This window comes from Engystomops pustulosus, chromosome 2, assembly GCF_040894005.1.
Source record: "Engystomops pustulosus chromosome 2, aEngPut4.maternal, whole genome shotgun sequence".
NCBI lineage: Eukaryota > Metazoa > Chordata > Amphibia > Anura > Leptodactylidae > Engystomops > Engystomops pustulosus.
Window position 1 is genome coordinate 202357816 of NC_092412.1, and position 255225 is coordinate 202613040.

At 39.9% G+C, this 255225-nt stretch overlaps 1 long non-coding RNA gene across 1 annotated transcript; it reads right to left on the minus strand.

Annotated features, from left to right (window-relative positions):
* Positions 1-14058: 14058 nt before the first annotated feature.
* On the minus strand, positions 14059-196154 carry LOC140116715 (uncharacterized). The gene is made up of 3 exons (XR_011852932.1): positions 196064-196154; positions 133945-133995; positions 14059-14160 (listed from the first exon to the last, which is right to left on the minus strand). It is a non-coding gene; the product is annotated as an uncharacterized lncRNA (long non-coding RNA).
* Positions 196155-255225: the final 59071 nt, after the last annotated feature.

The following is a 255225-nucleotide window of genomic DNA, read 5'->3' on the forward strand; positions in this document are numbered from 1 at the left end:
AAATGTTGTCAACCCTTTCTGAGTTACAATGGCTTTCCTATGAATAGAGTATTCATTACCAGATGAAAATAGGTAATATAATATATCTATGGATGCATGTGGTTGTATCTAGGTTTACAAAGTTTAGAAAATAGGAACTTTTTTGTACAATATTGGTTTGCTCTTCTCTTTCGTTTTATTTCTTTTTTCTTTTTATGTAATAAATGTATTCATCATATATTATATACATTTTTTTTTACTTTTTTTGGTGATAAAACATATATGAGGAAAATATGTTAACTTTGATAAAATTTAGTTATTTTTAAATAGAACTGTGATTGAAACTTTTATTGTATGCTATACCAATATGCCATGTTTGAACTATTTACTGCCTAGGTAGTTTTCCCAAATTCATATTAACTGCACATCTAAACATTCTAATAATGTTCTCAAGAAAAATAATTTGAAGCTCCTGGGCAGCCACTATTTTCCATTTATAATGCAGAATATTTTAATATGACAGAGGTCATCTTAGGCACAAGTCTATTTTACCAATATTACCAAGAATACCAAGTCTGGGGTATTCTGTATCTAGGGTACTAGCAGGAAATATGGTCTTGAGTAAAGTGGGTCTTGGATTGGGGGCACCAACAAGTAGCAATTTGTTGCAGGAACTTTGGATGAAGGAAAGTGCATTCTACAAGGCAAGCATTTTACCTTTAGGAGAGTTGTAGTATTACATTATAGGCATTCAGAAGTAATAATTAATTGTGAAAGTATGGTTTGAAGCCTTCAGAATAGAAGTTATCCAATAGATCATGGTACATTGAAGAAATGTAATGAACAGTTCCTACCATCATATACCCATAATATAAATATGTCATTGTCATGAGACATCTCCATAAACATCTAATATCACTGTCCACACAGCGCTAACCTGCAGGTCACACTGAACAACAGTCCCTACTCCGAGTGCTTGCTTGAAACAGATGACAAACAAACATAGAGAGACCCATGTGAAGTTCGAATAACTGGGCAAAACAAAGATGGCAGTGATGTACAAATTGGTGAAGTAAAAAGTAGTCAAGGATCAGAATACACAAAATAGCACAATTGAGGAGGTAGAACCAACACCTAAGTGAAGTGAGCAATAGATGTACATGGAGTTCCTGGATGCTGTCTCTAGCCATTGATTTGTTCATGGCTAAACTGCCTAAAAGAGGTTTAAAGGAAATATACCACCAGGGTAAAGGAATGTAAACCAAGAAAACTAACATGCTGGTGTGTGTCCCTTCTGACACGATCCACTTTTCTTTTAGCTTCGTATGTCCTGCTTTATTGAGCCCCTTAGACTAATTAGCATAATTTTTGTAAACACCGGTGCAGAAAAAGCTAAAACCAGAGGGGTAGGGGACTCACTGAACCACTGTGGACGTTGATGTAAACCGACACCTGGGAGGGGAGTCGAGATCTGTCAGGATTCAGGGGTAGTGGACCCACTGAACCACTGTGGACAATTATGTAAGCCGACTCTTGGGAGGGGAGTCGAGATCTGTCAGGATTCAGGGGTAGTGGACCCACTGAACCACTGTGGACAATTATGTAAGCCGACTCTTGGGAGGGGAGTCTAAGTGGCACCCGGTTTTCACCAGAGCCCACCGCAAAGTAAACTTGCTACGGTCGCTCCACAGGCACGGATTTGTCCGCAGTGGCGGCCCAGGCATAGTACAAAGTCGTGAGACAGAAGAGTGGTCAGGAACAGACTGCAGATGGTTGAGACAGGCAGCAAGGGATCAGGGATATAGCGGTAGGTCAGAACATACGGCACAGGAGCGAATTCAGGAACGGACTCCAGGGAAATAAGAATAATCACAAAGTGCATGAAACAAAGCTTTCTCTCAGGCATAGAAACACAAAGATATGGCAGAGGTCACAGGAAGAGGCTGAACACTTATAGGTTGTCAGATGGCCAACGCCAATTAGTGGTGCGCTTGCTCTTTAAATTTTAGATGGCCTAGGAGGCAAGGACCTCTCACAGAAGCGAAGAGACCATCACTGGAGCGCAGCTAGGTAAGTAAGGAGCAGGAGCACCCGTGATAGGATCCTGCCAGAGGGCGCACACACAAGCATGTAAGTGTGCTTGGTTTCAAATTGATCCTGCTGTTAGATCTCTTTTAAACAGCACAGGTTCTGACAATCACAACTGTCACGGGCACCCTCGCGGTCCATGTACGGATCGCGGGTGCACCTGGGCCCCTGGGGCAGGTCCCTCTGCCCCTGTCCTGGACTTCCCTGTGATCCATGATCTATGGCATGGATCGCAGGTGCATCTATGCCCCCTGCACTGGTCATGCTGCCCTAGCTCTGCACAGGTGATCTGTGCTGACCATTTCGTGTCTGCATTTGGGAGGGGAGTCTAAGTGGCACCCGGTTTTCACCAGAGCCCACCGCAAAGTAAACTTGCTACGGTCGCTCCACAGGCACGGATTTGTCCGCAGTGGCGGCCCAGGCATAGTACAAAGTCGTGAGACAGAAGAGTGGTCAGGAACAGACTGCAGATGGTTGAGACAGGCAGCAAGGGATCAGGGATATAGCGGTAGGTCAGAACATACGGCACAGGAGCGAATTCAGGAACGGACTCCAGGGAAATAAGAATAATCACAAAGTGCATGAAACAAAGCTTTCTCTCAGGCATAGAAACACAAAGATATGGCAGAGGTCACAGGAAGAGGCTGAACACTTATAGGTTGTCAGATGGCCAGCGCCAATTAGTGGTGCGCTTGCTCTTTAAATTCTAGATGGCCTAGGAGGCAAGGACCTCTCACAGAAGCGAAGAGACCATCACTGGAGCGCAGCTAGGTAAGTAAGGAGCAGGAGCACCCGTGATAGGATCCTGCCAGAGGGCGCACACACAAGCATGTAAGTGTGCTTGGTTTCAAATTGATCCTGCTGTTAGATCTCTTTTAAACAGCACAGGTTCTGACAATCACAACTGTCACGGGCACCCTCGCGGTCCATGTACGGATCGCGGGTGCACCTGGGCCCCTGGGGCAGGTCCCTCTGCCCCTGTCCTGGACTTCCCTGTGATCCATGATCTATGGCATGGATCTCAGGTGCATCTATGCCCCCTGCACTGGTCATGCTGCCCTAGCTCTGCACAGGTGATCTGTGCTGACCATTTCGTGTCTGCATTTGGTCCAGCAGCTCCCATCATTTCCCGACGGATCTTCAAGCCATTCCTGTGAAGTGAAAGCTCTCCTATTTCTCCAGTGCATACTGTGTCTCCAGTGTATCCTGTGTGTACTCGTGTATCCTGTGTTCCAGTTCTTCCTCCTGTGTTCCCATGGTCCTGAATTCCTGTCTCGTGTGCCAGTCCATAACTGTTCCGTGTGCCAGCTCCTGTGTTCCTGACGTAAGTCCTAGCATTCCTTCCTGTGCTGTTCTCCTGCTGTCACCCCGGGTATGGATTGTCTCCTGCTATCCTGGCTGCCACCACAGGCTAGTCGCATCTGTGGAAGGACCTGGTGGTACCCCATCGCAGCAAGACGATACTGCTTTGTGGCAGGCTCTGGTGAAGACCAGGTACCACTTAGACTCCGGTCCCAGGTGTCAGCTAGTACCATCTCCCGCATGCCTGGTCTCATACAGCTGAAAAGGCCTTCTCCAAGTATAAGTCCGCTTTTGCCTCGGCTCCAGTACTCACTAGGCCTGACAGGAACAAACACTTTCATCTTGAGGTAGATGTGTCCTCCGTAGGATCTGGAGCGGTGCTCTGCCAGAAAGAGCCCAAGGGCCGAACTTCCACATGTGGCTTCTTTTCCATGACCTTTTCTCCAGCTGAGAGAAATTATTCGATTGGAGATAGAGAGCTGTTAGCCATCAAACTTGCCCTTGAAGATTGGCGGTATCTTCTTTAAGAAGCTCTCCATCCCATTAGCGTGTACACTGACCACAAGAGCTTACTCTACCTCTAGACAGCCCAGCACCTGAATCCCAGGCAAGCCCTGTGGTGATTGTTTTTCTCTTCAATCTGCAGATTCATTTTTGTCCGGCTGACAAGAATGTCAAGGCTGATGCTCTATCCCATGCTTCGGATGTTGTTGAAGAAGAACCAGCTCCTCGGCACATAATTTCTCCTGACCAGCTTGTTGTTGCAGCTCCAGTGGATCTTCGGCAGCTACCTACCGGCAAGACGTATGTTAGACCTGTACCCCTTCCAGGTCTTCTGTCTTCCCCAAAGCTTGCCAGTTTGTTCTTCAAACATATCTTACGGCTGCATGGTTTTCTGCTACACATCGTGCCTGATCAAGGAGTCCAGTTTGTGTACAAATTCTTAGATTCCTTAGGTAACCAGCTGCAGTCAACCTTGACTTTTCTCCTGCCTACCACGCTCAGTCAAATGGTCAAGTAGAGAGGGTGAACCAAACTCTGGGCTTTTACCTCCGCCACCTCGTCTCAGCCCGACAAGACAACTGGACTGACCTCCTACTACTCTGGGCTGAGTTGTCCTACAATTCCGTGGACTTGGGGTCTACTGGCTCGACTCTGTTCTTTCTGGTCTAAGGACATATTCCTTGCCCTCCTCCTATGCTGTCTACTGCCTCTGATGTCCCTGCGGTAGAGGATCTGGTGCAGAACCTCAAGCCTTTTTGCGACCAGACCCGGCAGTCTCTTCTAAGAGCCACAGACCACACCCAGGCTGATAAGAAACTTCGAGCTCCTCCTGTCTTCTCACATGGTGACAAAGTGTGGTTATCCTCCAGATATGTCCGGCTTAAGATACCCAGCTAGAAACTTCCTCCCCGGTTCCTTGGTCCCTCTGAGGTAATCAAGAACATCAATCACGTGACCTACAAGCTCCACCTTCCTCCATCAATGCGCATCCTAAACTTCTTCCACGTGTGCTTCCTGAAGCCAGTTGTCTTGAACCACTTCTCCCAATATTCTCCTCCTCCTGTTCCTGAGGCAGATTCCCCAGATGTCTATGAGGTTAAGGAGGTTCGGGACATGAAGATTGTGAGGGGTAAGCAGTTCTTTCTTGTAGACTGGAAGGGGTTTGGGCCTGAGGAGAGATGCTGGGAGACTGAAGAGAACATTTTGGATAGGACTCCTGAAGAGAGGGAGGCCAACAGGGGGTACTGTTATGGGCACCCCCACGATCCATGTCCATGCCCCCCGTGCTGGACCCGCTGCCCCAGCCCTGGACTTCCCTGTCACGGGAATCCCCGTGATCCATGTCACGGATCACAGGTGCACCCGTGCCCCTGGCGCTGGCACTGCTGCCCCGTTCCAGACTTACCTCTCCATTCTCCCATCTGGAGCTAGGCCCTGATCCCTAGGGAATGTGGGCAGAGGTGCTCAGAGATTTAAAGGGCCAGCACACAGGTGATTGGCACTGACCACTTCTGGATCTGTATCCAGCGGCTCCCATCATTCCCCGCTGGCTCTTCAAGCCATTCCTGTGAAGTGTGTCTCCAGCGTATCCTGTGTCTCCAGAATATCCTGTGTGTTCCCGTGTATCCTGCATTCCATTTCCTCTTCCTGTGTTCCCATGATCCTGCTCCTGCGTTCCTGTCTCGTGTGCCAGTCTATTCCTACGTTCCTGTTCCGTGTGCCAGCTCCTTTGTTCCTGACGTGAATCATAGTTTCCTTCCTGAGCTGTTCTCTCGCTGTCACCCTGGCTATGGACTGTCTCCTGCATTGCTACCTTGGCTGCCACTGCGGGCTAGTCGCACCTGTGGAATGACCTGATGGTACCCCGTCGCAGCAAGACCATACTGCTTTGCGGCGGGCTCTGGTGAAGACCAAATGCCACTTAGACTCTGGTTCCAGGTGTCGGCTATTACCATCTCCCGCGGTGGTCAAAAGGATCCACAGACTCTGAATCCTGACAACAACATTAGCTGTAACTTAATAGGTTGCCTATAGAAGACAAAACTTTTCACTAATCTAAATCTCAAAATCTTTATCTAAATCAATTGCACCTACAAGAAGATTAGATTTTTTATTTGTGAGTTTTCTACTCTGGTTGTTTCCAGTCAATAAAAGTACCTTCTTTTAAAAGATTTAACATATAAATTGTGACCCCTCTCGGCCAGGGTCCTCTTACCACTCATTTCATATCTCCCTAGTTTTTGTCTTTTGTACTTGCATTTGTTCTTTTGTTGATGTATTGTATGTGAACCCATTATTGATTGTACAACAATTAATGGTTAATGAATTAATCTGTTGATAATCTAGTCTCCTAGTATGCGCTGTGCTTTATACAATGCATTTAATTAGTCAAAATGCTCTTTTACTTCTGTATTTAGAACTCCTACTTAACAAGATTATATTTTTTTAGTATCCCCTTAAACATTTTCTCTTTTATTGGCTGTTAAAATGAGCTGTCTATAGTTTCTATTTCCTCATTTTGTTTACTTATTTTTAGTATTGTATTCAATTACAGTATATTGACTGTCAACCCAAATAGCTGTACTGAAGAAATAATTTAAAACCCAAAATAATGTTTTGCCAAACTAAAACACTACACTATTTAAAATTGAATAACAAATATATGTTATAATAAATATTTACACATGTGTTATCAAGATTGAGATTAATTAAAATTAAATTTGGTCACATGGGAGCCACCATATTTATCCTACTAATATGGTCTTTCTGCTTAAAAAAAATCCAGAGTTTCTGTCAAATAAATAGTGGAAAGTTAAGGACAGTAATGGGAAAATTCTTATATCTTGGTTCTCATTTCTTGTTTTCGGTCATAGAATAACAGAAGCAGCTTAAAATGTCAAGAACTTCAACCTAGAACATCTGATTGACAGGTTATTTCTACAAAGGGAAAAGGTAGCTATCTGGGAACCATTCCATAATGTTGGTTTTGATTGGCTAAAAACACAAACCTAACAATGTTTTAATATAGTTACCCACTTAAAAAAGCAAAATATAGAGTATATGTAAGGCCTGGTACAGTATTGCCTGTTCTTACACAGTCAAAAAAATGTAAAAAAATATAAAGCCTCTTATGATATTTCAAGACAAATATTTTATACATTTTTATGGGTAAATCTTTTTATTGAAAGTACTGTGAATAACAAGTGTACAACATGTACAGTATTCGCACATAGATGGTCAATAAAATGCCGATAAAACAATAATAAGAAGTGATATGTCACAAGAGCGTCGACACGGGCATATCTTTACAGTAGCAGTACCAATGCAAGAGTGAGCAGTGACATAAAAAAAACCAGAACACATACTCATAATATGATTAAGACAGTCTACTAATTCTGCCCTAGATGGTGGAGGGGGAGACCTCCAATGGAGTGGTATAACTGTACGAGCAGTGCTTAAAAAATGTCTAAGGAGTCCCTTCTTGTCTTTTGCAATAGAGTACGGGAATAACGAGAGTAATGCCAGTTCCGGAGAGAGAGAGATCACCTCCCCACTAACTTTCGTATATAGGTCCCAGACGTCCTCCCAGAACCGTGCGATTATAGGGCAACCCCACCAAATATGTAGTTGAGATCCTATGTCAGAGAAACACCGGCAACATGATTCATCCACTTCAGGGAAAATTTTATGTAGTACTGTGGGGCATCTGTACCACCTGGAAAGTATCTTAAAATTCCTTTCCTGACACCTCTCAGAGATCGAGGACTGATGAGTCATGGCAATGATTTTCATCCTCTCATCCTCAGTGAAGGAGGCCCTCAGGTCTTCTTCCCATTTGAGCATAAAAGGTGGGGAATAGAGTCAGCGTCCCTTCCTCCGTCTCTCAGCAGTGCGTAGACCCAGGAAATTGTATGTGAGGGGGGGTTGGATTGGATGAAAACTTCTTCAAAGGTTGTTAGTCTACGACTCAGTGACTCGGTCGGACCTAGAGCATCGATTCCTGCTGATAAGGAGTTATAAGCTAACCAATCTCTACCCTGAGAAGAGGATAAGGTTGTCAGTGGTTGTATACCTTGCGCTGTAACCAATTTTATACATTTTTAAAGGAAATCTACTATTAAAATCATGATAAACCAGGGACCAGGCACTAATTTTAAAAGTTGATTTTAGAAAGCATGAGGCCATGGATAACAAATATAAGAAGATTACCACATTCCTTGATCTATGATGATGTGTTCCTGGTTTATCATGCTTGATTGTGATGCTAGATTTTAGATTACATTTAACGACTTTATGACGCAGGATGTAATAGCATTGCACTTGTCGTGGTAACTTGCAAACCCAAAAAGTAAAATTAGATAATACTTCTGGCTCTGGCTTTAAAGCAGAGTCAGTGCCAGAAGATGCATATTAAATCTGACACCCGTGCCTAACACCCACGACTAGAGAAACCTCTGATCGCAGATGTTAACACCTTACACTGCGTGTTCAAGCATGACTGTGCAATGTTAGGGGAATGTACTTGCTTTCACCATGGATCAGACACCCCCATGGCTGCCCAATCCTCCAATGGCTGCCCAATGCCCCTGCCTGTGACTGTTGATGAAAAGATGGGGATACTAAATAAAATGAGATTCAGTAAAATTGTACAAATATAAGATCAAATATAATAATGATGTACGGCCATAATCATAGTACTCTATAGAATTAAAGGGGTATTCCAGGAATCAGCATAATTCATATACAAGTGGGCACTCAAAATATAAGCTAATGTGTAATTAGTTGTTATTTAAAATTTAGCTCCCCTTAGCAGAAAATGCTGATGACATGCTCTGTAATGAAGAATTAAAATGCTACCGGCCCTTTAATCAGTCCGTTAATTTCCTCCGCGCGGTCCGTCGCAGAGAAGAAGATGGCCACTGGTCACATGTCCACATCACATGTCCTGTACCTGCCTGGGCAGGGTCATGTGATCACCACTACATTTGGCTGTTGTCGGTTGGTTGCAGTGCGTCCAGTATAGTCAGTGTTTTTTTGATGGCAGTTACACATCATTACTATGGTAACAGAGCAAGAAAACCGTAGATCATCACTGTTAGCAGAGCATAAGTGGTAGGAGGAGTTACTGAGAACTAAAGGATCATGGAACTTGTAGTTTCCAGTGGCGGCCATCTTAGTGATAACTCCACCTACTTTAGAGAGGCCATAAATTTTGTAAATCATAAAATCATATTATTTTAGCTCCGTTTTGTGACTAATGACATTGAGTGTTGTTGTATTAATTTATTTATATCATCATGGGTTTTTGTGTCAGACGTTCGTATTCCCCTTTAAGATAAAATATTGTTTTTAAGGTATGGTGAACCGACCCAAAAAATGCAAAGAATCTGAGACCAGAATTTGTGATTTTCTTTACTTCCACATACTAAAGGGGTTTTCCCTCTATAAAGATCATTTTAACCCCTTACTTTACAATTTTACTCAATTTTATTGCTGTTTTAGCTCCTATCACTCCCTAGACTGGTCAAAATTCAAGGGTGTGGGCGGGGACTCTCTGAGTAGACACATTGGGGGTCATTTACTAAGGGCCCGATTCGCGTTTTCCCGACGTGTTACCCGAATATTTCCGATTTGCGCCGCCTGTACATGAATTGCCCCGGGTTTGTGGCGCACGCGATCGGATTGTGGCGCATCGGGGCCGGCATGCGCGCGACAGAAATCGGGGGGGCGTGGCCGAACGAAAACCCGACGGATTCGGAAAAACCGCCGCATTTAAAAACCGAAAATGTGTCGCTTGGGGAGCGCTCACCTTCACCTTCTATGGGATGGTGCATTCCGGGGCGTTAAGATTATTTTCGGCGCTGCAGCGCCACCTGGTGGACGGCGGAGGAACTACCATCTTAAATCCCAGCCGGACCCGAATCCTGTGCAGAGAACACGCCGCTGGATCGCGAATGGGCCGGGTAAGTAAATGTGCCCCATTATGAGCCATCTAGTTCTGTGGTGTGACAATGTGGTTAGATTATCAGAATACAAGTGTATATACACATTCATCCGTCTTCTGACATTGTACTAACACACTGAAATATAGAAAGAGAGATGAGACAGATGAGAGATGATGAGATGGATGAGAGGCCTATTACACAGAATATTTACAATATCAATTCTGCTGCATATCTGTTCTCACAGATATGTGCCAGCCTCCACCTTCCCCGGGATCACTTATCTACTGGTAGTTTGTATCTTTCAGCTTCTCTTTTCTCACAATGGGGCACATTTACTAAGGGTCCGCAGCCGCGAATCCGTCGGGTTTTTCCCGAATATTTCCTCTTTGCGCTGTATTTCACAGAATTGTGCCGCACGCGATCGATTTTTGGCGCAATCGCGCTGACTTTCGCGCGACAGAAATCGGGGGGCGTGGCCACCGGACAACCCGAAGGATTCGGAAAAACCGCAGAATTTAAAAAGCCACTTGTGTCGCAAGATCAAGCACTCACATACACCAGAAAAAAGCAGGTGAACTCCAGCGGACCTCGGCGCAGCAGCGACACCTGGTGAATATCGGCGCACGGACCTTAGTGAATCCCAGCAGAACCCGAATCAGCGTCGGAGAACCCGCCGCTGGATCGCGCTTGAATCGGGTAAGTAAATGTGCCCCAATGTGTTTGCTGATGAGAAGTGACTCAGTGAGTGTCTGGGAGTTCTGTGCTAGACTGCAGGGGTGGGCTACAGAGCAGGGGCAGGGCTACAGTGCAGAGCAAAGAGACAGAAACTGAGTAGCACGGAGTTACACAGAGATGCAAGATGGTGGCCCAACCCTAATTGAGAAGTTAATGGGTCGCTAATAACAGTGAATTTGAGAATGTGTTATTTTGCTATGCTAAGTACATAGAAGAAACTTGTTTACATGGGAATACCCCTTTAAAGAATTGCTAAATTACTAAAATGAAGTATTTGTAAAATGCCACATAAAATGCCACAGTGCTCAGCTCGCAAAAATAAGCCCTTACATGTCCAAATTGGCAAAAAAAAAATATATTGTAAAGGCTGTAAAAAGTGACAATGCAAATCTGCTCTTAATGGCACACCTTCCCTTAAATGCCATGGTGTGTGCCCATACAGCAGTTTACCACCAAGTGTGGGGTATTGGCATATGATGGGAAATTAGTCAATGATACTTTGTGGAGATTTTTGGTATTTTATTCACTAAGATTGTATACATTTATTTAGCTAAAAAAATTATAATATCAAAATTACACCTCCAAAAACAAGGCAAAACAGTTAAAGGATTAACAACTTTCATAAAAGGTGTAGTTTCTATAACTTTATGGGACTCTCAAAGTCACTAAGTTTATGGGACTCTCAAAGTCACTTGGAAACTGACAGGTTTCTTTAGAAGAATAATTTATTACAGTTTTATAAAGATGTGAAAATTGCACCAAAAGTTGTAATTCTCATAACAGCATACAAAAGTAAGAGGATGCATAAAAATCCATCACAACATAAAGCAGACATTTGGTAAATGTTAGCTATCTAGGTGTCATGACTATGTGCCGGAAAAGTAGAAAATTGGATTGAATTGAATTTGGAAAATAAAATATTTGAAATTTTTACCAAATATCAATTTTTTTCATAAATAAACACAAAATATTTCACCTAAATCTTTCAACTAACACAAAGTGAAATGTGTCACAAGAAAACAATCTCAAAATCCCCTGAAAAGGTTAAAGCATACCTAAGTTACAGTGACACATGTAAGATTTGATAAAATATGTCGCGTCACAAAGGTGCAAAATGGGCAGGTCATTAAAGAGTTAAACTACTATTCTTTCTGCAGTTGCTTAAATATTGCTAGGTGTAGATTGATTTGACATTGAAAATGGATTGATTCCATTTAATGTGGTAAATAGAAACCGTATCCTCAAACCAACACATTTTGGGGATTGAAAATGCCAAAAACAATACTTTATTTCCCTTTTGCTGGTATTTTCTGTCTTTTCTTGAAATATTGGGGCAGATTTATCAAGCAGTCTGAAAGTCAGAATATTTCCAGTTGCCCATGGCAACCAATCACAGCTCAGCTTTCATTTCACCAGTGCTCATGAATATTTTAAAGGGGAGCTGTGATTGGTTGCCATGGGCAATTGGAAATATTCTGACTTTCAGACTGCTTGATAAATCTGCCCCATTGTCTTTTATGGTATTTTCCAAGTTTGACAGAATGCTGCTTGACCTCTTAAGCCTGACATATTATTTGGCTTAATAAACATTCCTAAAATCCATCAATTCAACTGTTAGTAAAGCTTTGGCCAATGTTTTTTTTTGTAGAACTTGTTGGATGCATTATTAGAAAACTGCAAATAGTTGTTGAAGTAATGAAATGAAGAATTTTCTGGAGGGTTAACCAAGGATGAAAACTATGGCTAAACTGTGCTTCCGCTTCTGCTACATTCTTGTGGTTATAACATTTAGAACAAATGCCGAGAAATGTTTGCAGAATAAAGCATGTCATATGCTGTGTAACATCTTTTGCCAGCACACCTCAGTGTTGGCAAGGAAAGTTCCCAAAGGTGAATTATAAAGCACACCCATTCACTCAATCATAATAAACTGTTAAATATTTTTATGACAATTGTTTTTGGACATGCCCTCTTATGCAATGAATTTTTTCAAGGTCACATATAGTTCTTTGACACATGCTGTAGTACAGAAAAACTTTATGCTGGTTAACCTTACCGATTCAAGTTCAATGATCCCTCAAGGCCTCAAACAACACACCACATCAGTCTGTTCTATACATACTATATTACTAGTTATCTAGGTCAGGATGACTTAAGGGATCTCCATTGTTATGTTTACGGCTCACTGTGTACTACAGTGATCAATAAACATGACCCTGAAGACATTGCATCTATCATAACATAAAGGCCATAATCATTCAGTACAAACAGAACCTCCAAAAGGAATAACATAATGAAGCTGATGTTACTTTTTGTAACATGAAGAAAAATGAAAATGTTTTAGATGTTGTTCAGGCATTTATATTAATGATCTGCCCTCCGGATGGTCTGTTAGTGGTCTATCCTCAATATTTTATTGGGGAGGAAGTGATGCCTGGCCACATATACATAGAACAGGGAACAAGAAGCAGTTGGCGTCATGTTTGTTGCAGTGGCTAGAAACTTCCATAGGAGATTATGGCTGCAGTTACAGCTTTTGGACAACTCCTTCCAGCTTCCTACTCCACTTCTCTGAGGTCAGGTGTTACAAAGCTAATGATGTGGAAGCCAATAGTCAGTCCCCTACTTATAGCATATCAATGTAAAGTTCTGGGCAACTCCTTTGATTTTACACCATTGCAATCAGAGGTACTTGTGCTCAACATACAACAGTATACATTATGCTTCCTAGAAAATCATAGCCTATCTTATCAAAACCAATAAAGCTAGTTTTCCAATATTTACATGGAAAGGGTTTACACCAGTTGTTCAGTTGTAGTCAATAAAAGTTGACATGTTGGGGGCTTTAGAATCAACTAATTCTTATGGCCTAAAGAGTAACCATCATTTGAGATCATGTTTTGTATTGTATGAGGGGGAATGTGGTGAATATTTTTTCTGCTTAGTTTGTAAAACAAAAATCAAGCTACTTCCTCCCATAGAGATCCATATTCTGGCCTCTAAAGCGTGTGGCTATGGAGGCTAACATACAATCTCCATGTGTTTGGTTAAACATCTCTGAGATGGGAGGATTAGGTACTACAGCCAGGGAGAGATAAGAAAGCGGTAACACTCACAGCTGTTTAACAAACAGGAGAGGAGAGACCTATTTTTAATCCTGTAGACAGACTTGCAACATAGAAATATGCAGCCTGGGATATTGCAGTCTGTTTCTTTACAAAGTATACATTCCCATGGCTTTGTGCTTGCCTGTACCAGATTCTGGGTGGCACAGGGCCAGGAGAAGGAGGTACGAGTTCTTTCCACCCCTCCTCACTCCATAAGCAGTCGAGTGAATATGTCGCCAATCTGCCGAAATAAAGGGCAAGTTCAATATTTTAAAAACCTGGTCAACTAAAAGACCATTTCCCTGTGCAAATTTTGATGGGTGTTTCAAGTAGGTTTCATTGTACTGCTGCACTAATGTATAACTACTATGCTAGCAACGATGGCGGGTGTTTACATTATGATCGCCGTTGGCAAAGCTGCCAGCTGCTTAAAAAAGATGGCTCACGTGGGCGTGCCTATCTTGCTGAAGATCATCACATTCCAGAGTACTTTAGGGAATCTGGAAAATAGTAAAAAAAAATTTAAAAAGTAAAGAAAAAATATATATTAAAAATAACGTAAAAATTAAAATCACCTTCCTTTCCCTAGAACTGATATCACTTAAGAGTAAAAATCATAAACATGTTAGGTATCACCATGTCTCAAAATCTTCGATCTTTCAAAATATAATAACAATTATTACCAGCGTTAAACATATGTAATGGAAAATAGGAGCCAAAGTCGAAAATGCCACTTTTTCACCATTTTGCTAAATAATAACATTTTATAACTTTATAACAAATTGGTAGCATTGAAAATTTTATCTCATTTTGCAAAAACTGAATTTGCATACAGCTACTTAGATTGAAGTATGAAAAAGTTTATAGCACCAGGACAAGGCAAAATGAAGAATTTTTTTTTTAACAGGAGGTTTTAATTTTTGCAAATGCATGAAAACGCTATAAAACGCATGAAAACGTATATACTCAAGTATAAGCCCACCCGAGTATAAGCCCAGGCCCCTAATTTTACCACAAAAAACTGGGAAAACCTATTGACTCGAGTATAAGCCGAGGGTGGGAAATGCATTGGTCACAGCCCCCCCCCAGTATATAGCCAGCAAGCCCCCACTAGTATATAGACCGCAGCCCCCTGTAGTATATAGCTGCCAGCCAGCCTCCAGTAGTACATAGCCTGCCAGCCGCTGCCCCAGTATAGTCTGCCAGCCCCTGCCCCAGTATAGTCTGCCAGCCCCTGCCCCAATATGTAGCCTGTCAGCCCCTGCCCCAATATGTAGCCTGTCAGCCCCTGCCCCAATATGTAGCCTGTCAGCCCCTGCCCCAATTTGTAGCCTTTAACCCCATGCCCCAATTTGTAGCCTTTAACCCCCTGCCCCAATTTGTAGCCTTTAACCCCCTGCCCCAATTTGTAGCCTGTCAGCCCCTGCCCAAGTATTTAGCCACCAGCCCCTGTGCCCTCTTAAAGAGCCGGATCCCCGGCCCGTTATGGAGCCGGGTACCCGGCCCGTTATGGAGCCGGGTCCCCAGCCCGTTATGGAGCCGGGTCCCCGGCCCCTTATGGAGCCGGACAGTTAATTTAAAAAAATAAAAAATCTAAACTCACCTTTTCGGCGGCCGCGCGAGTCCTCTATGCGATCCCTCTGGCTGCGGCGCGCAGCTCTGACGTCAGCCGCAGCGCTGACATCACAGTGTGTGCCGGCAGCCGGCACACACAATACGATCGCGGCGGCGGCTGAAGTCAGTGACTCTGACATTGCACTGACCTGGTGCCGCAGCCAGAGGGATTGCATAGAGGACTTGCGCGGCCGCTGGAAAGGTGAGTTTAGATTTTTATTTTTTTTTTAGCTTTTTGACTCGAGTATAAGCCGAGTTAGTGTTTTTCAGCACATTTTTTGTGCTGAAAAACTCGGCTTATACTCGAGTATATACGGTATATAGATTTGGAATCCCTGTGACCGTACTAACCCAAAAAATAAAGTAGACATGTAATTTGGGGTACACAGTGAAAGCCATAAAATCCAAACCCATAAGGAAATGGCGCAAATGCAGTTTTTACCAATTTCACAGCACTTGGAATTTTTTTGCTGCTTTTCAGTATACAGTATGGAATTTTAAATACTGTCACAAGCCCTCACATCATTTTTTCATGGAAAAAATAAAAAAAGTTATGGCTTTTTGGAGATGGGGAGTGAAAAATGAAAACACAAAAACAAAAAAGGGCCTGGTCGTTAATGGGTTATTGATTGAAATGCAAATAGAGTAGGGTAACAATTCCTGTAAATAGCAAGGTAAATGGTTTCGCCTATCCCATATGTCACATATGTATTCCCTGACTCCATAAAATATCCAATGCTTTCACCTTTTGAAAATGTTAAAAATACGGTTTAATAAGGTCACACTGCCCTAGTAAGCGAACTGTCTACACCTGTCAACACAGTTGCTAGTGCTGTCATCACATAATGGTTCCAAACCAACAATAAGGTAATTTTACTGGGAGGTAAGAAATGCCATGTAGAAAGATGAAACCTAAAAGTTAAAATAGGAAAGAAAACTACTAAGCGATTTACAGAATGTATTCAAAGATTGTCAGCACCAGTTCTGTATTCAAGCAACAACACTGATAAGTACACTGGTGCGTTTTCCAGTTATAAGTAGTGATGGCCTATTAGATTCTCCAGTACCCTTGAAGGCATATTTATATATGAGGCATTGTTTGAGAAAACAGATGATCCAATCACTGCTGTTCATGGTGATGTTTCATCAGGGGTTAAGTAATCTAACTTGTTAGTAACTAGATTTCAAGGCCATATCACTTAAAGGGGTGTTCCCATTTGGGCATTCACATTTAATTTAATTCATTTGCCATATGTAAACATTTCTCCAATTGGATGTTATTAAAAAAATGTTTCTGTGTAAAGATAATTTCTCATTAATGTAGCCATGTTGTCCCTTAGAAATGAGATAGCTGCATCAGATACGACCACCTCACATTTTGGCAGTGGTGGCCAGACATGCGTTATTGAGTCCTGCCCGACCGCTTGGCTTTGGCGTTCATTACCACAGGACATTTGTGGGACATCCAGTAAATCCTGGACATTTCATATACAAAAAACTTTTGTTTCTTTGTACAATCGCTCCATCAGAGGTGGCCATATCCATATACTCTGCAGGTCACAATAAAGCAAAGTGAAGACAGGTACAGTGACCGCAAACAAAGCAGCACACTGGGCTGGAGGGTGGCGAAGCTGGTGAACTAAATTGTTAAATAATAAAGAAAACACCAGACTAGGTAAGTAGTTCATGGCACACTTCACTTGAATGCTTGTCTGTTATAGCCTTTAACACACAATGGAGGCACACAATTTTGTTTAAATGTTTAATTTTCAAATTTTTTTTTAAATCAAAATATGTTACGGGAACTAATTCTATGACTGATTCTTCAAATGTAACAATGTGGTCATCCACCAAATGAGGTCTTTTGTAGCTCTTTTAGGAATTCCGGTCACGCTAAGGGAACAGGATTCAGGAGATGGGTGAGTTATAGTTTATATTCTCACTATTATATAGTGAAGGCAATACACATAAAGGGACAGAACAATTTAGGTTTTTATATATCGTGCTTCACAGTGCTATGTATTTTTGTCTTTGAATATGTGTGAAAACAACAAACTCATATTAAAACACTTCTTCAAAACCAAAACAAATGTGCCACATCATCTTGTATAGAAAAATCAGCAAAAGCAAGATCAATTTTACTACTCCTATTGCAAAATTGTTCAGTTTTGTGTGATCTAGCATTGTAATTGTATATTTCATCATTAAAATCCCCCTTCAAGCATGACTTTAACTGTGGTCGAAATATTTTTTTTCTTTTATATTTCTTTATTTTTTATGCAATACAGTCAAACCAAAAGCCAGGTAATAATGTCTGAAGAATATTATTTACAACTGTATATAATTCCTTTTGATAGAGAAGTTTAACTTTGAGCTATGACCTTTGGATTATTCTTAACCTTGTGGATGATCTGAATATGTCATCAGCAAGTAAATAACAAAATATTTTTTATGGAAAAAACATTTGGTAGAATATTCCAAAATATGATGCCTTCAAAGACACAAAATGACAGGATCAAAAAAAGGTTACATAATTTATTAATCTAAGATCAAAGGCCCATCAAAGATACTCCTGGCTGACATTCATTTAGATTGAATCCTCATGAACATACTGACCTGTCAAATATGACCTGGACTTGTAAAAAAATATATATATCAGTGAGAGACCACTTCTGGCATAAATACCTTTTAAGGCATGCAGACATAAAACAGCTTGTTACACAATTTATGTCTAACTGTATTATAATGACTTTCTATGGATATTAAGTAGCTGACTGAAGATGATAAAAGCTTAAAATTGTGCTTTACACCATGTACGTTGCTTTTATCCCTCTAGCTCATTGATGACTTTATGTGAATCAGTTGAATGCGCCATTAGTTTGTGACCATTATTTTGTGCATTGGCTGAATTACTGATTTCTATTTCTTGAACTTAGTACATTCAAACTCATTTAATATTTTATGTTCCTTGTTTTGACCTAATAAGTTCTAAAGAAGGGCAACACGTGTACTGGAAAGATGCTGATTTTTCTTTACAATACTCACATTTTTAGAAAAAACACCTTGACATTTGTGCACAATTTTTGTTCTGAAAAGCCCGATTGGCCTTCTATTCCAGTAAAACAAAAAAGGAAATAAAACAGTACTACCATCGCTGCCCTCAGCTCATCTTCTCCCCTTGGTTCCAGCTTATTCCTTCAGTGGTTCTTGCAGCTTCCCGCCAGTGCAGGCAGAGGGACTTCTACGCGCTCTGTCCTTGCACATACTATGACGTTGCAGTGTCTCTGCCACGTGATCTAATAGATCTAATAGTGTGTGTGTCACCAAGAAACCATGTGGGGAGAAGAGTAGCTGCAGGTAGAATAGAAGCCAGAGGTAAGTAAAAAGTTTGTTTAATTTACAGGGGGGCTGCTATGGACGAAGTTGTTTTTTTTCCCCTCATGCAGACCTGTAAGCCAATCACCGACCGGCAGTCTTATGTGATGTCACACAGCCCTATAAAAACCCAGCCATTTTCTATCTCAGCACTTCATACTTCATGTTGTAGCGTCCAGCTGCTGCTATTGTGCTGTGCGATTCTTGCTGCAATCCCTCGCTGTTCTCTAAGAGGGTTCTATATACCCCAAATAGGAGTTCTATTTAGTGACAAAATCGAATAGGAAGAAATCTGTTTGACATTCATGCATCTGCAGTAGTGAGCTGTAAATTGTGGGTTATCTGTATAATGCACATTGCAATACCTTTTGGGGGCTCTAGTTTACAGCCTGATTTATGTGTGAAATCCACGTAGTTTTTACAGTGATTTTCACTGAAATTATACTGTCAGTTGTGGGGTATCTGTATAACGCACATTGCAATACCTTTTGGGGGCTCTAGTTTACAGCCAGATTTAAGTGTGAAATCCACATAGTTTATACAGTGATTTTATTAAACCCATCTGCAAGACATTCTAAAAATGGCCAGGACACTGTGCACGCACTTCAGCCATTCTTACAAAGCCAAGCACAATCTCTTCGAGTTGCAGCGCCAGAACGGCCTACCCCAACATAGTCTGATATGCGATGTTTCCACCCGTTGGAATTCCAGTCTCCATATGGAATGAGTCAGGGTTCTAACTACCTGCCTCAGCTACTATTCTGATGCTGCCACCCGCCTGATGCCACAATTCTGCTGCTAGTTGCACCATCAGCCTCCTACCATCTTTACCAGGGACTGGAATTGTCCGCCACCTCCACGCTATATCATTGTGCCACTCTGCAGGCTTCTGCTGCTTCTGATGCCACCTTCACACTATATGATTGTGCCACTCTGCGGGCTCCTGCTTCAGATGTCGCCTTCACACTATATCATTGTGCCACTCTGCAGGCTCCTGCTGCTACTGATGCCACCAACACACTATATCATTGTGCCACTCTGCGGGCTCCTGCTGCTACTGATGCCACCTTCACACTATATCATTGTGCCACTCTGCGGGCTCCTGCTGCTGCTTTTGATGCCACCTTCACAGTATATAATTGTGCCACTCTGAAGGCTCCTGCTGCTTCTGTTGCCACCTTCACACTATATCATTGTGCCACTCTGTGGGCTCCTCCTGCTGTTGCTGCTACTGATGCCACCTTCACACTATATCATTGTGCCACTCTGCGGGCTCCTGCTGCAACTGATGCCACCTTCACACTATATCAATGTGCCACTCTGCGGGCTCCTGCTGCTATTGATGCCACCTTCACACTATATCATTGTGCCACTCTGCGGGCTCCTGCCGCTGCTGCCTCTGATGCCACCTTTACTCTATATCATTGTGCCACTCTGCGGGCTCCTGCTGCTGCTTTTGATGCCACCAACACACTATATCATTGTGCCACTCTGCAGGCTCCTGCTGCTTCTGATGCCACCTTCACACTATATCATTGTGCCACTCAGTGTAAAAAGAGTGCTCTCTTTGATGTTATAGTGGGATCTTGGCCCTCAGCTCAGTCCTTTCGAGCTGGCCCAGACGTTACCTTGTCAGGCTACGTTCCCGCTTCACTTATTTGGAGAAGTTGGCCTATGTAAGTGCACATGGAAGTGAAGAGTGAAGCGATTCTAAGAGCTGTGGCTGTCATGTGCGTGTCATACTAAAACACAGCATTGTTTGAAGACCAAACCACGCTCCCTACGCATATTTAAGCATGGCACAACGTTCTACAACACCCTACAGGCTCTCTGCAGCCAGGAAATGCCTGTTTTTTAACGTGATTACTTTTTCAAAAAATTTGGCGAATCGGGGCGAAACGAATTTTATCAAATTTGCCCATCTCTAGCCTCGGCTCATACTTAGGTTGGCTTATATTCAACTATAGACGGGTAATTGCATTTTCAATGCATTTAAGAGCTTTTTAAGGGGACAATTGTGGCTTTGCTTATTGTTTAACTAACTTCATAAACACTCAAAAAATTTTTATATGTGATGAGGCCAGACTGTTGGGTTTAGGATTATGAAAAGTTTTTTTTTTTTAATTATTATCCAATATAAAGTAACAAAATGAAATACTAGACTTTCACATGGATATTTTTTTTCTATGAGTCTACTTTTAATTGCTATATATACATAATCTGTGAGGAAAGCCAAGTTGCCTACCAGGTGTTATGACATCTCAAGTATTTGTTGCTCAATAAAACATCCCTCAGGACACAATCATTGTTTGTTCTTTGACATATATTACTTCTCTCATCCTTTCAGCTTCATTTTTGAACATAAAACATAGACATGAAATGTTTGGTATTTTGCAGGTGTGTAAAGTTTGCTTAATTTCTCTCCCCTAATTAGGTTTGATGTATATTTTTTAGTGTCACTCATTTTGACAATTTACTGAAACAATTCAATTCTTACATGTTTAGACCTATTCTTTCATCAAGGTGAACAAAGTGGGCCTTTGTATACAGCAGTATTGCAAATAAATCAAATTGTAGTTCAATTCTAAAAGTATTTAGCAATTTCAAATGTAGCTGAAAAGAAAACTGGGAAAGTCATTGCATTTTCAGGTTCTTTGGCTTTAATTTTCATAAAGATTATGGGGCAGATTTATCAAGCTGTCTGAAAGTCAGAATATTTCTAGTTGCCCATGGAAACCAATCACAGCTCCCCTTTAAAATATTCATGAGCACTGGTAAAATGAAAGTTGAGCTGTGATTGGGCAACTAGACATATTCTGACTTTCAGACAGCTTGATAAATCTGCCCTTATATTTTTATACTAATATTTTATGATTCACAAATAGTGGAGGTTCACACTTTAATAAATCCAAAAAATTTACTAATTTTATTGATGATAAAAGAAAATGTGTCAGATTTCAACAATAACATTATCAAGAAAAGCAGAGTTCAATAAATAAACCCTTTAGAAAGTGAGCCAGCACAGATAAAAATGTCAAAGACAATAATAAACAATTAACAAATTAATCACAACCATTGCATACAAATAATTACAAAATTAGACCAAATTGGTGGAAAGTGGAAAGAAAACCGAATCCATAAATCCACAACTCAGTATACAGTGAATTTTATTAGAATGAGTAATGTTGCATGGCATGGGAGCAATATTTTCCATCAATGGAGTACAAGATACTTGAGATATCAAATTCTGTAACCACAGACAGGTAGTGTATGTATGGCCAACTGGGTCAACATACTGATAAAAGGCAGTAGGGATGCAAATCAACAAAATGGCCTGGTTTGTGTGTGTTTTGTCATGTACTGACAAGCCCCTCGTGAGCCTGCAGGAGAGAAACCACACAACAGGAAAATTGCTCGTGTGCTTCTATCAACAGGTTGCCACTGGCTCTCTTCACACTTCTTACAAGACACCATGAATGTGATCACCAACATTGCTGCTTCTGTATATATCGGGATTTGCGTCTCATTCTACTTTGTTCATGTGCTCTTAGAGTAGTACAGTAGAAGATAGTACCATTTTATTAGATCCTCAGCTCCCCTGGATTGTTACATTTTCTCATTCTCATTAAAACTTACTCTATATACTGACAAGAATGTACGGAGGAGTTGATTTTACATTCCCTAGAATCTCAAACTTAGAGCAGAGCAATAAGATGATTTTTTCCTGTTTCGCAATGGCTTTTGTAATGGCATCCTGTGGATACAGATATAGTTTAGAGCAAGCAGGAAAGGATGCAGGTCAACATCCCAATTCTGTTGTATCTTGGAACTGGCTATTTTTATAATAATAAATATTTGAGACATGACTGCATCTCATCACTGTTTGTAAAAACGTATTATTAATGTAGTTCCCCCTTTAAATCATTGTGTTTGATTGTATATCCCACATGTGTGAGGGGATTCTAATGTATATATTACCTGTCTACTCTTTTGTTCTTTTTTTGTGTGCACAACCAAACTTAGTTAAAGGGAACAGGAACATATTTACATATTTACTAGTTTGATATTGTTTTGAACAGATTAATAAATCTTCCCTAATGTGCAAATGATTCAATTGTGAAACACAACAGCAAAGTGAGGAACATGTATCTGGTTCAGGTAAAGCCATTCCATTTTGTCAGTCATCCTCTCCTATTTATTTTGTCAATGGGGTGCAGGTAATGTTTCCAGTAGTATATTAATTCATAGCTTTAGAATGAAAATGTAGATTTTCTGGAATCAATACAAATCCATTTTTTTCTGATCTGCTTCAGACAAAGCATTCTTGCTCCAAATGTTAAGGAAATTGTTAATGTTAATAGAAAATCTAGTTTTATTCAATTTCTATAAATTAGGGTCAGGATAAGAGGTTACATTAGGGTTAACCCTAACCATTAATCTTGCAATAAAAATAACCCCAACAATAGCCACCAAAGTAATGAAACAAAATAGTAGAAAATAAACTAAATGAGCTAGGACAAAAACCCTGCTTTAGTGGACCAAAGTGAGTTATATTCCAATTCACACAACAATCAAAGAAACATCAGTTTGAGCCAAACGGAATCTTTTAAAAATCTCAGCGTAGCTTCAGCAAATTGAATCTTGTATGATTTGCTCAACTCTAGTGAAAATAAAAAGCAAGAACTTTTAAAGATAGAATTGAGGAAAATAAAGAGAAGTTACCTTGTCCTTCTTCACTTCCCAACTAGAGAAAAAGCAAATCATCGAATATGTGCTTTACTAAAGATTAGTAAAATTTTTCCAAATATTACGCTAAGTTTGGGTCTGAATCTATTTAGTTTGAACTATTTGGAATCATCCTTCTCTTCATCCAAGTCTTATGGGATCCCATGAAGTCTTCTGAAACACAAATATTTAATGAGAAGCTCCTTTGTGGTTTTGTTAATGTTTTAATTTTTTTCCTTTTACCTCCCTTGTACCCCTGGTCACCATTTTAAAAGATTTGTCAGAAGTGACATAGAAAAGATTCAGATTTGCTGTGACACATTGAAAATAGCAAAATCATATTGAAATCATCTACTAGATTTACTCATCATTTTTCACCACATAAAACCAATACATTGTCACTTTGCAATCATGAGAAAAATTAAAGTAATCCCTTTTTTAATTATTTTTATAGCTGCTTCTTCTTTTTTCTCTTATATTTGTTATATTAATAACAGTGGTTTGTGTGATATTTTCTAAGATTTCATTTACCCTATTGTCAGACGTTCTAAAGATGAGATTTGAGGTACTCTACAGTAAACTTTAAAGCACATGTAAACTACATTTACTTCAAATATGACTTTCACACAAACCATAACGCACTTGTTGACTGTATATACAATATATATCAGCATTTTAGCATTTTTTACAATGCATTTTATAAAGCAAAACGGAAATCTATCTGATTTATACCTTATAAATTAGAGTCACTGACTGAATCCACTTTAAACACTGATGCAAGATCTGGACGTTTATTAGTTTATTGTGGTCTCCTTTTACTCTAAAAGATGGTTTAAAAATTTACTAATAAACAGCAAGTTCTACAGGGGGCACTGGTGATGCCCCCGGGAGAACTTCCAGGTCATTCAAAAATGTTTAAAACATCTATTTTAGGAAAAGGAGACCATAAAAAAACGGTTACAAGGCAAGATCCTTTACCAGGGTGCCAAGTGGATCCAGTAAGTTACAGCATTTTATAAGGTATAAATAAGATGCAAAATTTACTTCAAAATTGATTTACTGTATAACCAACTACAAGTAAAGTTCAAGAAAATTTGAACTGTATCCTCTCTCCTTGCTACTGCATTTTATTCTGCTCTTTCTTGTGAGATGGACAGAAACCAAGGTTTCAGATTATGTAGGAACTTTATGCAGGGGGTAGGGGGCTAGTGAGTCACAGCATTTAGGTCTCTACTCACTAGTTTTGAGAGGAAGTCAAAAAACTAGCACAGTCCGCAAACAGAACTGTGCAACTTCTCAAGTACAAAATGAACTGATTCCTGCAAAGCTTGTTGCAAGGTAAGCTATGCTTTAAAATAAAGACAAATATGGACTTCTGTTATATTGGAGTAAAGACAGAAATAATAAATACCTAGTGGTACTATAAAAAAATATATATTTGGTAAGAATGGGACCGCTGCTGGATTATATTTGATATTATGAGCCCAATCATGAACAAATTTGGCAAAGTCTGCAAAGAATATGAAACTATTTATGAACATAAAATTTTTAATGGCAGCGAAGAGATGTATTGAATTCAGACGATTAAAAGCAAAGTAAAGGAATCCAACTTCTTAGGTGGCAGAGGATAAAAAAAAAATATGAGTCTCTTTTTTTCAGCTACCAATAATGAAATATTATAAAACATAAATTTAAACACAGAGGAATATATTTTATTATACTTTTCTTTTACCAGTTCATATTTGGCAGCAGAATAAAAAAAATAATGCCAAGTTACATTCCTTATTGGATACAAATATATTTGAAATGAATATAATTTTATTCAGTTAATATATCTTAATAAAATACTCAGTTAACAATGAAATATTATGACATTTGTACATAAATATGGCTTTAACCTCTTATAATTCTGCAAGGGAAAAAGTTACAACAAAGGACCAGAGTACTTCATATTATAATGGTAAAGATATGACATAGAAAAGACAATCCTGAATAAATACTGTAAGGCTAAATCCATACAGGACATGGAGCGAGTTATCTGATGCCAGTTTATCTTCTTTGTTATATGGTACCAGCATAGTGGATGAGATTTTACCTTATCTCATCCACATACTTCAATTTATGTTTATGTCTTTTTATGCCGCCAGTTAACCCTGTAGATTTTAACCTTTCCAATGCTGGAGAGTCAGTAAAAAAAAAAAAAAAAAAACAGTTTACCAGCTTCTAAAATGTCAGAATTTCTTTGAAATTCACTTTCTGATTTGTTACCATAAACACTAAGGAGAAAAGTATGAGGGGACCTGTATGAGGAGACCTATAGGAGATGTTCACAACTGAAGACCAAAAAGTTTCCATTCTCTTTAAAGCATTCTATGACATTTTGAAGAGTCAACAATAATTTTTGTAGAAAAACATTTGCGAGGATAGGCATTGATTGTGAGAGAGTCCAGCTCACAGTTTAACTTCTAGTTCATCCAAAATATATTCAATGGGGTTGGTATAAAAGCTCTGTGTGTGCAACTTCTTCTACACCAAACTGAGTCAAATTGATGCCAATAGAGGCCCAACTTTATGAAATGGGGTAAGGTCATATTTAAACATATAAGGCCTATCACCAAACTCAAAAAATCAATCAATCCAATGACATTATCTCTTCTCCCCCAAAATCAATAGTTGGTGACAAAAACCATCACATTCTTAGGAACGTGATGTAGGCAGCAAAAGGCAACTCTAGGTAAAGATCTATATTTTTTAATCAGATATGGACCTTTTTCAGATATCTAATTTATCTTCTGCACTTGCAAATAATGGACCACCACAGGTCGCCATAAAAAAGGCAGCTGAATATTTGCTATTGTGATGTCTATGTAGCCTATCTCATGAAACCATATATCCTAGGACTAAATGAAGGAGTTAAATGGGTCAACCTTTTGATTCAGCAGCAAAGTCTAGAATCCTGTATGGAAAAACATGGAGCTCACTGAGATAATATTTTTTATTTTAGTAATATAGATTACATTTTCCTAAAAGAGTATAAGAAAATATAACTTTGCCTGAAAAGAATAAATCCATTTAGTATCCAATGTATAATTCAAGCAGACAACAAAGTTATGAAAACCAGATTGCTCTCCCACCATTCGTCTGCACCTGCTGAGTACCTGAAACAAATTCCAATGATGATTTACAGACAAAAGAAGTATAAGAAAAGAAAAGACCATACCAAAACAATTACATCTGGCAGCAGATGGCTACAGTCTTGCTGCTAGGGTTTCATAGTCGACATTTGCTTTGAGTTAGCATTTACTCGATTGAGTTGGGAGAAATATATGTCTTAGCTAACTGTCACTTTTTACCCCATTGGTTATGTTTTCTTTTACAAATACAATGTGCTATAGTTTTAGGTAACATGTACTCCTAGGGTTACGTCAGATAAATTGTTATATCAAACAATAACATTCATTTTTATTTCACTGAATAAGCAATATAACAACACTGTATTACTATGTTCATTCATTATGCAGAAATTAGCTCTATATAGTAAATATATGGTATGACATATACTAATATAATTACAGTATAGTAATAGCACATGCTTTTGTCATGTGCTGGGGAAACAGGGACCCCAATTTACATAAGAATCTGTTTTTAAAAATAGAGAGGTAGCCATTTTTATAATGTAGTGAAGTATGACCACCTGTGTGTGGCCACCCTATTAAGTGTCAGAAAGAGAACCCTATCAATAGCCTTCACAATATGTGATATTACTGTGATGTTGAATTCTTTGCAAAAATTCAGAGGCCTACTGTGTTAGGTATTTTCTTAGGAATCTTTTCTGGCATTTCAGATGATGCATTGCAACCTCTTGCATGATCTATCAATGTTGCAAGTCCTCTTAGTTTAGAATAAACACAACAGTTAGACATTTTACATATTCATCATGCCAGAATGCCATTTTTAAGATTTCACTCATCTCTGTTTTTAAATTCACTAAAAGACTAGATATTTTTTATGTAATAGTAGATAACTACTGTATGCTTCTTATTTTAAAGATGGCACACTTTGAAGTCTACTGAACTTTTATTCCAAACACATTTATGAGGGGATATCTCCTGCTGTTTCCCTCACCCATAAATGAAGAGGGGAGACTGTTGGGTAGACTTACAGATAGTGATAGCTAAGAGTGGTAAGGAGGCATTAGAAGTTGCAAGAGTGTTCTCATAATCAATGACGAAACAACACACCAGTGGGCCCAGGGGCACACTTTGAATTAGGGCTCTATATACCTAAATGTATAGCAGCAACCTCCCCTCACAAATGAAATGTCCAGCAGTCCCCTTCACTAAAGAAGTGTCCAGCAGTAGGCTCTATTCAGAAATGAAGTGTCAAGCAGCAGCCTTCCCTCACAAATAAAGTGCCCAGCAGCAGTCTCCCCTCATAAACGAATTGCCTGACGGTAGCCTTCCCTTACAAATGAAGTGTTCATCAGTAGCCTCACTTCACAAATAAAGTGTCCAGCAGCAGTCTCCCCTCATAAATGAAGTGCCCAGCAGCAGACTCCCCTTACAAATGAAAGTTCAGCAGCCTCCCCTTAACAATGAATTTCCAGCAGTCTCCACTTACTATTGTCCCCAGAGGGCCCCTAGCAATATAAATATATCCCATTACTTGAATCCTATGATCCCACAATTCCTGTGGCTTCCTCTTCATCCTTGAGTCATGCCCGCATGCACTAAATGATGCAGCCCCACATGATGACAGCATCTTTGCCTGTGCCTATCTTGTAAACTGTCTTCCTGGAGGCAAATTCTGGCCCACTGCATCCCCATGCCCAATCATGGTCACACCTCCTCTGACCATGGGTGTTACACTCCCGCTTGTAATAACGTTTTTGGAGAAACCAGTAAAGTTATCCAAATTTTTTAAAAAATTCTATTTGCTAAGTGACATACTATTTTGAAAGAAGCAGCTGATCTGTCTTCATACTAAGCTTAAACAGGGCTACAGAGTATCACCGCTGATCTACTTTACAGGAGGTTTCTTTACCAAACATGTTAATCAACCAATGGACAATACTGGCTCTTCCATCTATTCAATTGAGTATCGATGCTTAACCAATACTCATCCTCATTACATAATTTCTCCGATCTCTCCGTCTTATCAAAATCGGCAGTAGAGCACAGAGCAAAGAGAGCATTTTATGATAATATATACAATATTCCTCATCTTGTCTTCCCATTGGAAATTATGGAAAATAAAATAATGCCATTGCTTAGGCTCTGTGAAATTCACTGCTGGATAAAAGAAAATATTGCTGCTCCATACTGGTTATATTCCATTCATTTTTATTACCATAAATTCTACATAGAAGCCTGAGAACAATTATACAGAATTATGAACCTGTAATTATTGTAAGTATGGATATGAAAATAATAAAAAAAATCTATTAACATTGCTTGAAAAAGAACAAATTTCATTTTCTTCAATACATGTGTCTTCAAAAGCCAAGCACCACGTTTCATTACAATGTGGAGTTACAGTATCACTCACTTCCAACACCACACAGAGTCTAATAACATTTTGAAAATGTGTCTAAGTTAGGAAGTCTTAATATAATAGATCAGCATCTGTGGAGACCGGAAAACACATCTGTTTCAACTTAAACTTCACAAGTGTGATGATTTAATAAATTTTAAGTATTTCCTACAACTGACATACAGAAAGGATCATAAATGTACAATTTCTCCTCCTATGATATTTTATAGCACTTGCCATTGCTGGGCATCTAGAATTTCAAGGCAGCATTGGCGGAAGCTGATGTAATGTTAATTATTTTATACCTTGTCTGTAGTCAGTAACATTCCAGGACAGAGATGCTTTTCAATGTAAATCCTTTACTCTGACCATTCTGGACCATATCTAATCTACTAAATCTAATGTTACCAATACTTTGATTAAAACATTTGTTCTGGTTATTCTTGCATTTTTTTCTGTTGTGAAACACTGAACAATTTTCCATAATAAGAAAAGTGGAACTACTTTTGTAATGTAGCCACGAGGCATCTGCAAAATGAAAATTTCAAAAGTGGTTTGCTACAAAAATAATCTGAGTTTTATGGACATGTTACTAGGATGTTTAAGATAAATTAATGATGCTACTATTTCATAATAACTTTTGAGAATAACTAGATCTTTGTGTTTGCCCAATAAGACTTCAGGATTGTATAACCGTAACCTGTTTATAATTTGGTTGATAAATCCAGTTTCATATGAAAACAAAGAAGTACATTCAATGGGGCATATTTATCATACACCGGCGCTCGTGCACTGGCTTATGATAACCCCGCCGCTGCATTTTCGCATATGAAAAGTCGCCGCCAGCAGCCTCGGCGTGGAGACACTAACGCCCTGCGTCGGCCGCACCTCCCCTCATGCTCCTGCATGCCCCACTGGCGTGAAGGTGGCAGAGAGGGCAAAATGTTGCAAGTGCTAGCAAGTGCTGGCGTGGGACAGAGGTCCTGAAATATATATGCCCCAATGAGTGTCTAAGCATAGAAACATTGGGGGGGAGGGGGGAGATTTATCATATGTTGCTGCTTCCCACACCACCTGTCTGGCATAGAATTGTGCTATAACCGGCACCTGAAAGGGCACAGGCAGGAATGCCCAAAGCTGGCCAACTTTGTTACCCCTTCACACCCCTTAACATCCATTTGGGAAGGTTAAATAAAGGGGAAAATAATTGCAATTCCTTGTCATGTGGCAGGAATTGTGATTATTTCAAGGCTTCTGTAACACAAAACAATATATCTGTACAACTCTAGTCTTGTGCTAATGGCAACCCTTTGGACATCAGCGTTGACACCACCCTGTTTGATCATTAGAAGGCACTAGGCATCTCCGGCATGAGAATTTTCTGATCAGTGTTTGAACTTTGAACTGCATTTCTTTATCCTAATAGTCTTAGTTGCCATACGTAATTGCAGGAATGAACTTTACTGAACTATAATAAGAGGGGCATATAATTACAAAGCACACGTATGACCTGAGCTATTTTATAGATTTCCCCATATGGTAGACATTACATTTATAAGAATATGTATAATTTGCATATTTCATAATATAGAGGTAATGAAAATCATATTCTCATATGGAAAATGTACAGGTCTTTTAGTTTTTTCTTCTATAGCTTTTTTCTGCTCCTCACCTGTTTAAATGTCTGACATGTTCCTATGGTATTAATATCTTTCTAAGGCGGCGAATAAGGATAAAACAAGTGATTTATAGGAAAAAGTTAAATCTAAGAATATAGGGTTATGACCAGTTGACTTTTGGCTGACACGCCAAGACACAGAGCAGATTGAAATGCGTGTGAATTCATGTTTGCATGAGAGCACAACATCACGGGAAAGGTATTAATTCCACAGATTACATTCCTGATCTACAGCTCACATTCACTTGCTACATTAACACACCCATCACATTTTCTCTCATGGCAAATCTGATAAAGAAATATTTCTCCCCCAAAAAAACTATTTCACTGACTAACATGATAGTTTCTTATTATTGTTTTGTCAAAGTAGGAATAAAGTGAAAAATAACCTAACATTCATATAGACAAAAATACTATTAGCCAATGGGATACAAGGGAAAAGAAAGGGGGACTCTCAATTATAGGAGCCCCCTTCTAGGGTGCTCACATCTTCTCCCAGGATAAAAGTTTTTATCCTTCCATTACTTCAGGGCTACTTAATAAAGTTTCTCTTGCAAAAGGGGCCCTGCATGGCTCCATACTACCCAAAAATTATATAATTATACAGTAAGGGATCATCTCCAAAGGCTAACTAGAAACTCATTTGTTCTCAGTGAAGACTATATGGAGTTGTCTGCTTAATAATGAGCAGTTCTCATTGATGTTATGGTGCTTTGTTATCACATTTTTCATTAAGACCTCAATTGGTACATTTGCATATTCTATAGCTAAAGCTAAAAAAGTTACTTCTTATTATACACAGATACCTTACATTCACTTGTACCTAAATACAGCATTTAATATAGTATAGGAAATGTTAGAAACTGAGTAATTTATTATTATTATTATTACATTTATACATTGTTACAGATTTTTAACCCATTAGGGTCAAGCTAATGTGGCTGTGTGTAAATATGAATATTTAGTCAAAAGGAACTGGTTTGCCCTGACTCCTAATTGGTCCCCTTGAATGAAAACACTGGGGAACAATCATTTTGGTGCCTTAAAAGTTAGATTTTTTTTGTATGTTTGCCGGCCTAATTCTGGATACCTAAATTTAGATATCTGTTTTCCCTCATCAGCTCTACTTTTGGATAGCATTGCCACCTTCTGAAGTATACACTGCTCAAACGACTCATCACCCAAAATTGTACTAAAGATATTTTGGAAATGAATGTCAACTAATTAATAAATTTAATATTTCTGCTTAAACTAGTGGTCCCTTAATATTGTGCTAAAGAAACTTTGAAAATGAGTGTAATATATATTGTGGCTATAGACTACAGATTTAGTCAAACTAAACTATGTTGCTAGGATTTCCCAAGATAATGTTTTCTTGGAAATTCATATGGGATGCTCCAACAGTAATCAGCCATCATATGTGTATTCCATCTTCCACAGTACCGTTCTTTCAATGTGCTTAATTCTTGATGAGAACACTCAACATCTGATAAACTAGAGCTGCTAGAGAGAAATTGAAGGTGAGTCAACAGCTCAAAAATACCCAGAATCAGGTGAAAAATTCCAGGCACTGCAAAAAAAATTTCTTCCCCAGTGTAATGTGATTATTATAAGGAGCATTGCATAGTCTCCCATGGCTGGCTTGGTGGTAGTTCTCTTAAGTATGACAGGCAGAAAACAATTAAAAGGTCATACATCGTCTGTGCACAAAAAATATTTGTGAATGCTAGAACTCCAAGCAATTGGAAGATCAGTTGGTCACAACGAGCTGCCATCTCAGAAGCCATCAAGAAAGTCGCACAGAAGTAATTCGAATCCAGATCAAGATAGATAAAATTTAATAGCAACCCCCAGAGAAATGAATGGAAACTTAGAAAAGAAAGGCATAATTATGAGTGCTAAATGGGTAGGGGCTACATGGTGATCATTGGGGTTTCAATAGATTTGACCCTAAAGGATATAAGCAAAAGTGATCTTTTTACCTTTATCTTTTTTATTTAAAATGTAGGTGTCAAAATAAGGGTATTCAAACTATGTGGTGAATGTAGTTAATTGAAATATTAAAATTCATGAGGCTTTAAATGGTATATCATAGAAATATTTATATTAGTGTGTTGATTCTATTACTGAACTACAATATTTTCTAGAGTATGACCTTAGCCATGATAAAGTCTTGTAAGAAACACATACTCCCAAAAGAGAGGGAGGAGGTCAGTGGTAATACTGATTGTGGCAACATAACAGCTGTGGGAGGGGTTCATAGATGAGAATGGCTTAAATGCTGTGGTTTATGCAGCTCTAGAGACTCAGGGAAAACAAAAGAAATAGATGAGTTCTCCAAAAATGTAATTTAGTGGTTTGAAATCTTGGACTATTTGTTTTATTTCAGGAGACAGCTCTTCAGCTATGATAAAGAGAAACAAAAACTAAGAATAAAAATACACATTCATGGAAAAACGTACAAAAACAATGTGGAATGCACAGAATTTGAATTATGAACATTCCGATATTTCAAAAAAAAATAGGTTTTTGAAGGATATCTCAGGGCATCTCATTAAAACCATGTGATTTACCTTTATAAGGCACATAGTAGTATTAATCTGTAAAACAGCACCTACAAAATAAATAGTAGGAAAATCACACAATTTTTGGTCCATGTTGTGGATTGCATTTAACACTATACATGGGTATCCTTGAAGTGTTTATCTAAAGATTAATCAAAGGCTTAGTGGGACTTTGCAAAGCAATGTTCATATAAGGCTGGGTTCTCACCTCGTCTTTGGACACATCAGGAGGATTCCAGTGTCCTCACAAAGTATGACACACACATATGCCACTGTATGCCTTTAGAGGGGGTTATGTCATTTTAGGACCCCTCCTCCGTCCTAAAATCAGGGGGATGAGTATACATTGGCATCAGCCTAATTAGCGTATTGCGTGACAAAATCTGCAAAAATGGTTGGTCAGAAATGGCAAAGTGTAGGTAAAAATTACAACTGCTTCAGAATCATTAAAGTTTTATCTATTAAAAATGCAAATAGGCAAATAAAAAAGATCCTTTTTATGATGACTGTACATTTTATATATGATGGCCAAATGCGCGTCCATTTGATAACTGTCGGAGTTAGCTACGTCATTTACCGGTACTCTTATCTTGACCAAATAAAGCATGTGTCCTGCTCGCAGGACTAAGGTATATCCAGTTTTACAGTTCTTACCATGTACAGTATGACTTTACATTGTGCACTGTATACAAGCAGAAATAATCAGTTTAGTAAATGCCTACAGAAAGGAGTCAGAACTTTTATACATTTTTCAGGTAATATAATGGACTGTATATGTAAACCAATATCTGGTTCCTTCCTCAATCATCCATAGTCCATTGTTAATAATATATTAACTTAACAATGCATTGCCATAGTTTATATTTGTAGATTACAGTTTTACTTTCCTTTTATCTTTCTTCGTACACCCTCATGTTTTTTTTGTTGTATGTTAAGGATACTGCTATATTACAAAATACAGAACAGTTTGCCTGACCAGAAAATGTACTAGGCTTCTATGAAAAGAACACTATAGTGAGCTAAATTTGATCTAGAGGACCTATGATAAATGTTCCTTATTTTCAAGACAGCCAAAGTCTTAGTAAACCAAGGATGAAATGCAGGTGCAGCCCACATGCAATAAATGAAGATACAAGAAAATGAAATTACAAATGTTACCAGCCATGGGTAAAATAAGATTAGCAGTGATTTAAAAAAAATAATAACATACAATAGAAAATATATGATACACATTCGATTCCATCGCTGGAGATTGTATTTCCAAAAACAGCAATTTTTATCTTAGTTTAGTGTTTGTGATAAATGCTGGCAGTCGCCGGGTTATGTACAAGATAGGTTCCGTAGATTTGTTCTTAAGTTGAATTTCATGTAAGTCAGAACTGTAATTAATTGTAATTAACTGTAATTAACTGTAATTAACTGTAACATACTGTATATACTGGCGTATAAGACTACTTTTTAACCCCTTAAAATAATGGCTACAGTGGGGGGTCGTCTTATACGCCGGATATACGGGGGCCGCACTGTGTGAGGTGTTTTTTTTCCCCGTCAGCGCGTAGAGAGCCGCTTCCTGGGACCGCCGCGCATGCGCGGCAGTCCGCCTCTCACAGTCATTAGAAGAGGCTTAGTACGCGCTGACGGGGCGGCGCGCTGTATGCTAATGTAGCCGCCCTGTCACAGCGGTCAGCATCACAGAGCTGGGGGTCACAGGAGGCACTTACAGAAGCATGTTGGATCTTCATTAATATCGCAGCTTACAGTTATGATCACCAGGCACTTGCTCTCTTGTTTGTTTTGCAAAGTTTTAAGCAGACTTTTTTTCATTTGGGAGAGGGGTAGTCTTATACAGTGAGTATATACCAAATTCTATATTTTTAGGGCAGAAGTTGGGGGTCGTCTTATACACCCAGTCATTTATACGCCGGCATATATGGTAATTGTAACCCCAGACAGAATTTTTTTTGGTCTTTGTGACAATTGAATTTTAAAAATGTTGGGTTGTCATAAGAACCAGGATTGACAATAAAGCTTATTTGCACACCTTTCATAGATCCTACAGCTGATTAGCATAGCCTAGGGCTAAAGCACAGTGAATTACATCCAGAGGTCCATTTGTAACTAGGGGTCATCTGTAAGTCAGGTGTTCTTAAGTAGGGGACCCCCTGTATTATGTTTAGTGGAAGATTTCATTGCTTGCTGTCACTACTAATAAGATATTATTGATGGGTGTCACATTCTCTGTATATTATTCTGATACTTGTATTTCTTTTGTTTGTTTTTTATTATATATAGCGGGCCTTAAATAAATTATATAATTTTCCATTTTTTGGTTTATAAAGATAACCTCACTGTATCTAATTTTCTAATGGTAAATTGTCTTAGCTACCCAAAACAATAAATAATAATAATAATAAATAATAGTAATAATTCCTTTTTTTATATAGCGCACACAGATGATGCAGAGCTGCACAAAAACAGAAAGAGAGTACAAATCTGCTGAACCAGAATGGAGCTTTTATTTTACTGAAACCTTTTAGGTTTTTAAAAGGGTTGTCCACTCTCTGCAAATAAATTTTATTGTTTGTATAATGAAAAGTTATACAATTTTTAATATACTTTCTGAATCTATTCCTCAGTCTACAGAGCTGTATGTGGTATAATTTTTTGCAACTTTTAATGATGTTTTCCAGCCTTTTGATCACTTTTTATGGATTTTTTTATATTTTGCAAACAGGGAAATAACAGGGAAACAGGGACTTTGGGTACTGTTTTCCGTTACAAGGTTAAACGCCGGGAATAACTGTTATTATCATATTTTGAGAGATGTTTATTTATATTTATAACAGCTCTAAGGAGTAATTTGAATTTTTATGTTTTTTATTTTATTTTTTAAAAATTAAAAAAAAAATTTTTAATTATTTTTAGAACCCCAAGGTTCTAATTGATCCTACCATACTACAATATGGCAGGATATGGGGATTTTTCACATCAAATCGCACATTGTAATTAATGGTTTGAAACTACAGTAGGCAGCCTTCCGAGACTTTGTAATGAGGACCGCAACACCCAGTGGAGAGGGCTCAACCTGTGCGCCCGCTCCAAACATCCGCAGCCTACTTGTTAAGCAGTAAAACATAATGCATCGTAAAGTCGTTAACAGTGTCAATGAAATAGCAGTTCTGGGGAATATTTTACTATAAATCTTCTTTTTCTCTGTTATTCTTAGTAGAATTTTTTTTTTTAATAAATTAACAATATGATTTTAACAATTGGGGATGTTTCCTTGCACAGATTGACCCTGCTCCACTAGATTCATACATCATGATGCTGGATGATAAATCTGGAATATATATATATTTTTTTTCAACTCACAGTTTTTATTAAAATTTTACAATTTAACAAATTAACAAATATAATAGTGACACATAAGTGATAGTCAGTTTAATCCGGCCTCGCAGGGCCTAGACACATATATATGCAAATGTTATGCAAGCAATCTCCATTGACTTAAAGCTACATATCCTTGTGTATCACACTGAATAATTTCTTCTTGCCTAATCGACCATCCAGCAAACCCAATGTTTGATTTAGAAAGCACAACGAAAGCAGTAAGGGGTTGATTTGAGGTTTTACATTTTTAGGTTTTTATTTAAAAAATATTTCTCTACTTTTTTCAAAACTATTTTTAGTTGGATCTGATTCATCCAAACATATACTGTAATACTACGGAAAAAGAAAAGTGTGGAGCGGCACCGTGTAAACTCGGAAGGTGCAGGTCTTCGTCGGGGGTCCGACAAACCCCGTTAGTCGTAGCAAAAAGCAGCAAGTGCAGCAGCACTCCGTATGGGTAAAGTGAATAAACCTTTATTCCACCATGGATGCAACGTTTCGTCTTACTCTATGAAGACATTATCAAGCTTGATAATGTCTTCATAGAGTAAGACGAAATGAAATATTATCAAGCTTGATAATATCTTCATAGAGTAAGACGAAACGTTGCATCCATGGTGGAATAAAAGTTTTTTCACTTTACCCATACGGAGTGCTGCTTCACTTGCTGCTTTTTGCTACTGTAATACTACTGTATTGGAGAGTATGGTAATTTCCCTATAGATCTATAATTGTATGCCACTGTCACACTAAAGTAGATCCTGCTGAATTCTTAAGTAGACTCCTGGTTATAACAGCAACAGATGAAATCATGAGGAGGGGGTAGGTAGCAATTTGGACTGGCATTTAAATGTTCCCTGAGGGTTTGACGGGTCATTTAAATGGTTAACACCTGCGGGTGTTAGCACTGGGTGTTTGCTGCATTATGTAGCAAACACATAGGATATAAAAAGAGGACCCAGCCTGTGAGCCCTGTTCATACAACTGCTGCTGCACCATCACATTGGAGAAGGTGTTGGTGCAGTAAGGGGTTAAATGGTTCTCATAGGAAGTGATATTATAAACCCTTTTAAGAAACCCTTAAAGACACCATGATGTATGGTAATGTCATGGTACATTAAAGGTTTAATTTAGAGAAAATTAACTATTACTGAAGATATTCTCACTTAAATATTTTCATAAGATCTATCAAAGCTGTTTTTTTAGTAGGAAGATCATATTCATAATGGACGAACACACACAATCACACTGTGGAACCTCAGAATCCTTACTTCTGGATTCATGTCAAAGGTCACATAAACATCATATAAATGTGTGTTTTCCTATTGAACATGTTGACATGTGGGCTGTATTTTAAGAATAAGCATTATGTGGTATGAAATTCTGTAAACCTAGGATCTGGAGCATATGGCAGCAAATCCTCATGAATTAAACATCCCCTACTTAACTCTTGGGCCATATGTCCGGGACATTTCTGAAAAGCAGTGGAAACATATACATTTGATAATTTCCCTTGTGTAAATAGGTTTATACATTGTATACTTTAAAACTAATTGTTGCACTGTGGTCTAGAATGCCTTACATTAGCAAAACAACCCATTTCAATAATTTGTTTTCTTTCTAAAAATTATTTTTCAGAATTTCAATATTCAAAAGGTCATGTTCAATATTTCAAATGGTCAAAATCATATTTTTATTGTCTTATGTCTGCTTCTAGCAATACGTTGTTACATATATGGGAATATATTATATTGAGACGATATTGTAACCTGGAATTTTTCATTCACTTTAGTAACCCATACAGCAAAACTATGAACAATAAGGGTGTTTGATAGGAAATGAGTAGGAGCTACTACAGGAAAGGATGTATCAGATAAGATAGTCCTAAGGGCGTAAGAGATAATCAAACTGAGATAATATAAAGAAATGGTATTTCCATTCCAAGAATGTCAATTTATGACTTTCACATCAGCTTCTATATTATTGTATGTTTATTTTATGAAATTGATTATGACATAGATACGTGCTGAGTGGCAGATTTTGATTTCAGCAATAAAGAGGCATAATAATGATTTATATTGCTTAGAAGAACACCTGGGGCATTACAAGATTTTTGGAAAAGCTTAAAATATTAACTGTGTTTCCGAAAAACAAAAAATTATTGAGCGCTGTTTTAGAAGGAGGAGTAGGCACAGGTGGTGCTCATGACCAGGGAATATTATGTGAAAGAGGCCATGAGGCACTTATCTGATGTGAATACGTATACCCCCTTGATTCTAAACCCTAAAATACCAGACTTAGTTGAGGTCATTTTTTACGTCGAAGTGTTGAATCCCATGTCCTATCAGAGAGGAATGCTACAAAATTGCTTCCTGATAATCCAAAATTTCCCTGTTGGGATTTCCTCTCAAAGGGGCACAGGACTCTTTCTAACCCGCCTGGCCGCTATTTGAACCCCTGTCACAATTTTTGGACAGATAAACCTTCCTTCCTTAAAAATACCAATGTTGTAGAAGGGGTACATTGGTAAGAGATATATCACTTAGCATCTATCGATGTAGAGAGCCTATACAGACATATCCCTTAAGATTTAGGGATAGATTGTGTTAGAGACGTGTTACTTAATGCCCAACGGGGACATGCATTTATTGACTTTGTATGTGAAGGTCTTAGACTTGTGTTGTCCCACAATGCCTTCATGTTTGATGGCAGATGGCTTGTCCAGAGAACTGGTATAAAGTAAAAGAATAAAGAAAAATTATCCATTACCTCAGGGAGCAGGAGTCCATGTGTAATCGAACATGTACGTCAGGTGTCATGGTGGTAACCCGGAGTGTCTAAGATTCTCAGTAATAGAATGGATCAAATAAAGCCCGGTAAGAGAGGGTCATTCCCTTTTACTATTACAACAGGAGAGTAAATGGATCATAAAGTTAGTAGCCCTAGGACCCCTAGTTCTTCTAGATATTTTATTAGTAAAGGTAGGCCACTGCTGCACATTTTATTATTAAGGGATGCCACTGCTGGACATTTAATTAGTGAAGGAAGGCTGCTGTAGTGCATCTTATTTCCGAAGGGAGGATGCTGTTTGACATTTTTTTAGTGAAGGAAGGTCGCTGCTGTGCATTTTTTTTAGTGAAGGGAGGACACTGCTGGATATTTTATTAGTGGAGATAGGTCTCTGATGAGCATTTTATTAGTGAAGTGAGGCTGTTGCTGGACATTTTATTAGTGAAAGCTATTGCTATATATTTTATTAGTGAAGGCAGGACGCTGCTGGACATTTCATTAGTGAAAGGGGGACACTGCTGGACATTTTATTAGTGAAGGGAGACCACTGCTGAGCATTTTATTAGTGAATGGAGGCCACTGATAAGCATTTTATTGGTGAAGGGAGGCTGCTGCTGGACATTTTATTAGTGAGGGGAAGTCACTGCTGGACATGGTATTAGTGAAGGGAGGCCGCTGCTGGACTTGTTATGAGTAAGAGGAGGCCACTACTGTTCATATGCCAATTTTGTGGCACAGAAGAAGTGAAATAATCGTAAATTCTTGTGCAAATTCTTACACATTTTTGATTCTCCAAGTACAAGAAATAAAAAAATATGTGATGTGCCAAAACAGCAAAAAAAATTATAAGCAAAATATTCAGCACTTAAGATTAAAGAATTCATGCCAAAGGCAAAGTGCTTTATGTAGAAATCTGAGTTATTACCTTCATAACCTTTCAGTTGTAACAAAGAGTTTTAACATAACGTATCAAAAATATGTTGACACTTTATATGACAAGACAATTGAAGGGTTACTTTGAATCACTGAACCTGTGAATTGCTCATATGTCAAAGGACCAATTACATTAATACCATGCATAAGGTAACACTTTTTTAAAACAAACATTGACTTTTCCCATATAGCACAGGAACACTGTTACTTCATTGTCAAATGCCATTAAAATATGTGTTGAAATTTCAAGCCAAAACTGACATTGTTCAGATTTAAGCAAGCTGTGACAATATTCATTGATGATAATTATGGCTTATGGTTAAATACATTTAGTTATGAGTGAAGATGCAGTTTAAGGAATGATAGCTGACATTGTCCTACATTATGGTTCTATATTTTAAAATACAGTGGAGGTCATGTTTTTTATTATTCACCAGTTTTGTGGCCTTATGTAATGTAATTTTTTTTTCTAAAATATACATACAAATTTTAACTTGACTTATTGTCTTCTGCATTTATGTTTTAGAAAATAATGTTTATTTTACGTTTTGTAATGTAAATATATGCAATTTCCAAGAATTATTTTATGGTGTCTAGGATCTATTTTCAGACATTCTATAGAAATTTTAATTATCTACTTTTAGTTAATGCAAATTTTTTCTGGTCATATGATTAATGCAAGATTATACAATCTAGAGTTTCTTCGCATGGGAAAAGCTTCTAATAAATATTGACAGCAGAAATTCAGTGTATGCTATTCGAGGAACGAAATGTTCACAAAACGGTCAAAAATAGAAACAGAAAATCTTAATAAAAAAAGAATACATTTTAGTTACATTTATCATATACAGTATATTTGTTAATGTGTTCATCCAACTGAATTCCAGCATATACAATATTAAATTGTTATCATTGTATTGATCCTTTATTGAACCTATTGAGCTATATAAAATTATGCAACACTGGGGACTGCTCTTTAAAGCAAGGTCCTGTCGCGATCCCACGGTGCATTGTCCGACGAGGATTCGGGTCTGCCGCAATTCACCAAGATCCTGCAGGTGTCGTTGCTGCGCCGAGGTCCGCCCTAGTTCACCTTCTTCTTCCTGGTGCATGTGAGTGCTTAATCTTGCGGCACAATTAGTTTTTTAAATTTCGTGGTTTTCCGAATCTGTCGGGTTGTCTGACGCCCCTCCCCCCCACCATTTCTGTCGCATGCAAGCTGATGCGCCACAATCCGATCACGTGTGCCAAAAACCCGGGGCAATTCGGCACGAAACTGAAATATTTGGGAAACCCAACGAAAGTGCGCCATTTGGACCCTTAGTAAATGAGCCCCATTAAGTTCCAATGGTCAGGACAAATGTACAATACTATTATACTAAAAATATATTTGGGGGGATTTATTAACGTTTGTATGCCACTATAGTTTTCTGGCACACAAGCCTCTAAATCGTCACAATTCTTGGTGCAGTTACCCTACAGCCCATAAGGCAATTGAGCAAAGGATATGTCTAATCTAGAGCTCCTCATATATTTCTTACCGTATATGTTTTAATATGAAACAGAATTGGATCTAGAGATAGAAACAAACACAATTTAATGAATTCATTTAATCAAATATTTAAAACTAAATATAAATCTTTAATACATACACATGAACAGAATCTCAAACCAAGTAAAACAATGGCTTTCATCCTCATTTGCAATAATATAATTCTGCTGGACTGAACTGTCATCCTAAACCATAGACCTGACTTATGAGATTGTGCGTTTAAAGTAAAATTGTCATTGGAAACAGATTTTATGAGTTTCAGAGATATTTATCTCCTCTTACAAGATTACCTTGTCAAAACCGCATAAGGTATCAGCATTCTTATATTACCTGTCAGCACAATATATTTTTATCCGTAGACCTTAATAAAGCTTACTCAGAGTGCAAATAAACAATTATTGATTACATTTTGACACTATCTGAGTATGATGTTGGGTTATATAAGCAGACAACGTAACCAGCAGATACATGGAACAGAGAGAAAATTTCTAGATGTCCTTGAAATGTCCACTGGACTTTACAAGTAATATAAAGTAGGAAAGCAATACAATATAATTGTTTATTTCAAACCAAAAGTCCCTGGGTTATGCTGAAGATAAGTTCTGTAAGTTTGCTCTTAAGTTGAATTTGTATGTAGTTTAGAACTGATATATTTAAAGGGGTTTGCCCACGAAAGAAAATTCTCAAATTTCAATCTCCTAGTGATGGTTACAAAATAAAGATAATTTTTAACCCCTTACTTTGCTGTTTTAGCTCCTATTGCTCAGTGCTGGTCAGTGTAAAAATGCAGAGTATGGGCAGGGACTCTCTAAGCAGACACATTTTTATCCATCTAGTTCTGTGAGCTGACAATGTGGTTATATTATCAGGGTACATGGTTTATGTAGACTTCCATTTACCTTCTATACATTCTACTATGAAATGAAGAGATCCATGAAATGCATAATACACAATGACATATTTCAGCTTTGCTACATCTCTGCTCTCCCACAACACACTGTGAGATCTGATGTGTCTTCCTCCCCATCCCCTGGATAAATAACTTATCTGTCTCTAGCTAGTAGGTCTCCTCTCTCATCCTGGAATGCAGGGGGAGGATCCATTGCAGGGAGCAGAGAGCAGATCAGCTCCACAGCATCAGACAAGATGTCTGCCAGGCCTAAAGTCGGATACAGGGGCAAAAACCAGGAGCAACTGAAATTGTGTAGACCAGGACTGATAGAGACAGGTTGGACTTATATCTGTGAAATGCTGCATTTTCTGTTAATAGCAGTGAATTAAGGAATGTGTTATTTTCTAATCCTGGGTATATTTAAGAAACTTGTCTTTGTGGGAATACCACTTTAATAATTGTAACTTTAGACAAATATTTTTTTTCCATTATTTTTTTGTGACAATTAAATTTGAAAAATGAGGGGTTGACAAGGAAGAAAGGATTAACAATAAAGCTTCATTGCAAACACCTTACAGTTAATAATTACAACCTGGGGCTAAAGTACATTAAACTTACAGAATCCAGAGAGCCTACAGAATCACAGACCAGGTCAGAGAGTTCCATTTGTAATAAGGTGTCTGTAAGTCGGGTGTTCTCAAGTTGGGGACAACTGATACTGGAATGGAATGTACCATAGTCTTCTTCAGAGACTTTATAAGATTAATACATAACACAAATGTGTTATTACTGTCCTAGATTGTGACAGTTTAGAACTAGACTAAATGTGCCTCATTATATCTATCACAGTGACAAAGGTTTAGTGATAAAATAAGGGCATCTTCAAATATTTCTGTCTATCATTTTGCTATCTCTTGGTTTAGACTTTTTTAACGCATTTCAGGAATTCTAAGTCAATGGGACTAGTGAATAACTCCTACAGTGATGTGTTTAATTTAAAAGACTAGTGCAAGTTGTTATGTTGTCCTCTCTACACAGGAGGGAATCCCAGTTGTCATGTTCTGTCAAAACCCCACCAATGAGCCTCTGGTCTGCCATGCCACTCCAAACTGCATGGAGCTGGAAGCAGATAGCTTTGTCTATTGTATAGCTGAAGTATGTGCTCTGCTCCCTACAATAATCCAAGCCTATAGTAACCCAAAACCTCCACTACACAATAGAGGACCTGTCTGCTTCCAACTCCATCCAATGCGTGGTGGAGTGCTGCGTGCCACCTCTTTACTGTCCTGTTACTACTGTGTTTGGCCCGGTCAGGATATTTTTGCATTACGGGGTCATATTATAATTTATTCTTCTAAATAACAAAAATCAAATGTGTCCTGACTTATTCAATTGAGTATAGTATAACTAGTAATCCTATTCCTTTTTATTATTGGATGCTACCTATAAATAATCATGTTTTCTATATTAACTAAAATGTTACCACCATCATATACTGCAATATGTGATGTTTTTGAAATAAGATTCTGAATATTACTGACCTAGTTCTTCCACTTTATTGATCCATAAACAGAATGCGAGCTATCCCACAGTGCAGTAATCGGATCAAATTTCACTAAGTGGATGGTTATTTTGCTCCTTGAATGACAACTTAAGACTGTAAGCAAACATTGCATCAAAAGCTCTTTCATATTTTCTTTCTAAATGTACCCCTGATGATTGACTTTTATTCTTGGTAAGAGGAATGAGATTGAAATAAAATACATCTGTAGTTGAAAAGACCTGATTGAAATGGATGGAACTGCATTTTTACATTTATCAGATATTGGATATTAAAGCTGTCATGTATCTATGACTTCTAGAGAAATCTGTGTACCGTACATTAAAAAGGAAAAGTGGAATGCACATCTAAGGTTACAGTAATGACAGAAAATCTTGTAAAGTACTGTATATAGTACATACCTGTATGTAGAAATGTATGGCAATACATGCTAAATTGGTGTGAAGAAGGAATAGAATCCTGTCTTTATGAGCGACTAGAAAATAAGCATAGGAATCATCATTTTCTCCAAATTGGCATAGTTTTGGGTTATTATTTATATGACCTATATTTCTAAGAAATATGTGTTTGTCTGTTTTATACTTGGTTTTTCACTACAACATATCTCAGTGCCATTTACTACAGGTAAATGGTATCTACAAAGTATTTGAAAGTCATAGAAAATGGTATCATCCCTTTGAGACAAAGCCATTACAATCTTAATCATTAAAATATAGTACCCAAACAATATAATTACATACAAAAAAAGGAACTGTCGTTTGTGCCTAGTAGCAGAAGAAACATATACAAGAATATTGTGAAGTCAATTTGGTCACCACTAGTCTAGTGCTATTGTGATAATGAATCTGTTGCACTTTAGACTTGCGCCACCCTCCTTGATTTCTTAGCGCATAGGCTTCTTCCACAAGGCCCCTCTTTATCAGACAAGTTGGAAATCTGCAAAAAAAAATTCTAAAAACCTTCATAAATGTGTCGGAAGGCATTTTAGACAGTTTTTTTTCTTTGCACAAAATTTTTGGGTGCAGGAACAATAATGATTTCCCCTCATTGTTTACTCCTCTTCCCCTAACCAAACCCGCGTTATCCCATCAGGGAATTAAAAAAAAAGTGGGGAGTAAAACTTTCCCATAGAGAAACTAGTTTTTGTGATAAAATCACAAATGTTTCAAGTGAATCCATAAGTAGAGTGAGCTAGATATTTATCCCCTAATAAAGGAAGCTTTACATGGAGATTCTAATAAGATACAACTCCATCAAGATGAGATTTCTTATTCAACATAATAAGAATTATTCAGTATTTTTAAATGCAGTGATACAGTATAACACTTCAACCATGATAATAAGCAATGTGCCCCCAGGTTGAACCTCACTGATCACCGATCACAGTTTGAAGGACTCCTTATTGAACCCGTGTTAGTTTACTGTAGTTTTCTATTTAAAATCTAAATGCTAAAAGATCAAACATCTACAAATATTGGATTTCAAGAATTATTAAAAGGAATGAATTTAAAAGACACTGTCCATATATATTGAGAGACAGAAGAAAATAAATTCAGTCTAACGTTAATATCTTTAACTATGGGATCTTAAACTTAAGTGGACCAGCAAAAATGGAATTTAAGTCTATGATTGATTAATTTCACTTAAATGAGAAGTTTCTTTAGAAAGTCTGCCCCAGTAGGTAGTGGAGTCTGGAGAATGATGAAAGGTTAGTTGCTAACACATAAACCTTTCACTAGACAGGACACCCAGACATAAATATAGTGGCCTGAAATTTTGTAAACCTACAGTGTCTGATCTTATGAACGGATGATCAGCAGACATTCAGCAGGCATTATACATCATGATTCATTGACTGAAAACAAATTGATGCAAACTTTTGGTAAAATGTATTTTGGTAAAAAGGTAATAAGTTAGCAATAGACATGGATTGGGTGGAAGTTTTTGAAACTGCACAGTATGTAAGGTTTCAAACACATTATATTTCATTTATCCATGTCATCATTGTTTTGGATGACAAGAATAGCATATTTCAGTCTGCATGGCTGTTCTTGTCATCATTAATACCGAAAACCAGACTGAAATCGGAAAAAACTATCATAAACCACTGAGATCTGTCAGGATTGGCTGTTTGAGATCTATTATAAGGATCCATCATAGATTTCATGGCTCCATTATTAATTTACACCATGCTGATACTGTGTCCACTGCTTGAACAACTTATATGTTGTTATAGTAAAGTACTATATTGTTATAGAATTATACCTCATTCACCCTGCCATATCACTACTACCAAATAGCCTCCGCTTTTCATGGTAATAAATGAAAATGTATAAGTAGCCTACAGTATTTTAAATCTATTGCAGAGAACACACATGTACACTACTAGCGAAGATTGTTTACATACGGTAGCATAATAATTTAAGCACCTGAGAAGGATGCTCAGTGCACCTTGTGCTACACTCCGTTTTGGGGACAGTCATCACTTCAAATTAAATTATTGGGGTGCAATGACGGTGCACACGCTGCCGGCAGGTTAGTGGTGGCACTTGGCCACAGTCATTTAAATGCTGCTGGCGACTTTGCTTGTGGCATTTAAATAGTTAACGCCCATGACGGTTTCTGATGTGTAAAATACTGTGATTGACTTCCACACTGGCATCTGCAACATTAAGTAACATGACATTTCTTTACTGTGGATTGAAAATCTGAAGCAGAAAGGTGTTTCCATTGATGACTTTCCACAATGTGTGTATATGTGTAATCCCATAAAGTGCAATGCTACATTATATGTGAACTCACTGTAAAACATTTATCTTGGAGTTCAGTTGCTATTGACAGATGGCAATGTCAAAGAAAATCAATGTTATTCACGTATTTGGTTTTAATGTTGATCTATAGTACCATTACTATTTACCTTGTGAAATACACATAAAGAAAAAGAATAGATTTAAGTTTTTCAAAGCTATAAAAATCGTATGGGAAATAACTCACCTTGAAGAGACAAACATTTGAGAAGTGTATGCAAACAATAATTCCCAAATACAAGATCTTCAAGATAGCATTTTTGAAGTTTTTCATGTTTGATTTTCTGCCAAAGAAATGATACTGCATTTCTAAGTGTATGTTTATTAAGTCTTTCGTCAAGTGGACATTTTTGGCTATGTGTTTATATCTTCTGCATAGCCTATTACTTAATTTCAGTTGTATTGTTGTAGTTATCAGTTATCATCATCCTATATTTTCCAAAAATCATGCAAGTCCCCTTAATTATATAGATACTACTCATATATTTATATACCTATATTCATAGACATACATACAGAATATATACAGAACATATACACATCCCATATATACATATAGAGTGCCATATACAAATGTAAAAATATATGGACACATACAGTATACACACCAAACATCATATACATATACAGCACATACATATCACATGTACAAACACATATACAGCATATATACATCTAATAAATGTCATATACATAATATGCTGTACAATGTGCAGTATAATATGTGTATAACAGTGCACAGCCTCCATTCTTTATTGTCAGGTCGGATGACAGGGCCCCTTGACACTGTGGAGGCTGCTATGGCTGCTACGACTGAAATAACACCCCTGCTCATTCCCTTTATTTTGTGGGTCAGTATAATTATCTACAGTGGATATCAAATATGTTTAGGGTTTATGGTTTACTACTTTCATGCATAAAAAACAATGTAAAAAGCTATATTTTTTAAAAATATATGCCTATTGGGGGATCCCCCCCACTATTGGCACACCTTTTAATGTTTTTAAGGGGAGGGTGAGAGGGTAAAGACTGTTGTCATGTTAACTATCAAGTCTAATCAAAGACCCCAGGGCTGTCCGTAGTAAATGTCTGTAATACCTTATCACAGACAAGACTTTACAGGCCTTATGTCTGTCTATACCATTGTATACTGTATGCTGACATACCCTGCAATATGCCATATGCCATGTGGCTCAGAATCAGGTAAAATTCTGTTCACACACAGCCCACAAAAATGAACATAGTAAATGCACGCAAATGTTTAAGAAAATTGCTCAAGAATTTTAATTTCATGAAGAATTAATTAATTCACATAAAAAGTTGGCAGATCTTGTAAATATAAGAATATCAAAACATTGCATTTGTTTACTATAGTATACTATGGAATATTTTTAAATATCAATATCATTTTCTAAATCAATATTGTAAAATTTTCTAATGTGCCATGGATTTCTGTATTCTGTTATTTATTTAGGCTACTGAGAAGCACATTTCACATTCAGCAATATTTTATTTTAATTTATCATAGTATGTAAGGCCGTAGAAAGATGCAAGCCCATCAAGTCCAAGTCCATTTAAATATTTTTTTCTTTTTTTTTTCTTTTTTTTTTTTTATTGAAAAAGTCAACTGAATTTCATTGGTTTTTGCTGACCTGAAGAAGAAATCATTCAATTTTGATCTATTTCAATAAAAAAAAATACACGTTGATAGTGTTGTACTTTTGCACCCAGACAGTTTGAACACCAAGCTTTACCAGATTTGACACTTTAAGCTTTCCACTTCAAGCTAGTGGGTGTGTTTAAAAGTGTCATTGCAGTTACTGTGATGCGGATACACCCAAGATTAACTATGTCAAATCCCTTTAAACTGTGCATCTTAAGGCTCAAAAACGGCCTATTGCAGCTCTGCTTTAAAGCTCTTTGTTTTTAATCTATATTATATTGTAATGTCAAAACGTACAGTTAATGTAACAATTTAGTCCTAGCCTACCTACTGCTCAGTAGCAAGAATAACAAATATATACTCAATATACTATATAATATTTTTAGACACCTCTCTAATGCACAGCATTTGTAGATTGTCCTCTTGACGAAACAAGTTTTCCTGCAGTATACTTCCAGATATTCATATATATTATGCATAGTGATAAAACTTCTAACTTAGAAAATTACCTTTTAACTTGTAACATATACTAGGCAATTATCTCTTAATGTCTTTGATCTTTTATTGCCTCTGGACCAATGGCAGTGTATTATGGTATACACTAATATCAACCAGGGTACCTGAACTTTTTATAGCAGAAATTAATAGAGCAGGAGATACCATGCCATAAAGTGGTAGGATCAGCCTGGTTCACTCCAGTTTGAGCAAGGCAGGAGTTAAAATCCTAGCTGGCTCAGCGAGCCAGGGAGAAGCTGAGCTGTGCTCTGGCTCCTTCCCCCTGTATGCCACAGCTGCTGCATCCTCCCCTTCCCTATGCAGGCAAAACAATCTCATCACATGCGACTAAGTTGAATAGGCCTCTTAACTGTGATGCGTCTGACCTGAAGCAGACACACATGATGATGCCATTGTGGCGCCTTGACTAATTGTACTTTGGGATCTTTAACTATATTAAAAATGCATATAGAGTACAGCAAGGGCTCATTTGTGTTGTCTTTGTGGAGGAGCAACATCCGAAAAAAGCCTATTCCCACTGGCTTGAATGCAAAAACATGAGCAACTAGAACAGTTCAGCTCTCAGGCACTTATGATAAATCTCCCCCATACGTCTATATGTGAGCTAATACGTTAATTACCGTATATATATTTATATATTAATTACTTGTATAAGCTGACCCGAGTATAAGCCGAGGTTCTTAACCCCTTAATGACCACCCTATCGGCTTTTTACGGCGGCCAGGAGATACCATGCCATAAAGTGGTAGGATCAGCCTGGTTCACTCCAGTTTGAGCAAGGCAGGAGTTAAAATCCTAGCTGGCTCAGCGAGCCAGGGAGAAGCTGAGCTGTGCTCTGGCTCCTTCCCCCTGTATGCCACAGCTGCTGCATCCTCCCCTTCCCTATGCAGGCAAAACAATCTCATCACATGCGACTAAGTTGAATAGGCCTCTTAACTGTGATGCGTCTGACCTGAAGCAGACACACATGATGATGCCATTGTGGCGCCTTGACTAATTGTACTTTGGGATCTTTAACTATATTAAAAATGCATATAGAGTACAGCAAGGGCTCATTTGTGTTGTCTTTGTGGAGGAGCAACATCCGAAAAAAGCCTATTCCCACTGGCTTGAATGCAAAAACATGAGCAACTAGAACAGTTCAGCTCTCAGGCACTTATGATAAATCTCCCCCATACGTCTATATGTGAGCTAATACGTTAATTACCGTATATATATTTATATATTAATTACTTGTATAAGCTGACCCGAGTATAAGCCGAGGTTCTTAACCCCTTAATGACCACCCTATCGGCTTTTTACGGCGGTCATTAAGGGTACTTCTTCTGACGCGACGCCTTTCTACGGCGCCGCGTCAGAAGAAGTTTTCGGGACACCGGGTTATTATAGTGCCGGTGTCGGGCTGTGATATCACAGCCCAGACCCGGCACTAACACCCGGGATCGGAAAAACTCAGATCCCGGGTGTTTAACCCCTTACACGCCGCGGTCAAGCATGACCGCGGCGTGCAAGTTTGTCCCCTGTGGATCGGACCCCCCCGGTGTGCTTACCGGGGGATCCGATCCCTCCTGCCTCAGCCCCGGGTTCCGACGAGTGACCCGGGGCTGTCAGCTTCTCTCTGTGCCGGGTTCCGCCTCCTGGCAGGACCCGGCTGTGTGTAACTGAGCATGCTCAGCATGCTCAGTTACTTACAGTATACACTGCAATACAAGTGTATTGCAGTGTAAAGGCTTGAATAAGCGATCGGATGATCGCTTATTCAAGCCAAGAAGTAGAAAGTGTAAAAAAAAGTTTTAAAAAAAAATTAAATCTTTTTATAATATAATTAAATAAATAAATAAAATAAAAGTCCCATAATCTCCCCAGTATCACATAAAATGCAAATAAAGTAAAGAAAACACAAAAACACGTACATATTTGGTATCACCGCGTCCGTATTAATCTGTACAATAAATCTAAATCAATATTGCACCCGCTCGGTGAACTACGTAAAAAAAAAACTCGAAAAACTTCCCATAATATACAATTTTCCATCTAACACCATCACAAAAAATGTTCTAAAAAGTGATCAAAAAAAGTTACGTTCCCTAATATGATACGACTGAAAAGAAAAACTGTTTTTGCAAAAAATAAGCCCTCAACCAGATCTGACAACAGAAAAATACAGAAGTTATGGCCCTGAAAAGTTGTCAATAGTAAAAACTATGCGATTTTCTCCAATATTGGTTTTGCTCAGGAAAATTGAGCAAAAATAAGAAAAACTATATAAATGAGCTATCACCGCAATCGTAGTGAACCAGAGAATAAAGATAAAATATTATTTTTATGTTACGGTGAGCGGGGGAGAAAAAATGCTAACAATCCAAAATAAAAATTGATGATTTTGTTTGTGTCCCCCTCGAAATAGTTAATAAAATCTCATGAATTAGCTTTAGACTCCCAAAATAAATTATCTATACATTGTATCTCATCCCGTACATAATGAGCCCTCATATGTTCGCATTACCAAAAAGAAAAAAATGTATAGGTCGCACAATGTGACAATACAAATCTGCTGTACATGGCGCCTCCATTCATTCTATACTTGGCCGTGCGCCCATACAGAAGTTTACCACCACATATGTGGTATCAGTAAACTCGGGAGGAATTGGGCATCAAGCGTTGCAGTGCGTTTCATCATTTAATTTATTCTGAAAATGTCAGTTTTGGCCTAAATGAATGTATTTTCCAAAAAATAAATCGCAGGTCCGTATTTTTTAACCCATGTGAAACACTTAAAGGGTAAATGGACTTAATAGAAGTTGTTTTACATATGTTGAGGGGTGAAGTTTCTATAGTGGGATAATTTTTGGGGTTTTACTATTATTAAGGCCTCTCAAAGTCACCTGAAAGCTGAGTTTTCCCTCAAAATGTGAGTTTTGGCAATTTTCATGAAAATAAGAAAAATCGCACCTAAAGTTCTGCGCCTCATAACATCCTAGAAAAGTGAGAGGAAGCATAAAATATCAACCCAACATAAAGCAGATATTCTGTAAATGTTAATTATCAAACTTTTTGGGTAGTTTTACATCTTGTCTGGAAACCAGAACATTTCAAACTTGGAAAATGAAGAATTTTTACAAACTTTTGCCAAATTTTCACTTTTTTTCAGAACGAAACGCAAAACTTATCACTTAAATTTTATAACTAACATGAAGTACAATGTGTCACGAGAAAACATTCTCAAAATCACCCGGATATGTTAAAGCGTTCCAAAGTTATAACCAATTATCGTGAGACATGTCAGATTTGAAAAATCGAATCTGGTCATTGAGCTGAAAACTAGTGTCGGTGATAAGGGGTTAATTTTACCACAAAAAATTGGAAAATGTTTTGACTCAAGTATAAACCTAGAATGGGAAATGCAGCCACTACTCGCTAATAAAGTGTCTAATATTCTCCCTTCATGAATGAAATGTCCACAGCAGTCCCTCCAATTAATAAAACATAATAGAGTGCCACCATTAAAAAAGTGTCCAAGAGAGTGCCCCCATTAATAAAGTATCCAGGAGAGTGCCCCCATTTATAAAATGTCCAGGAGAGATCCCCATTGATAAAATGTGCAGCAGAGTGCCCCAATAGATATAATGTCCAGCAGAGTGCCCCCATAGATAAGATGTCCAGCAGAGTGTTCCCATATATATAATGTCCAGCAAAGTGTTCCCAAAGATATAATGTCCAGCAAAGTGTTCCCATAGATATAATGTCCAGCAGAGCTCCCTCATAGTAATAATGTCCAGCAGAGTGCCCTCATAGATATAATATTCAGCAGAGTGCCCCCATAGATATAATGTCCAACAGAGTGTTCCCATAGATATAATGTCCAGCAGAGTGCCCTCATAGTCATAATGTCCAGCGGAGTGCCCTCATAGGCATAATGTCCAGCGGAGTGCCCTCATAGGCATAATGTCCAGCAGAGTGCCCTCATAGGCATAATGTCCAGCAAAACACATTAGGTATCGACGCATCCAAAAATGCCCGATCTATCAAAATATATTAACAGTTTTTCAATGCATTTAACCCCGTAACGGAAAATAGCGTCCAAAGTCGAAAATGGCACTTCTTTGCCATTTTGAAAAATACAAAAAAAATCTATAAAAAGTGATCAAAAGGTCATACTGTCCTAAAAATGATATAATTGAAAATATTATCAAATGTCGCAAAAAAATTACATCACCCGCAGCTCCATACAACTAAGTATAAAAAAGTTATCAGCACCAGAAGATGGCAAAATCAAAAAAAAAAAATTTGTGCAGGAGTTTTTAATTTTTGTAAATGTATGAAAACATTATAAAACCTATACAAATTTGGTGTCGTCGTGACTGTACCGACCCAAAGAATAAAGTAGACATGTCTTTTTGGGAGCACAGTGAAAGACGTAATATCCAAGCCCACAAGAAAACGGCGCATATGCATTTTTCCCCATTTTCACTGCATTTGGAATGTTTTTCCCGCTTCCCAGTGCATGGCATGGAATATTCAATACCATCACTATGAAGTGCAATTTGTTACGCAGAAAACAAGCCATCACACAGCTCTTTACGTGTAAAACTAAAAAAAGTTATAGATTTTTGAAGGTGGGGAGTGAAAAATGGAAATGAAAAACCAGGAAAGGGCCCGGTCCTTAACTGGTTAAGTATCAGAGAACACAGCATTTACAAAGAAAACCTTTCCCATAACATTACTTCACTTCTACCAGCCTGAACTGCTGACACCTGACAGGAAGGCTTAATTGATTTATGTTGCTAGTGCCAAATTCTGCTTTTCCCATCAACATGGTGTAACAAAATTCTAGATTCATCTGATCATGGGTTTTTTTTGAGTTCTCAGTGAAACAGTGTAACACTCTTTTGCCAATTAGAGTGTCCTTAAATGGCAATGCCCTCAAATGGATATCCGTTGTTACAACAAATTTATGCTGGGGAACATGTTAGTTGGGGCCCAGCGTTATTCATCTGTAATATACTTCACGGTAATTATTGACATCCTCCTCTAAACCTGTAACATATGTGTCAGCATCATCCTTGGTCCATGCTGTGCAGATGAGGAGACACAGACTTTATCTGTGCATTTCATTGTATTTGTTTGTGTGACCACAGACTTACCTTGCAGGCAGTTTAGGAGTTGATTGCACGACACCCTTCTCCTCCTAAAGTCAAAGCAACGGTTAACTGTTGTGAGTGAAAGAGCTCTGCTCTATTCAGTCTGAAGCAGGAGTCTGGTTTCCCATTAGTAACCTGCTCATATTCAGTTCACTGCTGGTTATAGTTTATCTTGACCTGCTCCATACCTTAATGTGAGACTTTGTTTAATGGTGCTTTTCTGTCTACTGTTCATACTATTCTGTACTCTGTTGCTTTCGGTCTCATTACTCTGACCCAGCTTGTCGACTATTCTTCTCTCTTTGTGCTGTTTGTCCTGTTACCTGCTAGCATTTTGCCATAGGGAGGGACTAATGCCCCGTTACTGGGCATCATTAGGCATGGATTAAGTAAGTAGGTAGGGCTTGTTTGGGGGCTCCGTATCAGGGCTCATATCTGTGTCTCTTCCATTACAAAACCATTCTCTTTGTATACTCTCAATGTGGTCACACAAGAAAACCCTGCAAGGTTGGCAATTGTTTTAATTTTTGGTTCTGTTTAGGCTTGTACCAAAAAGACAGAGCCTCAGTGAAAGTCTCCTAACTATGATTTATTGCTGCACAACTAGCCCCCAGATGTCTACACCCTCTTTTCCACATAGTAGAGTTAATTGCCCAGATGAAAAACTATATACCCCACTGTTCTCATAAAATGAAAAATAAAATTCTCCTTATAACATCTTACACTATCAATCCTGATTCTATTCTAATCAGTTTTTTTCTACTCTACACAGTAAAAGTAGTTGTGTGGCTACTGTCAAGTGGAACAGGGCCAACTTTTGCTTCCCCTCTATCTACATACTTTATATGTCTTGAATTTGGATCTCCTGCATATTTTCTGGTATTCAAGACATAATACTAGAAAAAACATATGTTAAAGCTGAAATATAGCTTAATACCAGATAAAAGGGAAAAAAAACAGATCACTTGAAAGGTAGAAGTGAATCGAATCTATTTTGTCTAATCCCCTATTTATATTTATGATCTTTGTATAAATTATAATGAAACTAGACCTAAACTGTACAACATCCGAGAGCCTTTCTCTTCTGCTCATTTCTTTTCTGCAATAATTTGGATGGAGAGCTTGTTTAAAAACGTACATTATTGTTATTTTTTAAGAATTTCTCAGAAAATGCAAAAAAGCCTAACTTATTTTATAAAATAAATTAACGAAGCCAGGTTTTAATTTCCTTAGTTGAAGCAAATCAATATCTCAAAGGTAATTAAAGAACTATACGAACAAAAACGTCTTGTACTGATGACTGTTAAATATTTGCGCAGTTTTAAAGCAGCTGTGGTGGGAAATCAGCCCTTAAAACATTCTGGAATACATTGATGCTAAAATTAGGCTACTTGTGAGTTCATAAATATTTTTTTTCTATTTACACTGGAGGGTTTTATAAAAACTGATAGAACAGAAAATTCTATAGGAATGCTCTTTTGGCAATAAAAACTAACTTAGCTGCCATCTTTGTCAGAAAATATGGCAATATTTGTCTCCACAGTTATTTTTTAGACAAGTAATGTAAAACATAGGCCGTTTTTAGTCATTATATGCAAGCCAAACTATGCAGACGACAATTTAAAAATTTGCAAATGTAAAACTTCTTAAGACCTTTTCTTTGTGAAAATGCCACATTTTACTTCTTGGCACATGGAAGATATGGGCAGATGAATTGTATTTGGCACAGAGAATCTAGGAGGGGCACGTGTTTGTGAAAATGAGAGGGGATTAATTGAAAATTTAAAGAGAGGAGAAACTCTGCAGTAAAATGTAGAGAAAAATGACCGATACAGAAAATAGTGTTCTCATTAAATCAGGATATCACTTTGTGGCACAGTACAGACAGTCCCCGGGTTACATACAAAATAGGTTCCATAGGTTTGTTGTTAAGTTGAATTTGTATGTAAGTTGAAACTGTATTTTATAATTGTAGATCCAGACAAAAATTTTTTTTGCCCCAGTGACAATTGGAGTTTCAAAATTTTAGCTGTAATTGGATCAAGGATTATCAATAAAGCTTCATTACAGATACCTTACAGCTGATCATTGCAGACTGGGACCAAAGTAAAGCATCTAGAGTGCTTCACCAGAGGTCACAGTGGGCAGAGGGGTCCGTCTTTAAGTCGGGTTTCCTTAAGTAGGGGACCGCCTGTATAATTAAATGATAACAGCATTTACCACCAATGGACAGACAGCACAGCAGAACCATCAAAGACAGATCATATCTATAGCTTCAAAATTGTACCTTTAAAATGTTACTTTTACCAGTGTTACATTAAAATAAATTCTGATGCCTGACCATCTCAAAAAGAAGTACAAATGACAGCACAAAAGTATGACAATTTCTTGCTGTGACTGTGTATGTATATATATGCCATCCTCAAACCAAGGAAGAGTGAATGCCATGGACCAACTCATTACCTATAGGCTTTGTCTTCGGGTGAAGGTTATAATGCAATTCTACGCAAAAGTAAGTAACACAATGTGAGCAAGGGTCGGGCATCATATCGGGCGCCCATTGCACCAAGTTGTGGTAAATTCCCTCCAGAATCATTAACTAATGTTGTTTTAAAAGCTTCCGTAGTTTACTTTTAACTTATAGATTTTTATTTTTCCTTATTTTAATGTAAACTCCAGGAAAGGAGGGACACGATTGTATTGCTTGGAGAGACAGATCCATGAAAAAATATATAATTAGAATATCCTGACCATAGATATAGTAATAAAGAAAACAACAATAAAATAGACATCATCTATAGGGCAAGACTAGTCAGAAACACCCAACGGTGTTGGTCACTTTTAAACATTTTTAAGAAATGGGATAATTTGATGTACACTCCCAGAAATGGTTAAATCAGTGTATATGGTAGTCACTCTTTTTACACTGTTTATTTTTACAGGCTATAACTTTTTCATTAGCCAAAAACACAGGCAAAGACACAGGCAACAGAATCACCCCTATGGGCACAATGGGGCACATTTATTAAGGAACTTGTGACAGTTTTCCGTAGGACTTTACACATTCTTTTATGTGCAAACTGCTTGCTCATGTATTTAAGAAGTGCCCGCGATCTAGTGCACAGTCAGATCATGCCCCCCACTTAACATGCAAAGTCGGGTGCGGGTGCATGGAGAGGGCTCACAGGCTGATGACATTGTAATGAATGAGGAGGAAAATCCCCATATACTCCCATACTGTAGTATGGTAGTATACGATAGGAGCGATCAGACAACCTAGGGTTAAAGAACCTTAGGGAATCACTGGAATTCACTGCGTTTAACCCCGTAACGTAAAATAGCGCACAAAGTCGAAAATGGCACTTTTTTGCCATTTAAAAAGATATATAAAATTCTATAAAAAGAGATCAAAAAGTCTTACTGTCCTAAAAATGGCAGCATTGAAAACTACATCAAAAGTCGCAAAAAAATTACATCACCCACAGCTTCGTACATCGAAGTATGAAAAAGTTATTAGCGCCAGAGGATGGTAAAATCAAAAAGAGTTTTTATTTTTTGTAAATGAATGAAACATTACAAAACCTAAACAAATCTCGTATCCCCGTGATTGCGTCGACCCAAAGAATACATTAAACATGCCATTTGGGGAGCACAGTGAAAGCCGTAAAATCCAAGCCCATAAGAACACGGTGCAAATGCATTTTTTGTATTTTGATTTTTTTTCCCGCTACCCAGTACATGACATGGAAAATGAAATACCATCACTATGAAGTGCAATTTGTTATGCAAAAAACAAGCCATCACAGAGCTCTTTACGTGGAAAAATAAAAAAAGTTATAAATTTGTGAAACTGGTGAGTGAAAAATGGAAGTGAAAAAACGAAAAAGGGCTAGGTTGTAAGGTGCATCAAAAATGTAGTGCAGTTCGCCTCACTATCCTGTAGAGTGTGTCAGATTCAGAACATGTCAGGTACTGATGCAGCATGTCAGCAGATAAAGTACAGACACTGGCAATGCTTTACTATATATTACACACATACCTGAGCAGGTGAAGGAGAGGGGAGGGGTAACAGGAGTGACATAGGAGTGACATCACTGCCTCTGACCGTGTGACCAGCCTCATTTACATAATAAAGAAAAGATGATTTTGCAATGATTAATGTATGAATTGACTAGATAAAGGCTGGGATGGGATCCTTGTGAGCTGCTCCAACAGGTAGTGGTGACAGAAATAGTGACAGAGACCTGATGACAGACCTCACTTACAGACGACCCCTAGTTACAAATGGACCTCTGTATGTTGGTAATTTACTGTACCAGATTACAATGATCAGCTGTAACAGTTATCAAAGTTGTCTGCAAGCTTTATTATTAATACTGGTTCTTATGACAACCCAACAGTTTTAAAATCCAATTATCACAGAGACCAAAAAATATTTTGTAGGGGTTACAATTATAACTAGAGATGAGCGAGCACTAAAATGCTCAGGTACTCGTTAGTCAAGACGAACTTTTCCCGATGCTCGAGTGCTCGTCTCGAATAACGAGCCCCATTGAAGTCAATGGGAGACTCGAGCATTTTTCAAGGGGACCAAGGCTCTGCACAGGGAAGCTTGGCCAAACACCTGGGAACCTCAGAAAAGGATGGAAACACCACGGAAATGAACAGGAAACAGCAGGGGCAGCATGCATGGATGCCTCTGAGGCTGCTTAATTGTACCATTATGCCAAAATTATGGCCATGACAGAGTGACCTAATGAGGCTAGATAGCATCTAAAACATGCAATAATTGACCCTGACACTATAGGGGACGGCATGCAGAGGCAGCGGCAGCAGTGGCAGGCTAGAGAGTGTCATGGCGACATACCCTAAATGGACTCAGGCTTCACCAAAGGAGGTGAGCAAGAAGCGCTGAAATGATTTCCTATGTGAACAAAAGGTTGACGGTATATTTAGTCGATAACACAGCATGGTGGCGACATAGTGACCAAGTTCCAAAATGTATCTGGTGAAACACACGAAAAATGAGCCTGACACAGCTCTTTTGATAAGGGGACGACATGTGGAGGCAGGCATGGAGACGACTTCCGTGATTAAGAGCGACAGTATGGGGCATCCATATTGCGCTGCTATGATTGCAACTTCAGGTCTCCAGCATGGCGGCAACAGATGGGCCGAGTTCCACTATGTATCTGGTGAAACACCTGAAAATTCTGTCTGACACAGCTCGTTTGATAAGGGGATGATGTGCTGCATATCCTCTCGTGCTCCAGCGTCTGGGGCATAGAGAGTTGAAAGTTGCGCATGGAGACATTGGTAGACGCTGTGGAGGATCGTGGAGGCAAAATGGACAGGAAACAGCAGGGGCAGCATGCATGGATGCCTCTGAGGCTGCCTAATCTTGGGATGGAGCTGGCGGTCCGCTGCCAGGCAAGCTTTCGCCTGGCCAAGCCCCTGTCTCTCGGCTCCTCCCCACCCAAAATGGGCCTGGGGGCCAGAAGCGTTTACTTTGAAAAAATTATAATTTTCAAAGCAGGTGGGGTCTTTTGAATATTTCACCTAGGAATAATGGAATAGCATAGTGGTTCTATTTTTAATTGTTTTTTCAGAAATGGTTCCATGATTAAGAGCGACAGTATGGGGCATCCATATTGCGCTGCTATGATTGCAACTTCAGGTCTCCAGCATGGCGGCGACAGATGGGCCGAGTTCCACTATGTATCTGGTGAAACACCTGAAAATTCTGCCTGACAAAGCTCGTTTGATAAGGGGACGATGTATGGAGGCAGTGAAGTAGTAGTAGATTAAAGGTGCTGCAGTTAAAACTATGTTAGTTGGATCTTGAGATGGAGCTGGCGCTCCGCTGCCAGGCAAACTTTCGCCTATCCAAGCCCCTGTCTCTCGGCTACTCCCCAAACAGCACTTCTAAGAACCTTTTGTATAAGATCAAGTGTAGTAGTGTTCTTATAAGTTTAGGTTATGGCGGGTGAGGGGAATGTAAACAGATGCGCAAGAAGCGCTGAAATAATATCGGTAAATGATAAAAGTTTGCCAGTATATTTTGTGGATTACACAGCAGGGTGGCGACAAAGTTAACAAGTTTGATGTGGAAGCCATGAAAACAACCCAAAATTCTGCCTGACACAGCTCGTTTGAAAAGGGGACGATGTATGGAGGCAGCTATATGGACGATTTTTGGAGGCAGCTATGGCGATGACGTGTGGAGGTAGCAATGGAGACAACATGTGGAGGCAGCTAAAAAGACGACGTGTGGAGGCTGCTATGGAGACAATTTAATTTGGATAGTGCCTGTATGTGGCAGTCCAAAAAAGTTCTTAAACCAGAGGAGCAGGTAGGTGGTCCTCCAGAAAAATTAAATAGATTGAGTGCCTGTATGTGGCAGTCCAAAAAAGTTTTCAAACCAGAGGAGCAGGTAGGTGGTCCTCCAGAAAAATTAAATAGATTGAGTGCCTGTATGTGGCACTCCCAAAAATTGTTTAAAACAGAGGACCGGGTAAGTGGCCCTCCAGAAAAATTAAATACATAGAGTACTATAGCTGGAGCCAGTTGGCCCTGGCAAAAAATAGCCAGTTTCCTCTGCTTTAGTGTACAAAGAGGAGGAGAAGGAGGACAATGAGGAGGAGGAGTGCATACACTATTCAGGTTGAGCTTCTTTCATCTGGTGGAGAATGGAAATCCTGAGAAATCCAGGCTTTATTCATCTTGATAAGCGTCAGCCTGTCAGCGCTGTGAGTCGACAGGCGTGTACGCTTATCGGTGATGATGCCACCAGCTGCACTGAAAACCCGCTCGGTCAACACGCTAGCGGCAGGGCAGGCAAGAACCTCCAAGGCGTACCACATGTCCAGCTTTGAAACCCAGTAGTTGTAGGGAGCTGTGTGATCATTTAGGACGATGGTATTGTCAGCTACGTATTCCCTCACCATCTTTCTGTAAAGATCAGCCCTACTCTGCCGAGACTGGGGACAGGTGACAGTGTCTTGCTGGGGTGACATAAAACTGGCAAAGGCCTTGTAAAGCGTACCCCTGCCAGTGCTGGAAAAGCTGCCTGCACGCCTACTCTCCCTCGCTACTTGTCCCGCAGAAGTACGCCCTCTGCTGCTAGTGCTGTCAGAAGAGAAATACTGTTTCAGCTTGTGCACCAGGGCCTGCTGGTATTCATGCATTCTCACACTCCTTTCCTCTCCAGGGATGAGAGTGGAAAGATTTTGCTTGTACCGTGGGTCCAGGAGAGTGAATACCCAGTAATCGGTGCTGGAATAAATTCTTTGAACGCGAGGGTCACGGGATAGGCAGCCTAGCATGAAATCTGCCATATGCGCCAGAGTCCCAACGCGCAAGAATTCACTCCCGTCACTGGCCTGACTGTCCATTTCCTCCTCCTCCAACTCCTCCAACTCCTCCAACTCCTCTTCTTCTGCCAATACACGCTGAACAGTGAAGAACTGAACAATGGTCCCCTCTTATGTCTCGCCAACATTCTCCTCCTCTTCCTCCTCATCCTCCTCCACCTCCTCCGATATGCACTGAGAAACAGACCTGAGGGTGCTTTGGCTATCAACAAGGGAATCTTCTTCCCCCCTCTCTTGTGACGAGCGCAAAGCTTCCGACTTCATGCTGACCAGAGAGTTTTTCAACAGGCCAAGCAGCGGGATGGTGAGGCTGATGATGGCGGCATCGCCACTGACCATCTGTGTTGACTCCTCAAAGTTACTCAGCACCTGACAGATATCAGACATCCACGTCCACTCCTCATTGTAGACTTGAGGAAGCTGACTGACCTGACTACCAGTTCTGGTGGAAGTTGACATCTGGCAGTCTACAATCGCTCTGCGCTGCTGGTAAACTCTGGATAACATGGTTAATGTTGAATTCCACCTCGTGGGCACATCACACAACAGTCGGTGAGTGGGCAGTTGGAGGCGGCGCTGCCCTGAGAGTGGCAGCATCTGTGCTGGACTTCCTGAAATGCGCACAGATGTGGCGCACCTTCGTGAGCAAATCAGACAGATTGGGGTATGTCTTGAGGAAATGCTAAACTATGAGATTTAACACATGGGCCAGGCACTATACTTCCTTTTGCGCTCCAGCGTCTGGGGTATGGAGAGCTGAACGCTGATGGATGCTGTGGAGGATCGTGGAGGCAAAGATGGGGTTTTCGCACGGGAGGTGTTTGGGCCGTGGTCCTGGGCAGGGGGCTGACTAGCAGATGACACAGGGGAAGGAGCAGTGGTGTGCCTGGCCGGAGGTGAACGGGCTTGGTGCCATTGAGTGGGGTGTTTAGCATTCATATGCCTGCGCATACTGGTGGTAGTTAAGCTAGTAGTGGTGGAACCCCTGCTGATCCTGGTTTGGCACAGGTTGCACACCACAGTCCGTCGGTCATCCGGTGTTTCTTTAAATAACCTCCAGACTTCTGAAAATCTAGCCCTCGCCACAGGAGCTTAACTAGGTGAAACATTTGGCGCTGGTGCACCAGCTCTGGCCTTGCCTCTCCGTCTGGCCCCACCACTGCCTCTTCCAACCTGTTCTGGTATAGGACTCGCCTCCGTCTCAGTACTGTGTTCACCTGGCCTATCAACCTTGATTGGGTCTGTCACCTCATCATCCTCCGATCCCTCAGTCTGCTCCCCCCTCGGACTTCCTGCCCTGACAACAACTTCACCACTGTCTGACAACCGTGTCTCCTCATCGTCCGACACCTCTGTACACACTTCTTCCACTTCGTCAATAATGTCATCACCCACAGACTGCGACCGATGGAAAACCTGGGCATCGGAAAAGAGCTCAGCAGCAACTGGACAAGTGGTTTGTGACTGTGGGAAGGGTCCAGAAAACAGTTCCTCAGAGTATGCCGGTTCAAATGCCAAATTTTGTTGGGAGGTGGCAGACTGGAAGGAGGCTGAGGTGGAGGAGCTGGAGGAGTGCTTATTTCGGTGACATGGGTGGACTGCGTGGAAGACTGACTGGTGGACAAATGGCTAGAAGCATTGTCCGCAATCCACGACATCACCTCTTCGCACTGTTCTGGCCTCAACAGTGCTCTACCACGAGTCCCAGTAACTTGAGACATGATGAACCTAGGGAGTGTAGCTCTGCGGCGTTCCCCTGCTCCCTCATCAGCAGGTGGTGTCTCACCCCGCCCAGGACCACGGCCTCTGACCCCTGCAGTAGTTGGACACCCACGTCCACGCCCTCATCCTCTACCCCTAGCCCTCGGGTTTAACATTTTCAAAATTAAAGTGTAAACTTTAAATTTTTTTGTGTGTTTTTTTTTGTTTTGTTTTTTTTAAACAAAACAATGCTATCCTATTGCTATGGCTAGTTTCTAACCTACACTGACAGAACACAACTGGATTTTGTGCTGTGCCTGATGACTTTGAGTTATAAACACAACGGTCGCAAGTCTCCCTGCAAATTCCTCACAATATGGTACTAGCTGCACTACTAGTGGCAGCAAGCCCAGCCACAAGCAAACCAAAAAAAAGTAAATATATAACGTTATTGCAGCCCTAAGAAGGGCTGTTGGGTTCTTGTAGAATCACTCCTGCCTAACACTATTCTAATAAAACACCCTAACGCTTTCCCTGACCAGCAGCAGCTCTCTCCCTAGTGGCATCCAGACAGAGAATGATCCGAGCAGCGCGGGCAGGGGCTAGTCTATTCCAGGGTCACCTGATCAGGCCAGCCAACTACTGCTATCGACGTGTAAGGGTACCACGTCATGCTGGGTGGAGTGCAGAGTCTTTCTGGCCGCCAAAAATCACAACGGCGGGAGATTCCATTTTCTCGAGCTGGCGAAATACTCGTCCGAGCAACGAGCAGTTTGGAGTACGCTAATGCTCGAACGAGCATCAAGCTCGGACAAGTATGTTAGCTCATCTCTAATTATAACATATATACAGTTCTGACTTACATACAAATTCAACTTAAAAACAAAGCTACAGAACCGATCTTGCACGTAACCCGCAATATAACCTTAATATAGTGACCAAGCCAGTTTAATAAAAAGAAATGATTCATTCATCCTGAGAAGAAATTTCAATACAAAATAAGGAAAGGCCACAGCATACGATGCAGTTTAAAGAAGGCTGTACGCCTTTATTCACATGGGCATGTAAAAAGCAGCAAAGTTTCGATTTACCATGAACCTTTGTCAAGCATTTCAATACAAGTTAAATTTAAATTGCCTAACCCACTGAAATAAAAGAAAAAAATGTTATGCAATTCCATGTGTATTTAAAATTTTCCCTTCTGGACTTCAAATTCTTTTATTTTTATGGCACTGACCTGACCTTTTCTATCCAATATTTTTTACTCATCAAACATTTGCATCATATTAGTTAAATCCTTTCACCTATAGGTCTTCCCATTAGATAAAACGATACCACCTACGAGGCACAAATCTATAAACTGTTCATAATGCAATTGACTCCATATGAAGTTGGGATCACAAGAATTCACAATTCTATTAGTTCTGTAAATCTTACATAATGTTAAAAAGTGATCAACATCATTTGACATTTTAATTTTTGTGTGTGTTGTTTATGTTGTGTTTTTATCTACATGCTTTATAGCATACTTCATTCTGTTAATATTTTGCAGGTCTGCTCAATATGATTCCTCACTTTGAAATTGATCATGCTTCCAAATATGCTTTTTGTGAAGATAAACAGGGGGAAATAGCAACCATTACACATTATGTGTAGAGTAGTACATCTTCATTTTATAGCTTTTGAGTAGATTTAGTACCTGGAGTCAAAAGACTTGCTATGGCGTTGTGATGATATGAATGTGTTATGTTATCAGCATGGACTCGCTTAGCTCTGTATCCAGCTGTGATGAACCAGTTTACATCAAATGACCTGCATTCAAGGGCTTAAGCAATTGCCTTTGTAATTTGTAACTTAATTTTTAACACATTTATATATAAAATTAAGATAATATAAATATCTCAATATAGATAATATAAATATATGTGGGTACTTTATTAGATTTCATGGTGTGCATCCATTTGTCATCCAATTTTCTAGATACCTGAAAATCTCCCTTAACTTTCCCATAGTGGAACAAAAGCTGAGTTATCTGTGCTTTATTTCTTCTAGAACGGAAGTGAATTGAAAGTAGGTGAAGCATGTGTATTTGGGCTTTATTGTTATAGGGAGATTGTTGGGAAGTTTGGTCATACACTTATTACTTATGCGACAGATAGGAGATCAGTTTCTGTCATTGGAAAAACTTTTTAAAGAGGACCTTTTACCACCTCCATAAACTCAAAAACTTTGTACCGTACTCAGGTGCCACACCCTGGATTCTCACTTAGATTACATTTTCTCAAAGGAGGCGTGACCTGGCTATGGAGGAGACAGGACGCACACAGCACTAGCTCCTGCTCCAAACCGGCTATATCTGTGCACACCTGCACCAAACTAGCACTTTGGGGGCCCAAACAAAGAAAAGTGGTTGGAACCCCTGTGACCCTTCGTAACACAACTAAATGTATAGGCAGCAGAGTGTCTGCCACAGCTTCGCTCCAGATCTCAGACGTGGTGGCTGCACATGCTCCGACCTCCTCACACCAGCAGACACAGACTTCGACAGTGCCAAATCTAGAGGCACCCGGTCCGCCGGGTCTCTGACATCGGGAGTGAAATGGACTTCAGCTCGACCCATAGTAACCAGGCCAGGATAATTCCTCTGATGCATGGGTAAACAATACCTTTAGCCCGTCAACATACAGATTAGTCTTTTCGGGTCCATAGGCATCATCAGCATACTGAGAGTGCTACGCACCAGGGACCCTCCCATATTGAGTTGGTGGTGTCCCCATGTCCTCCGGAGGGAGGCTCCCATTGGAAGCTTGCCCTGGCTAGAAGTTAGACCTCCCTCTGGGAATCTTGGAGGATGACACAGGGGCTCCCAATTAACACAACAGGGGAGTAGATTCACCCCCTAGGCAACTATAAATCTTGCCAACATCCTTGCTTCCCACTGATGCAGGATCCCCTCCATCCACCCCGCTGACCCCTAGACCACCAACAGGGGAGACATGACATAAAATACCATCTGCCGCAGATTCTACTTGGTCTGGTCCCCTTTCTCCAGTTCTCTTTCACACTGCACTGCTGAGACTGCACTGCTGAACCTGCATCAAGGACTAATCTATTGGTGACTAAGTGGTTCCGTTCTGTACTCTGGCCTCTAAACTAGCCTGTAACAAAGCAGCCCTAATTGCGACCTTTAAAAAGGGACTTTAGGGACAAGTTAAAGAAGAGCTGTCTACATGTGACCTGCCATCTACTATGAGCAGTCTCATCTCTCTGGCTACTCAGATTGGTGTAAAGTTTATGGAACTCTCTGAGGAGCAATGTCTCGATCAAGCGCAAGTCCGGGTACGACGTTTTCCTCACCTGGCAACGTCGCCTGGTACGACGTTCAGCCACCTGCCGTGATAGCTGCAGAGGATCCGATGCAGTGGACAGAACTCGTCTCTCTTCCCAGGAATGTTCCAGGCAATGTCAAAACTCTGCCTCTATTGTCCCAGCCCAGAACACTTCCTTCAGACCTGTCCACTCTGTCTTTAGCTTCCGGGAAACACACACACATAGGGTTCTTAAGGAGAAGTGTCCCTAGGTGAGAACAAAACGTCTGAACATACCTGTCTTACTTATCTCTGGGAAGGGTAATCGGTTTTAAGCCTCTGCCTTGATGGATTCCAAAACAGCAGAAAACTTCGTGGATGCTGCCCTGGTCTCTCGGTACTGTCTTCCAGTGGTCCAGCTTGAGGAAGCGCTGGTCAACACTGGTTAGTGGGCAGTTTCTCCAAGACCGGATCCGGTACCGCACTGAACCCTTATGCCTACAAGTGGGGGTCTTACACAAGGAGAAAATTTCCTTTTACGTGCTAACCTAGTGCATGTCTTCAGTTCTTGTGGGTCTTTCGTGGTTACAGCGTTTTTTCAGAGAAGCAACCAGAGAATTTGCCACTGCACCACCCCTACGATTGCCCTATTGACCTGCTGCCGGACACATCGCCTCCTCGGGGTTGGGTGTACCCACTGTTTGTTCCAGAAACCGCTGCGCTGTTGGCCTATGTGAAAGAGAACCTACAGAGGGTGTTCATACGTAAGTCCTCTTCTCCGTCTCCTGTTCTTCTTTGCAGCCAAGAAGGATGGGAAACTCCATCCATTCATAGACTATCGTGACCTAAAAAATTATGTTTAAACCCATTCTTTTTTGTTACAGCTAAGAGCAGTTGTTTACTGTACAAGGCAATGCCCGGAGCTACAGCTAGTCTTACTCTAAATCTGGAGGAGGATCATAGGATCATACCATCCACATTAGCTTAGAATTTCTTTCTCTGCTACTTTCCCAAATGACCTTTGCTGTGTCATGTCAGACAAGTGATCTACCTTATAATCATGCAAAATCATTTAGAATAAAATGAGATGCAACCCAAAAATATGAAAGTATTTTTCACTCATCCAATATTTATTTTAGCTGAAAATAAGTATGTAAATCTATCACCAAAATCTGATGAACAATTACATAAAAATATGACTGTAAACACCCAATATTTAATAAATGGATTTTGAAACACCTACAAAAACATAGCATTTACCATCAAAAGTACAACGTTTGAAGCTTTCCTTTAACTTGTCATGCTTTATAGGAAACCCACTGGGAGTATAATGAAATAAATAATGACAGTGTGCTAACTGCGCCACGGTAGTGTAATCGCCAACATCTCTCACTAGCTCTGTGTAATTGCTGCAGCAGATGTGAAGATTTGTCATGAATCAAGTTGTTTTGTCTACTCTAATTTCCCATTCCCTCTGCTTTTGCTTTGAAAGTCTCTCACACAGTATTGCATGTCCACAAGATGAAGAGCGGTTGTATTCTTAAAGCCGATGTTTACAGTATGTCCCTTTTGCATTTTAGTGAATATGGTTTCTTGTTTGTTTTGCTGCAGAAATTTCCTTTTGATTAATTCAAGCGACAGGAAGTTAGTCATCAGTTGAGGCTAACTGCTTTACCACAATTAGAAATTGGCTTCATTGAAACTTTTTAGAAAATACAGACTAATTACTGTAATTCTGTAATCCTAAACAGAATTCACAAGTTGTACATGATGTACATCTATTATTATTCGATATAGTAGAGAATACTCTACATAATGAACCACTGGAATACATTAGAAAATGAATTCTACATTTTCATGCCAATTGTAAGAAAAAATGTGACTCCACGAAAAGTCAGAGGCACTCAGGGGTTCAATTTCACGCTAAGATTTCTACAGGTGTCGTGCTCTTCTTTAGGATATGTTGAGGGACATCTGTCAGCAGTTTCGACCATACAAAGCTGTAGACACTGATAGATAGCAGCCCTGGAGATCTGTGTAATCTTACCATGTTGTTTGTTGTCAGTATCAGCAGGACTGTGAAAATTTAATTTATATATATAAAGTGCAGATGAACTTGAAGTACTTTGGTGCGGTGCTGTGTGATATCGATTCGCCAAACACAACAGAGCCCATCCCTTCTGATATAAGTCTCTGCTGTAGCAGGATTCTTTTGACCCTTACAGCCCTTTGTACATTTTTGCGTTTCTGCTTTTTACTCCCCACATTCCAAAAGCAATAACTTTTTTATTTTAACGTTTACAGAGAAATGTGAGGGCTTGTTATCTGCAGGACAAATACATTTTCGAGGTGCCATTGAATATTCCATGTAATGTAGTGAAAAGCTGGGAAAAAAATTCCAAGTGCAGTGAAATTGACATTAAAAATATTTTCCATTTTGCCAAATTCTGAGGCCAATAACTTTTTCACACTTTGGTGTATAGGCCTTTGTAAGATGTTATTTTTTGCGGTACATGCTTGCATATTCATTTATATCTATTTGGGACCTATATGACCATGCAATTGTATTTTATTTTAAATATTCATGAATGGAAAAAATAGGGCAATTCAGACATTTGGGTGCTATTTTCCATTACGGTGTTCGGAGCTGGAAATAATCTATTTTATATTTTGATAGAACAGGCATTTTGAAACACAACAATATCTATCATATTTATGACTTTTACTGGTTATTTATTTTTACCATTATTTCAGACCCTCCAGGGTACTTTAACCCTGCAGGGTCTGATTGCTCATGCTATATACTGCAATACAGTAGTATTGCAGTATATAGCAATTTTACTGCTGATCTCTAATAGACTGCCATCTGCTGGCTAATAGAGATCATTACACATGGCAAGCCTACAAGTCTCAATGGGCGGCGGCGATCGGCCATCCAAGATGGAGGTTAACTGCCGAGACAGTGACAGGCAGGTGTTAGCTGTATCATACAGCTGACACTCGCTTTGTATGGAGAGATCTCAGCCGGTAAGCCCTCTCCACACACCCCCACAGCACCAGGACTTTGTAGTACATCCTGGTGCACGAAGGGGTTAAATACCCAAATTTACAACTAACATAAAGGAAATGTGATGGAAAAGCAATCTCAAAATCACTTTCGTAAGTTAAAGTGTTCAAAAGTTATAACCAACGCACGCCAGATTGAAAAAAAGGGATGTGCGTTAAAGGGGTATACCCATTTCAGCAAATGAGTGCTATTGATTGCATAATGAAACGTTTTACACTTTTCCAATATAGCATATATATACTGGAGTATAAACAGAGTTTTTCAGTACAAAAAAATGTGCTGAAAAACGCTTACTCAGCTTATACTCGAGTTAATTAAAAAAAAACCTTTGTACTCATCTTTCCGACACCCACCACAGGTTCTCTTCTGTCTTCAGCTCCTTCTTTGGTTCCCTGCGCAGTCCCATCTTACACACCATGACGTCATCCACTTTCCGACAACAAGGTGTGTGCAACGCCATTGGCACACACTATGGAGCAGGGGCTGGCTATATACTGGTGGGCTGCTAGCTATTTACTGGGTGGAGGCTATGACCAATGCATTTCCCAACCTAGGTTTATACTTGAGTCAATAGGTTTTACCAGTTTTTGTGTTAAAATGAGGTGCCTCGGCTTATACTTAGGTCGGCTTAAACTTAAAGTAAACATAGAAGCTTTATATAGAATGATAGCAAGCAGAGATCTAGAAAACAGTGATAAATTGATTCAGAAAGTACATTGGAATACTTTTCATTATACAAACAATATCAATTGTTTGCCGAAATGGGAATACCCTTTTAAAGGAAACCGACCACTACGGATCTACCTATTATGGTAGATCCTGTGGTAGGTGCATCTAACATATGTAAGGATAGCCCTTTTTAGGGCTATCTTTTCTAATATGCAAATTTTCTAATGAGGAGACTGGGGTAGCCTCTTTGATCCTCCTACCCAGACATGCAGGGACAAGGAACTGCACGGACTTGTCCGCAAAGCCGGAGTTCTGCACATGCTCAGTAGCTCTGGCTTTGGAGCAGAGATCACGCATCCGCTGGCCTGTGTTCTGCTCATGCGCAGAACTCCGGTTTCGCGGGCAATTGCGTGCAGCTCCTTGTAGCTGCGTGCTGAAGATGTCTGGGTAGGAGGATCAAGGAGGCTACTGGGGCATGGAGTAGCCGCTCCATGTAGCTTCAGCTCCGGCTACTCCACACCCCAGTAGCCTCTTTGAAAAATGTGCATATCACACTGATTAAACATTAGAAAAGATAGAGAGGAGAAAAGGATTAGCCCTAAAAAGGGCTATCCTTACGTACGTGATATGCACTTACCACCGGATCTACCTTAATAGGTAGATCCATACTGGTAGGTTTCCTTTAAGTAAAAAAAAAAATGGCTGTGTCCGTAAGGGATTAAGGATTTGATTTATAGGAAATGTGAAAGTGCCCCCATTCTTCCATCATGAGGCTTAACCTGCATGTAGGGTTGTAGGAAGCAGCATGGACATTGAGATAGTACTACTATTATAACCAATGCTCTTCTATCTTTCAGTGCAGCCAAACATGTGATCACAAAGACCCATCTTTTCATCAATTTATGTAAATAAATGAATAAAATATGAAAATTGTTAAATGGTACATATGTGCAAAATTTATTAAAATGGCATAGTATATTTAGCATCACTCATTAACCGTACATATAATTTAAGTCATTCCAATCTGCCGTTCCAGCATAATTGCTTTCCATATTATTTGAATTTATAATATTTCAATTATTGCCTGAAAAAAAAATACATTGCAATTAAAGCTTGATACTGTTATGGGATATTTCATATTTTATTTGACACATGGATTATATACTTTTGATTATAGGGCTTTGCTATTGGCAGAGGGGGCTTTTAGTTATGTGTGTCTCTGTTTAGGGAGTGGTTGCCTATTGCTGGTGGGAACAATACACTCGAGACATATTGCTCCCAGAGAGGTTTTACTTTACATACTTTACATACCTAATTGTATACAAAGCAAATATATAGAAGACGGGCTCCTGACAGACCCATGTAATGTATCCTATACCTTCATCTTCCAATATTGTCCTTTACAAATTTCGGGTGTTGTTTAGTATTCTTCAGGATGTAATTAATGAGGCCATATTATGGGACGGGTCGCATGGATGAAAGATGGAGGAAGTTATTTGCTAATTTGTTTACTTCTACATTACCATGCTTTGATCTTTTGACAATACTCATCACCTACATGATTTCCATAAATTGTTTGCATTTTCAATTATAGGATTTCCCAAAGAATCTGTGGTATGGCATTCAGTGGCCATATGATCTGAGATGGTAATAAAGGTGAGAGCTGACTTATACCAGATGGAGCTAGCCATGTAAACACTGGCTATATGTATGTTATGTTATGGTATAACAGGGAAGTCTACTCTAATACAAACCATAAAGTCATGGAGATTAGTTACACAGTTTTAATTTGTGAAGTTAAATTTTAATGTTCATCAATTACTAGTTAAAATACAAGAAACCATCAAAAATAAAAAATACATTTCTCAAAAATAACCAAAAACAAATGCAAACTGTAATGTATTTTTAATACGTAGTAGACACATACTTCACCATGTTTCTTCCCGGTGAAGGTTTAACTAATTTTTGTAGGAGGACATAAAATGTATTTGTTAAAATGTCTAGGTAGTTTATAATGTTATGGTAGGTTTGGTTACGATTATTCCTATTTATCAGCCCCCCTGTATTGCAGTCTATGGCAGTTTTGCTATTGATCTATAAGCAGTTGCCTCAGGAAGTTGCTTACAGATCAGGCTGACTGACAGGCCATGGAGACTGTAAGTATAGGCTGTCATAGCAACCTATCCCACCCCTGATGATGTCACAGGGCAGGGATCAAACCCAAGCTTTGCCAGAGGCGCTTTAATAGGTGAAGCGGTTGATCACTTTGCCTCATGTTTTTTATTATGTGTGGGTAAGTGTGAGGGTAGGATATTAGGTAGTATTAGGTACTTTTATACATCTATTAAAAATTCTGCATCATTTTCCTGATATGTAAAGTGAAGTCTCCTGTCTTTTACCTCATCAGCCAGAGATTCCTATCCATAAAATGGCTGCAGATGGAGGGTCATGTGATATCTAACTGTCCATGAGCAATCACCCTACCAGGATCTTTATCTTATATTCATGAATACTATCATAATGTCTTATCAGGGCAATTTCTCATGGACAAATAGAGATCACATGACCCTCCATCTCTAGCCAGGAACGGTCAGGAATGTATGGCTGATGAGGTAAAAGACTAGGGTCAGAGAGAAGGTGTCCTCCTTAAGGAGACATTGCCAATTAAAGCCACCTTAAAGGCGTGTGGAGACTTAAAGCCATAGATGCTCCACTAGGGAATTCTGGGAAGAATGCAAATATGTTTTCCAAGTTGTTAAATGGAAAACAATGCCTGGAGGCATCACTTTACAAATGAAGAAAGTGGTGCAGAACATTTAATAGATGCATTTTGTTAAATAAGCTAGTATCCTGCCCCCCACACTTACACATACATTACAAATATATGAGGGGTAGTGGCCAACACCTTTAACACTCGCGATCAGTCCCAGCAGTGACTGCCATTATATGCGCTGGATGTTTGCTGCAATATGCAACAAACACCCATCCTGTAAGGAGGGGTCTGACCCAGTGAACCTTCTCCATACACCTGTCCCTGAAGTTCGGGAACGGGTTGATATAATATATAGGCCATTAGTGAGATCCAAATTTCTGGCACCCATTGCACACTGTGACAGCTGTATTTGTACAATTTCTGTAGCCTCTTCAATGTTAACATTAATTTTAACCCCTTGCCCTCAACATATGTAAAAAACTTTAATGAAGTGTGTTAACCATTTAATTGTTTTACATGGGTTAAAACAAAATAGGGTGCAATTTTTGTATAAAATTGTATAAAATATCAAAACGCTTCACAAAGTTTGATACCCAAGTTCTCTTGAGTATGCCAATGCCTCATATGTGATGGTAATCTGCTGTATGGACATACGCCATGTCATTGAAGGTTTGCATTGGCACTTTTTATAGGGAGCCTGTCACCAGAAAGCTATATTTCAGTGGTGACAGACTCCTATAGACACTGTTAAGTGCATTCCATACATGTCATTTCCATACCTTTGTGGTCTGTCGTTTTTGAATAAAGTGTATCTGGCTCCCTGCCAAAAGGTCATTCTCAAGTCTTCGAGGACTTCCCTCAGCCCTCGTTCATCAATATTCAAGCCTACTCCTCCCAAACCCCGACCCAACCCTCCATTTAAGATATTGGCTCACTGCACAAGAAATGTCCCTCCTGTTTGGTGAGCCTTACACCCTCTGTCATCCGTAGTGAGTTGTGAGGCACCTCAGAGCTCACAGCACATGTGTCTAGCTAGTCAGAGTGCAGGTACGCAAACTTTGTGGCAAGTTTGCGTACCTCTGCTCTGCCTTGTTAGACTGCATAGGGATGGGATGCATGCACAGTAAGCTTCAAGGCACTATTTGCACATGACAAAGAGTATAAGGGAGTGATAAAACAAATGTTTTAAGCACTGTACAATGATATAGACACAAGTATGAGTATATAGTGCATAGAAGTATAAGCTATATACATAAGTATATACATGCATAGAAAAAGTATTTCCGTTGTGACTTTGAAGCTGAGTCTTTAGCCTTCATTACTGTTTTAAGAGTTTATATGTAAAGGTTTTAAATCATTGGTTCATTATTCCCCCTTATTAGGTGTGAGAATACACTAAAGATAGTATGAACCCTTATACCCTTTCATGTTAAGTATGCTGACCTACATCCTTTTATGTCCATAGTAGAAACCTCTATCGAGCCCGAATTTCTTGCAAAATCTCCTGTCCCTCCGTCATGGTTTGATGCCATAGGAGAGTGTGGCTGCTTCCACCGGCAACAATGCTGGATGTGAGAACAGGAGAAGGAGACCATTGGTACACATGTAACATGTAACATTATTGTTTAGCTACACCATTGGTGTTTGTGATAGACAAAGGAATGGGCAAATAAAGAAGCTAAATGCCACACCAATCATGTGCTTTTAAGAGCTGGAGGTAGCCTTACAATCGATTTAAATAGCCTCCACCATACATCTATGTTCATAAAATAAAAACAGTTAAAGCGCCACGTGCGCAAAACAGATGTCATTTCTCCTGTTATGTTGTGATATGCTGTTTTCCTCCCCCCCCCCCCCCCCCGTCATGAATATATATTTTTTACTATGGTTGTACACTCACTGGCCACTTTATTAGGTTCACGTGTCCAACTGCTTGTTAACACTTAAATTCTAATCAGCGGCGGCAACTCAGTGCATTTAGGCATGTAGACATGGTCAAGAGAATCTCCTGAAGTTCAAACCGAGCATCAGTATGGGGAAGAAAGGTGATTTGAGTGCCTTTGAACGTGGCATGGTTGTTGGTGCCAGAAGGGCTGGTCTGAGTATTTCAGAAACTGCTGATCTACTGGGATTTTCACGCACAACCATCTCTAGGGTTTACAGAGAATGGTCCGAAAAAGAAAAAACATTCAGTGAGCGGAAGTTCTGTGGGCGGAAATGCCTTGTTGATGCCAGAGGTCAGAGGAGAATGGGCCGACTGGTTCGAGCTGATAGAAAGGCAACAGTGACTCAAATCGCCACCCGTTACATCCAAGGTAGGCATAAGAGCATCTCTGAACGCACAGTACTTCGAACTTTGAGGCAGATGGGCTACAGCAGCAGAAGACCACACCGGGTGCCACTCCTTTCAGCTAAGAACAGGAAACTGTGGCTACAATTTGCACAAGCTCATCGAAATTGGACAGTAGAAGATTGGAAAAACGTTGCATGGTCTGATGAGTCTCGATTTCTGCTGCGACATTTGGATGGTAGGGTCAGAATTAGGTGTCAACAACATGAAAGCATGGATCCATCCTGCCTTGTATCAACGGTTCAGGCTGGTGGTGGTGGTGTGGGGAATATTTTCTTGGCACTCTTTGGGCCCCTTGGTACCAATTGAGCATCGTTGCAACGCCACAGCCTACCTGAGTATTGTTGCTGACCATGTCCATCCCTTTATGACCACAATGTACCAAACATCTGATGGCTACTTTCAGCAGGATAATGCGCCATGTCATAAAGCTGGAATAATCTCAGACTGGTTTCTTGAACATGACAATGAGTTCACTGTAATCAAATGGCCTCCACAGTCACCAGATCTCAATCCAATAGAGCATCTTTGGGATGTGGTGGAACGGGAGATTCGCATCATGGATGTGCAGCCGACAAATCTGCGGCAACTGTGTGATGCCATCATGTCAATATGGACCAAAATCTCTGAGGAATGCTTCCAGCACCTGAACCTCCTTCCAGCCATGAAGAATTGAGGCAGTTCTGAAGGCAAAAGGGGGTCCAACCCGTTACTAGCATGGTGTACCTAATAAAGTGGCCAGTGAGTGTAAGTATACATTAAATACTGTAATGGATCAAGAGTACAGCTTTTAGTGAGTGCCGTTCTACTTTTACTCATTGGATTATACATACTTTACTGTACTTTTTGAATTGGTATTTTCACATCATGTGTCGTCTGTGAATGATTGGAGAGGGCTCACAGGCTGAGCCCTCTCTATAGCCGGTGAGCAATTGCTGCATGTTGCAGCAAACACCCACTTGTAACATCACCGATCGTGGGTGTTAAACCTGCGATTGCCGCCGACAAAGCCACCATGTTGGCTAAAATCATCACCCCCTGTGATGTCATCGGAGAGCGGCAATCTGTTGCTATGACAGACTGTCTTGTTATACACCATCTATTACAATACAATTACAAATTTCACATTGTAATAGATGAAGTGGAAAATCTCCATATACTGTCATACTGAAGTATGGCAATATATCGTAGGATCAATCATACTGCTTAGGGTTAAAGTACCCGAGGGGGTCTGAAAAATAGTAAAAAAAAAAAAAATAAATTAAAAAAAATAAAAAATCTTAAAAATTATAAAACATGTTAGGCATTGCCACATCCCAAAATATCTGATTCATCCAAATATAATAAATCTTATTTCCAACATTTAACCCTGTAGCAGAAAATAGTGCCGAAAGTAAAAAATGCTACTTTTTTTGTCATTTTAAAACATATAAAAAAATTCAATAAAAAGTTGTCCAAACAATGAGGCCAAACGGTCCTCAAAATGGTAGCATTGAAAATTTCATCAAAAGTTGCAAAAAATTTATACCATACACAGCTCTGTACACTGAAGTATGAAAAAGTTATTAGCGCCAGAATGTGGCAAAATTAAGAATCTTTTTTTTTTGTAAATGTATGAAAACATTATAAAATTTACATAAATTTGATATCCCCACGATTGTATCGACCCATTAAACAAATTTAAACATGTTATTTAAATGAAAACAGTAAAAAATGAAAACTGTAAAATCCAAGCCCACAAGAAAATGGCACAAGTGTATTTGTCCACCATTTTCACTGCATTTGGAGCTTTTTTCATGCTGCCCGGTACAGGTTATGGAACATTTAATACCATCATTATGACTTGCAATTTTTTATGCAGGAAACAAAATCTCAAGCAGCTCTTTAATTTGAAAAATAAAAAAGTTATGGATATTTGAAAGTGGGGAGTGAAAAATCAAAACACAAAAAAACTAAAAGGCCTGGTTGTTAAGGGGTTAAATACAATTGGACACAGTTCCTCACAACATTGCTAAGAAAAGTATGGCAATTTTATGTACAAACTGGCCGGGCATTGTAGAGGTTGCCATGTTTGTTTTAGAGCCATGGACTCTTCAAAGAGCTGATTAGAGGGGGTGCCCGAACAATCCTTACCTATCCTGTTGTCAACCAGTTTTAGAAGGCTGGATATTCTTTCAATTTGCTTTTGTTTTAATATTAGAGTTGTATTAAAGTATACTTAAATTATTTTAAAATCCCATTTTAAAGATGATTTTCTTTGTATTTCATACATACCGGTAAGTTGCCACATTTTTATATGATATTTATGCTAGACATGCCAATATACAGTATAACACTTGTTTCTAGCTATAAAATATTAACCCACACAAAGAAGAGGCAGGAGAGGCGGTGAATGATGTTTTTGATTAGCATTTCATGACCTTTCGTTTTGGGACACATGAAATCGGCCATTTCTTTTAAAATGTGAATACAGCGATATTTATTCTTGGCATATATTTTCTTTAATCATGACATTTGGATATGTTCCAAGAATACAACTTTTATTACATTCAATACAAATTTAAATACCAGTAATCACTTTTTATTATAAGTCAGTTAAACCAAATTCGAGTTCAAAAGTAAGTTCACACATGAGATTTTGCAGGTTTTTATGTGTTATTTTTTTATGTGACAAACTCAGAAGCCAGGTGTAAAGTAGGAGAGAAGTGAAAATATGAATTTATTAAATTTTGTTGTGGTATTTATGTGTATATTTTTCTATAGCAGCAATTTTCATTTACAGAATATTCCAGAGAAAAGCAGCAACTAGATGCAACCAGATCACTTCCCCTAGTACAGCCAGGTAAATGAGCCCTAACTAAGAGTCATCGGTAGGTCAGGTATGCTAAAGTTGGGTACCGCCAGTAGTGAAAAGCTCAGCTTCTAGGTATTGTACATCACATTATACTATACTAAAGCCCTCAGCCCTAACCTGTGCAGCACAAAATGGAATCCCTATAAAAATTATGGCGGTTGTATAGTTGCACCTCGGACCTGCACCTGATACTAAAACTCAGATAGGTATAGCTTCCAACAAGGACTGGGACTTGGCCTCACTAACTGTGACTAAGTCCTTTGATTCCATGAAATGGGACTTTTACCTTACAGTCTTGGAATGTATTTGTATTGGTCCAGTTTTCCTTAAAAGGACCACACTACTACACTCCGAGCGAGAGTAGCTGATAATGATCAACTTTCTCCTCTCTTCTCCCTGGTGAAAGGCATTTGCCAGAGGTGTCCCCTATACCCCTTATTATTTGTGATATCCATAGAACATCTTGCTACACAGCTCTGTTCTGATTTCATTTACTCAGGCATTCCCTGGGGTTATGACTGAGAAAGACTTGCATTCTATGTGGATTATCAACTTTTTATCATGTCCCAACCTAATACCACTCTCCCTTGTACTATTGGTATTATCAACATGTGCATTATTTACACTGGCCTCCACATAAACTACATGTTGCCTCTTCACCTCCCATTCTCTATGACCTTAATGTGACTTCCTTCAACATTGGGATCCTGCTAACAAGAAACTCCAACAGATCCATTGAGGTCCATGTAAATCCCTTGATTGGGTAATTTAACCCCTTACCAACAGGTGTTGTTGAGATCTAGAAGAGTCACAGATGAAAAAGATAATAAGTGAGTCTATATGTTTGAAAAAAGATTTGGCTATAGGGTAGAATAATACTGTAATGTTGGAAGATAGAGGAACATTTGGGAAGAGTTACCATTTTAACCACAGACAAAGGAAGGGATGACCAGGTTTAAACCTCTTCCTGCTGATGCCCTTTTTAAATTATGTGTTTGATTTTCACTCGACGCATTCAAAAATCTATAACTTCCCACTTCCACTTGCCTATCCAGAGATATAATAAGCATGAATTTTTTCTTATTATGGTCAACATCTTCCATTTCCCGCTTCTTATTGCCTAAACAGAAAACAGCCAAAAAAGTCAGGAAATAATCTGGACACACTTTCTCTGCGCCTTTTGGGTACAATGACTCTCTCCCCCAACTGATGTGGGAGACTGGACTTTGGTTGACTTTTATGAGAATGGTACTTTTCTCTCCTTTGAACAGAATCAGAAATCTACCAATGTAAAGGATGGCACTTTTACAAATTCTTACAGTTGCATCTTGCACTTAATTCACATTTCTTTGTACAATTTTCTCCAATCTCATCCTTTTATTGGTGTGGTCAGTTCTCAGGTATCATCTCCAGAATCTACTCTTAACGGATTGGTAAGAAGGCTAGTAGATCAATTTATCAGCAACGGACTCCAATGAAATCCAACATCCCTGACCTCAGAGAGGAACATGTTTCATAATTACACTAGTTTGTTTCCTCAGCCATCAATAATAAATTGACCCAATTATACATCATACACCAGAGCTACTAACCCATCTCAGACTACATAAAAAGGGGAGTATGACTATGCACCGCTGCCTCCAGTGTCACCACGTGCTCTCAAACATCTGGCACATATTTTGGGCATGTGCCATTATTCATTCCTTCTAGTAACTATTACTCTATCTTCAATCATAAGCAGGCCTGTCCCATGTTCACCATTGATTTGTCTCTTCTGTATTTTAGACAAAGAACAATGGTCTCACTATGAGCGTGTATTTCTGAAAAATGCAGAGAAAATCTCCTTTCTCGGAAAACAATGAGATGGAGATAGTCACCCCTTCATTTCTCATTGTTCACAATATAATACCTCATGAGAAAGTACTTTTTAAGCGTATTTGGGACGACTGATGCGACTCTCCCTTACTTTCATTTTTTACCCACTGACATCCCCAATGTGTCTCTAACTGAAGTATAATTTTGGGTTTGGTGTTCTGGCTCAGACGCCTGACCTAAACATATTGCCGGATTGGCAGCCCAACAGCCATTCTAGCAAATGGATACTGCTAGTAACTAGCCATGGTTATGATTGGCCAGAGGGCTGAACGCAAACGCAGAATGGGAACATGTACTTCAGGTCTGCAAAATTTGCAATACTTGCAAATACTTGCAATATTTACTTAACATGCAAGCTATTTGGTACAAGTCTAAAGCACATACTTACCTTATATACTCAAGTATAAGCCTAGTTTTTCAGCACAAAAAATGTGCTGAAAAACCCAAACTCGGCGTATACTTGAGTAAAAAAAAAATATCTAAACTCACCTTTCCGGCGACCCCTGTATATCTTCTGGGGCAGGGACTGGCAGGCTATATACACTGGGGCAGGGTCTGGCAGGCTATATACACTGGGGCAGGGTCTGGCAGGCTATATACACTGGGGCAGGGTCTGGCAGGCTATATACACTGGGGCAGGGTCTGGCAGGCTATATACACTGGGGCAGGGTCTGGCAGGCTATATACACTGGGGCAGAGTCTGGCTGGCTATATACACTGGGGCAGGGTCTGGCTGGCTATATACACTGGGGCAGGGGCTGGCTGGCTATATACACTGGGGCAGGGGCTGGCAGACTATATACACTGGGGCAGGGGCTGGCTGGCTATATACTGGGGAGGCTGTGACCAATGCATTTCCCACCCTCGGCTTATACTCGAGTCAATAGGTTTTCCCAGTATTTTGTGGTAAAATTAGGGGCCTCGGCTTATACTCGGTCGGCTTATACTCGAGTATATACGATATATTGAATTAGTATTTATAATGGCTTCATGTAACAACAAGTTAAAAGAACGTACAATAACTATTTTCCATGCATACTTGGCTTTCTTGTGCATTTTTGTCAGTTGAGAAGAATTGCAATTTCTGACATACCATATTCCCCCCCCCCCCCCCAATCAATTCTCTTGCCAATTCATTGCACAATTCACATACTAATTTAGTTTGTAAAAATACACTTTAATGGAATGAAATTTCAAACTGGTTTCATGGACTATTTTTCAATTGGTTACATATGGGACAAAATTCCTCTTGTCTTTTATACACTGCCACAAAAAACAAATTCTTTTTAGCTATAATTTACTATGGAATGATGTATGTCAACTGGAGAGAATGTTAACAATCATTTGTGCTTTGACCTAAAAAGTTTCAAATTAAGATCATTTTTGTTTTAACATTTATAATAATGTGGGCAGCTATAACTAGTGTATACAATATTTTATATTTCAGTATTATGTAAACTGAAATCTGTGGAGCAAAATGGAAGCAAATAACTGTTATTGTTTGTGTAATGAAAAGTTCATCTATTTTACAATTTACTTTCAATACCAATTCCTCATGGTTTTCTAGATCTCTTCATTTTGAAATACTCTAGGGAGCTTCATTTTTTGATCTGATCCATGGTCTTGTGATATAGTTGCATCTGTGTGACATCACATGACCATGGTCCAGTTTTCATCCACAGTATGAGATGTACATAAAAATTCTAACCCTAATGACCAGTTAAAATTATATTTTGGCATTTTAGTTCATTTCAAAATTCAAGGATGTGTAATTTTTTTCTTGCAGCATGGATAGAGTGTCCATTAAGTCTTCTCTGTATTGCCTAACTACAACACTTAGATTACTTAGGAGACTAGGTTGTGGTCATTGAGAAAGGATAGAAGTGATGCAATAGAACGCAATAGATGATAATTTGTTGTGCTCTGTTAAAATTTCTGTTAGGGTGATTGAAGAAATAATTTGAGCTGTATTCAGTAAGATCAACAACTGAAATTTGCTTTTAATTTTTTAAAATTTAAAGCAAAACTCCAAAGTTCTAAAAATGTTACCAAACTGGCATATTGCCCTTTGACAGAATGATGCCCATATTGTGCTGCTCACCCTTTTCTTTACAAAGTTATAGCATTATATGGTATGAAAATGGTTGACAAAAATATTTTTTGTCTATGTTGAAGTGGTCAAAGTTAAATCTTTTGCTGTATGCCCTGAAGCTGAGTCCAATTCACTCTACCCACGGTTCCCATGATACCTAGTGTTCTCTTAATCACTAATTAAGCAGCAAATCTAGTGAGATTCCAACAATAATATCCACTGAACACTGCATAGTGTTTATATAGCATTGCAGCATTCTTCCCATGGAGGTGCATGGAACATATACCGTATTTTTTGGACTATAAGGCGCACAAAAAATCCTTTGATTTTCTCAGAAATCAAAGGTGCGCCTTATAGTCAAGTGCGCCTTATTTATGAACCATACTTACAGACAACAACTGTCTTGAACTGTGTACAGGTCTGCCACCTGCTGGTCATTCATCCTTATAATCAGGTGCGCCTTATAATCCGGTGCCCCCTATATATGAACCTAGACATTTTAGCAGGCATTTATTTATGGTACACCTTATACTTCGGTGCACCTTATAGTCTGATAAATACTGTAATACATATTAGAAATTAGAAGTAAAACAGTTACATGATGTGTATAGTCTGTGCTGTGCGAGCCCTAAGGGTTTATAGTGTCAAGCACAAGGTGGAAGAGGTGAAGAGAGAGACAAATAAAATTCTATAGGATCACAAACTGGAGGGACTGATAGGGAGCAGATCAATAATAGGCAAAGTTGTTCTACATACCAAGAGCTATTGATTTAAAAAAAAAAAATTGGAGTTGAGCTTTAAGTTAGTTCCAAAAAGTAAATGTCTGAAATGAAGTAATTGTTTGGCACTGGCAAGGACAGCAGCAAAATAAAAAAAAATCTTACCTCTCCCCTTTCTTCCATTCTGACCCACAGTTCCTGTGGCTGCCTGACCCTAATTATAGATAGAGGCTGCCGTGTTTAAATCTTGTTTATATGATAGCAGCATAAGGCAGGACTCCTTACCTCTAACCAAGGGGGCATAATGTAAATTTAAATAGAACCTATCACCAGAGATCATCTTTTAGCCTCCCCCATGCCCCCATAGACCATTATTAACATATCCCAAAATAGTTTTTATTAAACTTCTGTCATTTGTGGATGAAATTATAATTTATATTAAACTTTACCTGGGTCCCGGACAGCTGAGCCCCCTTTGTCCCATAGACATGTTCATCACAGAGCAAAGTCCAGGCCCCTCCTGCTCCTCTTCCTTCACTTAAAAAACAACTCCTCCCATTTACTTCTTGCCTCTGCTTCCGCTTCTGGAAATCTGCAGTGAATTGGAGGAGGTTTTTTTTTTTTTTAAAGGAAGGAAGATAAGAATTTTACAAGGGAGGAGCTGGGGATTAGGGTCAGTGATGGACACACCCAGGGGACACAGATGGCAAGGAGCCAGATACAGTTTAATATAAATAATCATTTGATCCACACATGACAGAATTTTGATAAAACAGATTTATGATATGCTATTAATTGCCTGTGGAGGGATCTTTTATTAAGGACAGTGCTATAATGGAACTTTCTGCCAGAGGAACTTTTTTTTTAATTCAAGAGGGGGCATATTTAAAGGAAACCTACCACTTGTAGTGGCAGGTTTCTGATGGAAATACCGGGCACCAGCTCAGGGTGAGCTGGTGTCGGAGCTTATTATCGTTAGTGTTTTAAACCGCGGTAACGCGGTTTAAAACACTTTTTAAACTTTATAGCCGGCGCAGGCAGGTACGCGCTCGGCGCTTACCGTGCGCGCGGCTACATAGGAAGTGAATGAGAGCCGCGCGCATGGTAAGCGCCAAGCGCGTACCTGCCTGCGCCGGCTATAAAGTTTTAAAAAGTGTTTTAAACCGCGATACCGCGGTTTAAAACACTAACGAAAATAAGCTCCGGCACCAGCTCACCCTGAGCTGGTGCCCGGTATTTCCATCAGAAACCTGCCACTACAAGTGGTAGGTTTCCTTTAAATGTAACATTATCACTCACAGTTACTAGATTTCTAAAGATGTGATTTGTACTTTCCTCAGGATGAAAATTGCTGTATTACAGGCTGAGCTACATGAACCTGTGTCCGTTTTTTCAGCCATACAAACTTTATTCCATTAATCCCAAGTCACCTTTTATAGTGGGGTTTTTATTATTGTGGGTTTTCCTAAAAAAATGTGCTCAGTCACTAAGGGCATATGTGAATAGAGCTTTTATCTGCTACATGTTGCACAGTAACTTAGCTTAGTCTGCACAATATAAACTTTCTGAATTACACACAATTCTTTCTCATAAATCATAATAAACCATAGTAATTGGTATTTTTAAATCTTTTTTAAATGTTTCTATTAGATAACTACAATTTGTAAGGTTTTAATAAATTTGATGAAAAACCATGTTATGACATACCATCAATATGATGATAACCAGAATGTTCTTGTGACAAAATCAATTTAGTTTTCTTTATTAAATATATGAAAATTAAGCTTCTCCAATGAGGATTTTGAAAAGGAACGTGCAGCCAGGGCTACTTAAATGGCGCATTTCTACTTCTCCGTATGCATCAAAGTTTGACATTCAAGAAGCCTAGTGATGTGGTATTGGATTGAAACTATGGGGGTTACATTAAGAAGTTTATCCCTTCTTGAAAAGATTTACTATTTTGTCTATTTTGGCATTCCAATGCTTCTTAGACATTGATATAGAGAGAGCGGCCTTATTTAACCCCCCTTCCCTACCCGGCCTATTTTTTTGTTTTTCGAAAAGGACCTATTTAACATGCATATGTTCTATATTGTTTTTTAAGGACACATTAGACTATAGTTTTATGGAATAACATGATTCATACAATATTTTTTTAATAGTAAAGGAAAAATGCCAAAATGTTGTTTTTAAGTGGTAAATATTTTTATGAGACAAATAGTTTTGGCAAATATACCCTTACACTGGCACTATGTAAATCAATACTTTTTCTATAATTTTGTTGCTAATTAAGCTCAGTACAAGGCATAGAGCAACTGGTGTGATGATGGATTTTGGATACCTTTTTTCTACTGGCCACCTATAACATGTTTAATTTGTGCAGAAACCACTTTGATGGTTTCCGGAGTGTGCAGAGTGATCCTAGCTGTCTAGAAACAGCACCACTGAATTGCAGTTTGGCTCATTCTGGCCACTACTATCACTGGTCTGAATGAGTCTCTGACTACATACTGATCGTCACAGTTAACAGCGTCTCACAGAGCAGTATACAGTAGTACAGCAGTAATAAAGTGGTTAACATAGCACTGGTGGTATAATTTAACGATTCCTACCCTGAAAAACCTATTTGACTATGCGTGAGGATACACATCAATATCTATTCAGATTTTACAATGTATGATTCATGTTGGACAGCACAAGGATATTCTTCAGCTTAATAAAACAAAAATGCCTGCCAATCCCAAAAGAGGTTGATTGAGACCTTACAAAATTCAAGTGGCCACATTTATGAATTTATGTGAGCACTTCCATCGCCCCCACTGAATGTAGCCGATACAGTGCTACACATTACTATAATAAATTATCATTAATATTCTATATTTTCTCATACTTACATTTTAGCTAAGCTGCTGGTCTAGCTGGCACAGTAGGAGTGGTGTTAGCCAAGCTGGTACAGTCGCAGTAGTACTAACTACTAGTCCCAGTCGCCACATCCTCCCATGCATCACTGCTTCCCTAAAAATTCTTGCTCTACTGCTGTGAGCTGATTGTTGCACATTGCTGGTGGAGGTCCCCTTATGTGTAAAGTGGTGGGGGCTCTGAGGCACACACCTCTGGAGCACTCCCTATAATCCAGCCCTGATCACTGCAATCAAACTGTAACATCTGTGCTGGATTCATACTTAGTTCCTAAAGTATGGCTGAGGATGCACTGAGTGTGTAATTTTGTTTCACTCTCGCCTTGCTAGTGTGAACTCTGGTTTATATCTTGCTATCAGCCTTCATTGATTTCTGCCCAACCTATCTGTCACCTGTGAAATCTCATCTGGTTTACTTATAGATAAACTGCTATTGAAAAAAATCCCACTCTTATTGCTGCCCTGTCTGATGTCAGAGAACTGATCTAATCAACTTCTGAACCAAGGTTATTGTATCTCATATAAGGTTATGTGGTTTAATGCTCTTTGCCTGCTATTGTATTGTACTTAGTAAGCTGTGTTTATTTTGTCTTCCGTATCTGTTTGTCTAGCAATTTTGTATTGCATTATACTCTTGGTTGTGACCTGTATATAGTGACTATTTCTCTCTGTTTGTGTTGACTTGTCATGGCCGCCATGCTTACACTTTGGCACATGACTGGAACGTCAAACAATTGCCTCTTAATTAGGTAAGGCTGGCCAATTAAGCAGGGACAGCTGGGAAACGGCTTTGTCTTAGGGCCAACTGTCTTTGTTCGTTCACAGACCCTGCAGAACACAGTTTTGGGGATTTAACAGATGAATAGCTATTTAAGGTAATAAATGTTGCTTTAATGTCTTAATTCTTGAACAACCCATTAAACTTTCTGGTAAAGTAAGTAACATGTGATCATTGGACTCCACAGCCAAATTTGGAAAATTTATCAGAATCCACTGAATTATTATTTTGATGTCTCACTGAAGATTAGACATAGCTGATGTTTAATATGTAGCATTTTATGATTAAAACATTCATAACATTCATAAATCAAAGCATTAATAAAAATGAAGTTCTTCAATATGCATGAGAAAAGATGTAGCAGTAAACAAACCATTAGGATAATGCATTCAGTATGCTGTGTTCTTGATTTACTCTGAGCTAAAAGATACATTAAGCAACAACCATTAGTAAAGTGTAAATTTAATGTAAATATATGTTATTAGAATATAGCTCCAATCAAACAACAAGGTTTTCCAATAAATCCTGAATCACCTCCGCATTCAGTCATGATATTCCCAATATGTACATTAACTGTCAAACCTGTCTTATTGCAAGCAGTGAAAAAAAGAAATAAATTAAGATTCAGCTAATACTTTATTTCCAGGAAAGTTCTGTGCGTGTTATAACCAGTAGAGACATGATATTTATAGTGGCTATAAAATCTCTTTTTATATATGTATATCTTTAGCCGGACTGTGCCGAGTACACGTAAATACTTACACAGTCAGGAATAACTCATAAATACTATGTTTAAACAAGGGAAATAAGGATATTGGTTGATTTTCAATTCTACTTGATTTTTACAAAAGTATTGTATTCCTGCCCACAAGACAACACCTTTACTTTCTAAGTATAGCAAAGCAGACCAAAGTTTATTTAGGCATAGATGTAACTAAACATAGCAGATCCAATGTGGTACTGTACACAATTCCATGACTAAAATCCTTAAAGCACTTTCACATATAGTATGTCTTTTAGCACCACACGTCTTATTCTGAATAAAACATGCTACATTTCCCGGCTTCTTCTATACTCTAATAACAGCTATGTGCTGCACACCTCTCTCGCTAAGCTACAAACAGTCAAGGGTTGATCCAGTAAACCCAAATTGTATAAGTTGAAAATATGTTCTGAACGGAGCTTCCGATTCTCTTGCTTCCGCGTATCCTCCTTCTTCCAATATGTCACTCAAAAAATAGAGTAGTTTACACTCCTCCAGCACAAATTCCTGAATCCTCCCATAGGAATATACTGGTATTCAGACCAATACTCCTGCGTTTCTCCTGTGACCTCCTCCGTTTGCACCATATGTTGAGGTGGATCGCTAGAAGAAATTCACCCGCAGATAGTGTAGTACAGTTTAACACTCAGGATTTATTTTGATTAAAAACGTACTCACAAAAGAGCAATAAAAATGTGCATTTAAAACTCCAACATGGGACGCCAGCTACACGTTCTAGTCCGAGTATATTGCTATACTCTGCCTATGGGCCCTAAATCGGTGCATCCAGCACACCAAGAGGTTATTAGCTCTGTCTAGCTTCAGCTTGAAACTATTGTCTTGACATTTATAAAGACATCTTTTGTGGTGGTGATTCGGGATGATGATTATAAAACATATAAAATGTAAATGTTTAGGGCATAAAAGAGAGAGAGATCTAGAAAGGTGTATACTGTACATAGAATACAGAGAGGGTTTAAAGGGGTGTCTAAGAATAAATAAAATACATGGCTATTAGGGGAGGGGCTATAAAAGCTATTAACCTCAGGGAGATTGAGGCAGTAGTAGATGTGTGGATGTAGTTGGTATGGCACTGACCAGCATTTGGCAGTGATGGGCAGCACAGCAGGTGAACAGGATAATGGAGAGAGGGAGACATATATTGTCTTACAGCGCAGCCTCACCCCCCCCCCAAATCATGTATTATTTTGTTTAAATTTTTTTTTGCAGAAAACCTCTTTAATCATATTCTCATATCCAAAATAGTTTCATTAAAACATTTGAGAAAGAGGATGTTGAATCTTTCCCATTTCTAGAACTCACTGGCTGTTTTTGGTTACGATGAAGACGGTGATGATGTCAGTGCCTTGTGCCACAGCCAAGTTGGTTCTGGGATGCGCTGCCATTGAGATTAAAATGCTGCTGGCGACCTTGCCATAACATTTAAAGAATTGATGACAATCAGGGGTGTTAACGTTAGGAGGGGTTGAGCTGAACCTAGCCCCAAACTCCTAATTAAAGGGGTATTCTCATCTGGGTATTCACATTCAATTTTATTAATCTGCCATATATAAACATTTCCGGGTCTGCCCTTGTAAGGGTGGGAACTATTTGGATTCTATGTCAGGGTTAGTTATAACAGCTAGGCTGCAATAGGGTAAGCGATACTGATGCTGTATCTACTGCTGCTTCCAATATACCCTTGATGACTCTGCTCCTGCACCCATTAATTTCTGCATCGTGCTGACAGATAAGATTGAATCAGTTATTGTTTTCATTTTAAATTCTGGTGATTAACCACAGTGGCCAAGCTTAAGTATCAAAATTGTCACATAAGTTTAAATGTTGTGTCATGAGGGCATTTTTTAAAAAATTATTACATTTCCTAGACCCTTGTTCTAAATTTACACCAAAGAACTAAATATAAATTCTTGTAATCTTGATTTAGGGGATTATTTTTTAGCTTCACATCTTATCTAGTATTCTAGTTCTAAGCAAGACCAATAAGAAATGTGTAGGCCAATAGGCTTATTTACTAATCTGAAAACCCTGTTAAAATATAGATGGTGTTGAGATAAATGGAAATTGAGCAGCAGGTCTACTCATGACAAGAATTTGAAGGAAGGATATTTGACCTATAGAAAATTAGTCTGGCAGCTTTAACATCTGACCTTTCAGACGTAAGGTGGACTTCTTCCCTGATTGCTTGTTGATTGTTGAAATGTTTCAATTTCATAGACAATTATATCCAAATTTTCTCCCTTTTTCCTTTTTGTCTCTCAAGCCTAATAAATCGGTAAGGCTTAAAATTGAAAAGTGACAAGAACTAGTTGAAATATTGGGAAAATGTTGACTATTTATGTGTGAAACAAAAGTAACATATGTTCTTAGTCAGGTAGATCCGATGTACACTGAAGTAAAATTCTACTTATTGCTGACAATAGGAACATACATATTAGTCTCAAATAAAACATTTCACATTAAAACATATTCATTTCTGCAGGGAGCATAAAAAATGAGCATTTTGATTTTTTAGTTCTAGTGCCACAATTTCACTTTACATATTGGGCAATATACTGTAATAAATAATGTTTTTAATACTTCTTTCCTTCTTAAAATCTAAGAATGGTAACTGTTCTTACTATTATTTGCTTATTAATTTATGTTTTCTTGTTTTGAGGCTTTACTGTGCAAACAAATATTAGTACTCTATAATTATTAGTACTCTACACTTCACTAACCTACAAATTCTACTAAATGAAGCCATCCAAGGCTACTTGGACTAAGGGGAAATCTGTGTATTTGGGTTAGTAATATTAATAATAATAGATAATAATTAGAGATGAGCGAGCACTTAAATGCTCGAGTGCTCGTTATTCGAGTTGAACTTTTCCTGATGCAAGGGGACCAATAAAACGTGTCATTTTTCTTATTCAATGGAATAATCGTGGAACTTCAAAAAGAATGACCCGTGTTAAACAGAACAGTTAAAGTGACAGGATAGAAGATCAATCTATTATTTTATTCTATTCTATTGTTTGTAGCAATGTACATATTCCTGTAACAAAGAATATGGTGCACATCAGTTGGCTCTTCACTGTATTGTCGTTCTTCACACATATGAAGAGATGTGTTCTTCACAATGCCAAATGAGTGCAGGTGTGTGTGTTTAGCTGAAATGTCAGATGTGTTCTTCACAATGTAGAGAAATACACAGTAACACACTTATCTCTGCAGCTGACTTTTACTGCCCATGTGCCCAGCACAACAGCAATGCAAAAAATAGCATATGTATATAGACACATTTTCATTCGGACAAAAAAGCAGCTAAACACATTGATGAATGAATGAAACAACTACAACTGGAGGTACTTTCATGTAACTTTATCTTACGCATTTTAAGACGATGCTGCTTTTAAAATGTGTATAGAGTCTTCTTCTGGAACAGAGCCACTATGTGTGAAGAACACATTGTAGAAATTTCTGCTAACTTATCAGAAGTATATTTGTATTGACTACCATCAATCGCAAATGTGTGTATTACTGTGATGGTGTATTGACAATAAATGATCCTTAAGTGAAAGCTCGTTCTCGAGCAGGCAAAATACTCGTCCGAGCAGCGAGCTCATCTCTAATAAGAATTCTTTTTAATATTTTTTTTTAAATGACTTCATGAAGATTTGCAGATGACACAGGAGGCTTTGGCAAAGAAATAGCGAATTAAGTTTATTGTAGATAAATGTCAAGTTATTCAACTGGGACAAGGAAACAAAATATACAATTATGTTAGTTAACTGCATTAAAAGACTTTGGCATATTGGTAGAAGGTAAACTTAACCCCTTTCCAACATTGGACGTATTACTACGTCACGGGTGGTAGGGACTTTTTCCTATAGCACAGTATAATACAGATGTATTACACTGTGTTATGTAACACACTGAGCATGCTGCGTTACAGCTGAGTCCTGCTAGGTTCCTAGTCGTTAACACCCGAGATTTCTCAGATCACGGGTGTTAACCCCTTACACGCCACGGGCACGCTGCACAAGGGTCTTCTGCACTAGATTGGACCCTCCTGCTGCGCTTCCCGGGAATGGGGCGGTGCTCAGATGGCAGGCCCCGGGTCCTAGCAGGACTTGTCTGTAACACATTGATCATGCACAGCATTTTACATAATATAGGGTAATACATCTATATTACGCTGTTTTATAGGAAGAACTTGAACAAGCGTTCAGAGCATCGCTTGTTCAAGCCAACCTGTAAAAGTAAAAAAAAAAGTTTTAACATTTTATAAAAACGTTTTATAATAAAAAGAATTAAATAAAGTTAAAGTCCCCTAAACACCAACATTCTTTTTACATATCTAATAAAGAAAAAAACCTACATATTTGGTGTTGTTGCGTCCGTAACAATCAAAACAATAAATCAGTAACATTATTGTACCCACTCGGTGGACGCTGTAAAAACAAAACCTGAAATCATGCCAAAAATGTCAATTTTACATAAAATCACAAAAATATTCCAAAAAGTGATCAAAAAAAGTTATGTGCGCCAAAATAGTACCACTGAAAAGGGCAACTTAACACATAAAAAATAAGCCCTAAATCAGCTCTGTCAATAAAAAATATAAAAGTTATGTCTCGGAAAAGAAGGCGGTACGAAAATAAATGAGATTTTCACTATATTAGGTTTCTTCTGTAAAATTGTAAAAATATATTAAAAAAACTATATAAATGAGGTATCACCATAATCATAGTGGTCTATATAATAAACATAACATGTTATTTTTATGGTACAGTGTATAGCCCCCCAAAAATGCAAGAAGAAAGCAAATCAGAATTCACGATTTTCTTTCCCTACATACATTTAAGAGTTAATACATTCTCATCAATAAGCCAATAACCAAATAAAATGAAGTATCTGTAAAGTGCATCTCATGTTGCTGAAAATAAGTTCTTATTTTTCCAAATTGCCAAAAAAATAAAGATTGTATAGCTGTAAATAGTGACAATGCATAATCTGCTCTGAATGGGGCAGCTTCCATTCAATGCCCTTGTGTGTGACGGTACAGCAGGTTACCACCTTATATGGGGCATTTTTATACTGAGAAGAAATTTGGTATCAAACTCTGTGGAGAATTTTGGTATCTTATCCACTGAGAATTTTTTCCTTTTTCCAAAAAACAAATTTATTTAGCCAAAAAAAAGAAAATTTCTAAATTGCACACAATTATGTTTTATCCCCTGTAAAACAATTGAAGGGTTAACAAAATTGAAAGTTTGTTTTACATGTGTTAAGGGGTGTAGTTTCAATAATGGGGTAATTCATGGGGTTTTACTTTTATATAGGCCTCTTAAAGTGACTTGAAATCTGAACAAATCCCTCAATAGCAGGATTTTGTGTTTTTTATGAAAATGTGATAAATTACACCTAAAGTTCAAAGCACCATAACATCTTACAAAAATGAGAGGATGCATAAAATCCATGTCCACATAAGCCAGACATTCGGTTAATGTTATTTATCAAGTTTTTTTGTCATGACTATGTATGGAAAAAGTAGAATTTCTCTAAATTTTCACTAGAAAAAGGAGAAGTCCTCTTCTTCTTAAAAAAACATGATTTATATATGTTTATTAAACTATTTAAAAAAACAATAAATGACAACTGGTATGATATTGAGGAAAAACAATTAAAACAGTCTGGTGTGAGTACTATGAAAAAAGAAATATTAATGAGGACCTGTCACTTTATTTGATCCGTGTCTCTTCAATTCATTGCTCTGCCTCCTAGTACTTAGGGACTTAGGGACCTGCTAATATTCAACTACAGACATATAAAACTCTATGTACAAATGGAAAATATTGTGTCAATTTTTTTACACAGTGCCTTGTCTAACATTCGTGACATGTGACGAGTGACATCATTGCAGGTCCTTTAGCCTTCTAAGAATAGCAAAATGTACACCATGCATGTGATAACATGAAAGCATAGCAGCCTCCATGGAGGATAGAGAGGACTAGAAGTCCATGGAGGCTGCTGTGACTTCATGTGGTCAGATACATGGATGGGGTACAGTCTGCTATTATTAATAGGTTGAAAAAAAATTAAAATTTGGCAAAAGTTCAGAAAAATTCTTCAAAGTTTGAAATGTTCTGCTGTTTAAAAATGTTTACATTTGATGAAAATACATTAATTGAGGCCAAAAATAACACTTTCGTAATGAGTAAAACAATAAAATGCTCTGCAAAGTTTGATGCCCAATTTCTCCCAATTGTAGCGATACCCCATATGTGGTGGTAAAAAGCTGTATGGGCAAAATTTTATTTTTTTTGGTAATGCAAACATATGAGGGCTTATTAGTTGTGGGGTGAGATAAAATGTATAGAAAATTAATTATAATTATAGCTTGTTCACAACATTTTATTAACTATTTCAAGAGGGACACCAACAAAATAATTAACTCTTATTTTGGATTTTTAGCCCTTTTCTTTTCCCACTTGCCATAATGTAAAAATAATATTTTATCTATATTCTCTGGTTCACTACGATTATGGTGATGCCTCATTTATATATTTTTTCTTATCTTTTCTCAGTTTTACTCCAATATTGGAGAAAATCGCATTGTTTTATCATCAACAAATTTTCAGGGGCATAACTTCTGTATTTTTCTGTTGACAGATAAATATGTAAAGGACTTATTTTTATGAAAAGAGTTGTTCTTTTCAGTGATATCATATTAGGATGCATACATTTTTTGATCACTTTTCAGAACATTTTTTGTGAGGGTATTTGATGAAAAATTGTATATTACAGGAAGTTTTTTCATTTTTTTTTACATAGTTTACCGAGAGGGTTCATTACAGATTGATAAGGATGATACCAAAAATGCACTTTTTTTGTGTTTTTGTGTTTCCTACACATTTATTTGCATTTTATATGTAACTGGGGTGCTGAACTTTTATTTTATTTATTTAATTATTAATATAAAATTATTTTTACTGGGTTTTTTTTTACCATTTTTATAATTTCTCCACTCTTGGGCTTGAACAAGCATTCATATGATTGCTTGTTCAAGCCATTACACTGCAATATACTTGTATTGCAGTGTACAATGTAAGTAACTAAGCATGCTGACGCATGCTCAGTTAGTTACAGCCGGGTCCTGCCAGGAGTCAAAACCTTGTGTAAAGGGGAGCTGGCAGTTTCGGGGCGGTTGCAGGAAGGATAGGATCCCCTGGTAAGCTCACCGGGTAGTCCGATCAACGGCGTGATCAACGGCATGCTTGACTGCAGCATGTAAGGGATTGTTAGTGTTGGGTCTGGGCTGTGATGACACAGCCAGGCATCGGCACTTGAAGGAACCAATGTCAAGCAATCTTCTTCTGCCACGGCGGCGCAGAGAGGTGACACATCAGAAGGAAAACCCTTAAAGGCCGCCGTAAAACATGGTACAGTGGTCATTAAGGGGTTATCCATTCCCTCAGGAAGAAAGGGGTTAAGGTAAATGCTAGCTGTATAAAGAGAAATGAATAAGTCACATGTCCTTCTCATTCATGAGGGGGTCAAGTTAGCAGCTTCTGTGGCTTTCAGGAGGTGGGGTGGCTTGACTGTATGCTGAAGTCAAGACTGGATCTTTAGTAAAAGAGGACATCAATAGAAGTGGGTTTTTTTAGAAGAAAACTCTAAACCCATAAAGTAATCAATAGAACATGTATAAAGATATCTGAAAGTTACTATGTGTAGTTTGTAGGAAGAAGGGGGGTCCCGGTAACAAGTTCTCTTTAAACATACTTTTTATGTACACTACATTTATATATTTTTTTTAATGATGGATTTCATATGCTGTTTAGGTGTCTTACATACAGAATAAGATCCATACATCTGAAAACAACAGTTTCATTTCTTTACTCTATTTAGCAATTTGTAAGGATTGCAAAATCTAGTGATGCATCTTTTTTGCAACAGGTGCTGCTCACTTGATGACATTTCAGGGTAATGGTAGGGAAATTTTTACCAAATATGTTAAAGGTTAAATGTGTGAAAGGCTATTAAATTTAAATGCTTTTCAATAAATCCATGTTTACTAGAATGCTTCCAAATTGGATTTTATGGATGACAACAGGATATCTTATAAAAATCTGATCAGTGGGCGGTCCAAATCCTGTAACACCTAAGATCCTGCAGCTTTAATAGTGAAAGACCACACTGCAACATATGCATTAATGTCTAGTCTTTTTAAACATACATATTTATTGGAATGAAAATAAAGGTGAAAACAGCTTTGTGAAAAAGACACAAAAGAAAACACACACAGCACAATGACTGACTAAAGATATCCAAGGTACAGAGTTGAAAGCTTTTTGAAAGAGATTTACCAATATTTAGTAAAATTAAACTGCACATACTTACCTATACCCTTCTTTTCCTTGATTGTGGTGCTGGTTTTCTTTAATGTTGACACGTGTGAAAAAAAATTATAAAAACGAAGGAGGTGACGTCATGTGAGAGGAGTAAATTCACACTTCCTGTGCAATAGATACCTCCTTCTCCCATGTTGGAGAGGGAGGTTACATCATGCCAGAGGCATGAATAATTAACAGCCCGGTTCACCAATCATAGCCCCCAATGCTCTATTATGCTTCTCATGACTCCTTTTTCAAACCGATATCTCCATGCACATTAAAGAAGAACAGCACCGGGATTGAGGAGAAGACAGCTATAGGTACTATATCTATGAGTAGTTTAATTTAACTTAATAATAGTGGTAGATTTCCTTTAAATGAATGTATCTCACCCAAAACATTCGAAATATAGAAGAGTCCTTCAAGTTTTAGCAATTTTTGGGTTTTTAAAACAAAGAGTTTTCCAGCTTAGAGATATTAATGGCCTATTCAAAGTAGTAGAAAGTTTAGGTGTGCAACAATATATAGTTCATAAAAAAAAATTTAACTGTATCTCCCTATTCCAACCAAAAATTTTGATGTAACCTATATCCAAAACTATCTCAGTTGCTCAGAAATACATATGTTCAAATGGAATAGATTATACCTTACCCAACTTAAACAGTGTTGACATCTTCTGATGTTTTAAGTATATTCGGTGTAAAATATTTGCTTTCCATCTATAATTTATCAAGCTTAAGCTGTTAAAGTGAGAGGCAATGTAATTTCAGGTTGTTAATTTTATTATATAGAGCACTTTGAAATAGCCTTTGTATCCTGGGAATGTCAGCTTCAATAAGGTTAGCAGATGCACTGTATATTTAGTCTTACAAAGGATTCTTTCTTTATCTGCTTGTAAAAAAAAGTTAATGTCTCTCTGAAGTTCTCTGCAGTTGTAGTTTAAAGTCTGTTACCAATAATGCATATTAAGAGAAAATGCTTCATACCCCCAAATCCCATGATCTTTGCTCTGTCTCTAGCAATTATAGGGGCTTTATTCTTTCTCAATGAAAACTGGAATAAAAGGAGCCTATTAAATAAAACTGGTGGTAAAACCATTATAAAGTAGGTGTGAGTCATCTATAACAGCATATAGGCTCCTGCATACTGAATGTTTCCATTCCATACAACACTGCTACTATATATTGTACATGGCAAAGGTATATGACTGCTAGGTGTTTAACTTTAAAAAGCTTTTTTTATATTTATATTTACAATAAGAAAATTGCATAAAAGGGAAAAAAGCATAAATCGATGACAATAAAACAGTTCAAGTCATCAATCCTGAGTAGTGTTGAGCGGACAGACTTCATTAGAAGTCCGTGTCCAGGTTCAGCTCCACAACCCCCACCGATAACGCTGGGTAACACGCATAGTAAATGCTGTTCGAAAACCCCCTGGGGGCATTTAAATCCTTTGAACTTGTGTATACCACCATTTTGGGGGAGGATTGTTGGTCCTTGATGATTTCATTGTGAAAAACGACTCACCCCAAAATAGTGGTGAATGCCGTCACACTGATTTAAATGCTGCAGGAGACTTTGCTGGTTGCTGGTTTGCTGGTTTAATAAATTAGCAAAAATATAATAATATAATAATAATTCTTTATTTATATAGCGCACACACAGATTACGCAGCGCTGCACAAGCATGTCAAATTGGTCCCTGTCCCCAATGGGGCTCACAATCTAAACAACCTAACAGTATGTTTTGAAGTGTGGGAGGAAACCGGAGTACCCGGAGGAAACCCACGCAAACACGGAGAGAACATACAAACTCTTTGCAGATGTTGACCTGGGTGGGATTCGAACCCAGGACCCCAGCGCTGCAAGGCAGATGTGCTACTCACTCAGCCACCGTGCCGCCCGAATATCTACATGTCTGTGTTTTTTTTATTCAAGATGGGGTGCAGAGTGTACATTAATGAGCAAAAAAAATTAAACTTGTTTGATTTCACCAGTTGGCTGCAATGAAACAAAGAGTAAAAAATTTAAAGGGTCTGAATTAGAGATGCGCGAGCACTAAAATGCTCGAGTGCTTGTAACTCAGGTCGAACTTTTCCTGATGCTCGAATGCTCGTATTGAATAACGAACCCCACTGAAGTCAATAGGAAACTCGAGCATTTTTCACTGAAAGAACACATTGAAAGAACACTGAAGAACACATTGCAGATGTTTTCACTGAAAGAACACATTGAAAGAACACTGAAGAACACATTGCAGATGTTCCGTACATCTGCTAACTTATCCGAAGACAAGCGTGCCGAACTGTGTATGTGAAGAACTGTGTATGTGAAGAACTATATGTGTGAAGAACACATTGAAGATGTATGGAACATCTGCAATGTGTTCTTCACTGTGTTCTTCACTTAAATGATCCTGTGTTCACTGTGTTCACTGTTTTCATTGTATTCTCCACTGTTCTTCACTGTGTTTCGTTAAGTAAATGCTCGATCTCGAGCCGGCGAGATACTCGATCGAGCAACAAGCCGTTTCGAGTACGCTAATATTCGAACGAGCATCAAGCTCGTTAGAAAACAGACTTCAGGAAGGTGGCATGAGGGCTCGACATCCACAAGTCAGTGTTGTGCTTACAGCCCAACTCAGTGAAAGTTGATTGGCATTTGACAGAGAACACCAAGATTGGCAGATTCAACATTGGTGCCCTCGGCTCTTCACAGTTAAGGACAGGTTCACACTAAGCAAATATGACAGACATGACAAAATGCTGCCTGCAACATCCCCCAGGTAGACTGGTGTGTCAGTGGGTCAGTAATGGTGTCGGTAGAATTTCTTTGGATGGCCACACAGCCACTGCTATAAGGTACTAGGGTCACCAATTGCAGTTAAGGGCGCCTGGGGTCCTCCTCTATGCCTAGAGGAGAGGCGATTCTACCATCAACATAGACAAAGGTTCTTTACTGTAAGAGCAGTGAGACTATGGACCTCTCTGCCGCAGGAGGTTGTTATGGCGGACTCTATGTACATGTTCAAGAGAGGCCTGGATGACATGACAGGTTATGGGGAAAAACATTTATTTAATTTTTAAAGGTTGGACTTAAAGGACTTGCGTCTTTTTCCGGCCTTATATACTATGATACTATGAATTTAGACCTGAATTCAATCGAGCACATCTGGGAAATCATGCCTCATTCAATGCACCAATGCCACGTACCACAGACCATCCAGAAGCTTTAATCTAGATCTGGGAGGATATCCCTCGGGAGAACATCTGCCACCTCAGCAGGAGCATGGCCAAGCATTTTTGGTCATACAGGCACATGAAGGCCACACACTACTGGTACTCATTTACTTCTCTTGAGGCATTTCCACTGAAGTCAGATGAGTCTGTAATTTTAATATTCACTTTGTTTTTGAGTATCATTCCAAATCTAGACCTCCATAGAATACTCATTTTGATTTTCATTGATCATGTTTTATTGTTCTCATCACATTCCATTATATAATGATCAAGAATTACAAATGAAATATTTCATTAATATGTGGAATGTGGTATTTTAGTATTCCCTTTATTTTTTGAGAAGTGTACATTGATATACAAAATGTTAGAAACATAAAAACAGCCTCTCATTTTTGATGCTATTACAATAACGCTGCACCTTTCCACATCCACAACACAAATACAGGTGGACCCCTACTTAAGGACAGCCGACTTACAGATGACCCCTAGTTAAAGATGGACCCCTCTGCCAACTGTGACCTCTGGTGAAGCTCTTTGGATGCTTTACTATAGCCTCAGACTGCAATAATCATCTGAAAAGTGTAATGAAGTTTTATTGATAATCCTTCGTCCCATTACAACAAAAACTTTTTAAACTCCTATTGTCACTGTGGCAAAAAAATTTTTTGTCCGGATTTACAATTATAAAATATTTCGACTTACATACAAATTCAACTTAAGAAAAAAACCTATGGATCCTATCTTGTATGTAACCTGGGGACTGCCTGTACATATTTTGGCCTCCTTACAGTCATCAAACCTTCCTAGTACATCTTTCTTACTCGTACTATAATCATGTGCATTGATAAAAGAATCGTTTAACTTGTAGCATATGGAAGGCAGTAAAATAAAAAAATAACTTCAGCTCTTCTTAAAAAACATAAAGCAAATATATTGCAGCTGTTTCATCTGATTTGGTCAGTGGCTGACATTTTACTTTCTACAAACATAGCTCCCCAAGTATTCTGTTTTTACTACACTTGCCTTTACCAAACAGTTTTATGAGAAGGATGTACTGTATAGAAGCTTAGTACATGGTTTTCTTTAGTCTTCAGTAAACTGTGATGCTTCTTTGGATTAAGTTATATATTTAGTGAAACATCAGTTTTTTAAGTCCGATTTCGACAACTATCATGTGCAGGTAGCACACAGTTTGTTATAACCTTTGTATACAGTAACAAGTACACAATGGGGGTAATTTATTGTAGCTGTATTTTAGTGTTGATTTTTTCTTTTTTTCTATTTGCACCTTTATAAATGATTTGCATAAAAAGATCAAACTGGGAAAATTAGCAAGAACTCCAGATGTACCCCAAATACAAAATTAAATAAAAAATAAATAAATAAAAAATTAAAAAATTAAATAAACATATAGACAATGAAACAAATAGACCAGAAGGGGAAAAATAGAAAGGGGGAAAGAGAACGACGAGAGGTCATTTCCCCAAAATGTGACCATAGAAGGTGTCATGTCAATATTACCTAAACTAAAAAAAGAGAGATAAAGAGCATAGATCTGCCAAGACATAAAGTGTTGTATCCCACACAACATTATAAAATGAGATACAAAAAACAAAAAATATATTATAAATAGTGTGTACTTAGTTAAGTGGTTTTAATCACGAATAGTAGTAAGTAACATTTGTGATTTAGTTCCGGCCGTGCCAGAGCTCAGACTCATTAAAATATTGTAAAATATGGCCCTGAGTAATAGAGCAATATGGCGAAGTACAACCCCACTATATAATATAATAATGTAATGTCCAAACAGAATAGCGAGATACAGTGCTATGAACCATACTCAACCTAAAAAGATGACGGTAAGTAGCCAGGATGTACAGTGAAAGCATTAAGGGCTGTATTGCAGGATGACAGAAAAATTGCGGGTGCCTACTGGGGTGTGGGAAACACAGCAAGTAAAGCATATAAATAAAAATATACATAATATTAGCAGAAATAGGCACGCAAGATCAGGAAGCAAAAGAACAGCTACAGCACGGAGTAATACAAGCACTAGTTGTAGTCCATAGCCAAAAAAAGAAGGAAGACAGTGGAGTGTCCACCATGGGTTAGAGATGGAAGCCTAGTTCCAATATACTAGTAGCATTTGTCTGTGGCTATAGATAAGAGCAAGTTCTTAGAGGTGAAGATGTCTTCAGATAAGTCCATCCCTGAAGAAAGAGCAGGAGGTCCAATGGGAAATTATACTGACCATCAATGCCAAGGGCAACAGATATGGAAAAGGATGACCAATATAAAATAATATAGTATAGATATGTACGAAACCCTAGGGCATAAAAAAAAAAGTAAGTATATGACACTATGTGAACATAGACCCAATTTAATTGGTGGAAGACAAGTGAGAAGGACCAACAGTCTGACTGAGAGAGATAAGCAAAGTACTCACCGAGAATAAGAGGCTGTGCCTAAGCCACCTATAGCAAAACTGTATAGGGATCAAGATAAAAAAGAAAAATACACAGTGTGAACAAAAAGTAAATACTTACCATAGACATAAATAGGTGATAGATTGAAAAGTAGATAGGTCCCAAATATTAAATATTGTCAATCTATAATATAGTAGTGATGAAGAGGAGAGAAAGCACCAATAATGAGGCAAAGATACAATAATTAAAAGATATAAAATGAAATATAAAAAGAAAATGTAGTTGTACTGTAGTGAGACAATATCATATAACCCAAGGGGTAACTTAAGCAGGTAGGAAAAATATCACTGCAAGAAAAATGAATCCATACATGTGACCCAAAGGATTACAAGGGTTTATAAAACCCCATAAATAAAAGGTCTCCATTCAAGCCCCTGGGTGCTTGACTGACCAAAATAAAAATCCAATGGCTCTCACAACGTAGGAGACCACTTGAATTCCCCCCCGTTGATGGTACCTCCTTAAGTGATCTGCCACCGGGGAGAGAGGTTTGTCTTTGTCGAAACGGGAGGTAGCATTGACAATCGTCGACAGATGTTGCTGTGTCCTTTTATGTAGCTCCTTGAGGTTTGCCCTACATATACCTTATTACACGGGAAAATAAGTGGATAGATGATATTGCGAGTCCGCCAATTAATGTAGTTCCTCAAGGTAAATGTTTCCTGATTCCATTGATTGGTAAATTCTGTCTTCGGTTGTACCAGGGGGCAAAGCGAGCAAGACCCACAAAGGAAGGAATCTTTCACCCCTTCCTGTACGGCATTTCAAATTTATAGCTTGTTGAGGTGTAAAACGAGGTTTTGAAGGGACAAAGGGCTTTAAGCCTTTATCGCTTTGCAAAATGTTCCAATTCATTGTAAGTAATGAGTGTACCTCAACCCATTGATCACAAAAAGTAGTGACCAGCCTAGGATGCTCCGAGTTTTGTTTAGGATTGGGGGTCAGAAGTTCCTTCCGATTCAAATCTCGTGCCCTAAGATAGGCACGTGAGATGTTTTTTTTTTAGGGTAACCGCTATTTTTGAACCTTTGTGTAAGGTCAAGGACATATTTCTTGAAATCTGTTTCCAAGGTGCAGTTGCGTTTTAGTCGTAAAAATTGTCCCACTGGGATACCCTGTCAAATATGGGAGGGTTGAAAACTCTTGAAGTGGAGTAGACTATTTGTTGCTATCTTCTTACGGAACAGGGATGTCACCTGGGGGGGGGGATATCAAGGCTGGCATTTTAACACCAGTCTTGCTGCCCCCTTTGGACATATCATCATAAATTATGCCCAATGGCCTTGTATTCCTCTTTTGCAATTTTTTTAATAAGCAAGTACGTTTTTCAAGGCATGAAAAGGCCTACATGCATGACCCCTCACTTAGTGAACCAAAAGTCTAGACTGTCCAGATTAGATATAATAACATCGAAACTGTTATTTATGGATTGGTGTTTATTCCTTGATATGCTTTTTTTGGAGCGTTGTCAGCCCTTTTGGGGTTTTTATATTGTCTTACTTTAAAATGTAGAAATCTACAATACTAGAATACAAATCAATTAGTTAAAAAAGAGCAACTAATTTATATGTACGTTATAAGACAGCGATAGTATGTGTATAATTCTTATATATGTTTACAAATTCTTTAACAAGGCCTCTTAAGTATGGTAGGCTCTATGCATGGTAGTTACATAACAATATTGGTTAGATACCAATTTTACAATGAATACTATTTATTTTCTAGTTACATCTGGAGATATCTTCTTCTGGCAACTTTTGTTATATCCCATATATCTCAATGCAGAGATCTCGGTTGAAGGATTTACGTTACTGACACTTCCAGACATCAAAGGAAATACTTTTTATGTGAAGGTTCTGGCTTATGGGCTTGTCCCAAATGTCACTGCTGTGACCTTTATAGCTACACTTTTCCCTTTTTTATGGATGGAGTAGTTTTCTTTATGTTTTATAGTGTAGTATACTTATTTGGGGTCAGAAGTAGATATGTATCAATGGATTTTACAACATATTTGAACATCTTTCCATATAATGCATATTTTCCTATGTTTTTAAGTTTTATGATAATATCTTACATCTGCTTGATTTTTCTTCTTTAGTCTATGAATATGCCATATTTTTATAAAAACACCCACAAAAATTATTCTGATCAGTAAATAGAGAACAATACACATTGCAACTTTCAGACTTATGGAAAGAAAGTGTTTGTTACAATGCAGTTTTTTTTAAAGCCTTATATACATTTTAGTAGTTACATAAGGACCACTTATAGACAACGTGATCAGTGAATTGCTGACATGCTACTTTGTAAGGATCAGTATGAAAACATTGTCTGTGGGTAGGTAACTGACAGGATATCTACGAGGGCCTATTCAGATGGCAGTGACTGAACACTAAAACAAACTGAATAAATGTAGATAAAATTACAACTTATTCTAGTTTGTTTCAATTCCCCCAATAGGCTTGCTGCTTTTTTTTTTTACAATACAATGCAGAAAATCATTTAATGTTTTGGTTTTTTTCCCATAAGGACATGGCTAGTGTTGAGCAACTCGTACTGCAAAGTTGGGGTACATACCAAACTTTGCAGGTTAGGTACCCCCAGACATCTACTGCACTCCACCCCTTGCTGTTAACACCTGTGATCAGTGCTGGCACCAATTGCAAGCATCAACTCTTTAAATACAATTGACAAAGTCACCAGGTGCATTTAAATATCAAGTGGCCACGTGTACCAGCGCTAACCTGCCAGCAGCACAGGACGCCTTCATATCTGGGATTGTCCCCAAAATGGTAGCATGTGTCAGCAGTAATTTAAAGTGTATTGATGACTTTGCAAGCAGCATTTAAACAATTAACACCCGCAATCAATGCCAGTACCAATCAAGTGTTCACTCGTTGGGGTCTGGGTTTGAGTTATTAAAATTGTAATGAGACTATTCAGTAGACATTGATTCACCATACTCATATTTTTTTTTATTAAGATCATGTCAGACATGACCACTTATGTTCACAAAATCAAAGATGTGGAGCCCTCTTTACCGAGGCAGACATAACCCATTCTAGTTGTCTTTAGGAAAAATCATGACTCTCATGCCTGGATTAGTAGTCTTGTATTAAAGATTCTCCACGTTTTGGAAACTGTCCCGAACAGTAATGGTCCAAAAACCCAGCATCCTTACTGTATGGCTGCCTTAAGAGGTTGTGTCCAGTAAAGTCATGTTCATCAGAGCAATGCTTTTTTTGTATATTCTAAAATACCCAGAAACGTATCTATTTCTCTAAAATGTAGCATTTAATTCTCTGCCTTCTGTGTTTTCTTATGAAATCTGAAAATATGTATAAAGTTCATTTATCCTCAGTCTCTACCATATGTATCATCAATTTTATCCGTGGATCATGTCATAGGAGGTAAATGATGTTAAAGCCTTAAGGCAGATGACTTACTAATGAGTCAATGATGTATATCGCTATGCACTGACAGAGATGAATGAAGGACAGAACATTCCACTTTGCTAAAGTACTTTAAGAAATAATACACCTGTTTTCAATTTGACATCTAACACAAATACAAAGATGTATGACAGAAAAACATCCACTCGGAGAACATTCTTTACTCCTACTACTCTATATCATATGTTACATTCAGAAATTTCACTTTGAAGTATATTTTATTAGAAACTTTTTGCCAAAAGTCTTCTGAAACTGCAAAGAGGGTCACTGGTGTGGGGTCTTTAAAGTCTACAATTCACAAAAGAAATAAGAGTGGAAATAGCATGTCTAGAGCATGCAGAATCATGCAGTAATCCTCAAAGCATCTTCAGAGCAGGTGAGTGCAGATATTCAGTATAATACAGTAGGTATGTTCCCTTAAATTATTTTACCATTTAAACCACATCTTCTGTTTTTCAGAAAAAAGCAGAGATAACAAAAACATTCTGATAAATTATATATTACACCATAAAAAAGTGGGCGAGCAGAGAAATAACTCCAAAAGAAAGTAACTATACTCACAATTTCTTTGTAGCATCCGTGTTGGTGTCATCCTCTGTTCGAGGAGTGTGGCTGATTGTATTTTTCTTGAACATTGTCAGTGTGAATGTGAGTAAGGTTTGCTAGCTGGGTTGATTGATTAGAACTACACCCAGCACATGCTTGTAGCTTGGCTCTGGTCCATCAATAGTTAAATAGTTATTGATAGGTTATCTCTGCACTCACATCAATCCCTGGCTCTACTGTTTTGTCCAGAAATCAGAGCTCTGACCCTGTACTGATCTCTATCTCCTGTTATCGAGACTGTTGGGGTGTGCTTTGACTATTCTCTGCTATTGCCATTTTTTACTGCATTTGTCCTGTTGGTTTCAAGTTGGCTCTTCTGACTCTTCATATTTGTTTGTGTTGCCTTTTCCTGTCAGGTAATGTCTCCTTGTTGTCCCTTACGGTGGAAGACCAGAAGGTGGGTTAAGTGTCAAAACCCTTTGTCTTTGTCTACTTTTCTTGTCTTTTCCCAGCATTACATTCTTACTTAAAGTTACATATTTATGTTTTTCAATATAGGCAAACATTCGTACTTGTAGTATGTTATGTCAACAGTGGTATTACTAGAGCCCTAAGACCCCTTATCAAACTGTGGGCTGTACTTCCTGCTTACAGAATGTAACCTGAGGACCTGAAGAATTTCTCAGGTTTCTGTTATGGTGTCCATCGTTATATCTGGGATATTAATAATTTAGATTTTTGTATTTTTTACAGTATGTGATCCTTAGCTACATACTGAAAGTATTAAAAACTTGACAGACACTATAACCAAATACATAGTATTTCTAGTTCCATGCCTCCAGCCCCCTATGGCTCCATCATGTACTAATGCTAATAGGAAAGTAAAGCTGTACATTAATGACATCCAAAAGAGCATATCATCATTATTTTATTTTTTCTGATCTGTAGAGAGTCCCATGGGCAACAATGAAGTCATTATGGGTGGCCTATCAATGATATACACATTCTGAGGCATTAATATGCTGTTTACATAAGCCTTAGCATAACAATCTACCTAGCTTTATCACTTCTTATTTTTACGCACAGTAAAATACATTTCTGCTGGATCCAAATTTGTATTGAACATATTAACAACCATAAAGTGAAATAACATTAAAATTAATAACATATCCAATAACTGTTTTCAACGTTCAAACATCCAAACTTTAATATTCCCTTTTAACACTCAGAACAAAACTTCTTTCTTTAATGGATTTTGCAGAAAAAGATCCTGGCACGTAAAAAATAGCCGTGAAATCATTACACCAGTCCTGTCACTTACTTTTTCATACTTAGGTGGCAATTTTTCAGTTCTCAAAGTTGAATTATTGTTCTCTATGTGAAACACAAAGATGTGTGTCAAGACATTGTGCAGGATATTTGATATTGTTATTACATTTTATAGGTTTAATAGGCAAAGGGGACTCTTATAGGCAAAACCTGTCTTATTTATAACATAAAAATGTTTACTCTGGAGACTTTGTGACAAATAAATCTGTACGCTTAGAAATATGATTATCTTACAAACCTCCCTTTCTGTGTTTAAGTAGCCATCTGGGGCCTCACAAGAATGGTCATGCTGTGGAGAAGTGTCATATTATTTCAGCCTAACAGAGGTTTTCTCAAACCGAGTAAATAATCGTCTGCCTGGGTTTGATTTGTTTAACACATGACATGGTAAGTTACAGAGCGATTACTCTATATTGCTTCTTGGTAGCAAAAAATAAAACACAAAAGAAGAGATGTTTTGGTTAATTAAAAATGATTTGTTTTCCCCTAACAAATATATTACGACCTATTATAGCTACATGTTGAAAAACATGGCCTCCAAGTTTATTGTAATGCAAAAGCTATGCTACGGAGCTTGGAATGTCTTAAAACAACACACCTTGTTAGAAGCTGGATAATAAATGTACTACAGCCCCAGTGATCCTTTACCCCACAACCCTCTCCACATGGTTTACATTTAAGTGTCAACTGTCAGCTCCTAATTTTCTCAAATTAAAACTGATCGGAAAGGAAGCAAAATGATAGGTTAATTGACATTAAGTCCCCTGATGTTTTTGATGATTTATACAGTTTTTTTCCAAGCACTTTAAATCTAAAATTATGTTAGATGCAACCATTTTTTCTTTTTTACAGAATCAAATCAGTATAATTTTCTTGTGTAATTAATGTGTATAATTTCATGATCCAGCCAGCACATCCGATCCTATAATAGGCATTCAAAATTAGTTAGTATGTGTTCTGCTTTTCATAAATGTCACAATGTTTAAGATGTTTGTAGTAACTAAGGTATAATTTGCGCCACTCTAATGAGAATGAGGTTCTATCGGAACAATATCATGATAAAGCCCATGGTTTACCTTTGCCGAATCATCAGAAATAAATACATTCATCTGTTTAATTAAAGTCCTGTAATTATTCTGACATTTAGCATCTATTTTTATGGAAGTAAATTTCATACGTGTTTTATTATGAACTGTCAAAGAATTTGGAGCTTTTATTAAAAATGATTTTTAAATGCAACACAGTTTGTGTTTGCTAATGAGCCTGTTCTTCTTCTCTGTCTTCTCTCTTACAGTGCTATAGTGGTCACAGCGCCTCCTCTTCTCCTTTTCTACCTACTGCAATCCTTCCCTGATAAGGGTCTGAACTGAAACATTGCAAAAAAGTTTTTTGGATTCCCATACCTTTGCCTTAATAAAGAAAAATATTTACAAATTCATCATTTGGGAGGTCCAAGTTATTTTATTATATTGGAATGGTGTGGTAACTTACTTGTGTACCCTCTCCACCAGATGTTAAGAGACATGTATTATATTTACCTATGTTTGTTAATGACACATTGCAATAGAAGAATACAAAAATAGTTGTGGCCAATGACATCCAGCAGTGGAACTTTCATAAAATTACAATTGGACTTTCTGGAATTTTCATCATCTGGTTCTATCAGAAAAAAACACTCCATAATTTTTTTACAGCACTATAGTCAACCATACCTGGTTACTACAAGTGCAGAGTATAAGCGTCACTCTTTTTCTTGCAGGGTAGACCGCTGCCTGCTGTGAACTGATACCATCTTCATGTGAAGATTTCTCAATCACTATGCTGTCTGTTGTCGATTCAATGATGCCCTAATAGAGCAATGTAACAATATAACATGGGCTTCTACATGCAGTACTCTCTCTGTTTGTTAGGATCAGGGGTAAACCTAGCCACTCTGTCTATCCATAGTGGTAAATAATTTTTTATCAGGTGGAATGTCCATGAAGTGTCTCCCACTGACGCTGACATCAGGTGTAAAGCACTTTACAAAGGCACAGAGAAACGACCCTTCTCACTTTACATTATTCTTCTAATTGTAGAAGAATACAAAATCTGTAGAACTAATTGGGACACCTATCTCTTTTCTGTTTTTTTTCTGGTCATACATAGTAGATTTTCCATATTAATACAATTGGTATTAGTAATTTAGTGACTTTTTCTAAAGAAAAGTTGCAAAAGAGACACCAATTTGTTCACATTCCGAGCAAAAATAATTCCTATGCCTAGTGAGAGCAGGTAAATTTGTAACTTTAAGAAAAAAAGTCACAGTACAAAAAGAGTAATTTCACATCTTTAATTGGGTAATAACTCAGAGAAACTATTAATAAAGAGGTCATCTTAGGTGCAAAAAAAAAGTGCAAATGTGGACATGCACAGAAAAAAGTAGTAAAAGAAGAATTTTTAATGGTATACATTTAACGATATGCTAATTAGCGTTCCAATGCATCGTAGCCATAGCCAAGGAAGTTTTACAGTGAAACCAGAGCATTGTCAATCAAGGATTAGTTGCAACAGTGGGCTGACGTCACAGAGGGGTGGCAAACAAGAATCAGGCGTCTCTCCCATGGTTCCTAGTGGTTGCCCATCTGTGATGTCACATGGGGGGGGGGTGTTTCAGTATGTGGGCACCGCTAAAGGATGAGAAGCAGACAACGGTTAGTATTGGAATCCCAGCCCCCGGGACTTCAGGGGGACCTTGGCAGGGAGCCAGGTAAGTTTGTATAATGAAGATATTAACTGATGTACACATGCCACAAACATGACAAAAGCACATATGCATTTGTAATGTTATGGGCATTTGGCACATGTTATTAGTGTAAAATAGTGTATTGGTGACAGCTTCCCTTTAACCAGTGATACATTACTATGCTTATAATTTGTTCACAAGGCCATATAGTATGATGAGTTTACATGTGAGCTGGGAGCAGACAGGTTACCTTTAAATACAGATGTAGACAAGCCTAAGCTAAAGTAAAGAGTTAGGTCACAACATTGTTTTTCAGTGTTTTTGTGTCAAATCATGATTTAGCAAGTTATCAGATTTTGGTTAAGGATGGTAACATCTGTATAACGTTACAGACAATTACATTTTTTACATCAATTGCTTTTGTTGTGTTATGTGTCAATTTAAAGTTTGAAGCAATGAGTAGTTAACCTGCTGTATATTGAAGTTACTTTGCAATAGTTGAAGTTTTGAGATTAACATTTTATCATCCTCTTCAGTACTTACTTGATTCATACTTTTTAGGAAAAATTTCAGCTTTGTTAAAGAGACTGTCCATCAGTTTCTTTTTCCTATAGCCACAGGCCTAATGCGCTTAGTGATAAACCCGTGATAAACACGTGACATTTGACCTGTACAAACACCTGCAATTTGTTCAAGTTCTTTGAATAATTATGACCGGATAAGTGGCATTGACAAATAAATAATGTGGAATATGTCAATTTAAGCTCCAAATTTGATATGCAAAAAAAATACTATATTTCTCAGAGTATAAGAAGCACCTTACTATAAGACACACCCCAGATTTGGACATTAAAGAAATGAAAAATGTATTTTACATCAATTTGACACTGGGGATCACAAATTTGTTTATTTATTTATTTTCTAAATCTTTTTATTAAATTTTAAAGTGCATATACATACGAAATATTATGCATTACATATTGTACAATTTCCAAACAGACAACAACAGTAAAATACTACAATAATTTTTCAGCATACATATCTTTTTACCCCAAACATCCCCCCCTAGCCGTATCTGTAAGTATAACCACTAGTACTTGTAAATTCCCTTAAGAAAGAATAAAAGAAAAAAAAAAAAGGTTTTTAAATTGGTAGTCACTCTCCCTTCTCACTTCTTCGGTGTTCCCTCCAATATCACAGTATGGAACTACATTACCCCTATTATCCTTTTTTCCTCTGGGGTAAAATAGGACTCTATCCATTTCTGCCACTTTTGTAGATAAGCCTGTTTAGATTCGGGACTAATTCTACTGTTTTCAATACCTTCAGCTAGAATTGTCTTGTTCGTAATACGTTTCCAAAGAGCAATACGAAATACGAAATCTGGTAAGAAACAACAATTTTCTAAATAGGTATTTCCCGAGCACCTTATCGACATCACTGTGCCAGATGCCTAAGATACAGGTAGTAAAGTAAAGTGGGATTTGGCTAGCATAACATCTCACAATTTCCTAGCTTTGTATTAATGGACATGACCAAAACATGTGTACGTCATCGGCGCTCTCCCTCCCACAACATTTACACCGGACCGTTTCTCCCGAGAATATTGAAATTTTTTTTGGAGTGTAGTATGTCCTTTGCAAAATTGACAATTGCGTCAGTCTATTTGCGGGGATTTTAAGTATTTTTTTTGTGTCTCTCATAGTATCTACCCAAGCCTGATCTTCTACCACTCCGACTTCCTCCACCCATTTCTCTCTGACTCTATTAGAAAACCTATGATATCTTTGTGTAACTAATAGTGTATATTTTTTGGCTCTTAATTTTCCTCTTATTAAACGTCCACATTAATCTTATAATAGGGGGTAACCCATCCCACTCCATAACCATCCTATTAAGAGAAGGCCACCAATGAGCCAATTGCACATATGCAAAATAACACGAGGGAGGGATCTCATATTCTTCTCTTAAAGCGGAAAATGTCCTTAATTTACCATTTCAGATTAGCTGGTGAACATGGATTACCCCCTTCTCTATCCAAGGACGTTCTATAATTTCGGGTGTCTATAGGTTTGGATTTTTCCATACAGGAAAAAAGGGTAGTATACCATCAAGATCCCATGAAGTTTTAATCTCTGGCCATACTTGCGCCATCAAGAATAATGTTGGATGCGTTTTCCTTATAATCTGTCTGTCCCAGCTACCGGACTCCAAAGCTTCCACTACGTTAAGTTTGTATATGTAGTCCCCTGAACCAACTTTACTACCAGGAAGGTTTGCCAGGGGAGAACAGTCCCAGGTCAGAATATGCTTAATTTGTATTGTTAGAAAATAGGCTTTTATATCCAGGAGGGCAAAAACTCCCTTTTCATAAGGCAACATCATAACCTCCAACTTCAGGCGTGGTTGCCTACCTCTCCATACTAGCTCCCTAAAGTGACTTTCTAAAATCCGAAAATTTTTTACTGGGATCCAAAAATCCACGCTGGTCCACATGAACCACACTCCTAATAAATCTCTTCAATCTTTCAGTGAGTAGTTTGGTGAAGAGTTTGTTATCAGTGTTAATCAGGGGGATCGACCGATATGACTCAAGCTTGTTACTGTCTTTCCCTGTTTTTAATATCAATGTTATAAGGGCTTCCCTCATTGAAGGAGGAAGTTCCCTTTTAGTTATCGCATAGTTCCATACTTCCAGAAGGTGCTTTATCAATTCATCTTTATATATCTCATATAGTTCAAACGGAATCCTGTCCAATTCAGGGGAACTACCCCGAGCCATGTGCAAGAGGGTCTCCATTATTTCCTCATAAGTTATCGGGGCATCCAAAGATGCTCTTTCTTCCATAGATAAACACGGTAAGGGTATCTGCGATCGATATTTCCCTAACTGTTCCCCCGACCTTGTACTCTTGGATTTGAGAAGTTCCTCATAGTATTCTACAAAGGCCTCCTGAATATCCTCCGGCCGATGAAGCATACCCCTACCTGGTTTCTCTATGGATTTAATTATTACCTGTTTTTTTCCTCTTTAATTAGATTTGCTAACATTCTCCCAGGCACATTGGCTTCCATGTACCCTTGCCTAGCGTAAACACCCATTTTCTTATTTGCTTGAGCCTGGGTTAGATCCAAAAGTAGGTTTTGTGCTTCTTCCCAGCATACTCTATTTTTATCCGAGGGATCTGTCACGTATTTTTCCTCAAGTAATTTTTCCAAGTCGTGTGTGTCTTTCTGTGTAGCCCTCTTTAAATATATCTCTAATAAAAGACTTAGCCATGTCCCAAACCAGATCCAATGGCGAAATCCCTTTGTTGAAAAGAAAAAATTCATTAATTTGGTTTACCACCCAATCACTCTTCCCTAATGGGTCTATCCATGATGAGGTGATTTTAAACCACCTCACACTTATCCTTTTCCCAGTGCTAAAGTTGCATATTAAAGGTGCATGGTCAGAAACCCCTCTATTCCCATAGGTACACATTGTGCAAAGGTTCAAAGTGTCGGCATTAGTAAGTGCCATATCTAAACGTGAAAAAACATTGTGGGTTTTAGAAAAGTATGAAAACCCCTTTTATCTTTATTTAACTCCCGCCATGCCTCATACCAACCAAATGAGCTCACCAAATTTTTCAAAATGTGAGGTTTGTGATAAGTACATTTAGCTGTACCTAATTGGGCTACATCCACATTTAAATGCAAAATAGTGTTAAAGTCCCCTATCAATAGTATACATGCTCCTCCCATCTTCGTGCAAAAAGTAAAAAATTCTATATTTATGCTTGGGGAAAATGGGGGTGGAATATATACACTACCGATAACCCAAGGTTTCCCCTCTATATTACAGTGCACAAAAATATATTTCCCCTCGGAATCCACCTTCACTTGGATCTCCTGATACTCCAAATCCCTACGGAAGATAAGTGTTACCCCTCTCGAATATGAGGAAAAGTAAGAGTGGTACATCCAGCCAATCCATTTCTTCTGGATTTTGACCGTTGAGTCGGCGGTCAGATGGGTTTCTTGTAGTGCAATAACATCAGGACGATGTTTATTAATCAAGTCGAAAAAAGTAACTTGTTTATTCCGGGGGCCCAGCCCCCTAATATTCCACGACAAGACTTTCATTCGACATTCTCAAGTAAACTAATGTTATTGGCTGGATGAACCACCCCAAAAAGGAGATGACCACCAATGGAACATGAAAATTTGAATAGTAAACAAGAACAAAGAAAGGGAAAAAAAAAGGAAAGGGAAAAAACAAACATACCAAAGACATAGAAGTACTTCACAGATAAGGCACCCCCAACCCTGCCCCCCACCTTTCCCAGCCTCCACATGGAAGAGGGACCGCCCCACAGCCGTGGACCTGGAGCCGACCCTTACCTCTAAACCTAGCATCATGCCTCCCCCCCCCCGAACATGCACCCCGATGACTCCGCCGGTCACCGCCGGTCATTCTTGCATAAAAGAGACCGCATCTCCACCCTCAGATTTCTTCGGGAAACCCTCATACCGTATATTTGCGCGCCTGGACCGATTTTCTAAATCCACAATTTTTTTACTTTGGTTCTTTATTTCAGTATTTAAATATTTAACTTCTGCCTCTACTTTTGTAAGTTTGTCTTCCACATCAGAGATCTGGCCTTCCTCCGCATTCAGCCGCTCCCCCATTTTAGAGATATCAGCCCGAAATTGGGATAATTCTTTACTCACCTGTGTGACTTCTGCTGATAACACCTTAATGTCTCCCCTACAGTTCAAGATTGCTTAAAAAATCTGACTTAAAGATGGGGTGTCCACGTGTTCTTTCCTCTGCACTTTTGCTTGAGGGTTACTTGGGGAGCTATACTCATTTCTGGCTCTCTCTATCATAGTCTCAATCGTACTGGAGGTGGAGGTATTATTCACAGAAGTATCTGGCGTTGTCTCTCCTATTGAATCCTCAGAGTGGACAGACAAACCAACCAGTGGCCCATCCTCCTTCTCTTCATTAACATTCTCACTACCACCTAAAGAGAGTCTATCCTGCTGTGTAACTTTTGGCGAGAGAGCAAATTTATTCAACTTTGATTTAGCGTTTTCCCTAGCCCTTTCTGCGGTCTTTCTTTGATCTTTTGGGGTGGTAGCCGTAGTACCCGACCCCCCTTTTACCAGTTTCTTATTGTTTGGCATTCCTCCGTTCCCCTCACCTTTATGCCTTCCTTTCTCTTACCCACCCTTTCTGACCTCCCCTGTTCACTTTTGTATTAACAGAAGGGGTGCAGGTAGACAATGAAATTAGTCTTATAAGACACCACAACCTGTACACAATTATTCGAGAATTAAATATCCCAACCAGGATGCGTACAAATAAATCAGACAAAAAATATCAACAACAAATATTGCATTAGTTAAAATGACAGACCCCACCAGATTGTGAAGGTTAACTAATATTGCAGAACGCCGCCAATGATTACAAAATGATTCTACATATGGATGGCTCAGTGTCAAGAGTTAGAACAAATAGCAGAAATAGGTATTATTAAATCAGCCGCCCGACATACAAAAATAAGCACAAATGTTATATGTCCAAAAGCAAAGAACAGTCTCCACTATAAACTCGGTCTCCACTGATGCATTCGTGCAGGGACACTCTGTTGTTTTAGTTCTTGATGGTAATACACAGAGCGACAAAGACAGATTGTTAAGAGTTCAGCGGGATATTAAGCGACCATGTTAGACAAGCCAGGTATTCAGAATGGAGAGAACACTTGAACAATATAATGATTCCACAGGTTAAGCAGGGGTACCATTGATGCAAAGCCACAAAACAATTATGAGAGGACAGTGTCGAAGGAATTAAGCAAGGCAAGCATAGGGAGCGGGTAATAGCGGCTTCAGAGCTATTTTCTTACAGTGCCAGCATAGTCATGTAGACAAAGAGACTCAGTCACACTTCCCAACAGTAAAGCAGATTTAAAGCGACAGTACGCAATTGTTAAACGGTCAGCTGGGCTTCGCACATGTAACATTAAACTAGGCAGTTAGCAACTTCAAAGTGCCTGTCAAATAACAACAACTGTAGCACCTCATTCAAAGAAAGATATGCAGGCAGGGAGCGGGGAGTAGTTAAACAAGCACTTAACTGCATCCAGCTGAGACTGTAGCTCTGGGAGATTCCTGGGCTTTTCCTCTTAAGGACTTCGGCATTAGTTCCACCAAGGCTGGCTCCTCTCCTGGTTCAACACCTCCATTCAGGGACATGCAGACCAACCGACAGCTTCAGCCAGGCAGGATAACGGACACTTTTCTTCTACGACGTAACGAGGTGACAAACAGCACTCCCGGACTCTGCAGCCCGCCCCTAAGTCCAACGTCAACCAGACTAGCGCGTGTATTCGCATGTTTCGCTCACGGGCCAAACGCCGACTCTGAAGCTGACAGGCGCTGCGATCCGACTGCCCACAGATATACGCCCGGGATCCAAGGCGATGCACAGCTAGAGGCGATGCATTCCACCCGGGCCACCGAAGTGCCGCGATCCGGGGAAGACCGGACATCCGCTCACATGCTCCTCCTCACCTTCAATTGATCACACATTTATTTAATTCCTTTGCTACAAGCACACACAGTCAGCATTGCTTCATTCAAACACACCCTCCCACATCCAACACATTCCACTAGCTCTTAACCTCATATAATGACTAAACACCCACATACCCCCAGTTTTACTTAAACCATACTTAGTAAATCCCCCCCCCCCTTCAGCTCTCCATCCCCTCAGCCTCCGCAACCATCATCTCTCAACCCATTATGATTAATACGGCCATCAGCTTTTTTTCCTCCTCCTCCTGCTCCTCAACCTCTCAGTATTCACCTCTCTAAATATCCTGCACAGTTGCCCCGCGTCCTCATGCACTCAGTATCCGCAATCTCTCCATCAACTGCACAGTTTCCAATAGATCCTCATCCCCTCGGTATCCACAGTTTTTTAATTTTCTGCAAAGTTTCCTTCAGCTTCTGATCCCCTCTGTATCAGCAGCCTGGCCATCTCCTGCATTGTTTCCCCAGCTAAACTTCCCCTCAATATTACCCACCTATGCTGTTCCTGCAGCTCCTGAGCCTGTCTCCAGCCCTACAGTTACTCACAGTCTTCATGTAGCTGCAGAGTGGAGGAGATCATCCTCTGTAAGCAGGGCATCTGCTTTTGGGTCATGTGGTGGGAGACTATCACATGACTTTATGATGTAATATAAGTTCCTTGTACAATTTAGTCAAGATGGCACGAAGAGGATTTTGTGAAGAGTGTAGAGGTTTTGTTCTCTTAGAGTGCTTCACCAGTACTCCAGGACAAGAGTCATGAGGGTCTGGCAGTGCTGGATCCTTCTGACTTCAGACTATGAGACACATTCACGTTTTAGAGATGATTTTTCTTGCAAAATAGTGTGTCCTATGGTTGAAAAATAATTACAATTGCAGCATAAGTGAAAGCAATGTATAAAACTTAACTTTTATTCTAAAATTATTATTAAAATATTGCTCCACCAGAAGACACAAATGTGTCACAACTAGAGATGGGCGAATTTGTTAAAATTAGTTTCGTCCCGGTTCGCTGAATTTTTAAAAAAAATTTGATTCGACCCGAATCGAATCAAAACGAATCACGTTAAAAAATAGGCATTTTCTGGCTGCAGAGAGCCTGTAGGGTGTTGTGCCATGCTTAAATATGCATAGGGAGCGTGGTTTGGTCTTCAAACAATGCTGTGTTTTAGTAGGACACGCACATGACAGCCGCGGCTCTTAGAATCGCTTCACTCTGAAATGAACGGGAAAACCAAACATAGTGGCAACGTCACAGAGTGATGGAAGGTGAAAACATCATTATGGAAATCACAGGGTGTTCCAGGGAGACAGCGGTCAGTTGGCAGCAGCATGAGTAGGCTGCAGAGTGGCACAATGACAAATTATGGAGGTGGCGGAAACATGGTAGGCCACAAAGTGGCACAATGATAAGAGTGTGGAGGTGGCGGCAGCAGAAGCAGCAGCAGGAGCCCATAGGTGGCAGCAACATGGTGGCAGCAACAGGGATAGCCACAGAGTGGCACAATGATTTAGTGTGGAGGTGGCATCAGCAGCAGGATCCCACAGGTGGCAGCAACATGGTGGCTGTAACAGGGAAAGCAACAGAGTGGCACAATTATATAGTGTGGAGGTGGCATAAGCAGCAGCAGCAACAGGAGGCCACAAAGTGGCACAATGATAAGAGTGTGGTGGTGGCGACAGAAGAAGCAGCAGCAGGAGTCCACAGGTGTCAGCAACATGGTGGCAGCAACAGGGAAAGCCACAGAGTGGCACAATGATATAGTGTGAAGGTGGCATCAGAAGCAGCAGGAGCCTGAAGAGTGGCACAATGATATAGTGCATTGGTGGCATCAGTAGCAGTAGCAGCAGTAGGAGCCCGCAGAGTGGCACAATGATATAGTGTGAAGCTGGCATCGGTAGCAGCAGCAGGAGGAGGAGCCCACAGAGTGGCACAATGATATAGTGTGCTGGTGGCATCAGAAGCAGCAGGAGCCCCCAGAGTGGCACAATGATATAGTGTGAAGGTGGCATCAAAAGCAGCAGGAGCCTGCAGAGTGGCACAATGATATAGTGCGTTGGTGGCATCAGTAGCAGCAGTAGGAGCCCCCAGAGTGGCACAATGATATAGTGTGAATCTGGCATTGGTAGCAGCAGCAGGAGGAGGAGCCCACAGAGTGGCACAATGATATAGTGTGTTGGTGGCATCAGAAGCAGCAGGAGCCCCCAGAGTGGCACAATGATATAGTGTGAAGGTGGCACCAGAAGCAGCAAGAGCAGCCAAGTGGTACAATGATATAGTGTGTTGGTGGCATCAGAAGCAGCAGCAGCTGAAGGAGCCCGCAGAGTGGAAGAATGATATAGTGTGAAGGCGGCGTCAGAAGCAGCAGCAGGAGCCCGCAGAGTGGCACAATGATATAGTGTGAAGGTGGCATCAGAAGCAGCAGCAGCAGGAGCCCGCAGAGTGGCACAATGATATAGTGTGAAGGTGGCATCAGAAGCAGCAGCAGCAGGAGCCCGCAGAGTGGCACAATGATATAGTGTGAAGGCTGCATCAGAAGCAGCAGCAGCAGAAGCCCGCAGAGTGGCACAATGATATAGTGTGAAGGTGGCATCAGAAGCAGCAGGAGCCTGCAGAGTGGCACCATAATATAGTGTGGAGGTGGCAGACAATTCCAGTCCCTGGTAAAGATGGTAGGAGGAAGATGGTGCAACTAGCAGCAGATGTGTGGCATCAGGCGGGTGGCAGCATCAGAATAGTAGCTGAGGCAGGTAGTTATAACCCCGACTCATTTCTCAACGTTTGGAGGAGGCGTCATGGCTGATCTAATCTGATGCATTAGGCATTGGTGAGTTGAAATCCTGGCCGATCCATGCCTGATTCATCTTGACAAAGGTCAGTCTCTCCACATTACGGGTGGAAAAGCAGGTTCTCCTGGGGGTAACGATGGCCCCCGCCGCACTGAACACCCGCTCTGATGCCACACTACTGGCCGGGCAGGGCAGCTTCTCTACTGCAAACTCTGCAAGTTGCGGCCATGCATCAAGTTTGGCTGCCCAGTAGTTCATGGGATCCTTTACCTCAGGTGGTAAAGTGCTGTCCAAATAGGCCACCACCTGCTGGTGCAGGGTCTGCTTCATGTCCTGCTGCTGCTGGTGGCGGCTACCCTCCTCACTAGGCGGGTGAAGGAAATTGCTCATTAAGGAATCCAGACTTAAGCGACTGTTGATGGAACTGCTACTGCTCCTACCCCCCCCCCCCCCAGCTCCCCACAGCAGCCGTGGTAGTAGTACATGAGCAATGACTGCCAGGAATCCCCCGGTCAGACCTGAAAGAGGATGGACAATGGCGCACATAGGCAGCGCCAACTGTGTGCTCAGTATTTCTCTATAGTATGCCAGTTGTTCCTTCCTCTCAGCAGCAGGAAAAAAGTCACCCATTTTGGACCAGTAGCAAGGGTCCAAGAGGGTGGAGAGCCAAAAGTCATCCCTATGCCGGATGTTGACTATTCGGCTGTCACTAGTTAGGCAAAGCAGCATACTGCGGGCCATCTGCGCAAGTGACTCTGAGGGACTCCCGGCCTCCATATCCACAGTATACTGCCACGGTGCTTCTGGGTCATCTGCCTCTTCTTCTACCTCCTTGGCTTTGTAAGAATGGCTGAAGTGCGTGCACAGTGTCCTGGCAATTTTTAGAATGTCTTGCAGATGGGTGTAAGACTTCAGACACTTTTTGACTACCAGATTGAACACGTGGACCATCCCTCCTCGGTGCAGCATGGACACCATGTTCCTCCCATTGTCTGTCATCATGGTTCTGATTTTTAGTTGTCATGGAGAAAGCCACACATTGATTTCTTCTTGCATGACGCGGAGCAGTTCCTCCCCTGTGTGACTTCAATCGCCCAGGCAAACCAGGTGTAGAACTGCATGACACCGATGTGCCCTGCACATGTGGTATGACGGAGCAGCACTTGTGGAGGCTGAGGTGGTGGTGGAGAAGGAGGAGGAGGAGGCGGACACTGGCGCAGGAGCAGCAGTTTGACAACGTGGAGGAGAAAGCACCGTCTCTTGTTGGTGTGGCTGGGTGGGAAGCACATTCACCCAGTGGGCCGGAAAGGACATATACTGGCCCTGACCATAATTACAGCTCCACACGTCCGCGCTGCCGTGCACCTTGGAAGAAACTGATAAGCTCAAGGACTGCGTGGAAAGGGAGCATGAGTGTGGACTTTCTACAATGGACTATGGCATGCTAGCCGAATAATGGTGATGTACCCATGCCTTATGTCTACATTTAAACTAAAAGAGTTATTTTCTACTATATAAGGTCTGAGTGTCTTTTTCTATGAGCGTGTATTTACTCCAAGCGTGAGAGGCTTGGTTGACTAGACCAGTGTCCACACTCAGTTTATAAATACCGGAGCGTTTTTTCATATATACCAAGCTCAAGGACTGGCCCACCTTCTGTTGTACATATTGGTGAAGGGCTGGCACAGCCTTTTTGGAAAAAAAATTGCGGCTTGGAACTCTCCACCTCGGTTTGGCACAAGCCATTAGTTCTCTGAAGGGTGCAGAGTCCACGACTTGGAAAGGGAGAGACTGCAGTACCAACAACTTCGACAAGAACATGGTCAGCTTCTGCACCTTAGGATGGCTGGACGCATATGGGCAGATTTACTTACCCGGTCCATTCGCTATCCAGCGGCGCGTTCTATGCTGTGGATTCGGGTCCGGCCGGGATTCATTAAGGTAGTTCCTCCAACGTCCACCAGGTGGCGCTGCTGCGCTGAAGTTCCCCGGAACGCACTGGAGTACACCGAGCCGGGCTGAGTGAAGGTAAGTGCAAGCTCCGCGACACATTTTTGTTCGGCCACGCCCCCCCGATTTCCATTGCGTGCATGCCAGCGCCGATACGCCACAATACGATCGCGTGCACCAAAATCCCAGGGCAATTCAGGGGAAATCGGCGCAAATCGGAAATATTCAGGTATCACGTCGGGAAAACGCGAATCATGCACTTAGTAAATGACCCCCACAGAGTTGTCTTTTTGTAATCGCCTTGCTCAACGACTGCTGGCGCCATGCGTAGCAAGGAGCAGGAGCATCTGGACCGGGAGATGATGTCATAGACAAACAGCTCCCTTCGGCAGAGGTGCTGGAGCCTTGACTTGCTGAAACAGCATGTGTGCTAATAGGTGCTGCTGCGCCTGCAGGATGGACTGCATCTGACACCCGTTTATCCCAGGCCATTGGATGGTGGTTGCTGCATGTGTTGGCGCAGGGCCGTGGTGTCAAGGTTAGCTCCCTGGCCACGCTACACTTTCTGCCCGCAGATACGACATATACCCACGCTCGGCTCCTCTGGTGTCTTTACAAAAGACTGCCACACCGCTGAGGTGGTAATTTTACTGCCAACACTCTGCACTGAGCGACTACTACCACCGCTGCCTCGCTGAGCCCCTGTGCCACTGTTTATTTGGGCCTGCGAATCGGCATTTGTACCCCGCGGACGTTTGGCTCCCGTCCTCGCACTGCTGCCACCCTGCTGACTGACAGCCACAGTAGCGACTTGCTGCCTGCTCCACAAGCTGACACTCTCTTCGCCCGACGAATATGAATCCCCTGCTACACCCGGCTCCCAAGTGCAATCGGCTACATCATTCAATTTGCGTTTCCCGGTCACTGCTACTCTCCTCACCGGTGTCATTATGCACAGCCTGCCTACTGCAGGAAGCAGCGGAAGTCTGCTCCACCTCTTCACTGCAAAGCAGCTGCTGACTGTCCTCAAACACTTCGTCCTCGCTGAATAGTGGCGCTGAGCCCAGACCACCTAGTAGCTCTCTGGCTGCAGGAAAGGAACAGGACAGAGCCTGGTTGAGGACAGGTGAGGGCCGCTGACCTGCTCCTGGGCCATGCCAACTAATTGTTATATCAGAGGAACCCACAGATTCTTGGCTGGGGTTGTCAGATGTTATATTTGAGGAATTGGATGACCTAGTCAACCATTCAACAACCTTTGGTTTGTTGATCAACACACTGCCACTAGATCACAACGGCAGTTCTGGCCTCACAGAGTCACCCCTGCTGTGACATCCTCTTACTGTGCTGCCACCTCTGCCTGCTCCACCTGCCACCTTTCTGTCTGACATAGTGGTTTATAAACTATGTGGATTTGACACGTAAATCTGGCTGTAAACTAGATCCCCCAAAAGGTATTGCAATGTGCGTTATGCAGATACCCCACAACTGACAGTGTAATTTCAGCGAAAATCACTGTATAAACTACGTAGATTTCACACGTAAATCTGGCTGTAAACTAGAGCCACAATAAGGTATGGCAATGTGCGTTATAAAGATACCCCACAACTGACAGTGTAATTTCAGCGAAAATCACTGTATAAACTATGTGGATTTCACACGTAAATCTGGCTGTAAACTAGAGCCCCCAAAAGGTATGGCAATGTGCGTTATACAGATAACCCACAACTGACAGCTCACTACTGCAGATGCATGAATGTCAAACAGATTTCTTCCTATTTGATTTTGTCACTAAATAGAACTGCTATTTGGGGTATATAGAACTCTCTTAGAGAACAGCGAGGGATTGCAGCAAGAATCGCACAGTACAATAGCAGCAGCTGGACGCTACAACATAAGGTGTGAAGTGCTGAGATAGAAAATGGCTGGGTTTTATAGGGCTGTGTGACATCACATAAGCCTACCGGTTGTTGATTGGCTTACAGGTCTGCAAATGTCATCGGGGGTGTTCCTTTCTCCTTCTCTGCCCCATGTAACACGTTGTTCTCGCGCCCATTTAGCAGAAACATGAGGGGAAAAAAAACAACTTCGTTCCCAAGAATCAGCATAAACTTCGGCTTTGTGACGAATCGAGTTTTTCCTGAAATTCTAACCGAAGTTAGAATCATTAGAATCGATTTGCCCATCTCTAGTCACAACAGATCAGATAATACAAGTAACCACTCACTAGTGATCCCTCTCAAAGTAGATAGGAGCTTATGACTACCACCGGTTTGGGTCTGCTGCGGAGCAGACGCAAAGCAATGGTAGTCATAATCTCCTATCTGAAAGTGAAAGTTTCACTTTCTCTATGTCCTGAAAATGGTATACATATTGATTTAATCTCATGACCAAACTTACTTTAACTGCATAGGATACCCTCTTTGGCTCCTATACCTAAGTAACAATGCAAAAAGATATTATTCAACATAAACTAGACGTAACTACAACAGAGCAATGGAGTTTCAATACGTGATTAAATGATCATGGTGGGACACATTTATAGAAAGCATCTTAAATAGAGATGAGCGAACATACTCGTCCGAGCTTGATGCTCGATCGAGCATTAGCGTACTCGTAACTGCTCGTTGCTCGGACGAGTATTTCGCCCGCTCGAGAAAATGGCAGCTCCCGCCGTTTTGCTTTTTGGCGGCCAGAAACAGAGCCAATCACAAGCCAGGAGACTCTGCACTCCACCCAGCATGACGTGGTACCCTTACACGTAGATAGCAGTGGTTGGCTGGCCAGATCAGGTGACCCTGGGATAGACTAGCCGCTGCCCGCGCTGCTCGGATCATTCTCTGTCTGGATGCCGCTAGGGAGAGAGCTGCTGCTGGTCAGGGAAAGCGTTAGGCTGTTCTATTAGCTTACTGTTAGGCAGGAGTGATTCTCCAACAAGAACCCAACAGCCCTTCTTAGGGCTACAATAACGTTATACATTTTTTTTTTTTATTATTTGCAGCTAGTACCATATTGTGAGGAATTTGCAGGGGGACTTGCTACCGTTGTGTTTAGCTCTTAGTGACACACATATCCACCTCAAACACCAAAGTGGGAAAATTTATTAGGGGTTTGAGTAGAATTAGGCACAGTCTGCCAGTTTCTTTTTAGTTTACGTTTATTGTTTTAATAACTCAGTGTCATCTCATCTTGCATAGTAGTGTGCTGTAATACTTGGCTAGAAAATAGCCATAGGAGAATACAAACGGCTTAATTACGCCTACAGTAGCGTTATATATATTTGATTTCTGGTTGATCTGCTGGTGGCTGTAGTTGTTGCAGTGCATCTACTAGTAAATTGTGAGCAATTTGGAGTCAGACTTGCGACCACTGTGTTTTAGTGACGCACATATCCATCGCAAAGACCGAAGTGGGAAAATTTATTAGGGCCCGGGGTTGTATTTCAATTAGGCACAGTCTGCCATTTCCTTTTTTATTTTACGTTTATTTTTTTCATAACTCAGCGTCATCTCATCTGGCATAGTAGTGTGCTGTAATACTTGGCTAGAAAATAGCCATAGGAGAATACAAACGGCTTAATTACGCCTACAGTAGCGTTATATATATTTGATTTCTGGTTGATCTGCTGGTGGCTGTAGTTGTTGCAGTGCATCTACTAGTAAATTGTGAGCAATTTGGAGTCAGACTTGCGACCACTGTGTTTTAGTAACGCACATATCCATCGCAAAGACCGAAGTGGGAAAATTTATTAGGGCCCGGGGTTGTATTTCAATTAGGCACAGTCTGCCATTTCCTTTTTTATTTTACGTTTATTTTTTTCATAACTCAGCGTCATCTCATCTGGCATAGTAGTGTGCTGTAATACTTGGCTAGAAAATAGCCATAGGAGAATACAAACGGCTTAATTACGCCTACAGTAGCGTTATATATATTTGATTTCTGGTTGATCTGCTGGTGGCTGTAGTTGTTGCAGTGCATCTACTAGCAAATTGTGAGCAATTTGGAGTCAGACTTGCGACCACTGTGTTTTGCGCTTAGTGACGCACATATCCATCGCAAAGACCGAAGTGGGAAAATTTATTAGGGCCCGGGGTTGTATTTCAATTAGGCACAGTCTGCTATTTCCTTTTTTATTTTACGTTTATTTTTTTCATAACTCAGCGTCATCTCATCTGGCATAGTAGTGTGCTGTAATACTTGGCTAGAAAATAGCCATAGGAGAATACAAACGGCTTAATTACGCCTACAGTAGCGTTATATATATTTGATTTCTGGTTGATCTGCTGGTGGCTGTAGTTGTTGCAGTGCATCTACTAGTAAATTGTGAGCAATTTGGAGTCAGACTTGCGACCACTGTGTTTTAGTAACGCACATATCCATCGCAAAGACCGAAGTGGGAAAATTTATTAGGGCCCGGGGTTGTATTTCAATTAGGCACAGTCTGCCATTTCCTTTTTTATTTTACGTTTATTTTTTTCATAACTCAGCGTCATCTCATCTGGCATAGTAGTGTGCTGTAATACTTGGCTAGAAAATAGCCATAGGAGAATACAAACGGCTTAATTACGCCTACAGTAGCGTTATATATATTTGATTTCTGGTTGATCTGCTGGTGGCTGTAGTTGTTGCAGTGCATCTACTAGCAAATTGTGAGCAATTTGGAGTCAGACTTGCGACCACTGTGTTTTGCGCTTAGTGACGCACATATCCATCGCAAAGACCGAAGTGGGAAAATTTATTAGGGCCCGGGGTTGTATTTCAATTAGGCACAGTCTGCCATTTCCTTTTTTATTTTACGTTTATTTTTTTCATAACTCAGCGTCATCTCATCTGGCATAGCAGTGTGCTTTCATACTTGGCTATAAAATAGCCATAGCAATAGGATAGCATTGTTTGGTTTTAAAAACTAAAAAACACAAAACAAAAACAAAAAAAAAAGTTAAAAAAAAAATTCAAGTTATAACTCTCATTTTCAAAATGTTTAACCCGAGGGCTAGGGGTAGAGGACGAGGGCGGGGACGTGGGCGTCCAACTACTGCAGGGGTCAGAGGCCGTGGTCCTGGGCGGGGTGAGACACCACCTGCTTATGAGGGAGCAGGGGAACGCCGCAGAGCTACACTCCCTAGGTTCATGTCTGAAGTTACTGGGAATCGTGGTAGAGCACTGTTGAGGCCAGAACAGTGCGAACAGGTGATGTCGTGGATTGCCGACAATGCTTCGAGCAATTTGTCCACCAGTCAGTCTTCGACGCAGTCCACCCATGTCACCGAAATCGGCACTCCTCCAGCTCCTGCACCTCAGCCTCCTCCCCCCCAGTCTGCCCCCTCCCAGCAAAATTTGCCATTTGAACCGGCATACTCTGAGGAACTGTTTTCTGGACCATTCCCACAGTCACAAACCACTTGTCCGGTTGCTGATGAGCAATTTTCCGATGCCCAGGTTTTCCACCAGTCGCAGTCTGTGGGTGATGATGACCTTGTTGACGTATTGGAAGAAGTGTGTAAAGAGGTGTCCGACGATGAGGAGACACGGTTGTCAGACAGTGGGGAAGTTGTTGTCAGGGCAGGAAGTCCGAGGGGGGAGCAGACTGAGGGATCGGAGGATGATGAGGTGACAGACCCAAGCTGGGTTGAGAGGCCGGGTGAATACAGTGCTTCTGAGACAGAGGAGAGTCCTCGACCAGAACAGGTTGGAAGAGGCAGTGGTGGGGCCAGACGGAGAGGCAGGGCCAGAGCTGGTGCATCAGCGCCAAATGTGTCAACTAGTGAAGCTCCCGTGGCAAGGGCTCCTGCGGCGAGGGCTAGATTTTCAGAAGTCTGGAGGTTCTTTAAGGAAACACCGGATGACCGACGGACTGTGGTGTGCCACATTTGCCAAACCAGGATCAGCAGGGGTTCCACCACTACTAGCTTAACTACCACCAGTATGCGCAGGCATATGAATGCTAAACACCCCACTCAGTGGCAACAAGCGCGTTCACCTCCGGCCGTGCACACCACTGCTCCTTCCCCTGTGTCAGCTGATAGTCAGCCCCCTGCCCAGGACCCTGCCACAAAAACCCCATCGTCGCCTCCACGATCCTCCACAGCATCCACCAGCGTTCAGCTCTCCATACCCCAGACGCTGGAGCGGAAACGCAAATATAGTGCAGCCCACCCGCACGCCCAAGCCCTTAATGTGCACATCTCCAGATTGCTAAGCCTGGAGATGCTGCCCTATAGGCTAGTAGAGACCGAGGCCTTTTGCAGCCTCATGGCGGCGGCCGCCCCTCGGTATTCGGTCCCCAGCCGCCACTACTTTTCCCGATGTGCCGTCCCAGCCCTGCACCAGCACGTGTCAGACAACATAATCCGTGCCCTGACCAACGCCGTTTCTGACAAGGTCCACCTGACCACGGACACGTGGACGAGTGCTGCCGGGCAGGGCCACTATATATCGCTGACGGCACATTGGGTTAACTTGGTGGAGGCTGGGACCGAGTCTGACCCTGCGGCTGGTCATATACTGCCGACGCCGAGGATTGCGGGGCCTACCTCGGTCCAGGTGTTTGAGGCCTACTATGCCTCCTCCTCCTCCCACCCCTCCTCCACCTCCTCCTCCGAACGACCATCCGTGGGCATGGCGCCATCAGTCGGTAGCTCTAGGCACAGCAGCAGTGCCGTCGCTAAGCGACAGCAGGCGGTGCTCAAACTGCTGAGCCTAGGCGATAAAAGGCACACCGCCCAAGAACTATTACAGGGCATCACGGCGCAGACTGATCTGTGGCTGGCACCGCTGAACCTGAAGCCAGGCATGGTTGTGTGTGACAACGGCCGTAACCTGGTGGCGGCTCTGCAACTCGGCAGACTGACACATGTGCCATGCCTGGCCCATGTGTTAAATCTGATAGTTCAGCGTTTCCTCAAGACATACCCCAATCTGTCTGATTTGCTCACGAAGGTGCGCCGCATCTGTGCGCATTTCAGGAAGTCCAGCACAGATGCTGCCACTCTCAGGGCAGCGCAGCGCCGCCTCCAACTGCCCGCTCACCGACTGTTGTGCGACGTGCCCACGAGGTGGAATTCAACACTGACCATGTTATCCAGAGTTTACCAGCAGCGCCGAGCGATTGTAGACTGCCAGATGTCAACTTCCACCAGAACTGGTAGTCAGGTCAGTCAGCTTCCTCAAGTCTACAATGAGGAGTGGACGTGGATGTCTGATATCTGTCAGGTGCTGAGTAACTTTGAGGAGTCAACACAGATGGTCAGTGGCGATGCCGCCATCATCAGCCTCACCATCCCACTGCTTGGCCTGTTGAAAAACTCTCTGGTCAGCATGAGGTCGGAATCTTTGCGCTCCTCACAAGAGACGGGGGAAGAAGATTCCCTTGTTGATAGCCAAAGCACCCTTAGGTCTGTTTCTCAGCGCATATCGGAGGAGGTGGAGGTGGAGGAGGATGAGGAGGAAGAGGAGGAGAATGTTGGCGAGACACAAGAGGGGACCATTGTTGAGTCCTTCACTGTTGAGCGTGTATGGGCAGAAGAAGAGGAATTGGAGGAGTTGGAGGAGGAGGAAATGGACAGTCAGGCCAGTGAGGGGAGCGAATTCTTACGCGTTGGTACTCTGGCGCATATGGCAGATTTCATGCTAGGCTGCCTATCCCATGACCCTCGCGTTCAAAGAATTTATTCCAGCACCGATTACTGGGTGTTCACTCTCCTGGACCCACGGTACAAGCAAAATCTTTCCACTCTCATCCCTGGAGAGGAAAGGAGTGTGAGAATGCATGAATACCAGCAGGCCCTGGTGCACAAGCTGAAACAGTATTTCCCTTCTGACAGCGCTAGCGGCAGAGTGCATAGTTCTGCGGGACAAGTAGCGAGGGAGAGTAGGCGAGCAGGCAGCTTGTCCAGCACTGGCAAGGGTACGCTTTACAAGGCTTTTGTCAGCTTTATGTCACCCCAGCAAGACACTGTCACCTGTCCCCAGTCTCGGCAGAGTAGGGCTGATCTTTACAGAAAGATGGTGAGGGAGTACGTAGCTGACCATACCATCGTCCTAAATGATCACACAGCTCCCTACAACTACTGGGTTTCAAAGCTGGACATGTGGCACGAACTGGCGCTGTACGCCTTGGAGGTTCTTGCCTGCCCTGCCGCTAGCGTCTTGTCCGAGCGGGTTTTCAGTGCAGCTGGTGGCATCATCACCGATAAGCGTACACGCCTGTCGACTGACAGCGCTGACAGGCTGACGCTTATCAAGATGAATAAAGCATGGATTTCTCCTAATTTCCAATCTCCAGCAGGTGAAGGAAGCTCAACCTGAATAATTTATCCACTCCTCCTCCTCCTCATTTTCCTCCTTCTCCTGCTCTTTGTACAGTAAAGCAGAGGAAACTGGCTATTTTTTGACAGGGCCCACTGGCTCTACCTATAGTACTTTATGCATTTAATTTTTCTGGAGGGCCACCTACCTGCTCCTCTGGTTTAAAATCTTTTTTGGACTGCCACATACAGGCACTCAATCTATTCAATTTTTCTGGAGGGCCACCTACCTGCTCCTCTGGTTTAAAAACTTTTTTGGACTGCCACATACAGTCACTCAATCTATTCCATTTTTCTGGAGGGCCACCTACCTGCTCCTCTGGTTTAAAAACTTTTTTGGACTGCCACATACAGGCACTCAATCTATTCCATTTTTCTGGAGGGCCACCTACCTGCTCCTCTGGTTTAAAAACTTTTTTGGACTGCCACATACAGGCACTCAATCTATTCCATTTTTCTGGAGGGCCACCTACCTGCTCCTCTGGTTTAAAAACTTTTTTGGACTGCCACATACAGGCACTCAATCTATTCCATTTTTCTGGAGGGCCACCTACCTGCTCCTCTGGTTTAAAAACTTTTTTGGACTGCCACATACAGGCACTCAATCTATTCCATTTTTCTGGAGGGCCACCTACCTGCTCCTCTGGTTTGAAAAATGTTTTGGACTGCCACATACAGGCACTATCCAAATTGAATTGTCTCCATAGCAGCCTCCACACGTTGTCTCCATTGCTACCTCCAAAAGTCGTCCATATAGCTGCCTCCATACATCGTCCCTTTATCAAACGAGGTTTGTCAGGCCGAAATTTGGGTTGTTTTCATGGATTCCACATCAAAGTTGTTAACTTTGTCGCCACCCTGCTGTGTTATCCACAAAATACACTGGCAAACTTTTACCATTTACGGATATTATTTCAGCGCTTCTTGCGCATCTGTTTACATTCCCCTCACCCGCCATATCCCAAACTTATAAGAACGCTACTACACTTGATCTTATACAAAAGGTTCTTAGAAGTGCTGTTTGGGGAGTAGCCTAGAGACAGGGGCTTGGATTGGCGAAAGCTCGCCTGGCAGCGGAGCGCCGGCTCCATGCCAAGAACCAACTAACATAGTTTTAACTGCAGCACCTTTAATCTACTACTAGTTCACTGCCTCCATACATGCCCGCCTTATCAAACGTGCTGTGTCAGGCAGAATTTTGGGTTGTTTTCATGGCTTCCACAACAAACTTGTTAACTTTGTCGCCACCCTGCTGTGTAATCCACAAAATATACTGGCAAACTTTTACCATTTACGGATATTATTTCAGCGCTTCTTGCGCAGATGTTTACATTCCCCTCACCCGCCATATCCCAAACTTATAAGAACGCTACTACACTTAACTTGGTGCAGACTGGGACCGAGTCTGACCCTGGGGCTGGTCATATACTGCCGACGCAGAGGATTGCGGGGCCTACCTCGGTCCAGGTCTCAAAGGCCTACTATACCTCCAAATCCTCCCACCCCTCCTCCACCTCCTCCTCCTCCGAATTACCATCCGTGGGCATGGCGCCATCAGTCGGTAGCTCTAGGCACAGCAGCAGTGCCGTCGCTAAGCGACAGCAGGCGGTGCTCAAACTGCTGAGCCTAGGTGATAAAAGGCACACCGCCCAAGAGCTATTGCAGGGCATTCCACATCAAACTTGTTAACTTTGTCGCCACCCTGCTGTGTAAGCCACAAAATATACTGGAAAACTTTTTTCATTTACGGATATTATTTCAGCGCTTCTTGCGCAGATGTTTACATTCCCCTCACCCGCCATATCCCAAACTTATAAGAACGCTACTACACTTGATCTTATACAAAAGGTTCTTAGAAGTGCTGTTTGGGGAGTAGCCTAGAGACAGGGGCTTGGATTGGCGAAAGCTCGCCTGGCAGCGGAGCGCCAGCTCCATGCCAAGATCCAACTAACATAGTTTTAACTGCAGCACCTTTAATCTACTACTAGTTCACTGCCTCCATACATGGTCCCCTTATCAAACGAGCTGTGTCAGGCAGAATTTTGGGTTGTTTTCTTGGCTTCCACATCAAACTTGTTAACTTTGTCGCCACCCTGCTGTGTAATCCACAAAATATACTGGCAAACTTTTATCATGTACCGATATTATTTGAGCGCTTCTTGCTCACCTCCTTTGGTTCCTCTCTGCCACCCATTGGTTTGAAGCCTGAGTCCATTTAGGGTATGTTGCCATGACACACTCTAGCCTGCCGCTGCTGCCGCTGCCGCTGCCTCTGCATGCCGTCCCCTATAGTGTCAGGGTCAATTATTGGATGTTTTACATGCTATCTAGCTTCATTCTGTCACTCTGTCATGGCCATGCTGTTGCCCATAATTTTGGCATAATAGTGCGATTAAGCAGCCTCAGAGGCATCCATGCATGCTGTCCCTGCTGTTTCCTGTCCATTTCCGTGGTGTTTCCATCCTTTTCTGAGGTTCCCAGGTGTTTGGCCAAGCTTCCCTGTGCAGAGCCTTGGTCCCCTTGAAAAATGCTCGAGTCTCCCATTGACTTCAATGGGGCTCGTTACTCGAAACGAGCACTCGAGCATCGGGAAAAGTTCGTCTCGAATAACGAGTACCCGAGCATTTTAGTGCTCGCTCATCTCTAATCTTAAAGTTAGATAAAGCAAAGTGTCTGATGCTGAATTATAAGCCTGGTGTAGTTAAAACTGTCTAGTCCAACCTTGCTCCCTCCATTTGTTGGCCTTATTTATGCCATAACATTTTGCACAGTTTTTGCCATATTTTGCTAGGTTATGCCATTTTTGTCATACAGTCCACAAAATTGTCTAAAAATCATCTGAAACCTTTCTTAAAAGCATTCTGGTTTCTGGATGCAAATGATTACAGCTTGTGATTGTAAATAGAGAACTCTGTACCAATATTCAGTATATGCTTTCTTAGTAAGGTGTCATTGGGGAAGTCAAAGGCTTCTCGCTTATCCTTTCATCTGGATATGTAGAAAGATCTTATGTGAAAAATTATAGAGTAGTAGCATGTGCCACCAGGGTAAAGGCTGTTAATATATTATACTAGACTTGTATATAAAGATGAAATACTGAGATGCTACTTTTCAACATAGTCATTAATAAAGATAATAATGACATATCTCAACATAAAATTGCAATGTGACATTTGCATTTATTTTATTTCCTCACAAGCTTCTTTGAAGATGAGCATACTTAGGAATGTTTTTATGCTTGATAAATATTTCATGCTTTCACACACACAGACTCAGAAGTTAGAAAAGTGATGAATGATGAATTATACAGTATACTATGTGTTGACAAATTCTGTGGCAATGCTCTAACATTAAATACCAAGAACAACAAAGAAACATACCCAAGCTTTTTAGAAGAAGCCCACGGGCCTCTTTGTGATTACAAATGAAATGATTTGTGCTATGGCTTGTTGAGGGTACAACATTTGTACACATCGGTACACATATTGTTATATAGTAAATCTGCATATGATTTTTTTAAATTAGTCATTACGTTTACAAAAAATAATATTCAGTTGCTTGGAGCATTATGATGTGACCTTCAACATTGTTGGCCCAAGCGGGAGTGTTGTATTGATGCAACATAGGTACTGGAGCAAGAGTGGACCTTGGTATGAGTGCAAATGAGTCTGGGTATGCCTATTTCATAGTATCATAGTTTATACATCAAGTATTTACATGAAGAATAGTGCAGCCACGGCACAAAACGCCTTCTTAAATACATGTGCAAGCAGTTTGCACTGAAAAGAATGCAAAGTCCATTACTAAATGTGCCCCAATGTATCCTCATGCACTCTCAGATAGCCCATGACTTGTGCACAGACTACACTCTGCCACACACTGCCTGGGACTACAGGAGGTGTAGGAAGGTATGGACAGGTGGATTATCATTGTAGCTCCTTCTCCAGTAGTTCCTGCTTCTTTCTACTGTATTGGTGTCCTCAAGATACCAATACAGTTAAAAGCTGTGACAGAGCAGAAGAATTAAGTTACTGTTTTAATTGCTGTGATAGCACTTTGCGATAAACAAGTCTATTTTGGTTGTAGTTTGGGAACTCGTCTCTAAAGCAATTTGCAAGACATGAGGACCTGTGTACATTAGACCATGAGAAAAATCTAGCACCCATAAATCAATGCCTGATTAGAATCTGACTCTGCTTTTCCCCAGATCAATGTAATAAAGATAATAAAAAAAAAACATGTGAATATAGATAAATATATTAGATGTAAGTGGTTTATGGGGATAAGTATTGATAAAATCCATTGAAGAAGTCCTTAACACCTTAACAAAATGTGACATACACCAGAACGGTGGTGTATTGCGAGAGGCCGCAACATGCTGATTGCGCACCATTTTCCCGTAATCTGTGTATTTTATTGCACAAGCAAGGGATGACATGACTACAATGCATAGTGATGGGTGGTAGTGCTGTGAATATGCAGTGACGTGCATTTACTACGTGAATCTAGGTAGGTCAGACTAATGTGATCAATCTGTTTAGACCTTAAAATTATGATACTAACCTCCTGATGAAGCCGATAGGTAAGAATCTGATTCTTCTCTTCCCCAAATCACTGTAATAAAAATAATAAATAATGAAACCATGTGAATTTATTTAAATACATTTGATTTAAGTGGTTTCCTGGGATAAGTATTGATAATATATCCATAGAATAAGTCCTTATCACCTTAAAGGACATCTACCATCAGATTACCTGATGGTAGATTTCTGTTAAGTACCTCCTCGTCCCTGTGTGTCTCAAGCTTCATTTCTTATATCTGTGCATGGCCACATTTCTGTATAAAATAAGTTCATAAAATAAGCAAATTAGCCGGTGGTGGTCTGCAGAGCATCAGGCTCCACTGTAACATAATTTATACCCGCCCAGATTTGAAAAGATTACATAACCGTCTCTCAGAATGCGGCTGTTATTATATTATGGTGGAGCCTGATGGTGCTCTGCAGAGCACCACAGGCTAATTTGCATATCTTTTAAACTTATTTTTTTACAGAAATGTGGCCATGCAAAGATAAGAAATGAAGCTTGGGGTACACAGGGATGAGTGTGTGTGTGTGTGGGGGGGTAATTAATAGTCATCTAGCATCAGGTAATCTTGGCATGTGGCATACTAGTGCTTTTAAAGAGAACCTGTCACCATAGGTGCTTTTTATGGACACCCCATGATCCCTCAGACAGTAAACATCATGTGTCCAGTTTTTATAAAATTTCTGCCATTTTTGGTTAAAAAGATTAATTAGATACAAAGTTTACTAGATCCCTGCTAGCCTTTTTCCTGAGTCTCTGAAGAATGTGGAGCAAGCAGAGGACCCACCTCTGGAAAACGCTTGTCATCCTGCACTTTATAAAACCCTCCCTTCCTCCTTTTTTTTCCTTTCACTCTCCGGTTCCTGTTCTCGCTGACCTCATCAAGCGTATCTCTGAGTCAGCACCTTCTTCTGGACATGTGCAGATAGAGTAGAGATGGACGACTTATCTTCACTGCTATCTGCGCATTCACCACACCACACCAGTGAGCAAGGTACGCAACATGTCCATGCACATATAGAAGTGAAGATGGCCTGGATGTCTCCTATCTATACGTGCATGGAGAGAATAAGTTGCTGGCAGTGCAAGTGCGTGATTCACTTGACACAGTGAACGAAAACAGGAATCATTGGAGGATGGGATCAAGGAGTCATTTTTGTAAAAGTGCAGGATAACAAGTGTTTTCCGAATTGGGTGGGGTGCTCTGCTCCTTTCTCCTTACACATCAGGGACTCAGGAAACAAGCTGGCAGGTAGCTAGGTAAACTTTGATTTCATTTATCTTTATAATCACAAATTTTATAAAAACTGGGTTTTATGTTCATTTAGTGTCTGTGGGGACATGAGTAATACAATAACAGTGCTCCAGGTTATAAAAACATTACTCTGCCTCATTAGCGTTTAGATTTAAAGGGGAATTTCACAGAAATTGCATAGGGAACAGAAATAGTAATGCTTGAAATCTTATTGCATTTCTCTTAAACACGATGCCAGGAGACTGTATTGCTTGGGGAGGCGCAAAACTTGCTTAAAACTTCAATGGAAAATTTGGTTCAAACTTAGCTGATTTCTAACATCTTTGCTTGATTTAGATACAGTACTCGTAGTTTAAAGCTTGGATATATGAAGCCCATAGTCCCTGGACTCAGGAGAATAGCTCAGTTAACTATAATTTCTGGATTATATCCGTAACGTAAAAAAGACATATTTGAGTTGACACCATTGGGATAAGGCAATACAGCAATGATATTAAACACAAACTTCTGATCTATAGCAGAAAGTCAGACAATGAGGAAAAAAACACATTATAAGCTGACCTAGAGAAAGTTCTGACCTTAGAATGCATCAGTGTTGTGACATAAACATTCAATTCCCATTAAACCTCCAAATAATAGATATAGAACATTGAAAATAGCTCTTAAAATGGTTGACATCCAGACATGTCTGTAGTAAATACTTGCAAAAAAATAAAATTAATCCTGTATTGCATTTTTCCTCAAGGGAATGTATGAATGTACGATTGAATGTTACCAGTTCCATTGTCCATGGAGCTGCCTTCACAGTTTATCACTGTCAGCACTACCTCATTGTGAAGGAATAATAATGCCAAGTCTAATGTATTCATTGGTAATGCAAGTAAGTAACTTATAACTATATAACATTTAGAATCATTTAACCAATCTTGTGACAATCTTGAAAAACTACCACTAACTGTTAGTGGAAAGAAGCTGTTTGATAACATCAATGGGTGGTGTCTACAATCAACCCATCCTCTATTGTGGGTGCAATATTTTCTATCAGAATACTAATGTCTTGTCATGGTGATGTCACCAGCTAGACGGTTAAATAATTATGATTTTTCTTTACAGATTATTTCTTAAGCTCAATTTTCTTTCAAACTCCACTGTCACCATTCCATTCTGAACTTAAGATCTTTATTGCTGTTCTAAGAAACAGGCAGAGGCAAGTCAAATAGGATCTAAACCCCAGCTGCGTAAAGGCATGCTTGGTAAACTAGGGGATAAAAATCTACACAGCAGAGTTATGACTGATGGAACCCCCACTTACCATTAAAATGGGGTTCCCATTCTCACTAATCGATGGAGCGGCAAGTTGAACATGCAACCTACTGCTTCATTCAATACAATGAGAGTGTTAACAGTTGCTGAGAGCAGCAATTGCCCATCTCCATAGCTATTATTTACTAACTGGTAATTAATGTCCACAGACAAACTGTCACGGGTACTCCCACGATCCCTGTCTCGGATCGCGGGTGCACCGTACCTCCCCAGAGTCTTCTCTCACCTTACCCAGCTCCCACGGCATCCTCCACAGCTCCAGCGGCTCGGCGCGCACGTCCCCGTCTCCTTGTGCGCACGTGTGCCGGCTCGCTAAGATTTAAAGGGCCAGTGTGCCATTAATTGGCGCTGGCCATTTCACTTATTCTATATATAAGCCTGCCTCTTCCTGCAAGCCCTTGCCGGATCTTTGTGCCTCACAGCCTAAGAGAAAGCACTGTTGCGATTTGTCTGCGTTCCAGTGTCTCCTGCGTTCCAGTGTATCCTGCTTTCCAGTGTCTCCTGCGTTCCTGTGTCTCCTGCGTTCCTGTGTCTCCTGCGTTCCTGAGTCTCCTGCGTTACTGTGTCCCTCCATGTTCCTGTGTTACCTGACCTCCTCCATGTTCCCATGTACCAGTGTTCCCCCGTGCTACTGTCCTGTGTTCCCGTACCTCTCTGCTTGGACCTCCTGTTGCTGACCCCAGATTGGACTCTGACGTTGCATCTCTGCCGCCTGCCCTGACCCTGTGCCTAGACTGTGACCTCGGGTTTGACTGCTGTTTCTGTACCTCAACCTTGGCCGCCACTGCAGACAAGTCACGCCTGTGGAACGACCTGGTGGTACCATGCTGCAGCCTGTCTAACTCGCTTTGCGGTGGGCTCCTGTGAAAACCGGGTACCACTTAGACTCCGGTCCTAGGTAGTGGCTTGAGTCATCATCTGCAATGGTCCAGAGGATCCACATCCCGTAAGCCTGACACAAACATTTACAATTCTAAACCACATGGTCACCTACAGTATAGTTGGTTTAGTGTCCCAAATGACCCCGTCAGGTTCTCTCTAATTTGCAGTACAGACGGTCCCCTTCTTAAGAAAACCCGACTTACAGATGACCCCTAGTTACAAACGGACTTCTGGATGTTGGTAATTTACTGTACTTTAGCCCCAGGCTACAATAAACAAGAATAGCAGTTATTAAAGGTGTCTGAAATTAAGCTTTATTGTTAATCCTGGTTTTTATGACAACCCAATATTTTTAAAATACAATTGTCATAGAGATGCAAAAAATTCTGGCTGGGGTTACAATTGTAAAATATACAGTTCCGACTTATATACAAATTCAACTTAAGAGCAAACCTACAAAACCTAACCTGTATGTAACCGAGGACTGCCTGTTTATCTTTTAATGCTTAAATATCTACCTTTTAGCTAAAGAAACCACAAAAACATGATTAATAAATTATTGCTTTTGTTTTCGACCCATACATTAGTCCTGTGTATTATTTGTGTTTTTGTAAATAATTAGCAGATTTCATCTGAATCGATGGCTGCCAAGCATATTCAATATACATGGATTCTCAGTTGTTCTTACTTGATAGGTTTATGCTAATTATATGCTTTTATGCAAAGAATTTTAGCTGTTTTTCTTTTCCTACGAAGAAAATGGATATGTGTCATTTGATCTCTATAGGTCATCTGTCAGGGTCACTCTCTGTGTTACATTAAACCATGTTTTCTGACTAACACGATTAACAAGGTTAAGCAAAGGTGTGACAGAAAAAGAATAAAGGCTTGGACACATGGCAAATATTATTTAGAGTAATAATGCACAGAGACGGTTTTGTTGGTACATGAAACATGTATTACTTATCCCCCAAATAACATGGGACTTGGTTCACATTGATGTCAGTTTGAAGCCAGGTCAATTTAAAGACAAAAGGGGTCATTTGCAAATGAGTGGTGAACAGTTAAACAACTTAACTTTTTTTGCACCTTTAGCTCCTGTGTAGGTTCTCACATTGCTCAATAAATTCTCATTTATTCTCTGCTCTGATTTCTACAATATCACTATGAAAAAATATATGCTCAGGTAGAAAGGTCCCCTAATTTCTTATCATGCATTTAAAATTGTGTTTAATTGCATGTTTTCCCGTTGTTTTATCGTTTACTCCACATTCTGCTCTTTTTCAAGTCCTTTATGCAGTGTGCCTTATGTATCATTGTTTTCCAGATGTTCCATTTCACTTTTTTTGCGCCTTCTTGTGCCTTTTTTTCGCGCAAATCTGCACCTGGTCCAGGGCAGGTGCAAAGGAAGTTTTTTTTCATGGACCCGATTTTAACATGTAAATTGGAATTATTTCACATGCTTTAACTGTTTAACATTTGCACCGTAACCTCTTTTTTCCAAAATTCTTTTTTTTTAATTTTGGTTACTTCTAAGGGTGAGGCCACACATAGTGGTTTAATAGCATTTTTAATGCATTTTGAAACTAATTACTGAGCTGAGGATAGGTGATTTGCCTTATTTCATTACTGTTAACATTTGTGTTTACAAAACGCAATATAAACGCCACATTAATGCATGTGTTAACATTGCGTTTACTATGCGTTTTGTAAATTCAAATGTTAGCAGTAATGTAATTAGGAAAATCAACTCTTCTCAGCTGTTGTAATTAGTTTCAAAATCCATTAAAATGCAACATGTTAAATCCCAAATTAACAGTAGTATCCACTCCTGTATATAACCCCCTGACGTGGCTTGTGTCCATGTGGATTTGAGACATTTGCAACAAAAAGTCTCAAAAAGAAGCCAAAATTTGCGCCTGCCAGGATAGGAAAAACTGAACAAGTAAAAAGACAGTATTGTACATAAGGCGCAAAAAAGAGCCACCAAATGTCTATAAAATTCACCTCAGATAGACAAAATTATGATACATGTGGCCCATAGACACATCTACAGTATCTATCTTTCTATCTATCTATCCTGCTCAAAAAAATTAAATTAACACTCAAATATCACATCCTAGATCTGAATCAATGAAATATTCTCATTGAATATTTTGTTCTGTACGAAGTTAAACATGCTGACAACAAACTCACCTAAAATCATCAATGGAAATCAAATCTATTAACCAATGGAGACCTGGATTTTTGGTCACACACAAGTGCAAAACACACTACAGGCTGATCCAACTTGTGTGGCCTCTATATACCGTTATCACATACCAACAAAACCACAGCATGCTCCGAATGAGGTTGTAAATGGTCTGCTGAGGGATATCCTTCTAGACCTGGACTAAAGCATCTGCCAATTTCTGGACATTCTGTGGTGCAATGGGACAGTGGTGGATAGAGTGAGACATGATTTCCCAGCTCAATCGAATTCAGGTCTGTGGAACAAGCAGGCCAATTCATAGCTTTAATGCCTTCATCTTGCAGAAACTGCTGACACACTCCAGCCACATGAGGTCTAGCATTGTCATGCATTAGGAGGAATCTAGGGCCAACTGCACCAGCATATGGTCTCACAAGGGGTCTGAGGATCTTATCTAGGTACCCAATAGCAGTTATGCTACCTCTGTTGAGCACATTGAGGGCTGTGTGGCCAACCAAAGAAATGCCACCCAAAACCATTACTGACCAACTGTCAAACCGGTCATGCTAAAGAATGTTGAAGGCTGAAAATAGCTTTCCATGTCATCTCCAGACTCTGTCACATCTGTCACATGTGCTCAGTGTGAACCTGTTTTCATCTATGAAGTGCATAGGGCACCAGTGGTGTTCTCTGGCAAATGCCAAGTGACCTTCACGATGTTGGGCAGTGAGCACAACCCCCATATGTGGACATTGGGCCCTCGTACCATCCTCATGAAGTTGGTTTTTAACCATTTGTGCAGAAACATGCACATGTGTAGCCTACTGGAAGCAACTTTACAGGTCTCTGGCAGTGTCCTCCTGTTCCCCTTTGCACTAAGGAGAAGGTAGCTGTCCTGCTGGTCGATTGTTGCTCTCCTGGGTTGTTGTCTCCTGGTAGCGCCTCCAGCCTCTGCACACTACGCTGACACAGCTCGCATTAACGTGCCATCTCGGATAATCAGCACTACCTGAGCCACTTGTGTGGGTTGCAAAGTTCGTCTCACACTGCCACAAGTGTGAAAGCACCACCAACATTCAAAATTGGCCAAAACATCAGCCAGAAATGTCTAACATAAGCCAGAGTGTGTCTTGCTAAATGCCAATAATTTCCGCTTACTGTCCATTGTATTCCATACCACAGTATGTGAAATTGATTGTGGACAGTTTGATTTCACAGAAGTTTGATTTTCTTGAAGTTATATTGTGTTGTTTAATTCTTCCTTTTTTTAGCAGTCTATCCATTTATCTGGTAAGAAAGAGCTTAAAATGATTTTTTAAAGCATCATCATTTACAAATAAATGTTTTAAAAATTGTCATAATAATATAATATTTAACATAATGGGGCACATTTACTTACCCGGTCCTGTCGCGATCCAGCGGCGTGTTCTCTGTCAAGGATTTAGGTCTTCTGTGGATCCACTAAGGTAGTGCGCCCGATGTCCACCCGGTGTCGCTGCTGCGCAAAGGTCCGCAGGAGTTCACCATCCTATCCTGGGTGCAAGTAAGCGCGTGTCAAGCGACACCTTTTTTTTTTAATTCTGCGTTTTTTCTGAATCCGTCGGATTTTACGACAGCCACACCCCTCCCCTGATTTCTGTTGCATGCATACCAGCGCCAATGCGCCAAAAACCTGGAGCAATTCAGGGAAAAATGGCACAAATCGGTAATATTCGGGAGGCCCTTCGTAAATTACCCCCAATATTTTTGGGAAAATTAACATAAACTGAATGTTAATGTAACAAAAAAACATAAGCAAATAAATTATGACTCATCCAACAAAAAATAAGGTCCATTTAAAGTCCCATTCTCCAGCCTAAACTATTCACTGACTTTTGTAAGGATCAGGGGGGAAATATATCAGAAAATTTTTTTAGTGATGCTCAGCTTGGTCCAGCATATAGTGGTACATAAAAAAATTAAAAATAGGAATAAATGAGCAGCACTTACCATTGTAGGGGGGAGGGAAGCATAAAGGGGTCTTCAGTAGTGATGAGCGGACCTGAACTGCAAAGATCAGGTTTGTATAGAACTATGCAGGTGTTAGCTTCGGCTCATAGCGCCGTTGTTCACCCCTCCGATCAGTGCCAGCAGCATTTAAATGGCCATAGCTCCAATACTAACATGGCAAAAAAAATTCTGAACATGTTCTGAAAAAATTTGACAGTCTGCTCATTACTAGTCTTCAGGCAATAACCAATAAGCACCGCGCTTGCGCTTCTTCTTGCCCTTTATAGGTATACATGATCTGAAATAGTGGGAAAAGCTGGAAATACAAAGAAACATTATAGTTTGATATAAAACCTATTATCCTCAGCAGGTACTGTGAAAATAGCACTGGTCAACAAGAGGGCACCAGTCAACAATTATCTACCATTAAACCTAATGACCCGCATTAGTCTTTTCCCTGTTTCCCATTCAGTTTTTATTATAAAATCCATAGCCCATATCTTTATTTAATTGAGTCACAGACTGTCTGAAGAAGGAGGAACCTCCTCCAAAACGTCACACATGCGGCTTGGGAGTTCATGGTCTTGGTGATATCACGTTGTTGGTGTGGATACGGATTACAATGGACTACTGCTTGCTATAGCAAGTGAAGAGCTCAAAGATTTGATGTTCGTGATAAAATGGAGAAAACAAGTTTCCTGTTCGGACCTTGTTCACACCACATTGTATATGGAGCTCTAGTATTTTTGTATAGATTGAGTTGAGAGAGATGACAGGTTCCCTTTAAAAGGATCTTCTGACTGCAGATATTTAGAATAACCAGAAACCATTCGTATATTAAGGATTATATGCTCCACGTGCCCATTTTATAGTCACTGTGACTACAGAGGTAGTTGTGTATGCGAGACTCTTATGTACTTCAATGAGATTTCCAAGGCATTGTTATTTTCACATAAAAGTGAATGAGGAGAGTGAGTCCTATTAATTATCTCTTCAGTAACAGAGACAACAAGATGTTTGAGAAAGGTAGAATCTCACATTTTTGGATTTACATGTAAATGTTGATGAGTTTCGATACTGAGATCCCACAGGTACAAAAAATGCACAAAAGTTGCATGGTCCTCTTATATAGTAACCATGTTTTTCTATTGTCTCTTCAAGCATTATACATTTCACACATGACATCAACTAACTCAAAGAAAATGTAACTTTTTTTCTAATTGTACACACACGTTAAGATATGTAAACTTGTAAATCACAGTTTGTAAACTGAAGGTGTAAACTCTGTATCCCAGTAGCAAAGCGTAATATTTACTCTTGTATATAGTACCATTTGCAATTTGCAATTTTGAACATGTTGAAATGTTGAGCCTTTTTTGTGCCATTTCAGAAAAGTGGCCTTTAGGCTACATGTTCACTGATGGCTCCTGTAGATTACAGACAAAGGTCAAGGATCCAAGAAGAAAAAAGAAGGAAATACTTGTAGAGGATGAAAGATATCCCTTGAGTTCCTGGAAAAGTTGAAATGTTATCATTTTGACAACTTTGATCGAAACTGGCCAGAAGATGAGTGTTGTCAATAACTTTCAGATTAAGCCTTAAATGCCATCAAAAGTAGCTGCTGTGAAAATTGCACTTGTTTGCTGATCCATAGTTTGATTGGAACTGCCAAAAAGGTCGCTGTTCATTTACTGTACTAACAAGCAAACCACTCTCCTCATAGGAGATTGTCACATAATTCAGCCAGGATGTTACTTTCCAAAGCAGCATGCTGTGCAGCCTATAGAGAAGGCATGTCTTGACAGACTATTATTTATGATCTTCCCTTCTAGTTAACCAGGTCTTATGAGGAAAGGAAATTTCTCAGCAGGAAAAATCATACACATTGAAGTTCAAGTGTCAATATTTTCCAGAAGGTCACAAATTTCAACGCACAAGAGACCTGGGTTGTCTCAAAAGAATAAATTCTGTGGACATGAAAGAACTATTGCTATTTTGAATACAATGCAATGTATATTATAACTTTAGGATGTTCTAGATGTTTGCATAAATCAAGATGATGATAACTGAGGTTTAACAGAAAAAATACATCATACATACTAAAATTACAACAAAATACTAGAATTTACTTTCCAACCAAATTAAGATATTAAAATAAATCTTTTATCAGTCATCTCAAGCTGATTTCCATTATACTCACTGACACAGAACTTCACATTTAAATTAGTTAATTGGAGCCATAAGCAACACTCTACTGTAACATACATTCCAGCATCAGCTTCTGTCCGCAGAAAGAGGCTTAGAAGCATTGATTCTCTTATGTGTTTGTTGTATGTGAACTGCTTCTAATGTTTCTAGTGTGTTGTGATTGATGGACAAAACCAGCTCCCTGCAGCCCAACCCTGTCCAGCAAGGGTTACTAGAGTTATGGATGGCTAATTCAGTTGGGTGCTAGAGGTGGCAATCATCAATATCCTTTATATTTCTGCCCACATTACTACTTGCTTGTTCTGCTAATCTCCTCATTCCTGTCTCCTGTGGTCTTGTGTTATTACTTGCTATTCTGTGTATCTTACCTCTGCTATGTTTTTTTGACCTATCTCTAGTGATCCGATTTTGTACCTTAGCCTTCATCTTGGTTGTGACCCCTTTCTACCTGACTTGTTTATTGTCTGTCCCTCTGTGTTTGATCAGCTTTTCTGTGCACTTAGTCAGTGTAGGAATTGTCGTCCAGAAGTCCCTAACCAATACAGACTTTTATATTAGTGAAAGGGGTTGTGGGTCTAGGGTCTGCACCCCCCTCTTAACAACTACATGTTTGGTTTAATAGAGATGATATATGGTGTCTTGTTAATAGCTACCATGTAAAGTTTCCACAGTATTATTTTTATTCATTGCGGTCGGCAATGCCTTTTGGTTGGTCATGGTTAGAGTACTGTAGCCTTGCATGACAATACCACAGGTTTGTCTCTGTTTTGCTCTATAGCTAGGTCTTGCTGTGATACTTCTTGGAGGTCTTTTATCTTAGGCTTTCCTTTTTCCCTCTCTTATATTTGCCATTTTTTTGCTAGATTTGCATATTTGTGATTTTTATACTCAACCAACAAAGTTAGTTGGGCAAGAATTTTTCAGTATTGCACCTGAAATACCTTTAAAATCCAGATATGGACATGTAAAGAAAGTCACACTTTTCACAAATCATGGTAAAATGATGAAATTTGGTTGCAAAATAACCAAAAAACATCACACACATATGCCGGATAAATCACCCTCTAACATAAATTTTAAAGTCTGAAAACCAGAAAAAGCAAAAAAAAGACATGCATAAATCTCCTGACTAAAGATCAATGCCAACCTTGTAACGTCTGGTGTATGGATGAAGGTTTAATTAAACACCAATAGTTCCAGTTTCATAGAGAAACTGAGGAGCTATAATGTACAAATTAAGGTTTTGGCTAAGAAAACTGCAAATAAATAATGTGGATTATGATTTTCAGTGTCTGGTATTCAGAAATGTTATTGTCATTAACTCCTTATCACCGACGCTAGTTTTCAGCGTAATGACCAGACTCAATTTTTCGAATCTGAAATGTGTCACGATAATTGGTTATAAAGTCGGAATGCTTTAACATATCCAAAATGATTTTGAGATTGTTTTCTCGAGACACAATGTACTTCATGTTAGTTGTAAAATTTAAGTGATAAGTTTGGCATTTTGTTCTGAAAAAAATTAAAATTTGGCAAAAAAATTGTAACAGTTTTTCATTTTCAAAGTATGAAATGTTCTGCTTTCCAGACAGGAAGTAAACCTACACATAAGGCTTGATAATTAACATTTACAAAATGTCTGCTTTATGTTAAGATGATATTTTATGCATCCTTTCTAGGATGTTATGAGGCAAGAACTTTAGGTGCGATTTTTCTCATTTTCATGAAAATCGCCAAACTCACATTTTGAGGGACAATTCAGCTTTTAAGTGATTTTGAAAGGCCTAAATAATAGTAAAACCCCATAAATTACCCCGCTATAGAAACTTCCCACCTCAACGAATGTAAAACAACTTCTATTAAGTCTATTAACTCTTTGTGTTTCAGATGGGTTAAAACAATATGGACCTACGATTTAGAAACTTTGGAATTTTTGGGAAAAATACATTCATTTAGGCCAAAACTGCCAGTTTCAGAATGAATAAAATTATGAAATGCTCTGCAACATTTGGTGCCCAATTTCTCCCGAATATACTGATACCCCATGTGGTGGTAAACTGCTGTAGGGGCAGACGGTTGGGCGTAGAATGAAAGCAGCGCCATTCACAGCAGATTTATATTGTCACATTGTACAGACCATATGAGGGCTTATTATTTGCAGGGTACAATGTAAAGATCATTCATTTTGGGGGTCTATAGCTTATTCATGAGATTTTATAAACTATTTTAAGGGGGACACAACCAAAATCAATTTTTATTTTGGATTTTTAGCACTTTTACTAGCACTTTTACATAACATAAAAATAATATTTTATCTTTATTCTCTGGTTCAATATGATTGCGGTGATACCTCATTTATATAGTTTTTCTTATCTTTGCTCAAATTTACTGAGCAAAACCAATTTTAGAGAAAATCGCATTGTTTTTACTATCGACAATTTTCAGTTTTTTATTATGGGAAGTTTTTTGAGGTTTTTGTGTTTTTTGAACGACCTGCTCGGATGTTCACCAAGCAGGTTCAATATTGATTTATTGTACAGATTAATGTGGATGTGGTGAAACCGAATATGTACTTTTTTGTGTTTTTGTGTTTTATATACTTTATTTGCATTTTATGTGTAACTGGGGAGATTATGGGACTTTTATTTCATTTATTTAATTATGATTATAAAACAATTTTTAATGTTCTTTTTTACATTTTTTAACTTTTCACACTTTGGCTTGAACAAGCATTCATCTGATCGCTTGTTCAAGTCCTTACACTGCAATACACTTGTATTACAGCGTACAGTGAAAGTGCTGAGCATGCTCAGTTACTTAAAATCTGGTCCTACCAAGAGGTGGAACCCGGTGTGAAAAGGAGCCGGCAGCCTCTAGGCACTATCCGATCCACTGGGGACATACTTACACACCGCAGCCATGCTTCACCACGTTGTGTAAGGGGTTAAATACTTGGGATCAGAGTTTTTCCATTCCCGGGTGTTAGTGCCAGGTGTAGGGTGTAGGGGATAGGGCAGTCATTAAGGGGTTAAGAAGCAAATACTTAAAGATCTCACATGATCTTGAACCAATTCTGTAAAGTAAATATACCATATTTTTGTTTTCCATGGCAATACTTAAAGATCTCACATGATCTTGAACCAATTCTGTAAAGTAAATATACCATATTTTTGTTTTCCATGGCCTCATTCCTTCTAAAATCAACTTTTTCAATTATGAAAATAAGCCAGCCAGGCATGTTACAAGAGCCCCTTAGTGTGTTAGCTTCACAGGTTGTTACACTATGTAGGAGCACTTTCCCTTCCCACTGTTTGCTAAAACTCATTGTTGCCATATGTGTTCAGAAAGCAAAGGGAGAGGGAAGTGCTAAGGGAGCAGGGGGAGGGTGAGATAATAGTTTTGGAAGCCAGGGCTCCGGTAACAACCCCAGAGCCATTCAGGCTCACTTAGCATCATTTTAAAGGTAATTTTAGAAGGAGGACATAAATGACAAATATAACATAATTACCACAGTCACGGTGTCTATTAGAACAGATCCCAGGTTTATCATGTTTGGTTTTGATAGTAAATTTCCTTTAAAGTACACATGACAAAAGGTGGGAAAGAATTTCTACTGCATTTAACATTGGTCTATGTAGAGGGAAGTTCCGCAGTATGGAATGTTGGCCAATGAGCCTACAGTAAGTGGTCAAAAAATTCTCCAGTTTAAGTTTAATTCACTATACGTGTAGGGCACTTTGGTCTGGAAGGGCTTTAATACTAATGTTATAGTTCTTGGTAGAAACTGGCTGGAAGAAAACCTGTTATAGTGGTCCATTTACATTTTGGCAAAGTAAAAGTAGATCTATTTTCTGCCTAAACATGATGAGGTTTTATTTATGAAATAGCATATATACCTATATTATATATAAAAAAAATTATAGAATATAAAAATGAACTGCTGTACTAGTTTATACTAAAGTCTAGTTTTAAGTTATTATCATGTGTTGTATAGTCACATTCAGTCAAAATGATCTGTTATGTCACAGGTCCATAATAAAAGATCCCATTGGTGAAGTATGTGAACACGACCAATTTTTCAAATGTAGAACTTCTGATGGTGGTTTCTGTTCTTAATCAACAATGGTCTAAATATCTATTTCCTCAGAATGCTCCATGAGATTTCCAGAAGATAAAATTCTGACTATTGCTTAGGGGTTGTTATAATTTATGGAGCTCTTCCATTACAACGGTCCAAGATCTCAGACGTCTACAAAGTCTCATATGTACCTATGACATAGTTCAATATCAATTTTATCGGATGAAATCTCTGGTATAACTTTTGTGTGTATAGCTTTTTCTAATTCTCATTATTTCGTTCTTTGTGTTCTGTTTATTGTTATAAGATATTTATTAGTTAACCATTTCATGAATTTTAAATGAATGGATCTGCATGGGTTCAGGTTTGTCAAGTTCGGCTGAACATGAACACCCACTTGTGTTCTCTGCCGGAAAACCTTCCACAATTTTCTTTAGGATCATTGCACCCCATAAAGACTTCATTTAAACATTTGCGATCGGTGTTGCAATGCTGGTCTTACTGGTGGGGGTGATCGTGAATGCTACACCCACACTTCCGGCTGAAGACCAGGTTCAGTTTAGGGACCTAAACCAACAGCAGGGCTGATCAATCCTAAATTCAAGGATTGTCAAAATGATTGCCATGAGAGAGGCACAGATTCTCATGATAAGGACATAGTTTTGTCAGACCACACATGGAATATTGTGTACAGTTTTGGGCACCAGTGTAAAAAGAGGACTTAGTAGAACTGGACCGGGTGCAGAAAGAGCAACCAAGATTATTAGGGGAATGGGGAATTAGAATACAATGACAAATTACAAAACTTGTTCATCTTAAAAAAAAATACAGAAATTACTTACTGTAAAAAGCAGTGAGACAAAAATATCATGGGTTATGGGAATAAAATACTTTGTTTAATCTTATCGGGGAGATTTGATGGATCTCTTTTTCCAACCATATATATATATATTTTCTTTGACATATTCTTACATTTCTGACTTTCAAGGCATATGATATACTCCGCTTCTATATTCTATTTTCCTCGGATTTTCCTGTAGAATAAATGGAGCCGGTTTGATTGAAAATGCAGTTGTGCAAATGAACCCTTTTCATTAATTAAAAGTACATCTATGATGTTTTAGCATCAAGGGCATAAGGACCTGGTGTCAATTTCCCACTCTGTCCCATGAATATAATAGAAATTGACATGTAAATCATTTTACATTTGAAATAAAAAAAGTTTTGTTATATTTTATATAATGGAATTGTTTCTTGACTTAGCATCACATTCTGTCTGCAGTGTAAAATATGGTGCTACTTAGTTATTATGTAAAGTATGGAGCAGCTTAGAATTATAGTCGAAAAACTATTAAGAAGTAAGTAGCATAAACTAAGTAGTGTGGGAAGAAAATCTAGTCCTGAAAGTGAGGGTCAAATGTTGGAATAATGATAAGAAGTTAATTGGATGTGTGGGAAGGGTCAAATGTATTATTTTCCAGTTTAGCCATTTAGATTTGCCAAAAAAGGAAGATTTAAGCATCAAAGAAAAAAAAAAGGTCACAAGAGGTGAAAAGCAAAGTGTCAAGCTGCTCTTGGTCCTGTGGTCACTTTTATTTATCAGTGGCATTCAGAAAACAATGTCCTTATGTTGACTCCCATACAGTCAGTTTACTATTTCTCAGAGATATTTGGTCTTGCATTGGATTTAACCTACATTGTGAATCAAGGCAAACAATAATTATACAACTTCCTGACAATATTCCCCAGCAAGAGAAGTCAGAGAAGTCAGAGATGCCTATCCTGCATTCCTGTGCAAGTGAATCTGTAATGATAACAATGGCACTACACTATTCTGTCTGGCATCAGTCGGCTTCACTTGACATATTGCATGTGCCAATTCAGTGTGTAGAGCAGGTGATGTTTAGCCAGTGGCACAGCTGGAAAAATGCAGGGCGCGCTTCAAGATCATAGGTGGACCACACATGTGAGGGAATTCATGAGAGGCAGTGACTGTCGACGGTGATGAGGGGAACTATTATGATGCAAAGTAGCTTTGAGAAGGCAAAGAATCTTGGTCGCAAGGTTGAGCTCACCCAACTCTACCTTTATCTTAGCTATATGAGAGGAGGAATAAAAGTGAATTGTTTAGGAATTGTGCAAAACAGAAGCCTAAGAGTTTAATTTCTTCAGTGGATATGCAATTTGCTTGTTAAACTGTCACATAGAAATTGTAAAATGTGTCCAGCTAGTTCTTAAGTTTTTCTTGCACTGCCAGCTCCAGTAGTTTCTAATTTTGTATATTTTTGAAAGTTGCATTTCATAAATCTGTGTACCACATCTGGATTTACTGGATAAATCTAGAGTAAGTTTTCTGAAATGAAAAAAGTGCATGGCAAATAGCTTGAAGAAAGTTTCAAATTTGGCACAAATTTGTAGATGTAACATTCGTGAGACATTTTAAAGACAGAAAACATACGTAACTGCAATGATACATCATCTACAAATGTTTAGTTTAGACATACTATACAAATCTCCTACCATACTTGGTAAAAGGAAATCTACCACCAGAATCAGGTATTGTAACACGTTTACATGCTTGTACACGCACCCTCTGGCAGGATCCTTTATACTTTTAGATCTTTATGCTCTCATTTGTACAAGAAAAGGCTTTAAATATAATGCAAGTGCACCTGAAGGCTCATTTGGATAATTCTTAAAACCTTTTTTCATTAAAACAAGGGCATAAGGAGCTTAATGAGTGGATCCTGCCCAAGGGATCGCACACCTACATATTTGTTTACAATCCTTGATCCTTCAGTAAGATTTCCTTTAAAACAGTGAAGTTGAACCTTTTAGAGCCTGGGTGCCCAAACTTCACCCAAAAGCCACTTATTTATTGCAAAGTGCCAGCGCAGCAATTTCAGCAGCAATGTATTTCTCCTTGTTCTTTGACAACTTTAAATCATTCAGCCTCCTTAAGACACCAACACAATTCAAAGGAGGAGGGCAAATTTGCCTATCATTGTAGGAAGATACTTTGAGTCCTGTCTGGTGAACTTCATGCTGGGGTGATGGCCTGGTTTATCACCACTGCTTTAGAGGGAAGCTGTCACCACATTTTTCACAAAGTGACAGGTTCCCATAGAGCCCTCCTTCTCAGCATGTCATGTTACCAGGGTGACCTCATCTAAGGTCCTTTGCCCAGTTACATTTGCAACGTCTACCCCATGTTTGTATCTATAAAATCATAGCATACATCCATGGGCTTCTGCTCTTGCCCATCCTCCATGGAGGCATGCTATGATTTCATGTTATCAGATACATACAAGGGGTATACATTGCAAATGGAGCAGATACTTAGATGATATCAGCCTGGTCACATGTCATGATGTGGCCAATGATGTAACAGAGCTCTCTCTCCATGTTCCACATAGAATGTTCTGCAGTCGTGAGACCTGTCAATCAGGAATAGGGTGGCAGGACAGTGCATTGAACACTGTATATACCAGTCACCACTACTATCAATGGACTCACTTCAAGTGAGTTAAAAAAAAAAAAGTTTGCAAACTTGTATGTAACATTGTAGCTATGGAAAGGAACCATTTGGGAAAAAAGGGAATGCTTTTTAATAATAGTGTTTAATGTAGAATATATTTTGGGAGGGTTAATTTGCATGGCAGCTTCTCTTTAAATATAGCTCTTCTTTATCTCTCTAAATTTTGCTCTTTAAACAAATTTATTTTTGGGCAAAGCCTTGGCAGCTCTTCCATGTCTATAATATTCTTTAAATTCTTTAACCCCTTAAGGACCAGGCCCTTTTTTAGTTTTTGCGTCTTTATTTTTCCCTTTTTTTATTTTTCCATGTAAAGAGCTGTGTATGAGCTTATTTTCTGCGTAACAAATAGTGGTAGTATTCAATATTCTATGCTGTATACAGGCAGTCCCTGGGTTACATACAAGATAGGGTCTGTAGGTTTGTTCTTAAGTTGAATTTGTATGTAAGTCGGAACTGTATATTTTATCAGCCAGAACTTTTTTGGTCTCTGTGACAATTGGATTTTAAAGATGTTGGGTTGTCATAAGAATCAGGATTAACACTAAAGCTTCATTACAGACACCTGTGATAACTGTTACAGCTGATCATTGTAGCCTAGGACTAAAGTACAATAAATTACCAATATCCAGAGGTCCGTTTGTAACTAGGGGTCGTATGTAAGTCGAGTGTTCTCAAGTAGGGGACCGCCTGTACTGCGGGGAAAAAATTCTAAATGCAGTGAAAATGATCAAAAAACACATTTCTGCCATTTTTTTACGGCTTTCACTGTGCGCCCCAAATGACATGTCTACTTCATTCATTTGGTCAATACAATCATGGGAATACCAAATTTGTATAGGTTTTATAATGTTTTCATACATTTACAAAAATTAAAACCTCCTGTACAAAAAAAGAAAATCTTAATTTTGTTTTTTGGCGCTAATAACTTTTTCATACTTCCGTGTACAGAGCCATGGGTGGTGTCATTTTTTGCGAATTTTGATGATGTTTTCAATGATTATATTTTTAGGACTGTACAGCCTTTTGATCACTTTTTATTTAATTTTTTTCTATTTTTCAAAATGGCAAAAAAATGCCATTTGCGACTTTGGGCGCTATTTTCTGTTACCAGGTTAAATGCAGTGAAAAAACGTTACTATATTTTGATAGATCAGGCATTTTTGAATGCAGTTATACCTAATGTGTTTATAATTTTTACTGTTTATTAATATTTAAAAGACTTCTAGGGAAAGGGGGTGATTTGAATTTTTATGTTTTTTTAATATAATTTTATTTTTTCCTTTTTTTAATTTATTTTTTTTACTATATTTCAGACTCACTAGGGTACTTTAACCCTAGGTTGTCTGATTGATCCTATCATATACTGCTATACTACAGTACGGCAGGATATGGGGATTTTGCACACCATCTATTACAATGTGCAAATCACACATTGTAATAGATAGCCTCGCTCATGATAGCCTTGGATCTTTGTTGTGACCCGAGGCTGTCATGGCAACAGATTGCTGCTCCCCATTGGTGTCCCCAATGATCTGAGCCAAGATGGCGGCACCCACGCCCCCCCCCCCCGGCTCTTTAATGCCACCGGCAGCTTTGCTAGCACCGATCGTGGGTGTTATCTACGGGCATTTGCTTCATTGTGAAGCAAACTCCCGCTTTGTATGAAGAGGGCTCAGCCCGTGAGCCCTATCCATACTCCCCCATGCGCAACAAGACGTAAGGGTACATCTTATTGCGCTATGGGGTTAAATACCTGTAATCACAACTGTAATAAAAAATAAACTGACAAGTTTTTAAATAGTTGAAAGGGTCAACAATTTTCAGCAGGAAAACCAAACCTTACACAGCTAAGGAAGTTCTGCAAATTCAGCAAACTAAATACACAGAACCATAATATAACATCAACTTTACAGTACATGTTTTTTCTAATTTTAAAGTGAGCATTGGGGTTAAAGTTTCCATTACATCTTTTAGGTATATTCCATAATCTTAGAATAAAGAGGTCCGTTTGTAACTAGGGGTCGTATGTAAGTCGAGTGTTCTCAAGTAGGGGACCGCCTGTACTGCGGGGAAAAAATTCTAAATGCAGTGAAAATGATCAAAAAACACATTTCTGCCATTTTTTTACGGCTTTCACTGTGCGCCCCAAATGACATGTCTACTTCATTCATTTGGTCAATACAATCATGGGAATACCAAATTTGTATAGGTTTTATAATGTTTTCATACATTTACAAAAATTAAAACCTCCTGTACAAAAAAAGAAAATCTTAATTTTGTTTTTTGGCGCTAATAACTTTTTCATACTTCCGTGTACAGAGCCATGGGTGGTGTCATTTTTTGCGAATTTTGATGATGTTTTCAATGATTATATTTTTAGGACTGTACAGCCTTTTGATCACTTTTTATTTAATTTTTTTCTATTTTTCAAAATGGCAAAAAAATGCCATTTGCGACTTTGGGCGCTATTTTCTGTTACCAGGTTAAATGCAGTGAAAAAACGTTACTATATTTTGATAGATCAGGCATTTTTGAATGCAGTTATACCTAATGTGTTTATGATTTTTACTGTTTATTAATATTTAAATGACTTCTAGGGAAAGGGGGGTGATTTGAATTTTTATGTTTTTTTAATATAATTTTATTTTTTCCTTTTTTTAATTTATTTTTTTTACTATATTTCAGACTCACTAGGGTACTTTAACCCTAGGTTGTCTGATTGATCCTATCATATACTGCTATACTACAGTACGGCAGGATATGGGGATTTTGCACACCATCTATTACAATGTGCAAATCACACATTGTAATAGATAGCCTCGCTCATGATAGCCTTGGATCTTTGTGTGACCCGAGGCTGTCATGGCAACAGATTGCTGCTCCCCATTGATGTCCCCAATGATCTGAGCCAAGATGGCGGCACCCACGCCCCCCCCCCCCCCGGCTCTTTAATGCCACCGGCAGCTTTGCTAGCACCGATCGTGGGTGTTATCTACGGGCATTTGCTTCATTGTGAAGCAAACTCCCGCTTTGTTTGAAGAGGGCTCAGCCCGTGAGCCCTATCCATACTCCCCCATGCGCAACAAGACGTAAGGGTACATCTTATTGCGCTATGGGGTTAAATACCTGTAATCACAACTGTAATAAAAAATAAACTGACAAGTTTTTAAATAGTTGAAAGGGTTAACAATTTTCAGCAGGAAAACCAAACCTTACACAGCTAAGGAAGTTCTGCAAATTCAGCAAACTAAATACACAGAACCATAATATAACATCAACTTTACAGTACATGTTTTTTCTAATTTTAAAGTGAGCATTAGGGTTAAAGTTTCCATTACATCTTTTAGGTATATTCCATAATCTTAGCATAAAGCTCTAAAACGCAAAAGGAATATACCATAATCTATTTAAGATTTGGGGGATAACATAGAGATTGCTTTCTCACATTATTTCATTTAGTGCCACCACACACACACACATATGTATAGCAAAGTAAGTATATACACTCTTTAAATGTGTCGGAGTTGTATCCAGCTCCTTTTTATTACTTGGTACTTATTGTTTTTCCATGTTCTTGTTTTATGGCCACTATTGTATCCAAATGTCAGATCAGTATATAACCTGAAAGTGTTTTCAGATACTTTTCCACTGCTGGGAGCCAAGAAGCTTGAAGAGTGGAAAGCACTTTTAAATTAAGTAAAAGTTAGAATTTAAAAAAAGAGAATTGAAGCACAAATCTTGTCAAGAAAATAATGGTTTACTTTAATAGTTTGTGTTTGTCAGAGCATCAATTGGACAGAGATGGAATGTAGAGAGATGGTGGAAGAAAAGAAGCACTTTGTTCGATCACATGCACTGTAGATATAGGCAGGATATTTTTGCTATCATAGGTGTTGATGCTCATCAAAGTAATAAACCAATATAATAAGTCATGGATTTTATTAAACTGTTTCTTAATAATTAGACAGATACTGAAAATGTGCATAAAAATCTTTAATGCGTATATGTGTGAAATGTGTATGGTTTCTTCATCCCGGATGCATGCCTGAGTCTTTGGTACATGAATATTGCTGAATCCTAGGGCAAAGCAGGGGACGATCATTAATCTTTATTTACTCACACTTTTATTTTGGACATTAAATGTGGACATATTTTGGACATTAAATGTGTATTTAAAGGACATCTACCACTAGGATGAAAGCCTTTATGCAAATGATGAGGCTCATTTGCATACAGTCCTGGTGGTAGATTCCCTTTAAGGAAAGGCAAGGAGAAGGCAGACCTGGAAAAGTTGGATCTGTCTAATTAAGTTTAATTTTCAGCTAGCTGGAAATTCTGCACAAGTACCTGGCACAGACTTCCCACAATGGCTCCACCCTGGGGAAGAGCACAGACTTCCCACAATGGCTCCACCCTGGGGAAGAGCACAGACTTCCCACAATGGCTCCACCCTGGGGAAGAGTGAGGTCATGCAAAAGACTTGTGGAGTTGTGGCTGTTATGTCATTTACCCCAATAACATATTGGGGTAAATGGATTCCATAGATAAAGGGAATATCCTCTTCCTCAGTCTCACAGACTGTAACTATAGAGACAGTGCCTATGGATGCCACAAGCCCCCTATTCTAGCAGTTGGACAAGCTATTCTGTGGTGCCTGGAATATAAATTATCCTCAACAGATGTAGCTGCCTTTTTTTTCAACCATCAAACCAGTAAAATGCATAGAATTTATACTGCCAGTTCCCACCAGAAGATTCCAGAAGATCAAGGCTTGCATCACTATAAAATAGATGAAGCCTTATGCTTCTGGTCCCACCGACTGTATAGACTTTGGCCTACCATAGACAGCCAGAACAGCTTTTCTTCTGGGGTCTAGGTGTTTAATCCCCATTGAATACATATTGATGATGCCCTGTCCTGAGGATAGATTATAAGTATGAATGGATCTGCAGTCACACAAATGTCTTCAAATTTTCTACTATGTGTGAACATTAGAAAATACTAAGGCAGGAGACAAAAGTAATATAAAGAGTAGATAAACATTACATATGAGGACTAGAAAGAGAAAGAAAAATGATAGGGTATCATGTGCAGTTCAGCCAATGAAATCTGCAATTGGAAACCACAAGTAAAAATACATAAACAAATACTTAAAATGTATATTTTATTTAAAAATCCAGATATCAGGTTTTGAATTATTCATATAAGTATAGAGTCTGCAGAAACCGCAAACTGTGATTTCCATTAATGTATGTTTAGATGGATTCTATCTTCAAAACAGTGAGCAATTATGTGGAGTGAAATGTTATTACTTTTCATTCATGCAGGATACGAGACACAACCATATGGGACTGCACAGCTTCTACAGCTCTCTGAATAAGCAAACACTTTCTATAATCCCAATGAAAGCAAATAGATAACCTAGACTATGGTTATAGTGTGTACCACTGTACTCACACTGCAAAACCAAATAGTGACAGCATATTAACCAATAACATATCCACCAAGCATTCCATGTATAAAACATATGTGATTTAACAATCAATCTAAATGTAAATATATATATATACACATACACCATCTCTTGCTAAAACCTTTTGATGAGAGGCTTGGCTAAGGGTTCAACATGGAAAAAAAACACTACTGAGGAGGTCCCCAAGGTACGGATATTATTATCAAGGCTTTGCCTTCTCTTCAATTTAGTCCGGGCTGCCATGACCACTGAATGCTTGAATCTGTAAAGTTTGCAACAAATACTGAGATTAGCTTTAGTGCAAAACTCGCTGTCTCTTTGACTTTAAAATGAAACCTACCATCAGAAATCTACCTATTAAGGTAGATCTGATGGTAGGTTCCTATTAACCTGCTAAACCCTAATCTATCTTAAGCAGGGGCGTAACTTGAGGGAGTGCAGATCGCAACCGGGACCGGGAGCCTTACCCATATGAGAAGACTAGTACTATAAGACATACATTATAGTCAGGGGGCCTGGCACAGACTTTGCACTGGGGCCCTGCAGATTCAAGGAGGCCACTGCTCTTAAGCAATTAATCTTAAAGAGAACCTGTCATGCAAAATAACCCCCTAAGCTAAATATATTTTCATAAAATGCCATTAGAAAGCATTGCCTCTACCCCTTCATTGTCCCTCTACATGCCTGTAAACTTAAGCAATGAGGTCCTAAAGCTTTATGCAAATGACCTGTGAAATATCCAATAATTCATTAGCATATTCAAGCTGTCCAGCTTATTCATGAGTAGGAGGTACAGTCACACCCCCAGTGCTTGACTGACAGCTGCTTCATGTAATGGTTGCTCCATGTGCTTGCTGGTGGCTGCGCCTCCTGCAGCCTGTGTGTGTATAGGAGAGATACAACAGCTCCAGGCAGCCATGTTGTAGCAGAACATGTCAGGTACTTGTGCAGCTGATGTCTGTGTCTCTGTGTATTAGGAGGATGCAGCATGTCATCAGCTGCAGCACACACACTAGCAATGCTTTACTATACATTACACACAGACATGAGCAGGGGGAGGAGAGGGGAGGGGGAACAGTGGTGACATCGATGCATCTGACCATGTGACCAGCCTTATTTACATAATAAAGAATAGATGATTTTATAATGATTAATGTATGAAATACATAGATAAAGGATGGGATGGGATAATTGTGAGCTGCTCTAACAGGTAGAGGTGACAGAAATAGTGACAGAGACCTGCTGACAGGTGTCCTTTAAGCTATTACACTTTCTATTCTAAGGTAAACTTTATCTAGCTTATATGTAAATTTTCTGAAGTAGCTACTGGAGCGTGTAATAGCCTTTCCCAGAAGCAGGAACAAAGGCTACTCCGTGCCTCAGTAGCCTTTGCGATCTCTAACTACATGCACATCCTTGGCATGCTCCTGCTAATGCTCCCACTGTTCATCAAAGCTCTGCACATGCTCAGTAGATCCGAATTCAGTGTTGACTGTAGTATAGCAGGACACGCAGGTAGGCAGGGATTGCAGAGACTAATGGGCCGTGGAGTAACCTTTGCCCCTGCTCCCCGGAGAGGCTACTCCACAAACCAGTAGCCTCTCTGGAAAATGTTCATATTAGTTAGATAAAGTTTAGCTCAGTATAGAAAGCATTATAGGGTTAAATAAAGACAGATTGGAGTTTAGTAGGTTAATAAGAACCTACCATCAGATCTACCGTAATAGGTTCATTTAAATAATCAATTTACATCTCACTTTGTAGTTGATTTTCGGGATGTTCATATCACACTGGCCTATGAAAGAAACATTACCAGGAATGCGGCCAACTGCTTTCTCTCAAAATGGTTGCGTTTTAGGCTACATTCACACAAACGAATGGGGGGTGTATATACGGCTGATGTTTATACGGTGTATATGCGTCCTTCATACACCGCAATGGGCGCACGGCGCCGTACAGGAGCGGTACTGTTCCGCACACATGTAGCACCATACCGTTCCCTTAAAAACATAGGACATGTTATATTTAGCCCATAGACACTATAATAATACTTATAGCGATAAAGAAAGAGTGTCATACCAGCCCAGCAATTGTCAATAATAATAGCATTCTTTATTAGAACAAATATAACGACACAAGACCTCAAAAACATAAAAGCAATTAAAAGGTGCAATGAGGCACACTGTACACGACTCGGTGAGGTGAGTACAATATAGTCAACCTCACAAACCCCCTCTGGCTGTTAGAAATTTACATGTTGTTTATGTAAACAAATTTTGTAAACCAAAGGTTAACATGCAATACAAGAGTATAATTAACAAGTGAAGCAACCCTCACTATATTACCTGTCAAAAGCCTTATGCAAACAAACTTTGTAAACAAAAAAGTCAACATGCAATGCACTGATGAAGTCACATTTAGTGACGTAACGTGTTGGGTGATTACCTGGGCCCCCTGGCTGTACTTGGTGTATCTTACCCTCCTGTTACACCCTGCCCGTGCTTGGACCTACTTACCCTGTGACATAGGCTTCTGACAGGTTATATAGTGAGGGTTGCTTCACTTGTTTATTATACTCCTGTATTGCATGTTGACTTTTTTGTTTACAAAGTTTGTTTATACAAGAATTTGACATAGGCTCTTGACAGGTTATATAGTGAGGGTTGCTTTACTTGTTCACTTGTTCTTCTCTTGTATTGCATATTGCATTTTTTGTTTACAAAATTTGTTTACACAAACACCATGTAATTTCTAACAGCCAGAGGGGGTTTGTGAGGTTGACTATATAGTACTCGTCTCACCGAGTCATGTACAGTGTGCTTCATTGCACCTTTTAAATGTTTTTATGTTTTTGAGGTCTTGTGTCGTTATATTTGTTCTAATAAAGATTGCTATTATTATTATTATTATTATTATTATTATTATTGCTGGGCTGGTATGACACTCTCTTTCTTTTTCGCTGTGTATTTCTATAGAGAGGGGCGGGGGTGAGCAGAGCTCAGTCTATCCTTCTCTCCCGGGTGCCTGCATGTGCCTGCACGCTACGGCGGACACACGTGAATTTGACTGTAGCCTTAATAGGTAAAATTCTGCTGACAGATTCTAATACGATCACTTGGACCTAAAAGGTTCACATTCCTGATAAAAGTAAAAATATCGCAAAATATCTGCAACCTCTTTCAAGTACAGAAACACCCCACATGTCGATATTGGCTGCTGTTTGAACAAACGGTGAGACGGAGAAGAAAAGAAGGTTCTCCTTTGTAAAGCCTTTGAGACATCAGAATAGGAACAACATTTAGGAACCACTTGATTTAGGCATCAAGTGTTTTGTAGAATGTATTAATATTAACCATAAAAAATTTGGACCCAAAATGTTTATTTTCATAAAGGGGCTAAAGGAGAAATCCCAAACCAAGGCCCTCCCTACCATTGTTCCACATGGCTGCTTATACTCTGTAATGTCTTATATGTGCTATAGAATATAATGGCACTATATACTATTATTATCATTATTATTATTATGAAAGAGAGACTTCATTTTGAAAACAACACCCATGATGCATTGCAATGTATTAGAAGAGTCAGCAGTTCCATGATGGACAGTAGTTTTATGATGGTCACTACTCTTGCAATATGTCAATACGTCTTATCTTCTGATCATTCATTTTCTTCTGCTGAATGTACTTCGAATTAAGTAATTATTTAGTATTATGAATAGATTTAGTATTAACACTTTCTGTTATTTGCTATTGATTATCTGGTCAATTATTTATATTGCTACCTAGCGGCTGATAAGATAATATTTTAGAACTAAATAGATGCAGATTATGCCTCCAGATAATGTGAGAGGCCACAGAATGGATTTGACATGTGTGTTGCCAAAGTGCTCTAGTGTCACAAGGTCATGAGAACTCTACAACCTAATGGAGTAGCCCTTGATCATCACAGATCATTCGGTATAAGTAATCTTGAGGCATATTGCCTTGAAGGAGGATGTAAAAACTTTAGCATCGTCAGAAATTATGAATATGTCATGATCTATTGACTCATGTAATAGAACAGATACCTTCAACCGCCACAACTGTAATGTAACAAAAAAAATCTAAATATGTTTTAATTGGCTTAACAAAAGCCATCATACCGCACTTTTCATAAACTCCATAGCTGAGCATCTGTCACCAGTTTGTTGCTGGCATACCAACACAGGGCATGCAGTTTGTGACAATAAAGTGTTGGGTGGTCCATAATTTCAATAAGAACCATGTGATGCTTAATTTCTCTTCTGGGTAAAATTGGTCTGTTATGGTTGGTTTAATATAGATTTACAGTTTAACCCTTACTAATAGCATTTTTACAATCTAAAACAAAGTGAAAGTTTTTTGCATCAAACTGAAATCCATGTCAGCTAGAGTGGTCAGCCAAAATCTGCAACTTTTCTCATGTAGTTTAAAATACATGATGAATTCCCAAAATTGTGTTCTTATTTAAAAAAATTTTTTATCATTCTTTGAAAATAAAAAGTTTTCCAAAATGAATTAAAGCTTAGCTATAGTAACACATCTTAGCCCCCACACAGGGAATGGTGCTATTATTCCAGCTGTGTTCTTTGTGATAATATTGGTATGAAAATACACCAAAATCAGCTGATTGATGGGAGTCTAAGTATCTTTTCAGAGGTGTAACAACAGGGGTAGCAGCCATAACAGCTGCTATGAGGCCTGCAGTGCCAGGGCCCCCCGTAAATCTGACCTGACGCACTAAAGAATGGAGGATGTGCACCATTATATACATATTATGCAGAACACTGTATGCCAAAATATGTATATAACAGTGCACATCAGCCACAGTACACAACTGACCTGGGAGCTCAGATAAGAAGTATCAGGAGAGAGGGACAGCTGGATGCAGGACTAGGAATCGCTCATCTCTATTTCCTGCCATCTACTTCCCCCATGTGGTAGTCAGCTACTGGGACAGTACTGTATAAATCATATAAATGTATATATCAGTGCAGAAATGTGTATAATTGTGTGAGTATACAAATATGTATATTTCTTGAGGGGTTAAGGGGGGGCCCTTTCAAAAGCCGGCTATGGGGCCCTTCCTCTCCTAGTTACACCCCTAATATTATAGATGGGTAATAAATATCATTACGCTGCAAAATCCCTTTTAAAAAACTTTAAAATTTAAGCCGAACACAGATATATTAGATGTGGAGTTAGTGATGTTATCAACATACAGATTTGTTACAACTCATTTTCACCTCAATGTGGTCCTGGTTACTAAGTATCAGACAGTGCCAATGAGTAAACCATCACTTTATGATCGTTGGGGGTCAGATGATCCTGAGAATGAAGGAGACATCCCATGGAGTTATTATTTTATATGATATATTTGAGACGGCTGTGATATATAGATAACATAAGAATCATAAGTCATCCGCTAAAAACAATACAACTTAAGCATTTCATTATTAAATAAAGATTTTAGATTTAGACCTGATAGTGGATGACATTCTGTGATGATGTCTTAGTCAAAGCCAAAGAATGTGCAATGAAATCTGCTTAACCTGTATAAGCTTTCTACAAGTTAATGTAAAGACAGCAAAGGGATTCCTTAGATGTTTGGACGTTTACTACCTCATGTTGGATTGTCTGGAGATACAATCTTCTCAGTCCTATTCTGGCAAAGGGAGTCACATGCAGCTGGGCAGCAGAGGGAGATGACGCATTGTACATGTTAGTTTAAGGTCATCTTCAGTACTTTACAATAGATGGAAGTAAATGTCTTCAGGTAGGCTACTAGTCTGTGTTTATAAAACATTTTTTGAGCTTATCATTTAGAGCATCTCTCTACGTTTGGGCCAGCAGAGACACAAGGGACACCAGGCACTATATAAAAAGAACCATTAATGTCCAGCCTATGTGTCCTTACTTACCTCTCCTCATGGCGAAACAACTCCTGATATTTGCGTCATAAGATTAGCAGATTTTAACCCCTTAACGCTCTGCGCCATAGCTCTAAGGCGCAGAGGTACAGGGATTGTATGAAGAGGGCTCACGGGGTGAGTCCTCTTCATACAAGGGTGGGGGTTGTTGCATATTGCAGCAAACCCCCACTGCTAATAACCCCGGTCGGTGCTTTCCCCGATCGCGGCTATTAACCCTTTCATTGCCGCTGGCAAAGTCGCTGGCGGCATTTAAAAGAGGGTGGCGCGAGAGCGTTTGAGCCAGTGGCTCCTTGTAATGAATGAGCTGGAAAAATGCCATATATTGCAATACAGAAGTATTGCAGTATATGGTAGGAACGATCTGACCATCTAAGGTTAATGTACCCTAGATGGTCTAAGAATTAGTGAAGAAAAAAAAAAAAAAGATTACAAAATTAATAAAATATTAAAAATTTAAATCACCCCCCTTTCGCTAGAACTGATATAAAACATAATAAACAGTAAAAATCACAGACACATTAGGTATCGCCGCGTCCCAAAATGCCAGATCTATCAAAATTTAAAAACGGCTACGGCCGGCGGTGACCTCCGAGACGGGAAATGGCGCCCAAATTTCCGAAATGCGACTTTTACACCTTTTTACATCACATATAAATGGGAATAAAAAATGATCAAAATGTCACACAGACCTCAAAATGGCAGCAATGCAAACGTCGGCTCATTTTGCAAAAAATGACACCTGACACAGCTCTCTGCGCCAAAGTATGAAAACGTTATTAGCTTCAGAAGATGGCAATTTTTTTTTTCTTTTTTGTACACATTCGTTTAATTTTTGAAAATGTATTAAAACACAATAAAACCTATATAAATTTGGTATCACCGCGATCGCACCAAACCAAAGAATAAAGCTGAGGTGTTATTTTGAGTGCACAGTCAAAGTCGTAAAAACTGAGCCCACAAGAACGTGACGCACGTGCAGTTTCTTTAAAATTTTTCCACATTTGGAATTTTTTTTCAGCTTCGCAGTACATGGCATGTTAAAATAAATAACATTACGGGAAAGTAAAATTTTTTACACACAAAATAAGCCCTTACACAGGTCTGTACACATAAAAATGAAAAAAGTTATGGATTTTTGAAGGTGGAGAGCGAGAAATGAGCGAAAAAACCCTGCGTCCTTAAGGGGTTAAAAACATGAAATTTTTTCAAATTTGTCCCATAAAGTAATATGCTAAATATGTCTATGTGGTCACTCAGTGTGTGTTTTGTATTACAGCAAGTCAAGGGTTTTGATCGAATTTTACAATATTATCTTTATTTAGTTCTGTGTGAATTTTGAGTCTTAGATTGGGTTTAAGATTAGGAGTATAAGAGATTGGGCTATAAGATTGGGATGTAATCCCATGAACTGCAGACATTGCACAAGATGGGAGTACTTGCATCATACATAAATATGATGCAAGGGATTTTCATCTGCCGGCCAAACTAGAGCTTCAGCGCTTCAAGGGGTGTTCCCATTTCAGCAAATAAATTATATTTTTTGAATAATAAAAAGATATACGATTTCCGAATATATATTCAGTATCAATTCCTCACACTTTTCTATATCTCTGCTTGTTGTCATTCTATAGAAAGCTTCTATACTTACACCAGATAGAAATGTAACCCTGGTCACAGAAGTGCATGGCTCGTTATATCGCATGTTTTTGATGGTCCGATTTCTATCCACTGGAAGTGAACACAGAAGCTTTCTATAGGAGGACAGCAAATAGGGATCTAGAAAACTGTGAGAAATTGATACAGAAAGTATATTGGAAAATTGTATAATTTTACACAATATAAACAATAAAATTAGTGTCCCCAATGGCAATAACCGTGTAACTTCAGTCCATGGGATCACACCAACACGCCAATTTTCATAGGCTGCACATATTTGCCTAATAAGCCTAATAGTTAAAGACTAAGGCTACATTCACACTAACGTATGGAGGACGTATATACGGCCGACGTATATACGGCCGATATACGTCCTCCATAGACGGCAATGGGCGCACGGCGCCCTATGGGAGCGGTACGGTGCAGCACAAGTTCGGCACCGTACCGCTCCGTACCCGGGAAAAAGATAGGACCTGTCCTATCTTTACCCGTAGGACGGCGCCGTGCGCCATTACTTCCTATGGAGAGGGGCAGGGGTGAGCTGCGCTCACCTCCTCCTCCTCTCCCCGTGCACTGCCGTTGCCCGCTACGGTACGGTACGGGCAGGCAACGGCAGTGTGAATATAGCCTTAGACTCAAATTTAACATTGAATCAATTAAAGATAATATTGTGAAATGTTATGAAAACTCTCAACTTGCTGTGATGCACACAACAGATGAGTATGCATATCCTCAATTCTGACAGCAATTTTGGCTCTATTGGGGTCTCCTGACTTATCCTGATGGAAGATTTCAGAGAAGCTATGAGAAGTAAAAGAATATAGTGGGTGTCATGAGGTGAACTGGTGGAGGATAATCCAAAACTACATTCAATAGGGATAATTAGAACCTACAGTAGATACTGCCACGCTGAGATGGACACAGACAATTGAGGGTCTCTATGTAACTGAGGATCTATCTGCCAGGCAGAGTTCCTATATTCTTCACAGAGACCCTCATTTGTCTGTGTCCACCTGTGACCTACAGAATCTAGATTCATTCTATCCCTTTGCAATATATATGCAGGTTTAGTGTATCTGAATACATTGCTAGGATTCCAGAAAGGCTGGTGATTCCTGAATATGTATTTGGGCAACTTCAATGTAATTCTTCTTGTGACAGAAGACATTCAGTTTACACTATTGTTATGCTTTTTGATCTGTTCTTCTGTAAGAAGAAAAGAAAATAGAAAAACTACATTTCCATTGCTTATTGCAGTAGAATAGTAGAATAACATATAGTAAGTAAACTAATTTGATGGCTAAATATCAAGTATTTGATTATTTAACATACACTTTCCATTTTAGTTTTCCTTTGTATCTATTTATACTGGGGGACTGCCTACATTCTGACCTCGCAGAACCCTGAATTTTAACCATCGCCTTGCCTCATGGATTGTGGTTTCTAATTGTCTTTCCTGGTTTGACTTTTGACCTGCTCTTTGACTTTGCTCCTTCTGGATTGTCACTCATTGGTCTGTGTCTGTGACACCACACTACACTACACTGCACTTCTGTCATGACTGCTGCGTCTTACTGCCAACCAATGACTATTCTGCGGACCACAAGCTTGCAGCATATTTGATGGCAAACAAAAGCATGTCACTCTAGTCATTGTTATTGAAGTAAAAAGCACATGTGTTAATGGTCTCACTCAAACAATTCTCTTCCTCCATAAAGGGGTAAGGTAACAAGTAAAAAAATTGAGAAGGATGAATGATGGCTCCAGATCTTGTAAGTGGGATTCTGTGTTTAATGTTGCCCCTTCATTGAGAAAGCCAGTACTCAGTACTGAATGGGTAACACATAGATCCTTTTCTGCGGCAGACCTATTGCACAAGCAGCCAGTAGACAGGTGTCCCTTATTAGTAGAGGACAATCTGCCTCAAAAGGGATGTCCAGTCTCAACAAGGTATCCCCTATTCACAGGTTGCTGATTGGTAGGGGTCCAGTTGTAGGACTACTCATATATAATGAGAAGCATAGTCCATTGTCCCGCAACAGAATGGAGCCAAAGCTTGGACGTGCATACTGTTATTCGTTGTCTATTGAACTGATATATAGCCGAATATGGAGCTCATTTATCTCCATCGCTATAGAGATTATAGAATAGAGCATGTGCAACCATCTGCTCTGTTAATTCCAGGTGCAATGGATCCTTTTTATATGATCTGTATGGTTCCGAGAACTGGGACCCCCACAATCAGCAACTTATCCCCAATCCTGTGCATGGTGGAAAACTTGATTTTTATGCAAGTGGCTGCACAAGGCCTTTAAATCCATTTCCAAATACCTTCCCCAAGAAGGTCACACAGAAACACCACTGATCAGCTGATTCTGGCTGTCTCAAAATTCCTTTAGCCTAGGGACATATGAGCCAGAACCGATGCGGGTTAGCTGCAGCAGAATTGACAGCCACTAGTCACAGCAATTTTACCATTTCATACATACAATGACATAAATTGGCATTTCCTATTACAGAAGTGTTGTATAACAGTAGTACTGCAGGATATCTATGAATAATCATTCATAAAATGAGATTAATGAATATTTGAGATTACACCACTCACGACTCTGTGTGACCGAGTATGTTAAAGTAAGTGGTTTCAGAATATGGAGAAAATACTTATTTTGTGAAAAGTTTTTCATTTTCTTAACACTTTCCAAATGCGTGCCATACTATTGTGGCGCGTGTCAGAAACGCTTGGATGGAGAGGGCTCACAGGTCTAGTCCTTTCCATACAAAGTGGGTGTTTGCTGCATATTGCCAACATTGACGCAGATGTTGATTATGTAATTAATTAAGTAATTATGTAATTAATCCCTGCGTTTTATGCATGATGTAAAGTCATTGGGGGCGGCGATTGTTTAGTGCCAAAGCTGCAATATATACTATATATATACTATAGTATTGCAGTACATGGTTAAAGCGATCAGACACTTTAAGGGTTAAAGTACCCTTGGGAGTCTAAATATATATTACACTCATCGGCCATTTCATAGTATCATAGTATCATAGTATATAAGGCTGGAAGGAGACGCAAGTCCATCAAGTCCAACCTTTAAGAATTAAATAAATGTTTTATCCCCATATCCCCTGATATTTTTGCTCTCCAGAAAGGCACCCAGGCCTCTCATGAACATGTACATAGAGTCCGCCATAACAACCTCCTGCGGCAGAGAGTTCACTGCTCTTACAGTAAAGAACCTTTGTCTATGTTGATGGTAAAATCGCCTCTCCTCTAGGCGTAGAGGATGCCCCCTTGTCCTGGTCACAGGCCGAGGTATAAAAAGATCTTTGTAGAGATCCTTGTACTGTCCGTTCAGGTATTTGGACATTGTAATGAGGTCTCCCCTCAGTCGTCTTTTTTCTAAACGGAATAATCCCAAATTTTTTAATCTGTCAGTGTATTCTAGTTCCCCCATTCCCCTAATAATCCTGGTTGCTCTCCTCTGCACCCGTTCCAGCTCTACTATATCCTTTTTATACACTGGTGCCCAAAACTGTACACAATATTCCATGTGTGGTCTGACCAGGGATTTGTATAAGGGCAAAACTATGTCTTTATCTATGTCTTTAATTAGGTACTCGTTAACACTTAATTTCTTTGATTGATTGACTTTTATTCTTGGTAAGAGAAATGAGATTGAAATAAAATACATCTGTAGTTGAAAAGACCTGATTGAAATGGATGGAGCTGCATTTTTACATTTATCAGATATTGGATATTGAAGCTGTCATGGATCTATGACTTCTAGAGAAATTTGTGTACCGTACATTAAAAAGGAAAAGTGGAATACACATCTAAGGTTATAGTAATGACAGAAAATCTTGTAAAGTACTGTATATAGTACATGTATGTAGAAATGTACGGCAATACATGCTGAATTGGTGTGAAGAAGGAATAGAATCCTGTCTTTATGAGGGACTAGAAAATAAGCATAGGAATCATCATTTTCTCCAAATTGGCATAGTTTTGGGTTATTATTTACATGACCTATATTTCAAGAAATATGTGTTTGTCTGTTTTATACTTGGTTTTTCACTATGATATACACTCACTGTCCACTTTATTAGGTACACCTGTCCAACTGCTCATTAACACTTAATTTCTAATCAGCCAATCACATGGTGGCAACTCAGTGCATTTAGGCATGTAGACATGGTCAAGACAATCTCCTGCAGTTCAAACCGAGCATCAGTATGGGGAAGAAAGGTGATTTGAGTGCATTTGAACGTGGCATGGTTGTTGGTGCCAGAAGGGCTGGTCTGAGTATTTCAGAAACTGCTGATCTACTGGGATTTTCACAGACACCCATCTCTAGGGTTTACAGAGAATGGTCCAAAAAAGAAAAAACATCCAGTGAGCCGCAGTTCTGTGGGCGGAAATGCCTTGTTGATGCCAGAGGTCAGAGGAGAATGGGCAGACTGGTTCAAGCTGATCGAAAGGCAACAGTGACTCAAATCGCCACCCGTTACAACCAAGGTAGGCAGAAGAGCATCTCTGAACGCACAGTACGTCGAACTGCTGTAGGCAGATGGGCTACAGCAGCAGAAGACCACACCCGGTGCCACTCCTTTCGGCTAAGAACAGGAAACTGAGGCTACAATTTGCACAAGCTCATCGAAATTGGACAGTAGAAGATTGGAAAAACGTTGCCTGGTCTGATGAGTCTCGATTTCTGCTGCAACATTCGGATGGTAGGGTCAGAATTTGGCGTCAACAACATGAAAGCATGGATCCATCCTGCCTTGTATCAACGGTTCAGGCTGGTGGTAGTGGTGTCATGGTGTGGGGAATATTTTCTTGTCACTCTTTGGTCCCCTTGGTACCAATTGAGCATCGTTGCAATGCCACAGCCTACCTGAGTATTGTTGCTGACCAAGTCCATCCCTTTATGACCACAATGTACCCAACATCTGATGGCTACTTTCAGCAGGATAATGCGCCATGTCATAAAGCTGGAATCATCTCAGACTGGTTTCTTGAACATGACAATGTGTTCACTGTACTCAAATGGCCTCCACAGTCACCAGATCTCAATCCAATAGAGCATCTTTGGGATGTGGTGGAACGGGAGATTCGCATCATGGATGTGCAGCCGACAAATCTGCGGCAACCGTGTGATGCCATCATGTCAATATGGACCAAAATCTCTGAGGAATGCTTCCAGCACCTTGTTGAATCTATGCCACGAAGAATTGAGGCAGTTCTGAAGGCAAAAGGGGGTCTAACCCGTTAGTAGCATGGTGTACCTAATAAAGTGGCCGGTGAGTGTATATATACCTAAAAATTTAAATAACCCCCTTCCCTAGAACTAAAAAATCTTAAACATGTTAGGTATCTTATAATCCAGTATATCTGAGGTTATTTTGCAAATTTGATTCCATAAGGTTTGGATCAAGGGGCATTGCCACCAGATATGTGTCATTGTACCTTCCATCTGATTACACCTCCAGCATTTGTCAGAGCAGGAGGGGTAGATTTTGTGAAGTTTGGTTGGGACCCAATACCATCTAGAAATGATTTTAAAATTTGTCTCTTGGTATTTAACCGCTAGTGATAATTTGTGCGTGCGGTGGAGAGCTCTGGACCAGTTCTCACTGGTGTATGAGCTGTTTAGTTCCTTCTCCCATGATTTTGTGTATGGAATGTGAGGGATTGACCAGTTGTCAAGTAGCAGATTGTATATTGTTGATATCGAGTGCGGTATTGGAGAGGATGAGAGGCAGAGCTCTTCAAAGGGTGTTAAGTCCCTGTGCAGATTAAGTTTAGATTTGTATCTATTGTAGAGGTTTGTAAGCTGCATATATTCCTATTTGGTTTTGGGTGAAGATGGGGCATTTTCGGTGAGATCCTCTAGTGGGATTAGTGTAGAGGAGATCAGTACTACTACTTTCTATCTTTCCCACATAATTAGACAACAAAAAAGCCAAACTCTTGGGTTTCCTGCTGACAGCAGCTCACACGCTGATACCACGTCTCTGGAATTCCACCAGGGTACCAACCATCACAGAATGGTTTCAAGAAATCCTCCTTCTCCAGAAAATGGAAGAACTCACAGCAGAAAATTACAAGTCACACGATAAACACTTGAAAACCTGGTCCCAATGGATAACGTTTCAGAATTCTACATCATTCACAACACTACCTGACTAACCAACAATACCACAACACACATTCGCCAAATCATCTTCCTCAATAAGACCTGGAATCCCCCCTTCTCCTCCCCAATCTCATTTCCCTCCTACCTTACTTACCCCACTTTAGCTTCTGTTAAATAATAATCTCGTTAACTACTGTTCGTAGTCACTACAGCGTTATAAGAATATGTATGTATAAACTGCTGTAACTTTCTAAGAAACTATATCATGTATTACATAACCTGTATCCTACGCGTACATGTAACTACTCAGCTATATTCACACTGCCGTTGCCCGCCCGTACCGTACCGTAGCGGGCAACGGCAGTGTACGGGGAGAGGAGGAGGAGGTGAGCGCAGCTCACCCCCGCCCCTCTCCATAGCAACCTATGGCGCACGGCCCCGTATTACGGGAAAAGATAGGACAGGTCCTATCTTTTTCCCGGGTACGGAATGGTACGGTGCCGCACGTGTGCGGCACCGTACCGCTCCCGTAGGGTGCCGTGCGCCCATAGGAGTGTATGGGGGACGTATATCGGCCGTATATACGTCGGCCGTATATACGTCCCCCATACGTTCGTGTGAATATAGCCTTAGTGTACTACAATTGTTACTTGTATTCCCTTATCAATAAACAAGATTGATAAACAAACATGTTAGGTATCACAATATCCCAAAATGCCTTATCTATCAGAATATAAAAAGCGTTATTGCCGGCATTGAACCCTGTAACATAAAATAACGCCTAAATGTCCAAATCACTACTTTTTTGCAATTTGGAATATTTCTCCCACTTATGCAGCATTGAATATTCAATACCATCACTGTAAAATACAATTTATTACTCAGAAAACAAGCCCACACACAGTTCTGGAAAATATAGAAAACAAGGAAAGCATGGAAATGAAAAAGTATAAATGATAGGGATTTTTCAATGTGAGTAGTGAAAAATGGAAACACAAAAATTGAAAACTGGTGTAGTCTTCTTAGGGCTAGTGGGTCAGAAAGGTGGTTGGGGTTTATACAAATCTCATTTACTGTACGCTGGTGGCGTACACAATGACGTAGGCAAGTGGCTGACGTCATAGTGTGTGTTTCGGTAGCATGTCTGAAGACAGAGCTGGATCACTGGAAGTAAGAAGAGGACCTGTGGGGGCATTGGAAAGATGAGAACAGAAATACATATATTTTTAATAGGGTTGGCATACTCGGGGCAAGGGCTGCTGGCTATACACAGTGCGCATGTGCTGGCTATATACTGGGGGCAGGGGCTGCTGGCTATTTACTAATGGGCATGAGCAAACTGGCTATATACTGGAGTGAATGGGCTGGCAGGCTATGTACTAAGGGGCCCCCTGGTAGCTCCTGAGGAAGCGTGGGCGAAACGCACGTCGGGGTGTCCAAGAACTTCCCCTGTCACACCACATAATGGGTAAGACACTGGTCTTTTACTTCTAATTCCACCAACTGCTTATACGTTAGCTAGTAGTGCATTCCAGTTCAGGACTTATGCACATTGGAGACTTTTCAGAGGTATTAATTTTGCTTTTTGTTATTTCTTTGCTGGATATACCCTATTGTGTAATGCAGGAGTTTAGCCAACTCGGACCAGTAACATTGGATTTCTTCCATTAACATCCATTGTCATCGATTTGTGTTATCACTATTACTGAATACATTTTCTGTGTAATTTTATATCTGAGAACTGAATGGTTCCTTTTTTCTTGTGGTATTGTATATACTAAGGGGCATTGGCTGGCTGGTTATATATTGGGTGTATGTGCTGGATGGTTATATACTAAGGGTCATGGGCTGGCAGGCTATATATTAAGGGACATTGGCTGTCAGGCTATAAACTAGGGCTATGGGCTGGTTGGCTATATACTGGGGGAAGGGGGCTGGCAGGCTATAAACTAGGGCCATGGGCTGGCTAGCTATATACTAGAGGGCATGGTCTGTCTGGCTATATACTAGGGGGCAAGGGGCTGGCTAGCTGTATACTTGAGGAAGGGGACTGGCTAGCTATATAATGGCTTGATGCTGCGAGAAACCTAGGCTTATAGTCCAGTCCATAGGTTTTTCCAATTTTTTGTGTTAAAATTAGGTACCTCGGCTCATACTTGGGTCGGTTTATGCTCGAATATTTACAGTACATGTTACCAAAACAATACTGCAGTGCCTTAAAATTCTAGCAAAGACTAGTAATTACCACTTGAATTCTCTCCACTTGTCTGCCGTATTCACTTTTTCCTGGTGTGAGAGGGTAAAAAATACCAAAAGAAAATAAGTGACTTTTTAGGTTAGAAGACACCTTGTTTCTGTCCAAACAATGAAATCTGACAATACAGTAAATATTCAATGCATTATCAGACTGCCATGACCTGTTCATCAGAGAAACACTGAATCTTCCAGAGTTGTAAACCAGCCAGATGTCTGGTCCAGGTGAACTTTTATCAGTTCTATGGGATTTCATACTCCTTCTCAACACTCAAGGACACATCATTTTGTTCCTTTCCAGCCACTTGGATTTCTGCCTTTACAACTATTAAAGTCAAAACTATTGAACAATTGCAGAGTAACATTTACTCTGGGACTATTTGTGACAGATGCTGGACCATCTGGATTTCCAGCCCATCAGGCACCAACTAGCAAACACAACAGTTATGTATGAGCCTTAACAACTGTGCAGCAAGGGGGGACAATGATTTTACTTCTTGTACAAAACAAGTATAACATAGAAACATAAAATATATTATTATAGATATAAATAAATTACATGTCTCCTTTACAAACATTTTTGGGGGGCATGCCATGAGATGCATGTGTTTTTTTACTGGTATTTACTTGTTCAGTTTGTTGAAAAGTAAGTGATCATCCAAGGTCTAACTTATTTAAGGTCTTAATGACCAGGTATTTATATTTTTTGAGGAAAAGTTGTATTCTTCCATTAGACTATTTAGTTTATGATTGAATGATTAGTTTTTCCTGTACTTTGAAGATTGAGTGCAAAGGGCCCAGTACGCTATCCAATGCCTCACCGCGTACACTCACTGGGGGTGACTTCTCACGACATTGTCTGGCTTCTTTTGAGACTTATTTGTCACAGTTGTCCCAGTTGAGACTTATTTGTCCCAGTTGAGACTTATTTGTCCAAGTTGAGACGCATTTGTCCCATTTGAGACATATTTGTCCCAGTTGAGACATATTTGTCCAAGTTGAGACATATTTTTCCCATATTTGTCCCAGTTGAGATGTATTTGTGCCAGTTAAAATGTATTTGTGTCAGTTGAGATGTATTCATTTCAGTTGAGACTTATTTGTCCCAGGCTTAAATGAGACAAAGAAGTCTCAAAAAGTAGTGATAGCTCACCCACCATGTGACAAATTACTACACCACCAAATTAGGAAAATACCCTAAATATGTCATCCTACTGTGTACCATGAGAAACTAAGGTCCACTCTGTGTCTGTTGATTATAAATTAAAATGCCCACTTTGTACACATAATAAACATATGTTCTACACAGGGAAAGATTAAAACTGCCATGGGCCCTAGGCTGAAGGAACAGTATAGCCTCTGCAAGTCTGCACAAAGACGACCAAGTATTTGCCCCTGGTCTCAGCCAATGTGGATAGGTAACACTTAAATCAGACCTGTCACCAGAATTTTACGGCTCACATAAGTAACACTGGTGGTGAAGGGTTAAAAGTCCTCCCCCCAAATCACCTAAAATGATCTGCCACTGAGGCATGGTACCTTTATTATACAGTAGTCATTTTTCTCATATGCAAATGAGTAGACATGAGTTAAATAGAACCTATTATCAGGAGCCCCTTTTTTTTGCTCTCCCATGTCCCTGTAGAGAACAGCAGGGGTATTGCTAGGGTCTGGGGCACAGGCCCCAATGCATATTTACTGAGTGTTCAGTAATGTCCATTTGTGTACATAATCCCCCTCAGTTCCAAAACCAACTGAAAACACAGGAGAAATTCCTTCTTATTCCATCCAGTGCATGCACTGCCCCCCCAGCCCACCCCACCAATGGATTTGGCTCACAGCCCCCCACCAATCCATGTGCCCCACAGCCACCCACAGGAATTATTGCTCCCCACAGTTCCCAACCAATTAATGACCTCCTGATCAATTGTTGTCCCCCAGAAATTAATGCTCCACATAGCAATTAATGCCTCCCCCCTAGGAGATTGATGTCTTCCAATGACCCTAAACTGAGAATTAACAGAAAAAAGAATTAATACTTACCTGACTTCCTTCCTGGTTCTCCTCTTTTTCCTGAGATGAGATGTGGTGATGTCATCATAATGTGTCTCTGGCTCCCAGGACTATAGCCAGCTGTTTGGAGCAGGAGGCGCGGTGTAATGACGTCAACGCGTCTCCTGCTCGCTGTAGTGAAGGACGGACGGTTCAGTTCTCCACTATAGTACTCGCCTAAATTTGTATCTGGAGAAGATGCAAAAAGAGATGGGGGGTGATGTCAGACAGTGGAATAAGTGTAACTTTTGACCTAACAACACCACTGATTGCCAAACAGTTTTTATAGTATGACTGTCTTTTTCCCCAAAAAAAGATATGTTAGCAGTAGAGCAAGTATATTAATCCATGACACAAAATGCCAGGCTATTCCCACACACACAATACACTTTCAAAATAAAAAAGGTAATAACAGTAGAAATAGAACAGGTAGACGAGGGTTACGTAGAAGGTTAGTACTTAAGATTAATTTAATGTAAGTCGGAACTGGTATATTCTATAATTGTAGACCCAGACAAATTCTTTTTAGTCCCTACGACCTATAACAATTGGACTTTCACAATTTTTTGCTGTCATGAACAAGAATTATCAATAAAGCTTCATTACAGACACCTTACAGTTGATCATTACAGCCTGGGACTAAAGTAACATCCAGAGAGTTTCACCAGAGGTCACAGTGGGCAGAGAGGTCTGTCTGTAACTAGGAGTTGTCTCTAAGTCGGAAAAAGCCTGTAGTTGTAATTTTCTTTTTCTTTTTGTGAAAAATATTTCTAAATTAAAAAGACATTTTATTATAAGACACCAAACTGTAGTTTATCACAGCAATTGAACAATTAGTTCACACAAGGAAAGTCCTTGGTGTTTCACTTCATTAAATATTCAAGTCTTTACAAATGTTTTAATTTTAAGTAGGAGCAATGCACATTTCTATAGTGTATTGTGAGGATGAATAAAACCGATGTGAGGACGAGTTAATACAACCATTGTTTTGTTTGGATTTAGCAGCCCCTACAGGGAGAACGGAATATTGCAGCTGCCAATTCTTATGTGTTTACTGCTATAGATGCAGCGCACAATTAAACCAATATTGCATTAATAGAGCACTGGCTATACCATGATGGACACTGTCATTGTTTCTTTTACAGCACTGTAAGAAATGAACACAATACAAAATATAGTGAAACTATACCCCACATGTTATATGGGGATCTTATTTCTTTTGACTTATTTTAAGTACTTTGCAATGGATTTTCTACGCTATACATGACCTGTATCTGTCTCTTCATGTATATAATAGAGAATAACATAATAAAAATATGGCATATATTGTATCATTAAAATGGCAATGGCTTTTATAATTATCACTGAAGTTTATAATGGGTTAAAGGGAGTTTCTTACTTTCTGATTATTTAGAATATCTATGATATGTCACATACAGCATACAGTGCACATCTGTATTGAGAGCAGGATTCGATGTACAATGATTTCATGGGTGGAGATCATTCTCAGTATAAAGTTTGGGTTGCCATGGGCCCCCTAGAAAACTTGGGCCCTGGACTACCACCCAAACTGAACTGCTTATATAATAACACACTACTGGTTGTTGATCCCCTTAATACTGACTCCCAATTAAACTTTACGAGAGTTAAACCAGTTATTTCAGCAATTGTGTGCCAGCAGTTTTACATAGATCAGTGCTTTAGTCTCATTGGTACAGATAGTAATTGTGTATTAGGAATCTTATTTCACCATTAACCCTAATGACAGCTTCATCACACAGTGACCATGTTTTTTTTTTGTATAAAAATCCATAGATCGACCAGAAAAAAATCATTTTTAAAAAGTTTGTGTCACCTTGTCAGAACACTTAATAAAGCAGATTTACTTACCCAGTCCTGTCGCGATCCTGCGGGGTGTTGGCCAACGACGATTCGGGTCTGCCGCGATTCACTAAGATCATGCGGCCGAGTTGTTGAATCCGTCGCTTTCGTGCCGAGGTCCGCCAGAGTTCATCTGCTTCTTCGCGGTGCTTGTAAGTGTGTGTGCTTGCGACACATTTCTAAATATTAAATCCTGCGCATTGTTGCCCGAATCCGTTGGATTGTCCGATGCCCCCCCCAAAAAAATTTCTGTCACGTGCAAGCCGGCGCCGATGTGCCAAAATCCGATTGCGTGCACCAAAATCCCAGAGCAATATGGCGCAAAACGGAAATTATAGGGAAAACCGACGAAATTGTGCTCTGCGGACCCTTAGTAAATGAGCCCCAATGAGTAAAAAAAAGCATGTATTCTCACTGTCACTCGGCTCAGCTCCGTCATTCCCCTTAAGAGAGATCCATGCTGTGTATAACTTGTTGAAGGAACTTCCTGAGGAAGGGGGGAATGAGGGAGCTGAAGGACTCAGCTGAAGAGAAAACATACTGCTTGTGACTCAGTGATTCTCCTTGTAAGTTGGCAGCAACTTTTTTTAAAAGTAATTTTAGCTATATCTGAGCTATGGAGTTTTATACAATAAAACATAAGGTACAGTATGAAAACTTCTGTGGGAACCTTCTGTGGGAGATTTTCACCATTAAACCTTATGGTTTAATGGTGAAAATCTCATGACAGGTTACCTTTAATTTCATCAATCATAAAGCGTATACCATCTCCCAAAATTCTAATTCTTGTTTAACAGATACTTATATGCTCCACTGAGGAGATTACATGGCAGGGGATGTGGACCTGCTGTGACCACAAACACTTTGACTTGGAGCAAATCCCAAGAGTGTTATCCTGTCTGTTTTTGACTTTTAAATTTGTGTATAGGGATCTGGACATTGCTACAACAGGATTACAAAGCCACTACCTCAGGGCAAAGACAGATGAGACAGTGATGAATGTATGCAACTTTTTTTCCATTTCAGATATTTGTGCAATAAGTTACAATGAGTTCCCAAATTGTCCTACCTATATAAAGGGAAGTGGCATGTGCCCTTGAAGGGTGTCACATTCAATGTAGATTGTCATTTCCTTTTGCAAGTGGCACTAACCCCATATCTCACTCTTCAAGTCTGCTGTCTTTGTTACAGATGAAAGTCCATTAAACTCCAATGTAATAAATATGTTTAATACATTGGAGATCAATAGATTATTATATCTTATTTTTTACGCCAGTGAGCTTTATCAAAGATTTTCTATTTTCCTGCTGCTGCCTCAACTCAAGGTGAGCTCCTGACACTGGTTGTGCTTCCTCCTTTTTTCACTTGAGGATAATCTCGGGCTGGTTCTTCTTCACCAGCCTCACACAGCAACCTCTCTCTGAGACGCCTGGCGACGTCAGATACTTTATAGACCATAATGTACCTCTTATTCATCATGCCTAAAATGACTAAGCATAAATAAAAAGGCCTAGTTGTATCTTCCTATACTGCTTTATCATGGCCCCTCCTGTTTGCCTTTTGGCCTCTTATAGCAGCTTGCACCATCCATCTAGTGGCTGAATTGAACCACTTCTCTCTGCCCACAGATTAGGCACAGTTGGGCAATGCAGTGTAGGGGGGGGGACCCAGTACATGGCTGTGCTTTACCCTGTCCTTACAGTAGCCTCATCTCCAACACACACTCCTTCTACCTATGGAAGATCAGACAATGTGGCCCATGGAAAGTAAGACATATGGAATACCATTAGTATTTGGTAGATTTCCATCACTTGAAGTTGTTCTTCATTATACTCCATCCCCAAATGGCTATGACTGTCCCCTTCCAAATTAAAATGCAGAATTAAAATACGACAGCTTTTTATTTACTACATTATTACATTGAATATATAATACAGAATCTAATAACAGGACATTCTGATTCTAGTTATCAGGAAATGCTGGATTAAAGCTATTTGGGATAATGTGTTCCCAGTGCTAGACTAGCAGGTTTTTCAATTTCCTTAGCATTAGCGCTTCTGGCACTTTAATGTATCCTGATTAAAAAGTAAAGTTACAATAAATTACCATACACTTCCACTTTTCTCACAGTTAACTTTTATGTATTAAAGTTGCAGCCTCTCATCATTCTCCAATTTGTTGGTTGTCTTTACAGTCAGATTTAACATTACACATTTTATGCACTTCCTCCAACTACCTGTTTTAAAACCTTCAAATAGCTGTACAAGGTAAAGACATACAATAATCCTAACTTGACTTGTCACATCATTTACATACATGAATATTACGACCTATGTAAAATTAAACTGACCTCTTGTAGTGAAATATAGCAGAGGACATCTATACTTGTACTCCCACAATTTTAGCAATAATGGGATTGTCCCTGAGGAAAAATAAAATCACGTTTCCATATGTGTTACTATCTAATATGATATGCTGCTATATAGCGTACCTCAGCTTGTCACATACTGTGGAAATATCTCAAGGAACTTAAATCATTTCTGAAACAAAAGCATTTAAAGGGTCACCAGGTAATTTTCATACTAATGACCTATCCTAAAATTATGAATGTTCACAAATTATCTTATAATAATATCAAACACCAACTTCAGTGGGTAGGGAGGGGCTGGGAGGGTCAAGGCGTGGGCCGGGTCTGCTGCTTTTATTACAGCGCCAGGCTAAAGTATAGTTCTAGGCCAGCTCCAGACACCTGATATACCAAAAGTCCGGAGTGCATTGTGTGCTCCTGTGGTTGAAGTATCACAACTGGTAAATGTTGTGCCCTACCATTTCCCATTCTATTCTGGATTTTGATATAGCCATGTGCATGGTGCTTTATATAGCATCATAGACAAAAGAATTTTATTAAATCAAATCCAAAAACCTAATAAGAGCATTGCACTGCAGGTTATAATCACATTGCAGGTTACAAACACACATCATGACAATTATTGATGTTGATTTAACCTGCATATTGCACTTCCGTTTTCATCTTCTTCTTGAGTCAGGGGAAACATACCCATTCCTGCAAGTGCACCTGTTTTCATTCTTAGAAATGTCATAAAAACCTAAAGATATGTATGTATGTCTCCGTCCTTAACAACTTTAATTGAGACCAGGGCCGGCGCTATGGGTAGGCAAAGGTGGCAATTGCCCAGGGCCCCCAGGGAGAAAGGGGAGAATCTCTTCTTTCAAATGAATCTTGAATTTTGTTTCTAGGTGCTATGGATCCAGAGATAATCAGGTTTAAAGTGAGAATATCAGGTGCCATTTTTATATATAAAAATCACTCCCAACGGCAGTTTAACAGTTATTATCTCCGTTTTCCTACATTTTAGAAACACAAATTTAGATTCATATAAAAGAGGAGACTCTCTTCTTTCATAGGAAAAAAGGAGTGAGGTTCTATGAGTCACAGAGCCAGAAATACAGCCCCCTGAAATGTCTCCCCCATCTCCAGATTCTTAGCCATCAGGCTGCTGGAGAATTTGCTGCACACAGGAGCTGCTGCACCTCACAGATAATGGAAATATTCACTTTATATGTTACTACATTTTGAGAAGGGATAATATCAACTAATATTCATGTTTTTAACCCTTTTCTATGCAAATCTAAGAACACACTTTGGGCCACATGTATCAATCGTTTTTTTCTGTTGTTTTTGCGCCTTTTCATTCAGGCGTACCGTTTTTGTGCCATTTTTGCGACTAAATGCCAAACTAGCCGTGCAGCAAAAATAACCAGCTTTCCCTCATTTATCCTAGCAATCCAGATGTTTTGATGCGCCTAATGATATTCATCACTTGCGACTTTTCATTTAGGCGCAAAAACGGGCGCAAAAACACTCCAGCCCGAAGCTGGCGTTAACTGAGAAGAAAGCACTGAGCCCCTTTGCAGAACAGCTAATTTCTAGCAGCAGAGCTCATCCAGACACTGCAGACACTAGAACAGATCATACAGACATGAGATACTCTGCAGACACTAGTACATATAATACAGACATGAGATACTCTGCAGACACTAGTACATATAATACAGACATGAGATACTCTGCAGACACTAGTACAGATAATACAGACATGAGATACTCTGCAGACACTAGTACAGATAATACAGACATGTGATACTCTGCAGACAGGAGCTGCAGACTCTATTTACAGTTCATCACCTTCTATTTACAAAACATTCTGCAGAATCCTGAGCTCAAAGCAAGAGAGAAGAGAACGTTACAGAATGTTGCACCTAGTACTGACAAGTGTCCCCCATGTAATTCTGCACAGTATCACCAGTGTGTCTGAGGGGGATACTGTGCAGAATTACAGGGGTGCAGCAGGAGACCAGCCCTGGGCATCCCCTCCAGGAGAAGCCCCTGCTGAGGAGGTCACTGGGTGCTGGGTGTCACACACCTGGGTGCTGCTGTGAGTGTTATCTTCATTCTGGGCTGTGGGAGAAGAAGAGAGGAGCTTGTAGCAGGATCACATGTAAGTGTCTGAATCTAACATTGCGCCTAAACTGCGCCTAAACTGTGTTAAAGTAAAGTGATTAATAAGAGGCAGAAAATTACCTTATCACAGATGGTTGTAGCTTGTGATAATTCTGGAAAACAGTGCGCCAGAATTTAGGCGCAACTACTACACTTAGGCGCACAAAAGTAATAAATGTGGCCCTTTCTCTCTTATTCCCTTTTATTTTGTGACAATGGCGCACATCTAAAAGTGACTTTTATTATCTCATTAGCTTGGTTTATGGATATATATATTTATTTGGGTTACCATTGTGTAAGGAACAGACAATGATACATCTGTGTGAATTTTCTGCAGTTCCCTTTGCTGCATATTTTGGTGAATACTGTATATTGGAGTGGGGTAGGTATGCTCTCCTCACATCTTACTGTTTTAGGAAAGTATATTTTCTTTATATAAGTATCTAGATTTGTACATATTTTAGAGGAAATTTTGAATGTTAATTGCCAAATGCATCGCCTGGTTGTCTGCTTTCAAAATTCTATAGGTTTTATGGCGCCTTTACTTTTTATTCTGTTTTATTGATATATTTTGCAGGTTGTGACTGTCTAAAAATGTCTAGCTGAAAAGCAGATATCTAGTTATTACAGTTTTAGTGATATTATGTGGATTTATTCATGTGAACATATCAATAGGGCACATTTGTGAACTCTACAAATGTCCTTGTTTGGATCAAATTTTTTGCCATCAAAGTCAAATTTTAAGTATTTTTAATAAAATGTTTCAATTTGAATCAAAATTGCATGAAGGCGTCTATGTCTATAAAATCTTTGATGCAATTTTGAAAATGGGGCAAGTGTCTGCTTTCAGAAAATATCGGTCCCTCTCCCCAATGGGCCTCACAGTCTAATCAACCTACCAGTAATTTTTTGGAGTGTGGGAGGAAACCGGAGGACCCGGAGGAAACCCACGCAGACACAGAGAGAACATACAAAATCTTTGCAGATGTTGACTAGCGCTGCAAGGCTGTAGTGCTAATCACGGAGCCACCATGCTGCCCATAAATCTCCCTATCATTTATCTATCTCCTATAAAATTCTCCCATATTACAGTTTGTTTTACCATACTAAAGGAGCCTCTTGCTGATTGTGACTGGTCATAAAATAGTTTTATTTTGGGGCCCCACTTTTAGTTTTGCCCAGGGCCCCACTTTGTCTACAACCGGCCCTGATTGAGACTTTAAATCACACCCATTTGCATTGATTTAACAACTTTCTCATATTTTTATGGAAATAATAATGGACTTTTTAGTTTTTTACATGAAATTCTATGAATATTGGAAATAGATGGTGTTTATGTAATTTCTTCTGTTAAACCATCAGTTTTCTTACCATAAATCTAAAAAAAAAAATTTAGAAAAAAAACAGAAGATTAAACAGATGACAATCATCATGGAACACCTAACACAGACGTGTACTAAGCCTGAATTTGCCAATATAGGTAACTAAATATATAAATTGGGTCTCTTATAAGATATTTTGTAAATCTAATAATACACCAGTAGTTTTTCCTTTAAAAATAATCCATTGCCCAAACTGACGAGGTTTACCTCTTAATGAAATTAAGTTTTTGCAGCTACAGAACATCCATATTTAAATGGAAATCTGCTCCCAAAGCTGATAATATGAGAATGATTAGTCTCTTTTATCTTCCCAGGAGAAGCTGCCAGATGATAAACTCCGTTTTAGTAAATGTAGCCATCGGCTTACAATCTGTTTATGCTTCCAGAATGCTACTGAGAAAGACCACGTTGGAAAAATGACACCTATTTAAAAACATTTACTTCACCAGCAGTAAGTCTTTATGCTGTGTGCAAAAGTAAAAACTGAGATGAAAGTCAAATGGCGCTTAGCTGACAGGGGATCGTGTCAGTTTATATAATGTCCTGCTGGGGGTCTCTGCATTGCTTTCATTGCTTGTGGAGTTAGAAAGAACCTAGCTATTTCTATACTCATAGCTCAGTCCGGAGGTATTAAAAACCTTACAGACTACAGTGTAGATTGTAGCTTTGTAAAATGCTTATAAAGGACTGTGTGAACATATTTTTTTAGATAACAGGAAATATCGAAGTGTATGAAGGTAGAGAAATACAATGAGCTAATCATGAGATCAGATTGAGATCTTTATTGGTGTGAGTGAGGGGCATAACATAGACATGTAGTGAGAGAAGAGAGATGGGATAGGATATCACATCAGAGACACATGATCATGGAGAGTCAGAGGTGAGATCCAAAACATCTGGGTTGGATAAATTAAGAAATGAGATCGAGGAGAGTGGAAGATAACATGATAAAGAGTTGGTGATGAGATCGGAAAGAGTGAAAGATGAGATGGTAGAAAGTAGGAGATGAAACTCAAGAAAATAAGAGATGAGATCGGCGAAAGTGGATAATGAAATCAGTGAGAGTGCAAGATGAGTAGGGAAAGAGCGAAAAATGAGATCAGAGACGATTGCAGATGAGATCGGACCAAATGAGAGATGAGAAAGTGTGAGATGAGTTTGGATAAAATGAAATTAGTGATTGGAGTAAATGATAGAAAGTAGTTAATGCGATCAGAAGGGGTGGGAGATGAGATTGGAAAAAGTAGTTGATGAAATTGGAGAGTAGTAGATGAGACTGCTAGTAGTGGGAGATGATATTGAAGAAATTGGTTGATGAAATGGGAGAGAATAAGAGATGAGACCGATAATAGTTGGATATGAGATTGGAGAAAATTCTTGATGAAATAGAAGAGACTAGGAGATGATATTGTTGATAATGTGAAAAGATATTGGAGAAAGTTGTTGATGAAATAGGAGAGAGCAAGAGATAAGACCACTGATATAGGGAGATTAGAGAATTGATGAAATGGGACAGAGAAGAAGATGAGATCGAAGATAGAGGAAGTTGAGATCAAAGTGCGAGAGGAAATCAAACAGAATTTGAGATCAGATGAGAAAGAAAGTGAGATAAAAGCGAGTGAAAGATTGGAGAGAAAAGGTACATGCCGGAAATTAAATTAAATGGACATATTTGATAAAATCACTGAGAAAAGATTTCAGAGAGATTAAATCAGAGAGCAAGAAAAAATCAGAGTTAGGCAGATGAGATCAAAAAGAGATGAAATCAGCAAAACTGGTAGATGAAATCAGAGAAACAAAGCACAAGAGAGTTGAGGTCAGAAAAATTACATGAAATCAGAGAGGAATGAGATTAGTAATCAGAGACATATGAGGCAGATAGATAGACTATATAGATTATATTTATTATGGACATTAGTATAATAATATTGTATTATATTATATTACAGTTACTTCTTTAATTCAGTGAAGAATAGGGGAACACAACATGTGACACAATTGCACACAGCTCTAACACATTGCTCAAGAATTCAAGTAATTCCTAGTCACACATGGTTTTACTAGACATCCCTATTGTTCAGCTCTGGAACTGATTTATAAAGTGCAAAGGTGTCATATTTACATGGTACAGAAATCCCCCCTGTAAATGGACTTCAGTCGCCACAGTCACAAAGGTCAGTAAGATTTATCTTACCAAGCTTTTAATTGTGAACATACTTCTGTTTACCATGATGCCAAAAGCTACCATCCAATCTACACCATGCCCTGAGATCGAACACATTTCAATGAACATAGCCTCTAGTTGAACTGATTATTTTACAGCTTCTTCAAGTCCCAAAAACTACTACAGGTGCAGTATAAAAGGGCTTTCAAAATTTGGAAATATATCTAGTTTCATCTTCAAATACAATGAAATTTGCCCAAACCATTCCCATTCAAAACTTCAGAACACTAAAATATCTGCCCCTCTGCTTACATTGCATTTACTTGTGTTAATTCTTTATCTTTTTCCAACAAGCCTTATTATTATTTTTAGTGCCACATGGGCACCATCCCACCTCCATCATGTGTTATAATCTGCTAGCAACTTATTGTAGAGAAACGAAATGGGATTTCCTATAAAACTTTATTATATCCGTACCTTATCCCAAATATTTCCTGTTTAATTCATATGCTAATGAGGCAGTTGGTGCACCCAGGGCCAGGCCAGTGGCGACTTTAGTCAGTGGAGTACCGCAAAGTACTTTAGGGATGGAATCGGGTGGAAGTGCCGGCTCACACCCCGTACTTGCGGCATCTGAACACAAGAACTCTCAGCCCCATACGTCCACCTGTTTCGGCTCGAAGACATATAGCCGGAACTGACACAGCACAGGCTGACGTCACCATGCATGCCTCAGATCTATGAAAAAAGTAGCTGAGTTGCCAAGAATGAGAAGCAAGGTAAGTATAAGGTTGTTTTTCTTTTTCAATTCAGACATGTGACTATGACTGAATTGAGTCACTGTGACTACCGGGGATAGACAACACTGGCTAGTATGGGCAGCAGTGACAACTGAGAGCAACACTGGCTACTGGGTGCAGCACTGGCTAGCAATGGCTACTGGGGTCATCACTGTGGCTACTGAGGCAGAATGGGGACAGCACTGGCTTCTATGGGCTGGCTACTAAGGGAAACTCTGGCTAGCACTGGCTACTGGGGGCAGCACTGTGGCTATTTTGGGCAGCACTGGCTACTAAGGGCAGCTCTGGCTAGCACTGGCTACTGAGGGCAGCACTGTGGCTACTAGGGGGAGTACCTTGACTATTGGGGTAACACTGTGACTACTGGGGACAGAATTGGCTACAGGAGCAGCAGTGTGACTACGGGGGGCAGCACTTTGAGCACTTAGGACAGCACTGGCTACTGGGGGTAGCTCTGTGACTAATGGGGGAAAAATTAGCTACTGTAGCAACACTGGGATTAATGGGGCAGCAATGGTGACTGGGGGCAGAACTGTAACTACATGGTTCAGCATAATGACTACCGAGAGCAGTATTGACTACTTGGGGTAGCCCTGTCATTACTACTGGGGACAGTACTGTGACTACTGGGGGCAGTTCTGTGATTACAGGTGGCAGCACTGTGACTACTGGGGGAAGCATTGACTACTAGGAGCAGCACTGTGACTACCAGGGGCAACTCTGTGACTACTTGGGGCAGCACTGGTTATTGGGGGCAGGCACAGTGATTATTGCCACTGTACGGGGCATAACTCTGATCTTTAGAGGTTTTTAACAGAGTTAAAATACTCCTACTAAGGTGGAGGACGTGATAAGGAGGAACTTAATGTTTTCTGTGTTGCTAAATCTTCAGATCTGGTGTCTGGCTGTTAGAAGCTGCTATATCCTGCACATAGAAGAAGATAAATAAGAAAGCAGTTGTACTTACTCCCCTCTCATGCTCCGGTTCAGCACTGTGCCCCACCATCACCTTGGTCTCTGTATGAGAGGTACAGTATTAACATAACAAGCACAGCGCACTCCCTCTGCAGCCTCTGCCTGTGGCCTGCGTAAGCGTTACATAAACCATAGCCAGGACCTGCTGCTGCACTGGTTTTTTACATGGGGCCAGTATATACTGCCTTTGTATGCTATCTATGGGGCTTAGCTGCCTGTATATACTATTTATGGGGTTGGGGGGCTGCCTGTAAATCCTATCTGTGGGGGGGCCTGGCTGTATGTACTCTCTATGGAAGTCCTGCCTGTATATATACACTCTGTGGAGGGTCCTGAGTGTATATGCTACCTATGGGAGTGGGGTTTCCTGTGTATACTACCTATGGGGGTGGGGCACTCTGTATTTTCTATCTATGGGGGTGAGGGTCCCACCTGCATATATTACCTATTGGGGTGGTGTATGGCTGTATATACTACATATGGGGGCTCCTTACTATCTATAATATCTATGGGGGGGTCTGGTTATATTTACTATCTATATTATTAAGGGAGGTCTGGTATATGAAATAAATTAAGGGTGCTGTAAATACTTTCATATTTATAGCTATATAAAGGATGTTTTTATTTGTGTTGTCAATTGTGTTGCGAGGGGTTTAAATTATTTAGGAGCACTGTTACCAGGTAACATTATACTGTAAGTGACTGTGGTATTTTTAGCTGCACGGTGTCTGTATTTAGTTGCTGCCACCAGCAGTGATAAGTGTGGGGAGTCATCGTAATGAAGTCCCCATCCTAATAGAGCAGGAATATCTGTGTCACTGAGTGACTACTATTACGTGAGACAGCATCAGCATGTGTACTGTCAGGGTGTTGGTGCTCTAGCTGTGCTGGGTGATGATGTTATCAATTGTTGATTGTTCAATTGGCAGCATTTTCTGATCAGGTTGTAGATGTTTTTATAAATTTACCTACAATTTTGGTGTAGTATGTTGAGAAACAAGTGTAACATCTAAAATGTTGTGTTCTTTCTCAGTTCTTCATTTGTAAACTGCCTGATAAGGGGACTTTGTGCCCAGGAAGCTTGAACACAAAAGGCTAGAATGAGCCCTTCCTACTATTCATTTGGGAACTCAGAGGATAACAATTTATTTTTCTCCGATCTAGCATTTTTAGCTCATATACAGTATTTTGTGTCTCTGTTTTAGCTCCAGTTCATAGTAGGAGACTGTTGTAGCCTGAGACACAACCCTGGAGCATTTAAGTAAATAATATACATACCTTAAATAGATCCTTGCAACTACATGCAGTCCCCGGGTTACATACAAGATAGGGTTCATAGGTTTGTTCTTAAGTTTAATTTGTATGTAAGTTGAAACTGTATATTTTATAATTGTAGTTCTAAACAATTTTTATTTTTTTTGCCCCAGTGACAATTGGAGTTTCACATTTTTTTAGCTGTAATGGGACCAAGGATTATCAATAAACCTTCATTAAAGACAAATTACAGCTGATTATTGCAATCTAGGACTATAGTAAAGCATCCAGAGAGCTTCACCATAGGTCATAAAGGGTAGAGGGGTCTGTCTTTAACTAGTAATCGTCTGTTAGTTGGGTGTCCTTAAGTAGGGGACCACCTGTACTTCTAAGAGGAGAATAAAAGTATACAGGTGCATTTTCATATGTAAAGTATCCAGTAAGTTTGGCTGAACTTTTGTTTAGGTACCCAAACCTGAACACACACCATTATCCCCTGTGATCAATGCTTGGTCATTTAAAGTTATGATTCTGCTCATCACTATTTAAAGGGGAACTGTTAGCAGAAATGAACCTAAAAAAACACTACCATTGTGTTGCCAAAATGCTGAATACCTTTCAGATAATGTTTCTTTCATGACCCAGTGTGGCTGCATCATCCAGAAAATCAACTTTGAAGTGAGATGTAAACTGGTTGTATAAAGTCAAGGACGCATAGATTAACACTGAAGTCAAGCTCTCTTTTCCTCAGAAAACCCCCTTCACTGTAATTTATGGTCCTGGATCCAGAGACATCACCAGATCTCCTGAAGTCCGATGCACAATGCCAATCACAGAGGAGGAGACATTCAAATGTTTCTTATGTGTGATATTTGTTATGAAAGGTGCAACCCAAAGGAATATCCCTTTAAGACTGGGAATAGTCTGGTATTTAGTGACACCTGTGTGTACATAGATTAGCTCTACTTCAGGGGAGCTGCTTGTTCCAAGGTAGCTGCAACCTGATCCCAGAATTATCAGCATTTTTGTTCCTGCTATGTTCTGTTTATTTTTTGCTCAAATAAATATAAGACTTATTTTGGCCTGAAGCCTGAGTGGCTTTTTTAACAGCCAGAAGAACCCACGTCTAAACCCTCTAAATGCTGTTGATGACTTGCTGGCAGCATTTAAAGGTACCGGACCATTCATCACTATTTAACACCCTATGAGTGCTAACCATTTAAATCATGCCAACAAAGCAGCCAGTCACATGCTGGTGGCTCATGACTGTCACCATTTTCTTTAGGATCCTCACTCGCAATGATGTAATTGGGGAGAGGAGATCCCAGGGAAAATAACTGCATTTGCCTTTTCTAGCAGCATATAAAGGGTTAAGATCCGCGACTGGAGCCTGAATGCTGAACACATTGAAGTCCAGATTTAGGGACCTGAACCTGTTATTTTTGGCATGGACCCAAAAATTGTGGTTTTGCTCTACTCATATCTACTCTACACTATCCACCACATCTCACCAGGGTTGCTATTCTTAAATGTTGTGATTGAGCATGGTAGCTATTCTTACATGTTGTGATTGAGAAACACTGGGGGTCATTTTCTAAGGGCCCGAATCGCTATTTTTCATCGGGTCTCCCAAAAATTACCGTTGTGCGCCTAATTGCCCCAGATCTTTTGCGCGCGCAATCGGATTGTGTCGCATCGGCGCTGGCATGCATGCAACGGAAATCGGCGGCGTGGCCGTCGGAGAATCCAACAAATTCGGAAAAACTGCGGAATTTAAAAAAAAAATGTCGTTTGACACGCCTTGGATGACAGCAGGAACATGAAGGAACACTGGTGATGCTGGCATGGACTGAAGATACTGCTGGACTGGGAACGCTGAAGACAGGACACACTGAGGCGTCTGGAAACGTTGGAGGAACACTGAGGCGTCTGGAAACGCTGGAGGAACACGGAGGCGTTTGGAAACACTGGAAGACAGGAGCCTCTAGAAACGCTGGTGGGCAATCACTTCAACAGGAACTGCTTTGGGAATCGTGGTGTGGAAACCTTGGAAGTTCCTTGGAATGCTGAAGATTCAACCAGGAGGGAAGGGAGGTGCCGGATTATAAATGCTGAGCCGGATTAGCCACCCTCAATCAGGTGGACGCTGGCCCTTTAAATCTTGGGAAGTCCGCGCATGCGAGTACTATCAGTGGGAGCTCACGGCCTGCAGGGAAGGAGACCTGCGGCCTACACATCGGGACCCGGAGCACAGCCAGGAGCCAGGAGAGGTAAGTGGGTGCAGGGGGACGGGGAAAGGCAGTCAGCGGAGCACGGGTGTAGCCGCGATCCGTGACATCTATCGCGGGAGCACCAGTGACATTGTTTCAAATGAACAGCAATATCTTGCAAATGTTGGTGACTGTATTCTTCTCATATTATCTTGTTTTGTTTCTTAATGACTGTATTTTGGCTTAGTGGACCCTGGCAAGAACAGTAAAGAACACATCTTACAAACAAAGCCGCATTTTGAAAAGTATATGTCAAGGCTACTGTTAATTGCTATTCCTGATGGCAAGTATAACTACAGGCTGTTACTTACAAGATAGGTTCCTTTGGTTTGTACTTAAGTAAAAATTGTATGTGACTCGGAACAGGTATATTTTAAAATTGTAACTCCAGCTTTTTTTGACCCTGTGACCATTGTATTTTTTTAAAATATTGTGCTGGCAACAAGGATTATCAATAAAACTTCATTACAGACACCTTACAGCTGATCATTGAGCCTGGGACTAAAGAAAAACATCCAGAGAGCTTCAACAGAGGTCACAGAGGGCAGACAGGTCATTTGTGAGTCGGATGGGCTTAAGTAGGGGACCACCTGTACTGCAAACTGACTAACCTTATAAGCCATGTCTAGTTAATTACACTATATTTCATTTGATTCCATTCAAAGACATGGGCCAACATTTTAACAAGTGAAGAAGTGATTTCTTAATATTATTGTCACATAGAACCTTGATACAAAGTAATATAAAGCAAATCTGCTACTCCAATTAGCACCCATTACCCGTTGTCACATGGCTATAATGACTTGCTGTGTGTGCAGATGCCAAAGTTACTGTACCGTTGAGTAATACAATTAAATAGATGTGTGAACTGGTGCAAAACCAATTCTCTGGTATGATTGGAGATAGAAGAAAAAGTCAGCTTTTTGCTAATAATTCTGTGGATATAAACATCTAGTTTTCAGTGAATCAGTAAAAGCTGGACATATAAGTGTCTCTTTGCTGGGTGCTGTGATTATTTGATATTTACTGAATACAGTTAGAGAACACACACTGTAAGAATGTTGTGGTTAAATAACACTTCTTTTTGAGAAAAAGATATCTTGACACTATGGAATGATATATATATATATATATATATATATATATAAATCTGATCTTTAGAAAGTCGTAAGATTAGGTAAATTCCACCTCAGATGGACCACACCATATAACACCATGTTACTGTTGGCTCAACTTTAAAACTTTAACAGCCATTTAAAAAAAAAAAGTTAAGTATACCCAATAATACCATAGCTTTTAACCCCCTACCCAATGCATATTGCACATGACCATGTATGGGGCACAATTTGTGGCGTCTATCAAACATGGTCGTGATGAGGCTAGTGGGCTGTGTGACTAGGCCACTAGGTATAGAGCAGGTTTTATGCCTTCTTGGATTTGTGGCATGGTCGGGGACTTTGAATGGACATGTCAGCCCGCCAGCAAAAACAGCACATGGCCCATTGTTTATGGCCTAGATAAGGCCTTACAGCAATAACTTTTCAGTTCGAGGAAGTAGGGTGCACATTGTGCATGGCTTATATTTTCTGCACCATAAGCCCCACCCATTGTCCCATTCCCTAGTATTCCCAAACCGTATAATAGCCAGCTTGATGGACTTTACACTGTTTAATACCCGTGTGGTTCATTCACACTTGCAAGAGCACTCAGTGCTTTCTGTGCGCCCTCCATGTAGAGCCACAATATCTCAGCTCCACTTCTTAGTGTAGTAATAAATTAAATAATAAACACCAGGTACTTACCTCTCCTGATTGCATATTTATGTTTCCTCATCTGCTACTGCTGCTATGTGTAGCTCTGAAGCTGGCAGACATGATCACATCATCCAAGAAGACCTGCCGGCCTCTGCTGCACACAGACACGGAGAGGCTCAACAGTAATATGGGGAGCTGATGGCTCTATGCAGGCCCATTGCAACAAATTCTATCTACATCTGGAGGACATACCTACCGCTTCCCTGATAGGGAGGGACAGGCTGAATTCCAGGACTAACAGGCCAGGCCAGTTGGAAATTATATTTCAGCATGGTTGAAGTCTTGACTTTGACTCACTTTGGCCCTTGTCTTTTATCCCTTTTCAAGAACTAAAGTTGTAGATTTGCTATATTTGCTTGGGATCATTGTACTGTTGCATGACCCAGATTCTGTCAAGCTCAGCTTTTGAATAAATCCCCTTACATTGACTAATGAACAGGCTATAAAGCAAGCCCAGATCATTACCCTGCCACTGCTGTTCTTGACGAAGGTTTGTTCTTTTGACTAAACATGAGGGTGAACAATATGGCAAACCATCCCCAAATTGTTCTCATGTGTTTATACACTTTAGGAGGAATTTATTAATACTGGCAATTTAAATGTCAGTCTTAATGTTCCCCCTGATGGTGCACATTGTGCCAGTTATAATAAGAGACTCTCATGTCTTAGTATATCCGGACACAATCTCTGCCAGGTCTTTAGCTCCAGCCTCCAACATTTATGCGTTTTGCCTCTGCACCATAGCCTCCATCAGGTTAAAACATCAACAAAACTTGTATACACAGAGGGACTTTTATACCCAGAAAAGATCGGGAAAGCTTGTTTCCACTGGAAGAAGTAGGTGGAGGTTCTATTTTTTTCTCCAATGGAATAGATGATTCAAATTCATAATACAATGTATATAATATAAAATAATGATAAATTGATACATAATTAGATACATATAATATGAGTATCAATGAGTCTTGGCTAATATAATACTCATAAAACTTTCCACTAATAAGAACCTAAGGAAGGCCATTAAAAATGATAAAAATTAATAAATATGTTTAAAAATGTGATAAAATGGACTAGTGCCTTATATCAATTTAACTAAATGGGAAATCACAGTTTACAACCAATAGAACTTCAGTAAATTGAGTATGGAAGTTGTGAGGGACCAACAAAGGTACTTACCATTGGCAGGAGTAACACAGTATGTGAACTTGTCCCCATCTGGAATAGTACAGGTAGATCAAACTGGGGATCCCAGAGTGGACTTGGTATACAACATCTTACATTATCGGAGAAAATTATTCATATAATTGGAAGAAAATGTAAACCATTTACCATTGATATAATGCATATTTCATTACCGATTGAGCAAATTCTCTGTAATATATCTTACTATCATTCAGCTCTTAATAAAAAAGAATCGTACTGGATTTATTATTTTTTTTAAAGAATTTATTTTTAATTTTCATAAAGTAAAACAACATACCAATAGTGACAGCCATTTCAGGGAAGTACATACCACATATAAGTTGTGTACACTCGTACCAGATTGGCTAAATGAGGCAATTGATTCTGATGAATGTTAAACATATTGAAGACTCCACATTTCCTCTTAAGTATGGTTAATATGCACTGTATTAACAACAATAGAAATATGAATGAATTATATTCAGTAAATGGTTCACCCTTTCTTCCGATCATATGTGTAATTAACTCCAATAATGTAAGATTTTGTATACCAAGTCCAGTTTGATGTACCTGTATTATTCCAGGTGGGGACAAGTCCACATACTTTGTTAGGCACAGTGCCAGGCATTTATTTTCTAAATAGGACTGTGCACCAAACCTTAACCCTTTCCTTACAAGGAGTGATGTGTATTCAATTATTGTTACACATACTTTGTTAGTCCTGCCGGAACCTTTTTTGGTCTATGACGGCTTCTGTACTCAAACTATCAGAGGTTGATTGGTTGCAAGCCCTGATTTCCCATTTAGTTATGTTTATACAAGGTGCTAGTCCATTTTATCAAATTTTTAAACGTATTTCTCAATTAATTGTCATTTATTACTACTATCACAATTTTAATACACAATGCTTTTTTATAATGCTTTTCATTTGAATCGTCTTTCTTAGACTGTTTATTGGTGGAATGTTTTTTTGTGTAATATATTAACCAATACTCATTGATACTCCTTTATATACTTTTTATATTTATCTAATTATGTATCACTGTTTTATATTATATACAATGTATTATGAATTTGAATCATATATTTCATGGGAGAAAAAAAATGGAGCCTCCACAAAATGACAGGCAGATATCTTCACCTATTTGGGGGCTCGATTACTGTACAAACTCCTAACATACTTCCTCCAGTGGAAACAAGGTTTTCTGGTCTTTTCTGGCTATAAAGATCCATATGTGTTTTAGTAAAGTATCAAATTTTGTTGATGTTTTAACCTGATGGAGCCTCTGGTGCAGAGCCGAAACGTAGTTTTCTATCATCAAATAAAATGTTTGTAATTGGAAGACACTCTGACTTTAAACCTTAACCTTTGACCTTTAACGGGTAGCTCTTCATGGACAATGTTCCCATTCATATCCACGTGGCAAGCTTGGCTACTGTTGGTGATCTTGTTATGCCTATACCTTAAGACGATGTTTAGGTGAGCATTCTGCACTTGAATTTTTGTGCCTTCTCTTTCTTCTTACCATATACTGCTGATTCCTTGGCTTAGAATCCATGTTTCAATAACCTGATAGATAATAGCCAAACTAGTATAAATAGTCCATAAGGAACAGATTCGCAACTGTGGTCAGCGCTGTTTAGATCTGATTGCCACTCATCAGTGAAGGGAACTGGTTTAGCCAAATAAGAGTCTGGAGATGAGCTATTTAAGGCTAACTTTGCAATGGGGAGGCAAAGATAGGAACATTAGAAATACAAAGACATTGAGTCCCTGAGGTTAAATATTTAAGCTTGTCTTATCTATATCCTGAATATTCTTTAATGGTCAGGTATTTCTGATTGGGGCTGACATTTTTCCCACACACTGATGAGCTATATCTACTGGCATAAACATGAATGTAGATGTTCAGGCTCCTTGTAGTGGTCGGAGGCCAAATTTCAGGTGTGTCTCCCATTGAAGTGAATAAGAGCTGCAACACCAGTTGAGGCTTCCGGACACCACACAGAGCTCAAAGCCAACTGTTTTTGGTGGTGTACTCTGTGTTTATGCAACCCGAAATATCTGATCTTATGGAGAGGGGTTAAACAGAGATTAATGGCCTATTCTGCCGATAGGTCATTCACTTTAAGTCTTAACCAACCCCTGAAAAGATTATGTGAAATATAAACCTACTTAACCTCTGTGACTATTATTGATAGCATGCACATAGAGAAAAAAATAAAACCTGCTGGGTAACTGCACATGTCCCCTGTTATTCATGGTGATCTTGTACTGAAAGGACAAATTTGTTAGGAAAAGACCTGAAGCTCGGATTATGGTGATGCATTGCAAAACAGACCCCTCATCCATCACTATTAACTACGATGGTGACCTACATGCAGCACAAGCCAATAAAGGTCATACAGCTTTGAACCTGGAAAACTACTATTGTCATTAATATTCAATATTGTACTAAATCATTAAAATAGGATTTTATCTTTGCAAAACTATACAAGTAGCCAGTTTCTGTTGCCTGCAAATATACTTTTTTTACTCAATTGCCCGGCTTAAGTAATCGTTTTTCCTACTGCAATCATTTTCACGCAGCCACTTCTGTATTCAGACAACATAGTGAATGCAGCTGCTGATTTGTGAGCTACTGAACCTTAGAATGATCTAAATCAATAAAAAATCCAATATGATTATTTGCATAAGTATAGCTGTGACAGATGATGAATTTGGTCCCAAACTCATCATGCACAGCGATGAAAAAAATTCCCAAATCTCAGTGTTTCGCTCTCTGCCTTGAATAATATCCAGAGACTGTCATGCATGCTACACTTATACTAAGCTGAAGTATATAGTACTTACCTGAAAGCAGAATGTATTATTCACAAGCCTCCATGGGATTAAATTGCAATGACCGTGGTATTGATTTTTGAGATGGTTTAATTCATCAGAATATATCTGCAAAATAAATTGTAAATGAAATAATTATTAGGAGTTTGGGTTTTTCGCTGTTCTGTTGCCATTGCTGTTATAAATTGCTGTTTACCCTGGCAGCTACAAGTAATTTTCTCGGTGATAATATACTAGATCAGTCTTGAAAGTGCGCAGAATCATTTATTTCTTTGCACGTTTCTGTTAGTTTGCAATATGAAAGAAAAATACACACAGTTTTAGACAGGTATGTATAAAAGAAATTTCAGTCAGGGAATCATTGTGCCATATACAGTTATGTCGTTGTTTTAAAAGCCCTGTAGGTTTCTGTAGGAGCAATGGCTTCAGAGAAGGCACCTACTGTAAAGCAGTTAACCTGCGTATCTACTCTGCCTATACCTATATCAGCTCCTTTTTTCCTTACCACATTCCCCTCACAATCCGTATCTGAAAATGATCTGGCTACGGTTCTAAATGTTATACAATATTACATTGGATTGCCTGTGTATCACAAATAAATATAATTTTTCTACTTTGCAAAAACGGAGGGGCGTGAAGAGGCTGGTGGAGGAGTGGCCTGGCATAATGGCTTCCTGCCACCTGCCTGCTTATTAACATTCAGGCTTTAAAATTGAAAAATTATTATTTATCTATAAAACATTATTAATTCCAGGGTGACGTATAAGACATCAGGACACAAGTGGAAGGAAAACACTGCCTGTGAGGACTCATAGTCTGTCTGGGAGGATAGATGGAAACATAAGTTGAGGGAAAAGAGCAGTGCAGTTATTGTCACACTTCGCAGGGGACGAAGTGTCAGAGAGTCGCCTAGGGAAGGGTCTGTGGACCCTCTGGACCACGGAGGGAGATGATGGAACTAGCCGACTGCCAGGATCAGAGTCTAAGTGGCACCTGGTTTGCGCCAGAGCCTGCCGCTAAGTGGGATGGTCTTGCTGTGGCGGGGTGCCACCAGGTCGTTTCACGGGAGCGACTAGACCCGTGGTGGCGGCCAAGGAAGTGCGGAGGGAGATGCAGGATACAGTCCGAACCTTGGATGACAGCAGGCGTACAGCTTGGAAGGATGAGTTGGGACTCAGGGCAGGACCACAGGAGCTGGCACACGGTACAGGAAGGCAGGAACTGGTAACAGAAACACAGCCAGGGATGGTTGAAAGGAACCCAGAGGAAAACTGGTAACATAGGGAACACTGGAGTGCTTTCACTTAGTAGGAAATGATGCTGAAGATCCGGCAAGGCAGGCAGGGAGGTGCCAGATTATAAGGGCGTGCCGGATTAGCCAGAGCCAATCAGGAGGACCCTGACCCCTGAAGTCCAGGAGCGGACGGCGTTGTTGAGGAGCAGGAGCGTTGGAGAGGTGAGTCCGAGACAGGGATTGGGACAGCAGCAGCAACAGCAGGGACCACAGCACCGATAGGGGCACAGGTGTGCCAGCGATTCGCGGCATGGATCGCGGGGACACCCGTGACCATTGTGTACTTTAGGTGATTTTTAGATTGTGTATGAAAGTCTGGAAAATTTACAGGCAATTTAAGCAATTTGTCTGATGATGCAGTAGGTCGGAGCCCACTGATGTATAATGTGGTGCTGGAGGGACAGGACCTTCATCTTGGTCAGGGCAGAAACATAGTAGAACATATCTCATACCTCAGTGTTTGTGCGCTGGCGTATGATATACATCCTACTCTGTTTGAGCCCTGACTAGATTGGTAAATTTGACCAACTGTCCTTGAATTTTGTTGTAAATTGTGCTACACAAGGAACATACATGGCTACCAGCACATTTATTAGATTAGACATTTATTTTATGCTTTGTTTTTTTTTATTTCAACATTACATATACAGCACTGAGGATGTGCTTACAATCAGGAGTAAAAATTTTAGTTCGGTAAAAGTGGACACTACACTACAAGTGGTGTAAATTTAGAGGTTTGTTTGTACGCTCACTCTCTGTTTGTGTGGGTTTCCTCTGGGTCCTCTAGTTTCCTCCCACACTCCAAAAAATACTGGTAGATTGATTAGATATGAGCCCCGTTGGGGATAGGGACTGATTTGGCAAGCTCTGTGTGTACTACAAAATCAACCCCTTCCCGATGTGCACTGTAATAGTACGCCTCCCATTGGGTGCGGGTGCCTGTAGAGCCCTCTCCACAGCCAGTAAGTCGTTGCTGCATATTGCAGCAAACATTTACCGTTAACACCCACAATTGGTGCATGGGCGCCGCCATCTTGGTCAAGATCGCCGCTCCCTGTGATGTCATCAGGGACCGGCAATCGGTTGCCCTGACAGTCTCGGGTCAGGTCTTTCTAAGACCCGAGGCTGTCTTGTTTTAACCCATTCGATTTGTGATTTGCACATTGTAATGAATGAGAAGGAGAATCACCATATACTGCTATACTATAGTATGGTAGTGTATGGTAGGATCAATCAGACAACCTAGGGTTAAAGTACCCTAGGGGGGTCTGAAAAGTAGTAAAAATAAAAAAAGTTAAAAAAATAATTGTATTAAAAAACCTAAAAATTCAAATCACCCCCCTTTCACTAGAATCACATAAATATTAATAAATAGTAAAAATCATAAACACATAAGGTATCACTGCATCTGAAAATGGCTGATTAAAATATAATAAAATGTTTTCACTGCATTTAACCCTGTAACAGAAAACATCGCCCAAAGTAAAAAATGACACTTTTTTGCCATTTTGAAAAATATAAAAAGTTTAAAAAAGAGTGATCAAAAGGCCATACAGTCTGAAATATGGTAGCATTGAAATGGTCATCAAAAGTTGAAAAAATGACACTACCTGCATCTCCTTACAGCAAAGTATGAAAAAGCTATTGGTGCCGGAAGAAAAAACTGTACAGGAGGTTTTAATTTCTGTAAATGTATAAAAGCATTACAAATTACAAATTTGTTATCCCCTGTGATCATACTCACCCAAAGAATAAAGTAGATATGTCATTTGGGGCATACAGTGAAAGCCGTAAAATCCAAGCCCACAAGAAAACAGTGCAAATACATTTTTTCACCATTTTCACTGCATTGGAAATTTTTTACCACTTCCCAGTACATGACATGGAATATTTAATGCCATCACTATGAATTGCAATTTGTTATGCAGAAAACAAGCCATCACACAGCTCTGTACGTGTAAAAATAAAAAAGTTATAGATTTTTGATGGTGGGGAGTGAAAAATGGAAATGAAAAATAAAAAAGGGCTGGGTCGTTAAGAGGTTAAAGGAATAATTATTAATATTGTTTACTCATATTTTTTCCTGAATATTAAAAAAAAATACATATTCAGCATGGATTTTACTTGTATATTCATTACTAAAACTTATAAAACAGGGATTGGAGAAGAAATAGCCTAAGTCCATAACACAGCACAGGTAAAGTGTTACTGGATTTTAGGTCATAGATAACTTGATAAGAATTTTCCACAGAGTATACGGCTATGTTATATTCTTCCCTGTAGAACATACAAATTAAATAGCTGTTTACTCATTTGTTGTGGGAGTTAAGGGTTGACACAAGGACTTAAGGCAATGAAAATGTCTATACTCAGCAGAAGCATCCTGAATACAAATTATCAACGTCCTCTGACTTTTATTTTCTGTTCTCAAGTAAAATATATACTGAAAAAATACTTTTCTTAAAGTTCATATATTCATTTATTAAACAAAATATTAATGCAATGCACACCTGTCATTGACTACAATGTTCCACTTGGAAATGTATGCTGTATATACAGATAGGTATATCTTGCAAAGTAATATTTTAATTGATTTATTCTCTTTATGTTTAGTGTTTGGTGCAGCAGTTTCTGAATTTAGTTGCTTTGATGGAAAGCACATGGAGATCCATGAATGAAATTATTTTATGGTTAGTATAAATGTAAAAATATATAATAGGGAACTATGACATAATAAAAGCAGAAGCATTCGGGGGGGAATGCTGCTCTGTGGGATTTGTGAAAATTTCTCATCTGGAAGCCCAGATCCTGGATATAAATGAGCAAGTTTCAAGGCTGCGGGCAATTCACAATATGGAGCGAAGTTGGAGGCTGCTGGAGGACAAACTTTCTGGGGAAGATGGATGTGGGGATGGAAGTATGGACGTGCAGAGTGAGGGGGCAGCTAGTTGGGTAACATGTAGAAAGTGGTTAGAGGGAAGAGTTGCAGGGAGTCTAGCCCTGATCTGGTGCACCCCAATAAGTTTGCCAAGCTGCGGTATGAGGGGGTTATCAGCTCTGGTGTAGCAATGCTGCAGCAAGACATGGCCTCTAGGGGAAAATTAAAATGTGGAGTCCCTATGAATGGAGATAAGGGGAGGGAAAAAGAATAATACAATATTACCAAGGGTTTCTTTTATAATGCTCTAAATATAATGGAGGCAGCAGAGGAACTGATGATAAGTGAAAAGGATGTAGCTTCAAAACATGGTGTAGTACTTATCACGGGCGACTTCAATTACCCTGATATTACCCTGATATTGACTGATGGCCCTAAACCTGCAGGTACTTCAAAGGTAGCAGGTTTTTGCTGTTGCAACTAGTCCTGGAGCCAACAAGGGGGAGGGGTACTCCTGGACCTTATTCTAACCAACAGACCTGACAGGATATTCTAAGTATTCTAAAAAATTAGAAACCTATGAGAAAAACATACCATATGGGAAAAAGCATAATAGAAACAAGAAATAGCCAATGTGGTTAACTAGTACTGTAAGGAGCACATTTAAGTTGCTAAAATGTGTAGGTAGCGCTGAGGCATTGCAGCATTGTAGAGAAAAATAAAATCTGTAAAAAAAAACAGTTAAACGCAGCAAAGATAGAGAATGAACTAAATATTTACTAGGAGATTAATAATAATCCCAAATTATTTATAGTATAGTATATAAATGATAAAAAACTAAAAAATGGAGACTGTGGGCCCTCTGAAACGTAACCTAGGGTCATGGTGGAGGGAGATGAGGAAAGGGACAATCTATTGAATGTTGCCATCTCAACTGTCTTTACCCAGGAAAATCCCATGCTGGAAGACATAAGGAATAATGTAAATTCTCTTTGGAATATTAAAAGTTTAACCGAAGCATAGGTACAGCATCGTCTCAAAACCACCTGTCCAATTAATCTGATTGGCATCTATGAGGAGGTAAGTTTCAGACTGGACCTGGGGGAGGCTGTGGATGTTGTATATCTGGTCTTTACCAAGGCATTTGAAACAGTGCGGCATTAAAGGTTGGTACATAAAATGAGACTGCTGGGACAAGGGGAAAATCTGTGTATTTGGGTAAGAAATTGGATTAGTGATAGAAAACAGGGGGTCATCATTAATGGCACATTCTCAGATTGGGTTGATGCTACTAGTGGAGTGCCACAGGGATCAACATTGGGGCCACTTCTTTTTAATGTTTTGATTAATGACCTTGTAGTAAGTTTACACAGTCAATATTTGCAGATGACACTCAGCTGTGTAAAGTTATTAATACGGAGGTTGATAGTTTAGCATTACAGAGGGATTGGTGGATGCTTGAGGAGTGGGCAGAGAAATGGTTGATGAGGTTTAATGTAGAGAAATGTAAATCTATGCACTTGGGCCACAGAACATAATTGTACTTTTTGTTTCCAACAGTCAATTACTTTGTGAAACTTGGGGTTAGTAAAAGACTTGGGGTTATTGTTGGATGGTAAACTTTAGTACATTTTAGTGACCAAAACCAGGAATCTGCTGCTAAAGCAAATAAAATTATATAATGTATCAGGAAAGGAATACAGTTTCCTGATAAGGAGAATGTCTTGCTCTTATACAAATCCCTGGTCAGACCACACATGGAATATTGTGTACAGTTTTGGGCACCAGTGTATTAAAAGGACATAGTAGAACTAGAACGGGTGCAGAGGAGAGCAACCAAGATTATTAGGGGAATGGAGGGATTAGAATACACTGACAGATTACAAAATTTGGGATTATTCAGTTTAGAAAAAAGATGGCTGAGGGGAGACCTCATTACAATGTACAAATACCTGAACGGACAGTACAAGGATCTCTCCAAAGATCTTTTTATGCCTAGGCCTGTGACCAGGACAAGGGGGCATCCTCTGTGCCTAGAGGAGAGGCGATTCTACCATCAACATAAAAGTTCTTTACTGTAAGAGCAGTGAGACTGTGGAACTCTCTGCCGCAGGAGGTTGTTATGGCGGACTCTATGTACATGTTCATGAGAGGCCTGGGTGCCTTTCTGGAGAGAAAAAATATCATGGGTTATGGGGGAAAAACATTTGTTTAATTCTTAAAGGTTGGACTTGATGGACTTGCATCTTTTTCCAGCATTATATACTATGATACTATGACCATCTACTAGGAATACAGTGTAGTTTTCTACCATTCACGTTAGGTAAGGGGAATCTAAATAAAATGGCAGTATCATTAAGAAGATTTCTTCTGCAAGGAAAGGTAACTTCAGCTGCCAGAAGTAGAATAAGACAAATCTACTAAAAGTGTCTAAAAGCTAGAGAATGCACAGCTATACTAGACAGTCTGAAGCTGCAACAGATTTATCAGTGAAGAATAATTAATTTGGCATATTTTAAGACTGTTTAATCTAACTTTACGTAAACTATTTCCTAGCTCAGTTTACCAAAATGTATATATTTTGTATATAAATAATTAGGAATTAGCCATTAAATTATTTTACTGCAGATTCTTTTTGATGCCAGTATGTTCAGCATTATGTATTTGCTTGTGTTGCAGTTGTATGCTCCTTTGCACTGCAACAGCATGTGATCCATACAAAAAAAACATATGTAATTCACAATAAATCACATAGCATTTAATATATCTGTCACCTGATGACAGGTAAGAGAAATGGATCATATGCTGCCAACTACTACATTTGAATCTCATGAAGATTGTGGAATCCAGATTTTAGATACAGTCACCATACAGGTGCATTTATGTGTCTCTATTATCATCCTCTTGTGTTCAAACAGAATGTGAATTACTTAGATTTACACCTTCTAAGTCTTCTAATGTCTCATGCTGACAGCTGTTCACACTTGTATATTTTAGGTAATAAATTGTAATGGAAAATCAGAGGAGGAACGGACAGATGTATCAAAGCTTAACAAAACTCACAATACCTTAACAATACTATGGCATAGACTTTTCATTGGTATTTAAAAAGATTTTTATACCTTTTTTGCTTTGGACTCACCCCTGTTTAAGATTGATTTGCAAATACTCGACCTTAATACTGATGTAATATACAAATATAAATTATAGGATCCGCATAAACATACATAAGAAATTTTATTTTTGGATTTTTTAAAAATTGTATGTTCCATCGGATGCAATGCAAATGTTCACAGTCAAGTATTACTGCAGGAGCTTAGAACCTGGAGTGGCTGGCTGTGGGTAGGCTAGGCAGCAGCTGTCACAAAAATATGGGCCCCAATATAGGCCTCATCCACACCCATCTGGGCCACCATAGAGAAGCAAGAAGAGGGGAAGGTTAGATTTTCCCCCAAGACACTTTTGATGCAGGTTAATAGATATTAAAAGGGGGTCCCCTGATGGTAAAGGTCAGGTTGGGGACACACAAAGTAGAATGGAGATCTTTGAACAAATCAGGGTTTCACTATTAGGTAACAGATTGACTCCATCCACAAGCACAGACATGCAATACCACGCAGCGCTACAGACATATAAATGCTGGACCTCTTTCTTACTTTCTTCTTACAGCGGTAGACGTATTTGACAAAAGCCTATTTTAACAGAAACGCTATACTTTGGATTACCGGAATAAAGCTTTGTTAATTAACTTCAACTTAAACTTTGTGTGCCTTCATTCTTTATAATTCTTCAGACACTAAGAATTTTTGATGTATACACGAGGTCAGAATAAAAAAGACCTGAATCAATACTGGAGTTGCTTGACGTCACAACCACTCGTGACTTCAAGTTGTCGGAGTGTGATCCATTGTGGAGCGCATAGAACGTCACTTCCAGTTGCGATACAGAATTGAGGAAGCGTTCATCTCTGGAACACGTGAGGTAAGTAAAATGGGTGGAGTGTAGTCAATGGATGGATTGTATAAAAGAAATAGAGTGAAATAGATAAAAAAGGGGATAGAAAGAAAGGGAAAAGGAGTTTAGGAAAATGTGTAAAGAAAAGAAACTGTGTATACACTTTTTAGTGGACAAAAATGTGGGAAAATGGCCTGGGGTGAGGCAAAAAAATAAAGAATCATAAAGATACATTAATAATATAAACTGGCATGCAATGACAAGTATACAGATGTTAGAAGTAGTAATGGCATGGAGAAATAAGATTTGCAATTCTTGACAGATAATGAAATTAGCATGCAGGATGAGACATATGAAGGCATGCGGGGGAAATAAATGTAAATATAAATAGGAGAGCACATATGTATGGGGACATGAATATATATACCAATTCTGGACACAGGATCAAGATGAAATGTGTGTCAGCATTTCTAAGAGAGATAATGATACATAATAAAATCTTTCAATAAAAACTTTGCGTAGTATGTTCACGATTCATCCCATGGAGATGATGGGGCAGATTTATCAAGCAGTCAGAATATTTCCAGTTGCCCATGGCAACCAATCACAGCTCAGCTTTCATTTCACCAGTGCTCATGAATATTTTAAAGGGGAGCTGTGATTGGTTGCCATGGACAATTGGAAATATTCTGACTTTCAGACTGATTGATAAATCTGCCCCGATGAGTCTGTAAGGTATGCATCCAGAATGATTCACATACAAATAGCAAAGAAAAAAGCAGTGGCACTCACCAGGAGGATGAAATATAAGCAGACTTTATTGTTCCATGTGGCAGTGCGGTTAGGACGCCAACCACGGCAGGCGATGGGCTATTTCGCGCAACTACGCGCCTTCTCAAGCCTGTGGCTTGAGAAACCGTGTAGTTGTGCAAAACAGCCCGTTGCCTGCCGTGGTTGGCACCTCCCCGCACTGCCACATGGAACAATAAAGTCCACTTATATTTCATTGGCCCCGTGAGTGCCACTGCTTTTTTCTTCGCTATGTGAATTTGTATCTTCCTTTTTCAAAGTTTATCACCACCGAGGAGCTATACATATTGATCAGTATCTTCGCTGTCTTGCTCCTTGATGCCTTCTACTTGTACATCCGTTGGGACTGTTGCCTTGTGACTAGGCTGTGCCTCAGAAACTTTTTCTTTTGAATTTGCTTATCACACAGAATGATTCACATACTGTAGTTTCAGCAGTCTGACTCGATCCCCTCTGCGCCTAGGGATTTCAATGTGTTCAATTTTCTGGTATTTCAATGGATTTACACAATGTTTTGCCACATTAAAGTTTTCAAGTATTGTTTAGAAATCCGGTTGTAGATGTGTCTGTTGATTTCACCTGCATATCCTCGTCTGCAAGGGCATTTGATTAGGTTCATCAAATATGTTGAATCTCATGTATATAAAACAAATCTACAATCGGAAAGTAGATGGCTGAATGTGTCACCTCTTTGCATGTTGTTGCATTGTGCACAAGGCAAGGGAATTAACCTCATTAAGGGGTATCTAGAAAGGTTTGTTGTGATGCTGCAGGAGTGAAGCCTATGTCTGTTCTGACTAGTTGGTTTCTAAAATTCAAAACCAGACTGGACTCCAATCTTAAAACTTTGAAAAAAGATACAGAACAGAAGAAACGGCACAGAGGATTACTTAAATAGTGTACAAATGGCAAGACCACCATAAATCATACCACAGGAGAATACACTGCAACAGATCTTCTTCAACCTCAACTCAAGTCTATAACAATATTGAACATAACATGTCAGTAGATGTCCTTATCTTTATCATCTTTGGGATTAAGAAATAAAAGCAGCTATGCAGTTAAAATGTTTATTTTACTAGTCGATAGGGACATCATTAAATTAAGACAAGACATTGAACAGGGCTTACTCTATGTGCCCAATGATTTTTCTAATATACACAAACTAGCCTTACCTAATCTTATGTCCATACGAGAAATAGTGATTAACCAGCAGGAAAGGGTGGAGCAATAGTCATCTAGAATAAATCAGACTATGCAACAGAAATAATTTCACAGTTGAGTAATACCAATATCTACCAAAAATTGGATAAACATCCCAGTCCTAGAATTTACACACTAATAGAACACACACTGGTTAAATATCTAACACTAGGGGTATTTTACTCAAAAGCCCACACTTTTTTGAAAAAACTGAAGCCATCAATTCCAGTTTTATATACCCTATCAAAAATCCATAAAAATCTCTACAAACCTCCAGGCCACCCGTTTGTGGCTTCTATGAACTCCATCCTTTCACCACTTTCCACCTTTTTGGAACAAATATTAACCCCACTAATATCCTCCACCAAGTCACACTTCTCCATACCCCAAAATTGCTTCAGATTGTTAAAGAAATTGAACAAATACATTCAGATACACTTTTGGTCACAATAGATGTCAATAGTCTATATACCTTGATAACACATGAAAAGGGCATCAAAGCAGTAGAATATCTATTACATTACAATAACTATTCTGCATTAATGATTGATGATTTAACAGTGCCATACTTTATCTGCCATATATTTCATATACTGTCATTTAAACAATATCATTGAATCCATGAGATCTATAGATGTCATATTCTTTATGTCCATTTTTACAACTTGTATTTACATTACACAATATTTTATTCTTATATGTTTATCTTGTACATATTGAAAAATGTTAGTGTCTGAAGAAAGTGACTTGGACCAAAATTACATTTTATAACATTTTAAATGTTGTGTCAGTGAGAGAGGAGCATATTCATTTGGCAGGATTGGTAAACATGACATAGGGCACTTAGCATATGTTAGGATAACTCTCAGCTAATCTCCATATTGAAATAACATTGATTCCCTCTGCACTGAAAGTACCATGAAAAACACGTGTCTATAAAACCCTTAATACCATCACTTCAATAGGCATAAACCAGTAGACAGACTTGTTTTAAAGGCCAACAGTGAGGACCACACAATGTGATCAGAGCTTCACAGTTTGCAGATGTTATAGGCTTTCCTACAGCTTATTCTGGCTTTTCCTATCTAGCTCATGTGTACATAGTTTGCAGGGCACTTTTGCAGTGCTATTTTGCTAAATACAGAAATATATCCATGCATGATACATGATGTCTGTGTAATATACTGTTTGGGTCATGACAGAACATTTGGTTCATACTTTGTTTTAGAAATACATGGGATTTCCAAATTGAGACTACTTCCCAGCACTGCACCTGTTGCCCTTGTACTTACAAAAAGAAAATTTTAAATCACAAGGGACAAGTTGCAGGTGCAATGAACCAATCACCATATGGGGACTTTATTTATCAGTTTTTGACCTTAAAGGAACATTTGGTTTAGTTGTAGTCAACATATGTAAAACAGATGGATGAAGAAATAACTAGAATATTTCAAGTGCTGAATTTGAATAGAGTTTGTTCAAATCTGTGCTTATACTGTGTTTTCCTGAAAATAAGACAGCATCTTATATACATTTTTGCTCCTAAAGAGGCACTAGGTCTTACTTGGGGATGTCTTACTTTTCCATTAACAAGAATTTCTGAATTTCACGCTGAGTTTCTTGTGACTCTGTTTCTATTGGAATCAAAAGCTCAAACTCTCATGTATAGTAATATCACTTTCCTTAAACGAGCCCTTTTTGTCCAGGTAGCTGCTTGAAGAGCATTTGCAGCACAACAGTCACAACCTCATACAGCAAACCTCATGCACTAAATCTCATGCAGTAAATACTAATACTAATGTATGGCGTGGGGTCTGCCGCTAGGTCTTATTTTCAGCTTTGATCTCAGCTTGAACAAAATTGTGTAAGTTCTTCTTTACGGGGGATGTCCTATTTTAGGGGAAACAGGGTAGTAAGCCATCCTTTTCAGAATTCATCCTCATAGACAAGCTCTTTTTCCCTCCTCATCCTCATAGACTGTAAGCTCTTGTGAGCAGGTCCCTCACTCCTATTGTTCCATCTGACCGTTTCTACTCTGTAATGTCTCTAATCTCTATTATTTGTATATGTCTCCTATGATTTGTAAAGCGCTATGCAATATGATGGCAATATATAAAGATTATTATTATATAGAATTATGTACAAAAAATAACATCCAGATTCAAAGAAGAGATTGGTGGGAAAGTACAAATTCCATATTCTTTTATTTTAGATTTTTAAAAACGAGAATATAGCACATAAAAGCATGGTAGACCTTAAGCCATGAATAAGGTCTAATCTAAAATCTGTAGGCTCCGTCTACCTCATACTCACCAATCACTTTTCGCACTTCAGCACTTTCACTTTCTTTCTGTTCTGATCACTCCCGAGGACTTCAACCACAAAAAGGTCCACAATATGAGGGATCCATATATTAGATATATATTCAAATGTACTCCAACTGAATGATATGAGATATTTTAAAATTTAACCAACTTCCCTCTTTGAAAGAAATCTTATCTTTGAGTTGAAAGAACATAGCATAATTGACATGTCTCACCTTGTTGTGAAATAAGTGGTGATCAATGTAAATTTTCTAAATTATAAGACTGTACCCTACACTCTCTTAAAATTCTTTAATGTAGGCACATTCTTCACCTGTCAACTTACCGGTGGGGTGCGCACAGACGCAGCGGGACCTGCCCCCTTTTCCCATGACCTTCTTCCCGGTCACGTGTCCCACGGTGACGTCCCCCAGCGTGGGCTGGGGGAGGATACCTTCCGGTGTATGTGCACCCAGTAGTTCCGCCGGCCAAATTGTTAGTATCATCCAGGTGAGTGCACGACCCTACTATTGTTTGATCACTACATAAAACCCAGGTGCAGGTAGAGGAACAACACCCCCAGACGAAGGCTAACGCCGAAATGCGCGTCGGGGAATTTACCCATGGCAGACAGGAGGCACAACATGATTACGGGTATGCTAATATCGCAGCATTTGCACATGCACTGAGCACTTTATGTGTTAACACCTTGCCGACCGAGGACGAACTATATCATCCTCGTGTGGCAAGGGGTGTATGGAGAGAGCTCATGAGCTGAGCTCTCTCAATAAACAGCGGATAACAGCTGTATAAAACAGCCAACACCCGCCTGTCACTGCCGCGGTCGGTGCTGGCACAGATCGCGGCAGTTAACCTGTTAAGTGCCGCGGTCAATCCCCGCCCCCAGGAACGTCATCAGAGGGCGGCGATCGGTTGCTATGGCAGCCTAGAGTCTCATTGAGACTCGTAGGCTTGCCAGGTGCAATGATTTCTAATAGCCACCAGAGGGCAGGCTATTAAAAATCATTGTAAAATAGCTATATACTGCAATACAGTAGTAATGCAGTATATAGTGTTAGCAATCGGACCCTGCAGGGTTAAATTACCCTGGAGGATTTAAAATAATGGTAATTTTTTTTTTAAATGTAAAAAAATATGAAAAAATAGTAAAAAAAGTAAAAGTTTAAATCACCCCCCTTTCCCTAGAACTGATATAAATATAAATAAACATTAAACATAAACACTTTAGGTATCTTTGCATTTCAAAATGTCCGAACTATCAAAATATATTAGCGATTTTTCCCAGAGTTTAACCTCGTAATGGAAATTGGCGCCCAAAGTTGAAAATGCCACTTTTTTGCCATTTTGAAAAATACAAAAAATTCTGTAAAAAGTTATCAAAAGCCCATACAGTCCTAAAAATGAAAACATTAAAAACGTCATCAAAAGTCGCAAAAAATGACACCTCCCACAGCTCCGTACACTGAAGTATGAAAAAGTTATTAGTGCCAGAACATGGCAAAATGAAGAATTTTTTTTTGTACAGAAGATTTTAATTTTGTTAAATGTATGAAAACATTATAAAACCTGTATAAATTTGGTATCCTCGTGATCATACCGAACCAAAGAATAAAATAGACATGTGATTTGGGGCGCTCAGTTAAAAATCCAAGCCCACAAGAAAACTGCGCAAATGTGTTTTTTAATCATTTTCATTGTATTCTGAATTTTTTTCCTGCTTCCCAGTATACGGCATGGAATAATAAATGCCATCACTATGAAGTTCAATTTGTTACGCAGAAAACAAGCCCAAACATAGCTCTTTACCTGGAAAAATAAAAAAGTTACAGATTTTTGAAGGTAGGGAGTGAAAAATGAAAATGCAAAAACGATAAAGGGCCACTTCCAAAAGGGGTTAAAAGGATGTACTGGCCAATACCGCCAGCACTTTCTTACTAATTTTTTTCATTAATTAAAAATATGATTACCCATAAATTCATGTGATATGACCCTTGACTATTGACTACTTTGACTCTCCCTGTCGTTCATGTTTTTAATGTTCCTGTGTGATATCCTCACTAACCGTTTGTGTCCCGCCCTATTGAATTTGTGATTTTACTTGAATTTATAATGTAATAAAGATTTCATATATTTTTGGCTAAAATTTGCTTAGTGTTATGCTTGTTGGTGTATAAGGCTTCATCTACCTACCATGATTTCTCTTTCTCTTTGTTAATGTCCTGCATGCTCATCTTTAACCCCTTGATACAGCCATTTTTTTTTTTTTAAATCTTACATGTATCACTTCATATAGAGATAATTTTGGAAAGGCTTTAACATACCCTGTTGATTTTGAGATTTTTTTTTTGTTACCTAATGTACTTTATGTTAGTTGAAATATTTGGGTGAAATATTTAGCATTTAGTCTGAAAAAATTGGAAATTTGGTAAAAAGTTTAAAAAAAAACTATTTTCAAACTTCGTAAATTTCAGTTTTTCAGGCATATAGTTATTAAGTTATTTGGGGGGTATGACTAACAATTAGCTAAAGTCTTGTTTATGTACACATGTTTTAAGCATCACCTTCTTGCAGATTTTCGCTAAAATGTATGTTTTGAGGGATCAGGTAATTTTGATGTGAGAGGCCTATATGAGAGGAAAACCACTTTAATTACCCAATTTTAATAACTGTACCCCTCAAAGAATGTAAAACAACTGTGATGAAGTTTATTAACCCTTTAATTGTTATACAGGCATTAAAACAATATCAGGGGCAATTTTGAAATGTAAAATTTTTTGGCTAAATTAATGTATTTTTAAAAAATGTACATGTTCTCAGTGGATAAAATACCAAAATGCTCCACAAAGTATGATACCCCACTCCTACCAAGTATAACAATACCCCATATGTGGTGGTAACCTGCTGTATGGGCACATGCCACAGCATTGAAGAGAAGCTGCATTGTGACTTTTTAAGGCGATTCAATCTTTATTTTTTTGGCAATTTGGACATTTGGGGGTCATTTACTAAGGGCCCAATTCACGTTTTCCCGACGTGTTACCCAAATATTTCTGATTTGCGCCGATTTTCCCTGAATTGCCCCGGGATTTTGGCGCACGCGATCGGATTGTGGCGCATCGGTGCTGGCATGCACGCGACGGAAATCGGGGGGCGTGGCCGAACGAAAACCCGACGGATTCGGAAAACCCGTCGCATTTTTTAAAAAAATCTGTCGCGGAGCTTGCACTTACCTTCACTCAGCCCGGCTCGGTGAACTCCAGTGCGTTCCGATGCTTTTCAGCACAGCAATGCCACCTGGTGGACGGCGGAGGAACTACTTTAATGAATCCCGGCCGGACCCGAATCCAGCACAGAGAACGCGCCGCTGGATCGCGAATGGACCGGTAAAGTAAATCTGCCCCAGTGTATAAGGACATATATTATAAGGGCTTATTTTCTGCAAGATTAGATGCACTTTAAAAGTACTTTACAAATACTTAATTTTAGCGAGTTTTTAGCTTATTGAAGAGATTTAATTAGCTCTTGAATGATTAATTCTTTTTTTACTTTTTAAAAATATGGTTTTAAAATCTTTTCCTTTTCTTTTTTTTTTTTTTACAGGTCGGCTTGAACAAGCGAGCCCCTGATAGCTTGTTCAAGTTATATTGAGATAATGTATACAAATGTATTGCACTGTGAGATGTAATCCGCTGAGCATTCTGTGCATGCTTAGACTACATCCGGATCCTGCCTCTTGGATTACTTTGCTGAGCCCCCGGGGCACTTGTCGTACCCGGTGGTTGCCCAGGGGTTGCCATCCCCCGTAAAGTGTCACAGGGGAATCCGATCCACATAGGAGGAACCTATTATTGGGGATTTTAAACCTGCCCCGTTTGGGAACCTGTGCCAGAAGCTGGATGTAATAGTATGACACAGGTCAGCAAGTCAAAGCCGCCGTGCTGTACTGTTAAGTCAGAAAGGGCCTAAAGATTGAAAATAAAGGAATATGGAACTTTTACACTAGTGATCTCTTCTTTGAAGTTGGACAATTGCTTTTTGTATGTGGTTCATAGCACATGTGGCTGTGGTCCTCCATGCTAAAGAAGTCAGTAAAAGAGTGTTCTATACTTGTTCCTGGCACCGGGTTACATTTCTTTTGTGTATTCAGAATTATAAACAGATGTTTAATTGTAGAAATGTCTAAAGCTTTCAAAACTTAAATCTGACCTGAGACACATTGAATTCATGCCTCATGGTAAAATGAAGTGGAATTACTACTAATGTAGGTTAATGGGAAGGACTTTTGTGTGTGCAGTTTGTGGTGTTGAAGCCTCAGGGCCCCATATCATGTTTTTCCTATAATTACTGCTCCATGCAGAAATAATATGCCGTGTAACTTTGTCTTGGTGTTATTCTATGTTATCTTTCTGTAATTTGTTGTGATTTTGACCTTTGCCTGAATCTTGACTATTTCTCTTACTCTGCCTTCTGATTTTGTACCTTGCCGCCATTTTAGTTTTGACCTTGTTTGTGTGTCTGTCTAGTGTCTATTTGACGTACTGTTTCCATGGTAGGGACGGAATTGTAGTTGTCAACTACAGTTTAGCACAGGGTCAGGTAAGTAGGCAGGGCAAGAGATTGTGGGGAGCTCAGGGCTCACAATTATTGTAGTATATTGCTAAATGTCTGGACAAATTCTGATAAAATTGAGATTCATTTTGGACATTGTAGAAATTTGCAGAGTAATTTTATTATTATTTTATGGCTTTGCAATGCTTAGCATGTGACTGACCTCAGTGATTTCTACAGCTGTCTCCTGAGCAAAAACTGAATATTACCACTTCTACACCAAAAGCAGATTGTCAGATGACATTTTATTTAACACCACTCCATTTCATAGATGAGTTTTTTGTTTTGCTGCTATCATGTCCTGTTCATAGGATGTTTTTTTATTTTGTAAATAGACCATTTAATATTACAGAAATTATACTCATCTGGCTGGCTATTACTGTATACAAAGATGTTAAATTACAATGCATTTTCTTACTCATCACATTTATGATTCTTCAGACTGCTGTAAGTGTATCTATAAAAAACCAGCAGATGTCACTGTTGCTTCTTTCTTTTACTGGTCACTGTTTACTACATGTAAAGGTCCATATATCCGTCACAGCTTGGGTAGAAAATGGAAAAATAGTGCAGGAAATAAACCGATTAACTAAAGCAATTGGAACTATAACAGTTGTGCTATGATAGAATTAAAATAATTAATATGCAAATTTGCATAAAGAGTAAAACTCATACGAATATGTCCAATTTAATATTACCTATACACTTTTATAGATCTTTTCAGTATTCATCTCAAGGCCCAGAACTTTACATTGAAGAGGTTAATTACAAAGAGACTGCTATAAGTGGATAACTGATTACATCAAAGATTAATTGGGCTGTAAGAATTCATTTTTCACCATGTTAATGTTCTAATATCTATCTTGGTATCATCACTGCTAAAGTCAATTCCTTAGGCTAATGGTCTTGAACCTTCTGAGTCTTAGGGGACATTTGCAGAAGAGTCACTGAATATATTATCACATTATTGATTAGACATCAGCAATCAAAAGGCATAGTCAATTTAACATTTTAACAATTCTTCAAATAAAATCAAGTTCATGTGTCAATGGTTAGTCAGCGCCTGGCAGTGATTATCACACATTCAAATACAATTCAATTATTTCAGGCGCTAATGTCCTGTGTATGCTTAATGGACAGACACCAAGTTGACACATCGATATTTTTGTTGTGTGCAGTTCAATGTCATTAAGGTTCCAGAAACTGACTGCAATCTGAGGAATAGAGAGATTGGAACTTCTAATCCAAGGATTGACTACATTAGATATTTTTGCCATGTACTGATATGATAATTAGGAGAGAAGGTTACCCAGGGGTGAAGGCTAGAGAAGATTCTAGATAAGATGTGCTACGCAATTCTCATGTTTTTAAGCTCTGTATTACTTAAAGCCGTATTCCAATCCCAGGTGTCTACAGCATATCCTGAGGGACCTACACTTTGAAAGTCTGCTGACCTCCCCTATGCAGCTGCTCAGAATGGAGACGTGGTCATGTATGCGCTATACTCTCCATTCAAGCCTAGTGGAAAGGTGAGAATAGCCAAAAAGGTAGCCCAACTATTCCCGGAAATCTTACCTGGGAATACTCTGAAATTCTTTTTGAGGGCTGACACTGCCACAACTCTGCAGAATCATTAGAACCCAAGGGGGATATTTAGTTGACTATTTTTCTTTTTGACCTTTGTTTTGCTTTTTCTCCTACCTGGTCCCCAATCATTGTCCACAGTTCTTTCTTTCGATCATTGATTCGTTTCTGCCTGTGTTACCTCTTTTGAGTAGTATTAGCCTTTGTATGGGTTCCTTGAATAGCTGGTAAAAACCAAGTTTGTAGTCCTCTTCTGTGTTATTCCTGACTACTTTCTGTCATTCCTGATTTTAATTATGTCTAAAAATCCCAAACTCAGGGTCGTAATTACAGGGGTAGCAGCCATAGCGATTGCTGTGGTGCCCGCGGTGTCAGGGGGCCCAGGCAGCTGACCTAACACACTAAAGAATGGATGTACACCATTATATACATGTTATGCTGCACATTGTCCTGATATTATATATTCTAATTAGCAGAATGTGTGCCAAGCTAATACGGTAGTACTGCTTTCCTGGCAACGGGTACATTATTCCAACTGCATAGAATAAAAGGATGGGCACTAATTAGAGAATGCTGTCTACCATAGTCTGGACTTGAGTAAAGAGTCCAGTTTTTTACAATATTGATCAATAAAATATTACAACAGGATATCATACTCTTGACAGATTGTATATCTGTGGGTATATTCAGTGTTTTAATTTATGAGATACTATTAGAAAAATTGTGTTTTTTAAAATCTGTCAATGTTACACATATCTGGACATGTGATGAATGTAAGGCAGAACATATCTGAAGATATTAGATTTTCTATTCTCCTATTTAACCTCTTAACGCGCAGAGCTGATGCCGGCCCAGCTCAAGATCGGAGCCAACAGTTGACAAGAACTAACAGCCGACATCCCAACACCCGTGGTCAGAGTGGGCTCCGATTGCAGGTGTTTAACCCATTAAATGCCGTTGTCAGCGCGACTGCGCCATTTAAACAGCCTTAAGGGGGTCTTTCCCCCATGATCGCCCCCCTCCCACTGTGCCATCTTCATGGGGGGGGTGGCAATTGTTCCCCTGCCAGCCCTGAGCTCAGATCAGGACCCCAGGGATGTTTGCAGGCAGCACCTGAAAGATAGCGTCTATAATGTAATTTTAAAGGTACAGCATATGCATAGGCTGACACTAGGCTATGCTAGGCAATCAGCTTGTTCATGTTCCATGGTTAAACTAGTAAAAAAGTGTAAAAAAAAAAAAAGTTATTCAATAAAAAATAAATTAATAAAGCAATCAAAATGCCCATAAGCCCCATAACATATGAAGAGACATATAACCCCCCAAAAAGTCTCAATCATAACTATAACCCCACATATACAGTACAACCACGTCCGTAGCAACCCATAGAATAAAAGTAGATAATTATTGAACACGCACGAGGAACGCTGTAAAAAGAAACTATAATTTTTACCTATTTAAACCCAAAAAATGCAATAAAAAGTGATCAAAAAAATATGTGCTTCAGAATGATACTGTTGCAAAGTACAACATGTCCCGCAAAAAAACAAGCCATGAACAAGCTCTGTAGCCAAAAAAGTAAAAAATATAATGCCACTTGGAAGACAGCTATGCAAAAATGATCGATAGGGTTTTATTTGGCAAATTTAGTAAAATGTAAGAAGCAATATCTAAATATGGTTTCCACGTAATCATATATACCCATAGAATAATCATGATTATTAGGCTATACGATGCTTTTCTACTCCTGTCCTCAAAAAAAGTTCATAAGTTTTCAAATATAGTGGATACCAACCCATAAATGGTAACACTGGAAAAAGCATCTCATGCCGCAAAAAATAAAAATGCTACCACATGGCCCCAATAACGAAAAAGCTAAAATTTTATACCCTAAAAAAGGGGCCAAGAGAAATCTAAAATTCTGGTAGCTGCAGGGCACTCCTTCCCTCCTGCGCCTCGCTGTGCACCCATCAAACTAGTAACGGCCACATGTGGGGTGCAGATTTGAAAATGTGTTGATTATATAGGGGTTTTTTTTAATGCTAAATATTTAAAATTCATTCAAAACAATATTTATCCCCAAAATAGTCAATTCTGAAAATATGGAAAATCGATATTCGATTTTTAAGCCGCGTGACATCAAAAAATAAATTATTCAGACATTCAAAAATTATGAAAATGTAAAGTAGACATATGAGAAATGTTATCAGCAAATTATTTAGGTGGTAAATCTATCTGCCTGAAAACGCGATGATTTCAAATTTCGAAAATGGCACATTTTTCAAAAACATTCATAATTTTTTCTTTTTTTTTGTAAATAAATGCTAAACTTATCAGCCACAATGTACCACTAAAATGAAGTACAATATATGAGGAAAAATTAATCTCAGAATCACTTTGATAAGTAACAGAGTTCAAAAGTTATAACCATATAATTCGACGCGAGTCAGAATACAAAAAATGGGGCTGAGCCTTAAGCTGCAAAATGGCTGAATCCTTAAGGGGCTAATGCCATATAGCTTGTTTCTACAACTTATTTTGACTATGTCCATTTGCTATTCCATTACCCACAACATTGGCCGTTATCCGTAATCTTGACAAAAATGTATTTATAAGTATAGTGCACTATTTAAATCTTGGGGAATAAGAGTTCATGCACAAAAGTATTTTTCTTATATTGGGGCTCATTTACTAAGGGTCCGAATCACACATTTTCGTCTGGTTTCCCGAATATTTCCGATTTGCACTGAATTGCCCCGGTATTTTGACTCACTTGATCGGATTGTGGGGCATCGGCGCCGGCTTTCATGCGACAGAAATCGGGGGTGTGGCCATCGGAAAACCCCACGGATTCGGAAAAAACGCAGAATGAAAAAAAAATTTGTGTCACAAGAATAGCACTCTTATACACCGGGACGAAGAAGGTGAACTCGGGCAGACTTGAGCGCAGCAGCGACGCCTAGTGCATATTTGGCACACGATCTTAGTGAATCCCGGCAAGCTCCGAATCAACGTCGGACAATGAGCCGCGGGATCACGACTGGGCAGGGTAAGTATATGAGCCCCATTGTCTTGAATAAGAATTGAAGTGACTCTTATTGGTTGCAGCACTGGTTTTTGCCCTGTATGACCTCCTTATCATTATAGTGATTGGATGTAAATTTTTCAAAGTAGAAGTATTAGTCCAAACCTGGTCTATTATCAGTGAGTGTTGTGATCTTGCTGTGTAGAAATGATTGTTTCACTGAATTCATTAAAAACAAGGGGTTTACATTTACACATATGATTTATATCTCGCTGCCTTATAGAAAAGAAGGCAAATTTCATAAAAGCAAATTCACAGTTGAGGAAAAGCGATGCTGTTTTATAACATAACTTGAAAGATGGATGCAGTGAGCTAAAGCCTCGTTAGATTTGTTGCCATGTATAAGAATGATATAAAGACAGGCATATCAAGACTTATTGCCTAGATATTGTAATTTATTATCTCGGTGCCGGAAGATACATGGATCACCGGGTTTTCTCGCACACTGAGAACCAGTTATATAGCTGTAGATTTATTTCAATATATTCTTTCTCAAACAAATGATACATACATTCTTAAGTTCTGTCAGAGTAGGAAAACTTTTAACTACATATTTTATGTGTCAATTTACCAGGACACAGCCTCGTGTAAACAGACATTTCTCCTACAACTTTTCAGAATTTTCTTTCAAAATATTTTTACCCTTGCCTTATTCCATGTTTATTTTATGTCTGCTGCATGAGTCTGACAGCCTTAATGGGATGCACATTTCTTGAATCCAAATCCAAAGTCCCTTTATGAGAGAAAGATAATCCCTTAAAGGAACATAAAACCTACTGGAGATACGACAGATTCCAGTAAACAAAACAAAAACGTGCCCAAACTGTCATTCTACAGGATTTTCTTCAAGGAGCAAGATAAAATGTATGTTGATTTCATGCTGATATCTTCCATTTGTTGCTGATGCATGGATGAGAGATAAAGTTTAGACAGAACGGAGGAGATTATTGTTTTTGGTTCACTATGAGATGCAGGGAGGTACCTGTTGCAACTCATACATAAACATAGAGAAAGATGACGGCACTCACCGGTTCCAAAAGCAGGAAAAGTGTCCTTTATTGGTGGGGAAGCATGCAGGGGGGTAAACAGACAGGTTCCGGCAACGGGGCCGTTTCACGCACTGTGCTGTCTGTTTACCCCCCTGCATGCTTCCCCACCAATAAAGGACACTTTTCCTGCTTTTGGAACCGGTGAGTGCCGTCATCTTTCTCTATGTTTATGTATGGATATCCTCTTTTATATATTGATTGAGCACCGCTGGAAAGTCCTGCCGTGATCACCCCTGCCCCTGTAGAGTCGGGCACGCGTTGGGCTGTCGGCGGTATCGTTGGGGCTGTGCCCGCCAGAGACTCTTTTCCATTTAATACCTGTTGCAACTCAAACTACATCACAATGAGTTTTGAGCAGGTTTAGGTGCAGTTTCTTAATTTAACAGGGGAAACACATTTACTGAACATGTTTCCCATTTAAAATGTAATTTGCCGATCTTTCATCTGTTACATTTACAAAAACTGCACCTAAAACCACCTCACAACTGATTGTGATGCAGTCTGAGCTGCAACCTGTGAACACAGGTTCATACCACCATAGGTAATACCACCACACAACTACCAATACATCATGACTGAATAATACCGCCACTACCATTACATCAAGACGGAATAATACCACCACACCCCTACCACTGCATCATGACTGAATAATACCGCCCTACCACTACCACTGCATCATGACTGAATAATACCGCCATACCACTACCACTGCATCATGACTGAATAATACCGCCAATACCATTACATCAAGACGGAATAATACAGCCACACCACTACCACTGCATCATGACTGAATAATACCGCCACTACTGTTACATCATGACTGAATAATACCACCACACCAATACCGCTTCATCATGACTGAATAATGCCGCCACACCACTACCATTACCACTGCATCATGACTGACTAATACCGCCACACCAATACCGCTTCATCATGACTGAATAATACCGCCACACCACTACCATTAACACTGCATCATGACTGAATAATACCGACACACCACTACCACAGCATCATGACTGAATAATACCACCACACCACTACCATTACCACTGCATCTTGACTGAATAATAGCGCCACATCACTACCGTTACCACTGCATCATGACTAAACAATACCACCACACCATTACCACTGCATCAGTATTCAAAGATACTGACACATGTCTGCCAGCTACTATCAGACGCTCCAAGAGGGCACTTCTAGTTCTCAACATAAAGGGGTCACAATACCATCATATTGTCTAAGGGCGCCCCAGTACATTTGACACCCAAGCCACAATAATACTTGTGGCCACTACTACACAAACATCCAGTTAGTAGGCATATTCCAATTTACATCAAACCCCTATGAGAATCCATCTCCTATCAGCTCACTGATACATCAACATGAGGTCAGTGGGTTGGTGTAGCCTTCAAACCCCCTTATACTCTGACTCTGAGGGAGTCATAGAGAATTGGCCTACCCCCTCAATAAGAATTTTTTTTCTTCTACATTGTGAGAGAGACTTATAATGTCGGGCTGGATACAGCTTGAGGGGGTAATCTGGGTACAGATTTCTGAAACAATTACACTGACTAAAGCAGCTTATATGTCATAACAATGGTTAAAGTAGGGAAACAGGACATACCAAACAGGACATACCAAACATACCTTGAGAATGCTTTAGCTACACTGATGCAGGCACATATCTTGTTTAATCCCTGAGCTGAGTGGTTTTGCTGTAATAACAATCAGGACCTTGGGAAAGCTAGATTTCTTCAGCCTGTCGTTGATAGACACGTTACACAGAGTTTTCTGAACTATCCTGACAGGACTAATCAACCTGAGCTGGATCACTCATACACAGCAGCCTGCACAACAGGCTGTTCAATGTTCTCAATGTTTATACAGTGATATACATATGGTGCTGTGAGACACTGAAGGGGTTAACAGTGGATGGGAGATATGTTTCCCCTGGGTTTTCCTACTATGCAAGGCCTCAATCTCAGCACCTCCTTAGAACCATTGCTTGATTCCTCCTTAAGCAGCAAAACACTTAAAAAAATCTCCTCTGCTCAAAGGATATGTGGAGAACCAAGCACCCCTCAACCAGAGATTACTCCTTCTTTTTGGCCCACACAGTTCCTATCAACAAATATCTGTTCCTATCATCCAATCATTTGCCATTAATCTCCACTTCAGATATGGGCCACATCATGGTCTCAAACCATGCATCCATGTATCCATGTAACCATGCATCCATGTACCGTATATACTCGTGTATAAGCCTAGTTTTTCAGCACAAAAAATGTGCTGGAAAACGTCCCCTCAGCTTTTGCACAAGTCAATACTTGTAAAAAATAATTAAAAATGGACTAAAAAAAAAATAAACTTATTTACTCACCCTCCAGTGGCCCCGATGCGCAGCACTGCTCCCCCGATGTCATCGCGGCTCCTCTTCTGGCTTCCGGGCTCCTCTTCTTGCTTCCGCGCCGTCTTCTGTCTTCTTTAACATCGTGTTGGGTGCCGCCATTGTTCTTCTCCCGTGCGGCGCCTAGTATGACGTCAGCAGTGGCGCGTCATTCTAGGCGCCGCACGGGAGAAGAACAATGGCGGGGAAAAAGCAGTAAGTTGGGTTTTTTTTAATTCTGGGCTGACTGTATACTACTGGGGGCACGCTGTATACTACTGGGGGCACGCTGTAAAATACTGGGGGGCAGGCTGGGGTGGCTGTATACTACTGGGGGCTGGCTGGGGTGGCTGTATACTACTGGGGGCTGGCTGGGGTGGCTGTATACTACTGGGGGCAGGCTGGGGTGGCTGTATATTACTGGGGGCAGGCTGTATACTACTGGGGGCAGGCTGGGGCAGGCTGTATACTACTGGGGGCAAGTTGTATATTATAGGGGGCTGGCTGGCTATATACTTGGCTGGGTCTGTGACCAATGCATTTCCCACCCTCGACTTATACTCGAGTCAATAGGTTTTCCCAGTTTTTGGTGGTAAAATAAGGGGTCTCGGCTTATACTCGGGTCGGCTTATACTCGAGTATATACGGTACCTAGTATCCATGTTCCTCACCCTCACAGATCTCCCCTGCTCAGACTTCACTTGGCAACTTAACAAGACTATTCTTAATTATGTCAAAATGAAAGAGAACCGCATAGCTAAACACTTTAAGGAAAATATAGATGAAGTTTTACCAGTTCCTTTAATCTGGGAAGCCCATAAGGCAGTAATAAGGGTAAATTTATCTCCTCAGGGGCTTTTCTACAAAAGAAATGTACCAGAGAGATTGATCTTCTACTGGAGGATATTATCTGCCTGGAAAAGCAACAAAAACTTTCCCTAGCTAGCGTTCTGGCAGAACTTACTGCCAAGAGAGACTTATTGAAACAAAAATTAAACTTGAAGGCCGCAAAATTCTACTAATATAGTAAGCATAGAATTTATACTCTTGGGAACCAAGGATCCAAAATGATGGCTAATTAAGCAAAGCATAGGAAAGAGAAGGCTTTTATCCATAACATTAAATCCTCTACAGGAGAGGAATTTATAGAAACTGAAGCTATTGCCTCCCAGTTTTCAAAATTCTACTCAGAACTATATAACTTGAGACATGGTGACTCTAATGAGGGATAGGATGACCCCTATCCTATCTTTCCAGATTCTCTCAACCTCCCCATCTATCTCCCCATCACAAATGCTATCTCTTACAAACTTACTTTTTGAGATCAGAGAGCTAGAAACTGCGACGTTCTACACACCATCAGGCAAAAGTCCAGGCCCTGACGGCTTTCCTACACATTACTATAAGTCATTCAAAACAACTTTACTCCCACATATGCTAGATACCTTTAACTCTCTCTCTCCACCACCTTACAATATAATAAGCTCTGCCCCTTTCTCTGAGCCAAAAAAAAAAAAAAATCACTTATGTGGGCTTGCAATTCTCTGCGGATACCAACCAATAGTTCTCTCTAAACTACACTCCCCTATTGGACTCCATCATTAAAACATTTAATATATTTCTTAGATAACTTACTTATTACAAGTGCTGCCGATTCACCTCCCGCTTCATTTCTTTTTTACAACTAGGCACATTCTACTTAAATATGTCTGGAAAAGAACAGGGTACAGAATAACATATGGCACTATGATCAGACCTAAGCAGATAGGCGGGATAGGCTTCCCAGATATTCATTTCTTCTTTAACTCAACCAAATGGTAGACTAGCACAAAAAATCCTCAAACAAGTTATATGTGCTTAAAGAGGAGTTGGTAGTCAGAAACTCCTTAAAGGGGTTTTCACACAAAGGAAAGTTAGGCCCTATCCATGGGCTAGGGCCTAACTTGCTAAACAGTGGGGGTCTCAGTGCTGAGACCCCTGCATTTCGCGAGAAAGAAGGGTCCGACCAACCCCACAACACTCCTCAGACTAATGGAGCAGATGGCCGCGCATGACCGTTCTGCTCCATAGATCTGGAGATCAGTGAGCGCTGCCAGAGAGCAAGTGCAGAAATTCACACCTCTGCTAACTCAGCTCTGGAGACAAAGAGATCAAAGGAACAGGCGACCTGTGTGTTGCTTTCCCTCCAAAATTCAGACAAAAGGAATATCATAGCTGTCCATAATCGGGGCATAATTCACGATTAGTTACATGAGGCAGTTATAGGATCTCCTAGACCAAGTATCAGAAGCCTGGCCTCAAGGGAGCCAAGCCATTTACAGAACCCCCTAATATTAGGCTTAAACACCCAAGTTTTGTATGGAGTAAATGGTAATAAGATACACAGTTGAGTGGAAGCAATGACAATGGTAGTGCCATCTTCCAATCAAAAGTTATGGGGTTTTAATACAACCCCAGACTCAGAGAGGTACCTTTCTGATGGGAGGGTGATAGAACCCCCCAGGGGTGGGGGTCAAAAACCTTGTGGCTTTAAATTAGAAGTGGCCACATGGCCTTGGTTCAGTGTTAGGACTCTATACATTAGAAGACTGGATTGCTCTCCATGCCCTGTACTGGGGCCAAGGAACTTCTATCTATTTCTATAGAGTTTTTTGTTTCCATTTTCCCTGTTTGTAAGTACAGTATAGTATGTTTATTGTTTTTAACTTTCTTTTTTTTTATCTGACAATATTGTTTTCCAGTGTTTTGTATCCTAAGGGAATTACGTTACCAAAGTCTATGTAGTAAATGATCGCATGTTCTGTGTGAATTCATCATTTTAATATAGTATAAGTAGTGAGTGCATGTTCTGTGTAAATCATCAGTGTGCATTGCCTGTGTTGTCACGGGTGGTCCCGCAATCCCTGTCTCAGACTGCAGACGCACTAGTGTCCCTCCGCTTCCCCGGACTCCCCTGTCCCGGCTCCTGCTCATGAACAGACTGCCATGCGTGCGCGTCGGCTGTAGAAAATTTAAAGGGCTGAGCTGATTGGCATTCCTGTGTCTCCTGCGTTCCTGTGTCTCCTGTGTGTTCCCATGTATCCTGCGTTCCTGCTCCCGTGTATTCCTGCTCCTGAGTTCCCGTGTCCTGCATTCATGTGTTCCTCTGTGGCTGTGTTTCAGTTCCCTTCTGCCTGGATCTCCTGTTGCTGACCCCGGAATGGACATTGACTTTGCATCTTTGCCGCCTGCCTTGACCGTGTGCCTGGACCTGACCTTGAGTCTGTCTTCCCCTAAGGTACCTCTACCTCGGCTGCCAGCGTGGGCTAGTCGCACCTGTGGAGCATCCTGGTGGTATGCTGCCGCAGCAAGTCCTTCCTGCTTTGCGGCGGGCTCTGGTGAAGACCAGGTGCCACTTAGATTCCGGTCCAAGGTGTCGGCTAGTGGTCCAGAGGATTCATGCATCCCGAATTCTGACATGTGTGTTTGAGGTGCCTACGACCTTCTTTGCATAAGTAACTTGTGGGTGGTGGCCAAGACTGGATCTGGATGCAGAGAGTGCGTGGAGTAAATTTGAAAATGAGGTGAGATGAGTCATATCTGTCTGACTTTGGGGGAGCTTTTTTATAGGTAAATATGCGAGATTTCAGATAAAAGAGGAACGTCTAGAAATGCATTTCATACCCTACCTGAGGGTGCTAGTAGTTTAGTGGAGTAAAACCACTAATAAAACAATAGAACCACTCAAACGGTTTTATACTACAGTATTTTCAGGCTGTTTTCTGCCTTGAGTACATGGACAGGAATTGTCAACATTTCTTTCAAGGATGCCAAGAGAGACTTAAAGGGGCTGCTCAAGATTAAGAAAACTGTTTTCTTTTAAAGACACCTGCCCTAGGATAATATTTGGTATTGCAACTTAATTCTGCAATACCAATGGACAACAACCAAGGGGGGTGGTATTTTTTTTTTTAAAGAAAGCTGCCTTGTTTTCTAACACTGTACAATCCCATTATTCTTTAACCCTTTAAGGACCTTGCTCTTTTTTGTTTTTTCATTTTTATTTTACACTCCCCACAATCAAAAATCTATATATTTTTTTTACATGTAAAGAGCTATGTGATGGCTTGTTTTCTGTCTAACAAATTGCACTTCATAGTGATTGTATTTATTATTCCAAGCCGTGTACTGGGAAGCGGGAAAAAAATTCAAAATGCAGTAAAATTGGTGAAAAAATGCAATAAGGGCCTTTTCTTGTTGGCTTGGTTTACTTTATTCTTTGGGTTGGTGCGATCACGGGAATACCAAATTTGTATAGGTTTTATAATGTTTTCATACGTTTACAAAAATTAAAACTCTTGTAGAAATCTTTTTTTTTTTATTTTGCCATCTTCTGGCGCTAATAACTTTTTTATACTTACACTTTTTTATACGTACACTTATGTGTACAGAGCTGTGTGTAGTTACTTTTTTTGAGAATTTTGATGAAGTTTTCAATGCTATGATTTTTAGGAGTGTACAACCTTTTGATCACTTTTTATTGATTTTTTAATATTTTTCAAAAATGGCAAAAAAGTGCCATTTTCAACTTTGGGGCTATCATCCACTAGGGGGTTAAATGCAGTGAAAAACTGTTATCATATTTTGATAGAAAGGGCATTTTCAGATGTGGTGATACCTGATGCTGTTTATTTATATTTATATCAGTTCTAGGGAAAGGGGGGTGATTTGAATTTTTAGGTTTTTTTATTATGATTTTTTAAAAAACTTTACTATTTTTCTGACCCCGTAGGGTACTTTAACCCTAGCTTGTCTGATTGATTCTACCATATACAGCCATACTACAGTATGGCAGTATATGGGGGTTTTCCTCCTCATTCATTACAATGTGCAAATCGCACATTGTAATGAATGGATTAAAACGGGACAGCCTCGGGTCTTTGCGCTATATAGAAAATATTTGCTGGCTGTAGAGAGGGCTCAGCCCTTGAGTCCTCTCCAAGCACCTGCAGCCGACCCTTGACATGCCATTACGTCATGGGTCGTGAAAGGGTTCATCAAAATAAAATGTAACCATTGATCCAGACAAAACACTGACATGAATTTCCTGAATCCATGACACTCTTCTGCACATGTAACTTGAAACCGCATGAATAAGACTGTAGAAATCAGCTGTGACAAAGTCACTATTGAATTGGAGAGAAAATGAGTGTTCATGTGTATTACAGCAACCACAATGTGAATTGGGTCAAACTGGAAGCTGTTTTCCATGTGTTGGTCTCTTGGAAGACCTGGTAGAGGACTCTAATTGCAGGAGTGGAGACAAGTGTGATCACTGCTCCAGACCAAAGCTTCCACACTACAATGGGTCTAACAATGCACTAGGTGTGCAATCCCTTAACCCTTTCACGACCCGTGACGTAATAGCACGTCACGGGTCGGCCGCGGGTGCATGGAGAGGGCTCACGCGCTGAGCCCTCTCCATAGTCGGCAAGTCTTTGCTGCATATTGCAGCAAAGGCTTACCGGTAACACCCAGCGATCGGTGCTAGCACCGATCGCGGGTGTTTTCACCTCGATCGCCGCCGGCAATGCTGCGTGGGCGCCGCCATCTTTTCGAGGATCGCCGCTCCCCGTGACGTCATCGGGGAGCGGCGATCCGTCGCCATGGTAACCTCGGGTCTCACGAAGACCCGAGGCTACTTCGGGTTAACCCATGCATTACAATGTGCTATCAGCACATTGTAATATATGAGTAGTAAAATCCCCATATACTGCCATACTGTAGTATTGCAGTATATGATAGGATCGTGCAGACACCCTAGGGTTAAAGTACCCAAGGGAGTCTGAAAAGTACTAAAAATAAAAATAAAAAAAGTTAAAAAAAAAAAAATTATAATAAAAAACCCTAAAAACTCAAATCACCCCCCTTCCCTTAGAACTGATATAAATATAAATAAACAGTAAAAATCATAAACACATTAGGTATCGCCGCGTCCAAAAATGCCCGATCTATCAAAATATGATAAAGTTTTTTCACTGTGTTTAATCCCGTAACGGAAAATCGCGCCCAAAGTCGAAAATGGCACTTTTTTTGTAATTTAAAAAAATTAAAAAATTCTATAAAAAGTGATCACAAGGTAGAACAGTCCTAATATTGATAACATTGTAAACGTCATCAAAATCCGCAAAAAACGACACCAACCACAGCTCTGTACACCAAAGTATAAAAAAGTTATTAGCGCCAGAAGATGGCAAAATCCCAGAAATAATTTTGTACAGGAGGTTTTAATTTTTTTAAATGTATGAAAACATTATAAAACCTATATAAATTTGGTATCCCCGTAATCGCACAGACCCAAAAAATAAAGTAGATATGTCATTTGGGGCGCACAGTGAAATCCGTAAGATCCAAGCCCACAAGAAGACGGCACAAATGCGTTTTTTTACCAATTTCACTGCATTTGGAATTTTTTTCCTGCTTCCTAGTACACGGCATGGAATATTCAATACCATCTCTATGAAGTGTAATTTGTTACACAGAAAATAAGCCATCACACAGCTCTGTACATGGAAAAATAAAAAAGTTATGGATTTTTGATCATGGGGAGTAAAAAATAAAAATGAAAAAACAAAAAAGGGCCAGGTCCTGAAAGGGTTAAAGAAGGGCGTGGAGCAGCCAGAAGTCGCGCTCTACCTGGAGACACAGAAGATGGACTGTTTGAGAGCCACACGTGAGTGACACAGGGTTACTGAACGTATGTTTCATGCTGGCAGGGAGAAGCCCTCCAGTGGCAAGTGAGGGCCGCCAAGTGTTTAGTTAGAGCCGGACAGGCAAGGATTTTATTTGATGTTTTGTTTGATACTGCTGTTTTTGCTGGAATAAATGCACAGTTTCAACTTTAATCCTGCTGTCCAAGAGAGCTTTGTCATTGCCGACCCCCACATTTGAGCTGAACCTCTACACGGCATATAAATACCTGTGCTATATTGATGGACATTTACAATATTGATGTAACTACACAATCTATTTACTTTGTATCTACCATATATACTTGATTATGAGCCGAGTTCCTCAGCATAAAAATGTGCAGAAAACCCCATACTCGGCTAATACTCGAGTCTATGAAAAACTCTGTACTCCCTTTCCAACGCGCCCTCTCTCCTCCCCCCCAGCAAGTCCTCTTCTGTCTTCTGAAGCTCCGGATCTGTCTTCAGGTCCCTGCAGCGTCAGACACACAATGACATCAGCCACTCACCAACCACTCACCAACATCATAATGACATGTTAGACTGGATCTCTGATTAATCCTAATCCTTAATTTAGTCCGTGCATGTCAGCGAGATTAGCACCCAAACGCATCAGTCTGTCATTGCTCAAAAAGAAAATTTATGTAGGAGCAGCGACGGTGAAGTATTTTACATTAGTGTGGAGGAGGGATATTTAATTATCACAGTTTTTTGTATTTATTATTTAACTTTTTATCAATAAAAGGTACTCCAGGTATATCTAAGCAGTGAATAATTAACCTACAGAGAGGTGAACAAATTGTCTATCATTAAATAGTGAATTAATCTATAAACTAAGGGGGCAGGGGCGGGCACTACTATATACCTGGGGGCGGGGGGCTGCTGGCTTTACACTAGGGGGCAGGGGGGCTGCTGGCTATACACTAGGGGGCAGGGGGGCTGCTGGCTATACACTAGGGGGCAGGGGGGCTGCTGGTAGAGATGAGCGAGCACTAAAATGCTCGGGTACTCGTTATTCGAGACGAACTTTTCCCGATGCTCGAGTGCTCGTCTCGAATAACGAGCCCCATTGAAGTCAATGGGAGACTCGAGCATTTTTCAAGGGGAACAAGGATCTGCACAGGGAAGCTTGGCCAAGCACCTGGGAACCTCAGAAAAGGATGGAAACACCACGAAAATGGACAGGAAACAGCAGGGGCAGCATGCATGGATGCCTCTGAGGCTGCATAATCGCACCATTATGCCAAAACTATGGGCAACAGCATGGCAATGACAGAGTGACCGAATGAGGCTAGATAGCATCTAAAACATCCAATAATTGACCCTGACACTATAGGGGACGGCATGCAGAGGCAGCGGCAGCAGCGGCAGGCTAGAGAGTGTCTTGGCAACATACCCCAAATGGACTCAGGCTTAAAACCAATGGGTGGCAGAGAGGAACCAAAGGAGGTGAGCAAGAAGCGCTCAAATAATATCGGTAAATGATAAAAGTTTGCCAGTATATTTTGTGGATTACACAGCAGGGTGGCGACAAAGTTAACAAGTTTGATGAGGAAGCCATGAAAACAACCCAAAATTCTGCCTGACACAGCTCGTTTGATAAGGGGACCATGTATGGAGGCAGCTATATGGACTACTTTTGGAGGCAGCTATGGCGATGACGTGTGGAGGTAGCAATGGAGACAACGTGTGAAGGCAGCTAAAAAGACGACGTGTGGAGGCTGCTATGGAGACAATGTAATTTGGATAATGCCTGTATGTGGCAGTTCAAAAAAGTTTTCAAACCAGAGGAGCAGGTAGCTGGTCCTCCAGAAAAATTACATAGATTGAGTGCCTGTATGTGGCAGTCCAAAAAAGTTTTCAAACCAGAGGAGCAGGTAGCTGGTCCTCCAAAAAGATTAAATAAATTGAGTGCCTGTATGTGGCAGTCCAAAAAAGTTTTCAAACCAGAGGAGCAGGTAGCTGGTCCTCCAGAAAAATTACATAGATTGAGTGCCTGTATGTGGCACTCCCAAAAATTGTTTAAAACAGAGGACAGGGTAGTTGGCCCTCCAGAAAAATTAAATACATAGAGTACTATAGCCAGAGCCAGTTGGCCCTGGCAAAAAAATTGCCAGTTTCCTCTGCTTTAGTGTACAAAGAGGAGGAGAAGGAGGACAATGAGGAGGAGGAGTGCATACATTATTCAGGTTCAGCTTCTTTCACCTGGTGGAGAATGGAAATGCGGAGAAATCCAGGCTTTATTCATCTTGATAAGCGTCAGCCTGTCAGCGCTGTCAGTCGACAGGCGTGTACGCTTATCGGTGATGATGCCACCAGCTGCACTGAAAACCCGCTCAGACAACACGCTAGCGGCAGGGCAGGCAAGAACCTCCAAGGCGTACAGCACCAGTTCGTGCCACATGTCCAGCTTAGAAACCCAGTAGTTGTAGGGAGCTGTGTGATCATTTAGGACGATGGTATGGTCAGCTACGTACTCCCTCACCATCTTTCTGTAAAGATCAGCCCTACTCTGCCGAGACTGAGGACAGGTGACAGTGTCTTGCTGGGGTGACATAAAACTGGCAAAGGCCTTGTAAAGCGTACCCCTGCCAGTGCTGGACAAGCTGCCTGGTCGCCTACTCTCCCTCGCTACTTGTCCCGCAGAAGTACGCCCTCTGCCGCTAGCGCTGTCAGAAGGGAAATACTGTTTCAGCTTGTGCACCAGAGCCTGCTGGTATTCATGCATTCTCACACTCCTTTCCTCTCCAGGGATGAGAGTGGAAAGATTTTGCTTGTACAGTGGGTCCAGGAGAGTGAATACCCAGTAATCGGTGCTGGAATAAATTCTTTGAACACGAGGGTCACGGGATAGGCATCTTAGCATGAAATCTGCCATATGAGCCAGAGTCCCAACGTGCAAGAATTCACTCCCCTCACTGGCCTGACTGTCCATTTCCTCCTCCTCCAACTCCTCCAACTCCTCTTCTTCTGCCCATACACGCTGAACAGTGAAGGACTGAACAATGGTCCCCTCTTCTGTCTCGCCAACATTCTCCTCCTCTTCCTCCTCACCCTCCTCCACCTCCACCTCCTCCGATATGCGCTGAGAAACAGACCTAAGGGTGCTTTGGCTATCAACAAGGGAATCTTCTTCCCCCATCTCTTGTGACGAGCGCAAAGCTTCCGACTTCATGCTGACCAGAGAGTTTTTCAACAGGCCAAGCAGCGGGATGGTGAGGCTGATGATGGCGGCATCACCACTGACCATCTGTGTTGACTCCTCAAAGTTACTCAGCACCTGACAGATATCAGACATCCACGTCCACTCCTCATTGTAGACTTGAGGAAGCTGACTGACCTGACTACCAGTTCTGGTGGAAGTTGACATCGCTCTGCGCTGCTGGTAAACTCTGGATAACATGGTCAGTGTTGAATTCCACCTCGTGGGCACGTCGCACAACAGTCGGTGAGCGGGCAGTTGGAGGCGGCGCAGCGCTGCCCTGAGAGTGGCAGCATCTGTGCTGGACTTCCTGAAATGCGCACAGATGCGGCGCACCTTCGTGAGTAAATCAGACAGATTGGGGTATGTCTTGAGGAAACGCTGAACTATCACATTTAACACATGGGCCAGGCATGGCACATGTGTCAGTCTGCCGAGTTGCAGAGCTGCCACCAGGTTACGGCCGTTGTCACACACAACCATGCCTGGCCTCAGGTTCAGTGGTGCCAGCCACAGATTAGTCTGCGCCGTGATGCCCTGTAATAACTCTTGGGCGGTGTGCCTTTTATCGCCTAGGCTCAGCAGTTTGAGCACCGCCTGCTGTCGCTTAGCAATGGCACTGCTGCTGTGCCTAGAGCTACCGACTGATGGCGCCATGCCCACGGATGGTAATTCAGAGGAGGAGGTGGAGGAGGGTTGGGAGGAGGAGGAGGCATAGTAGGCCTTTGAGACCTGGACCGAGGTAGGCCCCGCAATCCTCGGCGTCGGCAGTATATGACCAGCCCCAGGGTCAGACTCGGTCCCAGCGTCCACCAAGTTAACCCAATGTGCCGTCAGCGATATATAGTGGCCCTGCCCGGCAGCACTCGTCCACGTGTCCGTGGTCAGGTGGACCTTGTCAGAAACGGCATTGGTCAGGGCACGGAGGATGTTCTCTGACACGTGCTTGTGCAGGGCTGGGACGGCACATCGGGAAAAGTAGTGGCGGCTGGGGACCAAATACCGAGGGGCGGCCGCCGCCATGAGGTTTCGAAAGGCCTCGGTCTCTACCAGCCTATAGGGCAGCATCTCCAGGCTAAGCAACTTGGAGATGTGGACGTTGAGGGCTTGGGCGTGTGGGTGGGTTGCGCTTTACCTCCTTATGCTCTCCAGCGTCTGGGGTATGGAGAGCTGAACGCTGGTGGATGCTGTGGAGGATCGTGGAGGCGAAGATGGGGTTTTTGCACGGGAGGTGTTTTGGCCGGGGTCCTGGGCAGGGGGCTGTCTAGCAGATGACACAGGGGAAGGAGCAGTGGTGTGCCCGGCCGGAGGTGAACGGGCTTGGTGCCATTGAGTGGGGTGTTTACCATTCAGATGCCTGTGCATACTGGTGGTAGTTAAGCTAGTAGTGGTGGAACCCCTGCTGATCCTGGTTTGGCAAAGGTTGCACACCACAGTCCGTTGGTCATCCGGTGTTTCTTTAAAGAACCTCCAGACTTCTGAAAATCTAGCCCTCGCCACGGGAGCTTGACTACGGGCAACATTTGGCGCTGATGCACCAGCTCTGGCCCTGCCTCTCCGTCTGGCCCCACCACTGCCTCTTCCAACCTGTTCTGCTATAGGACTCGCCTCCGTCTCAGAAGCACTGTGTTCACCCGGCCTATCAACCCAGCTTGGGTCTGTCACCTCATCATCCTCCGATCCCTCAGTCTGCACCCCCTCGGACTTCCTGCCCTGACAACAACTTCACCACTGTCTGACAACCGTGTCTCCTCATCGTCCGACACCTCTTTACACACTTCTTCCACTACGTGAATAATGTCATCATCACCCACAGACTGCGACTGGTGGAAAACCTGGGCATCGGAAAATAGCTCAGCAGCAGCAGGACAAGTGGTTTGTGACTGTGGGAAGGGTCCAGAAACCAGTTCCTCAGAGTATGCCGGTTCAAAAGCCAAATTTTGGTGGGAGGGGGCAGACTGGGGGGAAGGAGGCTGAGGTGGAGGAGCTGGAGGAGTGCCGATTTCAGTGACATGGGTGGACTGCGTGGAAGACTGACTGGTGGACAAATGGCTAGAAGCATTGTCCGCAATCCACGACATCACCTCTTCGCATTGTTCTGGCCTCAACAGTGCTCTACCACGAGTCCCAGTAACTTAAGACATGATGAACCTAGGGAGTGTACCTCTGCGGCGTTCCCCTGCTCCCCCATCAGCAGGTGGTGTCTCACCCTGCCCAGGACCACGGCCTCTGACCCCTGCAGTAGTTGGACGCCCACGTCCACGCCCTCGTCCTCTACCCCTAGCCCTCGGGTTAAACATTTTCCAAATTAAAGTGTAAACTTGAAAAAAAAAAATTTTTGTGTTTATTTTTTTTTAGTTTTTTATTTTTTTTAACAAAACGATGCTATCCTATTGCTATGGCTAGTTTCTAACCTACACTGACAGCACACAACTGGATTTTGTGCTTTGCAAGATGAGTTTGAGCTATAAAATGAAATAAAGGTAAAAAAAAAAAAAAAAAACAGCAGACTCTGCCTAATTCTACTCAAACCCCTAATAAATTGTCCCACTTCGGTGTTGGAGGTGGATATGCGTGTCACTAAGAGCTAAACACAACGGTCGCAGGTCTCCCAGCAAATTCCTCACAGTATGGTACTAGCTGCACTACTAGTGCTAGCAAGGCCAGCCACAAGCAAACAAAAAAAAAGGGAAATATAACGCTATTGTAGGCCTAAGTAAGCCGTTGGGGTTCTCCTATGGCTATTTTGTAGCCTGCAATGAGAGCACACTGCTTTGCAAGAGGAGTTTGAGCTATAAAATGAAATACAGCTAAAAAAAAAAAAAAATCAGCAGACTCTGCCTAATTCTACTCAAACCCCTAATAAATTGTCCCACTTTGGTGTTTGAGGTGGATATGTGTGTCACTAAGAGCTAAACACAACGGTAGCAAATCCCCCTGCAAATTCCTCACAATATGGTACTAGCTGCACTACTAATGCCAGCAAGCCCAGCCACAAGCAAACAAAAAAAAGGAAAATAAAACGTTATTGTAGCCCTAAGAAGGGCTGTTGGGTTCTTGTAGAATCACTCCTGCCTAACACTATTCTAATAGAACACCCTAACGCTATCCCTGCAGCAGCAGCAGCTCTCTCCCTAGCGGCATCCAGACACAGAATGATCCGAGCAGCGCAGGCAGGGGCTAGTCTATTCCAGGGTAACCTGATCTGGCCAGCCAACCACTGCTATCGACGTGTAAGGGTACCACCTCATGCTGGGTGGAGTGCAGAGTCTCTTGGCTTGTGATTGGCTCTGTTTCTGGCCGCCAAAAAGCAAAACGGCGGGAGATGCCATTTCCTCGAGCGGGCGAAGTATTCGTCCGAGCAACAAGCAGTTTCGAGTACGCTAATGCTCGAACGAGCATCAAGCTCGGACGAGTATTTTCGCTCATCTCTAGCTGCTGGCTATATACTAGGGGGCAGGGACTGATTATATACTGGGGGCAGGGGGTGGATGGCTATATACTGGGTGTTGGCTGTGAACAATGCATTTCTCACCCTATGCTTATACTTGAGTCAATAGGTTTTCCCAGTTTTTTTGTGGTAAAATTAGGTACCTTTGCTTATACTTGAGTATATGGTAAGCTGATACTATACTATGTGTCATAGCATAGTACAAACATTAGGCCCTTGCTATACCTGGTGACTCAGGAAATATATAGATTCATGAACGTCCTGAATACGACTAATGAGTTACATTAATGCAATATATTTAATTGAAATCAGCACTTTTCTTGTCTATCCTTTTCATGGTTAAAATTTAAACTTTTTAAAATATCTTTTTATTTGGTTTCTTCATTTGTCAAGTGCTCTGCATATTCGCAAGCAAAATAAAATGATGCAAAATACTAATCTTCCTGAATATTCATTTACCAACTGAAGCAACAAACTGAGTGAAAATAAAAGAAAAGGCTGTTTTTCTCCTGAGCAGTTACAAAATATTAAATCAAATTGAATTGTTCTTTTAAATTGATAATCTTTGCTGCAGGTGCTTTAATGTTTACATCTTTTTACACAAATGTCAGACACTGAGGAAATAAAATAGAATTATGAAGATAAAAGAAAGTTGATAATCTATCATAATCCACATAAATAAGACAAACAGGTTTCATTTATTCAGTACTTGAGCAAACAACAGTTCGGCATGAAGTAAGCTTAACATCCATGAGTGCTTCCTGATAAAGAATAATAATCTACAGCACATCTCCAGCCCGTTCACAAGCATGTTTCCATCCTTAAATGGCTGTTTTTATGTGTGTTTTGTAACACAAACAAAAAGGATCTTTAGAGCAAATTTAGCTTTATGTATTATGTCACATTAAATCATTAGTTCTTCTGCTTAACTAGAATTCAGAATCAGCAATTTAGGATGAATACACAAGGTTTATTTTCCAAATGCAATAAGGAAACAGATCAAATGTTCTATGAACAACTACTATTGAAACAGCATGTAACTTAAACTTCTGGGCCCCAAATACAAAATCAGTAACCTAGGATGTGTCATGTACGGAACAAATTGCTGTCTATTTATGTGGCAAAGGGTCGGTCTCACCCCCCCCCCCCCACACACACACACACACACACCCCCATACCTTACGTTTTAGTCAAATTAAGAAAATATAATAATTCTGGACTCTCTTAATAAAAATTGCTTCAAAAGTCATGACAAAGATGTGGAGAGGGAAATATGAACATACTCATCAGTCCCAGGTGGCAAAATGCAACCCCCTTTGACAAACGTGTAAGTTCATGCACCTGGGGGCCGAATAATCTGCACTCAACATTTGTCCTACGAGTCCAATTTTGAGAAGCACCTGGATGTACTTGTCGATGATAGATTAAATAATAGCATGCAATGCCAATAAGCTGCCTCTAAAGCAAGATCTTATCTTGTATTATAGGAGGTATGGAACTTCGGAATAGGGATGTAATATTGCTGCTGTACAAGACACTGGTAGGGCCTTACCTGGAATATGAAGGTTCTGGGCATTGGTTCATAAAAAGGATGCCTTGGAGTTGTAGGAGGTACAATCAAGAAACAGAGATCTCAGTTATGAGGAAAGATTAAAATAATTACATTTATTTAGTTTTCATGAGAGCTGACTAAGCTACAAGTCTTCTTTTCAGTAAGAACTATGAATCTGTGCAATAGCCAGCCTCAAGAGCTCTTCTCAGCAGAGCAGCAGAGAGCTTCAGAAAGGGTCTAGATGCCTTCTTACAGCAAAATAACATTGAAGGCAATGCAACTGTATAGAACTGTGTTAACGGTACTATAATGTCTATGGTGAATGTCATACACCTTCACCTTGATAATAAAGGAAATTTTATGAAATCCCATCTACATGCTGCTACTAGGGACCTGATCTGCAGGTTATTAACCCACAACATACAGAGTTACTCAGCTTTTAATCCTTAGTGGGGGGCACCCACAATCATGCTAAGAAGGGGTGTGCCATTACAAAAACTGTTGCATTTTGGACATGTTTTGCAATGTAGATTCTCAAGAAAACCTGTTGACAGAAATTCATCAACAAGGCTGCCTGTGTATTCCCATTCTACATGATATGCCCCTGTAGATGCTGAGTGATTTTGTTCCTTAAATAAATGTGTTAATTTAACTTATGAACCATTTCACACATAATTGCACAATTTTGTTCTCCTCAAATGAAGAACAAAGTATTATTTATTTCACTATGATGTCCATATTTCCAATGAGTGTGCAGCATAAAGTGAAATGAGAAAACAACAAATCTTCTGTATAGGAACCAGGTTTATTAATGCTAGTTTTATAACTAGTTTTATTGGAATTAATTTTTAGAACTTAAGTCGATAATAGAGCCATATTTTACAAAGAATTCAGGCGAAAATTGCTATTCAAGTAACTAAGCAAATTTGTAATTTATACGCATAGTTAAACATATATACTGTATTTAAACGGCTGCATATTTTATTCTGAACGTATTTTCTTAGATTAAAAATTGAGCTACAATGCAAACAATTTGTAATAGTTATTATTCAACATTTTTTTATTTTTATGTTTTAGCTTATTTTTCCAAGTGCAGTGAAAAATGTTGCTATTCATATACTTCAAGCTAAAAGGAAATATCAAGCAGTGTTGAGAACCGGAATGAGAAATCCAAAATCTTGTTTCTTCCAATTAAAAACAAAGGGAATCGCTAGAAGGCTGTGTGACACTGGCCAGGAAACAAACATTAGTAGTATAAATCAGTAGTATAACTCAAAGGTCATATTCCTTTCTCATTAATTTGGCTTTTTACTGAAAACAAAATAAAGATAATAAACCTTGTCACATTTGATGCTAGCTAAATGGGGATGAAGCCAATCGGCGGAACACGCGTTGAGTGTGTATCCCTGGATGCCGGGTCTTCTCTCTGGGGTCTGCACGCTGGCTCCTCGCCATTGCACCAACACTGTACAGGTAAATAGAAGTGATTAGGCTTTACTGGTATATACCTTTGTAGCTGCTTTTCAAAAAAAGGACAGCACTTTCAGTGGTACTGTTCAAAAACTATACAATTAGGAGGCCTTGCCACTAATATATGTATCTTTACTGTCAGACCTTCACAACTGATTTAAAATTTGAAGACACATGGTTTCCTTTACATATTTGAATCTCTTTCATTTTTCTTTTTGTACTTTTCCTTCTACCTGCCTTTATTTAAAAACTCAGACAACTCTAGTCTATTTGTTGTTGTAAAATTGTGGTATAATTTTCTTTTGATTGAAATAAAGAAATATATTTACATGAAAATACTCTACAGCCACTTAGTGGTGTTTTCGTATGGGTGCAGTCTAGGGACTCATGTGGTATAGCGTAAGCTATAGCAAACTTGTCTTGGATAGGACATTTTTTTTGGTTGAACTAAATGGAAAAGAGTATAAAGGATATGTACTTAGAATTAAAGGGGCTGTTCCAAATATTTAAATTATACCCTAACCCCTAATAATTAGGGAATAACTAGATTATACTGCGGCTAAATGATAGGTGAAACACTCTAAGACTTGATGTAGATGGGTAATCTCATGTTTCCTGTTGGCAGTTTTGGATAGAAAAACAAGCAAGCATTAAAGGAAACCTACCACTTGTAGTGGCAGGTTTCTGATGGAAATACCGGGCACCAGCTCAGGGTGAGCTGGTGCCGGAGCTTATTTTCGTTAGTGTTTTAAACCGCGGTATCGCGGTTTAAAACACTTTTTAAACTTTATAGCCGGCGCAGGCAGGTACGCGCTCGGCGCTTACCGTGCACGCGGCTCTCATTCACTTCCTATGTAGCCGCGTGCACGGTAAGCGCCGAGCGCGTACCTGCCTGCGCCGGCTATAAAGTTTAAAAAGTGTTTTAAAACGCGATACCGCGGTTTAAAACACTAACGAAAATAAGCTTCGGCACCAGCTCACCCTGACCTGGTGCCCGGTATTTCCATCAGAAACCTACCACTACAAGTGGTAGGTTTCCTTTAAAGCCCTGAATTGTGTTTACTCAGTATAAGCTCATTAACCAGGTATACAACCACCTTCTGCCTGAGAATCACCATCAGTTATTGACTATGCATAGGTAGATCCAAAAGATGTGGAGTGTAATTTCCTCAATGGATACCAGATAAAAAATAGAGACTTCTTCTGGCGCAGCCCAAGGAAGTTGGGAAATTATTGACTAAACCTTCCTTTGAGTGTAAACTGGCTGATTTGGAATCTTGTTACCATACATTTGCTCTGCTATCTAGCTATCTCTTTTTGCAATTCTGATTTTGTACTACATCTTGTTGTGATTTTGTGTTGAACTTTGATTCTTTGTTGGCTAGTGAATTTGTTTTGATGCTCTGTCCTGGTTACAATGCCCAGTTGGTGGGCCATTATTTTTGGTGGTCGTCAAGAAGATAGAGACTAATATGCTCATTACTTTCAGGGCTCACCTACTCTTATCCCCAACCTGACCTGTAATATTAACTGTCCCATAATAAAATGTGTGCTTTATGGTGAGGTGAAAAGCCTGACTCTGCTCATGCAGAACCAAGGTACCACTGTGAAATGACAGTAAACTGCCACAAAATACAGTAGCTAAGGAAAATATTCAGATCCCTTAAAATTTTTCTCCCTTTATTTCATTTCAGTCAATTGGTAAGATCAATGAAGTTTTTTTTTTTTTGCTCTTTAATTTACTCTCTTGACAGAAAAAACTGAAATGTAGATATTTTGCTGATTAGTTAAACAAGAAAAACTGAAACATCCCATGGTCATAAGAAAGAAGAGACTCTGCTATTACTATAATTCACTTAAACATATAATACTGAAGTGTCCAAGGTGGCAGCAGTTGGAAATTTCTTACCATTCAGATGGACCGAAGAAAGACCTTCAAAGTAATCAGGTCTTTCCAACCAAAGTCAAAAAGATCTGTTTAGCTTTATTAGTGTCCTTTGGGGACAGGTCTACTGTTGGTCAGGCTGTTATCGGCTGATGTTTTTTTATAGGTCTTGTTCTAATGTTCTTCCTTCTCACGATCAATAGGACTGTTGTATGAAGTTGGTCCTTGCATCTAAATACTCTAAGGCAGAATTTACAATTTCTCTTGAACTTTTAGAAAAGAAAACTTTTAAATATAAGCCTTTCTGTTACTCTCTTTCAAGCAGGTTTTCTTTGTGAAGAAGGAAAATAGGCGCCTCTATCCAGAGGACTAGACAACATAACAATTAAGTATTAATATCCTCTTCCCCAAATTCCTGAATTGTTTAACCAGATACAGGGCGATGCATGAAATACCATATTCAATGCTCCTGAGGGACAAATGAGTCATGCTTTTGTTGCGTAGTAATACGTTCCCATTTTTTCTATTCCATTTTTATTTTTCTTTTGTTTATTTTGACATTCTATTTTTCTCCAGAAATATTGCTTCTCGTGAGCAGAATGTCAGACATAAACTTCAAATCCTCTGAGTAAATCCGTTGGTTGCTAAGCAAGAGAAATGTGTTTTTGGACCCTGGAAGCTCACAACTATTGTGGATTGGGTAAGGCTTACAGGACCTCATTGAAGTTTCTTCAATGTTTTCTGAGGTTTGATAACTACATTTATCATGTGTTTTACAGTGTTAGTATTACCTCTTACCTGACTTGACATAAAAAGGCGGTTGACAATGAAAACTGGAGATAGGATGCGACCTAGGCCTTTAAAGAGGACCTGTCACCCTTAAAAAAGCGCTAGGAGCTGCTTAATTTTGTAGCAGTGTTATACTGTTACCACGCTTTCCCGCATATTCATGAGGGGGCGGTCGAGGTGCTGTGCCAAGGTGCTCCTGCAATCCAGAGCGCTGATTGGCGCTGGCCATTTCCTTCATTTAATAAATAGTCAGCCCCTTCCTACATACCACGGCGGATCTTTGTACCTCATAGCCATTGAGGAAGCTTGTTATCTATGCCCTGTTCCTAGAATGCGATTCCCTGTTGGGATCACAATTCAGTTATTGACTTTGATCCTGTGCTGCCTGCCCTGACCTACCACTACGTTCCTAACTCTGATCCTGTGCTGCTTGTCTCGACTTCCTGCCTGTCCCTGACCATGTTTTTGACTTATAATCCTGTACTATACCACGGACAAAGTCGAGCCTGTGGAGTGACCTGATGGTGCCTTGCCGCAGCAAGTCCAACCTTTGCGGCAGGCTCTGGTGAAAACCTGGTACCACTTAGACTCCCACTCCTACTCCACAGGATGATGGTGACTGCCAGGCTTCATGTGGCAGTTACTGCCTCCTCATGAATACGCCAGACTGCTGTGAGCTTGGTCCGTTGTTCCAATTATACAGCACGGCAGTGTCTGCTAGCTTTATCAGAGAGTTCCGATAAAGCTAACTGTGTAGAACTGCTTCATCTGTTGTAGCACTAGGAGCTGCTTGCTTTAGTAAGCAGCTCCTAGTGCCCTTTTATGGGTGACAGGTCCTATTTAAGGCATGCAGGTTGTATGTCACCTATGCTCCATCCAGATATAATAAGATAGTTTTCAAAAGAGTACAGGCTAGATCCTAACGGACCTCAATGTACACTTTTATAGTTTTATCTCCGGAAAGTTCTCTGCATCCAAAAGCAATGTACATTATTTTTGTCTCAATTGCCCAATGCTAAAAGCTTGTCTAGGTTTGTTTGTTTGCCATATTTTAATTTTAAATTGTATTTGGAAAACATTGGGACAGATGTATAAAAAGTGTCTTAAAGGGAACCTGTCACCAGGAGACCCATTTTTAGCACTCCCCCATTCCCCACAGAGCATAGTACATACACTGCCAAAGTGTTTTGTATAAAAAATTGGTTTTACAGAAAAAAAGATATGTTATATTGTACCTTTCATTAGCATCTGCTGTGTGACTAGGCAGTTGCCCAATGGGAGGGGCTGGAAAGGAGCAGTTCTCCCCCACCCTTGGGAAACATGTGACCATTTCAAATAAATGAATAACTCCCCAAACTCGGGATTGGCTGTAGAGGAGCAGGGGGCGTCGTTAAGCCAAGTGATGGGTGTTTTCATATATTTGAAAAGGTCACATGCAGTAGCTGTTCCCCAAGGGGGGGGGGGGCTGCTACTTTCCAGCCCCTCCCATTTGGCAACTGCCTAATCACTCAGCACATGCTAATGAAAGGAAAAATATAACATATCTTTTTTTCTGTAAAACCTATTTCTAATACAAAAACACTTTGGCAGTGTATGTACTACGCTCTGTGGGGACTGGGGGAGTGCTAAAAATGGGTCTCCTGGTGACAGATTCCCTTTAAGATTAGACAGTAAAGCATTAGAATAGACAGTTTTATTCTGCACCAGATTCATATAAGTCTAGACTGTCTAGTCGTACTCTCCACTGTCTATTAGTTGGCTTACTTTACACCAGAAAATTAGAGGAGTTGACCCTACAGGGGGCTAGCAGGCAATATATACTAAAGGGTGGGCTGACAGGCTCACTGCTTCAGACCTGTGAATAGGCAGGGAGGAGGGATAAGCATACTACTGTCTACATGATGCACTTTCCAGGTCATTTCTCCTGTACCCTCTCTTACTTTCTTATCTTTTGAGGTTTACACGCTTAGACCTTTCTGCCCTTCTCTCTTCGTGTGGCTGTAGTATACCGTCCTTCTGGCTCACCCTATCAGTTTCTTGACCATTTTGCCTCTTGGCTCTCTCACTTTCTATCCTGTGACATTCCAACCCTCAACATGGGAGACTTCAACATCCATATTAACACCCCCATTTCCCTTCCTGCCTCTCAGCTCTTAGCACTAACTACTTCTCTAGGTCTTTCACAGCTCTACGATTCCCCCACTCATAATGAGGGAAACATCCTCGATTTGGTAAAATTAAATATTAAAGAAAGTCAGGAGAAGACCATTTTTTCCTTTCCACTTGCAGACCATAACCTCCTTTCTTTTACTTCTTCTTCTTCTCCCAATACTATCATCAATCACTCATACTGGAACCCACGTGCAATAGAAACTCACCAACTCACCGAAAACTTACAGTCTGCACTATCTCCCATCTCCACTCTCACCTGTCTAAACCTGGCTACTAACCACTATAATCAAACTGTCAGAAGTGCCCTAGATGAGATGGCACCACTCACTATCCGAAATTTTCGAAACATACGCAGGCAACCTTGACCCACGAAAAATACTTGTTTCCTTTGGCAGTGCTCCAGGATTGCTGAACATCTGTGGAGAAAATCACGCAAATCTGCAGACTTTCTACACTTCAAATTTCTACTAAAACCCTATAACTCTGCCCTTTACCTTGCTAAACAGGTCTATTTTACTAACCTAATATCCTCTCTCTCAAACAACCCCAAAAGGCTCTTTGATACTCTTCACTCCTTACTAACACCAAAGGTGCAGCCACCTGTCACAGACCTTAGAGCTGAAGAACTGGCCACCTAGTTAAAAGATAAAATAGATTGCATTTGTTAAGAAATAATTGCTCAATCCACTCACCCCACTAATACCCTTCCCTCTGGTACATTATCTTGTTCACTCTCTTCCTTTGAGCCAGTCACAGAGGAAGAAGTGTCCAGGCTCCTCTCCTCTGCTCGACCCACTACCTGTATCAGTGACCCCCATCCCCTCACATCTGGTACAGTCTCTCTCCCCAGCAATCACTTCTCACCGCACTAAAATCTTCAACCTCTCTCTCTCTTCTGGTGTATTCCTGTCTTCTTTCAATCATGCGGTTGTTACCCCATTACTGAAGAAACCTTCCCTGGAGTCATCCAGTGCTACTACCTACTAACCAGTTTCTAACCTCCCTTTCATCTCCAAACTCCTAGAACGCCTGGTCTATTCTCAACTTAACCATTATCTCTCAGCTAACTCCTCCTTGACCCCCTACAGTCTGGTTTCAGCTCTATGCATCCCGATGAAACTGCTATTTCTAAAATCTCCAATGATCTCCTCACTGCTAAATCCAAAGGTGACTATTCGCTCCTCATTTTTCTGGATCTATCATCAGCGTTTGATACTGTGGACCACCAGCTTCTTCTTGGGATGCTTTGCTCCACTGGACTAAAGAACAATGTACTCTCTTAGTTTATTTCCTATTTCTCTGACCACACTTTCAGTCTCTCCATTGCTGGATCTTTTTCTTCTTTATCTTCCTCTCAGTGTCGGGGTTCCTCAGGGCTCAGTCCTATGTCCTCTTCTCTTCTCCCTCTATACTGCCCCCATCAGACAAACCATTAGCAGATTTAGTTTCCAGTATCATCTCTATGCTGATGATACCTTGATATATATATATATCTGCACGTAACATCACCCCTGCCTTAATCCAGAACACTAGTAAATCTCTCTCTGCCGTCTCAAACATCATGTCCTCTATCTTCTTGAAACTTAATCTTTCTAAGACTGAACTCCTTATCTTTCCACCCTTTACTAACCAACCGAACCATGATTTCTCCATCTCGGTCTGTGGGATCACTATAGCACTGACGCAGAAGGCCTGCTGTCTTGGAGTTGTGCTGGACTCTGGCCTCTTCTTTTCACCTTAAATTCAATCTCTTGCTCACTCTTGCCGCATGCATTTCTGACACTTGAAACTTCTAAAATGCTAATTTTTGCACTGATTCACCCTCAACTAGAATACAGTAACTCCCTACTAATTGGTCGTCCACTCACTAAACTCTCTCCTCTACAAGCTATTTTTAATGCAACAGCCAGGCTTGTCTTTCAAACCAAATGCTATACGGATGCATCTAGTTTGTTCCAAACTGGCTGGCTGTCTCTTTCCATCTTCACTTTAAAATAATAAACCTCATCCACAAAGCTCTGAATAATGCTTAAATTCCCTATCTCTCTTCTCTCATCTCAGTCTATTGCCCAACCTGTGCTCGTCTATCTGCCACTGATATTAGATTAATCTCTACCTTAATTCGAACCTCTTATGGACGCCTCCAGGACTCCTCCCAAATTGCAGCAATTCTTCTTCCCCAGATGCTACGACCAATATCCACCCCCCAGATGGCAGCTGAATGCTGGTTCAAGCAGTAGAATTGTTATTTATTAATTAATTTATAAAATTATTTTATTATATATTGTTCCCTTATAAAGAATGGCTAGACCATTATACAATCTCTTTTATCTCATGTGTCGACCCCTTCATCCTCATAGAATGTAAGCTCCTGCGAGCAGAACCGTCACTTCTATTGTTCCATGAAACTGTTGTTACGGATGCCCCTGCGACCATGTACCCTGTGCCCCAGCTTCTCAACTCACCTGTCCTGGGTCCAGTGGCAACCCCCGTAATATCCATGCTCCGACACACGCACGCTCCCGTGTCTTAGGGCGCGCGTGAGCCAGCTCTGTAAGAATTTAAGGGACCAGCATGCCGCTAATTGGCGCTGGCCAGCTGCCTGGCCTGGCCAGCAGCATCTTGCAGCAACATGCAATTCCTTCTGGTTTGTGTTTAGCTGGACCCTCATTTATTTTTCAACAGGAAATTGACCCCAAGCACACCCCCAGGCTGTGTAAGGGCTATTTGACATAGAAGGAGTGTTATGGGGTAGTCACCAGACCAGAACCCAATCAAGATGGTTTGAGGTGAGCTGGGTGAAGCCAAAGGGCCAACAAGTGCTAATCATCTCTGGGAACTTTTTCAAGACTGTTGGAAGACCATTTCAGGTGACTTCCTCTTGAAGCTCATGAAGAGAATGCCAAGAGTGTGCAAAGCAGTAATCAAAGCAAACGGTGGGTACTTTGAAGAACCTAGAATACAAGACATATTTTCAGTTGTTTTACACTTTTTTGTTAAGTATATAATTACATGTGTTAATTCATAGTTTTCATGCCTTCTGTATGAATCTACAATTTTTATATTCTTGAATATATAGAAAACTGTTTGAATGAGAAGGTGTGTCCAAACTTTTGGTCTGTACTGTATATTTTCCCCAAAAATTTTTATTATTTCTCTTTACTAGCTGTTTTTTACTATCCTCCTCAGTTTAGCATGTCCCTGGTGTTATGTGATCTTATCTGTCTGTGAGGCTTACCTCTGTAGAATTTATTTTGAAAAAAATTTAACAAACTAACTGCTGGTTGGGGGATCTTCTGCTCTCTGCTTACCCTGAAGGGAGGTAAAAGTCATGTGTTTCTCAGACAATTGTTCTTTTTGTTTTTAACTAAAATAAACATAAAACCTTCTACAGTAAGTCTGATGAAAAACCGACACCTTTCATTCGGATCCTTTAATGTCAATTATGTCAATGGTAAATAAAAAAAACTGAAAGCTATTTACCCTAAAGTGTCTGTTCTTTTGCCTAAAAGAGAACGGCAACAGGCAAAAATGCAAACTTGTATAAATGGGAACAGAGCCTTGAGCTTTTCACATTGTTTGCTTCAAACACCTGCATGAATAGAGGAAATCAAGATAAGACTCTCCTGGCAGTGGCTTATATCTCGAGAAAAAAGGATTGGCAATTAAATTTCATTTGTCCATTTTTTACCTATCCAGATATCTATCATCAGGGGAGTCAAGGGTAAGCTGTTAGACTTGCTATACATTAAATTGTTGTCTAAACCTGCTGAAATTAAGAGTGCAGTGAAGAGAAACACTGAGGCACATATGTAATTTTCTTTGCATCGTTTTGGGGCGCAGTGGGGAATTTGTGCCTTTTTTTGCGCCTACTTATGGATGGCGCTATATAAACATTATTATTACTTTTAAAGTTTACCATGATTAAATTTTCTGCAAGGTTACTATATTTATCAGATTACAGATGTTTTCTTTATTTTCAAAAAATGCACAAATGTCACACATTTTGGCACAAAAATACACCCAGTCCCCACCAGGCATATGAAATAACTTGGGGTAGATTGCATAATTCAACTAAAGAAGCTGAGCTCTTCAAATACCAGATGTATTAAAGACTAAGATACATCTGACCATCAGAAAAGTAGGTAAAAGTAGCTGACAATACAGTCCCAGACTAATGATATATGTGCCCCACTGTGTCCATAGTATATCATACTTGTAGTGAAGTAAAGAAAATATAACAATAACAATGCTCTTGTGTTACTAAACCTGACACATTGACAGAACATCAAAAATAATCAGATAAAATGTATAAACCTGCTGAAAAACTGCAGAAAAGGAAACTATTGACAATAAATTCACCTTACTAAACAAAGATGAAAGTAATGCAAATAGTTACATGCAAAAGAGCAAAAAGAAGCATTAACGTTTATTGTTTTGTTAAGCGCATATTACAGATTGTCAACAGAAGGGTTAAATGAATTACATTGTAATTATATGCAGCTTGTTATGATTTAGAAAAGAGAAAAAAAACTTAGAAAACATAAAGCATATTTCTATTTGGGGCGCTAAGAAATGCAAGTCCTATCAAAGCAATTTGCAAATTATACCGCAAGCTTCTGCGATGATAAAGGCTATAAATCATAGTGACTGCTGCATATTGTCGGGTTCTATCTGCTGCTAGCAACACATTTCCAGGTTCCAGTTCTGTGTTCAAGTAAATATTATATACACAGCAGCAAATCATTTATTATGTGGCCTAATTAATTTTCTCGGCTGTTATTCCACTTTATCTATGTAATAATAGTGTCTATTTCTATGAAGTGTTCTGTAGCCCCATCGTCTAATATTGTGAATACAGGGTAATCCATAATAATATGGTTGCCGTTACTGATTAAATCTTAGCTTTATAATTTCAAGAATTCAGGCTTCATTTACACTCCACAGATGAATGGGTGGTATATTGAAATATAATAACACAAATGGCAATTACAAAATGATTATGGATCTACATCTCAATCCATGTTTTTGGCTGCCTTTTGTACATATTATCAAATCCACAACACTGGGGGTTTCACCGCTGTACGCAGATGTATTACTGGGCGGTTGGCGGCTGTATGCAGATGTATTACAGGGGGTGAGGCGGCTGTATGCAGATGTATTACTGGGGGGGTTGGCGGATGTATGCTGATGTATTACTGGGGGGGTGCCAGCTGTATGCTGATGTATTACTGGGGGGGTTGGCGGCTGTATGCAGATTTATTACAGGGGGTGAGGCGGCTGTATGCAGATGTATTACTGGGGGTGAGGCGGCTGTATGCAGATGTATTACTGGGGGGGTGCCGGCTGTATGCAGATGTATTACGGGGGGTTGGCGGCTGTATACTGGTCGGAAAGGAACAGGAGGATGTGTATGTATGCTACATTAAGTGGGGGCCTCCACCAGACTTTGCGCCCAGGGGCCCCCACCAACCTTAATCTGGCCCTGACCATTGGTATAAATGGGCTCCACTTCTCCACTTCCTGCCTTCTACTTTCCCCATGTGGTCAGCTGCTACTGGGCCCTGGGATATGAAGAATACTTGGCAGAGAGTATATACATATGTGTATATGAGTGTTTAAATGTATGGATGTGTATATGCTCCCAATTTTGTATATGTGCTTTATATGTGTGTATGTATGTATGCGTCTATATTCTGTATTTGTATGTATACGTGATGTGTACATACTCTATATGTGTGTATATGCTATGATAAGTTTATGCTATATATGTATATATTTTGTGCGCTTCTACTGTATACTTGTTTATATACTGTATGTGTAACTATGTATATATACTCTGAGACATAACGCCGGCAGACGCCAATAAACAAACAACATATGTTATATACTAACTGCTACTCTTGCAGTCAAACGACTCCACGGGTGCTGTTATCACATTACTTTCCATTGTGACTCACATAAGACTCTGGCTGGACTTTGTTTATATTAACAAGTGTCAAATGTGTTTTTGGGACATAATGTGAACATTACGGTACATACAGCCATGTTGTGCATACAAATGCTATAAAAACAGGAGAATATCCTTCGGTGGTAGATTTACTGATATGATTCAGTGTGAACAGTGATATACAAAGTTGCATTGCATTCAAGCGGCTGGAACAACAACAAAACCCAGTGTGAACACTGTTGTATGTGCAGATACCATGTGCATGAAATGGTAGATTCTCTTTTAACTCCATAATAACATATAGGAGGGGACCACCATATATCCATCTTCAGAAAACAACTGCCTTTAAGCTTTTTATTTTTAAATTTGGTTATACAATGTAATGTATGTATGTTATTATAAAATGTATAACATTTGTATATTTTTCCTTATACACTAGTGCCAGACTCTTTTTTCCTTATGTTATATTATGTGATATGCGATGTAATTGATTGTTATTAGAGATGAGCGAGCACTAAAATGCTCGGGTGCTCGTTATTCGAGACAAACTTTCCCGATGCTCGAGTGCTCGTCTCGAATAACAAACCCCATTGAAGTCAATGGGAGACTCAAGCATTTTTCAAGGGGACCAAGGGTCTGCACAGGGAAGCTTGGCCAAACACCTGGAAACCTCAGAAAATGATGGAAACACCACGGAAATGGACATAAAATAGCAGGGGCAGCATGCATGGATGCCTCTGAGGCTGCTTAATTGCACCATTACGCCAAAATTATGGGCAACAGCATGGCGATGACAGAGTGACCGAATGAGGCTAGATAGCATCTAAAACATCCAATAATTGACCCTGACACTATAGGGGACGGCATGCAGAGGTAGTGGCAGCAGCGGAAGGCTAGAGAGTGGCATTGTGACATACCCCAAATGGACTCAGGCTTCAAACCAATTAAAAAAAATTCCTTTTGGCGAGGATAACGTGTAGCACTGTATGTATCAGTATTTTGCCTGGTTAAGGCGGCAGAGAGGAACCAAAGGAGGTGAGCAAGAAGCACTGAAATGATTTCCTATGTGAACAAAAGGTTGACAGTATATGTAGTCGATAACACAGCATGGTGGCGACATAGTGACCAAGTTCCATAACGTATTTGGTGAAACACCTGAAAAGTGAGCCTGACACAGCTCGTTTCATAAGGGGACGACATGTGGAGGCAGCCATGGAGACGACTTCCATGATTAAGAGCGACAGTATGGGGCATCCATATTGCACTGCTATGATTGCAACTTCAGGTCTCCAGCATGGCGGCGACAGATGCGCCGAGTTTCATTATGTATCTGGTGAAACACCTGAAAATTCTGCCTGACACAGCTCGTTTGATAAGGGGATGATGTGCTGTATTCACTCTCATGCTCCAGCGTCTGGGGTATAGACAGCTGAACGCTGCACATGGAGACATTGGGGGATGCTGTGGAGGATCGTGAAGGCAAAGATGTGGTTTTCTCACGGGACTCGGAGGTGTTTGGGCCGGGGTCCTGGGCAGGGGGCTGACTTGCAGAGGCATCAGATGACACAGGGGAAGGAGCAGTGGTGTGCCCTGCCAGAGGTGAACGGCCTTGGTTCCATTGAGTGGGGTGTTTAGCATTCATATGCCTGCGCATACTGGTGGTGGTTAAGCTGGTAGTGGTGGAACCACTGCTGATCCTGCTGTGGCACAGGTTGCACACCACTGTCCGTCGGTCATCCGGTGTTTCTTTAAAGAACCTCCAGACTTCTGAAAATCTAGCCCTCGCCACGGGAGCTTCACTACGTGAAACATTTGGCGCTGATGCACCAGCTCTGGCCCTGCCTCTCCGTCTGGCCCCACCACTGCCTCTTCCAACCTGTTCTCGTCGAGGACTCGCCTCCGTCTCAGAAGCACGGTGTTCATCCGGCCTATCAACCCAGCTTGGGTCTGTCACCTCATCATCCTCCAATCCCTCAGTCTGCTCCCCCCTCGGACTTCCTGCCCTGACAACAACTTCACCACTGTCTGACAACCGTGTCTCCTCATCGTCTGACACCTCTTTACACACTTCTTCCACTACGTCAACAATGTAATCATCACCCACAGACTGGGACCGGTGGAAAACCTGGGCATCGGGAAAGAGATCAGCAGCACCCGGACAAGTGATGTGTGACTCTGGGAAGGGTCTAGAAAACAGTTCCTCAGAGTATGCCGGTTCAATTGCCAAATTTTCCTGGGAGGGGGCAGACTGGTTGGAAGGAGGCTGAGGTGGAGGAGCTGGAGGAGTGCTGATTTTGGTGACATGGGTGGACTGCGTGGAAGACTGACTAGTGGACAAATGGCTAGAAGCATTGTCTGCAATCCACGACATCACCTGTTCGCACTGTTCTGGCCTCAACACTGCTCTACCACGAGTCCCAGTAACTTGAGACATGAACCTAGGGAGTGGAGCTCTGCGGTGTTCCCCTGCTCCCTCATCAGCAGGTGGTGTCTCACCCCGCCCAGGTCCACGGCCTCTGATCCCTGCAGTAGTTGGACGCCCACGCTCTCGTCCTCTACCCCTACCCCTAGCCCTCGGGTTCAACATTTTCAAAAGTGTAAACTGTAAATTTTTTTTGTGTTTTTTTTTTGTTTTTTTGTGTTTTTTTGTGTTTTTTTTAAGCAACCACAGAAGATGATAATGATTGCTATGGCTAGTTTCTAACCTACACTGACAGCACACAACAGGATTTTGTGCTGTGCCTGTGATGACTTTCAGTTTTGGAAAAAAAAAAAAAAAGCGGCAGACTGTGCCTAATTCAATCAAACCCCTATTAAATTGTCCCACTTAGCTGTTTGAGATGGATATGTGTGTCACTAAGAGCTAAATAGAACGTTCGCAAGTCTCCCTGCAAATACGAGACAATATGGTACTAGCGGCACTACTAGTGCCAGCAAGGCCATCCACAAGCAAATAAAAAAAAATATATATATATAATGCTATTCTAGCCCTAACAAGGGCGGTTGGGTTCTTGTAGACTCACTCCTCCCTAACAGTAAGCTAATATAACAGCCTAACGCTATCCCTGCAGCAGCAGCAGCTCTCTCCCTAACGGCATCCAGACAGAGAATGATGCGAGCAGCGCGGGCAGGGGCTAGTCTATTCCACGTCATGCTGGGTGGAGTGCAGAGTCTCCTGGCTTGTGATTGGCTATGTTTGTGGCCATTTTATAATTTCTCCAATAAAGTAAGTTCTGGTTTACCTCAACAAACTGGCTCCTGCCTCCCTCTTCTCCCTGTCCCTGCTCTATTACTACATACGGGGTATGTACAATCAGGCCAGGGACACTACAGTAAAGAGCACCCAGGGAGAACAACTACTATTGCCAACTACAGGCTACATGCGTGCAGCCCCCCAGGGACACATGCACGGATGATGACGTCACGCCACCTGTGTCTCCGAGCAGAGCTGCGTCTCACAGAAGAGCCGTGAGAATGTACATTTATTAATCAAATGTGGCTAATAAGGGTAAGGGGCAAATCCTGACATAACCGGATAGAGGTGGGGGGTTTCTGTAAATATTTATATGCGGGCAGAATCATTCTATACTGGGGGGGGGGGGCTGTATGTATTATATGGGGCCAGAATCATTTTATACTGTGGAGTGGGGGCTTTATGTATTATATGGGGCCAGAATCATTGTATACTGGGGGGTCTGTATATATTATAGGGGGCCAGATTCTTTTTTTCCTGGGGAAGGGTGGGGGGGGGGTTGGCTGTGTATTATTATATGGGGCCAAATTCCAGCTAAGAGGGCTGTATATGAGATACAGTATATCACTAATCTGGGAGGCTGTATGTGGGATACAGTATATTACTTAGCTGGGGGGCTGTATATGGGATACGGTACATTACTAAACTAGAGGGCTGTATATGGGATATGGTATATTACTAAGCTGCGGGGGGCTGTATATGGCATACAGTATATTACCAAGCTGGGGGGCTGTATATGGTTATATTGTATGTTACTTAGCTGGGGGGGGCTGTATATGGGATACAGTATATTAGTAAGCTGTGGGGCTGTATATGGGATACAGTATATTACTAATCTGGGGGGCTGTATATGGGATATAGCATATTACTAAGCTGGGAGGGGCTGTATATGGGACACGGTATATTACTAAGCTGGGGGGCTGTATATGGGATACAGTATATTACTAAGCTGGGGGAAGGTATATGGGATACAGTATATTACTAAGCTAAGGGGCTGTATATGGGATACGGTATATTAATAAGCTGGAGGGAATCTGTATATGGGAGCTGTGTATAATTTAATAGGGGGGTGAATAACGAGGCCTTTTAATATATGAGAGCAGGGTTTTATGAAAATAAATAAATTATATTCATTAGCGGGTGCAATATATTTACATTGGTCAGGGGAGCACTTTATATAAAATTATATGTAACATAATAATACATTAGTTATAGAATACAATAGATTACTTTGCATCATGTAAACCAAATGTTGGGGGGTCTGTATTAATAAATAAGGGCTGTTGTTTATTTATTGGTGTGCTGTGCATGCTGTGATTTCAGTAGAAATATATATATATATATATATATATATATATATATATATATATATATATATATATAAAATGAAGGGATGTTTTGTATGTGGGGAGAGTGTGATCAGTTGTGTTGTGAGGGGTATATATTATTTAGGAGCACAGTGTTGTTATCCAGGAGACTTCATACTGTAAGTAACTTTGGTATTTTTAGGGATGCCGGGTGGACATGCTGCACAGAGCTGAAGACATCTGGCCGTGAATTCAGCAGTGATACATCATGGATTGGAGAACCCGGAATAAAGTCCTCCTGATGGAAGAGATTGTCATCTATTAGGTACTAAATCCCACTAATCACTCTCAGAACCTGTAGTCAGTCACACAGTGTCAGTTAGCCTGTCTGTGTGGATGTTAATTGTTAGTAAAGTTTTTAGCATTTACTGAACAGAGTGGGCAATGGAACAGGAGTGGGGGGGGGGGGCAGCATTTTAATATTCACCTCAGGCAGCAAATATGCTAGAATCGGCCCTGAGACTTGTAATAAATATGTGGCATTATCCTTTAGATAAAGACTTGGTCTGAACTCAACTTAGAATGTTCAATTTTCACAGATCAAACCAGTCCATACTCTGATGATTTTTCTATTTCACAAATCTAATAGGAAATAGTGAGAATCGGTAGATCTATGTTCACATCTTTGCGTCTTTCACCACGTGTCTTATGTTTTGGCAAGCGGATCACTCCTGATGGTCTATGACACTGGAAGGATTTGAGCGGATATAGTGCAGGTAAATTTAATAACATACCGTCGTTATTTTATTAAATTTACTCACGAACAAACGTTAAAATGTTCACATTCAGAATAAAACACCGGACACTACACCAAGCTGTTCAAAGTCTGAGGTTCTAGAGGAGATACTTCTTCTTTAGCCTTTTATTATGATGTTATTTTATGATTTTTTTTTACATAAAAATTTAGAAAACAAAATACTAATATCTTTCCCCTACTATTTTAGTACATACTACAGGTAGGTACATCTTTACATCTTCTTGAAACAATATATCATTTTGTATAAATGAAACCCAAATCAGATTAGAGGCTAGTACTGTAAGGTAATTAATTGACTTCTATCTGTGGTAGATTGTTTAGTGATTTTTTTTTTTAATCCTGATCCCTTTGTAGCTCAGTCAGCAGCTGTCAAGGCAACTGATCAGTGGCCTCTGGATACAAAATATCTGAAGATAACTATTCTTATCCTTTGTGCAAGTCAGCAGTTTGGTTAATATGGTAATATAGATTGTAACTGCAATTTAAGGGAAATTAAAACTGTATTTTTGTCCTGCATGCACACTGTGGTCATCACTCTCAGTTTAAGGCATTTTAACAAAAATCATGCATAAAAATCTGAGAAATGCTAAATTTTTACCTACAACTCCAAATATGCGAGAGGCTTGGAAACTTTCCAAAAGTAATGTATTGAAAAAGAAACACCAGTTTGAAAAGTGGAGTACCCTCCTAATTTTGTTGGTCCACAACTAATTATCATATGGTCACGCCCCTTTTATAAATACCATGTCCTATTTTGTGCGACAACACTTCGTTTGTTAGAGGAGTCGGAAAAGGTACTAAAAATTGTCTAAAGCCTTGATAAAGTTTTCAGAAGGCATTTTGCCAAAAATCTTTCATTTTTTGGTGCAGGGGCAATAACTAATCCCCCCCAATGTGCCTCATCTGTATTATTCACAGACCTATAGACTTCTATGGGAGAGCAGAGCTGTAAACAAACTAAAAATAGGACCTTTTTTTCTCAGGGTTACGAGGCACATACACAAGGCTGAAGAATCCTCAGCTGTGTGCATGAGCCCATATCCACACAGGCGGTCCCCTACTTAAGAATACCCGACTTACATAAGACCCCTAGTTACAAACGGACCTCTGGCTGTTGGTAACTTCCTGTACTTTAGCCATAGGCTACAATAAAAATCTATAACAGTTAACACAGGTGTCTGTAATGAAGCTTTATTGTTAATCCTGGTCCTTATGACAATCCAACATTTTTAAAATCCAATTGTCACAGACACCAGAAAAAAAAAAAATAGCTGGGGTTACAATTATAAAATATACAGTTCCGACTTACATACAAATTCAACTCAAGAACAAACATACTGCTTGTACATGGAGCTGAGAGAAAGCTATAAAAACCTCAGTCGTATCATCTGAGGGAATAACATTTGCG